Source organism: Scardinius erythrophthalmus, assembly GCF_964197995.2.
Source record: "Scardinius erythrophthalmus genome assembly, chromosome: 1".
Taxonomy (NCBI): Eukaryota; Metazoa; Chordata; class Actinopteri; order Cypriniformes; family Leuciscidae; genus Scardinius; species Scardinius erythrophthalmus.
The window spans coordinates 67036500-67278291 of record NC_138221.1 but is presented as its reverse complement, the minus strand read 5'-3'; the positions used below and the strand labels follow the sequence as shown (position 1 = coordinate 67278291).

At 40.0% G+C, this 241792-nt stretch overlaps 4 protein-coding genes across 4 annotated transcripts in view; all 4 read left to right on the top strand.

Annotated features, from left to right (window-relative positions):
- fscn2a (fascin actin-bundling protein 2a, retinal) overlaps positions 1 to 8426 on the top strand; it is a 9576-nt gene extending 1150 nt beyond the window's left edge. The window contains exons 1-5 of the mRNA XM_081360015.1: positions 1 to 7; positions 6372 to 6528; positions 7120 to 7241; positions 7334 to 7501; positions 7617 to 8426. The exon at positions 1 to 7 is cut by the window's left edge and continues 1150 nt beyond it. Of these exons, the coding sequence (XP_081216141.1) occupies positions 1 to 7; positions 6372 to 6528; positions 7120 to 7241; positions 7334 to 7501; positions 7617 to 7822 (660 nt within the window). The 3' untranslated portion in view covers positions 7823 to 8426. The remainder of the gene's footprint in view (positions 8 to 6371; positions 6529 to 7119; positions 7242 to 7333; positions 7502 to 7616) is intronic.
- A 36268-nt stretch (positions 8427 to 44694) lies between these two features.
- LOC308696495 (NLR family CARD domain-containing protein 3-like) lies at positions 44695 to 182259 on the top strand (the record flags this gene model as incomplete). The annotated part of the gene is made up of 5 exons (XM_081375259.1): positions 44695 to 44801; positions 48973 to 50922; positions 74068 to 74241; positions 103011 to 103223; positions 181851 to 182259. 4 exons carry the CDS (start codon positions 44695 to 44697, stop codon positions 103186 to 103188), a joined length of 2409 nt encoding a protein of 802 aa, XP_081231385.1. The 3' UTR covers positions 103189 to 103223; positions 181851 to 182259.
- Positions 115230 to 129014, top strand: LOC308696488 (stonustoxin subunit alpha-like; the record flags this gene model as incomplete). Its single annotated transcript, XM_081375242.1, has 4 exons — positions 115230 to 115364; positions 116493 to 116589; positions 117625 to 117855; positions 128458 to 129014. The coding sequence occupies 4 exons, from the start codon at positions 115230 to 115232 to the stop codon at positions 129012 to 129014; spliced, it is 1020 nt and encodes a 339-aa protein (XP_081231368.1).
- On the top strand, positions 167702 to 173484 carry LOC308696480 (BEN domain-containing protein 5-like; the record flags this gene model as incomplete). The annotated part of the gene is made up of 9 exons (XM_081375229.1): positions 167702 to 167864; positions 168320 to 168441; positions 168526 to 168841; positions 168919 to 168966; positions 169313 to 169357; positions 171176 to 171214; positions 171421 to 171473; positions 172142 to 172352; positions 173131 to 173484. The coding sequence occupies 9 exons, from the start codon at positions 167702 to 167704 to the stop codon at positions 173259 to 173261; spliced, it is 1128 nt and encodes a 375-aa protein (XP_081231355.1). The 3' UTR covers positions 173262 to 173484.
- Positions 182260 to 241792: the final 59533 nt, after the last annotated feature.

The following is a 241792-nucleotide window of genomic DNA, read 5'->3' as shown; positions in this document are numbered from 1 at the left end:
CGGCAAGGTAACCAATGTTTGTGCATTTGTTTTGATATATAATGGTCATTATTATTGGTTTAAAACAAGGGTGCCCAATCCTTTTCCTGGATATCTACCTACTTGCAGAGTTCAGTTCCAACTATAATCAAAAACACAGTTATTAAGTGCTCATGCAGATCTTATTTAGCTAGTTCAGGCTTTCATACTGTCAGTCCAAATCCAATTATTTGTGTATCCAACTGGAATCTGATCTAAAATTATTCACTGTCCACATTGTGTATCACGACTGTTTAGATACGATTTGTGTGTCTTGTGCCACTATTTCGTTTTCTGGAATATTTCATTTCATAATTTTGCAAACATTATGGGAATGTTACTTTTGAATGTTTTATAAACAGACGTCTAACTCAAATGAACATCCAGCTCACAAGTTTCTCATGAACGTGCTAATGAAAGCAAGGGAAGTTATTCCTGTTCTTGGAATATCGCAAGCAAGTCATATGCATTTCTCTCTGAAAGGCCTTGTGCAGAATTCTTCAACCCTCCTCATGGGGACTCACTGTTCTGCTCCAGTTTAGTTCCAACCCTAATCAATCACACCTGAACCAGCTAATCAAGCTTTTTAGGTTTGCTTGAAAATCACAGGCAGGTGTTCTGAAGCAGGTTGGAAATAAACTTTGCAGGACAATGGGTCTCCAGGAGCAGGGTTGATGACCTCTGGCCTTGTGGGGAGAAGAGGATGGTGACATTTGATACAGAGGGGAAAAGGGCAAGCTTTGAACACAACTGCACTTTAAGCTATGAGCCATTATATGTTTAATGCAGTTCATTGTCATAGTCAAATATTTGCAAACTCTTACCTCTATTATCATATAGTAGAATACATGCATTAAATGGCTAACAAAATGCGTCATTAAATAGATAAATGTCAGTGTATGTTTTTTCCACTGCTTGGTTATAGAATCAAGAAGATGTCCATGCAATTGGTCTACTACCTATGTATGGGAAACAACATAATAGGATGTAGCAGGAACTGTTCAAGGCAAGATTGACACTTTTCTTAGTCACCAAAAGGATTTTTTAATGAATATTGCAATGTTTATTATAAATGATTTATCTATGCACATAATTTTTTTAAATTAATATGCCCCTTGCAATGACATCTCTTCTCTGACGACGTGTGCACCGGAGCGAGGGCAGGCTATAGTCCTTCCCTTACAACATGAGATCACAGCAATTAGTGAACAACAATAACAACTTTCGGTGGAAAAAAGTCCTGCCTTAAATGTTTTACTTGTTCAATAAGGCATTTCACTCAGATAAATGACACAATATGAAAGACGTTAACCTATTCCCTTACACCTTAACCCATGCTTAAACCTAAACCTACTCTGTTGGCGCCGATGGCCTCGTGGTCAGCACGCTGACATGTAGCGTCATTGCGCTCAGGCGGCCCGAGTTCGAGTCCCAGCTCATGGACCTTTCCCATCCCCCATCCCCTGTCTCTCTCCCACTTCACTTCCTGTCAACTCTCTACTGTCCTATCCCAATAAAAAGGCAAAAATCACCAAAACCCCCCTAAATCTACTCATACCACCAAACCTTTCCCCAACCTTACCTGTATCCCTCCTCAATAGCAGAACATAGTAGTTAAGGACACTTAATATAATGTGGGACCAGATGTCTCAATTCTCTAATTGCACGGTGAGGAACGAGGAGTGAGGAAGCTTCCAGAGGAGTCATGAGCGAGGATACACAGGTGCATCCTGTGCCGAAGTCTTTCTTGTTGAGAAACCTGACTTCTCACCCTTCACATCTGTCACAAAAATTTTAAGAGATGCAAGGAAGGGACGCGATGATGCACACATTAGAAGTGAGAAGCACACTAGCTCACCTGGACCAGGGTTTGAGACCCCTACTTTAACGTCTTTCCTATTGTGACATTTATCTGAGTAAAATGCCTTATCAAACGAGTAAAAAATGTAGGGCAGGACTTGATTTTTTTTCCACCGAAAGTTGAGTTATTGTTGTTTGCTAATTGCTGCGATCTCATGTTGTAAGGGAAGGACTATAGCCTGCCCTAACTCTGGTGCACAAGTCTTCAGAGAAGAGATGTCATTGCGTGAGGCACATTAATTAAAAGAAATTATGTGCATGGATAAATCATCTATAATAAACATTGCAATATTCATTAATTCATTTTGGTGACTGAGAAAAGTGTCAATCTTGCCTTGAACAGTTCCTGCTACATCCTATTATGTTGTTTCCCATACATAGGTAGTAGACCAATTGCATGGACATCTTCTTGATTCTATAACCAAGCAGTGGAAAAAACATACACTGACATCTATTTAATGACGTATTTTGTTAGCCATTTAATGCATGTATTCTACTATATGATAATAGAGGTAAGAGTTTGCAAATATTTGACTATGACAATGAACTGCATTAAACATATAATGACTCATAGCTAAAAGTGCAGTTGTGTTCAAAGCTTGCCCTTTTCCCCTCTGTATCAAATGTCACCATCCTCTTCTCCCCACAAGGGCAGAGGTCATCAACCCTGCTCCTGGAGACCCATTGTCCTGCAAAGTTTATTTCCAACCTGCTTCAGAACACCTGCCTGCGATTTTCAAGCAAACCTGACAAGCTTGATTAGCTGGTTCAGCTGTGATTGATTAGGGTTGGAGCTAAATTGGAGCAGAACAGTGGGTGCTTCTCAATATCCCTCCTCGTCTCCTCTCTCCTCTGTCCTCCTCTATGACCCGGAAACCGATCGAGCTCAGCCTTCTTTAAGGACATCTCAATTCTCTAATTGCACTGCGAGGAGGCGAGGATCGAGGAGTGAGGAGGCTTCATGAGTCGTAAGCGAGGATACACATGCGGTATCCTTTGCGGAAGAGTTTTATAGACTAAACGTGACGCACGTATCAATTCTCCTCCCCCTTCACATCGGTCACAATCATTTTAATTTATACTTTACCTTTGTACTACCTTGTAGTGGTTTATATAAACCACACATCTCACATATTTCAACAGGGTATCTTGCTTTATTATTATTTATTATGAATTTCTTAAATAACCAAACTTCAACAACATAAAGGCAGATCCTTTGAGCGCAGCTGATGATGCTTTGAAGTGACGTTTGAGTGATCAAGTATTCCAATGTATAAAAAAGCTTTCATTCGATTCCTCTGTCCTCATTTTCTTTCCTTGCAGCCTTCCCTCACATCCTACAGGGGGTGGAGCTGAGACGCAAAGAAAGGAAACGAGGATGCACAAATAAGAAATGAGAAGCATCCAGTGAGTCCCCAGGAGGAGGGTTGAAAAATTCTGCACAAGGCCTTTCAGAGAAACATGCATATGACTTGCGTGCGATATTCCAAGAACAGGGATAACTTCCCTTGCTTTCACTGGCACATTCATGAGAAACTTGTGGATGTTCATTTGAGTTAGACGTCTGTTTGTAAAATATTCAAAAGTAACATTCCCATAATGTTTGCAAAATTATGAAATGGAATGTTCCCATAATTTTTTAACTAACGTTAAGAAATAACATTCAGAAAAAAACATTCTGAAATAATTTTATTACAACTTTATAGGAACATTAAAAATATTGCTTAGAACATATTTTTGTTAGCCGGGTAGTCTGAATTATTTCTGTAGTCAGACATCCTTACAGATGGCTTTCTTTGATCGGTTTCCGATGGTTGAACAAACACACTGCAAAACATAATTTTCAAATAATTTTCCATTTCTGTCTCTGCATATTAAGCTGAAATAGGATGGATCAAGGCACCAAGTGCTTATTAGGCCCTGCTAGGGTGAGTGTTAGGGATTACTCCAGTAAAAGGCTTATGGACAGTCAAGGGATATTTCTGAAGTATCTAATTTGAACCTCAACCTACACAATCTGGTCGCTTTGACTAGTTGGAATAGACATTTGCTGGTAATGTTATTTAAACCAAAGGTTCAGAGAGAGTGACAGAGATAAACATCATGATTACTGGTTTAGTGGGACTCAGCCAGGAGCGCAGAGTACTGAGGTGTTACCAGTGGATTGCCATTGGATTAGCAAAAACTCTTTGAATCAAAGGTGCCAGTGAACGCAACCTAGCCAATCATATTCTATTAAACTATTCATTTTATAATTTAATTTAGAATGATTTTTAAAATACAATTCTTAAATTTAGGAAGTAAAAAAGATTTCCAGAATTCCAGATCTCCTCAAGCAGGGGAATTGCTCCCTTGAGGATCACACGAGGGATCTGGTGTGCCTCACTCACTATCCTGATAGCTTTCTATGAGTCTTTTACAACACCTGCCTCAATGAGTGGTCGAAGGCACGCCTGCCGTGGAAGGTCTTCAAAGGAGCTTCGCAAAATCACTGCTTCAGTCCAATCCCAAGTCGTCTTCCTCACCACTGGTTCAGTCCAATCCCAAGTCGTCTTCCTCATCACTGGTTCAGTTCAATCCCAAGACGTCTTCCTCACCACTGGTTCAGTCCAATCCCAAGTCATCTTCCTCACCACTGGTTCAGTCCAATCCCAAGTCGTCTTCCTCACCACTGGTTCAGTCCAATCCCAAATCGTCTTCCTCACCACTGGTTCAGTTCAATTCCAAGTCGTCTTCCTCACCACTGGTTCAGTCCAATCCCAAGTCGTCTTCCTCATCACTGGTTCAGTCCAGTCCCAAGTTGTCTTCCTCACCACTGGTTCAGTCCAATCCCAAGTCGTCTTCCTCATCACTGGTTCAGTTCAATCCCAAGACGTCTTCCTCACCACTGGTTCAGTCCAATCCCAAGTCATCTTCCTCACCACTGGTTCAGTCCAATCCCAAGTCGTCTTCCTCACCACTGGTTCAGTCCAATCCCAAATCGTCTTCCTCACCACTGGTTCAGTTCAATTCCAAGTTGTCTTCCTCACCACTGGCTCAGTCCAATCTCAAATTGTCAAGTTTGTTTAGTCCAATCCCAAGTCGTCTTCCTAATCACTGGTTCAGTCCAATCCCAAGTCGTCTTCCTCACCACTGGTTCAGTCCAATCCCAAGTTGTCTTCCTCACCACTGGTTCAGTCCAATCCCAAGTCGTCTTTCTCACCACTGGTTCAGTCCAATCCCAAGTTGTCTTCCTCACCACTGGTTCAGTCCAATCCCAAGTCGTCTTCCTCATCACTGGTTCAGTCCAATCCCAAATCGTCTTCCTCATCACTGGTTCAGTCCAATCCCAAGTCGTCTTCCTCACCACTGGCTCAGTCCAATCCCAAGTCATCTTCCTCATCACTGGTTCAGTCCAATCCCAAATCATCTTTGTCGCCACTAGAGCCCAGTCCAAAGTCCTCTCCGTTACCACTGGTTCAGTTTAGCGTCAAGTCTTCTTCTTCACTGCTGGTTTCGAACAGCACCAAGTCTCCTTCGTCGTCTAGCACCGAATCGCCTTCATTGCATTGGCTCTGCCAAGTCATGCGTCCCCCTCCCTCCTCCTCTGCCAAAGCCATCCAGTTCCTCGGCCTCGCCTCTGCTGTATCCCTTCAGTCCCTCGGCTCCTCCAGTGGTTCTACCCAGCAGCTTGGATCCACCTTCGGATCATTAGCTCCGCCATGGTCTAAGGATCCCTCAGCTTCACCTCGAGCCTCAGAGCCACCCCAACCCATTGGCTCCACCTTGGGTCAATGCTCACTTGGCTCTCCACCATGGTCTGTCATCCCTCAGGATACGCCGGCTCGCTTGTCACTCTGGCTCCACCTTGGTCAATCGTCGCTCTGGCGTTGCTTTGGACTTCCGGATCTCCACCTCTCTGGGTCTGCCGGGCTCCTCCTTCCCTCTGGTTCCACCATCATCCTCAGTTACCAACTCTGTTCAGGTCTCCCATGCCCATGTCTCCGCCTTGGTCACACATGCCTGCTCCTCCACTTTGGCCCTCTTGACCTTCAGCATCTCCCTGAGTATTTGTCTCCTCAGCTCCTCCTGGGTCTCCAGTTTTCATGACTTAATTTCTGTCAATCAGGCTCCTGGCTCCTTCTTTCATCATCTCCACTGTGGTGTTTCCCTTCGCCAGTCTTCATCCTCTTCTGGAACCTCATCTTTCCTGCCTCTGTTGGACACCTGTTCCCTGTTTTGTTAATGCTCATTCCCAGTGTATTTAAGCCGTCTGTTACCTCAGATCATGAGTTGTTCGAGGTTGTTCGAAGTAGATTCTCAGAAAGTGCATGTAACTAACCAAAAACAGAATAATCCAGAAACAGCCGTCAGTTGGAGTTTACCAGTCGACAACCTGATGCATTTGTAGAACTATAAATCTGCTGTACTATTTGTTTGCTTTGTAATTTTGTAAAGGAACCAAGTCTCAGTCATTGAGAAAGCTTGCCATGATAAATGTCTTTTGTTTCCAGGTGTTAGCATCTCAGCTAATCAGGATGATGAGACAGACATGGAGACATTTCAGATGGAGATTGACAAAGAGACTAAGAAGTGCATGTTCAGAACCAGCGGCGGAAATTACTGGACACTCGTTACTCACGGAGGGATTCTGTCTTCAGCCACAGAAGTGTAAGGAGTTGTGTTATACACGTATCTCATTAAAACAAACAAATAAACAAATAAAACATCTAAGGTAAAACTTGAGAAACATGAACTATTTAAACTTAAAAATGTTTTCTGTAGTATTTAAAAAAGATTCTGTAGTATTTATTTAAATAATCAAACATAAGCAAATTTTTTGTGACAATTTTGATACTTTCACTGAAGCACATTTCTCTTTAGAACAATTTCAAATCATGCCGGCAAAAATGTTTTTTGCATGTCTGCTATAGAGTGCATTTTTTTCTCAAATGATTCATTTTAAACTACATGGCTGCTGTTTGAAAAAAAATAATGTGTAGCAAAAACTGTTAAATCAGATAATTTACCCAAAAATGTCAATTCCGTCATCATTATTCATACTAATTTTTCTTCCTTCTGTGAATCATAAAAAAACATTTTGGTGACCATTTACTTCTTGTTTTTGAAGGACATGAGGGCGAGTAAATGACAAGAGAATTTTCCTTTTGGGGGTGAACTATCACTTAAACATGTAAATATAATATAATATATAATATGCATACCAATGATCTTGAATATGTGTGTTCTTGTAACTGATAGAGAAGAAAACACCATGTTCGACATTGAGTGGTTGGGCCGACGAGTCGCTTTGAGGGCAAACAATGGAAAATATGTCTGCACAAAGAGAAATGGCCAGCTTGCAGCTGTGAGTGATTCTGTGGGTGAGTGCACACTGATTCTTCTCTGACCTTTTACTAAACTTCCACTACTGGATACAACACGAGTCAGATAAATCCTCTCATGTGTTCGGCAGGGGAGGACGAGCAGTTTGTGCTAAAGCTGATTAATCGTCCTATCCTGGTCTTGCGTGGGGAGAACGGCTTTGTGTGTCACCACAAGAACTCCAATACACTGGACGCCAGTCGCTCTGTTTACGACATCTTCTCATTGCTCTTCAGCGATGGCGCATACCATATAAAAAGTGAGTCATATCGTGTGAGCTGAGACTGACGAGAGTTTCACTGAGCAACACTGACTCTGTTGGGCACTTCTGCGCAAAATTCCTGATGCATGTGTTTTCTTTTTTTCTACCACAGGTGGAAATGAAAAGTTTTGGTATGTCTCCGGCAGTGGTCTGGTGTGCACAGATGGGGACAAACCGGAGGATTTCTTCTTTGAGTTTGTGGAGTATGGACGGGTTGGCATCAAGGGTCAGAATGGCAAGTACCTGCGTGGAGACCAGGGAGGCACGCTGATGGGCGATGGGTTAAGCGTGGACGCCTCTTCCCTGTGGGAGCACTGAGTGCTGAACCAGAGACACAAACACACACTCACTCAGAAACAATCAGTTCTCGTACTGACACCTGTTAAACTAATGACTTTCAGGAGAACGCTGTTCAGTCATGTTCTTTCTTCAGTCTTTTTTGTGAGTGAGTGAAATATGTGTGGTTTTATCTGTTTCTTATACTGTAAATGTTAGTGTCACCCTTTGATTCATCAGAAAAATACAATATTACACTTCACTGCTTGCAGTGGCGGATCTAGAAATTTTTAAAAGCATGACCACAATCGGGCCACCCTTCACAGAGAGCGGCCAAGCTTAACACAAGTCATGCACAATTCTTAAATCAATGAGGTTTTCAAACATTTTCCTGAGTTTCTTTGCTGCTGGCTCTACCGCTTTATTCATTCACTGTTATTTATTAAACTACTACAATAACAGCTTAAATATTTCCATTTTTTTTTCTTCGTTTAGAAAAACACCCATAATAAAATATAAAACAAAATGTATTTATAATTATAAAAAAGCTTCTGTTCAAATCTGGAGTTCTGTTTTCACACTTTTCTGTTTTGGGTTCCAACAAGAATATTCATGAGCATATGATAAAATAAAATAACTACAGCTTAATGTTGTTCTGATCATGTTTTATTTCAAATCTGAGGATAACTCTAAAAATTTTACACCATGCCATGTGATCTTGTTTAGAGGAGACTAAAATGCTAATAATAGTTACTTATAAGCATGCATCATTTTTATGATCTGATTAGGTTTCTTATACAGATTAAGGCAAACGATACATTATTTTGTAGTATTCTACTATGATAAAAGCTATTTCGATTAACAAATATAGCTGGGATTAGCTAAACACTTTATTCTTATGAAAATACCTGATGATGAGTCTACCTGTTATGAGTCTACTTTGTACTTTCTGTGCAAGGGCGCCCTCTGGCGTCGAGTATATATACGTATGAATAGAGTGGTTCAGATATGACTGAACCTGAAAGTCTAATTTGCTGCTGGTTCCTTCGAGATTTTCCTTTGGGGTTTTATAATGGGGTTTTCTGATTTATGTGTAAAATAAAGCCTGTGATAAACATAACTTACTAAGCGAAAACGTAAGTTTTGAAAAAATTATGTTAATTTTTGAAAACTTGTGTTTTTAATAAGTAACTAGAAAAGACAGCTGAGGTGTGAGTGTGTGCAGTGTACTTTGTACTACAAAACATTAAAGTATCGTCACGTTATGTTTACCACAGGCTTTATTTTACCCATAAATTGAAATGACACCATTATAAAACCCCATAGGAAAATCTCGAAGGAACCAGCAGCGCTGTCTCTGCCAGTGACTCCTGTTACTTTAATCAGTTACAACTAAGGTTGGTTATTGAGGCTGCTAAACTGTGCAGTTTAAATGTACTGTATTCGAGGCAAGATTTTTAGCACCTTATGAATTAAATGGTACTTTTGACAAATGTAACTAGTGTCTGGCAGACGCCGTACGATGCGATTTACTAGACTGTCTGCCTGTTATTTTAGTCGATACAGTTTTAAATATGGGTATTTTTCTTACAGAACGCATGGCTTCACTTCATATCACTTTTATGATAGATAGATGCACTTTTATGATGGATAGATGGACTTTGATGGACTTCAGAAACGGCCATTCACTGCCATTATAAAGCTTGACACATTTGTTTTTTATATAGGCTAACTCCGAATGTTTTCATTTGAAAAAAGACGATGTATATACTTGATGTCATATTCATCTAGGATGGCTTGAGGGTGAGTAAATCATGGGCTAATTTACATTTGTGGGTGAACTATAACTTTTAAGCCATAATTTTTACATTTTAAGTAATAATTTAAACTTTTCATTTCATAATTATGACTTAATATGTAAAAAAAATTAAACTTTCTATGTCATAATTATGACTTACCAGAGCATGTTTTTTTCCTTACATGGCAAAAATGGGCTTCCATACCTCCTCATTGTGTTGATGAAGTTAAATGACTGCGCTACCATTACAACCTTAAAGGGGGGGTGAAATGCTCATTTTCACTCAATCTCCTGTTAATCTTGAGTACCTATAGAGTAGTATTGCATCGTTCATATCTCCAAAAAGTCTTTAGTTTTATTATATTTATAAGTGAAAGATAGACTGTACCGAGTCTTTCCGGAAAAAACCGAGCGGCTGGGGGCGGGCCGTGTGGGCGGTGTGTTAAAGCTGTGCTAACGCGCCGAGCTAGTAACGTTAACAACACACAGAGACATTTGTTCAACAGTTTTACTCACCGCCTGCGGTTCCAACGCACGACTGCGGACCTTTATCATTGTGACTGCTCGATCCTTAAGCATTAGACGATCTGCAAATCCGTGATCTGGGCTTTGTTTATAAAACAATCATCGTCGAAATGCAGGGAAACAGTCTTGCTCAACTCGTTTTTGCCCCGGAAAAACAAACTGCATCCACTATTCCCTTAACGCTGGGTTCTTTGGGAATCTGTGCAGGTTTGTCTTGCCCTGGCAACCAAAAACCCACTTCTTTGGTGACACTGACTTCCCTAAAGCCGAGCAGAGCGCTTAGATGAGGTACTGCTTTCGCTCTCTTGCTCTGGTGTACGAGTGCGCGCGCGCCCGCGATCTTACCGGAGAAGTGCCCTTAGGACCCGTATAAGGAAATTCCGTTACATCTGACGTCACGCATGCCCATACTCGAAAAAAACTTTCCGAAACTTGTGACAAACCGGAAGGACAATTTTTGGCACAGAAATACTCCTTCAAACGTACAATTTCATTTTTTAAACTTTGTCCATGTTTAGCATGGGAATCCAACTCTTTAACAGTGTAAAAAACTCAGTATGCATGAAATAGCATTTCACCCCCCCTTTAAGAAATCAAAAATACCACACAGGTTTATTCAGTTAAATGTAATATATGGACACTTTTGCTCAGGATGTGATGTCTCACCACTTTTTGAAACCAACGTACAGAAGACATGCAGTGCAAATTAAAAGCATCTCATCTTAAAAGTCCTGACCAGACAGGGCCTGCATCTTGTAAGGCGACATACTTAGTTCAGACATACTTACTGTAGTACACGTAATATTTTTTATACATTTTGATAAATGCCACCATCAAGTCTTGACCGTGAGCGTCTTTAAAGCGTTTATTTTTATAAGTTTGCCAAAATGTATGTTGGCATAATAATATTAATTATAAACTCCCGTGGTGAAGGCAGTAAATTAACTTGCTCACTGCAGGCTATAAGATGAGAATCAAGATAATTGCCCATCATAATAATTATCACAGATGAACACAACTTTTATGAATTGCGAAGCCTGAATGCAGCTGCCAGAAGTAAAAAGCTAGTTTTGCTATAAACGAACTACCACAGTCCCACGACTTCAACGTCACCATCACTAAACTTCCAACAACTCTTTCGGTTTTTACATTTTGCCCGAACGTTTGAGTTAGAATAGTTTGTAAGAGCACAATTATAACCATAACAATGCTGTAAAAGCGGACTGAGTTTACCTGTTCAGCGTGATGACGTGTAATCTTCTCGACAGACTCTGTATAATCACATTTAGCCACTTGTTAGCAACAAGACACATAACAGCTTAAACAATCACGAGTGGGGTAATAGTGATGAATTGTATGTTGTAGAATAAAACGTGAAAGTATCTTGAGCTTGTGTTCACCACTGACCTTATTTCTGCCATTTAACCAAAATCCCATTTAAAAATTATTTTGGGAACCAAAGCCACTTTGGCTTATAAGTGATGTAATTTCTGCACCACCCCATTAGACGTCCAGAGAGGAGGAGCTGGACGTCATTTGAGAAGTACCACTTGATTTATTTTGGACACTTTTATCACCATGGACACTTTATTCCCCTTCTTTGGATTTTATGTTAAATGTCCAAATGTGTTAAATTATGTGTCTCCGAGGCCTGACGCCACACCAACTGTGTCGATCTGTTGTTGCTCCTCCCACCACAATATAATACATCCATGAAGGTTTACAATTTTTACATGAACCATTTCAAATGCACGTTTACTAATACCAGACTTTATGGTTTTGTTGACAGAAGACGCAAGAATTAGAGACTCTTTGACTCTTTTTATTTAAAAGAGGTTATTTATTTATTTATTCCCTTCTATTATGTTATTCCCCTTTATTCCCCATTTATAGCCTATTCAGTAGAATGTATGTTGGAGGACCATCACAATAAAGTGTTAGCAGATATTAAGCAGACTGCACAGCAAAATCCCCAGAGTTAAATTAACTCTGTTCAGAGAACATTTTGTCCCTCTCTACAGAGAGATAAAATAACTCTGAATCAGAGTTAAAGTTAATGAGATACTTAAGTGATTAATTAAGTGATGATTGGGCATTAAAGGAGAACTCCGGTCAATTTTAACATTGAGCTCATTTTTTTGTACATTTGGAGTGCTGTCAATACAGAGAACAACGACAAAAATCGGTGTTGCCTACACCGAGTTATTCTATTTTTAAAATTTGCACCCTGTTGACTTCAATGGGGCAAGTACTAAACCTGCTTTTAGCCTCTTAACATCCTTGATGTGTCATTACAAGTGCACAGAAAATGTGAGTGATTCCTTCTGAGTGAACACTAGTGAATCTGACTGCAGTAGATGTGAAAGATATGTATAAAAATGATGTTATTTAAGCCAGCGCAAATACCTGTGTTTACATCCTGTTTTCGCCTGAAGTCCAAAGTAGTCGTTTGCCGAGTTCACGCGCATAGGTTTAGTACCTATGATCACGCGCGTGAACTCGGCAATCGACTACTTTGGACTTCAGCCGAAAACAGGATGTAAACACAGGTATTTGCGCTGACTTAAATACTTAGATTCACTAGTGTTCACTCAGAAGAAATCACTCACATTTTCTGTGCACTTGTAATGACACATCAAGGATGTTAAGAGGCTAAAAGCAGGTTTAGTACTTGCCCCATTGAAGTCAACAGGGTGCAAATTTTAAAAATAGAATAACTCGGTGTAGGCAACACCGATTTTTGTCGTTGTTCTCTGTATTGACAGCACTCCAAATGTACAAAAAAATGAGCTCAATGTTAAAATTGACCGGAGTTCTCCTTTAATGATGAACACCTGCTGTCAACAAGATCTCAGCAGAGGAGGATTAAACAACTCCATAAACAGCATTACCAGCTTCACTTATTACTAACCAGACTGACTTTATTTCTGTCAGACGTCTACAGAAGTTCTTATTGAGAATTAACCGAGGTTTAGATGTTGACGATTTATTCAAAATGTATGATCACCAGTATGGTGATGAGTGTTTCCTTCAGTTGGGCAGTTTGACTCTTCTTGCGAGTTTGTGGTTTTTGTAACAGTGTTTACCAAAACACGTATTTTGTTAAATAGAAAGCCAACAACAAAGATGATCAGGTGATATAGTTTTTAACAGCAGATAGTAAAAAAATGCACTTATCTCTTGACTGTCTAAAAGTGATTATTTGATGTTAATAGATTATATTCACTAACAATACTCTCTAGCCACAGATCGGACATTCTGAATTTAGATTTTTAAAATACATTATAGGTATTTTTTTTTTTTTTAAACAAAGACATCAATAATCAGCATATGAATCTCAACAATGGTGACATGCTTCATGCTGCAATGCATGCTGGGAGCCACAATAGTATAAAACTCATGGCTCCCAGGATGCATTGCGGCATGAAACATTCTTGATGTCTGTCTTAGAAAAATAAATTCCCTTATTATGTATTTAAAAAATTCAAAATGTCCAATCTGTGGCAAGAGAGTATTGTTAGTGAATATAATCTATTAACATCAAATGACCACTTTTGGACAGTGATGATATAAGTGCATCACTCTACTTTTTGTTGATGAAAACTAGATCACCTGAACATCTTTGCTTCTGGCATTCTTTGCAACAAATTACATGTTTTGGTAAAAACTGTTACAAAAAAACACAAACTCACAAAAAAATAAGCTATGAGTCAAACTGCCCAACTAAAGGAAACACTCATCACCAATATGGTGACCAACCATTTTCAATAAATCGTCAACATCTAAACCTCTGTTAATTCTCAATAAGAACTTCTGTAAACGTATGACAGAAATAAAGTCAGTCTGGTTAGTAATAAGTGAAGCTGGTAATGCTGTTTGTGGAGTTGTTTAATCCTCCTCTGCTGAGATCTTGAGAGATTTAATGTCTTATTTTGTCTTCAGTTGATTTCATCGAAGACTGTGTCTGAAGTCAGTTGTAGTTCCTGTGTTTCTCTTTTTTTCTGTTCTTGTTTCTCTTTCCTTCAGCGATTCTGCATGTTGACAGCAGGTGTTCATCATTAATGCCAAATCATCACTTAATTAATCACTTAAGTATCTCATTAACTTTAACTCTGATTCAGAGTTATTTTAACTCTCTGTAGAGAGGGACCAAATGTTCTCTGAGTAGAGTTAATTTAACTCTGGGGATTTTGCTGTGTGTCTACTGGGGAGAACCGGGCGAAAGTAACAAAGCGATTTTTTTCAGAGCCATGACTATATTAGCATATCAAGCTATGACAGCACGTTTAGTACGCAACCCTTGACGGAGCTGCCAAATATCACGTGATTTCGTCATCGTTTCTCGCGGTTAGGTCTGGAAAGCAGTTTTCGAGTTCGATAAGTACTGAAGCGGTACTTTTTTTCTAATTACAAGTTGTGTTTTTCGTTTCATGTGTCACACAGTAATGATCAATCTACAGGTTATTAAGTGCTTTAACACATCCTGAAGTTTGCCTTGTCAGAGTTTTTCAGTATATAAGTAAATCAGGTTTAAATGTCAGGAGTTCCTGTCAGGACGAAAGTAACACTTGTTACTTGTGTCCTGCTATATAGTGAAAACAAGTGTTTCTTTTGTCGTGCTGCTAATGTGGTGACTTTCTCTGTGTTGCAGAATTTATTAAAACATGTTTATGTCATATTATACCAACAGAACATGGGAAGAGTGAGGGTCAGTAAGACAGAAAGAGGTCTGATTCAGTCAGATGTTTATGAGAGGGCGTTCACATTTAAATCAGCTGATTTCTGTGTCACCATTTTTTTTCACTCAATCTGTTTCCATTTACCCTAGTCACATTTAAGTTTTAGCCATACCTTATAGCTTTTCCACCTCCACCTATGAATTTGCAGGGTTTCCATCCTGATGTTTTTATGCAGATTTTAAATGTAGGCTATGCATAAAAACAGCTTGATGGAAACATGACTATTGTTACATTATGTTGAGAATTTATATTATGGTAATTTAATTTAATTTTCGTATTGAAAACACATTTTATAAAATAGATTGACATTGCCAATCATAATATATATATATATATATATATGTATATATATATATATATATATATATATATATATATATATATATATATATATATATTCTAATTCAAATTTAACAATTCAAGTTTGTAGGCCACTCTTGGGTTATTTTTGAAACATGAAACTGAAATTTAAAATGAAAATGTAAATTAACAATTTTTTGCAAATATAAAGTCAAGTCAAGTCAAGTCAAGTTTATTTATATAGCGCTTTTCACAACACAGGTTGTATCAAAGCAGCTTCACAGTAATAAATTAGAACAATACATCAATGTTTGTTTCTAGTGGAACGTCTACGTTCGGTAATGCTGATCAATAGTATCGTTGATTGATTAATTCAATTAAATATCCCCAAATATCCCCAACTGAGCAAGCCAAAGGCAACAGTGGCAAGGAACCGAAAAACTCCATCAGGTGACCTAATGGAGAAAAAAAAAAAACCTTGGGAGAACCCGGGCTCAGTCGGGGGCCAGTTCTCCTCTGGCGTTTATGAACTAGAGGTCGGAATAAAGGCCAAAATATGTTTGCAGTTACATGTTAACAAGGTCAAACTCAGGTATATTTAGGCTAATAAAAAAACAAAAAAAACAAAAAAAAAACAAGAGTAACACAAAAAATCTAGCTTGTATTGTTGTGTTACTTTTGACCCAACTGTGTGTTACTTTTGTCCCAACTGATGGAGTCGAAAGTAACATGAGCAGTCTTAAGTTCAAAGTGAAATTATACCTTCTACATTTTTACAAAATACCACCTGACTGATAGACCACACTTGTGAGTGACTGACCACAGCAAATATATCTCTGTCTAAAACATCATCTTTTCAAATTGTGTTTTTCTGAAAAATGGTACTTTCGCCCCTGCTCTCCCCTACTCTAATGAATAATATGGACGTGCAAAGTTCAACAGAATGTTCAAAAGTAGTAGTTTGGTCATACTTAGCAAAATTCTAAATTGTAGCATTTTTGTTTGTGTATATTTCCATTTTTGTTTGTGTATATATTATGGTCTCGCATTTATATGGCACAGCTGCAATTTAATTCCTCGTTTCAAACCCGGAAGTGTGAAAATAGTCCATTCGAGGAGGAGCTGCTGGACATTTACCTGTGACATGCACCTGTCTCACAGTGAAACCGAAAGCAGTCGATGACTGTAAAGACGCCATTTCGGAAGATAGAAAATCAGCAATCGCTTCACATGTGACAGTAAGTTCGTTAAACTTTTCATAGCTGTAATATCGATAGAGTATTTGCGTCTAAACATTTATTGTGGTCTAAACAGACAGTAAAGATAGTTTTGCGGTTTGATATTCTGTATTCTTTTGGCTATTGTCCCGCCGTTTGGTGTTGTAGACATGCAAATAATATCTCATTTCGTTATTAATTTGTGAATTAGTGTGACGCGGTCCTCCGGACCGAAATACGTGTATTTTTTATACTGACTTTTATTTTTAAATTGCGTAGCTCCAAAAGTCGGTCACTTAAAAGACTGAACCCAGTTTCATCTTGACCTGCTTGTGAATTTTTTCACAGCAAAGCTCTTGTCCGTAAACCGTTTGGTAAGTCCGCTAGACAGGAATTTGGTAAATAGCCGTTCTTCACGTTTAACATCAATTTATGATAAACACAGACCGCTGGATTACAAAAACACTTGTTTTTATATTGAGCTTGATTTGTGAAAACTTTCACAGTGCAGTTTCGGTCAATTAAACTTTCCCTGAGTGTTTAATGAACCATTCTGATTTGTGAAAGTTTCCACAGTTCAGTTTGGGTCAGTTAACCCTTCACTGAGGGTTTAAATTACAGATTCTGATTTGTGAAAGGTAGTAAACTGTTAATTCATCATTTATAAAGTATTAACAGACTTAAGCAGTTAATAAATACAGCTATAAATGATTTATTCTTGATTTATAAGCATATCTATAATGTGTTTAATAATTGTATTTTCATACTTTATTAATGATAAATTTATCATGTCTAAAAGAAGTAATGCACTATTTTCAAACCAGTTGTTTAGGAGTTGTCAGTGAATCATAAGATCACTTATAAAGTGTAAGAAAATGATTAACAAACTATTTAAAAGTACATTCATAGTCATACATCTTATTATTCAGACATATACTAATAGTGACTTAGTGTTTAAGTAAATTATTTATTATGTATTTCTACTGTAATATATGTGTAATTCAGGTGGTATTAAAGCATTTGGCTGTGGTCAGTTAACTATTTTTGTGAGCTCATCAAAAGGATGACAGTAATACAGAACATAGAGATATTTTACTGAGCCTTTAAATCTCCTTTGTAAATGCTTTACAAGGCATAATCCTCACTTTAGATGAGCTCACAAAAATAGTTAACTGACCACTACTAAATGCTTTATAACTACCTGAATTAACCCTGAAATACATGTTAATGAAGCATTTATTAGTACACTAAGTAATTATTACTAAGTGTGGCTGCAAAGAGCTCGCTGAGAATGCACTGTGGGTGAGTATTAAGTTATTAATATGTCTGTCTGGCATATTTTTAGATAAACACAACAATAACAAAAAATTAAATAATGTGTAAAATATTTGATACATTTTCTTATTACAATGTTATTCAGATCCAGTGTGATAGCTGTTTGCTCTGGGCATATTCAAAATGTACTAATCTGATCCTGAAGGAGGTTGAGTCAATAACCAAAGTCCATGACTCTTTACATTTTGGAATGATGTCAATATACACATGATACGATGCTGTAATGGAAAGTGATACACTATTTTGTTAACAAAAGTTTCAAATAAAGACAGTGTTGTTTTCATGCCTTATTGTGAAAGAGAAAGTACTTTGAAAACTGAAAATGTAAAAGTAAAGATTATCTGTACATGTCTTGTCCAAGTGTGTTAGCTATAACAAATATTAAGAATGAATAAACCTTATATGTACATAATTTTAAACTGAACTTTTTTTTTCAATCATAACAAGCTATGTGTATCTGCTTTCTCAGCCCTGTTACACTGACATTTTAATAAAACTGTTCATTTAAGTGATTCACAGATCCTTTCACAAATCAGAATGGTTCATTTAAACACTCAGGGAAAGTTTAATTGACCCAAACTGCACTGTGAAAGTTTTCACAAATCAAGCTCAATATAAAACAAGTGTTTTTGTAATCCAGCGGTCTGTGTGTTTATCATAAATTGATGTTAAACGTGAAGAACGCTATTTACCAAATTCCTGTCTAGCGGACTTACCAAACGGTTTACGGGGCTTTGCTGTGAAAAAATTCACAAATCAAGCAGGTCAAGATGAAACTGGGTTCAGTCTTTTAAGTGACCGACTTTTGGAGCTATACGCAATTTAAAAATAAAAGTCAGTATAAAAAAATACACGTATTTCGGACCGGAGGACCGCGTCACACAAATTCACAAATCATGAATAACGAAATGAGATATTATTTGCATGTCTACGACACCGCACGGGCGGGACAATAGCCAAAAAAATACAGAATATCAAACCGCAAAACTATCTTTACACACAAACTCAAACTCAAACACATGATAAAGTTGAAAGTCTAGGCCTAGTTCACGACACGTTAACTGTAATACTCATAAAATGGCCGAAAATGGTTAAACTTGCAGTTACTTTTTCCTTTAACAGGAAAATATTAGTTTAATGTTGAAATCTTCAGTTGACTTTAGTATTTTATTATTTTTATAATCTATATTATAATGTGTGTTGAGTGACGCAGTAATATTGGGGAAAGAAAGTGTGGTCATAGGATAAACATAAAAATAACATCATACTTGCTTAATGCGAGACGAAAAACGGATTGTGAAAAACACCTGCAAGAGTTCAGCAGTGTCATTAAAGTGAAGATGAATTCATTATTTAAACGAGGCTGCTGTGTTTGAAAGTGTGGCCGACATGTCGGACATGTTGCTCTACAAAAATACTATTAACTGCAGAAAAACTGTTGACGTTAAGTTAAAATTAATTAAATGACATTTAAATAAAATGTGTCAAAATTAAATTGTGTTTTGTGCATGTCCTCTGTGTCCACATACAGGCCTTTAAGTAAAGTGTCACATCAAGGAGGAAGAGGAGAAACGTACCTGTAAAATGAGTGTGTTTGAGGAGAGAGAGGAGGAGGACCGTACCTGTAAAATGAGTGTGTGTGAAGAGAGTGAGTAGGACCGTACCTGTAAAATGAGTGTGTGTGAGGAGAGAGAGGAGGAGGAGAACCGTACATGTAAAATGAGTGTGTGTGAGGAGAGAGAAGATGAGGCGTCTGTTCACACTCAGAGAGCAGCATCTCCAGTATCCAGCTGTGTGTCCATGAAGAGTAACAACTCCATGATGGATCCCCCTAAACTCAGTGATGGACCATCTTCAGGATTCAGCTGTGTGTCTATGAAGAGTAACCGCTCCATGATGGATCCCCCTAAACTCAGTGATGGACCATCTTCAGGATTCAGCTGTGTGTCTATGAAGAGTAACCACTCCATGATGGATCCCCCTAAACTCAGTGATGGACTATCTTCAGGATTCAGCTGTGTGTCTATGAAGAGTAACATCTCCATGATGGATCCCCCTAAACTCAGTGATGGACCATCTCCAGTATCCAGCTGTGTGTCCATGAAGAGTAACAACTCCATGATGGATCCCCCTAAACTCAGTGATGGACCATCTTCAGGATTCAGCTGTGTGTCTATGAAGAGTAACCGCTCCATGATGGATCCCCCTAAACTCAGTGATGGACCATCTTCAGGATTCAGCTGTGTGTCTATGAAGAGTAACCACTCCATGATGGATCCCCCTAAACTCAGTGATGGACTATCTTCAGGATTCAGCTGTGTGTCTATGAAGAGTAACATCTCCATGATGGATCCCCCTAAACTCAGTGATGGACCATCTTCAGGATTCAGCTGTGTGTCTATGAAGAGTAACAACTCCATGATGGATCCCCCTAAACTCAGTGATGGACCTGCTGTGACCCCTGACCCTGTGTGAGTATCTAGTTAGTCTCATTAGTATGGAAGTAAAATAATGACAAATGTTTTTGAAACAAAAAAGCTTGTTGATATGCACTACTTGAAAAAATATGCATTGCATTAAACCTGCTTGCATTTATAAAGCATTTTATTTTTAGATTCAACAGGCAATTTTCGGTCCATTTTATTTTGCTTTACAAATCCGCTTCTACAAATTCAGTGGTTCAAATTTGACAGAAAATTCAACATTTGACATCCGGGAACGGCAGGAATATCAGTAGATTGCCGATTGATAATCTCCATAGCTGTTAGTCGACCTCACCAGCTGGGGGTGCAAGCGGCTGTTGAAACAGGCGGCTGTTTTTTTTTTTGGAAAAAAAAAACTATAGAGCAACGGATGAGAGACTCATTCATTCATAAAAACGGATTTACAGAAATGGAGAAAGCAGTTAGACTGGGTAAACCCAGGCTGATCTGGGGCGTTTTGATTTCGCCCTGCAGCTCAGGCTGGAAACCTGTACATTTATCTCTGCTGCTTCGGTTACAAATTTGCGGGAACCAATCACAAACTGGCTTATCCACATGGCGCGCTATTGGCGGTGTAAAAACAATGGGTTGTACATTAATATTAATATTAGCTCAAATGATTTATAGGGAATTTTAATAATTAATCATGAATATGATTAATATTTTGCATATACAGTTACATTAATTTATCGCAGCTGAACTAGATTGATATATGAATGATTACCATAACGGGTTATGGTTCGTCATTAATACATCAATTGTTCTTATTTCAGCTCGAAGTTATGGGATAACTTTAATGGAATTAATTTAGTTATCAAACAATCTGTTTGTCCAGCAAACATTGAACGTAAGATTAACTTAACTCTCAAGGAAAATTATCCTTACAACCACGAGAAAGAGTATCTTTTCCAGGCCTTGAAAAGACACCTTTCTGTGTTTGTAAAATTAGGTTACTTAAATCGTACCAAGATAAAGCATATAGCTAAGATCGAACATTTCAGGGACTAAGTAATATGGGCAATTAAATCAGAGTCAGTCAAGGGCATATGGAATTTAATAATACATCGAACTAAGGAATATATCAAACTACACAATACACACGGATTATATGTCTATGTACATAAAATACAGTTAAACAATACAAGATAACGAATAACAGTGAGAGAAAATAAAATGATCAGAGTTAGAAAAGATAGAATGACATAAAAGGATGAGAGAGCGGACGAGAGAGAAGGATGGGAGATGAGATCGGAAGTGAAAGCAAAAATCTCTGCGATCAGAGATCGCAGTAGGCTATGGCAAAAATCACAGACAGTAACCCTTAAGACACAACAAAGAAATCACATTGTAAGTTCAATTCAATAATCGATACTTGCACGGCACATGGTTCTCTCTGTATGAGGTAGGAAGGCAGGGTTCTGCGTATCTTTAAAAGCAGCGCGAGTCGTCTGAGGGGAGGCGTGCGCGTGCTGTGTCTTCCGGCGCGCGTGCGAGCGCGGGAGCTTCAAAGAGTCTTTCTTTAAGGTGAAGTTGCCGGGAATGATTCAGGCTAAGGTCATTCAGCTCGTGAATGAACAGAGGCGAATAGGAAAACGAAACTAGACTATAGAAAAACATAAAAGAAACAAAAGAAAAGAAAAGAGAAGCAGGCCGAAGCCGGTCCGGACTTGGGTTTCCAAAGTTTTGGAGGAGGAAGAAGAGAGATAAAGAAACTGAAGGTTTTGGCTTTTATCAGTGTCCCGTGTACCGTCCCCTTTCTCTGGATGACGAATCAGTTTAGAGCAGGAAGATTGTCCTGGTGTGTTAATGCCGCCCGACCCTCGTGTGGAATCACGAGGGGCAAAATGTGATATTATGCTCGGGGAATTAAAACGCATGGAACCATAACGTTTATCACAGTCTCTTATCAAAAATCTTTTTCTTCATGCCCAGGGGATCAAAATAACACTAAGAACGACTATTGACAAGGATAGCAACATAGAGATACATTATTTGTGGACACAAAGGCAGTTTAAGATTACATTACGGTAATTCAAAAACACAACTACTCTAATATCATTCTGGGGAACATGCAAATCACCCAGAACACTCTTTACACAGTTGTAATAGTTGGTAAAATGAGATTTTACTAGTGGAAGTCCATATATGGTAGTGTGCGTGTCTGCGTGTATCTGTGAGGTCAGCATCGGTTGCATCTCGTGGTGCATACCACGTGAGGGGTTGGGGCTATTTGAAAATGTGTTACTCGGCAAAAACAAAGGTAGTTCTGTGGGCAGACTAACTTGACAGCCTGAGGCGTCATATAATTTTGCTGAGAGAAGCAAGATAGTCCTAGTTGTCCAAAACAACTGAATGGGGTAAGTCTTGTAATTTTGCCTTCAGTACACAAAGGACAAACGTTAGACACAGTAAGGGAATTGTGGTCGCAGCACGTGATAGTATGAGAAACAAACAGGGGCCTGTTCGTTTATTTCATTAAGTCGTGTAAAACATTAACCAGGGCCTGCTTGTAGACACTTGTGTCAGAAAGCTAGTCAACTAGGCCTTTCTGGGTATATGCTCATAGGTGTTTTAGCATGAGAGAAACAATCAGGAATCGCTAATTCAGAGCATCTGGCCGGATAGACTGTCAGTGTCGTTACATCTCCCCCTTTTCGTCGGATGAAGTCCCTGTGTGGACATCATCGGACGACAATCATCACGATGGGCTGATGACAGGTGAATCCTGATGGTTGTGTAGCAGGTGGATCATGATGGTTGTGTAGCAGGTGGATCATGATGGGGGAAGGCAGGTGGTTCTTGGAGCTGAGGCTTCAGCTCGCTGAGGTTTGGCGTGGTCTCTGACTTGACACCCCCTTTCCGGGGATTCCATCTGAGACCTTCGGACACAGCTTTCGTGAGCTTGGCTGTATCGCATCTTGTTGAGTCTTCTGTACAGGATGGAGGCCAACCTAGTGTTAGGGTGTGGCTGATTACCTGCAGAGGTGCACTGCACAATGTCGGCAGCGTTCCAGCCTCGAACCGCAGATGAAGTGTTCAGAACGGGCCGTCGAGCCGGTGCTCGGAGGGCTTTGTTGGCAGGAGCAATGTCATTGAGTTGGGACCCCCTTTTCTCACTACGGGGTTCTAGTTCTGGATCTAAGGTGAGGTTGTAGTTCTTGGAGGATGGGAGTTCCAATGCTGTCTGGTACTCTTCGCTCGGAAGATGGTACCATGCCAAGCCATCAAGGTGTAGGGTGACACCTTTCGATACTTGAAGTCCCGTATTCTGGTTGAGCATGTTGACACGGCTGTTTGTGTCATGCTGGTCGTGCGTGACAGTGGCTGTGTGCACAGGTGTGTTAGCAAGCCAACTTTCACCTACAATCTCTGCTTGCGTCTCTGTCACTTGTGTGTGAGGCTTAGCTTCGGCAGGGCAGAGATAATGAATGTCTTTGGTCATAGTACACAGGTGCAGGTTTGGAGCTGGGTACCGTTGTGTGTCGCTGTCGTGGTAGGCCACCACGTCTGGAGTGCGTATCTTGATGTGGGTGTTGCGTTGCCAAAACCTGACCTTGCAAATGTCTGTAAGTCTGTAGACTTGGCTTGACTCGATGATAGGCAGATTTAGGAGAAAGCACACTTCTCTCTGCTCGGGATCGACGCAGAGTGAGATGGCGCTACCCAGAGAGTAGGCCAGGTGTTTTTGTAGAAGGTCAGCTGGCGTGTTGATGGCGGAAGCCAGCACAGTTAGCATCAGGCTTAGTATCAGGTACGGTGGGATTACACCTGTGGCTATGCTGTCATTGGAGGAGCTAACCTCCCACAGCATGTCTGTCGTTGGCGCTGTAACCAGCTGAGTCTGGACAAAGTCACTCTGTAAGACAGTAAACCGCGGCTTCATGGAGTTTGCGGTCTGGTTCGCTGCATTTACACTGGACATACCAATGTTAAACAGAGTTCTGGAAGCAGCTACGGCTTCAAGCAACGCTCCCAGAAACCGGCTGGAGTGGTGGTTGGTGCTTAGGAGTCCCGATTGTGCAACAGTCACTTTCTCAAGTTGGTTGAACATGTGTTCGACCTTGGCCTCGGCGTGAGAGAGGGAGTCCTCTGTCCGTCGGACACTTGTCCAGATGTATTGGGCTACGGAGCTGGGGTAGTGTGCTCTGTAGACCGGGCGGGGCTGGATGAGTCGAACATGCACTTGCTGGGGGTAGGTCCTGTCGTCGGTGATCTGGAGTCTCAGTTGTTCTCTCAGTGGCAGCTGTCCTCTGGTTGGCTGACAGTACAGCATGGCGAACCACGGCAGCAACCTGGTACAGACAACAGGGAGAGAGAGAGAGAAAGGGGAGGAAGAAGCCAGCAAGGGTTGTCTTTGATTGGACAGGGCAGTCTTTTTACTTCGTGGGCGGCGACTGGGTTTAGTTCGCCTTGGCCCATGTTTTGCCACATCTTGCTGTCGGCTTGTCGCTTGCTTCAGTGTCTCGTCAGTGTCTCCGGTGTCGCGGTGTGCAGCACATGATGCGTTATAGACGAACATTAGCAGTTTATCCCCCTTTGTGCGCCGTGGCATTACATGCCTTGGCATAGTGATGTCAATCGGTGCACAACTCATAATGTTGTTCTGTACACGCAGCATGTGCGTTGAGTCATGCACAGGTCTGAGGCACTGGTTGTCAGTGGGGTCAGACGGCGTGTGAGGGTGGATAAGGAGAGTCTGTATGTAGGTGACAGAAGTCCTCATGTCCATTATGGTTGTCTTTTCAACTAGCGGAGCCAGCGTAAGCGGCTCTGAGGTAGGCAGTTGAGCTTGTAAAGTTTTTATGCTGTGTGTAAGCTCTTCAACCTCTAGGGTGGGTGGGTGGGTTGAAAGTGACCACAGCTTGTTGTTTAATGCACCAGGCTTGGCAATGGCTTGAATGAGGTCATGTCGCTGCAGGTCAGTCATGACATTGAGGCAGCAAGTGTCAAAGTCTTTGGTGGGCTGTAAGGTGCAGGGTAGCGGATTCAAACCTTCAGTTGGTGCTGAGTCTGTGTCTTCCTGGCTGGCTGTGGGAGTTCCCATGAACTCTGTGACCTTTGTGACCTGACCGTCTGGCTGTGACTGGAGGGGGCAAAGTTCTCGTACTTGAGCCCAGATCTTGAGCTGTTTCAAGTCCAGTAACGGTTCAAAACGATCTAGAAGGTCTCTGCCGATGAGGAATGGAAAGGTGTCCATTTTTGAGATGAACACTGGATGGAGTAGACTCAAAGGACCAATTGTCAGGTGAATGTGAGCTACCTGTTCGAGCCGGATGTCATGTTGACTGTATGACTGTACGTTCAGTTCACAAGTTTGAGGTGTAAGAGTTCGGTCTTGTCTCTTAGCTTCAAATTGGAGTCTTTGGAACAGTTGAACTGAAATTATCGTAATGTCTGATCCTGTGTCGATCAAGGCTTCCATGCTCACTTCTTTTTCCAACGTGATGTTCAGGTAGAGTTTTCGGCCTGTGCCCTTTTCAATGAGGTTGCCCAGGAACATTGGCATCGGGACAGGTGTAACGGTCATCGGGTGGTTAGGACCGGTCCCGTGTAGCTTGCTGCGGAGACAGTTAGACAGAACAGCGTTTCCTGGTACCTTGGTATTTTGGTACCTGGTGTGAGGAAGTGTGCCATCTCGTTCAGGGTGTGCCGCTGTCAGCTGTGGAGCTTTGGTGATGCTGTCACCTTGTGATGTGACAGTTAGCTCTGTGATCTTTGGATGACGAGCAGTGTTCGGGGTGCTTGGCTCAGTCAGCTGGCGGTCAGATGGTTTGGTTTCAGTTCTTATGCTTAGGCATAAGATGTCTGGCTCGTCCTTCTTGTCTTTCTTGCAACGTTTCTGGTGAAGAAGCTCTTTCAGCACCCTTAGGATCTCTGCTGTTTCAGACGTGGCTGCACTGTGGTTATGTGATGTGAGCTCAGGCTTGAGCTTACCAGTGTCGTGTCGAGAGTGGTTCCACTCTCTGTCGGGGCTTGTTGTCCTGGACGGTGGAGGTCGGCTCTTCTTGGGTCGCCGGCCGGCTTCCCGGAATCTTTCAGAGCGCTCGCTCTGGTGCTTTGGACGAGCACCACCGCGATTGTGTTGCCCTCTGCTGGTTTGGAACGGTCGTGACTCTCTGTAAAAATGTCTGTGACTGTGGTGTTGTGGGGCACCCTCTAAAGTCAGTTCTGAACAGTGCTCAGAAACAGAATAGATTGTGGGGTTTTTCACAGTCTTTTCAGAAATAGTCTTTTGCTTGGTGTAAGCTTTATGGGCTAAGTCACGCAGCTGTTGGGTAGACATGGTCCGTGCATCGGCCAGAACCCCAATATGATGGGATAAGGTTGGATGGAGATTCCGCAGGAAAAGAGTTTTAAAGGTAACATCCTGTTCCATCCCGGGCTCATTCCGTGCTCCAAAGAAGGCTTGTCGGAGTCGGTTGTAGTAGATCTGGGGGTGTTCACGCCGACCTTGCTTGAGGTCTACAGCAACGATGAAACCTTGATCGGAGTCTGGATCAGAGAATTCGCGGATCAAAGCTTGCCGTAATTGTTGGATGTCCGTTTTGACAGCCTCAGTTTGACGGTCTAGGAAGCTACGAACATCACTGCTAGCCGTTATTCTTAACAGATACAAATTGTCCCAAGCTGTCAAATTGGCGACAGTTTGCAAGTGAAAGTCAATATCTTTTAAATAAGCATGAATGTCACAACCTTCTGCAGAATCTGGATCGAACATAGGAATGTTTCGGGCTAGCTTGTCAAGTTCTCTGGGGGTCGTGCCGTGGTTAGTGGCATGGGTTGTCTGAAAGGGTCCTCCCCCTTTTGCTGCTGACAGGTGTTCTTGAAAGCTGGCTGGTGATGTCTTGAGCCGTGGGCTTACATCTCCCTTTTCAGCTCTGGGTTCTTGGCTGAAAGGGTTGGGGTGGCTGGCCGGGAGAAACTCTGTGATGTGTGTTTCTCTGTTCCAGTCACTCTGTAGTCTGTAAGAATGTCTCAGTTCTGCATGAACAGTGTCAAGTTCATCTTGGAGCTCGTCTCTCTGCAGAGTAAGCTCGCCGATTTTCGCTCGGGCCGCTTGCAAGTGTTTTTCGCAGGCCCTGGCTTTAGCGTTTGTTTCTTTTAGTTCAGTCTCGACTCTCTCTAGGAGAGCGTCACTTTGTTGGAGTTTTTCGTCGAGTTCTTTTCTGGATTCTCTCTCCAACTGTTCTCTTTGGTCTGTGTCGAGGCGCAGATCTTGCAGGGCATTTCGAAGTCTTTCTACTTCTTTCTGTAGCGCTGGATCTGTGGCGTCCTCTTTCTCGCGCTGGTTCTGGGTCTCGAGGAGGAGCTGATCTAGACGACTCTGGGTTCGGGCCTGGTCTTTCCAGGCCTCCTCCACTTGAAGCTGTAGCGCTGCTGCTTGCTGCTCCAGGTCGATGTTGCGCCGTTCGCTGAGCCTCGCCTGGGCGAAGACGTTGTGGGTGACGCTGCTGACGATCCTGGCCCAGTCTTTGTAGTTGTAGCTTTGGGTAGGATCGTGTGTTATCAGCTCGTCTAGCTCGGTGTCCAGTTGCGTTTGGCTCAGATGCTGCAGGTCACTGGCGTCCTTTGGCAGGAAGGGGGTAGTCATTGCTTTCAACCATGTCGAGAGGCTGCCCCCGTGGACTGCTGGACTGGATGAACGGGACATCCTGGCTCACTGTAGGTGAGAGAAGCACAGCACACACACACAAAGAGACCAATGCAAGTTCGTTCTAAGGTTAACGAGCTATACTCATACGGGCTATGCCGTTTATGAGAATTTTGGGGCTAACTGATGCACAGTTAGACAGTTCCAATTAACTTGGGTCGACAAAGGACCTGCAATGGAAATTTGACAGGCAGTAGCCTAGCGGGTCACGTGGTGACACTGGCTGCTGGTTATCACTCTACTATTTAGCTTCCTTGGTGGCTCTCACAGGTTACTGTCTCTAGGTGAAATGAAAGAACCAAATCACAACAGAACAAAGGATAGAAAAGACTGAGGTAAAACAAAACACTAGTGATGACTAGGTCTGAAATTAAATAAACAGAATAGTAACACAGTACGTGTTCAAGAGGATAAAGAGACCTAAGCTATTACCACTGCTAGGGTTTGAGATAGGCCAACAGGTGAGTGGGGCTATCGGGGTAGGAAACCTAGGAAGATGGTATGGCTTAGAGAAGAGATGGGCCAAACATCTAGAATGTACCCAAGGGAATATCTAATCTTTTGTGGCTTAGACAGGAAAGGGGTTTTACTAAATTTAGTTTACCTGTGGTGAATTGAAGCCGCTCTGGTGGGACCCGTGGCTCAGTCAACCCCTTCGACGGTTCCTAACACCTGACCGCAGTGTCCTCAGGCAGCTTCGTTTTCTCCCTGTACCTCGCTGCGCCCTCTCAGACAACTTGTGACTTTAAAACACAACCTGGCAACACCAAGGTGTCCCCGGCCAGACAACACAGCAAAAGTGGGTTTTCGCCCGGAACTCTCCTGAGGAGTGGCCCACTTTTAGGCCCCAGTTCGGGTTTATTGTCCCAAAATTGCTTTGTGTGTGTCGGCTGGCGCGGTTGACCTTTGGAGTGGCAAATTGCTAATGTCGCAGTTGCGTGCCGCAACGATGGTACGGGATTTGGAAGTGTCTGAAACTCACGTAACGGCAAGTGTCAGTAACGCCAGTTGGGCAACCTCGCTCGCGGAAACCAACCCGAGATGACTGCAACTCCCCACAGTGCTCAAGTGAATGCCACCTATAAATACACAAAGGATAAACAAGTGAAACTTAAAGTGAATTAAGGCTAGTTTGTTTAAACCAAATGGATTATTTATGTGGCAATAGGAGTCAAAGGTTTTACTAAATAATAATAAAATGAAAAGGAAATTATGATAATGATGGTAATTATCAAAATAACCTAACCCAAAAGAGAGATAGGAAAAAGTAGAAATAAAATAATAGAATAAAAAAAAAAAATAAGAATTGGAAATAAAAATCAAAATGAAATGGCAGGATGAACCCAGGAGAAGAGGCAGGCCGCAGTAGTGTGTTTTCACCACAAGGGGGCGTGCTCCCTCTCTGCTTAACCTGGCAAACCGAAAACTTAATTCAAATTAAAAATTACAAACTTGTTTAAATTAAAATTTAAAATAAGCATGTAAGGAAATGTAAAGATCAGAATGATATCTTATAATAATCCAGATACACTAAAGTATCAGTCCTATTTATAAAAATAATCAGGAGAGAAAGACGATATAAAAGAGTGAAATGAGGAAAATAGTGATGCCGACTTAGTATCCACAAGGCCACACGATGGTGCTGTTTCCTCCAAGTGGATACCAGTGGGTGAATAGACAACTCAATTTAAATTTAAAATTCAAACTAGTTTAAATCAAATTTGAATGAGCATGTAAAGAACATGTAAAAGGAAAACTCAGAATAATATCCCATAATAATTAGTGATAACAGTGAAGTCTCATCAATAATTATTAAGATAGTTAAAAGAGACAAGTGGAAGTAAACTTGAAGAGAGAGAAAAGAGAGCTGAGTGGACCGACCTAGCGGGAGGCGGCCACTAGGTGCCGTTGTTTCCTCTAAGGGAATGGCTGAGATTTAATCTAAGTTTTAATTCAAATCTTGTTTGAACCAAACTCATAGTAAATGTATCAGTTAAAAGCAGGAAAATGTCTAACACAAATTAATATTTGCCCGAGCAAAGCTGTAAATGCGAATAGTTATTTAGAGTTTAGACATTAATTCACAGGAAAAAAAACTTCAGCAGTAAAGAGAGCGTTATTTGATAACTGGCCACAAGGTGGCGTAATTGCGCTCATGCAGGCTGACGTCAGTGGGAGGCGGCGCTCACGCAGGGTGACGTCGGTTGGGGCGCGTAATTTGAAACTTCTAAACACTTAACGAACGCCCTCTGGCGTTTAGTTAATGGAATTACACCCAATTTCCATGTGATTCAGCTTTTCAGATCGCGTAACGCGCTGATTTTCTGCAACAATCACAAATTAGACAGAGGTCTCGGCGGACCTTTTGGTGCTATTAATACTGCACAAGAGAGTATGGCGGGGTTTCTTCGCCGCAAATACTCAAATGTGGACAACAGGAATTGTACGTCTGTTGCACTCCCATACGCACTTTATCAAAATAGCACTTTATGATTTAAGTGTGTTGGTTTAAAAATTGGGTAGCTAATCCATTTTTTCGACCAGGAGTTTTATCGTTAATTTTTGAATATCACTGTGGTTCACCACAAATTCAATAACGACATTTGCATGCAAGGTATGTTTAGAAGGAAGCTCGCTTCAAAACATATTTATTAATACCGGTAATACGCACGTGAGAATTTTTCGTTCACAGCGATTTAAAACAAATATTAGAAATGTATCAACTGCAGAGATATTTCTTCATCTCTTAACAGGACATTTGTAATACTAAATACTGCAGTGTACGTAGCATTTAACAGTGCTAAAATCGTCTAGGCATATTTTAGCAATTTGTTAAAATGTAACGTTAGGTCTACTGACTTCGGCTTTTTGCCTTGGACAGTTAGGAGTGAGTTCGCGTTAGCGACTTAACTCTCAAATTCATAATTTCATAATGCGCAAAAATTATTAATAACCATATAAACAGACTGAAACTGAATATTGCCCATAAACAAAGTTTGAAATGCGTCGCGTTCTCCACCAAACTGTAAAAACAATGGGTTGTACATTAATATTAATATTAGCTCAAATGATTTATAGGGAATTTTAATAATTAATCATGAATATGATTAATATTTTGCATATACAGTTACATTAATTTATCGCAGCTGAACTAGATTGATATATGAATGATTACCATAACGGGTTATGGTTCGTCATTAATACATCAATTGTTCTTATTTCAGCTCGAAGTTATGGGATAACTTTAATGGAATTAATTTAGTTATCAAACAATCTGTTTGTCCAGCAAACATTGAACGTAAGATTAACTTAACTCTCAAGGAAAATTATCCTTACAACCACGAGAAAGAGTATCTTTTCCAGGCCTTGAAAAGACACCTTTCTGTGTTTGTAAAATTAGGTTACTTAAATCGTACCAAGATAAAGCATATAGCTAAGATCGAACATTTCAGGGACTAAGTAATATGGGCAATTAAATCAGAGTCAGTCAAGGGCATATGGAATTTAATAATACATCGAACTAAGGAATATATCAAACTACACAATACACACGGATTATATGTCTATGTACATAAAATACAGTTAAACAATACAAGATAACGAATAACAGTGAGAGAAAATAAAATGATCAGAGTTAGAAAAGATAGAATGACATAAAAGGATGAGAGAGCGGACGAGAGAGAAGGATGGGAGATGAGATCGGAAGTGAAAGCAAAAATCTCTGCGATCAGAGATCGCAGTAGGCTATGGCAAAAATCACAGACAGTAACCCTTAAGACACAACAAAGAAATCACATTGTAAGTTCAATTCAATAATCGATACTTGCACGGCACATGGTTCTCTCTGTATGAGGTAGGAAGGCAGGGTTCTGCGTATCTTTAAAAGCAGCGCGAGTCGTCTGAGGGGAGGCGTGCGCGTGCTGTGTCTTCCGGCGCGCGTGCGAGCGCGGGAGCTTCAAAGAGTCTTTCTTTAAGGTGAAGTTGCCGGGAATGATTCAGGCTAAGGTCATTCAGCTCGTGAATGAACAGAGGCGAATAGGAAAACGAAACTAGACTATAGAAAAACATAAAAGAAACAAAAGAAAAGAAAAGAGAAGCAGGCCGAAGCCGGTCCGGACTTGGGTTTCCAAAGTTTTGGAGGAGGAAGAAGAGAGATAAAGAAACTGAAGGTTTTGGCTTTTATCAGTGTCCCGTGTACCGTCCCCTTTCTCTGGATGACGAATCAGTTTAGAGCAGGAAGATTGTCCTGGTGTGTTAATGCCGCCCGACCCTCGTGTGGAATCACGAGGGGCAAAATGTGATATTATGCTCGGGGAATTAAAACGCATGGAACCATAACGTTTATCACAGTCTCTTATCAAAAATCTTTTTCTTCATGCCCAGGGGATCAAAATAACACTAAGAACGACTATTGACAAGGATAGCAACATAGAGATACATTATTTGTGGACACAAAGGCAGTTTAAGATTACATTACGGTAATTCAAAAACACAACTACTCTAATATCATTCTGGGGAACATGCAAATCACCCAGAACACTCTTTACACAGTTGTAATAGTTGGTAAAATGAGATTTTACTAGTGGAAGTCCATATATGGTAGTGTGCGTGTCTGCGTGTATCTGTGAGGTCAGCATCGGTTGCATCTCGTGGTGCATACCACGTGAGGGGTTGGGGCTATTTGAAAATGTGTTACTCGGCAAAAACAAAGGTAGTTCTGTGGGCAGACTAACTTGACAGCCTGAGGCGTCATATAATTTTGCTGAGAGAAGCAAGATAGTCCTAGTTGTCCAAAACAACTGAATGGGGTAAGTCTTGTAATTTTGCCTTCAGTACACAAAGGACAAACGTTAGACACAGTAAGGGAATTGTGGTCGCAGCACGTGATAGTATGAGAAACAAACAGGGGCCTGTTCGTTTATTTCATTAAGTCGTGTAAAACATTAACCAGGGCCTGCTTGTAGACACTTGTGTCAGAAAGCTAGTCAACTAGGCCTTTCTGGGTATATGCTCATAGGTGTTTTAGCATGAGAGAAACAATCAGGAATCGCTAATTCAGAGCATCTGGCCGGATAGACTGTCAGTGTCGTTACAGCGGGTTTAACCCAACGACGATAGAGACGCGACAGCCGACAGCAAGCACACTCTGATTTACCCGTCTCTCGCACAACCGTCAATCCAATTCCATTTAACCTCTCAACAATGCTCTGTGTGTCTTATTAAACCAACACGTTTGTGAACACATTTCCTGCCTGGAGTTTTTGTGTCGCTGAGGCTGTCAAATATGACGTGCGAATATTCCCTCTAAAAACAAATGTTGATTAGGGCTGAATGATTAACCGCATATAAGCCATCTCGATTTAAATGCGATTACATGTAAAGTGCTGATCAAGAGTTTTGTGCAAGCAATTTAAGGTCGTGACTCTTGTCCCAAATATAGCAGGCTTCATTCAGTGATTAAAACAAATATTATTAACATTAATTGAAGTTTTACAGTATATAGTATATAGAACTGACATTGAACGCTCGCAAAGCAGACAGCCGCGCCTCTGCTACCGTAGGCGTGTTTTTCCACATTTGAAATTCACATTCGAATATTAATTTTCACCTAAAACTATTCAAATATATATTAAAATTTAGAATATTCGTTGACAGCCCTATCACTAATTGGTTGAAGGACTATCCAATTGCGTACAGTCATTTGAACTATGCCCGTTGTATGGCGGCAAATCAATGACAAAATTAACGGAGCGCACAACTGTCGTGCGCAGTAAATGACATTCGTGAAAGGATAACAGATCTACACGCGAGGAAATGGGAACTCGCGAGCTCATTCAAACCCTGCGCGCGCATGACATCTCCTCTGCATGCAATACAAGCCCTCGCGCGCGCATGATCATTTCCCACGCTCTGGCGCTTGATCTCCTCTCGCCTGCTGCTTTTGCTCGCTCGAACACTTTTATTTTTGGCAGTCGAAGGGTGGGACTTACTGTTTTAATAACCTCAAATATCATTGGTTACAATGTGATTGGACACCTGTCCTTGACTTCAGACATGAGACATCACTTAATTTGTTTTATTTATTTATATTAAAGTGTAATGTGATTTAATGCATTGTTAATATAGAATAGATTCTTACCAGATACTTTATTAACAGGAAGTCTTACTAGTGATTGCATTGTGTTGTTAAGAGATATTTACAGACTGTAATGATGTTTCCATTGGTTATAAGCATTGCAAATCTACCAAAAATTCGTATAAATTTTTATGTAAATCCTAATTTACTCTCTTACCTTTGTTCTTTGATTAACATTAATGACACTTTAAGACCAGCTGCTGCTGACAGAAACGCGATCTGACACGCGTCCCATTTTCTCACAAATCTCTACGTTCATTTACGACTTTATTTAAATAATTTAAGACTGCTCTTATGAGGACACTCGACAAAATGGACATTTTGGCATAATCTGTGTGTGTTATGGTTTTTTCAAGCCCGAAAGAGAACTCGATACTGACGCGCGTCTTTTCTGTGGGTGGGTGTAAAATAGGCAGGACTTACAGCGCAGTCTCTTTAGTCGACGCGCGTTCACGGGAGATGGATGCCGGCATATGACATAGGACGTAGCGTAGGAAGCGTTGTGACGTAGAACAGCGCAGCCAGAGAGCAGAGCAAAACAAAACGCTACATCCTACGTCATACGCCAACATCCATCTCCCGTGAACCCGCGTCGACCGTTGCTGGAAGCCAGTTATTTTCATTTATAAAGTTTTAAATATGTATATTTTTACGACAAAACCACACTGATTACCCTCAGAAGGCCTTCATTTATCCCCCTGGAGCCGGATGGATTACTTTTGTGAAGGATGCATGCACATTTTTGGGACTTGAAGGAGGTGGACCCCATAACTTGACATTATAACCACTAAAGGATCTAAGAGATTTTCTAAAATAACTGAAAATGTGTTCATCTGAAAAATGATTGACATATGCATCTCGAACGGCTTGAGGGTGAGTAAATCATGGGTTTAATATCATTTTTGGCCGAACTATCCCTTTAATAAGAGCCTGATCATACAACGCTAGTCAACGGGTGACAGAAAAAAATGGATACTGCGTAATTGCGTTAAATATTTTTAACGCTTTAAAGGTGCCCTAGAATTTGAAATTGAATTTATCTTGGCATAGTTAAATAACAAGAGTTCAGTACATGGACATGACATACAGTGAGTCTCAAACACCATTGTTTTCTCCTTATTATTTAAATCTCGTTTTTGAAAAACAGAAAACACCCCTTAAAAATAGACGAACTTCACATAACAACACAGTCGGGATCATTAATACGTACACCTCCAAACATTTGCATATGCCAGCCCATGTTCAAGGCCAGGCGGAACTGCGCAACCGAATCATCGTCCGAATCATTTTTCTTCGAGAGACATCATGGCTTGCAAACGAGCGAAGCATGGCAGTTGCTCAGTGTTTGGATGTACAAATGAACACAAAGGTATTTTTTTAGTTCCTTCATCCGAGCCTCTGAAGAACCAGTGGGTTATGTGAATGTCTGATGTGTAATTGTTCAAGTTCAGACCATGGGTTCAGACAGATAATCTTTCTCTCAAAGTCGTTCAATACTGTTTATGCATTGTAAATCAAGTCAGTGACTAAACGATCAACTTCACGTCGTTTCTCTTAGTAGGATGAAAATAATCTTACTTAAACTAATCTTACTTAAACTAAATTAATATACAGATAGCGATCAAAGAACAATTCCTTTCCAGTCGCCCAAGCTGTCAATCACACAGCGCGAGTTTATCTGGACACTTGCCAAAACTCGTTATGAAATCAATGACGCTGTTACACTGCACAACGAAGCTCTTACTGTACGTACATCATGTTTGCATTGGTGAAATCATTAGTGAGAGTGCAGAAACTGCATGGCAATGATAAGATCTTCATTCACGTGATCAACAGGCTTACACTGAAGTCTCACAGCAGCCAATCACAGCAGTGGGCGTTTACACTGACGTCTCACAGCAGACACGCCCCTTCAAACAGAATGTTCAAATCAGAGGCTAAAATCAGGCTAGGAAAAATGCCTTTTATTTCTAAATTATAACAAATTTTGATCTAAAAAACATACTAACATTATAAGGGCACCCCAGGAAACATTCTAAAATAATAAAATAATCCATGCAAGGGCACCTTTAAAACTTTTTTTTTTTTGCGGTGCCGCGGTGGGCAAGTGATGAAGCCGATGTTGCGACTGAACACCGGTAACACCGACTATCGTAGCAAGCCTATTATTTATGAACCGCTTTCTGTGCATTTGTAAATCGCTGCACACATTTGTGAATCTCTTCTTGTGCATTTGTAAATCCCCTTGGGCATCTGTGGATTTTGAAACACTTCTAGCGTCGACGTGCAGACAAATCCACAAATAAATGGACTCCACTCACCGTTTATCTAAGCCAATCAGATAACAGCCACACTGAGTTGAACAATCGTAGCACGTTCTCGCTACAACCAATCATGTTTGGCTTTACACATCGTTGGAAGCCGAAATCGAAAAATCAATTGTGATTAATAGCACAGCCCTAAATGATAGAATTATTGATTTAATTGCAGTGTCAAAAGCTTAAACTAAATTGAGCTGGATGATGACAATACTGCGGCGATATTTTTTTTCCCAGGATGGTAGGGGAAGACTCATGAATATTAATTAGGGAAGTCATCCCTGATTGGCCTTAACCCCAGTGACGGGTAGGTTTAGGGCGGGGTTAGGAGTAGATCATCAGATTCCCAGTGGCGGGTAGGTTTAGGGGTGGGGTCAGGAGTAGGTCATCAGACCAATCAGGGATGACTTCCCTATTTAATATTCATGAGTTTTCCCTACCATCCTGGGAAAAAAAATATCGCGAGCGGGCGGGGGCGGAGGGGAGTATGAGCTTGTGGCCCCACCCAGTGGAGTTACTACGTCACAACTCCAGTCTATTTTAGCTGGCATTTTAGCGCCTGCTACTGATTCACAGCCATTTGAATGCAGAAATACTCAGAAATACAACTTTGAGCTTATTTTTCTCAAGATATGTCCTCTAACATCAGAAAAATGCCACAAGAACATGTTAACACCTAGAAAAACATGATTTTCATCGGAGTGGGTCTTTAACAACCTGCTTTATAGGTGAATTGAATTTGATAATCTCTGGAACATTGACACAGTTATTGAACTGAATTGAATCAACATTTAACTGACTTGAGCTGGAAAACAACACTATCTTTTGTTGATCTGCTTATACTGTTGCTGAACTGAGCTCCTCATAACTGGTAAACTGCTCTGCTGTTGAACAACAAACCCACTAATCTCAGAAACCATTGAACAACTGTTAAACTTTTAATTAGTAAACTTATTTTCATTTCTATAAGAAAACATGTCAAACTCAGAGTGTGCTTGTGAGGGCCCTAACCAGTTAAACTTTCAGATGCCTGCTGAAAATCATCTGTATGACCTCTGACATTAAAGCTTAGAACTAAGGCCAGTTTCCACTGTGTAAAGTTCCTAGTACCTGGTACTTTTTTAGTACCCCCTCGGTTGAGGTTCCAACGACCCGTACCAAGACTAAAATGTGACGTGCAGATCACTGAACACTGCAGATCACTAATTTGGTCAGAGAGAATCTTAACTGCAGCGTCATTGAATTTGCGACATGGGACACAAAACCCGCCAATTTAAATAGTCATCAACCCCCACCACAGGATCATTTGTTCGCACTAATTTTTTAAACGACGTCGCACGCATCTTGAAAAAATAAATGTGTGTATTGTGGCCAGTAGATGAGGTGGTGGCACAACTATAATGATCAGTCTATAATCCCACCCATAGGCACTGGTTTATGTTTCTGCCGGTGCCCACACTCCATACACAAAAAGTGGTGAGGACATGTCCCACCTGCAAGTTACGCCTATGTTACCAACCAAACAAAAGCACATTCTATCCATGAGTGTTGCCGTGAGTCGCGCTATCGCTGATATCTGATGATCCATAACTGTTCACTAAATAAAATAATTCAATAAATACCTATTTACAATAAGCACTCAACTCAAAAACAACTATTAAATAATAAAATTACTTGAGAACTGGCTGACTAAAATCAGCTTGAAAATGTTATCTCATGAAATAAAGGCGAATCCGTAATTTCTTTATAATTGAAAGGTACACGTGTTATTTCATCAGTCATCGTGAAAGTCTGGTGGTTGAAAGCTTCTGGCAACATTAAATCCAGGAGAGAAGAACATTCTAGAGAAAGAGCAAGTAGAGATTTTGAGTTTGAGCATGCACACGTAATATCTGAGCGAGAGCAGACAAGAGCCTGAGACTGTATATTTGAGAACGAGCGTCCAATTCTGTGTGAGAGTGAAGGAGATCCGCCTGCGAATAGAGAGATTTGTGCTCTCGCATTACTTGGATGAGCTCTCGACATTTGACATTAAAATAACGCCATAGACACAGTCTCAAATAAACTATAAAAAGGTGAAGATAACCGTGTCTGAAAACTGCAATAGAATTTTTATTGGTTAAAATCAATACAATATATATTTTTCTGTGGGTGCTTGACCATGGGATCGGCGCCTACAATCACTTAGAAGCGGTGCTAAACTGCAGTGGAAAAGCAAACCGAGCCAAAAATAAAGAGAGCCGAGCTGAGCCCAGTCATGCCGAGTCGTACCACACAGTGGAAAAGTGCCTTTAGACATTTAGCCCAGTCGTAACTTAACTCAACTAACTCTCATTAGACTGTAAGTAGACTGTAAGTAGACTGTAAGTAGACTGTAAGTTGACTGTTCGGTAAGGGTGAGGTGTTAGGGTTCGGGTAGAATAAGTTGACATGTAATTGTAAAGTTGCTTATAATCAATAAAATGTCTGTTGAGGATCATTAAAATAAAGTCTTAGCAGATTTTAAACAGTCTACTCACTTTAATGCAGTGGTTCTCAAACTTTTTACACCAAGTACCACCTCAGGAAATATTTGGCTCTCCAAGTACCACCATAATGACCAATATGAATACAGTAGCGTAGTAGGCCTAACTATTCAGCTACAGTTATGTGTACAGCTCAAAAATGAGGCAGCTTAATTTTTTCTAATAAGAATATTTATTATTGTCAGCCACATTAAACATTGTAAAAACACAGTTTGAACATTATCATTGCACTGTGCTGCTTACATAGGCCTACAGGTAAATAAAAAAACTTAAATAATGATTCAATTAAAATGTATTGCACCTAAAAGTGAAATAAAAACTGTAGCCTACTGTACTTAAAATATTAAGTAAAAAAAAGTACTGTACTTAATAAAAAAAAAAACACAGGCTGTGTATTGATATTTAACCTTTTAAAACGTACATTTAAAATATTATGGCTAACCCCTGTGAGTTTTTCAAGGCAATTATTATTTAGAACTGATCATTGTATGTCACGGTGCTAGCTGGAGGCAAAACAAACGGAAAACTGGAGACGGCCAATACAAACCAGCACAGATTCGGCTACATAATAAGGAGCTTAAATTTTTTTTTTTTATTATTAAATGTCATCTTGTTGTGTTGTTGGGTGCAAGAATCGATGAAAAATGAATATCTGGAATTTTTTTTTTCTAGAAAATATTCATATCATTAAAATTGCACCGTAGTGTCACTCTTTACATTGTCGAATTGGCGCTGGCTAGGCAGAACTGCGGATCGTACTACACAATTCTTTACATGACCATTCAAATCAGCACATAGTTATAGGCATCTAATATATATATATATATATATATATATATATATATATATATATATATATATATATATATATATATATGCCCTCAGTTCCCTTTCGAGGGAACTCGCACTGCGTCGTTGAAAACGACTCTTTGGGGACGCTCCCTTAGCGTGCGCCTCTGAAGTATGAATGAAACTAATCCAATCCTGATTGGTGTTGCGTCATGACGTAACATGTGACGGCATAACCGGATGCATAAAAGTGACGCTGGCACACACACACATTAGCTTTCGCTCTTCAGCAAGCGCTCTCTGTGAAACTGTCTGTCTTATTTGATGTTGTTTGTCAGTGAAATCCTCTATATTATGGCGAGTGAAAGATACACTAAGTGTGTGCACCCCTGCCCTATATTTCTCACGGGTGGAGACACGCATCAGTTGTGTGTACACTGTTAGGAGCGCAGCACGCACAGGCAGTTCTCGAAGGGGCTGCCTGTGAACACTGTGAAAGTACTATAGAGTGCTGCGCTCCCACTTGGCTCGCGATCCCCGCGGTTTGGGTCCCGCGTCCGTTGAGGCGGCGCGGTGGCTTGGATCGTGGGGATCGCAGAAGGATCTCGCGGATGAGAACGAGACTGCCGAGGCACTTTCATGTTCATCATCCGCAGATTCTATAACGCTCGCTCACGACGCAGAAGCCCGCGATGTGGCTTCTTCTGCCTGTGACGAGTGCCCGATGCTCGAGCTATCTGCTTCTGAGGAAGTGGATGTGCTCAGCATCGGGGACGAGGAACATGAGTCACACTCGCCGGTGTTGTTGTAACCCAAAATAAAAATTAAAAGTTGTCCCACTACATTGCAATACAGAATCTATAGCTCGGATCTCGCGTTTGTCGAGGCAGCGCGTAGATGACGGCTACTCTGCAATAAAGATTCTGTGTGGGTGCGAGGCATGCACTGTCAGCTCCTGAGGGTGCTGGCTGTGGTTTTTAAGAAATATCTCGACGCACACAGCCGTGCGTTTCGGGTGTTTCAGCCTCGAGCCCGTTGACTTTCTTTTCGAAGAGATGAAAGCCAAATATATTGTGAACGACTCGAATCTCGCGTTTGTTGAGGCAGCGCTTAGATTACGAGTCAGCAATAAAAGGGACACACGCGATCTGTGAAATAATACTGTTTGGGTGCGAGGCATTCACAATCAGCTCCTGAGGGTGCTGGCAGTGTTCATTGAGAAATATATCGGCGCGAGTGCAATCCGTGCGCTGTCGGATGTTTCAACCTCGCACCTGATGACTTTCTTCTCGAGGGATGAAAGCCAAATATATTGTAACGGCTCGAATCTCGCGTTTGCCGAGGCAGCGTGTAGATTACGAGACCGTATAAATAAATATTAAAACAGTATTGTCTGGTAGGGGTGTGCCATATCATACCGTCCACGATAATACCGGTATAAATTTTTACATGATAAAAAAGTGTCATATCGCGATATCACTGATATAGCGACGCAATGACGTATGGCGCATTACGTTCCTTAGCACGCACAATAACAACACCTGTCTGAGCGCGAGAGCAGCAAGTCAGCCTCCAATGACGATTTAGTACCTAAAAAGGAGCTACTTCAATAGTATTTTAATAATTCCCGCAGGTCTACCACTTATAATGCGGGAAATTCCCCTGCAAATATTGATTTTACCAACCGCGTGAGTTTTTAGCGGTGCCTCGTCTTCTCTCTCTCTCGCTTTCAAAATGGGTTGCACAAGTCAAGCGTCGATACCACACTCTTGTGTTTAGCAGTCAGGACATGACGGGATTGTCTTTTGTCACTTGCATCGTAACTAAAGTTTATCATTTTCACTTCTTTTTAAGTCTTATCAGTTTAAACATTTGCGATTTTAAACTATTCAGTACTCTTGCGCGCTCTCTGAGAGATGTTTACTCTGCGTGCATACAGTAAAGCCGCCTCACAAACAGCTCGCGAGTAACAAAAGTTCTATTTCGCGGATTATATTGCTTTAACGGGGGAAAAAACATGCAAAATTGTGTAAAAATTCCTGTCATGGTTAGTATATTCGTAAACAGTCGGTTATGTCTGAAATAACCATAAAACGTGCGTGACAGTGTGACAGACAGTATAACAGTAATGGATCCGGGCACTAGCTCTAAAAGTGACAGCAGCCATATGTGTCTGTCATTAATGTTGTCGTCAAAACAACAAAAGATAGCTTTCATTGTAAGGAATCAGAATTAATAGCCTTTAATTTAATTTAGCCAGGACTAGTGTTATTTTACATTTGATTACCTTATTCAGTTTCTGTAGTATTTCTGAATAGTGTTAGACCTACCCAAAAACGTTTCTCTTTATTTGTATCTTTATTATTTTGTATATATGTTTTGCTACTTTTTTCAATTTAATTCAAAGATTGAAATCAAGCTTCCTTGTGTTGTGTAAACTCTGAAATACAAAATTACCCAATTGTAAAAACACAATGAGTGAGCAAACATTTAGGTGAGATAAATGTAATAAAAAAAATTGTCTAATTTTTTTTTTATATCGTCATAAATATCATTATCGCAAATATTCTTGAAATATCGTGATATAATTTTGAGGCTATATCGCCCACCCCTATTGTCTGGTGATTATGGCTGCATTCAATTCTATGAATTAATATGATGGAATTGAAATGATGGAATATATTATCTGACTTTAAGAAGTTAGATATTTTAATTCAACCTACCATCCAGACCGTGTTTCACTTATCGAGTGTTTTTGGCTGCATTTAATTCTGAAGAATTAAAATGATGAGCAGCGAACGTCAAAAATCGTTTAAGATTTTTCCCTGCCGGTCCTCCGCTTCAGGGTATCGAAAACGAGACGAAGATGGCTGTCCCCCCCTGTGGAGGTATGAGCGAGAATCGCTCCTCCGCGGAGCCCTCAGGAAATCGATGTTTGTATCCAGCTTCAAGTGCGCTTTGGGACACATCGGTTTTCAGCGAATGCACGCTGTAAAAGGCGCCCAAAAGGCTTGCGGCCAGTGTTCGCGTTCGCCCATCGGAACTGTTTTCGATTTATTCCCTGCCGGTCCTCCGCTTCAGGGTGTCGAGAACGAAACCCAAAGAGTCTCCCCTCTGGGGGAGCCCTCAGGAAATCGATATCTGTATCCCGCCGTAAAGTGCGCTTCGGGCCACAATGATTTCCAGCGAACGCACACAGTGGCGTTCACCCCAAAAGCTTGCAATAGGGCACCGTCTATGGTCACAAAATCTTTCTCGACTTTTTCCTGCCGGTCCTCCGCTTCAGGAGGTCGAGAATAGTGCTCGAAAAACACCCGAGGTCAGTCTCGAGGGGCTGGTTCCCTTAGTAGATTTTGTAGAAGAATGGCAACGCCTTCCGAATATATCTATATGGGTCCTGAATATTATAAAATATGGGTAAAGACTGTAGTTCGGTCACCGACCTCCCAAGTTTGCTGGGGTGGTACTGACTGCAGTGGTTCCAGAACAGGCTCGGGTTATGGAACAAGAGGTACAGAACTCTACTGGTCAAAGGGGCCATATAAATTGTTCCCCTACCAGAGAAAGAGTCCGGGTTTTACAGCCGGTACTTTATAGTTCCAAAGGAGGATGGCGGGCTGAGGCCGATTTTAGATTTGAGGCAGTTGAATCGTTCTCTGAGGAGATTCAGGTTCAAGATGCTCACTGTTCCCATCATCGTGAATCAAATCAGATCCGAGGATTGGTTTGTCACGATAGATCTAAAAGACGCCTATTTTTATGTCTCCATCCTTCCATGTCACAGGAGGTTCCTGAGGTTTGCTTTCGGGGGCGAAGCGTACCAATATCGGGTTCTTCCGTGCGGCCTAGCACTCTCTCCCCGCACGTTCACTAAGTGTATGGATGCAGCTCTGGCTCCACTGAGGCTTCAGGGCATCCGTATTCTGAATTATATCGATGACTGGCTCATATTGGCCCAGTCTCGAGAAATGGCAATTCGGCATCGAGATGTCGTTCTTGGCCACATTCAGAAATTGGGGTTGAGACTCAACACTAGGAAAAGTGTGTTAGAACCAGCTCAGAAAACTACTTTTCTGGGCATAGTATGGAATTCGGTTACGATGCAGGCACGTATGTCTCCCGCACGTATCGAAATCCATCCTGACCATGGTGTCAGGGATAAAGCTAGGCCAGGCCATCACTGTAAAGCAATTTCAAAGACTGCTGGGCCTCATGGCAGCGGCATCCAACATAATTCCTTTGGGCCTTCTTCACATGAGGCCCCTTCAGTGGTGGCTCAAAGCCAAGGGGTTTTTCCCCCAAGGGGAATCCGTTCCGTATAATAAAGGTTACGCGCAGATGCCTTCGTTCCTTATTAATATGGAAGAAATCTTGGTTCTTGTCCCAAGGGCCAGTATTAGGGGCGTCATGTCGCCGGAAAACCATTTCAACAGACGCTTCCCTCACTGGCTGGGGCGCGGTTATCGGCGCTTTGCCAGGGGTCTGTGGCAGGACCTTCATCATTCTTGGCATATAAATTGCCTAGAAATGTTGGCTGTGTTCAGGGCTCTGAGGAGTTTCCTCCCAGACATCAAAGGTTACCACGTCTTGATACGTTCGGACAATACATCAGTGGTAGCGTATCTGAACCGACAAGGGGGACTCAGATCGCGCCCTCTATCCAGATTGGCGCATCAGATTATTTTATGGTCCCAAGGGAAAATATTATCTATAAGAGCAATATATGTCCCGGGGGTTCAGAATCAGGGAGCAGACATCCTGTCAAGGCAGGGGCTGAGGCCCGGGGAATAGAGACTCCATCCAGAGGTGGTGGAGCTGATATGGCAGAGGTTTGGACCAATGGAAGTGGATCTGTTGCGTCTCAAGGGACGTCCCACTGTCCACTTTGGTTCTCCCTCACTCATCCAGCCCCGTTGGGGTTGGATGCCATGGTACAGGCCTGGCCGAGGCTTCGCCTGTACGCTTTTCCCCCGATCGCTCTGCTCCCGGGAGTCCTGGAGAGGGTCCGTCAGTAGGGCATCAGTCTTCTTCTGGTAGCCCCGTTTTGGCCGGCCCTAGTATGGTTTTCGGATTTAATTTCACTCCTGATAGCTCCGCCATGGCAGATTCCTCTGAGGAGGGATCTGTTATCTCAGGCGGAGGGTACTATATTCCATCCTCGCCCAGAGCTGTGGAAATTGTGGGTCTGGCCTCTGAGGGGGCTCAGTACCTAAATGCTGTTCTATCATTTGGGGTGCACAGAACCATACTTATCTCTGGGGTTCCGTCTACTAGGAGATTATATGGCCTTAAGTGGAATGTTCTTCCACTTGGTATAGAGAACATGAGTTAGGCCCAGTTAACTGCCCAGTGGCTTCAGTTCTGGATTTTCTTCAAGATCGTTCTCTGCGAATCTCTCCCCGTCCACATGGATGGTGCACATGGATGCCATTGCGGCGTTCCATGCACCACTGAATATTGGGCCTTTGGGGAGGCACCATCTGGTCATACTATTTCTCCTTGGTACATAGAGGATGAGACTGACAGTCAGGTCCAGGGTTCCTTCCTGGTACCTGGCGGTGGTTCTCGAAGGGCTATCCCTGGCTCCCTTCGAATCCCTTCAGTCGGCTTTGCCTAGGACCTCACGTTCTAGATAGCCTTTCTCTTAGCTACTTCTTATAAAGAGACTGGGAGACCTCCAAGCCCTGGCATTAACGCCAGCTTGCTTGGGGTTTGCCCCGGCGGAGTTAAGGCCATCCTGCATCCGAGACCCAGCTATGTGCCTTAAGTGCAATTTAATATGGCTAGGTCCATGGTCCTGCAAGCATTTCATCCTCCACCACATGTGTCGGCAGAAGAGAAGAGGTTCCTTGCTCTGCCAGTCAGAGTTCCGAGTATTACCTTGAGAGGTCCTCTTCTTGGAGGAGGTCGGACTTACTGTAGTGTGTTTCGGGTCACCTAATGAGGGGCTCCCGGCTAAACAAACCATAAGTAGGCCTACAAGGTGCGCAATTTGCCTTCACCTTTGGCTGTAAGGGCTCATTCTACTAGAGGCATGGTGTCCTCTAGAGCCCTCCTCTTGGGAGTGCCCCTCCAGGAGATCTGTGAGGCAAGCCGGTTGGGCTACCCCACACACTTTTATCAGGTTTTATAGTCTGCACCTCCCTAGTACGCCTGGCGCACATGTGCTCTCGTCCTAGATGGGTGCCTGAGTTCAGTTTCACTCTAGGGCAGGCCTTTTCTCGGTGTGTGGCCTAGTGGGCATTCGTTCCCCAAAGAGTCGTTTTCAACGACGCAGTGCGAGTTCCCTCGAAAGGGAACGTCTCGGGTTATGACTATAACCCTTGTTCCCTGAGAAGGGAACGAGACACTGCGTCGTCCTGCCACGCCCCTCAATGCCTGAGAGCGGCTTGCTTCATTGCGAGGCTAATGTGTGTGTGTGCCAGCGTCACTTTTATGCATCCGGTTATGCCGTCACATGTTACGTCATGACGCAACACCAATCAGGATTGTATTAGTTTCATTCATACTTCAGAGGCGCACGCTAAGGGAGCGTCCCCAAAGAGTCGTTTTCAACGACGCAGTGTCTCGTTCCCTTCTCAGGGAACAAGGGTTATAGTCATAACCCGAGACGTTTCTCTTTACCCTCGGTTTCTCTATCGAGTAGGTGTAGAAGTCAGGCCACTCAACCGGAGCTAGAGTTAACGTTAATCCTGTCAGATAGTCCATAGACTGAGCGTGTACGGTCATCTGGTTTCGTCCGTTAAAATTAACTTTTGCAAATAACAATCGCGGCCCTGGACAGTGAGTGACCTTGCACATTAAGATAAAATTGGATTTACTCTAGTCATTGTTAAAAAACAAGCTAACAAAACTGGCAAACTAACGTTAGTGAAGCAGCCAGAGGGTTCTTTCTGCCTCCAGCTAAACCCCGCCCACACAAATACGTCACCATGTTTACCAACTGTAAAAGGGTCTATTGTTTCCATGGTGACGCGTCATTGCTTGTCACACACACCGCAGCCACAATATCGCTGACTGACTAATGATCTGCTTTTATTTAATTTTTTTATTCAAAATATTCACAAATTTGTTAGCTATGACATGAAATATTTGATTTTGATATTTGATATTCCGATTGTCAAATATATGCAAGTGGAAGTGTTATGTTGTTTAAACACCTTTATAACGATCGCGTTAGTTAAGCTAGCCATCATGTTAGTTTGTGCTGCTGTTCAGAGAATCGGATCTGTTGGATTGTTACAGCACGTAAATTCATCCACTTCTCCCGAAATACATGAAAGTAAGTGGCCGGTGAACTGGGAGAAGAATAGAGTTAACTTTAAAGTTACTAACACAATGTGTAACTTACACAATCTTATATGAATAAAATGTGTCGTCTAATTATAATGGAAATTATTATTATTTCTGCTTCCATAGACATCAGTGTGTATTTTACAAATTCTAAATGTATTGTTTTTTTAGTACTTGGGTGAATTTAAATGTCTGAAACCTAAAATAAACATTATGTGGTTAAAAACACTGAATAATTGTGATATTTGACAGCGCCTGAGTGGCGCGCGTCCGTCTCTGGCTCAGCGCCAGCCAACTGCGAAAGCACGATTTGAATTTAGCAGTTGATCACGTGATGCACTGGCAGTTCTACTCACACCGGTGTAATCGTATCGTACGCTCCAGTGACCAGCCAAGACTGAGCACACAATAATATACAGTAAAAGATCACACCGGTTTGATCTTACATGCGAAATTCAGTGATTCCACACTTTGAGAACCACTGCTCTAATGACTTGTAGTTCACATGTAGTTGCAAAGTAACTTCTTGTTAGTAGAATGTCTAAAGTGAACCATCGAAATAGTTACCACAGTTTATTTGTTTAGCACTTTTTAGAATATAAACTGTTTAAAAGCAGCTTAACAGAAGATGTACTGTATGTATCATATATACACAAAACAGCATAATTATTTTGATTAATGCCAATATTATTTGAGGTTCAGATGAATGATGTTGCCATCAGTGAAGAGTCTGATCAGAGCAGCATCTAAAACTTCTCTAGGCCGACAAAGCTGATGATATTGATCAAACGCTGCTGTCTGAGATTATTGTTATGTTGAGGGTCTAAACACTGTCAAACTGTGGTGCAGTGAAGGTGAACTCAGGTCTGGTCAGGTTAATATTAGATCAATACTATTTTAATAATAGTATTGATCTAATATTAACTGAGTATGTTTTTCTGGTTGTCTCTGGAATCTTGCTCTCTATTCAGAGCCATTTGCTCTTTATGCATAGTATACGATTGCAGAAAAAAAGACATGTTTTTTATTGAATATTGATGGATCAAGACATTTAGTGGGAAAATAAATCATTAAAGTGGTTTGTTTTGGTAAAAAAAAGTCTTATACATGTATGAGGCGGCAATAACCTTTAGGCCTTTTACCCCAGACTATCCTATAGACTACAGTCTGCGTAAAATCTATCCAGAGTCTGGGTAAAAAAAAAAAACAACCTTATTGCCACATCATATATTTATAAGATTTAAAAGACTCACCAGGATGGGACAAAAGGCCCCCAGTATTGATACAAATACTTTAGCAATAAAGTAATGTGTTTTGCATAATATCTAAGTTAGTACTTGTTCAAAACAATCACTTTAGTTCTGTTTATTTTAATAAATAAAGGAAATGCATTTTTGTTTAATAATATACTGTCATTAAAATTAAACTGTTCATTTAAAAAAAAAAACACTAAAGATTCTGAAAGTTTTGAAGGAGATCCCATAAAAATTATATTGTCTTTACAGTAGTAACAATAATTGTGATATTTTATTATATGATTAATATATATATATATATTTCATTATAAATATGGGGATTATCTCTAAGTTGGACACCCAACCTAATACGATATAATGTTTTTATTATGTTGTATTATATGATGTTAATTATATTTATATTTATATTTAATTATCATCCGTCATCAGTCCCCTTTTACAAGTAAATCAATTACATGTAATCATTTCACATGAACACTGCTTTTTCTTCATCTCAGTGTTTCTGTGATATTTTAAAGTAATGGTTTCTGGTAAAACCTTCTGTCAAGAATTTTTGCCGCCTTTCTCTTTTTTTCGAACATTTTGACTACTGAAATATTGATGTCTCATTACTTTTAATATGCAGGTCATTATCTGCCCCCAAATGCCTGATGTGAATAATTCATTTACAGTTTGTTGGAAACATGGGTTAAAATCAAAATCTGTTCAGGAACTTTGAGGATCTCCATGTGATATATTTTAGGAAGACAGTTTCTTCATGTAGTATGATTTTCATATTTATTTTAACTGAGGTTTTTGTATCTCTGTTCATCTTAATGTGTTTTCAGTGGTGTGAGAGCTGACCAGATCAGAGATGTGTCCTGTCAGACCAGCACATCCTCCTCCTGTCAGAAACACATCAGTCATCATGACACAGAAGCAGCCCTGCAGCTCGACTCTCACCAGCCAGTGCATGATGATCTGCAGAGAGTCAAAGACCAGCACAAAACCAGCATGAAGAACAAGTATGAGAGCTTATTTGAGGGAATCAAACTACAAAAGAATCAGACCCTCCTGAACAGGATTTACACACAGCTGTACATCATAGAGGGAGAGAGTGAAGGGGTGAATGAAGAACATGAGGTGTTACAGATGGAGAAAAGTTACAAGACCCTCCAAGACACTCCAATCAACTGCAATGACATCTTTGATCCTTCACCTGAACTAGGATATGAGGAGAAGAGAAGAGAGAAGAAAGACAAAATCAAGACTGTTCTTACTAAAGGCATCGCTGGAATTGGAAAAACCGTCTCTGTGCAGAAGTTCATTCTGGACTGGGCCGAGGGAACAGCCAATCAGGATGTAGATTTCATGTTTGTTCTTCCATTTAGAGAGCTGAACTTGATTAAAGATCATCAGTACAGTCTTCACAGACTTCTGCTGGACTTTCATCCTGAACTTCAAGATCTGGACTCAGAGATTTATGATGAATGTACAGTTGTGTTCATCTTTGATGGTCTGGATGAGAGCAGAATTACACTGATGTTTTCAGACAGTGAGAAAGTTTCTAATGTAACTGAGTCTTCATCAGTGGGTGTGTTGATGTTAAACCTCATGAAAGGAGATCTGCTTCCCTCTGCTCTCATCTGGATCACCACCAGACCAGCAGCAGCCAATCAGATCCCCTCAAACTACATCAAACGTGTGACAGAAATTCAGGGATTCAATGACCCTCAGAAGGAGGAATATTTCAGGAAGAGAATCAGTGATGAGGATCAAGCCAGCAGAATCATCTCACACATCAGAAGAGCAAGAAGCCTCCACATCATGTGCCACATACCCGTCTTCTGCTGGATCTCAGCCACTGTGCTTCAAAACATCCTGAAACAAGATCTCAGTGCAGAAATCCCACAAACTCTGACTGAAATGTACATACACTTCCTCCTCATTCAAACTAGTATGAGGAACCAGAAGTATGAAGAGAGAGCTCCAGAGAAACTCCTGCAGTCCAACAGAGGAGTGATTGTGAAACTTGCTGAACTGGCTTTCAATCAGCTGATGAAGGGCAATGTGATGTTCTATGAGGAGGACCTGATTGAGAGCGGCATAGACGTCACTGACGCTTCAGTGTATTCTGGGATTTGCACTGAGATCTTTAGGGAGGAATCTGTGATTTATCACAGGAAGGTTTACAGCTTTGTACATCTCAGCTTTCAGGAGTTTTTTGCAGCACTGTATGTGTTTCTCTGTTATTTACAGAAGAACAGTGAAGTTATGAAAATGTTCCTGACAGGAAAGTCCAGAGCTTGGTGTGAGAATGTTCCTCTGGATGTGTTTCTGAAGGGAGCAATGAAAAAAGCCTTGAAGAGTAAAAATGGACACCTGGATCTTTTCCTTCGATTCCTTCATGGCATCTCGCTTGAGTCCAATCAGAGACTCTTACAGGATCTGCTAATTCAGACAGAGAACAACCCAAAGAACATATATAAAATAATCCAAAACCTTAAAAAACACGAAAACACAGAAAGTCCAAAAGACAATGTCAGTCCTGAAAGATGGATGAATCTGTGTCACTGCTTGATTGAGATGAAGGATAGTTCTCTTGTTGAAGAAATGCAGGCATTTTTACAATCTGGAACAAAAAACAAACACCTTTCTCTTGCACAATGTTCAACTTTGGCAAACTTGATCCTGATGTCAGAGGAGGTGATAGATGAGTTTGACCTTAAAAACATCAGATCATCACAAGAGGGTCTAAGGAGACTGTTACCTGCTCTGAGGAACTGCAGAAAAGCTCTGTGAGTGTGAAAATATGAACATAATATCAACTGAGTTATGTAGGCTAATAGTTTAGATAAATGCGCTTTAATGACTTTTTTATTTACATAAATTTGAAGTGTCTACAGATTAAAATATTTAAAATAATTATTTGTAATTATAATTATAATTAAAATTCATGTAATTACATTTCTAAAGTTTTAAAAGCTGAATATCTTTTCAACCAATGAATTTTCATGAACTTTCCATTGTTCATAATTTACTGGATAAGGTTTAGCCTAAGCATTTTTAGAAAAACATATTCATTTTCCTGGTCTAGAAATCACACTTTTAAAATTAGTCTATCTCATATATCTAGTTGCGGTGATGATGTATTAAATAAGAAATATCTTGATTTAGGTCAGTGGTTTTCAATCCCAGCACTGTACATTTTTAATGTCTCTCTTATCTAACACACATATTTGAGGTCTTGGAGTCGTTACTAACTAGCTGATGAGTTGAATTTGAAAATGTGCCGTGCTGTGGGTACTCCAGGAACAGGACTGACCAGAAACTGTCTCTGAGCCTGCTAGTCCAGGCCTTAATGCTATGGTACTGTAACCGTGATAGGAGCATAGAAAACGTTATGTGGCTTGGATGGCTTAAAGGACAAGTTTGGTATTTTACACTTAAAGCCCTGTTTACAGATCGTTTCTGATGAAATAGAACGGTTAAGATTAAAATTTTGACACATGCTGCTGTCCCGAGAATTTTAGGTTTATTTCACTTTCCCCAAAACCTCCAGAATGGGTGCATACACAGCAAAAAGTCCAGTGTTAAATTAACTCTCCTGGGAGTTTATATGGCTCCAGAGTCAGTGTTGAAATATGAGTGTTAAATTAACACTCAAGAGTGTTAAAGTTAATGAGCTCATTAAGTGATTAATTGAGTGATGATTGAGCATTATTGAAGACACCTGATGTTAGCAAGCAGAATCACCAAAGGAGAAAATCTAATTTTTAAGACACCGTTATGGTGATCAGTGTTTGCTTTAGTTGGGCTCTTGACCCATAACCTGTAAACATTAGATTATCTTTGGTTGTTGTATCTGAGTTATAACTGCCAGATGAACAAAGAGAAAGTTGATCAGGTTTTGTTGGTTATGTTTTGACATAATCATAATTTCACCTGAATCACTGATCTCATTTAGAGTCTAATCTCTGACTTAGATGTATATTGTTGATTATAGCATCTCTGTGATTCTACAGATTAAGATTTTTTTTCTAACTGGTCTAAAGGATTTCTTAATAGTTGTTCTGATAAAACAAAATCTTTCTTTTAGGCACACACAGACATCAAGAATCAGTGTATGAATCTCAACTATGGTGACAAACAGAATATTCAATTAGGAAAAGGAAATTAGTAAGACAATTCAGATCATAATTTATTCATACCGCAATGCATGATGGGAGCCATGAATGAGTTTTGATTGGTGGCACCCAGAATGCACTGCAACATGCTTTATTATTGTCACCATTGTTGAGATTCACAGGCTGATTATTGATGTCAGTGTGTCTAAATAAAGTAATTTTCTAAGTATTTTTATCAGAACAATTTTTATGAAAAATTTTGGATTATATTGATAATGATAAAAATCATTTGCTGTAGAATCACAGGCTGCTGTAATCAACAAGGTAAATCTGACTCTCTAAATGAGAGTTGATGTTCAGGTCAAATTATGATTATCAAATCATAATCAACACCACCTGATCACCTTTTCTCTTTGTTAATCTGAGAGTTATAACTCAGATACAACAGCCAAACAAAATTTAAAGTTAATGCGTTATGGGTCAAGAGCCCAACTAAAACAAACACTGATCACCATAACGGTGTCTTAAAAAATGAGATTTTCTCCTTTGGTGATTCTCCTTGCTAACATCAGGTGTCTTCAGTATTGGTCAATTATCACTCAATGCATCACTTAATGAGCTCATTACCTTTAACACTCTTGAGTGTTAATTTAACACTCATATTTTAACACTGACTCTGGAGCCATATAAACTCCCAGGAGAGTTAATTTAACACTGGACTTTTTGCTGTGTAGGTGCACTCGAACATATCCCAGCTAACAGGGAACGTTCTCAGAACATTGGCTAACATTCTCTGAAAGTTCTCTAAAAGTTATCAAAAACGTTCTTGTTGTAACGTTATTATAACGTTGTGCCAACGTTATATGTCATTGATAAACGTTCTAAAAACGTTAGCATTAAAACGTTATTCTTACATTGTTAGTGGAACGTTTTAAAAACGTTATTGTTAAAATATATATTAAGATTAAAGTTACCAAAGTAACGTTGTGCCAACATGTCATTGATAAACGTTTTAAAAAACATTATTATGTTAAAAAATATATATTAGTCATTACAAATTAGTTATACAGCTTTTTATTCTGCAAATTACCTTCAGAAACATATAATTTGTAAATCCAGTGACACAACTAATGACACAATGCACTGACATTAACTATTTCATTTAAATATTTTTTATGGTCAGAATAAAAAATCCCAGAATATAAAAGAATTATGTTCAGGAAAATAGCAGTAGCCTATTCATTTAAGTTGAGTGCATTTTGCTTGTTGTATGAATTAGACACTTTTGTCACAATGCTGATTAACTTAGATAAAAGTTCTCTCAAAGTTACCAAAGTAACGTTGTGCCAACATGTCATTGATAAACGTTCTAAAAACGTTAGTATCAAAACGTTATTCTTACTTGTTAGTGGAACGTTTTAAAAACGTTACTAAATTAAAACAAATAAACAACTTCAGAAACATAATTTGTATATACAGTGACACAATGCACTGAAATTTTTTTGGGGGGTTAAAATATTTATTCAAATATTATTATTAGTTTAGAAAAAAATCCCAGATATAAAATAATTATTTATTCAACAGGAAATAATTCAAAAAGGACAGTCAATTATAAATTTGGTTTTACCTCTAAAAAAAAAAAAAATTTACTTTTGCAATTACAGTCAAAGAGAAAACAGGGAATGTGTTATGATAGACTGTAGTTTTATCTGATCATTCCCCACGTCCGAACGACCTATTACCTAAGATGGGCGTGGTTTTGCAGCGCACGGCACGACCCGTCAATCAAACACAGCGTCAGCGGGACAAGATGTCGGACACGGAGACGACAGCTTTTAGGTAAGTTGAATTTTGCGTGTTGTATGAATCAAATACTTGTATCAGTGCTAATTAACTTAGTTTTGCAGCAGTTGCTACTGTTTTAATAAAGTTAACTAGATCAACAGTTTGCATTCACTGTCTTGAGTAACTAACGTTAAACTGCTCCCGCAGTCCACAGAGCAGTTAACAACACTACACAAATATGTAGTTAAAACTGAAGAATAAACGAGAAATTACATTGATGTCTTTATTTAGATTCACCTTTTCCAGTGTCCTTGTTCGCCTTTTCAATATAGCTAAACTGATTTTAATTTGAACGCGTTCTTGAGATTCAAAAGTTAATCGGCTAACATTAGCTCAATTAAGTTAGCTTAGCTATGGCCCGGGTATTTCCCCCTCCAGTTATCTGTTTCATGTGTCAAGTTCGTCATCTGAAATCTGTAACTTATTTGTAATTTTATCGTGTAAGTTGTCTACAGTGTTTGCAGTTTTACAGGTTATAACAAGCTCCTATGTGACATTTAAAAAGGAAGGATATCCCCAGGCTCCTCTTAAATTTGATATTTGGATCGAGCACTTGACAACAGTAATGGACCCTTTTCACAGACTGTAATTACGCGTTTTAACAACCATTAGTATTGTAAATTGTGCTAATTTATGATATACAGTGTATGGAAGGCCATATTTTCAATTCCTCCAGGCAGCTATTTTTTTTTTTTTTTTGCTCAAATTGCGTTAAAATGTGTATTTTTGGCTTGGTGCAGCAGTTGTAGGCGCGAATTTCTATGGTAACCGGCGCCTCTGGCGTTGCAGTGATGCAGAGCCGTTGAAAGAGAGTTGCGCACAACTTTGATCTTGTGGTCACGTGGTTCATGTAGCTCGCAAAAGAGAGCCTAAGCGTGTTTTCCTATATGATAATTGGGTCACACTCAAGTGACCAAACACCTTAAGTGTACCTTTTCATCAATTCAATAAATGTACTATATTTTAGTTCAATAATTATTTAATATTTTAATCTTTTTGTTGCTTAATAATATTTGTGCAATAATTATGATCCATTAATGACCTTTTAAAATATTTTTGATTTAAGCAAAGTTATCATTAGATTGCAGTTTTGGGATGTGGCACGGTTCATTAATGCAATTTAAACTTTAAGAGTGCATTAAAATAGAAACAATGCAAAGTCCTTGAGCATGAAAAGCAATATAAATTTAGTAGCATCTGGCTCTGGGCTTAGGGACAAGAGCAGAGAGCTAGTCTCGTATCTTCATGTGTTCTCCCAATATTCCAAAGCAGATTAAACTTTTTGTAAATTGTCAGAAAATTTAATTAGATATTGTGCATGAGCAAACTACAGCATCCCAGTGCTTTTATACTAATCTCACCACACTTTAATACAACACTGTTTTATTTTCTCCCTGCAGTATCTCCGGAGATCATCTCAGGGTCCAGTCCAGTCCAGTCCGATGCGCTGGAAGTGGAAGCTGATGTGATTGTGGATAATGTCATTTAAAACGTTTTTGTTTTTTTTAGCTTGCTGATAGGTTAGGGTTAGGTAAAGAGGTTATTTTAGTTTTGTTTCATGTTTCATTATTTTGAAGTTTAATCAGTTTGTTCTATGTTAGTCCAGGTTTATTTTCATGTTAATTTCATATTTCAATTTAACCCAAGTCGGTTTCAATTGTATCTGTATCTTGAAATAAACTACACTTTGGTTCACTTCAGCTCGTCTTCAATGGACTACATTACACATATTATAGACATGATTCATGGGTCTTTTTGATTTTAATTATCTTTCTAGATCTTTTGTCTTAATTTTTAAATTTGAAAGTTCTTAATAAGGTGCTTTTATAAAATTATTGTCATATATACATTATTTGCAAAAACATTGAGAATGTTTAAACAAGTGAATGGAATGTTTTAAGAACGTTTTTCATAATCTTAGAAAAACATTAAGAGAACGTTTATATAACGGGAGAATTGAACTTTCTAATAACGTTTGAATAACGTTCTTATAACCAAGGAAGAACGTTAAATACAACGTTTATGTAACAAGATAATTGAACGTTCTAATAAGGTTTTGAATAATGTTCTCATAACCAAGCAATAACATTAATACAATGTTTTATAACAAGATAATTAAACGTTCTAATAACATTTTTAATAAAGTTCTTATAACTAATAAATAACATTTATACAACGTCTAAAAAACTGGACGTTTTGAACGTTTCTAGAACATTCAGAAATAACGTTTTTATAACTTAATGGGAACGTTATGGAAACGTTCTTATAACCTAAGAATTTAACGATCTAATAACGTTTGAATAACGTTCTTATAACCAAGCAAGAGCGTTAATACAACGTTTATATAACAGGAGAATTGAACGTTCTAATAACGTTTTGAATAACGTTCTTATAACTAAGAAATAACGTTAATACAATGTCCAAAAAACTGGTTGCTTTGAACGTTCCTAGAACATTCAGAAATAATGTTTTTATAACTTAATGGGAACGTTATGGAAACGTTCTTATAACCTAAGAATTGAATGTTCCAATAACGTTTGAACAACGTTCTTATTACCAAGCAAGAACGTTAATACAATGTTCATATAACAGGAGAATTGAACGTTCTAATAACGTTTTGAATAACGTTCTTATAACTAAGAAATAACGTTAATACAACGTCTAAAAAACTGGACGCTTTGAACGTTTCTAGAACATTCAGAAATAACGTTTTTATAACTTAATGGGAACGTTACGGAAACGTTCTTATAACCTAAAATTGTTAGCTGGGATCCTTCCTAAAACGCATTAAACTTTCGTTTACAAAGAGATGAAACTCACCGAGTGGTCAGTGGTGTTCACTGATATGCTCACACAAAAATCGCTGCAAAAGATGCTTTCCAACAGGTGTTTTACCATTCGTTGTAAAACTGTGGATCTATTTTTCCAAACGTCTCACACCCGTAGATTCTTCCGTTGAGAGCTTGAATAATAGACACTCCAGCCCAGTTGGTGGCGATAATGCACCTTTGCCAATTGCAAGCAAACCACTGGCATTTCATTGAATACACAGAAGAAGCAGAAGAAGAAGCGGCGGAGTAATACCATACCGCACACAGCTCTTTCAATACAAGTCAATGGAGTTGGACAAAAACTACGATAAAACCTGTTGGAAAGCATATTTTGCAGCGATTTTTGTTTGAGTATATCAGTGAACACCCCTGACCACTCGGTGAGTTTCATCTCTTTGTAAACGAAAGTTTAATGCGTTTTAGGAAGGATATGTTCGAGTTCACCTATGCAGCCATTCTGTAGGTGGGGGGGAAAGCGAAATAAACCTAAAATTCTGGAGACAGCAGCATGTGTCAAAATTTTAATCTTAACCGTTCTATTTCATCAGAAACGATCTGTAAACAGGGCTTTAAGTGTAAAATACCAAACTTGTCCTTTAAGTCCTTTTAGAGTAATTTACTACGGCTTAGAACACGGCTCAACCATTCAGAATCAAGATCCAGAACTATCTGTTTTATAACTAATTATTGACATACAAGAGGGCTTTTCACACTTGAAATTTACCCGAGGTCATTGTAAACCTTTACACAGATCATAATTTACCCGGGGTTAACAATTAATCCTGGGTAATAATAAACTGATGTTTCATGCTGTACACTCCTAAACACTTGGTTAACATTCTAATTTGCATATTTGCGGTGTTAGATTCATTGATTGGACGAATGCTGCACAATAGTATCTGTCTGCACCCCGCAAGACTTCAAGTTATGCCCACTTCAAGTTACGCCCACTTCAAGTTACGCCCCTTCAAGTTACGTCATGCCGTAAGCCACGCCCCTTCAAGTTACGTCACGTCCCTTCAAGTTACGCCCACTTCCGCGATATGACGAGATGACATCAAATGACATCAAATGACCGTGAGAGCGATTAGAGAAAAGTATGCGATTAGTTTCGTATGCTTCTTAATCGATCTCGCATAAGTTTAACTGAACATATTCAAATGCAGTACACTAAACTGACTCTTAGCTGTTCAAGAACATAAACCTTTGAGATGACATCTTCAAAATGCTTGTTTTTGTCTGTAAACAGTAAAGCAAGTTTCAATATGCATTTATGCCACTGCCAAGGTATTGATAATGTATTGCTAGAAACCATATTGCAATGTATTGTTTTTTTCTAATTGTCCCACCTCAACTAGACTGTGGAGCAAGTACTAATATAGATATTCTTTTGAAATTTGGCTTTGTTTAAAACATTATTTTTTAAATAAATATTGTTAAACATATTTTCATGTTTTAAATAAATAATTTTAAATATCTGTTCATGTCATATTGCCTGATGTGCTGACAAACGATTTTTTGACAACACTAATAAACAGTTAAATGCACTACTGTCAAATATCTTATACTTTGAGACAAATTAACTACAAGCAAACTTATCACAAAAAAACTTTTATTCAAAGGCAACACAAGGAGGGTTTATGCAAACCCAATCCACAATTTATGTCACTAATATTGTCATAGAAAATCAGATTTGTCCACTTCCCCAGTATCCTTTAAGGAGAACTCCGGTCAATTTTAACATTGAGCTAATTTTTTTGTACATTTGGAGTGCTGTCATTACAGAGAATAACGACAAAAATCGGTGTTGTCTACACCGTGTTATCCTCCTTTTAAAATTTGCACCCTGTTGACTTCAATTGGGCAAGTTTTAAACCTGCTTTTAGCCTCTTAACATCCTTTTTTTATATTAAATTTTCAAAAAGTGTTATACAAATATTGTCAAAACCTCACACGATACAAAACCCAAACAAAGTGTAAAGAACATAAAACGTACAGTAAACAATGATTATTTGATATTATAAAAAGTATATATAGAGAGCATGTATCACACATTCAACATGAAACAAATAAAAACAGTAATTGACAAGACAAAAAAAGATAGAAAAAATAGATTACCATGAGGGTGGAGAAGGAAGGCTATGTGTGTGTGTGTGTTAGAATATACATTACTGTGCGTGTAAGTTTGTGTATGATTGAGTGTTTTGTGTTTGAGTGTTGAAATCAGCAGGATTGGTATAGTATGAATTGTTGTAATTAAAGTATTGTGCCCTAGTTATATAAGGGGATGAGTTGGGTTGAGATGTGAAAGATATGAATAAAAATGATAATATTTCAGCCAGCGCTCATACCTGTATTTACATCCTGTTTTCGGTCGAAGTCTATAGTAATCAATTGTCGAGCTCATGCGCGTGATCATAGGTAACTAAACCTATGTGCGTGAACTCGACAATCGATTACTGTGGACTTCGACCGAAAACAGGATGTAAATACAGGTATGAGCGCTGGCCGAATTAACATAATTTTTATCCATATCTTTCACATCTACTGCAGTCAGATTCACTCGTGTTCACTCTAAAGGAATCACTCACATTGGCTGTGCACTTGTAATGACACATCAAGGATGTTAAGAGGCTAAAAGCAGGTTTAGTACTTGCCCCATTGAAGTCAACAGGGTGCAAATTTTAAAAATAGAATAACTCGGTGTAGGCAACACAGATTTTTGTCGTTGTTCTCTGTACTGACAGCACTCCAAATTTACAAAAAAATGAGCTTAATGTTAAAATTGACCGGAGTTCTCCTTTAACAGTCTTTGTACAAATCATCACATTGAATGCAACGGGAGATCAGATAGGGAATGCGGTAGGTCCTTTTATACTCCCCTGAAAAGGAGTTCCAGTTTACCACACCTGTTGACAAAAGAAAAGAAAAGTTTAAGTGTAAAACATGTTTGCATTTCTTCTTTTTTTTTTAAATATGAACTTTTCTGGTAGCACTGTTTCCTCAATATTAAAGTAGTTCACTTTTAAAATGAAAATTTTGTCATCAAATACTCACCCTCATGTTGTTTCAAACCTGTATGCATTTCTGTCTTCTGCTGAACACAAAGGAAGATATTTAGAAGAATGTCAGTAACCAGACAGTTTTTGGGTCCCATTGACTTCCATAGTATATATTTTTTCCCTACTATGGAAGTCAATGGGACCCAAAAACTGTCTGGTTACTGACATTCTTCTAAATATCTTCCTTTGTGTTCAGCAGAAGACAGAAATGCATACAGGTTTGAAACAACATGAGGGTGAGTATTATAAGATGACAGAATTTTCATTTTAAAAGTGAACTACTCCTTTAATTTGCCACCATAACAAAACAATTCAGAAATGAAAAGAAACACTTATTGCCTAAAACAAAAAGCATTAGTCTAATGTAGAAGTGAATGTTATATTATGATAATTAAAATAATTTTAGCACTAGAACCTTGACTTGAATCATAACTGTGACCCACACAAATGTAGAAATCTCCCATTTTGCTGCACAACTGGCATTTGTTTGGATTTTTTAAGATACTTTAAACTGTTGAATGAAGCTAGAGGAAAATAAAATAAGAATTAAAATGATCACAAACATTAACATTTATTGTTCTGGTGAACAAGATCTTCAGAAATACTGCGGTACATTCATGTAAAAAGGCACCCGTCAAGTAATCACAACTAAACTTCTGAATGCAGCAATGTGTGAGGGGAAATAAATAACATTACACGTTACACGTTGCATGTTACAGAGTGAGCTCCCGAATTAGCCTAATGTTTACCCTGGCTAACGTTAGCTAGCTTATATTGTTTTTATTGCCTGCCATTAGTTAGCCTAACTTATGTTGCTTTCACGTGCTATCAGAAATGTGATATTTACAACTTTTGAAATCGTGATTTCGAGCTCATTGCATTCAAGTTCGAAATTGGAGGGTGTTCATGTACATTTTATACCAAGGAAAGCAGTTTTACGCCAATTCCAAGAGCAAGGCAGCATTATTATTACCACGCCAGCCAGTAAAATACTTAACAACACCAAGCGAGGACGGTTTAGTTTTAAATAAATAAAAACTTTTAATAGATTATCAACTCCAGAAACAGTACCAAAAAACAACACAATACTGTATGAACATTTCTTACACGGTTATCTGTGGAAAATATTCTTACCGTGGTCTCTGAACCCTGAACGAGCTGCCGTCTTGCCAACAAAATCTCGTTCTTTTGACATCTCGTGTGATTCGGTTGTGATTTGGACAACTTCAAGTTACGCCCCCTTCAAGTTACGCCCCCTTCAAGTTACGCCCTCAGTCTTGCAGTCCGCAGACAGACCCATCTCATGCTGCATGCAACCTGTTTACATGAAGGCTCTTGCATTGCGCATCCTCATATTATATTACCAAGTACTATCAAGTTTTTTTTTTCTCTATATGGACTTTTTGGACAGTAAAGTTAAAAATGAAAAGGTCTCTTCTTCACTCCAATTGGCGAGTTTTCTGTTGCCATTTAAAATGTTTCCCATTAAATGCTGAAATAACTGTTTACACAACGCTCATCATGGTGCGTTAGATGAGATGTATGAATGATGTGCACGATATTGGAAAAAACTAACATTGCGATATTTAGTTTTTCTCCGATATATATATTGCAATATATAAATAAACAATTGCACCAGTTGATTTGAATAGCTCTATTTGAATAGAATTAATCAGTCTAGAATAATTGGGGTGATTTTGTAGGGAAGTGAATCTGCATAGAAAATAATTTATGAGCATAGAAAAATACAATAGAAGAAAGATACAATTGAAATGAGCAATGCTTTGTTTTTCTGGTAAATCTAACAGTATTCAGGTACAGAAATTGAATAATGAAATGTAAAAATAAGTCTTCAATGTATAAATGAAATATAACTAATATAATTAATTACCGTAATTAATACAATTTATCTTTGTTAAAGCTACAAAAGTAATTTTCTCTTTTTTTGTTGTTGTTTGATCACCATTGGTATCAGAAACAGCTGCGGGTACATTAAGCTGCTGTCCCTTTAAGATGAATGCCTGGACCTAATATAAATGACACGCATCCGTTTTCTTTCTCAATTGTTTACAGCACACAACCGACTGTGTTTACGAGGATACTCGCCGAGACGGACATAATAAAATGTAACTTAATTTTACGTGCACGTGTCCGTTTAAGCTCGGAAAAAAGAGAAAGGGAACTGAATTCGGTGTTCATGTGCTGTCTGCGTGGCTTTGTGTGTGCGCAAAGAAAATGGCATACATACTCTTGCGCTTGATGCCTGACTCGACATGCACATTATAAACTTTCACTCTATGATGGTTAAATTTAGCAAATAATCCAAGGCTATCCATCAATCCATGACTATCGTGGATGCGCACATCGCAATATTGATGCTGAAATGATACATTGTGTAGCCCTAGTATGAATGTGTTTAGTATGAATGGAATCTGGACGTACTACATCCGCCATGTTGTCATTATTATGTGACCTACAAGCGTCAGTTACGTCGCTTCACTGCCATTCATAAAACCTCTTCCTTGGCCTCATGGGATAGTAAAGTGTCCAGCGTATGCACACTTCAGAATCTTTCCAGAAGTAGTAGGTCATCCGGCGACTTTTCGCTGACTGTTTTTCAAATACTATGTATTCAGACAAACTACTCTGAACGTACAGTTTTTCGCATTCTATATATTAAATTATATTGTAGTTAATGGGTCGGAGTCCACCTTTGTCGAGTCCAAGTCAAATTCAAGTCCTTAACAATCGAGTCCAAGTCCCAGTCCAAAGAGGACTGAGTCGGACTTGAGTCCGAGTCCTTAACGTCCGAGTCTGAGTCGAGTCCACAAAGATTTAAATAATTTGAAATTGACCTTTAACAAAGACACGCCCCTCTTAGTTACTATTGCTACGTCCGACAATCCATTCCGCACTCACGCCACACATCATGTTCTAGTGTTGTCGAAAATATCGATATTTCGATAAATATCGATACTGAAATATCTGAACGGTACCAATACTAATGTCCCGAAGTATCGATACTCCCATACTAGCCGAGCTGTCACTTTAACTTCTCTCCAAAGGCGCGTTGACTAACACCACACGTGACCGCACTCGTCTCATTCGCTCTGGTTAAATAGCAAAAGTGAAGTGAATGGAAAAATGGCGAGTGCGGCGCCCTTGCGACCGACTTTGGTTGATAAAGAACACCGCGAGCTGGCGTGTCGGAGAATAGCGCGGACATGCATTAAAAACACACCGCGAGCGGGCATGTCAGAGAAAAGCGTGGACGCGTTAAAAACACACCGCGAGCGGGCATGTCGGAGAATAGCGCGGACACGCGCTTCACACAAGCGGCAACATTCTGATCTGAAAAATGAAGCCTACCCGGAAGTGCGAAAAACTGCAATACATCGAAAATCCGCTAGGGGAAGGTCCCAAAAGGGAGCAAATGTCCATAGCCCCCATGTTAAAATGTCCGTTTTCACAGCATAAATTCATGTTAGGTTGGTCCCATGGACTTTTATTGTATTTTTCGATAGGTTCTGAGTGCCTGACAACCATGAGGGCTGTGAATTGTTTTCTAACTCGTTAGTTTAGATCGTATTTAGATATAAAATGTATGACAATAAGGGCGTGATTAACTTTGATTGACAGCTTGATTGACAGCTGACAAGGCAGCGCCACGGAGAATGACAACATAAGAAGCGCCATTTTTTAATACAGTTGACATATAATACTACTGTTTCTGTATCATGATTTGAAATGTAGTTTTAAGAGTTTTTCAGGCGAGAATGTAGTTGTTTAAAGCTCAAATCTGTGGTTTATTTATAAAGATTTATGAAAATTGTATCCAGTTGTGAGATCCAGCGATGACCGGGCGCTCAGCGCGATGTACCCCGTCTGGAACAGCCTTTCCTCGGCTAGACGTTCTGAGGTGCCGCTGTCTCTGGCGTCTCTGTAGTGGTTAAACATGAGATATAATTCGTCTTGTGTATATCTAACGGGCGATTTTTGGTCTCGTAACGTAAATCTATAATTTGTTCCCTGGGCAATCGTTTTGGCTGAGGGGAAGTTTCATAACTTTATAAGCTATTTAACTGTACCGTTGTATGGTTAGACTAGATCGAGCGCTGACTTTTTATGTTTGACTGAATTGTTTGCTTTATTTGTATAGCTTCTTGTAACTTTACCTTTTACTTATACTTTTATAATAGCTAATATTTATAAAACTGAAATTTAACAAAAAGAGACTGGGTTGAGTTTTGTCATTTTAAATTTTAATACAACGAATGTGATCTGTAATGTTGTTTACTGCAACATCTGTTCCCTATCGTCCGGTCACTACGACGTACGTCGTGGTGAACGACGAATAGGAATCTCGCTAGAGAGGCCAATCTACTTCGAGTGAAACTAAACGAGCCAATGCATATTGGCGTGCAATCATTTGCATCAGCTGTGCAGCCTCGCAGCGCGGGTATTTAACGAGCAGCTGGTGCGATTGCACTTCAGCTTTTTGCTTTGGAGCCGAGCGTTTCGATGCTGTTTAATCTACTGAGTGATCAAACAACGAGCAAGCTCTTCAAGATGATCTCTCGTGTCTGGTGCGGGCGATACAGCGCAGCAGCGGGGTCGACTTTCTTTTTCTCTCTTTGTTTATGTGTTACTGAGCAAAACAAAAAAGCTGTTTTCACAGCTGGTAACGGTGCGCCAAGAGCACTGAATAGCCGTTCTTATGGCTGGTAAGACTGCCGTGAAGAGAGACAGCGCACGACAGGTGCATATTCCTGTCTGTGTCCGCTGTGACCGTTCCCCTGCGTGCTTCAGTACCAAGGAGAGTATTTCCCTGAAAGAGCTTACATGGGTGTGAGTTGCGTCTTTCTAAAGATGACATTCCACCCGTGTGTTTCTGGTTGCGGTCGTTTCCTGTCCTCACTGACGGCCACGATCACTGTCTTGCATGCCTGGGAAACATGTGAGATTGTGTTCGTGGGTGGTTCATGTTCTCGCACGGGAACATGACCACGTCGGCACGCCGGTCAACTCTTCTTTCTCCGGAAAGTTGAGTCCCCTCTGTTGTTGGCCAGCCGCTGCTTGTGTGTAAGCACAGCTGCAGGTCTGCTCGACACTCTGGGGGACCGTGGAGATCGGCGAGAGCTTCCGCGGGGAAAACCCGACGGATCTCTCGCTCCTCAGCGTGTCGTGTGCCGTCGAGCTGCCGGGCTGCAGCGCGGGTTGTCACGGCAACCCAGCGCTCGCTCGGCGCTCTAGGTGCGCGGTCTCCTTGTCTATTCTCCGTTGTAGCGCCCTCCCTGGTGGCCACCAGGAGAGGTCTACTTCAGTAGAATGGCTTGAGTGATCTGAGAGCTGAGGGCTTCTCCTTCGGGGAACCAACCCCCTAGGGCCCCTCCCTCTCTAGCGCATCACAAGTTGTGCAGCTTCTGGATGGGATTGCTGGTCCTTCAAAATTGGAGGAACCTAGCGTTTCATTCAGGGCTCCAGCTGAGGGCAGATGTCGATTGCTGCGTCGGAGAGAGGGCCTGTTTTGTTCTGGAAATGAGGGTATGCTGAGTCCCACTGTAATAGTGTGTGTGCTTATGCTGAATCAGATTCAGAACTGACAGCCATGCTTTCCCGGGGTTTTCTCGGATGTGCATTGAAAACTTAGGAGTATGGAGCTATATTGGTGCCAAAATATGGAACGCCAAAAGTGCCAAATTCTGCATAAGTTTTCACCTCTCTCGCTACCCTCGAGGGTGGGGTGGCTCTGCCCCTGGCGAGCCACCTCTGCCCTGCATGCGAGGCCAAGGCACTCTTATTGCACGAGGGTAGTTCTGAGCCGGAGTTGAGCTGCGCTTGTCGACTGACCGTGTTCAAGTCACAGCGCAGGCCCTCGGCCAGACGATGTCCACCTTGGTGGTCCAGAAGCTCCCCTGGCTGTCCTTGCAGAGGTGTGAGACGTCGTCAAAGTACGCTTTCTCGATGCTCCCATCTCACAAGGTGGCCTTTTCGGCGACACTGTTGAGAATTGGCCCAGCAGTTCTCCGCAGTTAGCAGCAGACTGAAGCGCTTCCCCGATGTACCACCAGAGTGCCTCGTTGGCTGCCCCTCAGTCTACTCGTCGCCAAGGGTGTCATCCCCTGCAAAAAAAAAAAAAAAAAACACTCCGGCACAGCCTGCTCTACTGTGTCCGCTGCAGGAGGATGACACCGCCCGTCTCAGCCACTGTTTAAGTGGTCGGCAATCACCCCTGAGATGGGTGACCCGGAGATGGGTGGAGCTGCTCTCACCCGGTGAGGGCCGGGGTACGAATCTTTTGAGTGTTCCACCACTGGAGTCACAGTGGTACCTAAATTCTCAAAAAAAAACAAAAAAAAAAGAGCAGTTCTTCTATCCCTGGGTCTGAAGAGGACCAGGAGAGCAGTGGGAGGAGAGAATCCTCACCACTCTCATCCGCCTCTTCTATCGCCAGCAGGCAACAGTGTGCGGTTCGAGAACGCAACCAAGCCGCCTCCTGCACCTCCTGCCTTGTGGAACCAGGTAAGTGTTGCACAGCACACTCAGACTCCGCTACGGGCCGCCTCCCAGAGAGAGCCTTCCGAGCCGAGCCCCTGTGTTCCACCTCGCTGCCCCGCTCCGGGTACGCCTACGGTCCCTTTGGTCCCGCTTGTACGGTCTCTGCGAGCCTGGCTAGCGCTCCCCAGTCCGTCTCGCTGTCTCATTCGGACCATCAGGCTCGGCTATGCGATTCAGTTCGCCCGGCGTCCCCCCAAGTTTCGGGCCATCCACTCCACTACAGTGAGAGCAGCCGATGCCCATGTCTTGTGTGTGGAGATCGCAGTCCTACTGGCGAAGGACGCGAGAGAGCCGGTCCCTCCAGCCGATATGAGGTCAGGGCACTACAGTCCCTACTTCATTGTACCCAAGAAAGGTGGTGGGTTACGACCAATCTTGGACCAGTGAGTTTTGAATCGGAGCCTTCACAAGCTACCGTTCAAAATGCTCACGCAGAATTGCATTTTCGAATGCATCCGTCCCCGAGATTGGTTTGCAGCGATTGACCTGATGGACACGTACTTTCATGTCTCGATTCTTCCTCGACACAGGCCGTTTCTGCGCTTTGTGTTCGAGGGTCGAGCATATCAGTACAAGGTCCTGCCCTTCGGGCTGTCCCTGTCTCCCCGTGTCTTCACGAAAGTCACGGAGGGGGCCCTTGTTCCCATGAGAGAACAGGGCGTTCGCATCCTCAACTATCTCGACGACTGGCTCATACTGGCACACTCTCGAGATCAGTCATGCGAACACAGGGACCTTGTGCTCAGGCACCTCAGCCAGCTGGGCCTTCAGGTCAACTGGGAAAAGAGCAAACTCGCCCCCGTGCAGAGGATCTCTTTTCTCGGTATGGAGTTGGATTCGGTCGCTCAGACAGCGCGCCTCACAGAGCAGCGCGCTCAGTCGGTGTTGAACTGCTTGAACACGTTCAAGGGCAGGACGGTGGTCACACTGAAATTCTTTCAGAGGCTCCTGGGGCATTTGGCAGCGGCTGCAGCGGTAACTCCGCTCGGTCTGCTCCATATGAGACCGCTTCAGCACTGGCTTCACGGCCGAGTCCCGAGATGGGCGTGGCATCACGGCACTCACCGGGTGGCAATCACACCGGAGTGCCGCCAGACCTTCAGTCTGTGGTCAGACCCCTCGTTCCTCCGGGAAGGAGTCCCCTTGGAACAGGTGTCCAGGCATGCTGTGGTTTTCACAGACGCCTCTGCCACCGGCTGGGGTGCCACGTACAACGGGCATGCAGTGTCAGGGGTGTGGACGGGCCCCCAACTGCACTGGCACATCAACTGCCTCGAGTTGCTAGCAGTACGTCTCGCTCTGAGCCGCCTAAAAAGGCCGCTACAGGGCAGAAACGTGCTGGTCCGTACGGACAACACTGCGACCGTTGCGTACATCAACCGTCAAGGTGGTCTACGCTCCCGTCGCATGTCGCAGCTCGCCCGCCATCTCCTCCTTTGGAGTCAGAAGCATCTGAGGTCGCTTCGAGCCATGTATGTCCCCGGTGTGCTCAACCGTGTGGCCAACGAGCTATCACGAACTGTGCTCCCGGGAGAATGGCGACTCCACCCCTAGGCGGTTCAGCTGATCTGGAGAGAGTTCGGAGAGGCTCAGGTAGACCTGTTTGCCTCCTCAGAAACCTCCCACTGCCGGTTGTTTTACTCCCTGACCGAGGGAACACTCGGCATGGATGCACTGGCACACAGCTGGCCCCGGGGCCTCCGCAAATATGCATTCCCCCAGTGAGCCTACTTGCACAGACCCTGTGCAAAGTCAGGGAGGACGAGGAGCAGGTCCTTCTGGTGGCTCCCTATTGGCCCACCCGGACTTGGTTCCCAGAACTCATGCTCCTCGTAGCAGTCCCTCCCTGGCCCATTCCTCTGAGGAAGGATCTTCTGACTCAGAGACGGGGCACCCTTTGGCACCCGCGTCCGGACCTCTGGAAACTCCATGTCTGGTCCCTGGAATGGGACGCGGAGGTTCTAGGTGACTTACCCCCAGAGGTACTTAACACCATCACTTCTGCGCTAGCGCCGTCTACGAGACGTGCGTACGCCTTGAAGTGGAACCTGTTCGTCGAGTGGTGTTCCTCCCGCAGAGAGGACCCCTGAAGATGTTCGATAGGGTCAGTGCTTTCCTTCTTGCAGCAAGGGTTGGAGCGAAGGCTGTCTCCCTCCACCCTTAAAGCACTTAGATGGCAAAACAGTTGGAAAGCACGACCTGGTCGTCAGGTTCCTTAGGGGGGCGAGACGATTAAATCCTCCTCGTCCCCCCTCTATACCCTCTTGGGACCTTTCCCTGGTGCTCCGAGCACTTCAGGATGCTCCCTTTTAGCCTTGCAGTCAGCAGACTTAAAGCTTCTCTCCTTGAAGACTTTGCTGCTGATTGCACTGGCCTCGATCAAGAGGGTAGGGAACCTGCAAGCATTTTCGGTCGACGACTCGTGCCTAGAGTTCGGGCCGGGTGACAACCATGTTGTACTGAGACCCCGGCCTGGCTATGTGCCCAAGGTTCCTACCACTCCCTTTAGAGATCAGGTAGTGAACCTGCAAGCGCTGCCCCTGGAGGAGGCAGACCCAGCCCTGGCTTTGCTCTGTCCCGTTCGCGCTCTGCGTATGTACGTGGACAGAACCCAAAGCGTCAGGACCTCAGACCAGCTCTTTGTCTGTTACGGAGGTCAGCAGAAGGGAAAGGCTGTCTCCAAGCAGAGGATGGCCCACTGGATAGTGGATGCCATCGCCTTGGCTTACGAAGCTCAAGGCGTGCCCTGCCCGCTCAGGTTGCATGCACACTCCACGAGAGGCGTTGCATCCTCCTGGGCGCTGGCACGTGGCGCCTCGCTAACAGATATCTGTAGAGCTGCGGCTGGGCGACACCTAACACGTTCGCTAGATACTATAGCCTACGTGTAGAGCCCGTGTCCTCCCGTGTTCTCACCCTAAACGGGTAGAGGCACTGAGTACCGGCTCTGTCGGCTTGCTGCACCCTACTGTGCACCCTTATTGCTCCAGAGTCAAAGCCTGTCGAGTCCTCCAAACACCCTCGGCCCGGACGTGGCGGAGCGTCCGGTGCCAGGCCTTTATCCGCTGAATCCTTGAGAACCGGGTCTAGGCTGGGTCCCATATGTGTGACCCTACAGGGATCCCATATGTGTATATCTTCCACGGCTGCTCCTAAACGGAAGCCTGTGTCTTTCCCTTGGGCTAAGTCACCCATTATTCATATGCAGTACAACCCTTGGGTTAGTCCATATGTGTTTTCCCACATAACTCTTCTTAAGAATGTGGTTCCTGCAGCGTTCCCCTCCCTCAGTTCGGGCACGCTTTCCCAGTGTTATCCAATATCTCACTGTATGGGTTATCACGGAACAACAGTGTGGATACTCTTGGTGTAAGCCCTCTCCTATCGTCCTTCCAGGCAAGAAGGTGTAGAGGCTTGCTCAGGGCGCTGGATGGGGTGCAGCAGCTGTGGCACTTTAGTAGGGATTCCTATTCGTCGTTCACCACGACGTACGTCGTAGTGACCGGACGATAGGGAACGTCTCGGTTACATATGGTAACCCTCGTTCCCTGAGGGAGGGAACGGAGACGTACGTCCCGTCGCCACATCTGCTGCGACCCGCCGGGGCAGCCAGCTCACCGGCTCGGCTCCTCAGCAAAAAACTGAAGTGCAATCGCACCAGCTGCTCGTTAAATACCCGCGCTGCGAGGCTGCACAGCTGATGCAAATGATTGCACGCCAATATGCATTGGCTCGTTTAGTTTCACTCGAAGTAGATTGGCCTCTCTAGCGAGATTCCTATTCGTCGTTCACCACGACGTACGTCTCCGTTCCCTCCCTCAGGGAACGAGGGTTACCATATGTAACCGAGACGTTGTTTAGTACAAATGCACATATTGCCTGGGCCATATTAAAATATTTAATATTTTTATATTATATTTAAAACGAAAAGAGGCAGCTTTGTGTTTTTCGTTTTGTTATAAATAGGCAAACGTTATGTGCAGTGAATAACATTTGTGTGGCTATAATGTGTAAGATTTCTTTAAATGAAAACGAAAAGAGTCAGTATGGTGTTTTATAACATATTTCGTTGCCTAAAATATACACAGAGATAACTGGAGTAGCAGAGCGAGCTGAGTGACGTGCGCTGCGTTAGAAGGTGGGCGGGGTTAGGATTTCCCAAGATTTTCCAAGATGGCGCCGCCCATACCCCCCATAAACGGCTTCAAACCCGTTCTTCAGAAAGTCTATGGGTGACGTCACAGACACTTTGTCCATATTTTTTACAGTCTATGGCTTCACACTGCGAGCAGGCTGCGGGCACCCAAAAGATTGTTTGGCTATCAATATCCCTCACATCACTCATTTTTTTAAATTCTGAAAACAGACTTAACGAACAAGCTCCAGGGGGACATGTACATTTAGCAACATGTACCTGTATGCTACTCATCATCAATGGGTCACCTCTTTCTGAATTCCCCTATAACTAACTGTAACTCCTCTGTAATTTCTCATTTTAACTTTTCTGAAACATTAACCAAGATGGCCTAGTATTGTTGTTATGAGTGTGTTGTTTCGTTTTTCCACTGTAATTCTTAAAGTTAATATAATCTGACTGAGGAATCTTAAAAGTAAATATTTGAACTGTGGTCAAATGTAAATTAACTTGTGCCTATTTAACTTTATTAAAAAATATATTATTTAATTATGCAATTTGCCTAAATTTGCGATTATCATCAATTTGATTACACAGATATAATTAAACTAAACTGAGCTAGACAATGACATCTCTGAATTCAATAATAATATGCCTGAAAATGTAATGTTTAATCTTATTATTATACATTACTGACACTCCAATTTGATAGTGTTAAGTGCTTTGACACAATCTTTATTGTTAAAAGCACTATATAAATAAGGTGACTTGACTTGACTACATGTCGATCCAGTGAGCATTGTTTTTGCGTGTGATGCACGCACGTGTGTTTAAATCTGTTCATCAAATAATGTTAATGTATTAACCAGCATTTATGACCGATAAACAATCCATTTGTTACAGTATATTTTAATCTTTGATAACAGTAGGTAATACAAATACAATGGCTCATATAGCTCTGGTCCAATGAAAAAATATTAACAGATAGAACTATTTTTGTAAAATATACCTCATAATCATGTTCTAGACTTGTTATATTCAGCTTTAAATAAAAAAAAAATACCCCCTTAATATTGTGGCAGTTTTTTTCTCCGTGGTATCGAAAATGGTATCGAATATCAATATTTTTTAAGGTATCGTATCGAAGTTAGAAATTCTAGTATCGTGACAACACTATCATGTTCTCACACAGTGAAAAATATTTTGCAGAGCAAAGAGGACACTGACAATGCACCAACAGACAAGACAGAGCAGGTTACTTTTGGTGTGAAATAAAGTCTCAGTAATTTCAAACATGACTGACACTTTAATGTGTAGCGCCTCAGTTCAAGCAGCACATGAACTGATTATCTCTTCTAGTTATAGCACAAATTAAACATGAATGAACATCAAAACTGCAAAAAGAAATCAATACACACCATTTTTCAAGTTCAAGTCCACTAGACTTTAATCTACTAACTGGTTTGGTTTGTTTGTTGGACAAAAATGGCGGATATCTGCATTATGATTGGTCAGGTCGCCTCTCAATTAAATTCCGGTGAAAGGTCTCAACACTGAGCTCTTAAATTAATATGTTAACCCTTACAAAATGATTGCAATGTATAGTTGCAGTCATATGTTTACCTATTATACATCTTTCAGAAACTGCAAGGTAATGCTGAAGAATGCAACACGGTGCATTAAGAGCTAGGGGCAAACTTTTGAGCAAGATGATGGTGGTTTAAATTTTCTTATTTTGTTTTACATGCTAATATCTTATTTGGCCTCTGAAGTGCAGAACTAAATGAATGAATTAACTTTTAAACAAATTAGAACAATTTACACGAACGATCAAGTTCCAAAGTTTAACGGATGCTTCATTTTTGAGCATCACTAAATGTTTCCAGTGTTTGTATTAGTTGTGTATGAGTCCCTCAGTTGTCACTAGTGTGAAAAGATGGATCTCACAATCATAGTCACTGCTAGTAAGGAGTCAAATATGCAGAAGGTTCTGGAAAAGCAAAGAATGTGCAGGAACTGAGGGATTTTTTCTAAAGACCATTGGACAGTTTAGCTGTTCGGGACAAACAAGGGACTCATGAACAACCATTCCAAAAAACAAAATAAAAAAACAGTTGTGGATCATTCAGGTAATGACACACCATATTAAAAATCAAGCCTATGTAATTTGTCTTGTATTTTGTGTTTGTATTTTGTCTTGTGGACTAGGCTATTGAACATCTGTTATGTGAAAAAGCTTTTTCAGGGCAGTACCAAATAGAATAAATATTTTTATGATCCTTCTTATTATAAAATAAATGAAAATAAAATTTTCTATAACGTTCTGTAGCAATCTGCAAGATGTTTTGTAAACTTATGACTAAAGTGTAAATGTAACAAAAATCATAACATTATTAGAAGCCAAAATGTTGCTATGTCAATCATCGCAATTTCATGACTCACAGGACTAAAATTTAGCGGATACACTCTCACATTTAAATGCAGTTATCACTTACAGTGTGAACGTAACCACTGGTCCTCTAGAAGCATGAAAAACAAAACTATTATTTAGATCATCAATAGGGCTCCCTTTTAAGCCATCACTTACTTACCGCGTTCTGCACTCTCACTAAAACTCTCGTCAGAAACACTGAAGTTGTCCGCATCTGCACAGTGAATCTCTACATTTACATAGACTTTGTTGTTTATGAAGGGATTTTTGAAAAAGTATAAAGCTCCGCTGATTCTGAACATACATTTTGAGTGAATTCTCTGTATGGTGACTCTGAAATGCCTCTGATGCCTCTGCGTTCATGCGCTTAATATAATTGTCTGTGATTGGCTACACTGCTCAATGCTGGAACGACACAAGTAGTTTTGCTTCGTTTTTGAATAATATTGTGTCCTCCAGTGCCCGAAATTGACTGTACTTAGAACATTCTCTGAGTCTAAAATGTCAGAGTCTGTGTCAAGTCCGAGTACAAGTTCACCCGAGTGAGTGACAAGTCCGAGTTCGTTCAAAATTGGACTTGAGTCAGGACTCGAGTACCCCAACTGTAATTCTAACATTGTATCGTTTCACACTGTGCAAGTTTGGCACTGCAATGCGGGGTTCACAGCACAGAAGCGGCTCTAATCCTGCTTAACCCACTTCTAACTTACAAGTGTGAAATATTTCTTTACCCAGGGTTAAAAGCGGAGTTTAGAATGACTATAACCAATGGTTAATTGCAGTGTGAAAAGCCATGTAAGAACATATAAGTGCATGTAATGTAAAATAAAAGTGCAACCTAGGCCTTCCCGCTCTCTAACATCTCTCCAGTGCTCAGAAGCTTCTTCATTATTAACACAGGACCAAGCTCTTGACTGATCATAACCTTTTAACCATAGTCATCTCTTTTTTCAGATTAACAGCCTGTAATCTCAGTGATCAGCAGTGTGAAGTTGTGGCTTCAGTTCTACAGTCATCAAACTTCTCCCTGAAAGAGCTGGACCTGAGTAACAACCACTTGCAGGATTCAGGACTGAAGCTGATCTGTGATGGACTGAAGAGTCCAAACTGTGGCGTCAACATACTGAGGTTTGAGTTTCACATTCATTCTGTAAAGTAGCAGAAAGCGATTTCTGTGAATCACTGTCAATATTTGAAATCGACACCCCTCCCTTCATTGCTCCGCCCCTGAAAATAATGAACACGGTATGCATCACACATGCATAAGGTGATCACACGTCCTGTTTTTCCTTGGACAGCCCCGTATTTCATCTCTCTTTAAAGTGTACCAACTTATTATGAGAAAATCATGTTTTGTTCCATATTTATTCTTTCCTAAATTGGTTTTTCTAGATGATCATAAAAGTGAATAGTAGTCTGTCACGCGAGAATAGCCTTATCAAAGGCAGCCAATCTCGTCAATTTGTAGAACAAAATTACCATCCTTTCACAAATCGTAATCGATTAATATGCAGGACCAGCGGTCAGCATAGAGGACGCACGGCAAGAGCGCGCAAGTGGTTTTTCAGAATACTCAGTTCTCCTGTTATTTCAGTGTTGTATTTGACTCAAGGTAAGCCTATCTTCGATTCTCTGCTTATTTTTTAATTTTTAACTTCACATAATTCTGTATTTTATTTAGCCGCGTTGCTACATTAATAAACAGCCGTATGTGAAAATTATTATTGCATTTATTTAATTGCACTTAAGTATTGGCTCCTAGCAGTTTCGATTTCGACCATTTTCGCTTTCTTGACTTAATTGCCGGACGAAACAGCTGTCCTCACTCAAGCGGTGAAAGCATTATATCTATATCTTTGTAATTTGCGCGCTGTTGTGGAAGCGTCAGCGGAAGCGTTCAGCTCTCGTGTTCAGCCTCTTCATGTGAAGACCGACTCGGGTAAAGACCAGCGACTCTACCTGCGCGACTCTACCTGCGCGACTCTACCTGCGCGACTCTATCTGCGCGACTCTACCTGCGCGACTCCAGCGAGCAAGGACACCAGAAAGGCACTTAAGTATCTCCTTTTCCCTTTCCCTTCCCACTTCTTATCTTATTTTTCACCTTACTCAACATGTGCTTTCAATACTTTCCTGTTATCTCTCGGCAACGCCCTTTCATCACGCGCAAAAGGCAGCGCAATACTGCTAATCTGCGTCCCATTCTCTCATCCTCACACACACCTCTCTCTCTTTCCATGGGTCTATGGAATTGTCAGTCAGCAGTCAATAAAGCTGACTTTATTCCAGCCTTTGCATCTCATTCTACTCTTAGTATCCTGGGCTTGACTGAGACCTGGATTCGTCCAGAAGACTCAGCAACCCCTGCTGCTCTCTCTACCAATTTCTCTTTCTCTCACTCCCCTCGCCAGTCTGGGAGGGGTGGGGGTACAGGGCTTCTCATTTCTAACAACTGGAAATACTCAGCGCTCTCTTCTCTATGCAACAACAACTCATTTGAATATCATGCTATTACACTTACAACTCCCAATAAGATTCATATTGTAGTCATTTATCGCCCCCCAGGTCAGCTGGGTAACTTCGTAGAGGAGCTGGATGTGCTGCTGTCCTCTTTCCCTGAGGACGGCACCCCACTTCTAGTCTTCGGTGACTTCAACATTCATCTCGATAAGCCGCATGCAACAGACTTTATCTCTCTCCTAGCCTCCTTCGATCTCAAACGACTCATCACCACAGGTACTCACAAATCAGGCAACCAACTGGACCTAGTTTACACAGAAATACTGTATCACAGACAACATTTTGGTGAGACCTCTCCATGTTTCAGATAATTTCCTCACCCCTGCACCACCAACCCCACCACCAGTCACTTTCAGGCGAAACCTGCGCTCACTTTCTCCCTCCCATCTTTCCTCTGCCGTGTCATCTTCTCTTCCCCCACCCTCACAATTCTCATCTCTGGATGTGAATACCGCAACGGATACCTTATGCTCCACTCTAACCTCTTCTCTAGACAATATCTGCCCTCTCTCCTCCAGGCCAGCACGCGCTACTCCCTCTAACCCCTGGTTGTCTGAGGTTCTTCGTGAACACCGGACCGAACTCAGGGCAGCGGAGAGGAAATGCCGCAAATCAAAAGACACATCTGACCTAAGTATGTATAAATCTCTCCTCTCTTCCTTTTCTGTCGATGTTCATGCTGCAAAATCTTCATACTTCCACAACAAGATCAACAGCTCCTCCAACACACGATCACTCTTCAAGACATTCAACTCTCTCCTCTGTCCACCTCCACCACCACCCACCTCCTCTTTAACTGCTGACGATTTTGCGAACTTCTTCACCAACAAAACAACTATCAGCAGTCAGTTCTCAGCTCCACACACACAGGAACCCAGACCAACCACTTCCACAGCCAATAACCCTCTCCCCTCCTTCTCTCCGCTAACCAAGGAAGAAGTATCCACACTTCTCCTCTCCAGTCATCCTACCACCTGCCCTCTAGACCCCATCCCCTCACACCTTCTACAAGCCATCTCTCCCACACTTCTACCAGCACTCACACACATCATCAACTCATCCCTCCATACTGGCACTTTCCCTACAGCATTCAAGCAGGCACGGGTTACTCCACTGCTTAAAAAACCAACACTAAACACATTGTTTGTAGAGAATTAAAGACCTATCTCTCTCCTACCATTCATTGCGAAAACACTTGAAAGAGCTGTTTTCAACCAAGTAACATCCTTCTTGTCTCTAAACAACCAGCTGGATGTCAACCAATCTGGCTTCAAGAAAGGGCATTCAACTGAGACTGCATTACTGTCGGTCACAGAAGCCCTACGGATCGCAAAAGCTGCTTCCAAATCTTCAGTCCTCATTCTCCTGGATCTGTCTGCTGCCTTCGACACTGTGAATCATCAGATCCTTCTGTCCAGCCTCTCATCACTGGGCATCACAGGAACTTCACTCCACTGGTTTGAGTCCTATCTCACAGGTAGGTCCTTCAGGGTCGCATGGAGAGGCGAGGTATCCAGAGCACATCAACTGACCACAGGGGTTCCTCAGGGTTCAGTTCTTGGTCCCCTCCTCTTCTCCATCTACACCACGTCACTGGGACACATCATACAGGCACACGGTTTCTCCTACCACTGCTATGCTGATGACACACAGCTCTTCCTCTCATTTCAACCAGATGATCCCGCAGTAGCTGCACGGGTCTCAAGCTGTCTGGCGGATATCTCGACATGAATGAAGGAACATCACCTGCAGCTCAACCTGGCAAAGACTGAGCTTCTCGTCCTCCCTGCCAATCCATCTCTACAACACGACTTCTCTATCCAGCTAGAATCATTATCAATCACCCCATCAAAGTCGGTCAGAAATCTTGGAGTAACGTTTGATAACCAGCTGACCTTAACAGATCACATTTCAAAGACAGCTCGATCATGCAGGTTTGCACTGCACAACATCAGGAAGATGTTGGCTTGACTACTGCAATGCTCTTCTGGCTGGACTTCCATCATGTGCAACCAAACCTCTACAGATGATCCAGAACGCTGCAGCTCGTCTTGTCTTCAACGAGCCCAAGAGGGCCCACGTCACTCCTCTGTTCCTCTCTCTGCACTGGCTACCTCTCGCTGCTCGTATCAAATTCAAGGCATAGACGCTTGCTTACAGATCTATCACAGGCTCAGCTCCCTCCTACTTTCACTCACTCCTACGAGTCTACATCCCTACCAGAAGCCTACGATCGGTCAAAGAGCGACGTCTCGTGGTTCCATCACAGAAAGCCACAAAATCACTTTCCAGAACATTCTCATTCACAGTTCCATGCTGGTGGAACGCTCTCCCCACCCTCATCCGGAATGCAGAATCCCTGACAACATTCAAAAGACAGCTGAAAACCCATCTCTTCCGTGAGCACTTAACCGCATTAAAAAAAAAAAAAAAAAAAAACCTTCCCTTTCCCTTTAAAACCTCACTTATCGGGCTTATGCTACTCTGAATAATGCCAGAACTTCGTATTTTGAGCACTTCTTGCGTTGTTTTTGCCTCTTCATGATGACTCGCTTAATTTAGTCCTAATTTGTAAGTCGCTTTGGATAAAAGCGTCTGCTAAATGACTAAATGTAAATGTAATTTGCAGTTGGTGAAGGCGGGATATTAGAGAGTGCGAAGGAGATCAAGTCAGACGTCAAGATGTCAAACTAGCATGTGTGTACATTTAAGAAGGATCTTCAAAAAGAGTTTATCCAGTTATTATGCACAGTAAGTTGTGAAAAAAAAAAAAAAAACTCAATGTGGTATCGCACTGAATGACACACCAGAAGTGCTCTCTCAGACAGCGCCGCAATTCCAAATCAGGGTTTTTTCGTACATTGAACATATTTTTTCAGCCTCCCAAACAAATTTTTGTCCTGCCAAAGCCTTATTTGATCAGTTATTGTGATTTATTTGTGAAGGGCGCATGTTGACTAAGAGAGAGAATGAGCAAAGAGCCCCTCCCCCCGCAAACACTCTCTCTGTCTTCAAACTAAGCACTGTCTTTGTTTTCTCTCCCCTGCACATATCAATCAAAATCAACAATGGTAAAAGGTCGGAAGACCGAATCCATTTTGCACGTGGCACATTCAGACATTTTTTTTCTGAATTACCGCTGGGTGTGAATTTTGCTAAAAAAAAAACAAAAAACTTTGCCTCTTCTCAGACAAGCGATCCGCACATGCTGCTGACATAAACCACACTCTCAATATACAAAAAAAATCCTATTCAGTGATGAAGTGTTTTCTGTGTTGAGACAAATCCTTTCCGATGTCCTAACAGCCGGGGATTAGCACACAACACGTCCACTAATGTCTGGTTTGCGACCTAATGACTCATTTGAACCAATTTATTTTAATGAATGGTTAAAACAACTGATCTGTCCAATTCTGAGCTCATGAGACGTCACTGTCTGAATCGGTGTATAACAAATAATTTACTTAGAACACATCTGTGCTTAACCCATTTAGCAAAAGTGGTTAGTAAGATTTAGCCATAATAAGCCACGTATCTCACGTAAAAACAGTCAATTATGGCTCAAGTGAACAAACAGCTAGGTTAAAACCGGATACGTGTCAGTATATTAGAAGCATTCGGTCTTAAAGTGACAGCAGCCTAGAATAACTGTCTGTGTCATTAATTTCAATCAAACAACAGAAGATGTTAAATAAAGGTGTACATGTTAAATAAACCTACAGTAGTTTATTAAATTTGTATCACTATCGTATTTGTCCTATTGTTTGTCATTTGCTTTGTTCTTTTTTTTATGTAACAAAAATTGCCAAAAAGGTTGCCTGTCCATCCCATCTTGTATACCGCCAAGAGAAATCTGGTTACAGTACACACGCAACTATCTAACAGTTGGTGCATCAGACAGTTTGAGTAAAAATGGATGAAATGGCTGTGCTTCAGCGACAACAACATCATACTTTGGTTCTTCAAAACAGAAAAAAAACAATGTTATTTGCATATCGAGCAGAAACAAAGCAACCTCGGCATCCGTTATCAGGCCTTGGTAGCACTTTATTTTAGAGTCCTTTTCCTCTTGTACATACTATGTACTTATTACATAAACTAATTAATATGTTATTATAGTAATTACAATAACTGGATACTAACCATGAACCTACCCCTAAACCTAACCTTAACCCATGCAGTTACCTTATATTACCCAGTACTTTTTAGAGTAAGTACACTGTAAGAACATGTAAGTGCATATAATGTAAAATTAAAGTGCAACCCAGGCCTTCCCGCTCTCTAACGTCTCTCCAGTACGCAAACGCTTCTCCATTATTAAAAGCTCTTGACTGACCATAACCTTTTAACAACCTTTGAGTCCTCTCTTTTTTCAGATTAACAGCCTGTAATCTCTCTGATCAGCATTGTGAAATTGTGGCTTCAGTTCTACAGTCATCAAACTCCCTGAGAGAGCTGGACCTGACTAACAATGACCTGCAGGATTCAGGAGTGAAGGTGCTCTGTGCTGGACTGAAGAATCCAAACTGTCAACTCAACATTTTGAGGTACTTAGAAGTTTTATGTATATAGCACCTTTCCATAGCTCAAGGTCGCTTTACATTGTATATTACAATACATTTACACACCCACATACACATTGCAAACACATAAGGATACATATAGCCACATTATCCAAAGTACATGTTAAATAGATATGTTTTTAGCTGAGTCTTGAAGGTAGCCATAGATGAGATATAATGAAGTGTAAGGGGTAGTGAATTCCATAATTTAGGAGCATTAACACTAAATGAACTTAGACCTACAGTGGACAAAAAAAAACAAGTTCAGCTGATTTAAGGTACCGGGCAGGGTGGTAGGAGTAAAGTACCATATTTTCCGGACTATAAGTCGCTCCGGAGTATAAGTCGCATCAGTCAAAAAATGCGTCATGAAGAGGAAAAAAACATATATAAGTCACACTGGACTATAAGTCGCATTTATTTCGAAATTTATTTCACAAAATCCAAGAACAGACATTTAATCTGGAAAGGCAAGTTATTCAACTACACAGTAGCACACAGAACAACAGGCTGAGTAGGTGTCCGGTATGTTAACGCACCCCACATCAACAGTTATTCAGCTACACAATAGCAGAGCATATAAAAGAACATATACCTGGGAGGCTGAATAGGCTAAATTAACATAAACCAGCGAGTCCAACAAGTTCACCAAGCTCCCGCGATCTCATCACTGAATCCGTTGAGTTTTCTTCATCCTTGGTGTCGCTTCTGAACAACTCTGCCATAGAGCGCCCTCTCGCAGCCGTAGACGGTAATGTTTTCATCTCAGTCTGAATTAATTTTGATATATAAGTCGCACCTGACTATAAGTCGCAGGACCAGCCAAACTATGAAAAAAAGTGTGACTTATAGTCCGGAAAATACGGTAGATCAGATGGATATGGAGGTGCAAGACCATTTAATGCCTTAAATGTTAGAATTAATATCTTAAAGTGAATACGTGATGCCACGGGTAACCAGTGATGAGCAGAGGAGTAATGTGAGCAGAATGCCTGGTCGATGTGAGAACATATTGTAATCGATTGATGCATGAATTAAGGTGTCAGCATCAGCTAGAGAAGATCGAAGATGTGCAATATTACGAAAATGGAAAAAAGTTTTTAACAACAGAAGAAATATGAGAGCAAAAAGAATTGAGTCAAATACAACACCAAGTTTACAGATGGATGAAGGCTTAACATGAACCCCATCAATATCAAAGGACCGGTCCATCCTTTTGACTGAGGCAGCAGAGCCAATCATCAATATTTCAGTTGTGTTATTATTTAACTTGAGGAAATTCTGGGACATCCAACACTTGATATCCCTGATACATGCAGTAAGTGAGTCAGGCAGGGATGCTCTATTAGAACTGGTGGTGAGGTAAATTTGAATGTCATCAGCATAGCAATGAAATTGGCATGTATATGAGGTCACCAAGTGGATATGCTGTATATAAATGATGAACAGTAGTGGGCCAAGAACTGATCCTTAACCCCCTGGGGTCGACAATCGCGCCGGTGCGATAGGCTCGCTTTTTTTTTATCAGTTCAAAATAGATTAATTTTGCTCTGTTGACTTTGATATTACAAACAAGTTTCATACATCAATCGATTCTGTTAAGTGTGTATTATTTTTGTTTATACTCACAATAAAAACAAAGTGTTGTGCTTTTTGCCAAATAAAGAAAAATAAACATGATGTGAGTTCTGCTTTCTCTCTGTCAGTGAAGTCCATTCTGAAACGCGTCCGAAAATGAAAAATAAATCAGCGAATACTCAGTCAAACAGACATACAGACACACAGGCATGAAGCTTGAATTCTCTTCTTTTAAATGAAGTAATTTATATAAAAAACAAATATTCTCAGTTCATGTAATCTGTAAGAAAAGAGCGAGATGTCAGTCGTTCTCATCTCATCTAATTATTTTTAATGTGATCCCGCCCACGGAGAGCACGCGCTATTCAAACGCAAATGACTGAGGCAATCGATGCAAACTGTGAACGCCCCCATATCAGCTCGAGAAAACACAAGTTTAAGTCTATGGCTCATAAATAGATATTTCCTTATGGATATGCTTATGCCCGCATCAACGGGGCATAAGCATTTACTGTGAGATACCTGCCTTTACTTTTGTTTATTGCTCACAATTGATTTGTTTATAGCAGACTGATTATTTTTTTATTTTGCTCAAATTTGATTTGCTTAGAGCAAATTTAGAACATTTAGTTCCTCCACCTAGAGGAATTACAATAAAACAGATTACAGAAACCTTTGAATCTCCTCTACTTCTTTGTTCAGGCTGCTTCACTTGATGGCCCATTAGCCATTGGGGGAGTGTCTATGTCACACCCCTGGTCTGAATCTCATTAATATTGATAGGCCATTACCACTCCCATGCATAAACCTCTTCTGACAAAAAAACTGTTTTACAAAGTTTAAATCAATGTATTGTTTTATGTGAACGATTAGGCAGGATGAACTCGAAGCGAACTCGAAGCGACAACATCCATTAGTCAAAAGTCTTGTTGACACATATTTAGTATGTGTTTTGTGGTCTTATTTCAGTAACTTTAATTTTTATTTTTTTTCAATAACCACGCATAAATATTATTCTCTTAAAAATACAAACATCTACATACATGTTGCTTACATATTATGGTAGCCCTGTTTGTGCTAAATAGAGTGAATTTACACCTTTGCCATTATCATGTTTATAAATAACTGAAAAAAAGCACAAATGTCAGGGCATGTCAAAACATCCCAAGGGCCCCAAAAACACCTTAGATCCCAGAGGGTTAAAGAACTCCCAGTGTAAGCGGAGCAGTGACCTATAGTGATATAATACTTTCTGTCGCTGATGTAGGAAATGATCCAGGAAAGAACTGAACCAGTAATGGGAGACTGTGTCAAATGCAGCCCTTGTTTATTAACCCTGAATCCATGGACAGAAGAATGTCATTAACCCTCTGAGGTCGACAAACGCGCGGGCACGTTTTGCTGGATTTTCTCCACATTGTAGCACTATAAACTTAAATTACTCAGTCATTTATAGTCATACAGAAAAAAGAAATATAAAAAAAGAATCTGTGATATTTCTCCTTTTGTATGTGTCCACTTACAATCAAACCAAAACATTGTGCTTTTGTAAAATAAAGAAAATAAACAGGGTGTGCGTTCTGCCTCTCTGTCGCGGTGAACTTTTTTTTCTTGAGCACGTCTATAAACTGAAACAAAACTCAGCGAATACTTGTCACACATTTATGAGCCATATACCTTTATAAACATTTAAGTGTGTACTTTGAAATGATCAGATTCAAAACGAAAACAAATATTCTCTGTTTAAGTAATTTGTATAAAACCAACAAGATGTCCAGCTTCTCAAACGCTTCCTCATTACAGTTAATTTGGCCACGCCCACTCGCGCAAAAGATATTCACATGCAAATCTCCACATGGAACGCGGACTCGCTCATTACCTCAACAACAAAACACTTCACTTCACTTTTCGTCGAGTTTGAAAGACGTGCCTGAGCTTACATTGGATTTAGGCTACCTCAGAAGAAGAAGAACGCGATTTGAAGACAAGAAAGATGTAAGGTAAGAAATTCTTACATATTAGTTTGTTATTGTTGCATAAATGTCACGTTGCAGTTGAACTGTTGCTAGATATATGGGGAATATTATAATATTTAGACCCGTGTTTATTGTTACTGTGTTTGTGGATATCTGCTCAAACGTAGATATGTATATGGTAACCATAATGTTTTATATTTGAGCGCAATCGCGTTTGAATGTATTTTGATAGTGATCGCGTTTGAATGTATCATATTTTTGATAGCGATCACGTTTGAATGTTTAATATTTTGCTGCGCGATCGCGTTTGAATGTACTGTATCATATTTTGGATGAAAGCAAAACGCACCAAACGGCTTCATGTTTTTATTATTATCTCATTTCATATTATCATAACGGATGGAAACATTTGAAGTAACATGATAATCAATATATTTTTCTCTAGCTTAGTTGTTACTGAAATCTTTTGGAAGATTTATACTGCTATAGGTTATTTATTGTTATTATTATTTTATCCGGCACTGCGCATATACCTTATGCCTACAAGGCACAACAAACCTGGTGTTCATTATATTATATATTGTTGGAAACATTTGTGTGTGTGTGTGTGTGTGTGTGTGTATTCTGTGAATTTTAAAAAGGAATTTTAAAAAGCAATTTTAACCAGAAAAATCTAATATTTATTTCCAAAATCGTGCAGGCCTTTCTCTTGATATCAGTATGTTCACTTTTTTTTTTCAGGGCCCAGATGCCACTGAGGACTTCAACATTCACATGAGTCTCTGTACGTGAACACGGTAAAGTGAAAATCTTGGAAATGAAAGGTATGTACAATGTTTTTAGGAATGGCACAAAGGTCTCTGTCTTTGAAGTGCTTTTTTGGCATTTGTTGTGTATCTTTGGATTATGTTGTGTTGTAAATAAATCCAAACAATTTGAAAGCCATTCTTTTTTAAATCTCCTCATTTACAGTATTGTGCAAGGTTGCTCAGAATGAAAGGGCCTGATAGCTCCTAATAGGGCCGTTAGGGGAGGTTCTTTGTCTTTCTCAGGTGAGAAAAGCTTACATATTAATGAGCTCCCGCATAAAGCTTTCTAACACAAAACACGTCGTAAAATTTTTAAATCAATATATTATCTTATCTGAATGAGCAGTCAGGGTGATTTTCACATAGTTTTGCAGCAAATATTCTAGGCTACGTCATACAATTTTCAAAAGTCTTGTGAAAAAATAATCAGTATGGGTTTCATTGCCTTATTTCAGTGAGAATTTTTTTTTTTGTATTTTCACAAACTACGCATAAATGTCATTATCTCAAAACTACAAACTTTTACATACATGCTGCTGATATATTTTTGTAGCAGAGTTTGTGCTGAATACAGTGTAATTAGACTTTAGCCATGAAAATGTCACAAGTAACAGAAATAACCAGAAATGTCAGAGCATGTCAGAACACCTCCAGGGCCCAGAAAACAGCTCAGACCTCAGAGGGTTAACCACCCCAAGAAGAGGAGTTTCAGTGCTATGAGATTGGCGAAATCCTGACTGAAAAGGTTCAAAAAGACCATTAGGATCCAAGTATGATCTCAGTTGTGAAGCCAAAACTTTTTCAAGTGTTTTGCTTAAGAATGGTAAATTAGATATTAGATATAAGCTGGCAGGATGTGGAATTAGATAATTAGATCACGTATGGCAGCAAAGGTAGTCAGAGTGAAAGCAGAGAGAGTTTATTGAATGAGCTGAATCAGCTTTCATCAAATGAACATTTGAGTAACTTTGGTGTCTTTGGTAATGGATTCAACTGACTTCAATTTGTCTGAAAAGAATTGAGAAAAGCTATTCACAAGCACTGCAGAGCCAGAAATAACATGTTGTGGTGGATAAGTGAGATTGTTAACTATAGCAAAGAGTGATTTGGGTCTGCACATGGAATTCTTAAAAGTACAGTTGTTACTCAACCAGAATAATACGCCTTTCCCGCTGCGGTAAAATTGGGGATGTGTATTTGCTGCTTTTTACCGCTAAGTGGCGCTATAATCACAGACTTTGAAAAGTGTCAGTTTATTATCTCTATTACGTAATCTGACGCTGGGGCATCAAATTACAGCGAGAGCGATTCAAAAGCTTGAATTCTACTTCAAGCTTTTGAACTCGCGGTAATTCTATGCTGCTCCGATATGGAATAAAATTTTAGATCGGGTATCGAAACAATGGGCCCGATCCATAGGGTCATCAAATTACAGCGAGAGCGATTTGAAAGCTTACAAAGCAGTCTACTCTCTAAACCAGTGGTTCTCAACTCCAGTCCTCGGGACCCGTTGCTCTGCACATTTTGTATGTCTCTCTTATCTGACACTCAGTTCAGTTCATGGAGTCTCTCTTAGAGAGCTGATGATCTGATTCAAGTGTGTTAAATAAGGGAGACATACAAAATGTGCAGAGCAGCGGGTCCCGAGGACTGGAGTTGAGAACCACTGCTCTAAACGCTCTCGCGGTAATTCTATGCTGTGTGCAAGTGTGTGACATCACATTCGCAGAACACAGGCGGCAGGTAAACAGGTTTCAATTCAAACAAGCTAACGTGCATACCTATCAACACTCCTGTTTTCCCCTGGAGTCTGCTGTATTTCACACCCATCTCACACCCCCCTCCCGTTTTGTTATTTCTCTTGTGAAACTCCCGTAATTTGTATGGCCCAAACCTCGTTATATGAATAACCACATCAGTTTATTATTCCAAGGTTGTCCGATTGCCAGATCTTGTATTAAACGTATCCTACTCACACAATCAACACTTCATACAAATTTCAACCCATTTGTGAGCTCAACTTGGCAACCTACAACCCAGTTGCGCTGTTGACGTCTGCGCAGGTAGTAGTTGGGAAGTTGGATAAGCGTCACTGGTAGAAATGGGAGGAGAAGACTCAGTGGTAAATATTTAACGGAATTAACGCAGCATCCATTTTTTCCGGTCATCCTTTGGCTGGCGTCACATTATATGATGCGCTCTTATTCATGCAAATGCTTTTAAACCATTCAAGACACACACACGACGCACATAAAGCACAGACTGAGCAGTCTTAACCCTCTGGGGTCTGAGGTGTTTTTGGGGTCCTTGAGATTTTCTGACATGCCCTGACATTTGCGCTTTTTTCAGTTGCTTATAAACATATTAATGGCAAAGGTGTAATTACACTCTATTTAGCACAAACAGGGCTACCATAATATGTGAGCAACATGTATGTACATGTTTGTATTTTTGAGAGAATAATGTTTATGCATGGTTATTGAAAAAACCAAAAACTAAAGTTTCTGAAATAAGGCCACAAAACACATACTAAATATGTGTCAATAAGACTTTTGGATGGATGGATGTTGTCGCTTAGAGTTTTTTCTTCAAAATGATGTGAAAATCATCCTCCCTAATCATTCACATAAAACAATACATTGATTTAAATTTTGCAAAACTCTTTCTGTTTGGAAAGGCAATATGCGTGTGGGGTTCAACGATCCAACACCATCATGCATATTTAGTGGTTCGCACCTGAGGAGACAATGGGGCCCGCATACTTAATGAGCCATTAATTCACTGAGCCACAAGAAAAAAATGCAAGAGCAATATGTATATATACTATATATATATCTATATATATTCTACCAAATTGGTTCACAGTTGGAAGCATCTAATTTTTTTTTTTTTTTTTTTCACAAATTGTGCTTTCAAATTGGATAATATCCAGGAAAAGGAAAACATGTCTAGTAATTGTGCAGTTAATTCTCATATTTTCAGTTTTGGAATATGTATCCTCTCCCCAAATTTGTCACTAATAAAACACAATAAAAATTATTTAAAGAAAAGGCTTATATTTACCTTTTAATAGTTTGTTTACATCTACCTTGTACATATATTTTTTTTAGGGCTGTCAATCGATTAAAACTTTTAATCGATTAATCGCATGATTGTCATGAGTTAACTTGTGATTAATCGCACATTTTTTATTTGTTCTAAATGTACCTTAAATTAATACTTTTCAAGTTTGCAATACTCTAATCAACGTGGGCATATGGATGCTTTATGCAAATGTATGTTTATTATTGAAACCATCAACAGAGCATGAAGACGAGACATGTTTCAAAGGTCATAGATGTTTTTCAAAGAACTTGTTCATGTCTATTAGACACATGTAGAAAGAACAAAAAAATACCAGGTTCCCATTACTTCTCTTTCTTTGCACTGAGCAATTAACACAAACATGTTTAGATTTTTGCATGACAGGGCAGCTCTTCTGAAAATGCTAAATGTACATTTATTATTTATTATTAGGCTACATTATAGTTTGTCTCTCTCTGTGCCCATTTTAATGAAGCTAAATTCTCAATAAAACTGTTTTCATTGGTATATTTTACTGTTTCTGTTGTCAAACAATGGAATGAATATGAAATGGTGACTGAAACGCGACCCATTAAGACATAACCAGCTCTCCCTTCCAAGATGTTAATCTGCACAATAATCCTGATAATCGAGCCGTCGTCTGATGAAATCAAATACACATAAGATAAACACAATATCTGTTTTGCGATTTCGGCTATACTTGCATGTAAAATTAGAGAAGCAACATCATATCTGTGTTTAACTGAATTAAAGCTCTGCTCCTCTCTCCAGCGCGAGACGCAGAGAGAGAGCGAGAGAGAGAGAGGCGCGCGCGCGTGCTGGGAGAGCAGTACCGGCGGTACCGGTAGATTCTCAGAAACTAAATAAGGTTTGGGCGCTTTGTTGAAGGGAAAAAAATCGCTAAATGGGTCTGCAATGTCGCTAAGTTGGCAACACTGTGTATCTCCATTTCTCCAACTAGGTTTTGGGCCATGGGTCAAACAGAAAATACGCGCTGCGTTAATCGAGCGTTAAAAAAAATAGTGCCGTTAATATGATTTTTTTATTAAAAAGATTACAATTACAACAACAATTCAAGTGTAATCAAGTGTAAAAAACTAAAGTATACATTTTATCATACATATTTCAAAGTTAAGGATTTGATTGATTATTTGATTACTTTATTTTTGACAAAACATACTATATTTAACATGAACAAAAATTGGCAAAAAAAACCTTATTTGAGGTGGCAGATATTTTACAGTAAAAATGTATAATCTATCCAAAACTAGTCAACGAAATGTTGTCTTTCATATGTCTGTAACATAGGGCTTTCGTTTTTATTATAAGGAATATAAATGTTAATTTGCAGTTTAATACGTTGCTTATACAAATACATTTTATTTCAACATATTTCAGTCGATTTTTACTCATCTCAGTATAGCAATATAGTTTGCTAAAAGCGGATCATTCATTCACACACAGAAATGTGATTCAAATTTAAACCGTCTTTTTGCGAGTTGTGGTAAACAGCGCGCATCTCTGCCGTTCATTCATTCACACACAGAAAAGCGATTCACTTGAGAATGAAAAAAACTTACTACAGTATTCCTCAGCTCAGTCGAATCCGTTGCTCCTCGAAATACCAGCACTTCTGAGGTACATTTTCCATTATTCTTATTCCTCATAGCGCTGCGAGACGGTGTAAACAAGTACAATGATCTGAATAAACTTGATGTGTTTTCTCGAGCTGATATGGGGGCGTTCACAGTTTGCATGGATGCCTCCGTCATTTGCGTTTGAATAGTGCGCGCTCTCTGTGGGTGGGGTGTTTTTTATAAAAATTACTTCATTTAAAAGAAGAGAATTCAAGCTTGAATTCAAGTGGGTAATACATCATACACATTATCATAGAACATTGACATTGCCGTAAAGCAATTTGTGTTTCGCGCTCGTTCTCATTCTCGTTCTCGCTTCTCAGGAGACTTCCAATTTCTATCTGCCGGGACGGTAGTCCCCAAGTTGCAAGGTTGGTTTTCCGCCTGGGAACGCTGGGGGGAGCGGGGAAAGTCACCAATATCACCAGAACAGGTTGTTTAACCATCCAAATGATTTCTAGACAGTTTTATTAAGTTAAAAAAGTTACCAAGTTCTGCTTTAAATGAGTGAAATAAAGTCTTAAATGAACGTAAAAAGTTGTGAGAGAATGAGGCGCGTGTGAGATCCGTGTCTCTGTCAGCAGCGGCAGACCTTAACCCTCTGGGGTCTGAGGGGTTTTTGGGGTCCTTGAGATGTTCTGACATGCCCTGACATTTGTGCTTTTTTCAGTTGCTTATAAACATATTAATGGCAAAGGTGTAAATTCACTCTATTTAGCACAAACAGGGCTACCATAATATGTGAACAACTTGCATGTACATGTTTGTATTTTTGAGAGAATAATAATTATGCATAGTTTTTGAAAAAACAAAAAACTAAAGTTTCTGAAATAAGGCCACAAAACACATACTAAATATGTGCCAATAAGACTTTTTACTAATGGATGTGGTCGCCTAGAGTTTTTTCTTCAAAATGATGTGAAAATCATCCTGCCTAATCATTGACATAACACAATACATTGATTTAAATCTTGTAAAACACTTTTTGTTTGTAAAGGCAATATGCGCAAGGGGCGTCAACGATCATGCATATTTAGTGGTTCACACCTGAGGAGACAATGGGGCCCGCATACTTAATGAGCCATTCATTCAGGTGTGTCACCTATAGCCACAAGAAAGAATGCAAGAGCAATATATATATATATATATATATATATATATATATAATCTACCAAATTGGTTCACATTTGGAAGCATCTCAATTTTTTTTTTTTTTTTTTCACAAATTGTGCTTGCAAATTGTATAATATCCAAGGAAAACATGTCTAGTAATTGTGCAGTTAATTCTCATACTGTATTTTCAGTTTTGGAATATGTATCCTCTCCCCAAATTTATCAATAATAAAACACAATAAAATGATCTAAAGAAAAGGCTTATATTTACCTTTTAAAATTTGTGTACATCTACCTTGTAAATATATTTTTTTATTAAAAAGTTTACAATTACAACAACAATTCAAATGTAATCTTTCTTTGTAAAAACTAAAGTATACATTTTATCATACATATTTCAAAATTAAGGATTCATTACTTTGAATATAGCCTACATTGACAAAACATACTATATTTAACATATTAGCAAAAATATAAAAGCTTATTTGAGGTGGCAGATATTTTACAGTAAAAATGTGTAATCTATCCAAAACTAGTCAACGAAATGTTGTCTTTCATATGTTAGTAACATACGTCTTTCATTTTTTATTATAAGGAATATAAATGTTAATTTGCAGTTTAATACGTTGCTTATACAAATACATTTTATTTCAACATATTTCAGTCAATTTTTATAGCAAAATAGTTTGCTAAAAGCGAAACATTCATTCACACACAGAAACGCAATTCAAATTTAAACCGTCTTTTTGCGAGTTGTGGTAAACAGCGCGCATCTCTGCTGTTCATTCATTCACACAGAAACGCGATTTACTTGAGAATGAAAAAACTTACTACAGTATTCCATCCGTTGCTCCTCGAAATACCAGCACTTCTGAGTTACATTTTCCATTATTATTATTCCTCACAGCGCTGCGCGACAGTGTAAACAAGTACAATGATCTGAATAAACTTGATGTGTTTTCTTGAGCTGATATGGGGGCGTTCACAGTTTGCATGAATTGCCTCATTCATTTGCGTTTGAATAGCGCGCGCTCTCCGTGGGCGGGGCAGATTACAACGTAATGAGCTGAGATGAGAACGACTGAAATCTCTCTCTTTTCATAAAGATTACATAAACAGAGATATATTTTTATAATAAAAAATACTTCATTTAAAAGAAGAGAATTCAAGCTTCATGCCTGTGTGTCTGTATGCATGTTTGACTAAGTATTCGCTGAGTTATGGTTCATTTTCGGACGCGTTTCAGAATGGACTTAACTGACAGAGAGGAGGCAGAACTCGCATCATGTTTACTTTTCTTTATTTGGCGAAAAGCACAACACTTTGTTTTTATTGTGAGTATACACAAAAATAATACACACTTAACAGGATCGATTGATGTATAACACAAGCATATAAGATAAAAAGTATTTTATTTATTTTTTTCACTGATAAGGAAAAAAACGAGCCTATCGCACCGGCGCGATAGCCGACCTCAGGGGGTTAAAGGGACAGTAGCCAATGAAGCTTTCTGTCAGTAAAGTTAATCAAAGAACAAAGGGAACAGAGGAAATTACCCACTGCTCTTGACTAAAGAACTTTTGTAACTTTAATAATGTGTGAAAAAAATGTGTGATTTAATCTTAAAAATGAATAAAAAAGAAACATGAATAAATCTTATCCATGCTTCTTTTTATTTTTATTGAATATCATGTATTTATTTATGTTAATATCTGCGCAATTAATGTGTATTTTAGCCATCCAGCACCCCCCATAAAGTTAAGAAAGTAATGTTTAAGTCAAGCCTGCCTGATGCCTTTCACAAAAGAATGATCCCAGTCTCTTCCACACAGTGAGGCATAATGTTTATTAGGTAATTCAGCACTGTTTTTATTTTAGTATCGGATCGGTGATCGGTATCGGCCGATACTGAATCCCATATATCGGAATCGGTATCAGAGGCAAAAAATGCTGATCAGAGCATCCCTAGTCAATAGATTATGTGTCTTATACTTCATGTTATTTCAATTTGTTAATAGATTTATTAACTGAAACATAACAGTGAAATAAATAAAATTAAATGATCGTAAAATTAAAACATTGATCAGGACTTGCTAACCGATGTTAGTCGGCAGCATTTGTGTTTTAGCATTCTTTGTTAAGAATTAAATAGGCTTACAGTAGGTTGTTATGATTTGCATAATTTTCTTTAATAAATAATAAAAACATTTCAACATAAAACATTGCAATAAAAAATATTACATCAAAGAGGCTTTGCATGAGCATAAGCAGGGCTGTACAGTGCGACATAATGTCTCCACGATCTGCTTTTGAAGAAATATGATAGTATTGTGTAGTATACAGCACATTCTATCAGCTGCAGTTCTGGTGCCTCAGTCCCAATACTGTAAAACTCGACGTACATTCACATCACATGTTAATGCAGCAGTAGAGTTACACTCACTGGACACTGCACTTATTCGCAATCACAAATGTTGTCACAAATTATTGGCTCGTGCTTTAAAGCTTTGCCAGGTAAACATTTCATTGGCGTTCTGTTCTGATATGATGAAGCCCGAAGCGTGTGCGGACTGTCAAACAGCGCCAAACTGGACTTTATCTTTCGCGTCTGATTGTGCTAATACTGCCAAATACACACAAAGTTTACATAAACACAGTTGGTTATGTCTAAAGTGAATGGAAACAGTTGAGAGAAAATCGGCTTCGATTTAACTGATGTCTGTTTCTAGATGCGTGCAGGTCTTAAAGTGACCTAGTAAACATGCGGTTGCTTGTCCTTAAAGGGATAGTTCACCTCAAAATAATTTGTCATGATTTACTCACTCTCATGTTGTTCCAAGCATGTATTAATTTTTTTCTTGTGCTTAGCTCAAAAAGAAGATATTTTGAAGAATGTGGACACAGTATTTACACTTGCTGGTCCCCAATGACTTCCATAGTACAAAAAAAAAAAAAAAAAAAAAAAAAAAAAACCTTTTAGAAGTCATTGAGGACCAGCAACTGTTTGGTTACCCACATTCTTAAAAAAAAATGATATTCAATTTAAAAACACCAGGTTTAAAACAACTTGAGAGTGATTAAATGTTGACAAAATGTTCAATTTTAGGTGAACTATCCCTTTATTGTTAATAAAACAACAAAAGAGAAAAATCACTCACTACTCTTGACTGAATTAAGATTTTTGTCTTCGCTCACTTTGGCCTAAATGTCCTAAATTTGGCCTAAATAAAGATGAGCATACATCGAACAATGAGAATATTTTATATAAAAACGGAACCATCATTTACACAATCCAGCATCAGACAACAACAGCACAGCATAAATGTTTCATTTCTGCTCCATACAGGCATTTGTATGCTCCCCGCAATATCTAGCTTGTCCAATGGACGTTTTTCTTTAAAACATAAACCTCTTTTACAGCACCACTCGGCTCTTCTGATGATGATCATTCATTCCGCTTCAGGGTCTCCTCTCTGCACTAACTAGTGATGTCCGGTTCGTGAACGAACCGTTTTTTTGAACCGGTTCTTTTTAGTGAACTGGTTGAACCAGTACAATAAATCGGACTGAATCGTTCAAAACAGTTTGTGTCTTGCGTCAACACTGATCCACAAGGTACTAAAGTTACTCACTTTCGGACATGCCTGAGTCCTGACAGTCCCTTCGACTCGAAATAAACCAATATCCCGGAGTAGGCCTATATGTTACTCCAGTAAATACAACAGTTCACTGAACTGAGACATGTTGTGCTGAGAGAAGTGATGAGCACAAGCAGTTGATACTGAGCATGCGCGCACTACCGAACGTACAGGTACAGCGGTTCTCGGATCACCAGTACAGAACTGAGAACTGTTTATTTCGGACGTGTTCGACATATTGAGAACCGATGAGCTGATGAGCTGAGCATGCGTGCAATTTTTTCAGAGGGACGAAATGCATGTTTCTTAATTATTTTGTTGAACATCAATAAGTGTAACAAAATAAAACATGTTAGAAACATGCTTATCATAGGCTACTGTCTTTTCACTGTATTATTTTAAAGATTGGAAACACAATGAATGGATTGTAAAATTAAACATTTATTATACTAAAACATTATTTTCAGGAACAGATCATTTAATTTCTAAGTAAGTTGACATACATTTTTGACGTAAACTCTTGCCAGTGTTTTAAGGGTGCAAAGTAAATGTTTATAATGTGTTAATCAAAACATAACTTGTTAAACATACTGGAGACATGCATCGACTTTTTAGTTTTGTCGACTGTAGGCTTTAGTAAGGTTTCTGTAGTTCTCAGCTCAGCACACACAGGCCTATGCTACAGTTCTCGAGTCAAGAACTGGTTGTTGCAGCAGTTCTCGGATCACCAGTACAGAACCGAGAACTGTTTCTTTCGGACACGTTCGATACGGAGAACCGATGAGCTGGAGAGACTGCGCATGCGTGATGGCACCGTCTCTGAACCGAACTTTCTTTGGGCCAACTGATGCTGTGCTGATACATGAGCACGGGTGAACCAAGGACTTGAATGAGGGACCGAATTCGGCGAAATGTACGTTTATTTAATTACAAATAAAATAAAAATGACGAAGACCAGTTTATTCACTTTAGATCTTTAAGACATGTAAAACATCTGCGTTTGCGCATCGCCTTAGGCCTACTACAGGGTTCATTTTCAAAACGTAAATTTAAGAAACTTACTGATTATGACGATGAGTACTATTATTTAACTGAAGTTATGATTACAAATGCCTTTATTTGAATGTATATTTATCCGCCGGGATGATAGAATTGACGTCATTACGTGATGACGTAAAAGAACTGGTGAACCGGTTAATTGAAACGAACTGTCCGAAAGAACCGGCTTGCGGAAAAGAACCGGACTTCCCATCACTAGCACGTCTGCGCACTCCCACACAAACATTTGCCTATGTTTACCTGTTGCCGAGCCCCTCCTTGATGCAGTGATTGACAGGGCGGGATGGGGCGGGGATGTGGGATTGGCCCGGAATGCATTTTCAATTTGCACATTGAATTTTGCTACATTAATTGACATTTAATGAAAATGCAATCGCAAGTGTCTTACCTACGAGTGTAAATGCAATTAAGAGAAATAACATTTAAATGATCATGTTGCTACAAATTTTGCCTTAAACAAATCTTATCATTTCTGTAATACATTTTAATTTTGCAACTTATAAAGCGTTACAATATGCATTCAATTTACATATTAATCCTAGTGTATTAAATGGCAAATGTAAATTATATAATTGAATTTTCATTTTCATTTTGCACCAAATGTTGCACAAATGTAATGGAAAATGTAAATTTATATACAGAAATGCATTGCCATTTTACACATTGCATTGTCATTTTGCACATTACGTTTCGAATTGAATATTGCTACCAATATGCTTCCATACAATACAGGAGCAGAAGCTCTGGTTCTGATTTTATCAGATCTGAGGGGGGGGGGTTACGATAACGTTTTTGTCAAAGACCACATCCAGATCGAATTCAGAACAATGATCAACACACAGATGGAGTAGATCAAGTCCATCAACACCCCTAATGCTTGTACAGGCCAATAGCTCATCCTGAATCGACATTTAAGTTTTGATTTATATGCTGTTTAATGTTAGTGATCGCGTTATTTCACATATGCATTTGATTACATATGAGATCCCTTGTTTCTGAATCTTCTTTGTGTTTTGTTCAGGAGATTCAGAACTTTCAGAAGATGCGTAATGGTTTAATAATAATAATAATAATTCGTTACATTTATATAGCGCTTTATCTGAGACCTCAAAGCGCTTTACATAGAAGGGGGGAATCTCCTCAACCACCACCGATGTGCAGCATCCACCTGGATGATGCGACGGCAGCCATATTGCGCCAGAACGCCCACCACACACCAGCTTACTGGTGGAGAGGAGACAGTGATGAAGCCAATCAGTATATGGGGATGGTTAGGAGGCCATGATGGATAGAGGCCAAGGGGCAAATTTGGCCAGGATGCCGGGGTTACACCCCTACTCTTTTTCGAACGGCATCCTGGGATTTTTAATGACCACAGAGAGTCGGGACCTCGGTTTAACGTCTCATCCGAAGGAAGGTTTGGAAAGAGTTAATAATTAAAGTCATAATTTAATCACCTTGGTGTTCTTCTAATGCAGTATGTCCTTTTTTTTTCGGACCACAGAAAGAGACTTAAAATAAAATATCCCGCTCACTCTCATCCACATAATGGGAGTGAATAGTGACCAGAATCAAGCTTAAAGGGGTCATATAATGCCATTTTTGTACAAGTTAATATGATTCTTTAGGGTCTAAATGAAAAGTTTGTAATATACTGCAATTAAAAATTCTCATTAGTATTGTAAGAAAACACTCGTTTTACCTGGTCAAAAACAGCTCTGTTTTCAGCACGCCATTTAAGTGCATGTGTCTTTAAATGATAATGAGCTTTACTCACCCCGCTCCTCTGTTCTGTGGGGCCTTTTGACACAACACACGTGGAGTGTTACCTTGACAACAGTTGAGGGTATATTTTGGATAAAGAATGGCAGCGGGAGTCTCTGAGGACACATCTGTGCAACCGTATCAATCTGTGCAACCGTATCTGGAACCGGAGTCGGACCCAGAACAAGATGACGGCCCCGAAGAAGTTCGACAATTAAGGCTCGAACAGGACGTTTCTGAATGGTTGGTTATCTTTGTGTGTACAAGCAGGGTAGAGTAGTGAGATACGAACGCTATGTGTTTACTAGGGGTGTGAATCTCTAGGCACCTCACGATTCGATTCCGATTCAGAGGGTAACGATTATCGATTATTAACGATTTTTTTTTTTTTTTTACTTGGTACTTTTAAAGCAAAGTATTTATGATGACCCATAACGAACTTACTTCCATCTTCCTATATTAATTTTATTAATAAAACAAATGGAAGTGATTTGAACATTGCAAAGAACCAACAGGAAAATAAATGTGTGCCTGTACTAGCAGCGTACTTGTAGTAAATTAATACAAACTTCAGCATATTCTGAATCTCTAGCAATTAATAATAGACTTCTAACCAACATCCTCTTGTTATTTCCAATGAGCAATATAATCCTTCAGGCAAAAAAACATTTTGCTGTAGCAAATTCGCAAACAGTTTTCGTTCAAAAATATAGAATGATGTACCAACAGCTCTCATATAATGCTTGTGGACTTACGCATATTCGGAATAATTAGTAACATAGAAAGCCGCTCTTATACACAACTAAATAATAAAGAGTTATGACTTGAAATGTTTGCTGTATACCACAATCAAAAACAGCTGATACAAAAAAAGTGAATGAACATCTGCAGAGAGCACAGTCAAAATGTAACTTTTTTTGTGACTGGCATTGCACATATTGCAGGACAGTATAACGTAATTTACGTATAACAGATCGGTTTACAGCATGTTGATGTGAAAACTAAATACTGAAAGCAGCTTTCATACAAAATAATACTAAATAGGTAACAATGAAATTGCCAATACGTTAGCTTTTAACGAAGAGGGTGCCGTTCGAATTTGGCGCTCAGCCGTCAATATTACATTATTAGAAAAAAAATAAAAATAATTATATATATATATATATATATATATATATATATATATGAAGACTTCAGATGCAAAAGCCTCTAAGTGCCATCTGAAATTCTCTTCTAAAATTAGTATTTTTATCAAGCTTGTATATTTAATTTCAGTAATTTCACTTTAATGACAATTAATAGGTAATTTCCATTGATATTAAAGTGAAATAAGTGAACATAAATGTACAAGCTTGATAAAAATTATCATTCTAGAAGGAAATTTCAGATGGCACTTAGAGGCTTTTGCATCTGAACTCTTCATATATTTTATCGATATTTGTGAATCGATCCACGTCCGCATCGCGATGCATCTAAGAATCGATTTTTTCTCCCACCCCTAGTGTTTACTGATGTATACGTTAGTTCATTGACAGATTGATGTTACAGCTAATGGTCATGAAAAACTTTTTTTCGGTAAATGTAGGCTTGTCAGTGATGTGTAACGTTATCTATGCAGGTTTAGGTTCAACTGTCAGGCCTGAAGTACTTTTTCAGGGGCAGTTTCTTAGCAAAACCAGCTTTATACTGACCCTCGTTTATGAAGCAGTCTGGTGAGAAATGATTCGTGCAAACATGAAAGCATTGACGTTGATCGTGGGGAATATTCCCTTCAAAAACAAAACTCAGCCACTGCGTCTTCAGCGGTTCAGATTTAGGAACATCAAAATGACTGCTGTGTTCGTTATTACACCCAAGAACAGAACACCACAACCGTTTGACGTCACACGGTCAGACGGCTCGATTTGAGACGGGAAAACATGAGATTAAAAAAAAAAACACTGGGTGGATTTTTTATCATTTTAAGATGGTTGTGTACAGGCACTGCCAACACACATTTCAGTACAATCAACTTGTAAAAGTGCTTGTACCATTATATGACCACTTTAACTTTAAAAAAAGATGCAAAAGTATCACAGAAAGGTCCCATGTGACGTGTCATATATTCCAAGTGATCTAGGGGTATATGATAGTTTTTAGTGAAAAACAAATCGAAATTGAATTAGTTACTTAATGAAAATCCTGACATTGGCTTCTGGTGTTTTGTGCATGACTGTGCATTCATGAGACACGATTAGCATCGCAGTTCACTCCGCCTTACCCAGAAGTTGGATGTGTGCTTGGTTTCATACCGTCTCGCTCCGTCAGAGCCAGTCATCAACGGCCGGTAACTCAGAGGGTTCCCCTGACCACTGTTGTAAAGTTTTTCTTTCTTCAAAGCAGAGACCAGTGAGACAGTCGGGATCGCATTCAACGGAAGTTATTCTTTATTGAGAACTCCTCTGTACGCGGCTGTAGAAACTTCCAACATGATCTGATCTAACATAACTTTACATGTTATCTTATAGGCATTTTAGGAGGAGGGACTTTTGAAGGTGGAGACAAATTCAAACAAAGCATGTAAATGAGTATACAGGTTAAGGTAACACCCTGCGAGGGTCTGGCCAATCCTAATTTAATTAGCATAAGGCTCCAAGAGCCATTTGGGTCTGAAAGCCATTTGCAGAACAAAAGGTGAGATTCTCAGTGAATCATTCGTGTGCTAATCCCATCAGTCTGAGTGAAACTGGGGCTCGAAGAGCCATTAAAGAAAACAGGAATTACAACTTTGCTGAGATCTTAACCTTAAAAGCTAAAATCAGTATTCTTCACTGTGATGTTATGTAAGGAAGCATATCTGAAATAGATTCTTAAATTTTAACCCTTCACCACTGAAATAAAAGGTGTTGAAATCCCAGGACACATTGGAAAGGGGTAATGCCAGTGGAGGGTTTCTGAAGGGAATTTTGAGCATATTCTGCCCAGGGTAAGAAGCGGCTCTAGTCCGACTGATTCTGCTGACAGTACATTATAAGAAACCTTGTGAGTTCTTGTTTTAGGCATTCGGTATGACCGTTCGATTGTAGGTGATATCCTGATGTGAGGTTTATATTTAAATTAAGCTGGCGGAAGAAGGTTGTCCAGACCCGAGATATGAACTGGAAACCCCCGGTCTGAGACAATATCTTCAGGTAGTTGATAATAGCGAAACACGTAGTGGAAGAGATATTCTGCTGTTTCGAAAGCTGTTTGGAGCTTGGGTAGAGGTATTAATCGACTTGCTTTAGAAAAATGACTGTTAATATAATGGTGTTACCCTGGGAGGCCAGGAATTCAGTGAAAAAAATCAATAGCAATGTGTGACCAAGGTCATCAAGGAATGGGTAGTGGCTGTAGAAGGCCTGAGATGGGTTGTCCACAATTTTTTGCTGTGTGCAATACTGACAGTTACTAATGTATGTGATTTGTGTCTCTGAAGAAAAGGTAGACCAATGATGACTGGATTGTGAGGGGAATGGTTGAGGTAAAAGCATGTTTGCTCTGTGTGTAGAACTCCAACTACACACAAGTAGGGTCCGAGTCAAGTAGGGCCGTAGTAATGATGGTATTCGTAGAGAACATTATCTTTACAGTTACTTCTATACATGAAGTGGAATGACCAGGAACAATGGAGGTACTCACTAGTGATGTTACATATGACAGGGAAGCTTCAAAACGCTTATCGAGTACACCGTGCAATTTCTCATGAAGCTCCGTGTCGGAACGCATATTGATTTCAGAGAAACATGTGACCAACGAAAAACGAAGCCTCACTTTTTTTTAGTCAAGTGAATGCTTCACTTTGCATTTCGTAATGTTTGAACCCAGACGGGTTTTTGGAGGTTCAAGTCCATTTAATAACATTATTTTATAAATATAAGCCTATAGCCTATATTACATGATCATATATTCTGCCATATAAAGACTATTAAAACTATAAAATAATTAGAGCACCATTTTCTTGCATCAAACAACTTAATTGGAATTATTACTATTAGTATTATTACATTTAATTTACTGCAACACTTTAATATGTCAATTATATTATCAGAAAAATGAATATTTAGCCGTGTCAGGCTTTTATTTGTGCTTAATGGATAAAACAACGGCGCTGCGCACTCTGGTTTATGGCTGCTATAAATTTGACCTGCCACAGTTTTCGACACTGCTGATGCTTAGACTAGTACATAAATATATACTCTAGATGTCGCCTCGTTCCAATGAACTGTCGTAGCCAAGGCGGCATCTAGTGTATATATCTATGCACCAGTCTTGGTACACGTCACACACCAGGAAGCGCGCGCGCCCTCAGATCACTTGGATGTGGCTGTGTACAAGAGGTAAAAACGATATAAATACTGTTAGTTTTCTCACACAAACTGCTCGTTTTGTGTCTTAGGCCATCAATGTGTACTTACGATAGGGAATTGTTTAATTTGGACGATGGGGAATTGTTTAATTTGGACTCTGTGCATGCTCTTTGAGACAGTGACCACAGACCTGCATTAAATGACAGACAAGAACGGTTTGACCTAAAAATATCAAAATTGAAACTACTGCGGAAAAAAATTGCGGACACCTACATCTTGGATGCTCTTGAGGTAAGCTAAAACATACCAAAATTTAATTTCAAAGTGAACTATCCCTTTAAGGTAACAGAGATTGTTTTGGCTTTATAGCGGTTCTTTAATAAAGTTATTTTCCAGCTAAAGTTAGTTTTGATTGATTCCGTCGCAACGATCATTTGTTATTAAATTAGGGGCCCCCAAGACGACACCATTCTCTCTACACAGACTTTAAACGCGAACCTGTGATAAATGCTGATGGCGTTCACATGCGTATTAAGAATTGGTTCTATAGTTATGTGCGTTTGAATATATGTGCGCAGATTTGTAATTCCCTACAAACCAAGCCTAAACAAAGTACTGGTCTTTCCTTATAAATTTTGACACAGAATTTTATTTTGTCACTTCGGGGTAGGTACGCGAAATGAATTTTCCCAACAACGCTTTATCTGTAGAGAGGGAAAGGGATTCTCCATAGGGAGAGACTAGTTGGCACTTCAGCACTGCGTTGTTATCGGGTCCAGGCGAAGGTCCTTCGTCAGATCTGGATATGGCCTGGATCCGGCAGGCTGCGGGAAAACCTCGGTATAAACAAAGACACTAAAATTAGTGTAGATGCCATTCTTCTTATGATGTAACGAGTACATCAGGATTTATGGGAAGTGTTTCCGGTTCCGACTGACCTAATCTATGCAGCCTAACATTGAATTATAGAAGTCTATAATGTATTATGTGAATGTTAGGTCAAAGAGATGTGTCTTTAATCTAGCTTTGAACTGACAGAGTGTGTCTGCTTCCTGGACAATGTTAGGAAGACTGTTCCAAAGTTTTGGTGCTAAATAGGAGAAGGATCTACCGCCAGCAGTCGATTTTGATATTCTAGGTATTATTAACTGGCCGGAATTTTGAGATCGCAATAGACGTGAAGGACTATAATGCGTTAAGAGCTCGCTCAAGTACTGCAGAGCTAAACCATTTAGTGCTTTGTAAGTAATCAGCAATATTTTAAAATTTATGCGATGTTTAATAGGCAGCCATGCAGTGTTGACAGAACCGGGCTAATATGGTCATACTTCCTGGTTCTGGTAAGAACTCGAGCTGCTGCGTTTTGGACCAGCTGTAATTTGTTTATTAAGCGTGCAGGGCAACCACCCAGTAGAGCATTACAATAATCTAGCCTTGAGGTCATGAACGCATGAACTAATTGTTCCGCATTTGTCAATGAGAGCATATGGCGTAATTTAGATATATTTTTAAGATGGAAAAATGTGGTTATACAGACACTATGCGTGACTTTCAAATGAAAGATTGGTATCAAAGAGCACACCCAGGTTCCTAACCGACGACGAAGACTTGACAGAGCAGCCATCAAGTGTTAGACAGTATTCTAGGTTATTACGTGAGGAAGTATTTTGTTCAATAATTAGAATCTCTGTTTTTTCAGAATTTAGATGTAGGAAATTACGAGTCATCCAATTTTTTATATCAGCTATGCATTCCGTTAATTATGTGAATTGGGAAGTTTCGTTAGGTGATAATTGATTCACTGACATGAACACTTACTGTTGTTGTAGATTATCTGGCTGTATGGTGACAGAAGAAGGTTGTGCTGCTCTGGCTTCAGCTCTGAGTTCAAACCCTTCACACCTGAGAGAGCTGGATCTGAGCTACAATCACCCAGGAGAATCAGGACTGAAGCTGCTCTCTGATACAATGAAGTATCCAGACTGCACACTGGACAAACTCAAGTAAGTGGATCAGTAAGAATCATCCTTGCTGGTGTGTATGTGAGAGAGACTGAGAGTTTTTAATAGTTTTTGAACACTGAAGGGGTCCCAGGGTGTTAAAAAGTGACACCAAGCAGTCCTGACAAAGCATCCAGACAAGTTGTTAGTGAGAATGTGTTGAGAAAATAATGTATAGACTCTGATAATATAGAAGCTGTAGAATCTTCACAAAGACATAGTACTGGAACTTCCTCCATTTCCCAACATACTCTTTAAGAGACCTCCATCTTACACTGATCACCCAAACAGATAACCTTCTCGAACATGTCTGTGAACCCATTTATGACACGGTGAGTGTGTGAGAGAGGTTATTTTATATATATGTTTAAAACTTTAACTTTATTTCTCTTCAGAATAAAGGTTTAGAGGCCCATCTATCACTGTTTTGCATGTTTGTATAGTTAGTTTCTGGAGTAAATATATAATCTGTGTGTTTACATAACTGTTGGCAGGTGCTGGTGTTTTGCGTGCGTTCGGTCAGCGTACACTAACGTCACGAGTAGTTCCTATAGTGCTGGTTTAGACCCTACTCTGAAGTAGGAGCTAAATTAGTTCCTCCAAATGGAGTTCCTAGAACTAAAATCGTTCCTAGTCGGCATGTTCGCACCGCAGGAATATCCGGGTACTTCAGCCAATAGTTCTAGGAACTGTGAAAGTTGCTATAATCTCTCACTTTTACTGCCTGATACTTTACTGAAGGGAAAAGCATACGAAGATTCCTCACTACATCAGTTTGTTTGTTTTATAGCCTAGGCTTATCTATTTGAATTTATTTTATTTTATTTTATTTTTATTTTTTTCATTTTTTTGCAAATTGTTGTTATTGTAGATCATTATTATTAGGCTACTTGTGATCGATATTCTGATAAAGGTCTATGTAGAAATTACAGTTGTGTCAGCCAAGTAATTAATGTCCTATAGCTCCCATCTTTCGCATTAGATGTTTGTGTGAAAAACTGGCAAACAACTAAGTATAAAATATTGCCGTGTCCTCTCTTTTATTTTAATATTTTTGATTAATCATTAAAATGCTGTCAATTTCACACTCTAAATTCAGTATATGAGTCCATTTGTGTTGGATTTGCCGTACCATTGTTGATTTTTTAACGGCCACTGGTAGAGTCACAGATTGGTAAAACCCCATGCACTAATTTCTATTAATTTTAATTATTAAAATAAAATTTTGTTCTTTGCCTGAACAAGTTTTTTGTTTGTTTTGCAGTTCTCACTGATGCAAATTCAAAGACCTCATCCTTAAATGTTGATATTCTGTAATATTCTGTAAATAAAATGAAATAAAATAGCCTATAAAACAAACAAATCGATGTAGTGAAGACACTTCGTCTGCTTTTCGCTCCAGCGTGTCAATCGGAGTATCAGGCAGTAAAACAGTGGGAGATCCTGAGGCTGGCGCGATGCTTAGGAGCCAACAAGCACGCTCAAACCGCTGCACCACATGGCAGTCAGATAAGACACTATGCAAATATGAAAGATTTGTCGTAATTTTTACCATTACACATTTTTGAGTTGTAATCTTCTGGGCAAGACTGAATACAATGACTGACAATACAATTACAAAACAGGCTTTAAAGGGGTCATATAATGGTACATGCACTTTTACAAGTTGATTGTACTGAAATGTGTGTTGGCAGTGCCTGTGCACAACCATCACAAAATGATAAAAATCCATCCAGTGTTTTTTTTTTTTAATCTCCATATATGTTCTACACTCTCTGAAATCAAGCCGTTCGATTTTGTGATGTCACAAAATCGACGCCCCTCTCACGATTGTGATTGACAGCAGCGTTTCAACACAGAACCGCCCTCGCTCGTGAGCGAGCTGTCTGTCATCATAGTGCATTGATATGCTGGAGAAGAATGGCGTCTAAGCGATTGTGGCGTTCTGTTCTTGGGTGTAATAAGGAACACAGCAGTCATTTTGATGTTTTGATGGAATATTCCCAAAGCATTGATGCGGGGATTCCCTCGCGGGGATTCCCCACGATCAACGTCCATGCTTTCATGTTTGCGCGAATCATTTCACACCAGACAGCTTTACAAATGAGGGTCAGTAAAGCTGGTTTTGCTAAGAAGCTGTTCCTGAAAATAGGATTTTGTTAACACCAACTATTCGTGTTCCTGCTGCACTTGACAAAATAATGGCAACATTTTCCTATTTACATGTTGTGATTTGTATAGTCACAGTGTGTACAAATAACAAGGTCATATGACACAGCCATTTTTTAAACGTTTAAATACTGGGAACTATTTTCTCAGAGTGTCTCATATGTCCTTTTAATTTGTACACACTGTGACTATACAAATGAAAATGGCGTTATTTTGTCACTTATTGGGATTAGTATGCTAGCTGTAGCCATTTACATCCAGTCTTTGTGCTAAGCTAGGCTAGCGGTGGGTGCGTCAAACAGACTTACAGCACGCACGGAGATGAAAAAGGTATGTATGGACTTATCTAACTCTGGGGGATATGGTGAATAAGCTAAAGTCCCAAAAAGTCGAAGTGTTCCTTTAAAGACGCATGCACTTAAACGCCGTGCTGAAAACAGAGCTGTTTTTGACCAGGTAAAATGAGTGTTTTCTTACAATACTAATGAGAATTTTTAATTAAAGTATATTACAAACTTTTTATTTATACCCTAAAGAATAATATTAGCTTGTACAAAAATGGCATTATATGACCCCTTTAAAAGTTGTATTTAGAAATGAACAAATGGAACAACACATCATTTTGTTACAGCATAAAAAAAAAAGAAATAACTAGGCAAGGACCATTAAGAGGGGAAATCTGCAGAGGAGACGAGAGGAGATATGCATTTTAGAGCCGGAGTGTGAAGATGAATGGTTCCAGGTTCATACACAGAACAGTGAGAAAAAAAACAAAGTACGAGACAAAAGCCGCTTTCCGACCAAGTAGTTCTAGGAACTTAGTTCTAGGAACTGTCCACTTCTAAACAGTTCTAAGAACTACTCTCCCCCAAACTCGGTTTTGCTGTTTGCGTTCGCACTGGCCAAGTGGCCATAGGAACTGGTAGGAGGCCATAGGAACTGGCAAACACGGTGACTTTTATTTTGACGGCGCAACAGACCTTTATTTTGGCGGCGCTGAGAACGCCAGAGCAAACAATGGTCGCATTCTCTGTGTTTATTAGTTAGCGTTCTGTCTAACAGTACTGTTTAACATGTTATTAGATAGAACTGTTATAGAAAGTAGACATTATATGAAAAAAGGTTATTAGCCTACTTAATCATGTTTGGCTTGGTCCCCTCAAAGTTGCGTTGGATTTTCTCTTCAGCATTTAAGGTTTAGAGACCCATCTATCACTGTTTTCCATGTTTGTATAGTTAGTTTATGGAGTAAATATATAGGCTATAATCTGTGTGTTTACATTCTAGCTGTTTTAAAAATGGCAGGTGCTGGTGTTCCGCGTGCGTTCGGTCAATCAGTGAACACTAACGTCACGGATAGTTCCTATAGTGCTGGTTTAGACCCTACTCTGAAGTAGGACCTAAATTAGTTCCTACAAATGGAGTTCCTAGAACTAAAATCGTTCCTAGTTCCTGCGGTGCGAACACGCCGACATCCGGGTACTATAGCCAATAGTTCTAGGAACTGTGAAAAGGTTCCTCCGGTCGGAAAGCGGCTATTGTGATTCATTCACACAAGGAAAACCACAAAGAAAACACCAGAGGTTGTTTGATCACACAACACAGACTTAAAGCAGACCTTCCTCTTTTTAAAGACCTCTGAGCAACAGGGCTGAAACCTCTTAAAGCCCACAGAGATTCAGATTTGAATGAAGGCCTGGTACTAGAGCACTAATGTAGTGTGGAATGAACACACACCAGTGGGGATTTCTTTAAGACTGCAAGGGAAGCTTACCCTGGTAATCCAGAGTTCTCGCGAGAGCACAAGTTGAATTTGCTCAGTGAGTTACTCTGGCGTCGAGCAATGGAGCTCATTAAATATGCCCCTCGATCTGAGCTGCACCAATCACATCGGGTTATCTGATATGGGCGGGCCAGAGGCGAGCTAAACATATGACGACAGCGCTGTGACGTCGAAGTCATTAGTAAACATAGCAGTTGTTTGAAATGGCTTTGGCCGCTACAATGAACGAGTTAGACTTGGCTTTTTCCCTAAAAGAGGAACAGAAGACGGCGCTAGAATCGTTCCTTTGCAAGAAGGACGTTTTTGCTGTTTTGCCGACCGGATACAGTAAGAATTCTAATCTACCAGGTAGCTCCGCTGGTAGCATATGGGCTTTATTGTTGTGATTGGTCGTAGTGTTATCCAATTGCGTGCAGTGAGATTTTCAAATGCATGCTTGGTGCCGCCCCTCGAGCTGGCCGATTTTCATTGACCGACACCAGACCATTAAAGGGGGGGTGAAATGCTCATTTTCACTCAATCTCCTGTTAATCTTGAGTACCTATAGAGTAGTATTGCATCCTTCATATCTCCAAAACGTCTTTAGTTTTATTATATTTATAAGTTAAAGATTGGCTGTACCGAGTCTTTCCGGAAAAAACCGAGCGGCTGGGGGCGGGCCGTGTGGGCGGTGTGCTATAGCTGTGCTAACTGATCTAACAACAACACAGAGAGACATTTGAAGTAGTTTACTCACCGTGACTGCTCGATCCTTAAGCATTAGACGATCTGCAAATAAGTCGATCTGGGCTTTGTTTATAAAACAATCATCGTCGAAATGCAGGGAACAAAGAGTCGTGCACAACCTCCGTTGATGCTTCGAAAAAACAAACTCCATCCACTATTCCCTTAACGCTGGGTTCTTTGGGAATCTGTGCAGGGTTGTCTTGCCCTGCCAACCAAAAACCCACTTCTTTGGTGACATTGACTACCCTAAAGCCGAGCAGAGCGCTTTGAGGTAACGTACTGCTTTCGCTCTCTTCTCTCTCTGGTCTGCGAGTGCGCGCGCGGCCGCGGAGAAGTGCCCTTAGGACCCATATAAGGAAATTCCGCTCTATCTTACGTAAGACAGAGCCATACTCGAAAAAAACTTTCCGAAACTTGTGACAAACCGGAAGGAGTATTTTTGGAACAAAAATACTCCTTCAAACGTACAACTTAACTTTTGAAACTTTGTCCATGTTTAGCATGGGAATCCAACTCTTTAACAGTGTAAAAAACTCAGTATGCATGAAACAGCAATTCACCCCCCCTTTAATCTTTTAGATTTAGGTCTGGATTTCCAGGCCAAGGGAAGCTCGGCTTCCCCTATAATGTACTATTGTGTTAACATTTTATTAACTAAAAATGTGTTAGAAAACGTTCATTTCAAAGACGAGTTCGTTCAGAATCAGTTACATATAGCAGCTCGGCTGACTCGATTCTCATACATTCCCATAGCGTCACAGTGCATTTCCGTGTTGAAGCCCAGTGTCCAGTTTTTTTTTTTATGTAATATTTCATATGCATGCTAATGGTGTAGCTGTAGTGTGCGTATAGGGCTGATCGGCACTCGTATGAATAACAAAATGATTCGACTGTAATGAAAAACTGATACTAAATCAACATAAACTCAACTTTGACAAAAAGTAACTAATTATGTCTGAATAAAAACCTAGCAACCAGGGAATATACAGCATCTTGATATGTTTATATATAGGGCTATACCAGAGAATGTCTAATAAGGGGAGAACTTCCACTCTCAGTAAACTTCCGGCTTCTGAACTGCTTGCAGTTCCACTCTGGTTCCATATGAGGGCGCTCACAGGACGAGTGCAGAATGAATGGAGGTCTATGGCGCTATACCAATCAAAATCCACTTTTCTCAGGATATAATTTTTTGTCTAGTAATTTGAATATTGTATTCGAAAGGAGATGCAAAGAAATTACACATTGCTGGGTGTTAGATTTTTTTAGAGTCACTTATTTGCTTTAAAAAGTCTTTTAAAGTGTCAATGACGTCATACACATCGTACGACCAGAGATACTGCTTTACGGCAATCCTTCAGTCACTTTGGTGCTTTTCGCGCTCTGTACTTTCTTTTCTCTCGAGGCATCGACAACATAGCTGACACAGGTAAACACATGTGCTAGAAGAGTTTTTGTTTTGTTTGTTTCTGGTCCCGCTTCGGATGCCACGATGCCATCAAGGGGTTGTTCTGGTCGTAGTCACTCTTTCACTGACCAATCAGCCTTCATTAGCAGAATGCTAGCGTGTTATGGGCAACAACAACTCAACCTGTAAGAAATCGAAAGGACATACAGTAAGTACTCGTTCATTCAACTTTCGACCTATAACCCATGTTGAACTTGCAAAACCTACAATCAAATCTGAGATTTCTCAATGGCAATCGGGTGAAAGAGACAAATTTAGCCGTCTAGCACCATAGACTCCCATTCATTTTGCACTCATGGGCGATCGACCCCAATAAAACTCTGGTGGAACTACAACCAAAATTGGGGGGGGAGTGTGTGAGAGTGAGTGAGTGTGTGTGAGAGAGAGAGACAAAGAGAGAGTGAGTGTGTGTGAGAGAGAGTGAGTGTGTGTGTGTGTGTGAGAGAGAGACAGAGAGATAGAGAGTGTCATGCTTCACTTTAGCTCTTAAAATTCAACAATTTTTTCACCTCTATAAAGAACCAAACTTGACAAAACTGACATCAAACTGAAGATAAAAACAAAAAGAATCATTATTACTGTCTGTATGCTTTGTAAATTTTAAAAGAGCACTAACTGTTTTTGTCCACTAGGCAGCTTAAGACCTTTAGTATTAAAAAATCTTCAATAAAGTTGTTGCATATAGGCCTACTACAGGTGTTGCTGGAGTCTCGATCTTTGAACTTCTTTTCCCTTTTCCACACTTTAAAAAGAGGGAGAAGTTGGACCAGTAACGTCTTTGCTTCCTTCTAAAGTGATTTAAACATTCTTCTATATTGATGTATCAAAAAGTTTAAAAATTCTACAAAAGATTCTAGTTTGAGTTGGTACTTATTTTTTATATATTCCAACTACAAAAACACTACTTCAGCGAACAATCATTAGCCAAATGTGTATATAAAATGTTTAGCTATAAAATATATACATAAATCTAGGCTAATAAAAACTCTAGGTAACACTTTTTACATTTTACAGAGGCATTGTTACACGTTACATGTAGTCAGGGACGGAGTGGGACCAAAAAATCTACCGGGAAATTTCGTAGACCACCGGCCCTCGGTGGTAAAAAAAAAAAAAACAACCTTTTGCTCAAAAATATAGCGGTGAATGAGAGAATATTAAATATATATATTTTTTTGTTCCCATTTGCTCAAATAGCAAGTTATACTGTATATATATATATATATATATATATATATATATATATATATATATATATGTGTGTGTGTGTGTGTGTATGTATGTATGTGTATATATATGCATATGTATGCTTGTGTGTATGTGTATGTATATATATGTATATATGTATGTGTATACAGTGCTATGCATACTGTAAGTTTAGACACCCATGCTAAAGTTGACTAAAAAGAGGAATAAAAAATCATCTTTTGGAAATTGAACTTAATGCCTTAATTAAAAAAAAATAGGAAAAATCCAACCTTTAAGGACACCAATTTTCTTTGTGAATGAATAATGTATCGTAAATAAATAAATGTTCTTCCTTAAAATACAGGGTGCATAAGTTTGGACACCCCTATGTTAAATTCCCATAGAGGCAGGCAGATTTTTTTTTTTTTTTTAGGATACTATGCATCCTGAAATTAAAATAGCCCCACATCATCACATAGCCTTCACCATACCTAGAGATTGGCATGGGGTACTTTCCATAAGATCATCTCTCAATGCAAATCAAACCAGCTATTTGTCACGTGTCTGTTCTGTCTTGTGCTGCACATGGGTGTTTGTTGTTTTGTGCCATGTGCTCTCCTGTCTATTGTCTAGCCCCTCCCATCTTGTTATCTGATTATTGGTTAATTTGTCCCACCTGTCTGTCTCGTTACCCTCCTTTGTTGTTCCCCTATTTAGCCTCCTTGTGTTTGTAGTCTTGTGCTGGTTCGTTGTCCGAGTTACCTGTCTTTGATGTTCCTGTCTGTTGATTATCTGAGTTCTGAGTTTTCTGTATTTTTGTCTGTGTTTGTTAATTAAATCTCCTCTGCACTTGAATCCTCGTCTCTCGCTCAATCGCCCCGTGACAGAACGAACCAGCCAAAATGTGGATTCAGCGGAGCGAGATTTTTTTTTCAGAGGAGGAGAAGGGAAATTCCATTTCCCTATTTGAATATTTCTCCAGATGTGTTCAGAGGACTTTGGAGGAGGAGAGCACCATGTCAGACGGTGATCAGATCGGAGGAGGTGGTCCGGCGGTCCGGAGACGGAGGAGGAGAAGGAAGACCTCCTCTGTGACTATTCCGGTGGTCCCAGTTCCGGTGGTCCCAGTTCCGGTGGTCCCGAGTCCGGTGGTCCCAATTCCGGTGGTCTCAAGACACAGGAGGAGGAGAAGGGTTCCCTCCATAATTGTTCCGGTGGTCCCAGTTCCGGTGGTGCCTGCCGAGCCTGTGTCTTCGGACAAGATGGCCGCCGCCGAGTCTGTTCACGTCACGTCTGCCGGGCCTGTGTCTTCGGACAAGATGGCCGCTACAGAGACTGTTCACGTCACGCCTGCCGAGCCTGTGTCTTCGGACAAGATGGCCGCCGCCGAGCCTGTTCACGTCACGCCTGCCGAGCCTGTGTCTTCGGACAAGATGGCCGCCGCCGCGAGTGTTCACGTCACGTCTGCCGAGCCTGTGTCCCCTGACAAGATGGCCGCCGCCGAGAGTGTCCACGTCACACCTGTCGAGCCTGTGTCCTCTGACAAGATGGCCGCCGTCGAGCCTGTGTCTGTTCCTGAGCCTGAGCCGGTGGTGTCTGTTCCTGAGCCTGAGCCGGTGGTGTCTGTTCCACCTGAGCCTGAGCCGGTGGTGTCTGTTCCTGAGCCTGAGCCGGTGGTGTCTGTTCCTGTTCCTGAGCCTGAGCCAGTGTCTGTTCCTGAGCCGGAGCCAGTGTCTGTGTCTGTGTCTGTGTCTTTGTCTGTGTCTTTGTCTGTGTCTGTGTCTTTGTCTGTGTCTTTGTCTGTGTCTTTGTCTGTGTCTTTGTCTGTGTCTGAACCGGAGCCTGTGGTGCCAGTTCCAGTGCCTGAGCCTGTGGTGCCAGTCCCAGTGCCTGAGCCGGTGGTGCCAGTTCCTGAGCCTGAGCCGGTGGTGTCTGTTCCTGTTCCTGAGCCTGAGCCAGTGTCTGTTCCTGAGCCGGAGCCGGTGGTGCCAGTTCCAGTGCCTGAGCCGGTGGTGCCAGTTCCAGTGCCTGAACCGGTGGTGCCAGTTCCAGTGCCTGAGCCGGTGGTGCCAGTTCCAGTGCCTGAGCCGGTGGTGCCAGTTCCAGTGCCTGAGCCGGTGGTGCCAGTTCCAGTCCCTGAGCCGGTGGCGCCAGTTCCAGTGCCTGAGCCGGTGGCGCCAGTTCCAGTGCCTGAGCCGGTGGCGCCAGTTCCAGTGCCTGAGCCGGTGGCGCCAGTTCCAGTGCCTGAGCCGGTGGCGCCAGTTCCAGTGCCTGAGCCGGTGGCGCCAGTTCCAGTGCCTGAGCCGGTGGCGCCAGTTCCAGTGCCTGAGCCGGTGGCGCCAGTTCCAGTTCCTGAGCCGGTGGCGCCAGTTCCAGTGCCTGAGCCGGTGGCGCCAGTTCCAGTGCCTGAGCCGGTGGCGCCAGTTCCAGTGCCTGAGCCGGTGGCGCCAGTTCCAGTGCCTGAGCCGGTGGCGCCAGTTCCAGTGCCTGAGCCGGTGGCGCCAGTTCCAGTGCCTGAGCCGGTGGCGCCAGTTCCAGTGCCTGAGCCGGTGGCGCCAGTTCCAGTGCCTGAGCCGGTGGCGCCAGTTCCAGTGCCTGAGCCGGTGGCGCCAGTTCCAGTGCCTGAGCCGGTGGCGCCAGTTCCAGTGCCTGAGCCGGTGGCGCCAGTTCCAGTGCCTGAGCCGGTGGCGCCAGTTCCAGTTCCTGGTCGTCTCCGCCCTGGCCGCCCGAGGGGTCGTCTCCGCCCTGGCCGCCCGAGGGAAAGTCTCCGCCCTGGCCGCCCGAGGGAAAGTCTCCGCCCTGGCCGCCCGAGGGAAAGTCTCCGCCCTGGCCGCCCGAGGGAAAGTCTCCGCCCTGGCCGCCCGAGGGAAAGTCTCCGCCCTGGCCGCCCGAGGGAAAGTCTCCGCCCTGGCCGCCCGAGGGAAAGTCTCCGCCCTGGCCGCCCGAGGGAAAGTCTCCGCCCTGGCCGCCCGAGGGAAAGTCTCCGCCCTGGCCGCCCGAGGGAAAGTCTCCGCCCTGGCCGCCCGAGGGAAAGTCTCCGCCCTGGCCGCCCGAGGGAAAGTCTCCGCCCTGGCCGCCCGAGGGAAAGTCTCCGCCCTGGCCGCCCGAGGGAAAGTCTCCGCCCTGGCCGCCCGAGGGAAAGTCTCCGCCCTGGCCGCCCGAGGGAAAGTCTCCGCCCTGGCCGCCCGAGGGAAAGTCTCCGCCCTGGCCGCCCGAGGGAAAGTCTCCGCCCTGGCCGCCCGAGGGAAAGTCTCCGCCCTGGCCGCCCGAGGGAAAGTCTCCGCCCTGGCCGCCGGATGGACCGTTCGCTTCGCCCCGGCCGCCCGACGGTCTGTTCGCTTCGCCCCGGCCACCCGACGTACTGCTTGTTTCGCCCCGGCCACCAGATGGACTGTCTGTGTCACCCTGGCCCCTTTGAGTCTGTTACCCCCTGTTTCTGTTTCCCTTCTTGGACCTGGCCCCCCGTCCCTCCCGTCCCGCCCTGGTCTGTCCCTCCCGTCCCTAGTGGAGCGTCTGGTAGCCGCTCCTTAAGGAGGGGGTAATGTCACGTGTCTGTTCTGTCTTGTGCTGCACATGGGTGTTTGTTGTTTTGTGCCATGTGCTCTCCTGTCTATTGTCTAGCCCCTCCCATCTTGTTATCTGATTACTTGTGCTGGTTCGTTGTCCGAGTTACCTGTCTTTGATGTTCCTGTCTGTTGATTATCTGAGTTCTGAGGTTTCTGTATTTTTGTCTGTGTTTGTTAATTAAATCTCCTCTGCACTTGAATCCTCGTCTCTCGCTCAATCGCCCCGTGACACTATTAGGCTAACTGAAATAAAACCATGCCAATCTTTAGGTATGGTGAAGGCTATGTGATGATGTGGGGCTATTTTAATTCCAAAGGCCAAGGGAACTTTATCAGGATGCATAGTATCCTAAAAAATAAAAATCTGCCTGCCTCTATGGGAATTTAACATAGGGGTGTCCAAACTTATGCACCCTGTATTTTAAGGAAGAACATTTATTTATTTACGATACATTATTCATTCACAAAGAAAATTGGTGTCCTTAAAGGTTGGATTTTTCCTAATTTTTTAAATTAAGGCATTAAGTTCAGTTTCCAAAAGATGATTTTTTATTCCTCTTTTTAGTCAACTTTAGTATGGGTGTCTAAACTTATGCATAGCACTGTATGTGTATACGCATGTATATAAAAAAAAATAATAATACAAAAAACACTAACAATACAAATATGTAAAAGTATGTATGTTTACATAGTGCACATAGATTTTAAATGGGTTCAAGTTGAGTTAAAATTGTTTATTGATCGCATGAAACCACTGACAATCACAGTTTGGAACATCCAAGGCATTAGGCCTAACTCATCAAGTTTTGGATGTAAAATCAAAACTGGATTGGATTTTAAGAAAAGTGTTTTAGGTATAGACATAATAATCTTACAGGAAACGTGGCGCAGAACTGATGAGGTCACTCTTTGTCCCCCAGGGTATCGGGAAATAATCATATCGTCCCAAAAACATGAAAAAGTTACACGTGTGAGAGATTCAGGAGGCATCAAAATCTGGCACAAACTTGAAAGTGATAAGTACATCCAACTAATCAAAAAAGAAGAATCTCATATCTGGCTCAAAATCAATAAACAGCTCAGTCAGACTACAAAAGATATATTCTTATGTGCTCTTTATATTCCTCCCTCTGAATCTCCTTACTATAATGAGTACATCTTTGAGACCCTCCACAGCCAAATCAAACATTTCCAGGACTAATTCTGATGCTCAGGTGAATAAAAACGGGAGGCTTCTACTTGAGCTCTGTCAAAGCCTCGGTCTGTACCTCGTCAACGGCAGGGTGAGAGGGGACTCTATAGGGAGATACACATACAGTTCATTTCATGGTTGCTCAACAGTTGACTACATGATCACAGACTTAGATGTATTCTCTTTCAGAGCATTCACCGTCAAACCACTAACACCCCTATCGGATCACATCCAAATTACTCTGTATCTAAAAAGGAAAGAAAATATTAACATCAACCACAACCCTAAGCTGTACAACATCAAATTTTTTTTACAGATGGTTTCAAAACAGCACTGAAAAATACCTGACCACATTTGACCATCCCCAAGTGTGCTTACTTATGGATAACTTCATAGATTATGATTATCCATCCTCATAATGAAGATGGCGTAAATCTGGCTGTAGAAAACATAAATTACATATTTGATTATCTGGCAACAATATCTAATCTTAAAACCACTAAGAAAAACCATAAGCAAAAACAAAAGAATGAAAAATGGTTTGATTTGGATTGTAAAAGAATAAAGAAAAATTTAAGACAGCTTGCAAATCAAAAACACAGACAACCAGACGACAACCACTACTAAACAACTTTATAGCAAATTAGACATGAATATAAAACAAACACAAATATATGAAAAATTAAACCATATAGAAAACATAATTGGCAAACACCAAAATCCACTAGATTACCCAATCACAGAAGAAGAGCTGATGGATAAAATACAGGCTCTGCCAACAAAAAAGTCAAGAGGACCAGACGGCATCCTTAACGAGATGCTTAAAAATATAAACCCCAAATTTAAATTGGCCATCATGAAACTGTTCAACTTGGTTCTGAGTGTTTGTCATTTCCCTGACACCTGGAATAGAGGATTTATAACTAGAGGTGCACCGATTGATCGGCTGGTGACCGGAATTGGCCGATTTTCATGTGATCAGCCATGACCGGCGAACGGCCGGTTAGTCTGACATATGTCCGATTTTATGCCGGTCAAATGCACCCGGGCACCGCATGATTAACATTGCGCAACATCAGCATCACACGTGCAAACGGAACCCAATAGGAAACCTTGTGAATTACGGCCATTTCACACTGCAAGCGTGAGCAGCGCATGAGCAGCATGTATTTTTTTCGGCGTGCATGTTAATCAATGAGTGCATTCACACCGCGAACAGGAGCAGCACGTGAGTAAGCAGGAGCGTCGCATGAGCAGCAGTGAAGCACGGGTTTCGGCGCCGAGTCTAATTTTGCTGCTGCTCACGGTCAATTACAGTAAAAGCACATTTTTGATGGACAAAATAAGTATTATTTCACGCAAAAAGTGCCCAAAATGCACAGAATTTGCATGTTGTCTAGTGTGTTTTAACAAGAAGTGGAGTAGGCTATGTCAGAAAATAGTATTAATAGAAAATCTACCCATTCAAACTTGTTTTTATTATTCAGTTTGGGTAAAAATACTATAAGGTGTTTTATAAAAAAAATTAAAGAAATGAGTAAACTAGTCAGAATGTACAGCATAAGCTTTCTTTTGGTTTAATTTTAATTAACTTTTAATTTCCCACTGCATGAGTAATTTATATAGTTCCATTTTATACCGATTATCTTTAAAAAAAAATGTTCTATGTTCAATGCAAAATGTTCTATTAAAGAAAAGATAGAAAATAAATATTTGTGTGTGCTGTAAAGTGGTTAGAAAAAATGAAATCGGAATCGGTTAAAATCGTTATCGGCAGGTCAAACTCAATGAAAAATCAGAAATCGGAATCGGCCAAGAAAATTGTAATCGGTGCATCTCTACTTATAACGCCCATATTCAAGAGTGGAGACAAATCAGACCCGAACAATTACAGAGGCATCTGTGTGAGCAGCAATCTGGGGAAGATGTTCTGCAGCATCATCAACACAAGACTCGTTCACTTCCTTACAGAGCACAGTGTCCTGAGCAAAAGCCAGATTGGATTCTTACCAAATTTTAGAACATCAGATCATATCTTCACCCTGCATACCCTGATTGATAAATACATCAACCAAAACAAAACATTCGCTTGCTTTGTAGATTTCCAGAAGGCCTTTGATTTGATTTGGCATGAAGGCCTTCTTTCTAAACTTCTAGAATCAGGTATCGGGGGCAAAACATACAGCATTATAATGTACTCAAACATTCAATGTACTCAAACAATCAATGTGCAATTAAAATTGGCAATAAACAAACTGAGTTCTTCACTCAAGGGCAGGGTGTGAGACAGGGCTGCCCACTATCACCGACCCTCTTTAATATTTACATTAATGAATTGGTGAAACTCCTAGAAGAATCAGCAGCTCCTGGCCTCAAACTTCACGACTTCTCTATAAAGATCCTGCTGTATGCAGATGATCTGGTCCTGCTGTCTCCAACAGAAGAGGGTCTACAGCAGAACCTGAACACCCTGCATCAGTTCTGTCAGACCTGGGCCCTGACCATCAACCCAACTAAAACTAAAGTACTAACGTTTCAGAAAAGACCCAGATGTCAGGGAAAGGGACACAATTTCACCCTCGGTATGACCAAAATTGATCGTGTCACAAGCTACACATACCTCGAGCTGAAAATAAGTCCAAATGGAAACCTAAATTTGGCCGTGAATGAACTGATAGAGAAAGCAAGAAGGGCCTTCTATGCCATCAAAAAATCTATCCAAATTGAAATACCTATCAGAATCTGGCTCAAAATATTCCAATCAGTCATAGAACCAATTGCATTGGCAGTGAAGTTTGGGGTCCTCTCCTAAATCACCAATTTGACAAATGGGACAAAAATCCGATTGAAACCCTGCATGCCGAGTTCTGTAAGAGTATCCTAAGAGTACAGAGGAACACGCCGAACAACGCATGCAGGGCACTGACACTCTCATCCACACAATCCGGCCCAACCACATTATGTAAGGGTTAATGCCCGACGAGGTGTCCATTGTCAGGTATTAATGGACGACGGCGCGTCGGACGATTGCCTCCGCCGAAGTCCATTAATACATGAAAATGGACACCTCGAAGGGCATTAACCCGCTTATACCATGGTCACTTGCCAAATAACACATTAGTTTATATTTTAATTAGTTTTACAATCGAAATCTAAAGTTTTTACAAACATTAACTTGGTTTCCCTGGTTACGCTTGACGGTTTATTTATTAGGTGTCCTCTATCACTTTTTAATGGACAGCCTGCAGCCAATCAGAATCGAGTATTCACCCAGACCATGGTATAAATAAAGGTATTCATGCATTTGTTTACTGACTGATTTATTTATTGACTTTATTGATTATTTGTTCATTGCTTATGTAATCGCCAATGCGTTGGCAATACTGTACAAGTCATGCCAATAAAGCTCAGTTGAATTTGAGAGAGAGTGAGGGAAGTGTGTGTGTGCGAGAGAGAGAGAGAGAGAGAGAGAGAGAGAGAGGCTTAACAATATCTTTATTAGACCATTTGTCCTTTTACCTCAATACAATAATCTTACCAAAATCCAATTTGACAAAGTACCCCCCCCCCTCCCACTGACCAAATTTCAGAAAACATTACAATGTCACTGACCAATTTATAATATGTATACTCTATCTTGATTCTAGCAGTTATCATCCCTTTTAGTTTAATTAATTTCAGCATTAATTGGACCTATACCTAACATTTTATTTTTTCTAGTTTTCCATATGAACAACTTAGCTGATCCCAACAGAAAATTCAGTAAACATTTTTTCCTCCTTTCTTGAAAATTATAAATTGGACCACTTATAAAATTCTGCTAAGAAAAATTCTACCCAAACTTTATAAAAACTTGTGTTAAAAAAATTAAACATTCCCTCCAACCTAAACCAATCAATAAATAAATGATTAACCGTTTCTTCTAAGCCACAAAATAAACACCCTGTCCCCACGTTTAATAGCCCCGACCATCAATCTCCACTGCAAGTCTGCAGTATGCTTTTCAACAGGCAACTTAAATAGAGACCTCCAACAAGCCTTAAAATTGGTCCCAAACACTTCTGACCACCTCCAAGTCTTCACTCCTCTTAGCACAGTCTGATGAGTAACTTTTACACACATTACATAGAGTTCTTTCTTCTTAATATCTTGAAAACTCCCCAACTCGGGGTACTCAAATGATAAAATCGAATGTCCAGTTTCCTCCATCTCCTCTTGCACAGCAGCAGATACTTTGATGGGTGGAAATGTATAGTGCCCATTCTAGTCCTGTGACAGTGCCTCTCTGCAGGCACCAGGTAGAGCTGCCCACACCTCCTCTATTATTCGTCTCAGAAGTCGAAGAGATCTCAACCCCGTAACAGTCTGCAAAGACTCAGCTGTTTTCCAGTCATCACCACTTCTCAGATACCCCAACTTGACATACCCAGCCTTCACAAAACAGCTTTCCACAGATTTAGAGGACAACATCTTTGTTCTTATTAATGGATTATGGAACAGCGGTTCTCCCATTATCCAGTCCTCAGGTTGTAAAATATCTCTGTGTATAATAAAAGTATTTCTCCAAGCTGTTATCATTGACTTATAAAAAGGTGTCAGCTCTTTCAAATCCAATTCATCACTTTGCAGTAAAAAAAAGCTGTTTATCATACAATAATCCAGATGTTTTCCGCAGAAGAGCACAAGCAACATTAAAGGGATACTCCACTTTTTTTGGAAATAGGCTCATTTTACAACTCCCCCAGAGTTAAACAGTTGAGTTATACCTTTTTCGAATCCATTCAGCCGATCTCCGGGTCTGGTGGTACCACTTTTAGCATAGCTTAGCATAGATCATTGAATCGGACAAGACCATTAGCATCTCTCTCAAAAAAATGACCATAGAGTTTCGATATTTTTCCTATTTAAAACTTGACTCTTCTGTAGTTACATCGTGTACTAAGACCGACGGAAAATGAAAATATGTGATTTTCTAGGCTGATATGGCTAGGAACTATACACTCATTCCTGCGTAGTAATCAAGAAACTTTGCTGCAGTACCATGAGTCCAGCAGGCGTAATGATATGACGCAGCGCCTGAAAATAGTCCCCAGCTCAGTATAACTTCCAACGTGACCGGGACTAAGTTTGTCTAACCTATTAGACCTATTTTCAGGTGCTGCGTCATATCATCATTACGCCTGCTGGACTGGTCGCCAATTGGTCAACAAGCCTAGGTCTCCATTTTTTGGCAGGAGTGATAACACAGCTCTTTGACAGCTGTTTGATAGCTCTTTTAAAATATTCATAAAATACATTATACAAATCTTCTCCTAAAACACCCCAAAAGGTTTTATAAAACTCCGCTGGTAAACCATCAATTCCTGCGACTTTCCTGTAGAGAGCTGTTTGACCGCCTTTGAAAGTTCATCAAAAGAAATCATTATGTCCAATGAATTTTTATCCTCAGGCCTTAATTTAGGAAGATCTCTTAAGAACTGGTCCATAGATCCAACATCACAGCCCATATTAACAAACAGTTCTTTATAAAATTCAATGCCCATTGTTCTCATTTCTGTTGGATCTGAAGTAATAGTTCCATTTTTTCTTGAAGCATACATTTCTTTTGTGCTTCCTTCCGTTCAAGTCCAAAACAATAAGCAGTTGGAGCATCCATTTCTGTAATTAAAGATATTTTCCATTTCATTAATCTCAATTTCCAAAATGTTCACATTTCTCTTCACTGTAGCAGTAGCATTATAAGAAAATTGTTGACAAAAAAACTTTAATCTGTGCTTTTCCCACCTCCCACCATTGAGTCAGATTTTCAAAATTATTTTTCCTCTGTCTCCAAATTTCCCAAAAACTACAGAATTTCTCCAAAAAAATCTGTATTCTGTAATAATTTTACATTAATAAAATTAATACACCAATAAAATTTAGGTCTTGAAATTTTCACAACATTATAATCTAAAGTAACCATATGATGGTCTGAAAAACCATTTGGTAAAATATTAGTAGTAGTTACTCTATTTATTTCTGATTTACTTATATATAACCTATCCAATCTCGCTCCTGTCACAACAGAATCTAATATCTTATATCTCTGGTGAAGGTATATTGCTTCACCAACTTATTTCTACTTCTCCACACATCCACCAACTTTAAATTATTTGTGATATCAAGTAGTAACTTACTAGATTTCGAGTGAGGCTCATCCCCATTCCTATCCAATAAGAAATGTGTTGTGCAATTCCAACCACCTCCTATTACAACACATGTACTGCCATCATCATATTGTTTTATTGCATCATTTAACTTTTGATATATTATTTCACGATGCCATCCTATATTCGGAGAATACACATTAACAAAAAGGAATTTAACACTTTTAATTTCTGCTATAACTAATAAAACTCTACCTTTTTCTATCTCTATTGTTGCCACAATTTTTAAATCCAAATGTTTTGAGAAGAGAATTGCAACACCCATACTCAAACTTGTTCCATGACTTAATTTACACTCTCCTTCCCACCATCTATTAGCCTGGCTCCGCCCTCCTGCGTACTTCCGCTCAATTTTATTTCCCTTCAGTACTACGTCTGGGATTGTGGTGTATTCTTTGGTTTTCTCCGATCATTTTTTTGGCGATCCAATCAGTGAACAGAAGGAGTGGCTGAGAACAATGACGTTGAGGTCGTGCGCTAGTTTGAGTTGTAGGGTTACGTCACGACCAAAGGTTAGCGATTGGTTATGGCAGATCCAGAGTGACTCTGGGCAGATCCAATAGAGTACCCACCTACAAGGAAGTTAACGCTTGTCAATGGAGAGAGGCCAGTCTCTCTGTACAAATGAAATGTACGAGAGTCTGGTACAACCAGGCTAACCATCTAAACCACTCCAATTCATTATTACTATCAGAATGTGTTTCTTGTAAGAAAGTTACTTTGACATCATTTAATTTAATAAATTCAGAAATCAGAGCTCTTTTGACCTTATCTCTTCCCCCATTAATGTTTCAGGATCCTACTCTTACAAACTCCATAATAAGGTTCCAATGGAGGGAAAAGAAAGACAGAGAGAAAATAAGAAATAGAAACACCCTTAGTGAATTATACATCATTTAAATTTCCCTTTTTTTCTGGGTTTTCCTTAGCCTGGTTAAAACCAGACCATTCTCAGTAGTAACTGAGTTATGGTCTGGCAAAGCTCCTTTAATAACTCATTTCCAAAGGGGCGTCACCAACAGGCGTTGCTCAAATGCCTCTGGGCGCAATTGGATAGACCTAAAACTCCTAAAACCAATCAGAGATCGTCATGTGTAAAGCCATATGCTGCGTCCCAATTCGCCTATGTTACACTACGCCATATGTACTCTTTTTGTGCAGAAAATGTATTTACTTTTGAATGTGTAGCAAAAAAGTAGGCAACTTTGGGACATACTACTTCGTCATCTTTATCGGACGCATCTGTCGCGTGCATCCCATCATGTAAACTGCCCTGTCAATCATCTTGTCACAGTTATAATCCTATATTAAATCTAATTTAATTTCCTACCGTTTCGGAGAGAAATGTAGTTGCACGTTCATCTGCCAGTGGGTCTTTCATGGAGACTGTCCTCATGTGTTTGCAATTTGAATATAATAATGCATTTAAAAGTTGGTGACAAATCATCATCACTTTCTTCCTCTCCTTCATTTTCAACCATCTCTTCTGAATTCTAACCCTCTGAATTCACTATCCTTCTATTACTTGATTGATCTCTATCAACTAACATCACTTCTACCTTCTCCACTTGCTCTGTATTCTTCTCAGTTTCCGTCATCACCATCTCCTCAATCACCTGTGTCTCACCATTAAAATTCTCTACCACTTTAGACACTTCAGTAGTATTAGTCTCCCTCTCAGCAACAACACTACCTAAATCCTTGTTATTATGCACATTTTGATCCTCATTTTCCACTCTTTCTTCCACAGTTTTCTCTACACTACCACTCGTATCTTTACTTTGACTTGTCTCATTCATCACTTCTCTTTATGGGCATGACAATCTTACATGTCCTACAGCACCGCATTCAAAACAACGCATTTATCCAGTGTTCGCATACAACATGTATGATTTTCCTTCATAAACGCAACGAAAAGACGCATTTAATGTTGGGGCATTCAAAAACATAAACACCTGCCATCTGAAAGACAACACATGCTTCAAAGACTCATGTTTACATCCAAGCAGTAGGCTACCATCTTAATTCCACTTGCAAATTTTCCATACCTCAAAAGCTCACGCTGTATATCTTCATCAGGAATAAATGGCGGCACATTTGAAATTACTACCTTTACAGTTGGAGATAATAAAGGTTGAACAATGACAAAAGCTCCACTTAGAGCACAACTCTACCAACCGATTGACCAGTAGTTCCTCTTTCAAAAAGACCACCACGGCCTTATTCATTCGAGACGCTCAGCTACATCCAGCAACACATCCTCAACTGTTATACCAACTTGAGTGATGTGTCACCGGGTGACATAGAAGGAACTTTGGGAGTGGAACGAGTTGCCCTGGGGGGAGACTTCCGGTGCGACACTAGGCCGGTTCCGGCGGCCTGTCATGGCCGACCGCGTTGACAAGCGGCAGCTGCAGTGGCTAATCAAGCAGCCATTGGAGCGCGTGTCTCCAATGGGGGATTTAAAAGTGGCGGCTCGAAGATGCACGAGAGATTTCATTGCAAACAGTATGAGGAGGAAAGAAGAAACCTTTGTCAGTCATTAAGCACAGTAAAACACAACAGTTTTAGTCTATCTGGCATCTTGGGTAAGGCATCTAGTCACATATATCATTTTGTTCTCAGGTTTCTCAAAGAGACTGGACTAGCCCAGAGGATTTAATTTTTTTATTGTTTTGTTCATTTGATCCGATCTACCTGTTCCACACTCCAGCCCAGTTGGTGGCGGTAATGCTCCTATTAAGTTGGTTGCCAACCGCCATAAAACCCTAAAGAAGAAGAAGAAGAAGAAGAAGATGCACGAGAGGCATAGCGGTCACGATCAAAGTGTGAGTCACGAGAGCAAGAGAGGCAAAAGCGGTGGGGCAGCCACGGAATCGGAGACGGGAAGGATAAAGTGCGGCTGAGGCGCGGGGTACGATTGAGATCGAGAACGGACAAGAGATTGGCCAGTAGGACTGGGAGAACGGAACGAGCGCAAGCATTGTTGGATATACAGATCACGACGGTGGACTGGCCGGCCCCGACAAGAGGGAGTGAAGGTATACTTTTCACTGTAAAGTGGTGTGTCATTGCAGTGTCTGAAGTTTGAAGTGAGCACATGTGAGGATTTACAGTGGTTTGATGCATGCACGAGTAAGGGAAAATTAGACGTTATCAGCACTCTGAAATCTTTGTCGGGGATCGTTTAGCCCGGTGTGTCGTTGTGAAGCGCTGCATTCTGCCATTACTGTCCTGTGGTAAGAGAAGACTAAGTTTTTAACCGTTGGATTCTGTACTCACCATTGCTGTTCTGTGAACAGAGAGATCCTGTTATCCGCCGCTGCATTCTGCCATTACTGTCCTGTGGTAAGAGAAGACTCAGTTATTAACCGTTGGATTCTGTACTCAGCATTGCTGTTCTGTGAACAGAGAGATCCTGTTATCCGCCGCTGCATTCTGCCATCGCTGTCCTGTGGTAAGAGAAGACTCAGTTACTAACTGCTGGCTTCTGTACTCACCATTGTTGTTCTGTGAACAGAGAGATCCTGTTATTCGCCGCTGCCCTGTGAAAGGAAGGTGACATTCAGTGATCGGATGCTGGCCTGTGAAAAGAGAAAGTCCACTGTCAGCCGCTATCTACCTGAAGTCCCTTGTGTCCTGCCTACCACCTACTGTTGGCTGCTGCGCCTTATTTGATGGTTATTGCTCTCTGCCCATCACATACTGTTGTCTGTTGCTCTTCATTGGAAGGTCCTGGCCCTCTGTCCAATCCCCGCTACCTTGTGAAAGAAAGGTGCCACTCAGTTGTCTGATGCTGGCCTGTGAAAAGAGAAAGCCCACTGTCTACTGCTACCCACCTGTAGTCCCTTGTGTCCTGCCCACCACCTACTGTTGTCTGCTGCGCCTTATCTGACGGTAATTGTGCTCTGCCCACCACATACTGTTGTCTGCTGCTCTTCATTGGAAGCTCCTGGTCCTCTGTCCAATCTCCCCACTGTGGTCCTATAAGCGGAGATACCCAGTCCTCCGCTGCTATTTAACCAAAAGCTAATGCCCTTTGTCCCCCCACACTGCTGTTCTGTAAAAGGAGAGGACTAACTGCAGGCTGGCCTGAGTCTTCCTCCATTGAAGACTCCTTTGACCCGTTTTAACGAGCGGCCGCTACGAGGAGTCCTGTGTCAGTGACATTTTCTTAAAGTTTTTTTGTATTCAATAAAAAGAATCAAGCTTTTATATCACGCCGTTGTCTGGCCTCGTTGGTGTAGCTCCTCCGGAGTGGTGGTTGTTCTCGGCCCTAGCGGTGACAGATGCATCTAATTCTGTAATGGCGCGACAGCGACGGCGTTCGCACATCCAGGTGCGATGCCATCCCTGTACTCGCCACGTGGATACTAGAGAGAGAGAGAGAGAGAGTGTGTGTGTGTGTGAGTGAGTGAAAATAAATTCTCGATTTTGAATATTATTTTGATTCGATACATGCATAATTTTGATTTTAGATTTGATTCTATTCTTTTGAATTTTAATTTCTTTTCCTGAAGCCTTTGATCCTCCTTATAAATAAGAAAATCTCTATTGATTTTGAAGATATTGAAATATTAAGAACTGTATTGATATTGAATACGACTCATAGGTGTAATTAAACTTTAATTAAAGTTTTGTTGAATTATAATTTTTAGGGATGCACCGAATGTTCGGCAACCGAAATTATTCGGCCGAATAAGTAAAAAGGCCGAATAAAATTTGCCGAACAATGACGTTTTTAATGACGCGATCAAATAGTAACCCGCGTAGAGTGAGAGGCGCGCGCTTTATGCAGCAAACATGTCGGCAGTGTGGAAGCAATTTAAAGTGTCAGAGAAAGAGGCAAAAACGGCCGTTTGCAGACACTGTTCTGCTGAATTGTCCAGAGGGGGTGCATCTGCAAAAACGTAGCCTACAGCACTTCAAGTTTAATTTATCACTTAAAATCAAGACACCCCGAACATCATGCAGAGTACGAGAAAGTAGGGGTGTGCGATATGACGATTTTTGATCGTGGACCATTAAAATGTCTCCACGATCTGCTTTTTAAGTAATATCGTAGTATCGTGCATTCTATCAGTTGCTGTTCTGGCGCCTTTTTCCCACTGAACAACACGACGTATATTCACATAAAATGTTTACGCAGCGGAACGGGACACTGCAGTTCGCAAAAGTTCATAATTTGCATGTGCAATAATGACTTGTCGGTTAAACATTTAATTTGCGTGCTGATGCGCGTTTCTCAGTCCGTACGTTAAGTTATGTGAAGCTCACATGCACTAAAAGCCTGTCTACCAGTGCCTGGATACTGGACAAAGTTATCTTTCGAGTCTTAAATACACAAGGTTTACATAAACAAAGTCGGTTATGGCTAAAGTGAAAGCAAACTTGAGAAAATTGAGAGAAAATCTGCTTGTCAAATGCGTGTATATTAGACGCGTCGCGCGCAGCTCTTAAAGAGACAGTAGCTGAATAGAAAACACGCTGCCGCTTATCCTTAAAGGGATAGTTCACCCAAAAATAAAAATTATCTCATTATTTACGCACTCTAATGTTGTTCCAAACCTGTATTAATTTCCTTCTAATATTTTTCTAATATTAATATTTTGAAGAATGTGGCTCAGTAACTTTTATTTTCAACAGAAGAAAGAAACTTATTTGAGTTTAAAACAACTTGAGAGAGCAAATTATGACAATTTGAATTTATAGGAGAACTATCCCTTTAATGTTAATAAAACAACAAAATGCAAAGAGAAAATCACTCACTGCTCTTGACTGACACTTTAATAGTAGCTTTAATAAGTATCAATGTATAATTTATACAGTGAAGTCCGTTTTGTTTTATTTTCATTTGTTCATTTAATTACTTTCTTCTATACTGTTAAATACACCTACTGTAGCTGAAAACATAAAGCACTGTTTATTTAATTTGTATATTAATTTGTGTATGTGTAATGTGTATCTTTGATCTTAATATTTAATAACAAAGAAAATAATGACAAATATTTTTATCTTCGTCCCTGTCTGCCATTCTTTTTTATTTTATAAAGAAGAACCTGCCACTTTTCCTGAAGAAGTAGGCTAAGTAGGCTTATGTCTAGGACAGTTATTCATTTGTTGTGGGTTCATCCACATTTTTTTTGCACTATTCAATGCACATTTGTTGTTGTAGACATACAGAGTTACTTTCAGCAGTCAGTTATAGGCCTAACATAGGCTATTCAAGAAGGGGGGCTTCAAAGATGGCCAAATAATTTTTTATTTTTTATTTTACTAATTTATTTATTTTAAGTTATATATTTGGCTTTGTTTGTATAATATCTGCTGGAATGTTAAAAAAATGTTCAGTGTTAAATAAATATTTTGAAATTGTATTTATGTTCTTTGATTTATTTCTCTGAAAAGCAACACAAAATAGTAAAAAGCTAATTTTTTTCTATTTAATTATTGTAATGGTGAAAAAATTGGCAAAATAAATGGAAAAAAATGCGAAACACCGCGTTCGGTATTCGGCCTTCGGCCTTCGGCCAAGCATTTCATTATTATTCGGCTTCGGCCAAGAATTTCATTTCGGTGCATCCCTAATAATTTTTCAGTCTCATGTTTCTGTTTTACTTCAATCAATTTATAATATCTAAATATTTCATTACTGAAATGTCTTTCACAGGCTTTACAGTCTTAATTATACATTATTTAAAATATTGATATAGGAACTGTTGTTGTCTAGTAAGATTAATGTGTGTGTGTGTGTGTGTGTGTGTGTGTGTGTGTGTGTGTGTGTGTGTGTGTGTGTGTGTGTGTGTGTGTGTGTGTGTGTGTGTGTGTGTGTGTGTGTGTGTTTTCTAGTGTGGATCACGGTTCAGAAGTTAAAGAGTTCATGATGACATCAAGACTACACAGATGTAAGTCCTCAAACACAGTTTTAGTGTGTGTTGTTGGAAATGTTGCTGTTGTAATGTGTGTTCTTGTGTTCAGATGCCGTTGATCTCACACTGGATCCAAACACTGCACATACTCAACTCGCTCTGTCTGAGGAGAACAGAAAGGTGTCGAGTGTGTCTGAGAGTCAGTCGTATCCTGATCATCCAGAGAGATTTGAGTATCATCCTCAGGTTCTGTGTGGAGAGAGTCTGACTGGACGCTGTTACTGGGAGGCTGAATGGAGTGGAGATTATCCTGATATATCAGTGTCATATAAAGGAATCAAGAGGAAAGGAGAGAGTTTAGACTGTGTGTTTGGACGTAATGAGAAGTCCTGGAGTCTGATCTCCTATAATCACAGACTCTATGTGCTTCACAATAATAACTACACTGCTGTTTCTGCTGGTCCAGGATCCTGTAAGAGAGCAGGAGTGTTTGTGGACGTGTCGGCCGGCACTCTGTCCTTCTACAGCATCTCTGACACACACACACTCACACGCTTACACACATTCACACACACATTCACTGAACACCTCTGTGCTGGATTTAGACTTAACTCTTCTAACTCTGTGTCTCTGTGTCACATTAAACAACACACACACACTGACTGACACACACCTTTACACACTTACACACACACACACACACACACACACACACACACTGTAAAAAAAAAAACAAAGAAAATGCGGTGCCATTTAACAATTTCTCATTTTAAGCAGAAGTGTGTAATTACATAAACACACACACTCACTAAATTGCCATTTCTCCAGTTGTGTAACTGATTATGTGTGTTACTGCATTATCACCATTATTGATATTCACACACTTTATTTGTGCACAGTGTGTTATTAAAATCCTTCAGATGATCTGATTAAAACTGCTGGATCTCACAGGATTATTATAATCAATAGTGTGAAATGAATAACACATCATCTATATAATCATAGAGATAAGTGTAAAATGAACATTAATCTACTGTCACCTCCAGTATTTCACTGTTAATTCACATGTTTTATTACAGTTTAATCATGTTATTGTAGTTTATGGTCAATAAACGCTTGTTCCTGTTTCAGTCTGAACATGTTTCTTCAGTTGTTGATCTTTGACTGTTATTTTCATTCATGATAAACGTTTGTCACCCTGAGTTTCACTGTTTTTACACGTTTGCTTTTTAATGTCCAGTTTTGACTGAATCACTTTATGAATCTTCATCAAAAGAGAGTTTGGATTGAATCTAATACAGAAGAACTGTTGATCAGGAAAGTAAATGAGTCTGGGACAAATAATCAAAGTCAAAGTAAAAAACACTTTATTTCAATGTGTAACTAGAAAAAAAGTTTGAGACAAACTTTAAGTTGGCTTGAGAAAGCCGGACCAGAGAGTTTGAAGAAGTTTAAAGTAGTTAGAAGTTTAAAGTAGTTAGAAGTTTGAAGTAGTTTGAGGTTTAAAGTAGTTTAAATTTTGATTGATAAATTAGTTAGAAAGAAAGAATAGTTAGAAAGAAAGAAAGATTAGTTAGAAAGAAAAGATATAAATTAGAAAGAAAGAAAGAAAGATTAGTTTGAAAGAAAGAAAAAGAAAGAAAGAAAAAGATAGATAGAAATAAAGATTAGTTAGAAAGAAATAAGTTAGTAAGAACGATTAGTTAGAAAGAGAGAAACAAAGAAAGATTGATTAGGTAGAAAGAAAGAAAGAAAGATAGATTTGTTAGAAAAAAGAAAGAAAGATTAGTTAGAAAGAAATAAGAGAGAAAGAGTAAGAAAGAAAGATTAGTTAGAAAGAGAAAGAATTATTTTTTCAACCCAAATGCTGGGTTGAGCATTTTGACTATGTTGCTGGGTTATTTTCTCCGTAATCAGCTGACAATGACCCAGCATTTGGGTTTGTTTTGGAAATTTTGACCCAGCGCCTCCTCGCGAGTCACGCGCTTTTGTCCACACTGTTCAAATCACTGTCAACAGGAGGACGAGAGGTTCAAGCAGGAGCGAGTGTAAAGGTGAGCAACCCTGTTTTATTACAACTACTTTCCTAATGTTAAGTAACGTTAGTCAAAGAAGTCAGAAAGTCAACAAGAAGTTATGTTGAAATGAACTATGAATTATTGACGACGTCTGTCGAACTAGCGACCGTTATGCTAACGTTAACGTTACGTTACACATAACATTCATTATTTTTACACGGTCTGTAATCAATTATTCCACTTAAAACACGGTCACAATGCAGCGGCGGTTTCTTCATTAGGGCGATCGGGCGACGCACCACCAAAGTGTGTAAGGGAGTAAGGGACTTTTTCAATCACTATCTCATTCAACCACAGAGTTACGCTAGCAGTCACTCACTGTTGTTCTGCCTCTGGATATAGCAGCTAGTCCAATCAGCGCCGAGTCACGTTCTGTGGAGTACCGCCTCTTTTTGGGCGATTTCACTCTGGCTGAGAATCGCCCAGAGTCTTCCCATAGACTTACATTCAAAGATTTTTTTTTTCGAACTGCAGGCACTGCAATGCATTCTCTATGGGTTCCGGGAGGGCTCGCACTAACGTGCTTTCGTCATCATACGTAACCTTATCTTGTGCAGCGATTGGTGGAAACAAATGTTCCTCTAATAGTATTTAGCCATAAGCTGAAGTGACATCCAATAATTTCCTCAGTGCATAACTTACATTTCACGGACATATTCTCCATCTGTAAATGTTAGAAAGTCCAGTTTGCTGTCATGAGTGGGCGAGCTTTCTGCAAGCTATACTTCCGTGAACGAGCGCCCCCGCGTGCATGCGCGCCGAACAGACGGAGCGCAATAGAATAGGAGCGCAATTATTCTGACTAAAATATACATTAGCACTAAATTATAAATATATTTAGCTAAAACATTTGTTGTTGAATATTTGTTGTTGTTGGTGAACATAAATGTGCTAGAGAATTTCAAACCTACATGTGTATTTTTATGATATTAGCTTTTTTTTTTTTTTTTTGGTTTAGTAAATTTAACTACTTTAAAAAACATTATTTTGTTTTTAGATTGTAATGTTGCAATGTTAGAATGTAATGTGATTTGACCCCTTTTTTGGATAGACTGCAGATAGACAGCAAGGTTACACTATGTTTGTTTTTATAACCTTCAATATAAACATTGTTTGTAGGACAATATCGATCTGGATATTAAATATTAAAAAAAAAAAATTAAATACAGGTTTTTTTTTATTCAAATAGAAAAATAATAATTAAATACTCAGATTATACTATACATCGCCATTTAGCCCAAAAATTCAGATTTATTTGGCAATTGGCTACCCTACCGGCTGAAGTTTTAGCTAAACTTTAGGCTAATGATAGCTACATTATTATCACTGTTAAATTGTTATTTAACAATAAGCCTACATTCAGTCCTGAATTAAAAATTCAGTTTGTTGTGCCCCCCCAAAAATTTTTAGCACCAGCCGCCACTGTCACAATGTCTAAGTACAGTTGTTGGTGTCTGTTTTATCTCCAGAAATGTTGCGGGTTACTTGATTCGGCGGTGTTGGATGGATGCAGTGTAACGTCACTGGCTAGTGGCTGGATATGCTAAAGAAGCTGTAAGTCAAACGTTACCTATTATTTAACTGTGTTTGTTAGTCATTTTCGAAAGGTAGCTTTACATAAAATATTGAATTATGCTGCAGTATGTTCTCTGTGTTTGGGTGCGTGTGCCTTAATTCAATTTGGCTAAGCATTTCTGCAGAAAACAGTGTCATCGTCCAGCTCAGTACAATTCTTCTTATCAAAAACTGTCATTGTTCATTTGAAGTCAGTTCATTGTTGCTTCAGTTACGTTCAGAAACTATGTAAAGATAATCAAAGTAGTTACTGAAGTACAATTTGGTCTTAAACCGGCTCTGAAAAAAAAGAGTCATTCAGTTCTCATCTGATATTGTCAGTGCAATTAAATCAATAATATTGTTGAAAATTAAGTGCCCCTAACTAAGCAAGCCAGAGACAACAGTGGCAAGGAACCCACACTCCATCAGGTGACAGAATGGAGAGGGAAAAAAAACCTTAGGAGGAACCAAGCTTATGTATTAAATAGCCTAATACAATTTATTATTTTGGTTTGTCATGCAATTTGGTTCACAGTCATTAAAATAACTATGATGATCATTGAATCGTGAATGATTTAAAAAAAAAAAAAAAAAACTGCCAGGAAGAATAAACATTAACAACATTTATTTATTATTTTTACTTATCTTGAAACTGCAATCAAATAAGTCAATTGGCGCAATGGGCAATTGTTATACCGATAGACTAATACATTGGAATGAATAAAAAATATTCTATGAAATAGGCTATCTACAGGTAATTTTCTAAAATATTTTTTTAATATTTTTGTATAAGACATGCTAAATTTGTAAAGATATTACTAATCAGATGTTTCCTTCTTTTCTTTTACAGCAATGGTTCGCCCAAAAATGATATTTAATCCATGATTTACTCACCCTCAAGCCGTTTGAGATGTATATGTCAATCTTTTTTCAGACGAACACATTTTCAGTTATTTTAGAAAATGTCTTCGATCTTTCAGTGGTTATAATGTGAAGCAATGTGGTCCACCTCATTTAAGTCCCAAAATGTGCATGCATCCTTCACAAAAGTAATCCATCCGGCTCCAGGGGGATAAACGAAGGCCTTCTGAGGGTAATCCGTGCGGTTTTGTCGTAAAAATATACATATTTAAAACTTTATAAACGAAAATAACTGGCTTCCGGTAGCGGTCGACGCGCGTTCATGGAGATGGATGCTGGCGTATGACGTAGCGTAGAAAGCGTCGTGACGTAGAACGAACGTAGAGTTTTGTTTTGCTCTGCTCTCTGGCTGCGCTGTCACATTCGTTCTACGTCACGACGCTTTCTACGCTACGTCCTACGGATTACTTTTGTGAAGGATGCATGCACATTTTGGGACTTGAATGAGGTGGACCACATTGCTTCACATTATAACCACTGAAAGATCTAAGACATTTTCTAAAATAACTGAAAATGTGTTTGTCTGAAAAAAGATTGACATGCATCTCGAACGGCTTGAGGGCGAGTAAATCATGGCTTAAATAACATTTTTGGGCGAACTATCCCTTTAACAAAGTTTGCTACACCATTCACAATAAGCTCAAAAACATGAATGGCCAATTTACTTGTCCAAGTACAAGCACATGACAAGACAATTTAAATCAGTTACATTGTAGGGCTGACATAGGGTACCGACATAGGGTACCACTTCTGTGCCTAGTCGTTGTCAGTGTAATTTCATAGATAGCCGTGCTTGTTTGCCCCTTTCTTGGTTTAAGGCAGTGGTTCTCAAATGTCCTGGGACCCCCATAATTTAGGATGTCTCACCCAATTAAAATTTTGCAGTCTGTACTAATGAGCTGAATCAGGTGTGTTAAATGAAGGTGAGATACAAAATGTGCAGTGGTATGGGGTCCCCAGGACGGGTTTGAGAAGCACTGCTTTAAGGGATAGTTCACCTGAAAAGGAAAATTCTGTCGTCATTTACTCACCCTCATGGTATTACAAACCTGAATGATTTTCTTCTCCCGAACACAAAAGAAAAAATGTTGGTAACAAAACAGTTAACAATAGCCATTGACTTTTATAGTACTTTTTTCCTATTATGGAAGTCATTGGTTACCGTCAACTATCTTGTTACTGACATTCTTTAAAAAATCTTTTTGTGTTCAGCAGAAGAAAAAAACTTCAAAACAAGTAATAAAAACTCAGTGAGTGTTTTAGCGCAATTTTCTCACCTCATGGGATCACAACACTAAGAGATAGTAAATCTTTTCCTGGATTTTTTTTGTGCGTTCCCGAGATTAGACCTTCCTTAACATAATGCCGAAAACCCGAAGTCTCTAGGTGGTCTGGTTGAGGAGTAGATAGAAGTTCAAGATTGGTGCGCACAGACGCACAGAACAGAAATCATGAGTTAACAAGCGCAATTTTGTCCGGTGGAAAATTGCGCTAAAAAGTTCCAAAAAAAGGTTTGGAACAACATGAGGGTGAGTAAATGAGGCGAATAAATTTAACATGAGGATGAGTAAATTTGCATTTTAAGGTGAACTATACCTTTAATAACACTAAATGTTTTCAGATTACCAGAGTACATATTTAACTGTTATATATTTAAGCTAATTTCACTCATTCTAAGTTGACCTTAGTTAGAAATGCACTTTTCTTAATTTAAAAGCTGATGAACGAACAAGTTCTAATTTGTCATTTTTCTATTCTTAGATTCCAAAGGCATACTAGCACTTACAATCCTGCCTGTCATTCTTCCCCCGCCTGTGTACAAGATTGGCCACAAAACCTTTCGGCCAACTATTCAAGAGACAAGAACCTCATTCATTGATGTACAACCGGTAAGTAAAACAACAGGGGACAAAAAGAGCAGGCTCATTTCTTTACACCTGTTTGTAGGGCTGCACGATAAATCGTTTTATTGCTGCTTGAATCTGACATGCATTTCATTTTCTCACAACTCTTAAAAAGATTAGTTCACCCCAAAATGAAAATTTCCTAATAATTTACTCACCCCAATGTCTTCCAAGATATCCATGTCTTTCTGTCTTCAGTGGAAGAGAAATTAAGTTTTTTGAGGAAAACATTTCAGGATTATTCTACACAGAATGGACTTTAATGACAACCAACTATCCCAATGTTCAAAGAAGGTTCAAATGTGCATCTCAATGCAGCTTCAGAGACTCTACACAATCCCAGTCGAGAAATAAGGGTGTTATATAGCTAAACCATCAGCCATTTGTGGTTTAATAGTATATAATTGTTTTTTTTGTTTGTTTTTTTTTTTTTAAATGACCGATCGTTTCGCTAGATAAGACCCTTATTTCTCAACTGGGATTGTGTAGAGACTCTGAAGCTGCATTGAGACTGACATTTGAACCTTCTTTGAACATTGGGATAGTTGGTTGCCATTTAAGTCTATTCTAGATAAGTCTAAGTCTAGATAATTTTTAGCTAAGCTATTTTACAGTTTATAGGTATAGTTTCATGTTTTTATTTTGCTACACAGGACTAAATGATTGCTTATTTAAAATGAATTGCAATGTATGTACTTACTGTTTATACGCAGAGATGTGCCTCCCATTTTTGCTGCACAGGACTAAATGATTGCTTATTTAAGTGAATTACAATGTATGTACTTATGTGTTTTTTATTGTATTCTTTGTGAATAGAATCTTAAGCTGTAGGCTATTTTACAGTTTATAAGTGTAGAGTTTTGAATTTTGAGAATCTTACCATTTTATAATATTTTAACATACCAACATTTTAGCACAAATGATTTTTGTGGGTTTATGTTGCAGATATCTTTTTTTTTTTTTACATTAATGTATTTATGATTATATTAATTTCCTGGAATAAACACTTTAATTGAATCAATAAACAGTAGTGTTATTATTGTTATTAATATTTTTGTATTTTTTTATTCGTTTTTTTTATTATTATAATCTAAAATTAATAACCTGTAGCATGGGGGTTGTTTGACCCAGCACTGATTAAAAACAACCCAGCAGATGGGTTAATGTATAAAAACCCAGTCTGCTGGGTCAAAATAACCCATCATGTGTTCTGTCCAATATTTACCCAGTGCTGGGTTGCCAAATAACCCAAATTGGGTTGTTTTTAACCCAGCATTTTTTAGAGTGTAGAAAGAAATAAAGATAAATTAGTTAGAAAGAAAGAAAGAAAGAAAGAAAGAAAGATTTAGTTAGAAAGAGAAAAAAGAAAGATAGATAGATTAGTTAGAAAGAAAGATAGATTAGTTAGAAAGAAAGAAAGAAAGATAGATTAGTTAGAAAGAAAAAGATAGATTAGTTAGTGTAGAAAGGTTCAATATATATTTGCACGGAAGGAAGAAGACAGGGGTCGGCTTGACTGAAACACTCTATTTTATTACTCAAAATAAATAAACAAAACAAAAGGTGCGCACGTAGCGCGTTCACCGTGCTCGGCACAGCACTCAGTAAACATATAACAAACAGACAATCACTCTCTCAGGACAGCAGCAAACGTGTGAGTGTTCCAGTCCAACTCTCTCTCCCATCTCCTCCCGAATGCTGGCTTATATCCAGTCTCTCCACGCCAATCACTGCAATCAGACACAGGTGTTCATCATTTTGCACTTGACCTACTTACTCACCGATCGGCCCCCTCCTTTCTCTCCTGCTACAGACTTCGCAAAACCACGCCCCCCTCGCCACATACCCCCACCGCCCGACTCAGGCCGGGGAGCCATCCGGCCTGCAGCCTCCCCCCCCCCTCCTCCTGGAGAGGAAGTCAGCCACAACCATCTGTACACCCGGCCTGTGGATCACCTTGAACTTAAAAGGCTGTAAAGCGAGATACCAACGAGTGATCCGCGCGTTGGTATCCTTCATGCGGTGGAGCCACTGCAGGGGAGCGTGGTCCGAACAGAGGGTGAACTCCCGTCCCAAGAGGTAGTAGCGGAGGGTGAGAACGGCCCATCTGATGGCCAAACACTCCTTCTCTATGGTGCTGTACACCGTCTCCCTCTTAGAGAGCTTCCGACTGATGTACAGCACCAGCCGCTCCTCACCCTCCACCTCCTGGGACAGGACCGCGCCCATCCCCCTATCCGACGCGTCGGTCTGTAGGATGAAAGGGAGAGAAAAGTCAGGGGCATGTAAGAGCGGTCCGCCACACAAAGCAGCCTTTATCTGGGTAAAAGCCCGCTGACACTGCTCCGTCCATTGGACCGTATCTGGTACCTCCTTTTTAGTTAGATCAGTCAGCGGGCTGGCGAGGTCCGAATAATTAGGCACAAACCTTCTGTAATAACCCGCCAGCCCCAGGAACTGTCTAACCTCCTTTTTGGTCTTGGGTCTCGGACAAGTCGCAACTGCTGCTGTCTTGTCAATTTGGGGACGCACTTGTCCATGACCCAAGTGGAAGCCCAGATATCTTACTTCCACCCGCCCAATTGCACACTTCTTCGGGTTGGCCGTGAGCCCAGCTCGTCTCAGCGTCTTCAGGACAGCCCGCACCTGCTGCATATGACGCTGCCAGTCACCACTATAGATGATGATATCATCCAAGTAGGCAGCGGCATATGCAGCGTGCGGTCGGAGAATCCTGTCCATCAGACGCTGAAACGTTGCCGGAGCCCCGAACAACCCGAAAGGAAGAGTGACAAATTGGTGTAACCCAAACGGCGTGGTGAAAGCTGTTTTTTCTTTGGATAATGGAGATAAGGGGATCTGCCAATATCCCTTGGTTAAGTCCAATGTCGAATAAAATCGAGCAGTACCCAGCCGATCAAGCAATTCGTCAACCCTTGGCATTGGATAAGCATCGAACTTCGACACAGCATTCACCCTCCTGTAATCTACACAGAACCGGATCGAGCCGTCCGTTTTAGGAACCAAAACTATCGGGCTCGCCCAGTCACTGTTAGATTCTTCTATTACTCCCAACTCTAGCATCGACTCTAATTCGCTTTGCACAACTTTCTTTTTGTGCTCTGGCAGTCGATACGGCCGGCTGCGAACCACCACGCCCGGCTCTGTCTCAACGTGGTGCTGAATGAGGTCCGTCCGACCAGGCAGGGGCGAGAACACATCAGCAAAATCTGCTTGTAAATTATGCACATCAGTGAGCTGGGATGGTGAGAGGTGGTCTCCCCCAGCGGCCAGGGCGAGAGATTTCGTTTTTACATTCGCCTCTGGACCGAGATCCTCCTCTCCGCTCACCACCATCGCCAGCATCACTGATTCCACCTCAGACCATTTTTTAAGCAGGTTGAGGTGGTAAATTTGATGTGCCCCGCCCCTATCTGTTCGTATTACCTCATAGTTGAGATCTCCAATTCGCCGTGTAACCTCAAAAGGTCCTTGCCACTTTGCGAGTAATTTTGAGCTAGAGGTAGGAAGCAATACAAGCACTTTTTCTCCCGGTGTGAATTGACGCAGTCTAGCCCCCCTGTTGTACAGCCGACTTTGCCTGTCCTGAGCCTGTAACAAATTCTCCCGTGACAGCCGCCCCAAAGTGTGGAATTTTGTTCTCAGGTCCAGGACATACTGAATTTCATTTTTACTAGCTGAAGGTCCGTCCTCCCAAGTTTCCCTAAGGACATCTAACACCCGCGGGGCTGACGCCCATAGAGAAGCTCGAAGGGGGAAAACCCCGTGGAGGCTTGCGGGACCTCCCGTACAGCGAACAAGAGGGGTTCTAACCACCGATCCCAATTTTTGGCGTCTTCCTGTACGAACTTTCGGATCATGGATTTCAAAGTGCGGTTAAATCGTTCGACCAGCCCGTCTGTTTGTGGGTGATAGACACTGGTCCGGATCGATTTAATGCCCAATAATCCGTAAAGTTCGCGTATCGTTCGTGACATAAACGCCGTGCCTTGATCGGTGAGAATCTCTTTCGGGATTCCCACCCGGGAGATTAGTTGAAACAGAGCGCTCGCCACACTATTTGCGGAAATATTGCGAAGCGGAACTACTTCAGGATATCGCGTTGCGTAGTCCACTAGGACTAAAGCAAAGCGATGTCCCCGTGCTGACCGTTCTAATGGCCCGATGAGGTCCATACCAATTCGTTCGAAGGGGACCTGCATCAACGGAATAGGGCACAATGGTGCTTTTGGGTTGGCCGGTGGATTCACCAACTGACATTCACGACAAGACGCACACCACTTGCGTACATTCTCGTGAATGCCCGGCCAAAAGAATCGGGCCATGAGACGGTTAAGTGTCGCTGTTTGTCCTAAATGCCCTGCCATTGGATTAGAATGAGCCGTCTGGAAAAGCATTTGCCGACGGCTTTTAGGTACCAACAACTGAGTTGTATCCTGCTTTGACTGGGCATCTTGGGTTACCCGATACAACTTATCTTTTATGATTGTAAAATACGGATAGGTGAGCGGTTGGTCTGTGTGGAGAAGCTGGCCGTCGATTGAGCGAACCTGATCAAAGGCATGTTTCAGCGTGTCATCCTGGGACTGTTCCAGGGGAAAATCATCGCGCTCTGTGAGGATGGTTCTCTCCAGTGCGCTCTGTTCCCCTGAACCAGTACCCAGAGGTTCCGGATCAGCTTCTCCTAACTGAGCAATCGCCACCTTCCTCTTATCTTTTTTTACCCAAGAAGCATCCGCACATAAATGACCCAATAATTCATTAAACGCTGGCCAATCTGTCCCCAAAATCAGCGGATGTCGGAGGTGCGGGTTAATCGCCACCTCCACACTATGCCTTTGTCCCCTAAATTGAATATCCACAGGCATTAACGGATAATTCACCACTTCCCCGTGCACACACCGTACCTTAACCATGCGGCCATTATGCAATGCTTTAGGTTGAATCAGGCTTTGGTGGACAGAGGTTTGGTTACAGCCTGAATCCACCAGAGCCTGAAAAGTACCCCCCTTTATACTCACAGGTATTTGGTACAGGCCAGCTTGATCAGGGGCAGCTTGCGGCGCGTCGGGGACCCGGATCAGTGTCCCCACCTCCATCACCGGACACCGATCGATAAAATGACTCGGGTCCCCGCAGCGCCAACAAGCCGGCCCGGGCCTCCCCGCCGCTCCAGTGGCAGGAAGCGGGTCAAGGGATTGGCGTGGAGAGAGAGGAGAAGCAGCTTGGGGAGAGAATCCCCCCCTTGATGGGCCCCCTCCCCGGGGAAGAGGCCTGGGGGCAGATACTGGCTCCGCAGCACCCCCCGTCCTCCACCTTGGAGCCGGCCTCGGCGGCAGATTCCCCCGGTACCTGGGAAGGGGAGAGGGCTTAGGGGGGGGGGGGAAAGAGAGAGAGAGAGGGAGAAGCAGATGGTAGGGGTTCGCCGACCCCCGGGCACGCCACCATTTGATCCTCCGCCAGCTGGATGGCCTGGTTCAGCGACGTCGGGCGGTGGCACTGGACCCACTGCGCGGTCCTCGTTGGCAACCGCGCCACGAATTGCTCCAGCACCACACGATCGATGATTTCCTCGACGTCGCTTCCGTCGGCCATCAGCCACTTGCGGCACGAGTCCCGGAGCTGTTGGGCCATGATGAAGGGTCGGCCAGACTCCTCGAGGTCCAACGTCCTGAACCTCTGGCGATGTTGTTCCGGAGTCCGGCCAACCCGCTGGAGAATGGCCCGCTTTAAATCCTGATAGACCAGGAGATTCTGGACTGGCAGTTGGTGTGCGGCTACCTGCGCCTCTCCGGACAGCAGGGGTATCAGCCGCATTGGCCAGTCCGTAGAGGGCCATCCCCGGTCCTCAGCCGACCTCTCAAACAGCTCCAGAAAAGCCTCCGGATCATCCTCCGGGCCCATTTTGTTGAGAGGTATCGGCGAGGACGAGTCTTTGTATGATGGGGGGACGGCCCTAACCTCCCGGTCTATCCAGCTCCGGAACAGCTCGCGGTCTTCATGCTGGCCTCGGAGGAGCGCCTCGAACCTTTTGTCCTGCTCCTCCTTTATGGCCAGCAGATGTTGGTGTTGCTCCTGGTGAAGACCCGCGAGCGATTGAATAATGTCCGCAAATGGCGTACCTGGCGGGGTCTGCATGGCGGCGGCGATCTTCTTCCTTCCCGGGATTCGGCACCAGTGTAGAAAGGTTCAATATATATTTGCACGGAAGGAAGAAGACAGGGGTCGGCTTGACTGAAACACTCTATTTTATTACTCAAAATAAATAAACAAAACAAAAGGTGCGCACGTAGCGCGTTCACCGTGCTCGGCACAGCACTCAGTAAACATATAACAAACAGACAATCACTCTCTCAGGACAGCAGCAAACGTGTGAGTGTTCCAGTCCAACTCTCTCTCCCATCTCCTCCCGAATGCTGGCTTATATCCAGTCTCTCCACGCCAATCACTGCAATCAGACACAGGTGTTCATCATTTTGCACTTGACCTACTTACTCACCGATCGGCCCCCTCCTTTCTCTCCTGCTACAGACTTCGCAAAACCACGCCCCCCTCGCCACAGTTAGAAAAAAGAAAAAAGAAAGATTAGTTAGAAAGAAAGATAGATAGATTAGTTAGAAAGAAAGAAAGATAGATAGATTAGGTAGAAAGAAAGAAAGAAAGAAAGAAAGATAAATTAGTTAGAAAGAAAGAGATTAGTTAGAAAAAAGAAATAGAGAAAGAAAGAAAGAAAGAAAGAAAGAAATACTGATTAGTAAGAAAGAAAGAAAGAGAAAAAGAAAAAGATTGATTAGTTAGAAAGAAAGAAAGAAAGAAAGAGAGAAAGAAAGAAAAAAGGAAAGAAAGATAGATTAGTTAGAAAGAAAGAAAGATTGATTAGTTAGAAAGAAAGAAAGAGATAGATTAGAGAGAAAGAAAGAGATAGATTAGAGAGAAAGAAAGAAAGAAAGAAAGAAAGAAAGAAAGAAAGAAAGAAAGAAAGAAAGAAAGAAAGAAAGAAAAAAGGAAAGAAAGATAGATTAGTTAGAAAGAAAGATAGATTAGTTAGAAAGAAAGAAAGATAGACTAGTTAGATAGATATATAGCTCAACAGTTTTATATGTCTCAATACGCAGTCAATACATAGTTCCCACATGATGTCACAACATACGGGCATTTGCCGACCCGGCGCCATTTCTGAGGGCAGAACACACCATTCTTACAATGCAGAACATGAGAAGAAGAAGCTGAAACCGAAATTTTGTGATTAAAAAGTGAAAATGGTCATCTCCTGCTGGGTCAATGGATGTTCCAATCGTGCCGGAGGTTCAGTTAAATTTAGTTTTTTAGCATTTGCCGACCCGGCGCCATTTCTGTGGGCAGAACAATAGAAGAAGAAGCTGAAGCGAGTTAATTTCGAGATAAAAAGTGAAAATGGTGATCTCCTGCTGGGTCAATGGATGTTTAAATCGTGTCGGAGGTTCAGTTAAATTTGGATTTTACAGTATACCCGTCATTAGACTTCATGAATGTGAGAAGACTAAGCTTTTGTCAGAACAACGACGGAGGTTATGGCTGGCGAGGATAAACAGGAAAGAAACTCCCTCAAAACACGCAAGAATTTGTTGTTTTTTATTGCAAGTGTACACAAATATAAGTTAACACTTTGCAGTTTGAATTATGTCCTGTATGAACAAAATGACGAGATATTAAAAACATACAAAAACAACATTGTTTCCACTGTTCGATCACGCCCTCGACTCTCTCACTCTCACACACACACACACACACACACACTCACACACACACATTCCAGCACGGCAATCTCAGATTATGTGCCTAAAGAACCCGCGTATAAAGTAGTTCCGCATTACATTAATTAATTTGCATGCGAGTTTTATTTATTTTCATACCGTGTATATTCATATTCATGCACATATTTCCAGGCTCGGAATTGCTCACATGTATTAAAACTCCTAGCCAATACCAGATAATGATACACATGATAATACTGTCTGTATCTGAGGCAAAGCTGCATAATCAGTGCTCAGTGCTTCCTTTGTTAGCGCATACGGATCCACACCATTTATGACTGAAATTTTCGCATTGTACCTCTCTGTGTCTTGTGTTAATAGAGTCTCTTTATAATCTCTGTCACTTTGTCTCTTCATGATTTTCGTAACATTATAAATGGAAAGAAATATTCGAAATTTGCTTGTAAAACTCATAGACAGTATGGTAAAACATTGTAAACACAGCAGCTTTTGCCCTCAAAGATGGCGTCTCCGGGGAGGTCACGTGACATTAATTGGCCTGTGGGAACTATGTATAGGCGGTATGCACTGGCGAGCATAACGTATTTCCGGTTTAATCTCAGGATGGTTGTAAACATCCGGTTATTGTCGAGTGAAGTGCTACCTATGCTACCATTGAATACTTGTCGTCAAAACACCCAAAACTGTTAATTTTCGTCGTTGTTGTGTTGTTTATGTTAATGTTTTTACTTGTACTTCGTCTTGACTGATAACGCGATGACATGTAAACGTACAAAATTGTCCTTTCAAAGGCGGGAAGACGGCTCTTCTAGCCACCACTGCTGTGTTCCGCAATGCACAGTGTCTGCAACATGCAATTCTTCAGTGAGTTTTTTTACTTTTCCCAAAGACATCGAATTACATAAACGGTGGGTGATTAACATCCGACGAGACAAGTTTCTTACAACAAACACACGAGTCTGCAGCCGATACTTTCAAAGTGAAGACATGATAGAGCCTCCGACTCCAGCTGGGCGCATACGTCTAAAGAAGGGAGCTGTTCCAGTGCTTTTTCAGTGGAACAATTTCAGTCTGCCAGCCCCACGACCCGGAGTTTGGAAAAGGACCGAGCGTCCGATTATGATGAACTAATAATTTACAAAACATTCATAACGTCATTTACAGGTGATTAGTAAATTATTAACTAATTATTTACGAAACATGACTATGTGTTCATAGATGATTAATAAGTGATATGTTCATTATTGTGTGTATGTTTTGTATATTCGGTTGTAAGTCATTTACAATTGATTAGTTAATGATTAACTAATCATTTACAAAACATGATTATGCGGTTCATAAATGTTTAAGTGATGAATAGTTTACACTTTAGATTAGGGATGCAGAAAGTGTTGTAAATGATTTATTCATGTGTTTACACATCTATAACAGGTAGTGTGTACTGCAGTGTAGGTGCTGACTGGTGAGGGTATAGACAGCTGTCTTCTCTGACACACATGGAGTCTTTAACCACTGTGCACCTGATGTGAGCAAAACATAAAAAAAGTAAAAATGTATTAAACATTTATGAACCGCATAGTCATGTTTTGTAAATGATTAGTTAATCATTAACTAATCAATTGTAAATGCCTTACAACTGAATATACAAAACATACACACAATAATGAACATATCACTTATTTTACGATTTATTGTACAAAACTTATTTTTACTTATTTTACATTTATTTAATTTACAATTACAATTTATTTTACAATTTGATATGTTACAATTTGTATATGTGACGATTAATATTAAAATGTTGTAAATAAGACAAAATAAACTTTAACATGATTGTACAATGATGCAACAATTCATGTGTCTGTTCAGTTACTTTTCATAGAGAGGTATTTGGGCATGTATGTGTTAAAGAAAAACAAATCACATCTCTCTTTCAGGGAGCTTAACACAGTGCTGTCTCGGTAAATGTACGAACGTAAGTTCTGTTTAGGTAAGGTAAAAGCAACGACCGAAATGCAGTGTTGCAAAGAGTTGCTCAGGTTTTTTCTCCTAATTCCTCTTGAAGTGTAAACATCAAGTACAAAAGAAAGAAGTTGGGCCTTATGTTTATAAAGAATAAAGTAAAGATGACAGGACAGTTTTGAGTAGAACAACAGCAGTTTGAAGAATATCTGAGTGGAATATTTTACTGTCTTTGCAGTCATCAAGTCAGGCAAAAGTAGTAATTATTGTAAACTCATTATTGTTTACATTTTAAACCGAACTCCAATTTGTTTAACAGACCCAACAACAAAGCATGGCAATTCCCACTCAGCTACCCTGTTCTGTATTAGGCTACCACTGTTCAGCTTTCGTGAAAACCACAAAGGTGGCTCTTAGAAATTGTAATCAAAGCTGAAATGTGGTAACATTAAACGAGTAAAACTTTTGTTGAACGGAACCTTTCAACAGAACTTTGAACGTGTCTCTTAATCTAGTCCTACTTTCAGCTGGTGTGGTGGATTTAGCTTCTTCATTGAGCGGTAGCAGTGGGCTCTCACAGATATCTCATTTGTTGCCCTGTTTTTACCTGATACTTTAATAAAAGTACAAACACATGAAGTGAGAGGTATATAATTAAACTTTATTTAAAGCATGATTAACCTGAAGCAGGATGGAGTCATGACTTAAAACACCAAAGCTAGACTTCTAGCTCTGGCTAGCTAGCGTTAGCAAATTACCTTCAAAGTTGCAAAGAAATGAAGAAACGTAAAATTTAAAGCCTTTATCTAATTTTCTACGTGTTGTCGTACTGGATGCCCGGACGATCCTCCGGATATCGTTAACAGACACTTTCGGCAACTCCAGCAAACACCTTGTGAACTTCGTCTCTGCCATCGTAAATGTCGACTGTCACTGTTTAATGTTTTCTTCCGTTAACCGGAAATGTCCAAACATCCTTAAGCCAATGCGGAAGTGATGCGTGCATAGAGCCCATATAGTGCGCCAATACAATTTCTCATTAACTGCAGCCTGCAGGATAATGCGTGGAGAACTTTTTGCTTGGATACCTTTTATTAACGTTGAACATATTGAGCAAAAGAAAAATTAGTGCCCCGTTTGTCGGAACGAAACTGAACGATACAGCTCACGTACAGCGGCCTATGGTTCCTTCGAGATTTTCCTATGGGGTTTTATAATGGAGTTTTCTGATTTATGTGTAAAATAAAGCCTGTGGTAAACATAACTTCAGTATACTTTGGCATGTTGTTCTACAAAGTAAATTACACACACCCATAGCGAAAACGTGAATTTTAAAACAGTTATGCTCATTTTTGAAAACGTACATTTTTAATAAGTAGGCTAACTAGAAAAGACAGCTGAGGTATGAGTGTGTGTGTAGTGTACTTTGTACAACAAAACATCAAAGTATCATCAAGTTATGTTTACCACAGGCTTTATTTTACTCATAAATTGAAATCACAGCGAACATTAACGCTGTGAAACATTGTAACGCCATTATAAAACCCCATAGGAAAAACCCCATGGGGTTAGGTATGCGATCGGGGGGATGTAAAAAAATATATATATATAATTATTGTATCACAATAAGTGTATTGTGATTGTCTAAACATTTAAGTAACTAAACTGAATTTTATTAGGTTTAGTGACAATGTTTACAAGGTACAATTTCTTTTTTTATTGCTTGACACAAATTTCACGATTTCAATTCAATTCTTGTGATTTGGTTTTAATATTGACTCATTTGGATAAATATTAGGTACACAAGATAGGCCTTAATTTTTCTCAAGAAAAAAAAAAAACTCACCTAAACCTGTAAACATAGCGACAGCCCTATCAGCTGGCAGTATTATTTAAGGTTAAAAATAACTCAAATTAAATATAATGCGTTTTTTTATTATAATAACAACTTTATTTAATGATATAAGTAAAAATATAATAAATATGTAATATAGTACACATATTTAGCAAAATACTCTGTAGCTCTTTTTTTCTAGCCAACTAACGTGCTATAGCCTATATTATGTTCATTAAATGGCTTTCCTGAGGTAAATGTGACATAATTGTTCTCCAGCTGTTTTATTGACCTCTTTCCGCGGTTGAAAAACACTGATTGATCGATATTATCTATGAGGAATATACATTTCGGTAAGTTGTAGCCTACTGTATCTTTCAAAAGTGTTCGTGTTTATTTACTATTAGCTAGTAGAGATGATCGGCTGGGATCTGTCAATCACATTTACAAGTGCCAAAGCTATGGAAGTAAAATAATGTCAAATGTTTTTGAAACAAAAAGCCTGTTGAATTGCACTACTTGAAAAAAAATAGGCATTGCATTAACCATGCTTGCATTTTAATGCATTGTATTTTTAGGGCTTGCATTTTTATGGGCTGAAATTCAACATGGTTGAATATTTAAGCTGTGAATATTTCAATTAAAAACATTTCAAACACATTTTCATTATTAAAAATTCAATAATCCATATTCACCTTTCATATTTCACTTCCAAAATATTCAAACTGTTTAAAAATACAACCTATAATATTCAACAGGCAATTTTCGGTCCATTTTATTTCGCTTTGAAAATTCGCTTCCACAAATTCGGTGGTTCAAATTCGACAGAAAATATTACGTTGACATCCATGAACTGCAGGAAGAGCAGTAGATTACCGAGCGTACTCTCCATCTGCTGTTAGTCGGCTTCACCAGCAGGTGGTGCAAAAGCTCGTGTTGTTGACGAAGACCAGCAACAGTTAGAGCAAGCCATTCATTCATAAAACTCATTTAACAGCAATGCAAGTGTATTTGTGATTATTATGACGGCGGTTTTATGTTAAATTCAGTGTCTTCACAGTTACTTTCCCTGTGTAGCCTACAAGCATCTTTCTCTACCGTGAACAAGATTATAATGTTATTCCCCGATGCGGATATAAAGATCCAATATTACATTTTTGAGGTTGACATATATTTCTCTTGGTTGTTTAGTTGCCTTAACTTTATATTGTGGCGATGTGCTGCATGCAAGCTATTAGGGTTTCCCTCAATACTTAAGGATTCACCAGCTGGACATATAAAACGCTTAACGTATAGCTTAATGGACTAATTACAGTGATATAAAAGACCAAACTCGTTTAATGCTGAGCGTTTCCCAGTGATAGACTGGCATAAACTTGGCTTGACGTTGGACATTCGCACATTTAGGGACCGTCTCTAAAGTGTATACGACTTATACACGTTTCTAACTCCGATAGCATTTGAATAGAACGACTTACAGTCATAAAACCAACTATAAAGTGTTCATGTAGTGTCAGGCATAATGCGCACCCTTTGGATTTTTTATATTTATTCAATTAAAGTTTGCTATTGAAGTTAGAAACGTGCCAGTGTTTTATGCAACTTTTGAGACGGTCCCTAAATGTGCGAATGTCCAATGTCAAGCCAATTTTACATTTATTAGGCTACATTTAGTCATTTATTTAGCAGACGCTTTTATCCAAAGCGATTTACAGTTAAACTAACAAAAGGAGGACAACAATATGCAAGTGCTATGACTCTTCCCAGTTTAAGCTAATGCAATACGTAGGCATAGCCTATACTGTAGAGAGAGAGAGAGAGAGAGAGAGAGAGAGAGAAGAGAAGAGAAAGTGTTAGTATTGATCAAGTGTTGATTTTATGCCAGTATATCACGAAACGCTCTGCATGAAACTTTGCGCGTTACGTTCATATTCTTAGTCCATCTAGCCTATATAGTAGACAGCCTACATCCCCAATAAGGTGCGAGTTTGGTCTTTTATATCACTGTATTAGTCCATAAACTACGTTAAGCGTTTTGTCCCGACAGAAGGGGAATCCTCGAGTGTGAGGTATTGAGGGAAACCGATTATAATCATGTAGAGAAAGCTGATGACATGTAGGCTACACAGGGAAAGTAACAATGAAGTTATTGAATGAAACATAAACACAGCTTTTGTGTCTTTATCATCTTTTCCGCATATATACTGACACAGATAATCATTTTCATTTTATGAATGAATGGCTTGCTCTAACTGTTGCTGGTCTTAGTCAACAACACGCGCTTTTGCACCCCCTGCTGGTGAGGTCGACTAACAGCAGATGGAGAGTATCTCAGTAATCTACTGCTCTTCCTGCAGTTCCGTTGAATTTACTGTCGAATTTGAACCACTGAATTTGTGGAAGCGAATTTGCAAAGCGAAATAAAATGGACCGAAAATTGCCTGTTGAATATTATAGGTTGTATTTTTAAACAGTTTGAATATTTTGGAAGTGAAATATGAAAGGTGAATATGGATTATTGAATTTTTAATAATGAAAATGTGTTTGAAATGTTTTTAATTGAAATATTCACAGCTTAAATATTCAACCATGTTGAATTTCAGCCCATAAAAATGCAAGCCCTAAAAATACAATGCATTAAAATGCAAGCATGGTTAATGCAATGCCTATTTTTTTTCAAGTAGTGCAATTCAACAGGCTTTTTGTTTCAAAAACATTTGACATTATTTTACTTCCATAGTTGGCAGCTCTGAACGCATGGCTTCACTTCAGAAGGCCTTTATTTGGAGCACTTTTATCATGGATAGATGGACTTTGATGGACTTCAAAACAGAAACGGCCATTCACTGCCATTATAAAACTTGGAATTTTTATTTTATATATAACTCAGATTGTATTCATTTGAAAGAAGACGATGTCTCATATACATGCCATATACATCTATGGCTTGAGGGTGAGTAAATCATGGGCTAATTTTCATTTTTGGGTGAACTATCCCTTTTAATGTCATAATTTTCACTTTTTTGCATTTTAAGTAATAATTTTAACTTTTCATCTCATAATTATGACTTAGTATGTCATAAATTCAACTTTCTATGACTATGTCATAATTATGACTTACCAGAGCATGTTTTTTTTTTCTTATATGGCAAAAATGGGCTTCCATATCAGGGCTCCAGACTAACTTTTTTTATTAGGAGCGCTGTAGCCCCTGACCTAAAATTTTAGGAGCACAAGCAGAAAATTTAGGGGCGCACCTTAAATCATCTTACAATGCAATTATTCACATTTTCCCCCAAAATAACTGTATTACTGACAAATGCTTTGATAATAAATAGCCTTAACGTACAGAAAGTATGGTGCAGTTTTATTTTAAGATCACAGGCTCCAGACTAACATTTGAGGGCAGCGGCACTAAGTTCTACAGAAAGTATTTGGTAGCACTGTGGGATGACAAAGCACTGAGCTTAATTTGAGGTGTATAGATAAAGTTAACTTTAATTATTATCATTCATAATGTTTTAATAATTCAAAAGCAAAATGAGTGACAAAATAGATATTAGGGAGTGAAAATAGCCAATAAGCGTCCTCTGCAGCTATGTTTACAATATAGTAATTTAATATTTTTTTCTTTTCTTTTTTTAAATAAGTGTGAGTTTTCCTACTTCTTGAAACTTTTAGTTCTCTTACGAGAGGTTCTCTCGTATTGCGTAGTTAGCTTACGCTACGGGAAAGCCTTTCTTTCTCGAGATACTGAAGCCAAAAATTATCCTTAATTTTTATAATCTTGTCAACGCAGTGCGGCAGCCTGCAGACCTAGGGCAAGCTAACTAGCGTGCCCATTGGCTGCCCTGCGGCAACTGCAGCAGCCTACCGCTGAGCCCTTGGCGTGACGTCACGACCAATGAGCGCGCTTGGCGCGCTTAATGCGTCACAGCCCGCGAAAAGGGGTGTGGCTTAGCGTATATAAACAGGGCTCGGAGGCTGCTTCTCTGATTTCTGTCTTTTCAGCGAAGCTCTTCGCATCGCTGCTCTCTGAGGAAGCCGCCGTCGAAACAAGCGACCAGCACGCCGAGGATCTCAGCCTGAGGACGCCGGCCGCCTTCGCCGCCTTCAGCTTTCCCTGCCTGCTTCGCTATCCGGCGATCATATCCTTTACTGCTCTGTTTTGTATGTGTTTGTGTGTTCGCCCCGCGACACACTTTTGCATCTAAAAGAGCGCGAGGCGTTGTTGCAAATGCCTCGCTCATCCTGTGGCTCGTGCAGAGCCCCGCTCAGCGATGGAGACCGCCACGTGGTTTGCGCTCTCTGCCTGGGCTTCGACCACGCAGCCCGCGCCCTCTCCTCGGGCGGCTGCGAACAGTGTGAGGACTTGCCGATGTCGACCCTGCGGGCTCGACTCGCCATGTTTGACGATCCTCCACCTTCCCCGGCTGCCTCTTCAGGGCCGCGTAAGAAGAAACGCCGCTCTCAAAGGCCTCCAGAGCCGGTGGTTATAGCTGAGCGCTCGCCGGAGCCCCTCCCGCGAGCCTCGCTTTCTCCTTCTCCCCCGCCCTTCTCCGACGCGCAGCGGCCGGCTACTGCCCGCACTGCCGTCGCCTCAGGGGATGAAGCAGATGACGCCGCTGACAGCTGCTCTCTGCTTGCTTCGGACAGCGAGGAGTGGTCGGGCTCTCACCGCTCCGCCTCCTCGACTCCTGAGTCTGGCAGGTCCCGCTCCAGTGTCGACGCGGAGCTTATCCGCCTCCTCACCAAAGCGGTCGACCGACTGGGATTGGACTGGTCCCCACCCAAGGAGCCCGCGCCTAACCGACTCGACGGGTGTTTTCTGCCTAGCCGCCGCCAAGCGCCAGCCTCTAGGTCAGCACCCTTCCTGCCTGAGCTCCACCAGGAGCTGTCGAAGTCGTGGAACGCGCCCTTCTCCGCTAGACTCCGCTCGTCTGTCTCCTCGGCTCTCTCCCAGGTGGACGGGGCCGCCGAGAAAGGCTATACCGGCATCCCTTCCGTTGAGGAAGCGGTGGCAACGCACCTTTGCCCGCCGTCTGCTAGATGGCGCTCAAAGTCTGCCCTGCCGTCTAAAGCCTGCAGGACCACATCAGCTCTCGCCGGCCGCGCATTCGCCGCCTCCGGCCAAGCTGCTTCTGCCCTGCACTCGATGGCTGTTCTTCAGATCCTGCAAGCCGACCTCCTCCGCGAATTGGACGAGAAGGGCTCGGATCATACAGCCTTAACAGATCTGCGCAGCGCGACGGACCTTTCGCTCCGTGCTACTAAGACCGCTGCACAAGCCATCGGCAGATCTATGGCCGCGCTCACCGTCATCGACAGACACTTATGGTTGACGCTGGCGGATATGAGTGAGTCAGAACGCGCTGTCTTCCTCAACGCCCCGCTCTCGCCCACCGGCCTCTTCGGCCCTGCGGTCAGCGGGATTGTGGACCGCTTCTCTGAAGTGCAGAAGGCGTCGCAGGCTATGAATCTCTTCCTGCCTCGCCGCTCGAGCCCAGCCGCAGGCCGCTCTCAAGCTCAGCCTCCTGCGCGCAGCTCCACACAGCGCTCGTCTCGGCCACCAACCACTTCGCAGCGACGCCAGGGCGGCCGCCCTAGGTCGCGCTCGACCAGCCGTCACAGACCGCCGCCCCCCCGGGGTCCGCGTCCCAAGATAACGCTGAAGTCTGAGCCCGCGAAGTCCTCCTAGCACCCGCAGGGAGGAAGAGATGGCTGAGTCCCGCTGCGGCCGGACCGCCATCAAAACGCCCAGCTCTGTCAGTCCCCTCAGTGCAGGCTACTGCAGCAGCTTACACCGCAGCCAACGAGCCAGTAATACCACTCGCTCGCCTGCACACAAACGCCGTTTTTACGGCGGCCCAAATAAATCTCAGAAAGAGTGTAAATTCGGGCTTTCCGGCTCCGGCCGAAGGTGTTGTAAGTGTAGAAAATGTGCCCACTCCCACGTGCTCACTGCTTCACACAAACACGATCCCCATGGTAATGCGTTCAGAGCGCTCTCTCATAAAGCGGTCACACGCCGCTCGAGTAATAAGTGTAGTAAATGTGCCCACAACTCTGTGCTCACATCTACCTGTAACTCGCTCTGCCACTTGGTTACCCCGGGCAACAGCGGCTCAAGCCGAGGGTGTTATAAGTGTAGAAAATGTGCCCACTCCCATGTGCTCACTGCTTCACACAAACAGGGTCCCCATGGTAACGCGTACAGAGCGCTCTCTCATAAAGCGGTCGCAAGCCGCTCGAGTATTAAATGTAGGAAATGTGCCCACAACCTTGTGCTCACACCTACCCGCTGCTCGCTCTGCCAGCCAGTTACCTTGGGTCACGGATCCTCTAAAGCTCCCAAACACTGGCCGTGTCATAAGTGTAAACCCTGCGCCCGCTCACGAGCACGCGCACTCACTTGTAGACATGATAATCCCCACGCCTCTCTCGCGCCTGGGTTGTTTGACAGCAAATAACGCTCCATCCGATGGGACCGAGCTACTGAACGCTGTACAGTCGGCCAATACTGTTTACCAGCCCCCGTGTTCGAGCACCAGCGGCGCGCGCGCCGCGCCTTTCTCTCTGATACAGGCTCCCCATCCCGCGCAGCGCGGCGATCTGAGCCCAGAGACCATTCGACCCCTAGCTATGCATGCGGAAGCATGGGAAGCGATTCAGGGCGCGTCAGAATGGGTGCTGAAAACTATAAAACACGGCTATTCGCTTCAATTCGCTCGTCGCCCTCCGCGCTATACAGCACAGACGGAGACGAGAGTGAGTTCAGAAGCGGCGCACTTGCTTCAAGCAGAAATAGCGAAGCTGCTGCGCAAAGGGGCTATAGAACAGGTTCATCCTTCTTTGAGCGAGTCGGGCTTTTACAGCCGCTACTTCCTCGTGCCCAAGAAGGACGGAGCGTTCAGACCTATTTTAGATCTGAGACATCTGAACAAAGCCCTCATGAGACGGCCGTTCAAGATGATCACAACCAGAAAAATCCTCGCGCAGATTCGCCCAGGAGACTGGTTTATCTCTCTCGATCTAAAAGACGCATACTTTCAGATCCAGATAACTCCCCGTCACAGGCCATTCTTGAGATTCGCCTTCGAGGGTCGAGTATATCAGTACACAGTCCTGCCGTTCGGCCTGTCTTTGGCACCCCGTACATTTACGAAATGCATGGACACGGCCCTCGCTCCCCTGAGGAAACAGGGAATGCGAATACTGAATTATCTGGACGATTGGCTTATTCTAGCGCAGTCAGAGACGGAACTTGTGTCTCACAGAACAGCGCTTCTCAGCCATCTGGAGGAGCTGGGTCTCTCGGTCAACTGGACCAAGAGCTCGCTATCACCCCGTCAGTCAATTTCCTTTCTTGGAATAGAACTGGACTCTGTGGCTATGACGGCCAGACTGTCGGAGCAGCGCGCGCGCCGCATCCGCCTTCTCGCCGCATCCCTCCAAATAGGCAGCCGGGTTCCGCTGAGGACATTCCAGCGTATCCTGGGGCATATGGCCTCAGCTGCAGCAGTGCTCCAGCTGGGTTTACTGCGCATGCGCCCGCTCCAACGCTGGCTGAAAATGCGCGTGCCCCACCGAGCCTGGGCGGCCGGCGGCTTGCGAGTCAGAGTGAATCAGGGATGCATTTCAGCCCTGCAGCCCTGGCTGGCAGCCGAATGGTATCACACAGGAGTGACTATGGGAGTGATTTCACACCGGAAAGTTGTCTCGACAGACGCTTCCAACTAGGGCTGGGCGATTTAAATCGCGATATTGTTATGCGCATCTCATCAGTAAAGCCGGTTCCTTGATTAGTAGTAAATCACCATCACCTGCTTTCAGATGGAGCGGCATTTACTACAAAGAGCCGTAGTTAACTGACAAGCTGAGCCAAATCGCACCAATATCGCGGACGTATCGCCAGCGATATTTAATGCGATATGGCTCAGCTTGTCAGTTAACTACGGCTCTTTGTACACAGCGAAACATCCAGTGTTAAATTAACACTCCTGGGAGTGTATGAGTCCACACTCAAGAGTGTTTAAGTTAATGAGATAATTAAGTGATTAATTTAGTGATGATTGAGCATTATTGAAGACACCTGATGTTAACAAGTAGAATCGCTGAAGGAGAAAATCGCAAATTGTAAGTTACCATTATTGTGATGGGTAGTTGCTTTAGTTGGGCTCTGACCCTTTTATGTGTACTTTAGATTTTGTTTGGCTGTTGTAACTGAGGTAAAACTGCCAGTTGAACAAAGAGTAAATAGTGATCTGATGATGATGGTAATATTATGATAAACATCATATGAACTTGATCACTGAACTCTTATAAATCCTTCTTTCTAACTTTGATTTATATTGTTGGTTACAGCTTAATTGTGAATTTGAATAAATGGCCAGAATTTTTTTATGTAATTTAAAGAATTTCTTAAGAGCTGTTTAAAAAAAAAAAAAAAAAAACATTATTTTAGGCACACACAGATGTCAAGATTCAGTCTATGCATCTCAACAATGGTGAGGAGCAGAATATTCAATGAGGAAAAGTAAATTACATAGACAATTCAGATCATAATTTATTCATACCGCAATGCATGATGGGAGCCATTAATGAGTTGTGATTGGTGGCAGCCACTGCAACATGCTTTATTATTGTCACCATTGTTGAGATTCACAGGCTGATTATTGATGTCTGTGTTTTAAATTAATTTATCTGAATGTCTTTTTGATCAAAACAATGTTTATTAAATTTGAATTATAAGTAAAGTACTGATAATCATAGGCTGAAGATTCACTAAACTGCTGCTAACAAGTTAAGCCAAACTATTTTAATATGTTTCCTTTATCAGATCACAGCATGATTATGTCAAAACGTAGCCAACACTATAAGATAACATTTTGCTTTGTTCAGTTAACTGTTATAAATCAATATCAGCAGACGAACAACAGTTAATATTAAAGTAATCATATAATGGTCTAGAGCCCAACTAAAGCAAACACCCATCACCTTAATGGTAACTTACAATTTGTGATTTGCTCCTTCAGTGATTCTGCTTGTTAACATCAGGTGTCTTCAATAATGCTCAATCATCACTAAATTAATCACTTAATTATCTCCTCAGCCCTAAATGCCGCTTCATCTGAAAGCAGGTGATGGCGATTTACTACTAATCAAGGAACCGGCTTTACTGACGAGATGCGCATAACAATATCGCGATTTAAATCGCCCAGCCCTACTTCCAACCTAGGTTGGGGAGCGCTCTTCGAAGGCAGACCGGTCTATGGCCGCTGGTCAGACCAGGAGAATCTCCTACACATAAACTGTCTAGAGATGCTCGCGGTCGAGAAAGCGCTCAAACACTTCCTCCCATTCCTCCACGGTCACCATGTTCTAGTCCGTACGGACAATACATCGGTAGTGGCCTACGTGAATCACCAGGGCGGTGTCAGATCAAAGATGCTCTGCACCCTGGCGGAACGCCTCCTCGTGTGGGCTCAGCACTCTCTGCGCTCGCTGAGAGCCGCGCATGTGCCTGGCCACCTGAACGAGGGCCCCGACAGACTGTCCAGGGACAACGTTCCCCCTGGGGAGTGGTCTCTACACCCCCAAACAGTCCAGTCACTGTGGCGACGGTTCGGCAGAGCGAAAGTCGACCTTTTTGCGTCAAAAGACAACGCTCACTGCCCAGAGTTCTTCTCGAAGAACGAGGACGCGCTGGCCCAGATCTGGCCCAGCGGCCCGTTGTACGCTTTTCCCCCGGTCTCTCTGCTGCCTCAGGTCATCGAGAGAATCAGGGAAGCGCGCCACTCAGTGCTCCTCATAGCCCCATGCTGGGAGAACCAAGCTTGGTTCCCGGATCTAATACAGCTGGCAGACTCAGCCCCCTGGCCGATACCGGTGAGGAGAGACCTCCTCTCTCAAGCACGCGGATCGATATGGCATCCCCATCCAGAGCGCTGGTCTCTGCATGCGTGGAGCCTCAACGATTACACGCTAATCTGCCAGACGGGGTCATGAACACGATCATACAATCTAGAGCCCCCTCTACGAGGCGGCTCTACATGTCGAAATGGTCAGTGTTTAACACATGGTGCACTGCTAAGGGGCTCGATCCACAGACATGTGGGGTATCGCGAGTACTGTGTTTCCTTCAAGAGCTACTGGACGCGGGCAGGTCCCCCTCCACGCTCAAAGTCTATGTTGCGGCCATTTCAGCGCTCTCGGTTTCTGAGCAGGGCCGCGCATTAGGAAGGAACGAGCTCGTCATCCGCTTCCTTAGGGGAGCCAGGAGGATGAACCCCCCGCGACCCCCCTCGGTTCCTATGTGGGATCTCTCTCTGGTCTTGGAGGCCCTGAGAGCGCATCCCTTCGAACCCTTGGAAACTGTGGATATGAAATACCTCACGCTCAAAACCGTTTTTCTGATAGCACTGTCGTCAGTCAAACGAGTGGGAGACCTTCACGCGTTATCTGTTAACGCCGCGTTCCTCGAGTTCGGACCTAATGATTCCAAAGTCTTTCTCAGACCGAGGCATGGGTACGTTCCAAAAATTTTGGGCACTCCCTTCAGAGCACAGGTCATTTCCCTCTCAGCCCTGCCGACGCACGGCAGCGAGGCCGATAGTAATCTCCTCTGCCCGGTCAGGGCGTTGAGAAACTACATTTCACGGTCCGCCGCTTTCAGGCGCTCGGATCAGCTCTTTGTTTCGTTTGGTGGGCGCACCAAGGGTCTCGCCGCCTCGAAACACAGCCTGTCCAGATGGATAGTGGACGCTATTGCTGCTGCTTATGCGTCTAAAGACCTGCAGTGCCCATTGGGCGTTCGAGCTCATTCCACTAGAGGCATGGCCTCGTCGTGGGCATGGTCCAGCGGGATTCCCATTCATGACATTTGTGCAGCGGCAGGCTGGGCCTCCCCCTCCACGTTTGTTAGGTTTTACAACCTGGATGTTCCCGCCTTGCAGGCGAAAGTCTTATCAGTCTAAGTCTCGCGTATGCCAGCCCACTATCTGTGCGCGGGCTACGTTGTGTGATTTAGCTCTACTGGTTGAGCTGCACTATACAGGGAATTGGCAGTTAGGACCGGCCGTGCCGCTCCTAACCCCCTAGTGTGTGCTTATGTACGGCGCTAGCCCTCTTCGGGCTGCCCGGCTCTCCGCTATCACGTTCCCCGGGCTCTCCCTGGGACTCATTCAGTGGATGCTGGGCGCGCACGGCGTTGACAAGGGCGTTCCCGTAGCGTAAGCTAACTACGCAATACGAGAGAACCTCTCGTAAGAGAACGTTTCGGTTACTCACGTAACCTCTGTTCTCTCTAGAAGAGGGAACGAGTATTGCGTAGCCCGCCGTGCTCGCGCCACGAGCTCATTTCGCTTCATGCGACAGAAACCAGAGAAGCAGCCTCCGAGCCCTGTTTATATACGCTAAGCCACACCCCTTTTCGCGGGCTGTGACGCATTAAGCGCGCCAAGCGCGCTCATTGGTCGTGACGTCACGCCAAGGGCTCAGCGGTAGGCTGCTGCAGTTGCCGCAGGGCAGCCAATGGGCACGCTAGTTAGCTTGCCCTAGGTCTGCAGGCTGCCGCACTGCGTTGACAAGATTATAAAAATTAAGGATAATTTTTGGCTTCAGTATCTCGAGAAAGAAAGGCTTTCCCGTAGCGTAAGCTAACTACGCAATACTCGTTCCCTCTTCTAGAGAGAACAGAGGTTACGTGAGTAACCGAAACGTTTTATAAATAGGGACAATCTTTAAAGGATAAACAAAAAATGTTTTGGTCAACACATTAAAAATAACATTTAAATATGATATTATAGTTTTGAAGTGCTGGAAAAAGATGTGTAGGCTACTGTTATAAACACAATATACCATAGTTACAGTAAGTGGTGTTACTACATTAAATCCATGGTGAATGTTGCTGATCTGTGGACCTAAAGCCTTCTATAACTTGTTCGTTCATGGCACATGTTTCTCCTGGTTTCCACGTCAGCGCTGTTTGATCTGATATGGTTTATAACAGAGAATTCTGCGTCAAATCTGAATGTTTCTCACTGGATCTCGCAGCAATGTTATTAATTCTTTCGCGAACTCAATGGATTTCTTAACTGGATCTCCACGATGTAACTGTTTCGCGTGATCGCGATCGGCCCGCGACTGGCGAGAGAAGCTCTGCGCTGTCTATTATTGGTTCGAACTATTAAACGGTCTATGAAGTAGAAATGAGTAGCGCAGCGCAGCGCAGTTTTTTTCATTTTATTTAATAACATGTCACGGAATACTCTGCTTGAGGCTGAGATGCGTTTTGTGTTTAAACTGCGAAGTGCCTGCAAACTTCTATTTCCCCGCAGTTCTGGGGTAGCGACTGCAACATTCGCAGCTCATGGAGTTCGTCACCTTACTTAGTAACCTCAACCAGCTGAATTTTCGTAGCCAGTCTTCCCGAAAATAGTGGGTTCAGGCCTTTATCATCATCCGACCGACTGTGTCTGTCCCATAGACTGTAAAAAAATAGGTCTGTCCGTGACATTGATATCCCAGCTAACACACGACGTAACAGTTACGTAATGTATTCGTACTTTTTGGTCACGTCATGACTTTACTAACTGACAACGTAACTACAACGTCGTATGCTCGGAATTTCATTACCATCATATTACCAACCCACAACGTCGTCAGTACGTCCTCCTAAGGTTATAACATAACCAACAACGTTCCAGATACGTACTCTATTCGTAATAACTTGGTAATTTCATGACTTACTGGCAACGGAACTGCAACGTCACGGGCACGTAATTTCATTACCATCTTATCAGACTGCATTTCTATGAAATATTTTATTTGTTTCAATTGTTTGTTTAGTATTCCATACGTTTGAAAGACGTTCATTTTATTCAAGTAAGGTTATAATTCTAGATGTTTATAAATGTTGCGTGGCTTTGAGATTTTAATGGGCGTGCGCGTGAACCTTCGAGTCGCCCTCAAACAGATGAGTTGCCATGGAAACCGACCGCCCCACTGACTGCAACTGAACTGACAAAGCAGCAGATCTCCGTCTCTCGCTGTTGTTTTCACTGCTTTCAGGTGAGTTTAGTCTCTAAAATCACACAAATAATACACACAACTGTTCTTGACACTTCTCTTACTTGTAATTGACATGTTTCTGTTGAATATTTACTTTATAGCAATGGTTTAGTGTCTTCGGAAAAAGTCCGTTAGCATCTCAACCGTTTTCAGAAGAGGTACGTTAACATTATGCTAACTTCATAGCTTGAGCTTTTGATATGAAAGTTTAGGCTTTTAATCACATCTTATGGGTAGATGAGAGGTTTTGATAGTTTTGTAAAAAATAAGTTAGTTTGGAAGTGAGCTAATTTATTTAACATAAACGTACTCGATGACGTCACTTACATGGAGTGTGAAAATTGGCTGAAACTAGCTCAATGGTTAACACAAATTGATAAAAAATAGTTCTGTGATTTCAGCAGCAACAAAATAATCCTTCTAGAACAGAGGGGAAGCTCCACGACTTCAACATTTCTGAAGAAAGCTGCTGCCAGAGAAGTTGGAAACAGGTGAAGTGAGGAAGCTCATTAAATAACTTCATATCCATTTTCTCACAATATTTTGTCACCTAACTTACTGTATATCACCATGCATCTGTTATTTTCTTATTTTTTTAAATTCTCATATTTACATTTACTTATTTAATTTATTTTAAGAAAGTTTTGACATCCAAACTTAAGTGACACTGTATGAGCAATATGAATAAGTGAATAAGTAAAACTAAAAACATAGATGAAACATTTATGATTATTATCAGTGTTAAAAACAGATGTGCAGCTTCATATTTTTGTGTTTTTCAGGGTTATTTGATGAATGAAAGAAAAATAGCATTTATTTGAAACAGAAATCTTTACTCTCTCATCTGGTCAATTTAATGCATCCTTGCTGAATAAAATATGATTTTTTATTATTATTTTTTTACTCTATTGAATCCAAACTTTTGAACAGTAGTGTATATGTTGGGTCTATTTAACAATGAATCCTGGAGAGAGAAAAAAGAAAATGGATTAAACTTACATTGGTTTACACAAAAAGATTAATCAGCACAACTGTTTTCAACATTGATAATACTCAGAAATGTTTAGGACGTTTACGTTGTAAGAATGTATAGTATTCAAATATTAAAATGCTGACTCGTTAGGCCATGTCTTCTCATTAATATCAGATGATTTCCTATTAATAGAATGTAAGGGAATAACTCTAGAATAACCTTCCTGATCATGTTTGGGGCCCAGAAACACTATCCTAATTTAAATCTAGATTAAAGACACATCTCTTTAGCCAAGGATTCAATTAACACATCTCATAATCTTGCACTAGGCCTATGTGATGAAATAGTAAAAAGTGCACATGACCATCTTTTGCCTGAAATAATATGAACAGCAGCAATGCTAATATTTCTCCTGTTGTCTCCCTGTTTCTATCTCAGGATGCTCAGCATATTTTACTAGAGATTACAGCAGCTCCAGTTCGGATCCAGGCTCCAGCCTGTCTTGGGAAGACTTCTAATGACATCAACACTCACAAAGACAATGTGTTTAAACAATTTTCAGATGTTAAATGATATTTTAAATTGTTTAAACTAATTTAAGTTTTCATGGCAGGTGGTACAACAAAAATATTATGTATTGTAGTTGTACCACCTGACATGGAAAGTGTACCACCAACCTACCCATACTTGAAATTAGCAGTTTTTATCAGTATTTTATCAGAGTTCTACAAACTTTTTCACTCTGCCAAAGAGATCAGTTAGGCTCCTCTGGATGATGCATTATCATGTTTACTGTTATTACCTTTGAGAATAATAACATTTGAGAATATACAAATTGCTGGACAAAAGTTTCTCAATTATCTCAACAGCTTTAAAACTACTGATATTTATAAAAAACAATTATATGAAAGGCCTCAAACCTAAAATGATGGCATAGTTTTTATTTTTTTATTATTAAGACACCATTTTAAATTGTTTTCTTAATCTGTTTATTTGTTCGGACAGTTGCACCATCACCTGACAATTTGGGGGTTTAATGCTGCCTTCAGGAATAATCATAAATAGGCCTAGTTTCCTAGTTAAAAAATGGACATTGTAATTATGACTTAAGAAGAAGAAAAACAAAATAATATGTATTATTAAATGTACAAAAAAATGATTTCAAACTAAGGTTTTATAGAATATAGTGATACATGTCATGAAGTTATCAAATTATTTAAACAAAATAATGCACTTGCCACAACATAACTTTGTGAAAATGTTTAGAAAAATATATGAGCGATTTTTAAACAAAACTGTCTTCTTATACAGATTCTATCTTTCAGTGCTAATTGCTTTGTGTGTTTAAATGTTAAATGGGAAAACACTCAACTGTTCTTTTTTTCGTGCATTTTTCTTTTCTTATTCTTGCTTTGTTATTAGGGCCACCGAAATGAAGACGTTTAGGAGTAGTTAGATGTTCAAGCTTTTGGGGAAAACCTTGTTCATTTAAATGTATAACCTGTTTGCATACTGTTTTTGCTGTTTGTGCTTTGTTCTATAGTAAATGAACTGAATTAACCAAATTTTGAGTCTGTATCGTTCATATGTCGTTGAAAAAGTCTCTAAAATAGTTTTGGGCCAATGAGGACAAGTTAAATTAGACCACTGCATGTCCGCCCATATTATTAAAAACTAAAATGACTAACTGGTTACCAACACACGACTGTCGATCCACAACGTTGCCACGACGTCGCCGTTACTTACTGACAACGTTACAAAGTTACGTCGTGACAACGAATCCAGGAATTTCACTTTTCCGGTTGGCCACGACGAAAGTTTGGTCACCAGATTACGTTGCAGTTACGTAACAGTCACGTATTTGTGTTAGCTGGGATTTGTCTCCGTCTCCTTCCCACAGACGTTTAACTTACGCGGGCTCGCTTATCTCTAGGACCCTCCCCCTCCACACATTAGCCAGTTACAGTGGCCATTCCCTATTCTGTAAAATTCAGTCGCACATTCTCAAATTTTGGTCGCAAAATGCGACCATTTGGTCGCAGTCTGGAGCCCTGCATATCCTCCTCGATGTGCTAGAAGTTAAATGACTGCACCACCATTACAACCTTAGGACATCAAAAATACCACACAGGTATTCATTTATTCATTTAAAGGGATAATTCACTTTAAAATGAAAACTCTGTCATCATTTACTCACCCTCAAGTTGTTTCAAACCTGTATGAATTTCTTTCTTCTGCTGAACGCAAAGGAAGATATTTTGAAGAATGTCAGTAACCAAACAGTTAACTGGAACCCTTGACTTCCATAGTAGGAAAAAAATATACTATGGAAGTAAATGATGAGAGAATTTTCATTTTGAAGTGAACTAGCCCTTTAAATGAAATAGATGGACACTTTTGCTCAGGATGTGATGTCTCACCACTTTTTGAAACCAACGTACAGAAGACATGCAGTGCAAAGAAAAAGCATCTCATCTTCATAGTCCTGACCAGACAGGGCCTGCATCTCGTAAGGCGACACTTAGTAGGCTACTTTAAAATTATACATTTTGATAAATGCCGCCATCACGTCTTTCTTTTTATAAGTTTGCCAAAAATGTATGGTGGCATAATACTTTTAATTATAAACTCCCGTGGTGAAGGCAGTAAATGAACTTGCTCACTGCAGGCTATCCCTACTGGAGAATCCAGCTAATACCAGCTCAAGCTGGTAGCTGGTCCAAGCTGGTCCAAGCTGGTCATTAGCTGGTCCAAGCTGGTCATTAGCTGGTCATTAGCTGGTCCAAGCTGGTCATTAGCTGGTCCATGCTGGTCATTAGCTGGTCCATGTTGGTCATTAGCTGGTCCATGCTGGTCATTAGCTGGTCCAAGCTGGTCATTAGCTGGTCCATGCTGGTGGGGACCTGGATGAGCTGGTGGACCAGCTTGGACCAGCTGGTGGGGACCTAGATGAGCTGGTGGACCAGCTTGGACCAGCTGGTAGGGACCATATGAGCTGGTGGACCAGTTTGGCTAAGCTGGTGGGGACCTGGATGAGCTGGTGTGCCAGCTTGGACCAGCTGGGGTGGACCTAGATGAGCTGGTGGACCAGCTGGTAGGGACCATATGAGCTGGTGGACCAGTTTGGCTAAGCTGGTGGGGACCTGGATGAGCTGGTGGGCCAGCTTGGACCAGCTGGTGGGGACCATATGAGCTGGTGGACCAGTTTGGCTAAGCTGGTGGGGACCTGGATGAGCTGGTGGACCAGCTTGGCTAACCTGGTGGGGACCTGGATGAGCTGGTGGAACCATTTCTGATAGCACACGTACATCTCTGTGATGTCTATTTGATGTGCGTGTTACATCTGGGAGTATTTTTTAGTTAGTGTTTGCTCTTCTGTAATACGTCTAAATGTGAGTATTTGCAGTGTGTTGTCAAACTGATGAAGAAGTTTTCTTAATTTTCTGGTGTTTTTCTAATTTGCATGTGTTTTCTTCAGTTGCAGCGCGTTGAGCTCTCGCCACCGTACATTTAATTTAAAATATGCTTTGAGTAATTTGTGAAATTGCTATATTAAAGACAATGAAACAGTTGAATGATGAAAAATGATCATACTTCATACACAAGTAAGATGAAAATAAATACAGATCAAATGCCTAGTGAATATGCAATTTTTAATACTAAGTTAAATATGTAAACAGATATTAAAAAAATTAAACATAAAATGAAACAAATGTAAAAAATAATTATAATTCATACTAGGTAAGAATACAAAGCAAAGCAATACAGCGTAAATATGCCATTTTAAATATTAAGTTAAATAGGTAAACAGATATTTAAAAAATATAATTCATACATAGTTAAGACAAAAAATACAGAGTATATATGCACCTTTAAATGCTAAATACCATAGGTAAAATGCAATAAAATACTGTAGTTGAAATAAAATGCTAACATACTATAATTATTTAAAATAATTGTTTTTGCACCTAGCTACTGTTTAGTAAAGTTTTACTGTTTAAAAAAATATCATAACACATGTGACACATTATCATATGTGTAAGCTAACTTTTTACAGTAATATTGTGGTGCTGTTATAGAGCATCTTATTTATATTTTCAATTAGATTAAATGTCCCTTTCAATAGTGTTTGGAAACATGCAGATGTATTTTTCGTTGGTGAAGTTAATGTGCAAGCATTTGTTCACTATTTCGGTTGGTGAAACTGCCCGTAACTGACCAAAATTAGAAGAGCATACTAAAATGTGAGGAAGAAAAACCCTTGATCTTCCATTCTGCAAAAGGGGCACATCAACAGGACATATTTCTTTTAGCAGCACAATGCATCTCTCTGACTCTTCAATTTTCAAAGTTAAGATCTTGCTGACAATGCCAAATGTTCCATCCTTCAAGACCACTACATTGTCATTTGACCTGACTGGTTTTAGGTAATCTGTGGAGTGAATGACCTCAGTGTTCACTATTAGTCGGCAGTAAACGTTACACTCTATACCGATAGGCATGTTTTGAACAATTTGCCTCACAGCAACTTCCTCCTCAAAACTGAGTGTCAAAACTGCAGCAGAGCCAAGTAAACAGACATCACCAACTGAGTCAGAATGCTTAAGTCTGTTTGTTTCAGTCACATCTTTACAAAACTCGAGTACGCTCTCGCTGATTGTGTCTGTGCTAGCTAACATGGGAAGAGTTTTACTCATTATAAACTTGTTAACAATTTGAAGTGGTGCTCCCCTGGCATTTTTAACAAGTCTTACAAGCTTTCCATTGCCATTTTCAAAATTAAAGGCTGAATGCGCCCAAAGAGGTCCCCAATTTTTCACACTCGCTGACAAATGATGTAGTAAGTGGACATTAAATGTCATAGACTTTTCTCCATACAGCATCTGAAAGCGAAATGCAAACTCAAGGAGTAGTAGGTCTGCTGCATTTACATCATCTTTTGAAATGCTGTCACTCAGAAGCAGGTAAACAGCTTGCACTAATAGCGCAAAATGGCAAAGATATTTTGATGGGAGAATATCTTTCAAGCAAGGCAATGCATAAAAAAGAAGCCAAGCTCTCCACTCAGCAGCCTTCCAGTACTTTCTTTCACTGAGATCCCTGGGGAGTCTGCGAATATACTGAGGGGGTTTTATTTTAGACAAGCGTCCATTTATAACACGTTGATTGTCCGGAGAGCCAATGTAGAACTCGCTACCATATTCCTCCAGCCACAACTTTGACAATTGTTTAGCCACACCAAGTAAAACACAATGCATATAATCTGGCACAAATCCATGAACCACATCAAAATATGGTAAATTGACCAATGGTGATAGGCCCTTAACCCCTCTGATAGGATGTCCACCTCTAACAGCCTCCTCCATGTCATGGATCATTTCTGATGCATTTCTGTCAGCATATTGCTCTTCGCTAACAGGGTACCTGACTGCTCCACAGATATATTTTCCTGGATGGTAACAGAACCCACAACCATAGTAGCCATTAAACTGAGTGAGGTTTTGCATCAAGGGTCTAGCAACAGAGTCCACACAACAGCATAACCCTACCAGTTTACTTTTTATCCATGAATTTGTGATTTTGTTCCACCACATTACCCCATCTACAACCAATTTTTTTGCGTGCTCTACAAATTTGTCAAGAAATATATCCATCCTTGGTTCCCCTTTCCCATGCCACAAACCAGCAAGTATCATGTTTTTTCTACGTTCGGCAGGTGGAATTTCATTAATAGCCAGCTGTATTGGCCAGATTGATGTACCTGAGGCTTTGTACAAGGGACTTCCGTCTGAATTGAACACATATGAAAGGTTATCCTTATTGTGCAGAATTCCACCTGGGCGCGAGAGCTCTTTGTACATATCGCCATCATAAATGTCCCTGAGTACGTTCTCTGATGTTGCTCTTGTAAATCTCAAATTGAGTGAATTTCTGAAGTTGTCATTTTCAAGGAATGACTTAACCTGTAAATCAACTGGTAAAGTAACAAAGTAACTCTGGCTTTTCAGATCTTGGGTACTGTTTGTCTTGTTACAGTGTGAACACACATAGTGTTTCCTCTGATTATTGTTTTTATGACTTGCAAGATATGACTGACAGAATGTACAAAGGAAATGAAGTTCTGTTCTCTGACTGAAGTGTATGAACACCTTACTAAGCATGTGCTTACTGGCTGGCAGTACTGTTTTAGAGAAAACAAAATTAATCAGTTTCAAAAGGTCAAGCAGTGCAGCAAATGATAAATTGTGCCTTAGTGTGAATGTTATGAGCAGCAGGAGGAGTTCAGCCTTTGTAATTGAGAGAAATCTGCATACTGGGACATTTAGATTTTCATCAAATTTTGGACCAGTATCATGTGCAAATGACTGGCTTTCTTCTCCATCATGTTCCTCAACATCACTGCCTTCATCACTTTCATCGGCTTCAGTGACTTCCCCATCACTTGCCGTTTCACTGTCACCATCTACAAAGTTTCCTTCCTCCAATTCCATTGCTTCTCCGTCGCTTGCTTCGTTTGTCTCACTTTCTTCCTCATTATGTACTTCAGTGCCATTTACACTATTTCTGTCCTCTAGTTCAGGGTGCTCATTGTTAGATGGTCCAGGTGTGTCATTGTTGGAGCTATAAGTGTTTGATCTAAATCTTGTTGTCCTTGGCAACAGATAAGTAGTATCTGGCTCCAGGTACTGCTTATACCTCTTCATTTTAGTCCCTCTGTTGTTGTCTGGTTCTTAAACTCTGTTAAACAATGTAACGTTAAGGTTGCAACGAGACATACATAGGCCTACCAAATTTGTGCTGAACAAATTGTTATTTTTATTTATTTGATATCCTACAATATTAAACAGAACAGCTAGTAGACTTTTCACTCACCACCATGAGTCTCTGTAAATAGTGAGAATCATAGCCTTGTGGACCTCTAGTATCTGTCAGAAATAGCTGCGCGCCATCTAACGGTCAACTAAATTTGTCAAAAAATATGAATTAATAAAAGTTAATTAAATACAATTAGAAAAATTTGGGAGGAATATAAGAGTAACAGATTGTTTTTGTCACTTACATTGGTGGAGCTTTAATTCACTTGAAAAAAAAACCTGAATGTGTGTATCCCTGCGCAACTACTGCGCGTATCCATGGGAAACTACTGCGCGAGCCACAAAGTGGCGCGAACCACAAAGTGTCGCGCGCATATGCACGTCACGTATTTAACGGTAACTTTTCGAATCGGCTTCTATCAGACACGGAGAAGGCTTCAGATATCTGCGTTTTTAATACAAAATGTTCGCATATGTACATTATTTAGACGATGGAGTTAAAGACGTTGTTAATGTTAAAGACATTAAACACTTTGACCCAAAAAATACGACGGATTTCTCGTCTCACACTTACTGGATCCTGCAGAAAGGACGCTTCATAAAAGGACAGATTCTGTTGATGAAAGGTAGGCCTAAATCTTTCAATTTACAGTACTATGTCTATAAATATGCTTAATAAACAGCTTACAAAACTGAGGACGTTTTTGTGACATTTGTGAACCAGATAACTTAATGAAAAGCGCAGCTATTAATAACATAAGGTTAACCTGTAGCTGCTAGTTGTTACCTAGCTCATTGTATCTTAATAACCTAATGTATTCATTTTTAAGATCCTAATTGTTTAAACAATATGATTTGATATCAAATTAGTTAATTTAAATGCTTTTTCATTTTTTTTTTCTGCCGGTATAATACCAGGTGACCATTCCAGTAAGTTAGATATTAAAGTAAAAGAAAAAAAGGTCATTTTAATTTATGAATCAAACTAAATCTAGAGTAAAAATGGTTGTTTTCATTAGTGTAATTCTAGACTGAAAATAAACAAGTACTTAGTAAGAAGAAAGCTATTCCCATTTTCCAGAAACTTGTGAGGAAATTGAAAATGTGCTGGCAACTGGGAAAAGGATTCGAGTGCCAAAGCTGCTTGATAAAAGTCCACCAGAGAACAAAACTTCAGAAAGGAAGGAAGCTAAGGATAATGCTGTAAGTAACATGAAAAGACTGCACGATGAACTCAATTCATTGAATAATTTAAATACCTCTTACTTGTGTTATTTGTATTTTCAGGCAGCCCAGAAGGCAAGCATTGAGGAAGGAAAGCAGACATTTCTGATGGACATTTTAAAAAAGAGACAAGCCTTGAAAAGGAAGCAACCACTATTTCCTCCTCATTCTACACCTAAAAGAGGAAAAAATATTGTAGATGATGAGATAACAACAAGTGAGAGTGAGGATGAACTAATTCCAAAATCAAAATTTGATGAGCTTGAGAACCGATACAAATCTCTAACTCGGAAATATCAAGAAGCTATTGCTGAAGGGAAGGAACTGAGGAAATTAAATGCTGAGCTTCAAACATGTTTAGTAGCCAAAATTCTTTCTGGTAATTAATATTATTATTAGTAGCATTATCAAATTTTTTTTTTTTTACACATACATATTTGAGACTTTATGTTCCAGGAAGCAACACATCTCCAGCCTCCATCCCAGACCTTCCAGTGACAACTGGTAAGATTTTGTGCACCATAATAACAACAACAAAAACAACAATAATAATAATAAAGATTACATTTACAAATAACATGGTCAACTTATTTTAAAACTATTACATTTATAAAATCTAAAAATTAAAATCTAATTTTATTGCCTTCTCTAATTCCAGTGCTCTTAAAAACTTGCACTGTTTGTTATTCATAAGTTTGCAGATTTTTTTGTGTATATTGAATATTGTGATGCATTTTTTTGTTTAAAGATTACAGGGAATTACTCAATGAACTGAAAAAGGCCAATTTTATTTTCTGCAGTATGTTGAGAGATAATTTTTTTGCATTTTTGGGTACATTATATCTTTCAGGTTGCAACACCACCGCAGCCACTACAGCTCTTCCAAAGACAACTGGTAGGACTGGCTTTTAAAAACATTACCACCACACCAAGGCACTTACTTGAATGCATTTGTGTCTACTAAGGATGATTTTACACATAGGCCTATAATGTTTGAAAATTGCTTGTATTTTCCTAATTTGTCAAAGTCATTTTGGATAAAAGTCTGTGAAATACAGATACAGGCCTCATTTACAAATAACCTGGTTAACTTATTTAAAAACTATTACATTTATAAAATCTAATTTTATTGCCTTCTCTAATTCCAGTGCTCTTCCCAGTGGGCATTTGATGTCAATTTAACATCAATATGACATCAAATTGATGTCAAAATTAGGTCACGAAATAGGTCAAAAATGAAAGTCATATTGACGTCAAAGTGTTGATGTCAATTTGATGTCAAGAGTTTGACCTCTATCAAGAGTTTGATAATAAGTCATTTTGCCAAACAAAAAGGTGAAACGTATGGCCGTACACTTATTACCAGCTTCACTTACTCTAACCAGATTTACTTTATTTAATTTCCGGTTTAATGAAATCATATTTTGCATTTTAAAGTCACCATGATGGTGGTTAGCGTTTGCTTTAGTTGTGCTCTTGACTTCTTAATATTAAATTTTCTCTGGCTGCTATAATTGTGTGTGTATAAAGCTCTGTTGTTGTAGCTAAAAAAGCCATGAGAAAATGAGATCAGGTGATGTTGGCTATTTATTGATGACGATGATATCATCATGTAAATGCCTGAATCCCTGCTCTTTTTCAGTGTCTTATGTTCTGATTATATATGACTTGCGGGTTCAAAACTGTTTTATTCATAACAGAAGTCATTTGATTCTACAGCATGTTTAGCAGTTTTGTTCATCTAATAATGTACTTGGTTTTTAAAAACTATTTAGTGCACAAAACCCTGTCATCTATGGCATTACTTAGACGCACACAGACATCAAGAAACAGCGTATGAATCTCAACAATGGTGACAATCAAACAAAATATCCAGATAATCAGATCAACTCCAGGTGCATAATTTATTAAAGCTGTAATGCATTCTGGGAGATTTTGGTGAGTTTTGATTGGTGGTACCCAGCATGCACTGCGGCATGAAGCGTTTCATTGATTGTCACCATTGTTAAGAGTCATACACTGATTCTTGATGGCTAAGTAATAATGTAGAGGAAAATGCTTAATGTACTAAATGTTTTTAAAATCCATTATAGTCTTCGATAAGCAAAATTGCTCTAATGCTGTAAAATTAAATAGATTCTATTGTAATACGTCATAAAAACCACAAATTCTATATAATCAAAACATTTGACACTGAACACATTAGGGAATCAGGCATTTACATTATGGTATTGTCATCATCATCTATAAACAGCCAACATCACCTGACCTTATCTTCTCATGACTATTTTGCCTACAACAAGTATAGCAGCCAAAAAACTTTTATATTAAAGAGTGAAGGGTCAAGAGCACAACTAAAGCAAACGCTAACCACCATCATGGTGACTTTAAAATACAAAATTTTAATGATTTCATAAAAATGGAACTTATATAAAGTAAATCTGATTAGTTTTAAGTGAAGCTGGTACGGCCATGCGTTTCACCTTTTTGTTTGGCAAAATGACATCAGCAGAGGTCAAACTCTTGACGTCAAATTGACATCAACACTTTGACGTCAATATGACTTTCATTTTTGACCTATTTCTTGACCTAATTTTGACATCAAGGTGCCGGCTGGGTTAAAAACTTGCACTGATTGTTATTCATAAGTTTGCAGTTTTTTTGTGTATATATTGAATATTGTGATGCATTTTTGTTTCATTCAATGCCTCAGAGAGCAGCCCCCCTTTAAAACACCCTCAAACAGCAATTGGTAAGTATTGGTGATCTTTGCAGATTTTTTTTTCCTGTTATATCAATCATATTATTACCATTACTATTATTGTTATGTATGTTATATGATAGGGCCAGTTTAGCCATATGGATGGATTACTACCTGTATCCCCACATGGTTAATCTGGTCCCACTGTAATTGTTATGAAAACTTCATCTCCCTAAACTGCACACCCCCTCCCACAGAGATCAATTCTGCTGTTGATCAAAACTCTGAACAAACTTCAGATAACAATGAGGTATGATTTTAATTAAATAGAATATTTAGGAGAGGCTGGGGCTGCTTGTTACTTACTCCAGTGTTTATATTAGTTGGTTTAAGCTGGTTTACATTTTTGCATTAGGTACATACCTCAAAGCCTACAAAAAAAGCTACCGAGCATTTCCACCGTTATGTACCAGGAAAAAAAAAAAGATTATATTTAATTGAACACACAAATGTGAGGCATTTTGTCACAATATGTGGTAAGCTGTCACAATGGAACCAGTTCAAACTTTTGGGTAAAATTTACCTTCTCTGTATATTGTAGATGTTTTTCGACTGAATTAATACAAGTGTGGTTTAATTGTGTGCACTTGCATCAGCAATAAAAATATTACACTAAAGTTTTAAATAAAATGTTGTAATATGAGTTTTGAACTAGTTGTTTGAAACAACATACAAACAAACATATTTGTAACGTGTGTAATTCAGACTTTGAGTCAAAAACGCAGTTTGTGATTGAGACAACTTTCCATTGTGATTGCCAACCTCAGTCTCTCTTATGCAAGATGGATATGGCCCTCTACTTAACAAAACAGCAAAAAGTCAAGAGAGAATTGTTGATTACAAATTTATAAGAATGGAGACTGCAGTAGTGTTAAGTTTCTTGATAAATGTTTAATTTTAAAATTTTATTTCTTCTAGGTTAATATCGGTGAAGGTGTAGTTATACATCGTGAAAAATGGAGGAAGATACAGCTCAATGTAAAGGACAGCTTGTTTGTGAAAGAGCTGGCAGTGTGCATTTGGGGAACAAGCACACTGGCCAACCGAAGCCTGGAAGGAAAAAGTTGCCCCACCACAAAATCAGATCCTAGGCCACCTCTGACACCTCACAAAGTCAGAACACTGAAAAGTGAGTGATGTGTCAACTTTAGAGAATTATGTTCAGGGCTCGACATATGAAGGGTTAACACTTTATAATAACTGCATGCTATTAATCATTAGTTAAGCATTAATAAACAATTAATTCATCATTTATAAAGCATTAATAAACATTAATACACTGTTTATAAATACAGCTATAAATGCTTTATTCTTGATTTATAAGCATATCTATATTAACTTTTTTGTGAGTTCATCTAAAGTGAGGACTATTTATCCCTTATAAAGCATTTAAAGGAACATTCCACCGTTTTTTGAAATAGGGCTTATTCACCGTCTCCCCTAGATTTATTTAGGTGGGCAAAAGCATTTTTGTCTCAGTGCATGCATTAACTTAGTCTGGCAGAGCTGCCGCTAGCTTAGGTTTAGCATAGTGAATGGAATCCTATGTTGCCAGATAGCATGTCGAGAATAAAAGTGAACCAAAAAAAAATAAAAAAATAACCTAATTACTTCTTGTGACCTGCGTATTCACAACGAGTACAAATAGCGATGCAGATTAAGACTAGGCGATTTCCTAGGCAGATATTGACATGGGACTATATTGGGGGGAAGCACAGGCGAAGCACTGCTACTTGGGCACAGAGATATCAAGCATGCACCCAAGTAGCAGTGCTTCGCCTGTTCTAACGATCAACAGTAATAATGCTCATACTGTCAAATTTCGCCTTATTCAAGAACAGCATCTATAGATATTTGTGGTAGTCAAGGCTTAAAGGATTTCTCTTGTATTTGTATTTTTTTCCTAGGTTGCTTTCAAAAGTGGCTGGAGGGCAAAAATTTGGAGGAAGCAGAGCTGAAGGCCAGAACAGTGAAGCTTGGGCACTACTTGACAGAAAAAATTCAAGACATCAACAAAAAAGTCAAAAAAGCCAAATAAGTAGATTGCTTGCTTCACTTCATAAACTACATTTATTTTTCTCCTAAGTAGTTACAATCAAATGTTTTATTGATTTAAGCTTACAAATAATTACTAATTTCATACAAATTCATACAAAAAAAAAAAACCCACATCTTTGTATTTATTATTTCATCTTTTTAGTAGGTTGTTTGATTTAATAAAGATGTTGGAATGAAATTCACATAAATAAATGTAATTCTTGAATGTATTTGTGTCTGTGTGCTCCATTCCTAAAGCATAGGTTTGGTTTTATCATAAGCCTAGGGTAGGTGTTGTAACTAGCAGCTAAATTAAATCAGTGACCAGCAACATAAAACAGCTTCAAACCCTAGCTGGTTACAATTCTCAGCAAAAGAAAATCCCCAAAAAAACGCTACCAGCATAAACTGGTATTAGATGGTCTAACCAGCATAAGCTGGTATTGGGTGGTCTAACCAGCATAAGCTGGTATTGGGTGGTCTAACCAGCATAAACTGGTATTAAGTGGTCTAACCAGCATAAGCTGGTATTGGGTGGTCTAACCAGCATAAGCTGGTATTGGGTGGTCTAACCAGCATAAGCTGGTATTAGGTGGTCTAACCAGCATAAGCTGGTATTGGGTGGTCTAACCAGCTACCATGTTCCAAAACACAGCTTGAACTGGTCAAGCTGGTCAACCAGCTTGACCAGCTTGAACTGGTCTAGCTGGTTTTTCCACAAGGGATAAGGTGAGAATCAAGATAATTATCACAGATGAACACAACTTTTATGAATTGTGAAGCCTGAATGCAGCTGCCAGAAGTAAAAAGCTAGTTATGTAAGGGTTAATGCCCTTCGAGGTGTCCATTGTCAGGTATTAATGGACGACGGCGAGGCTTGAACCATCCGACGCGCAGCGGAGGACGGTTGCCTTCGCCGAAGTCCATTAATACCTGGACACCTCGAAGGGCATTAACCCACTTATACCATGGTCACTTGCCAAATAACACATTTTTAAAACATTAGTTTATATTGTAATTAGTTTTACAATCGAAATCTAAAGTTTTTACAAACAATAACTTGGTTTCTGAGATATTTATAGTCCGCTCAGCTCATAACCCTTCAGTTTTGTTTTGATACAATAAATTGTAAACGGACACTTTGACTACCTGTTGCTATGGTTACTCACAGCTGATGTAGCCAGCACATTTATTTATTAATTTCGAACGGTAAACAGTGGCTGCGTCCGAAATCGCATACTTTGTGAGTAGGTACTACATTTAAATTAGAACGTACTTCGCGACCGTTAAAAAAGTACGTTCTATATAGTATGAATACGGGTAGTATGAATGGAGTCCGGACGTACTACATGCGCCATGTTGTCACGTAACATGCACGGTCACATCAGCGCGAAAATTTAAAGAGCCCGTTCCACTGACTGCACCAACTGAGCAATGTTTTTAGTTCTTCTTTCCGCTTTCGTCTGCGTTTTTACGTCGTTCGTGCTCACAATTCAGAGTCGTCGGTCAGTTGCTCGCACACACACAAACCTGTGAACAATGACAGAGGTTGATTTTTGGTAAGGAAAAAGTAATTTATTTGCTTGTGATAGTGCCATCAATGAATAAACATGAATGAATCAATAATATGCGTGTGTTTATCTCTGTCGATTCATTCATGGATGGCAATATCACAGTGTGTGTGTGTGTATATACATATATATACACACACATATAAGAAATGGATCATATACATATAATACATATACTGTATACATATAAATAATCCAACACAGAAAACAAGTGTCTTGTCGATTCAAATTGTATTTTAAAATAAACTATGAACACGTTACAGATTGTGAGCCCTACAACGCCAATTCTTCATCTATATTTTAAAGATGGAGCTGACCTCCACCCCTCACGGTAGTCCATCCAGTCACTGATTGCGACCATGGGTGGAAAAAAAAGGACATCGAGGTGCTGGTGTTCTAGCTACATATCACATATTTGAGCTTAATTTTTTTTACAAATTATTTACTTTAAATTTGGGTAGGAAAAATTCAAGTGGAAATCCAAAAATTGCCCAGGGTGTAAAGTTCTCATCTTGTACACATGCTTTTAAAGAAACAGATTTTAAATTATTTTAAAGTGATGCCCAACAAATGAGATTGTTAGTAAGAAAGTCCCTTTAGATCTTTAGAAACCTGTGAAGGTTACCTTACTGAAGCTGTTGACGTTCATTTTCTTCCCTCAAGATGACACTTTAATAAAAAAAGTTTTAAAACTTTTGCTTTTGGTGGTGCTTTAAGCTATATTATACTACTTTGTGCCAAAGTTTTGTGATTTTGTTTTAAACTTTTGTATTCTGTATCCATTTAAAAGTTAAATAATATACAAAAATAAAGCAAATACATTTTAAAGGTGTCTGGGGTGTGTGGGTATTTCTCTTCAGTGTGGCACTCATATTTTTCAGATATACCTGCAATTTGCTTTTCAAAAAAAAAAAAAAAAAAAAAAAAAAAATCTGGAATCTGCCACAGAAGAAGTGCACACACAACACCCTTTAAAAATATTAATTACTCCATGCCACATATTAAATACTTTACAACTGACAATCTAACTACTGTAAATCCCTGGGAATTAAGTGTTTTGTAATAAAACTTGCTAAAACAGCATTACAAAATGAACTTACTAACAAATAAATGGAAAGAGAGTGTGTAACATTTGTTTTCTTTATTATAATTTTTTTTTAGCAATTTCTAAAAGCTGAAGGAATCTTTCCTCTTTCTTTTCTCGTCGCTCTTTCTTTTCTTTCCTCTCTTTCATTAGCCACTCTATAAGAACACAGGTGTGGTCATCAGCCCCTGCAAAATCAACACAGAATTTAACATTAGTGATGAACCATGCTCAATCTATATTATTAAATTAATATTAATGTTGGACAAGTTGAGGTAAGTTAACAGTTACACTTGATAACAGTTGCTTGCTTTGTAGCCAACACATATTACATATCAACACTGGTAAAGAAGAAATAAAATCGTTAAAATTAAAAAATAAAAGTTTTGTAACCCTCTCATTTAACTGAGAAACAACGTCGTTGTTTAAATAAAACAGTGTTAACTGACAGACATTAGCTCGTTCTGTTCGGCAATAATAATAATGATAAAATTGTAATTTTGCAGCCAATTCACAAACTTGTACCCTCGATTTACATTATTTAAACTTTTAACAAGTCAATCGTTTACTTGTATGATGTTAAACGAATACAATTTAACCACAAATAAACAAAAAGTGTGTTGTAAAGTACTTACACTTGAAAACAGCCGCGTCTCCGTTTTCCGCCATTTTCAAATATAACGACGACGACAACTCCTCTCCCGTGGCATCATGGGATAGTAAAGTGTCCATCGTATGCGCACTTCAGAATCTCGCCGGATGTAGTAGGTCATCCAGGTACTTCTCGCCTACTGTTTTTCGAATTCTATGATTTCGGACATACTACTCTGCTCGCGTACTGTTTTTCGCATACTATATAGTAGGGAAGTATTCGATTTCGGACGCAGCCAGTCAGTTTCACCAGAACTCCTTTACTAGGTGTCCTCTATCACTTTTTAACGGACACCCTGCAGCCAATCAGAATCGAGTATTCACCCAGACCATGGTATAAGCTATAAATGAACTACACCCGATCCCACGACTTCAGTGTCACCATCACTAAACTTCCAACAACTCTTTAAGTTTTTATCTAACAACATTTTCCCAGAATGTTTGAGTTAGAATAGTTTGTAAGAGCACAATTATAACCATAACAATGCTGTAAAAGCGGACTGAGTTTACCTGTTCAGCGTGATGACGTTTAATCTCATCGACAGCCTCTGTAGTCACATTTACCCACATAGCAACATTTGCCATGTTTGCCAGATCTGGGCCACAAGCAGGCCATTGCAATGCCACATGTCAGCCAAGAGCAAAGAAATAAACCAGAACTGGACCTTATCTGAGCCACAAAATCTGAGTATAATATGGAGTCATCTCATCCTTAATAAGCCTGTTAACAAAGCAGAATCACTGAAGGAAAGAAGAGAACAGAAAAAGAGACGAGCAGAAACATAAGAACTACAACTGACTTCAGACACAGCCTTAGATGAAATCAACTGAAGAGAAAAGAAGACATTAAATCTGTGAAGATCTCAGCAGAGGATTAAACAACTCCAAAAACAGCATTAGCTACCAGCTGTGTTCAAAAGTAGTAGTTTGGTAAATAGTTTCCAAAATTCTAAATTGTAGCATTTTTGTTTGTGTATATTTCTGTTAAGAAATTAATCCCCAAATGTTGTTTCAAACTTTTCTATTCTTAGGCTATATAATAAAAATTGTGCAAGTGTGAACGCAAAACTTTTTTTTTTATATGGTCTCACATTTATATGGCACAGCTGTAATTTATTTCTTCGTTTCAAACCCGGAAGTGTGAAAAGGATCCATTCGAGGAAGAGCTGCTGGATGTTTTACTCGTCTCACAGTGAAACCGAAAGCAGTCGATGACTGTAAAGACGCCATTTCGGAAGATAGAAAATCAGCAATCGCTTCACATGTGTAAATTCGTTAAACTTTTCACACCTGTAATATCGATAGAGTATTTGCGTCTCAACACACTTTATGACGAACTCAAACTCAAACACATGATAAAGTGGAAAGTTACTTTCGTTATCTAGGCCTACTTCACGACAACTAACACTCATAAAATGGCTGAAAATGGTTAAACGTGCACTTACTTTTTCCTTTAACAGGAGAATATTAGTTTAATGTTTATTTGGTTGATTTTAAACTATTTAATTATTTTTATAATCTATGTGTGTTCAGTGGCACAGATTGGGGAAAGGAAGTGTAGTCGCAGGATAATCACATAGACGTGTAAAATTAACATCATATTTGCTTAATGCGAGACGACTAAACGGATTGTGAAAAACACCTGCTAGAGTTCAGCAGTGTCATTAAAGTGAAGGTGAATCCAGTGTTTAATCGAGGCTGCTGTGTTTGAAAGTGTGGCTGACATGTTGCTCTACACATTATTTAGTAACTGGAGAAAAACTGTTAATGTTGCGTTATAGCAAATGAAATGCCATAAATAAAATGTATCAAAATTAATTTGTGTTTTGTGCATGTTTTCTGTGTCCACATACAGGCCTGAAAAGTCTCTCATCAAGGAGGAAGAGAAGGAGCAAACTGTATGTAAAATGAGTGTGTGTGAGGAGAGAGAGGAGGAGGCGTCTGTTCACACTCAGAGAGCAGCATCTCCAGGATTCAGCTGTGTGTCTATGAAGAGTAACCACTCCATGTTTGCGCCCCCTATGTTCAGTGATGGACCGTCTTCAGTATCCAGCTGTGTGTCCATGAAGAGTAACAGCTCCATGTATAAACCCCCTGATCTCAGTGATGGACCTGCTGTGACCTCTGACCCTGTGTGAGTATCATGAAGTTCAGGGCCGGTCCAGATTCTGCTGGCGCCCTAGACGAGATATATTATATTATATTATATTATATTATATTATATTATATTATATTATATTATATTATATTATATTATATTACATTATATTATATTATATTATATTATATTATATTATATTATATTATATTATTTTATATTATATTCATCGCTCTTAAAAACTACAACACTGGCAATAACAGACAAACACAAGTGTGTGTATGGCCGCACAAATAGTTGTTCAAATAAAGGGTAAAAAGACTATATCAAATATGTATCCAAATTGAATATATTTATAGATGATTATAGCGGCGTATACTCAAAAAACAATCCAAAAGCCACAGCAGGCTAAGACACAAGGAGATTATACTAAAGATGCATCACACTGAAGCATTACATCTGATGTTATCTTTATTACTCCGTTTCACCAGCAGAACAAACACCAATCACTTACTTTGGTAGATGCATTTCATCAGTCGAGTGAAGATACATCAAACAGCGCATAGTAACAGATAGTGATGGTAGTAACGTCATTGACAGTAGTGACGGTCAAAAGAAAGTTTTTCCCCATGCTCACCCTGCAGCCATGCTCCAAACAACCTGCCCAAATCCTACAGGTGAACACACACGCTAATATACACACCACACCCCCTCACAGTGCCATAGTTACAAATACTGTCACACCGCACGTGCACATACACAACAGTATAGAAGGAAAGAAGAAATATCACAAAAGACTAATCAAACCCAATGTATGTCTCCTACAGCGCACAGTATTCAGGTCAGGTGACAAGTCTGCTAGTCACTTTCTCAGCTTTTTGCTCAGAATGTTGCTTTCTTCATGAAACTTACTCACTGTAACGAGTGTGCAAGGATAAGGCCAGGGCCAATCCAAATGCTTAAACAGATTTAATAACAAAAGGCAAAACTTAAACAATCCAGACCTGAGATCAAGGCAAATAATCCAATTGAGGGCATAAACTAATAATCCAAACATGGAAGGGAAACCAGGAACATGCGAAAACCCCAGGTAAACTACACTACCAACAACGACTCGTACAAACTAACTGAAAAGCAAATGGTCTGTTCTTTCTTTTGATATATTGCATGTTCAGTTTGTTATTCATACCCCCATTTACCCTACCATTAATAAAACATGTTTTCTCTCTAAAACTATGCATAACACACATACTGCTCTATAAATTACAGTTTTGTTGCCCAAGAACAAAGAAACTATTTAAAATATTTCTGGTGTTTTTTCTCATTATCAACAACAGGAAGAGAAAGAGAGCAGCTTCTCCAGGATCCAACTGTGTGTCCATGAAGAGGCAAGAGCCCCCAAAATTCAGTGATGGAGCAGTGACCTTTGACCCTGTGTGAGTATCATCATGTAGAGTGAGAGACACTTGAACACAGAATGCACAAAGGTTCAGATCTTTAACGTGTATAACAAGTAACAAGTGGAATTCAAGATGCAAAGAAAGGAATCCTTTTACTTTGTTAAAGTGTCTTAAATAGTGTTTTCTTACGCTTCTGTCTGTCATTTCCCTGTTAGATCGACATTTACACAGGAATGATTTTTGGATTGTGAATCCTTATGTGAATTGTGGATTTGGAATCCTTGAAAATTCTGGCTAGGAATAAATAAAATCAGTGGATCCCAATCTGGTTGTCATGTTGAATGGTTAGGAGTTCCCCAAAATCTCTGCTCATTTCAATATTTTTTATATCAATATATAAATGTAAGTTTTTTTAGGATACTCTGATCGATCTGCCATAAATCAGCCAATATAACTTCCTATGAATAGACTGATTATCTATGAACATGCCAATCACATGTTGATGACACAAAAATGCAAGACTGCTCAAACCAGACAGATAGAGAGTGTGTGTGTGTGTGTGTGTGTGTGTGTGTGTGTGTGTGTGTGTGTGTGTCTGTGTGTGTGTGTGTGTGTGTGTGTGTGTGTGTGAGAGAGAGAGAGAGAGCGAGAGTGAGTGAGTGTGTGTGCGAGAGAGAGTGAGTGTGTGTGTGTGGGATAGAGAGAGTGATTGAGTGTGTGTGTGTGTGAGAGAGAGAGAGAGAGACTTTGACTTTTAAAAACACTTTAATTATTTAAACACTAAGAAATCAAACCAAGAGAAACAAATAAACAATAACAATTCTTATTACCAATTAAATACCAGGTTCCCTGGTTCTCTTATAGTCACCAAAACCGCTCTAACATCTCCATTCAAAATAAGGGACATTATTAGTGTGCCGATAATAATATATTCAATGACCACTCTTGACTTCACCAAAGACTTAAACAGAGGCACCATACTCACATCCTCTCCAGCATTCTTACACTGATGTGTCTTAAAAATGGCTAGTTTAGCTTGCCCTATTAAAAAATTGGCAAGTGTACACTGTTGCTGCCAAGACTTCTTATAGCAGCAACCCAATATAGACTATTGGTATACGAGAAACCCAATTTTACAATGATTTCTCCCAACATTTCAAACAATGAACCGAGTCTAAGACACTCACAAAACGTATGAAAAACTGTCAATTGCACTACAAAAAGGACATGTCGGTAAAACAGTCTCATTAAGCTATTGAAATAAAAGAGTTTAAGGCAACAATACAATGCAATAACCTCCAATGAAGGTCCCCACATCTCTTAGAGATAGGGGGTTTGTACAGTAATCTCCAAGATGGATATACCTCATCAGAAATAGAAAGCCAAGTCCTCCATTTAGTGTCCAGTCTTTGTTTCAATTGTCCAAGATGTACAGATTTCACACAGATAATTTTTTTCTCAATACAATAAAATACCAAATCCCCATAACCTTTCAGTAAGTTTGTTAGGCTTGTATCATCAACTAATTCCCAATCTTTAAGAACCAACTTAAATTCAGGAAATGTATGAGGAATAAAACCATTCAGAAGAACATTATTTGTAAAATAAGTCAACATCGGAGAAAAAGAGGCCTTAAGATTCCTAACTGATCCCTCCACAATTCTAACCAAAGTTAGCCCAACTTGATTAGCAAGTTCATGTTCAGTTCGCCATTGGCCTTTTGTTAAATCAATCAAGTACATATCTTTCGTAATGCCAGCATTCAAAAATTTGGTGGTGTAACGAGTTAGCTCAAAGGGGAAATATTAATAATAACTCTTTATTAATTTATTATTAATAATTATTAATATTTGGGTCAGTTAATTGGATTCACTTGATGTAGCTAAATTAATAAATCAATTAAACAGTTTGTCCAACGAACTCTTCTGATTATTAATTCATTCTAAGAAAAGCATATTTTTCATGGCCACCGAAAAATAATTGTTTCTTAGCATGTACAGCGCTTAGAGCATGTAACAAGATCAAGATCGTAAAAGGGACTTTGCTGCAAGCAGAGAATCAGAACTAAATACGTATTGTGCACAAGTTTTATTAACTAAATCACAAACATAACTAAACTAAAAAAAACATACATACATACATACAGTCATGGCCAAAATTGATGGCACCCCTGATAAATATGATAAAAAATGGCTGTAAAAAAATAAATCTGCATTGTTTATCCTTTTGATCTTTCCTTAATAAAATTCACAAAAATCTAACCTTTCATTAAAGTAGAAGAACTGAAAGTGGGGGGTAAATCACATTATGAAATAAATGTTTTCTCCAAAACACGCTGGCCATAATTGTTGGCACCCTGTTATTAAACACTTTCTGCAACCTCCTTTTGCCAAGATAACAGCTCTGAGTCTTCTCCTATAATGCCTGATGAGTTTGGAGAACACCTGACAAGAGATTAGAGACCATTCCTCCATATAGAATCTCCAGATCCTTCAGATTCACAAGTTCATTTTGGTGCTTCTCCTCTTCAGTTCATTTTCTATACACTGTTAACCCTTGCTGTAAAAAAAGGCCAAATTCTGACAATATCATACCATTTTCCATTAAAACAGTAATATACCGTAGAAAATAAAAATAGCCTACAGGAATATACTGTGAATTAACAGCGCTCAAAATCGACACTCAGAGGCTGTTTTCACAATCACACCCTATATCCTCAATCACTATTCCCTACATTAGTTCACTAATATAGTCCACTTGAATGAAAAGAAGTGAGTGAATTGAGACAGTGATGAATAACACCTGATAAGCAGAATCACTGAAGGACAGAGAAGCAAGAAAAGAAAAAAGAGAAACACAGAAACTACAACTGACTTCCAGCAACACTGAGTGTGAAACCAGTTTACAAACCAGTTTAACATTATTTCTTTCATACATGTACAAAAGTTCTTGTTGAGAATTTACAGAGATTGAGTAAATAATAAAGTTTGTTGTCACCATGATGGAGATTTGTATTTGCTTTAGTTGGTCTCTTGTCCCTTGACTGTTTACCGTTCATCTCTCTCTGGCTGATGTAACAGTGAGTTTATAAAGCACATTTGTTATGGCAAGAAAAAGTCAAGAGGAAGATGATTAGTTATTTTTGGCTTTTTGTGATTGTTTAACAACCATCCTGGACATGTCTGATATTCAGATCTTTCCTGTATATATTCTTTAAATTTATGGGTATTTCATATTTAGTATATTTAATTGTGAATCTACAACATGAAATCAACATTTCTGTAATCAGGTCTTCTGAACAATATCGTAATCATATAGTGCATTAAAACATGTTTAACTCCTGTGTCACGATTCTGTTCTGTCTGAGTGTTTTTTGTCACTAGTCACATGTCTTCCTTTGTTCTGTTTTCCCGCCACTCCTTGGTTTCCATGGTTACCCTCATTAGTTCATTTGTATCACCTGGTTCCTCGTTAGTCTTGTCAGCTGTGTCTTGTTTCCCTGATCTGTTCTCCCCTGTATTTAAGCCCTGAGTGTTTCAGTCTTCACTTGTCGGTCAATGGTTTATGTTAGGCGATCTTTGCCTGAGCACATGCTCCCTGTTCCTTGTTTTTGTGAGATTGTGAATTAAAACCTTGGATTACTTCATCTGCGAGTTTGACTCCTACTTCATCTACCCTGCAGCCTGACAGATTGACCGACCTCAAAAATGGATATCCCCGCTGTCCGCCTCCTGTGTTTGGATCAGGGGGATCAAACATTGGAGGACCACACGCAGAGCTTTCTAGAGACTGCTTCTCTCACTCACTATCCGGACTACTACCTCTGCACATTCTACCGGGTGAGTCTGGACGACTCAAGCAGAGAGAAGTTGACTGGAGAAGGCCCGAAAGATAATTTCGCTGCCTTTGTGGAATGGGTGTTGGTGAGTTGTAATTCTGCTTTCACAGTATGCTCTGGTGAAGAGGATCTCGCCAGCACCCTTCCAAGCACTCCTCTCATCAGTCCAGCCGAGCCTGCACTTCACGCCAGTCCAGCCGAGCCTGCACGTCACGCCAGTCCAGCCGAGCCAGCACGTCACGCCAGTCCAGCTGAGCCTGCACTTCACGCCAGATCTGCCGAAGGCAAGACAGTGAGCGTCATGCCCGCCGCGCCTGAGACAGTGAGCTTCATGCCCGCCGAGCTAAAGACTGACAGCGTCATGCCCGCAGAGATTTTGTTTTCTTTTATTCCGCCGAGCTTGAAGCTCCCTTCGCCGCTGGTTCCGTCCAGCTCAAAGCACTCTTCGCCGCTGGTCCTGCCCAGCTCAGAGCCCTCTTCGCCGCTGGTTCCGCCCAGCTCAGAGCCTTCTTCGCCGCTGGTCCCGCCCAGCTCAGAGCCCTCTTCGCCGCTGGTTCCGCCCAGCTCAGAGCCCTCTTCGCCGCTGGTTCCGCCCAGCTCAGAGCCCTCTTCGCCGCTGGTTCCGCCCAGCTCAGAGCCCTCTTCGCCGCTGGTTCCGCCCAGCTCAGAGCCCTCTTCGCCGCTGGTTCCGCCCAGCTCAGAGCCCTCTTCGCCGCTGGTTCCGCCCAGCACAAAGCCTTCACCGCTGGTCCTGCCCAGCACAAAGCCTTCACCGCTGGTCCTGCCCAGCACAAAGCCTTCACCGCTGGTCCTGCCCAGCACAAAGCCTTCACCGCTGGTCCAGCCCAGCACAAAGCCTTCACCGCTGGTCCTGCCCAGCACAAAGCCCTCACCGCTGGATCTGCCCAGCACAAGGCCCTCACCGCTGGATCTGCCCAGCACCGAGCCCTCACTGCTGGATCTGCCCAGCACCGAGCCCTCATCGCTGGATCTGCCCAGCACCGAGCCCTCATCGCTGGATCTGCCCAGCACCGAGCCCTCATCGCTGTCCAGCACCGAGCCCTTATCGCTGCCCAGCATCAAGCTCTCTTCACGATCCCTATCAGCCCAATCAGAGACTGTTTTTAGCCATCCTTCTCCTGTACTCGGGACTTTCCCCAAGTATTTTTTGGGGGGGGGCCATATGCCTCCGTCCTGGCCACTCGAGGGGCCATGGCCGCCCGAAGGGTCCTCACCGCCGTGGCCGCCCGAAGGGTCTCCACCGCCGTGGCCGCCCGAAGGGTCTCCACCGCCGTGGCCGCCCGAAGGGTCTCCACCGCCGTGGCCGCCCGAAGGGTCTTCTCCGCCGTGGCCGCCCGAAGGGTCTTCTCCGCCGTGGCCGCCCGAAGGGTCTTCTCCGCCGTGGCCGCCCGAAGGGTCTTCTCCGCCGTGGCCGCCCGAAGGGTCTTCTCCGCCGTGGCCGCCCGAAGGGTCTTCTCCGCCGTGGCCGCCCGAAGGGTCTTCTCCGCCGTGGCCGCCCGAAGGGTCTTCTCCGCCGTGGCCGCCCGAAGGGTCTTCTCCGCCGTGGCCGCCCGAAGGGTCTTCTCCGCCGTGGCCGCCCGAAGGGTCTTCTCCGCCGTGGCCGCCCGAAGGGTCTTCTCCGCCGTGGCCGCCCGAAGGGTCTTCTCCGCCGTGGCCGCCCGAAGGGTCTTCTCCGCCGTGGCCGCCCGAAGGGTCTTCTCCGCCGTGGCCGCCCGAAGGGTCCTCTCCGCCGTGGCCGCCCGAAGGGTCCTCTCCGCCGTGGCCGCCCGAAGGGTCCTCTCCGCCGTGGCCGCCCGAAGGGTCCTCTCCGCCGTGGCCGCCCGAAGGGTCCTCTCCGCCGTGGCCGCCCGAAGGGTCCTCTCCGCCGTGGCCGCCCGAAGGGTCCTCTCCGCCGTGGCCGCCCGAAGGGTCCTCTCCGCCGTGGCCGCCCGAAGGGTCCTCTCCGCCGTGGCCGCCCGAAGGGTCCTCTCCGCCGTGGCCGCCCGAAGGGTCCTCTCCGCCGTGGCCGCCCGAAGGGTCCTCTCCGCCGTGGCCGCCCGAAGGGTCCTCTCCGCCGTGGCCGCCCGAAGGGTCCTCTCCGCCGTGGCCGCCCGAAGGGTCCTCTCCGCCGTGGCCGCCCGAAGGGTCCTCTCCGCCGTGGCCGCCCGAAGGGTCCTCTCCGCCGTGGCCGCCCGAAGGGTCCTCTCCGCCGTGGCCGCCCGAAGGGTCCTCTCCGCCGTGGCCGCCCGAAGGGTCCTCTCCGCCGTGGCCGCCCGAAGGGTCCTCTCCGCCGTGGCCGCCCGAAGGGTCCTCTCCGCCGTGGCCGCCCGAAGGGTCCTCTCCGCCGTGGCCGCCCGAAGGGTCCTCTCCGCCGTGGCCGCCCGAAGGGTCCTCTCCGCCGTGGCCGCCCGAAGGGTCCTCTCCGCCGTGGCCGCCCGAAGGGTCCTCTCCGCCGTGGCCGCCCGAAGGGTCCTCTCCGCCGTGGCCGCCCGAAGGGTCCTCTCCGCCGTGGCCGCCCGAAGGGTCTGCTCCACCGTGGCCACACCTACAGTCTGCTCCGCCCTGGAGGCTTCCTGCCTTGTCTCCCTTGCCTTGTCTTCCCCGTCAGCCTCCAGGGCGCCCACCCTCCCACCCCTTTGGTCTTTCTACGGCGCGAGGACGCGCCTACCGGGAGGGGGGAGTTATGTCACGATTCTGTTCTGTCTGAGTGTTTTTTGTCACTAGTCACATGTCTTCCTTTGTTCTGTTTTCCCGCCACTCCTTGGTTTCCATGGTTACCCTCATTAGTTCATTTGTATCACCTGGTTCCTCGTTAGTCTTGTCAGCTGTGTCTTGTTTCCCTGATCTGTTCTCCCCTGTATTTAAGCCCTGAGTGTTTCAGTCTTCACTTGTCGGTCAATGTTTTATGTTAGGCGATCTTTGCCTGAGCACATGCTCCCTGTTCCTTGTTTTTGTGAGATTGTGAATTAAAACCTTGGATTACTTCATCTGCGAGTTTGACTCCTACTTCATCTACCCTGCAGCCTGACATCCTGCTTGACTCAGACACACACAGACATCAACAATCAGTATATGAATCTCAACAATGGTGACAATCAAAAGTTTCATGTCGCAATGCATGCTGGGTTCCAAAATAGTATAAAACTCCCAGCATTCACTGCTGCATGAATAATAAAAAATATTGCCACCATTGTTGAGATTCATGTGCTAAATTGTGATATCTCTGTGTTTCTAAAAGACAGCATAGCTTTGATATTTTTGGTTTATGCATGATGTGTTAATTAAGTAATTGTAATTTATTGCTGTAGTTTCACAGTGGTAATGTAACACTTTTGATTGAAGATAAAACTCTGAATGAGTAGGAATTAATTCCTTAGTGAATGAACAGGCAATATGATGATTTTTTCACCATAATCAACATAATCGCATTCATTCATAAACTGTGTGTGCACAAGTGTGACTTGCACAAAAACACAGCTCAAGCAGCAAAAGAAACACTAATGTTTTAGCATCAGCATCCCCAACTAAAGCAAGCACGGATCTCTATAATGGTAACTTCAAACCAAACATTTTCCATTAAACATCTCAACAACTTCTGTAGATGTATGACAGAAATAAAGTCATACTGGTTAATACTAAGTGTAATAATGTGTAATGGCTGGAAGTCAGTTGTAGTTCTTGTGTTTCTCTATTTTCTGTTCTAACAGCAGGTGTTCATCACTAATGCTCAACAATCACTTAATTATCTCACTGCAACACTGCGTCAGTGTTACTTTTTACTCTTTGTAGTGTGGATTTCCCTGGATTTAACCGGGTTGAAAGGGTTAACAGTGTAAGATAAAAAGACACACCCACAAAATGTATTTTAACAGTAATATACTGTAAGTTATAAAACAGGTTTATACTGGCAACACTGTTGCCAGCAGTTTACTGTAAAATCTTGTTTTTTGGGTCACCGTTGTGCAGAAGAGTAGAGTCTGAGCTTCAGTCCAGGAGAAGATCTAGTAACATTGATGATTTGCTGCATGTTGCCTTATTTAACAGACAGTGACTGTGTAGTTGCTGATCCAGTGGAAATCTCTTTATTTACCTAACAAATTTTGTGGTTTCAAATGAAATAAGTTCACAGTAATACTTTGCTCACTTTATTAATGCATTATAAATTTTAGTTAATACTTTTAAATGACAGTTGGTTAATTTAAGACAGTCGGCTTCTGCAAGTGAAATTAGTTAACTCGAGTTTTAGTGCATTTTTACAGTAACATACTGTAGATTACAGTAAATTACTGGCAACAGTGTTGCCAGTATTTTACTGTAAAAAAACCCGGTAAGGTCTAACAGTGTACTTAAGAGATATTTTTCTCATAAAAAATTCTAGGGGTGCCAACAATTATGGCCAGCGCGTTTTGGAGAAAAAACATTTATTTCATAATGTGATTTACCCCCCAATTTCAATTCTTTTACTTCAATGAAAGGTTAGATTTTTGTGAATTTTTTGAAGGAAAGATCAAAAGGATAAACAATGCAGATTTATTTTTTACAGCCATTTTTTATCATATTTATCAGGGGTGCCATCAATTTTGACCATGACTGTACATGCATAGGTAAAATGGTGAGTGATATGTCCCAACAGACATCAACCAGAAGAAGTAGGGAGTCACTGTGAATTTGTCTCTAATAAAGCCTGAGAAAGGTCCCACCTTTCAGGGTTGGCTCAACCAATAAGAAAGGGGAATTTCCAAGCGGGAGATTCCTCTGTGTTTGATTTATGAATCTTTGTTCTAAGTGTGCTCCTTTGCATTTGCAGCTGGATTGGTTGCTGGTGAAGAAACTATGAAAGATTCTTGTAATATTAATATGTTGCGCAGCTATCAATATATCATATACACGATCATTTCGATCTTCAAAGTACCAATTTATAGAGACCAAACATGGTAGGTGAGGTTACATTTACCGTTGGTTCTATCATAAAATACACAGTATATATAAAAAAAATGGTAACACTTTACAATACGGGTGCACTAATCTGCATTAATTCATGCTTAACTAATGCACAGATAATCATGTGTTAATGTATGACTCATGAAGAACTAAACCATTAATTAATGATTACTGCATCAGTAACTAATAAAGATTCTAAATGATTAATAGATTAAGTAATATATGAATTGTTATTAATTAAATGTGTCGTAATGTATTAATTCCTTGATAACTTATTTTATTAACTAATAGTGTAAATTAATGCGTTAATTACCACAGTTGGTCAAAGCAATGTACTTTAACTTCCAGTTGTCTGCTTTAATTAATCATTAACTAATGATTTGCAAATGTATCATTATGTTATGACTGTACTTGTTGAGGCACATGACTATTAACTAATTGTTAAGTAAAATGCCATTTATGGGTTTTGAGAGTTTGCACATGCAGTGAATGTAATGTCAGAGAATGTGTTTGAAGGATGGGTGAGTTGGGCTGCACACAAATATCAGCACACCAGAATCTGAACTAAAAATGTAGGGGCACCTCTATCTAGCAATTTTGCAAACAGTCGTTCATGATTGATTCTATCAAATGCCTTTGACGCAGTGGTGGTTCTACATTGAATTACACCCTGGGCGAGACCCCCTGATCCCCCCCATACCAACTGTCACTCACGACGAGTCACGACCAGAAGTCAAGACTAAACCAATTCACCTTGGTGGTGGTGACCAAGTAATCGTTTTGTATTACCTATTCAGACATTTCAGAAAAACAAAAATGTGCAGGAAATATAGAGGCCTGTATTTATAATATTATGAAAGAAATGTGCGTTATTTGGAAGAAAGTCGAGGTGTGACTGACTTAGATAACTATATGGATCCCCCCCCCCCCTTGTCTGTTCCATTTGGGAGAGACCCAGAGGTGAACTGTCATCCGCGCCCGCGCCTCCGCGCCCCCTCAAATTTGCCAATTCCCCACACAGTGAAATGATAGATAATAGAAAACCGCAAGATACTGGCTAATGCATAAATCCAAGAAGATTGAAGAATAAAAATATCATTCAGACTGCAGAAAACAAAAAAAACATAGATACATTTAAATTTAGAGAAATGCACGGTCCAAAAGATACACCTTTAATTTGAGTTTAAACTCATATAAAGAGGATAGCGATCTCAAGGAGACAGGGAGGCTATTCCACAGCCTAGGACCGACAACAGCGAAAGCACGGTCCCCTCTTGACTTTAAGCGTGGCTGGGACAGATTATAGTTACTCGTGGACCTTAGACACCTCCCAGGCACATTAACATTTACAAGTTCAGACAAGTATGAAGGTCCAAGACCATTTAAAGATTTAAAAACAAACATCAGTATTTTCATGTCAACTCTGTAATGCACCGGCAGCCAGTTAAGAGACAATAAAATCGGAGTGATATGTTCATGTTTGCGAGTCCCAGTCAGGAATCTGGCAGCTGCATTTTGGACCATTTGAAGCCTTGTAATTGAAAACTGGGGTAGTTCTACATATAAGGAATTACAATAATCCAGACGGGATAGAACGAAAGCATGTATAACTTTTTCAAGCTCTATCGGTGATAGGAAATGCTTTACTCTAGATAATAGCTTCAAGTGAAAGAAACTTGATTTGACCACTGTGTTAATGTGTTTCTCTAGCTTTAAGGAGGAATCCAAAACCACTCCCAGACTCCTGACCGTAGGTTTAATATCACAGTACAAATCTGCAGTATTAAAAGTATTTTTTCCATCTCCTAAAGAGGGGCCAAACACAATAGCCTCTGTTTTACTTGCGTTTAAATGTAAAAAATGTAAGGACATCCAGGACATGTCATTTAGGCACACAGATAGGGTTTCAAGGCCCTTTGTGTCAGTGAGCTTAAAAGGCAGATAGATTTGAGTATCATCTGCATATAAGTGGAAAGACACTCCGTGTTTCCTAAAAATGTATCCCAACGGCAGCATATACAATGAAAACAAAGTAGGAGCCAGAATGGAGCCTTGTGGTACGCCATAGGTAAGAGGAGCTACGGACTAAACAGAATCTCCAAAACCAACTGAAAAGGTTCTGTTTGTAAGATAGGACTTAAACCAGCTAAGAGCATTTCCTCGGATGCCCACAGACTTTTCAAGGCGTGACAGTAAAATTCTGTGGTCAACAGTGTCAAATGCTGCCCTCAGATCCAAGATAATAAAAAAGTCCCCAAAATCAAGAGACAACAAAATATCATTTAAAACTCTCAATAAAGCAGATTCAGTACTGTGATTAGTCCTAAAACCAGACTGAAATTTCTCTATGATACTATTCTCATCAAGAAAGCTCTGTAGTTGCAATAACACAGTTTTCTCAAGAATCTTAGATATAAAAGATAAATTTTGAGATAGGTCTAAAATTTGACAAATCAGTAATGTCCGCGTTTGGCTTTTTTAATATGGGTTTCACCAAGGCATGTTTGCAAAGAGCAGGGACAAAACCTGAGAGAAGGCATCTGTTTATTATAGACAAAATCCAATGCCCCACATTATAAAAACTCTGTTTGAAGAACCATGTAGGAGCAGTATCAAGAGATGAGACAGTAGGCTTCAACTTAGCGACTATATCTGTTAGACCAGCCATGGTAATTGGGTCAAAAGAGTTTAAAAACCTGATGGCCGAGAGAGTGTCTACAGGGTCAGTAGTCGAAGGCACTATGGACCGTCTAATTGTTGCCAATTTCTCAACAAAAAAATTGCGAAAATTCTCACATGTAGAAGCAGATTCAGTAAGATGATTGTTACTTACAGGATTAAAAACAGAGTTTAGGACCTTAAACAGGATCTTTGGATTATTTGAGATTTAAAGGGGTCATATAATGGTACATGCACTTTTATAAGTTGATTGTACTGAAATGTGTGTTGGCAGTGCCTGTACACAACCATCATAAAATGATAAAAATCCATCCAGTGTTTTTTTTTTTAATCTTCTTATATGTTTTTCCCCGTCTCAAATCAAGCTGTTCGATTTTGTGACGTCACAAAATCGACGCCCCTCCCACAATGGCTGATTGACAGCAGCGTTTCAACACAGACCCGCCCTCGCGCCCACGTGAGCGAGCTGTCTGTCATAGCCCACGCCAACCGGCACGTTCATTGCTGATAGCTGGAGCACTGAGTAGAATGGCGTCTAAGTGATTGTGGTGTTCTGTCCTTGAGTGTAATAACGAACACAGCATCATATTGATGTTCCTAAATCCGAACCGCTGAAGACGCAGTGGCTGAGTTTGTGTTTGAATGGAATTCCCCACGATCAACATCAATGCTTTCATGTTTGCGCGAATCATTTCACCTTTACAAACGCGGTCAGTAAAAAGTTGGTTATTTGCTAAGAAGCTGCTCCTGAAAAAAGGATCAGTACCAACTATTCGTGTTCCTGCTGCACCTCCAGAAGAAGTGAGTGTAATGTTTTATGGACCTTTATATTAATTAGAGCCCGACCGATATATCGGCGGGCCGATATTATCGGCCGATATTAGGCATTTTCCAAACTATCGGTATTGGCATTTATAATGGCTGATAAATGAATATTTAAAAAATAAAATAAAAGCGGATGAAACACCCTTCAACCATGTTATGAGTGTTGGCACTGCATAGTTTGTCCACCAGAGGGCACTATACAAGGAAGATCGCTAACATCAATGAGCTTGGAAATCACAACGAACTTATTCTGCCTAAATAAAGTAATGATTACTGTATTTATAACTAGCATATCTGTTGTTCCAGTCTCTGCATTGTAAAATGTAAGTTAGGCACGCGAGGAATGAACATTTAGACATAGAGAAAAAGTATCAAACATAGCCTGTGCATAAAGCCGGTCGCACACCGGACGCGCAGCTCAGCGCCGCGCCGCGCCACGTCTAGGACAACTGTCACCTGAAAATCCGTTAGCATCAGCAATTTTCTGATTTCTGTAAATAAATATAAAACTAAATGTATATTGCAGCACGGGGGTTAAGTCCGTATATACATTAACTACGATTTGAGGCAAATAAATGTAAATTTAATATAAAACTATGTAAATGGCGCTGTGTGGCGCGGCAGGGTTTTGAACACGGTCCTGAGCCGTTGCTGGGCGCCGCGGACAGACGCCGCCGGTGTGTGTACTCTCATAGAGAATAATGTGTTCGAATTTAAAAGACGTGGCGCTGCGCTGCGCGGCGCTGAGCTGCGCGTCCGGTGTGCGACCGGCTTAAAAGTTAGCTTTTCTTTTACACATGTGTGAAATCCAAGTGTGCGTTGCTGACTTCGTTTAGCCGCAGCATTAACAAGTCACATAATGTATTTAGTGCATCACTAAGTAGGAGATTTTAGAAGGCAGGCAGCAAATGATGATTGAAAATGGTTTGTTGTAGCTTGATGGAATAGATGGATAGAATTAAAAGAGTGCAGGTAAAGGGATAAGCAAGTTGACATTGTAATTATAAGGTAGCTTATAACATTGACATTTGGCAGACGCTTTTATCAAAAGCGACTTACATTGCATTTCAAGGTACACATTTACAATCTTATCAGTTCTTCACACACACACACACACACACGTGCACACACACACACACACACACACACACACACACACACACACACACACATCATTACATAATTGAATTATTACTGTCAATATTAATAATAATAGGTGACTTTTTTTGTTCAAAGGACTTTAAGTTTCATATCTTAAGTTTGTATTGTTATACATTATATTTATCAGAACTTTAATATATTCTGTTCTGTTGTGACAATAAAACAAACAAGTTTATTTTTAAACTGCATTGTCATATTATTTTAGTAAGGCTGAGGACTCTTAAATAACGACAAATAACTAATGTTAGGGAAATCTGTTCATGTTTTGTTACGCGTTTCTGGTTTTTTTTTTAAATATATATCGGCCGATATATCGGAATATCGGATTTTTAAATCACCAAATATTTGTATCGGTATCGGCCTTAAAAATCCTTTATCGGTCGGGCTCTAATATTAAAGGTGCATTAAGCAAGTCTCTGCGTTTTTGCAGAACTATGCCCCCTCTGGCGGCAAGTGAAGCTGCAACCAGAGGTGTGCACGCTCACGGACAAAAGTTTTATTTTTTTTTATCTTACGTGGAGTTTGCGTTGGTGTTTGAAATGAACTATAAGCAGGTCTCTTACAATCCATCTTCTACGGAGAATGCCGGCGAATACACAAACCTGCCAGGCATAGCTATGTGAGCGTGCCGTGAACACGCATGACGTCACGCCCAGTCTAAAATTCCGGCCCGAATCCCTCTTATTTATTTTACTTTACAGGATTATAGAGACAATCTCAGTGATCAGAGAAGGGCTCATTCAGCCCATCAGGCAATTGTTTAAGCATGTATGGGTTAGAATACGGGTATTTTTAACATGAAAAGTTGCTTAATGCACCTTTAATCTTTATATTAATCTTTTAATCTTTGCAAATCGCTTGCTGCACGCTTCACGATGAATGCAGCTATTTTTACACTCGGGTACATTACGGCATGTTTTCTATGTACGACGTTCTCAATATAATTCATAATCCCACGTTTATAATGAACAGCGCGTTATGGTTATTGTGTTATTGTGTTACAAAGGGTGTACGCACAGAACAGTGGGGCGGGGTGAGCAAAGCTCATTATCATTTAAAGACACATGCACTGAAACGGCGTGCTGAAAACAGAGCTGTTTTTGACCAGGTAAAATTAGTGTTTTCTTACCATACTAATGAGAATTTTTAATTAAAGTATATTACAAACTTTTAATTTAGACCCTAAAGAATCATATTAGCTTGTACAAAAATGACATTATATGACTCCTTTAAGTTAATATTTTAGAAAAATATTGAGACTTTTGGTATGCTCTGCTCTTCTGCAAAGTTGTCTTATTTGGCGAGTGTTGCTATTCAGCCAAGGTTCAGATTTATGTTTCTGACATTTAAGTCTCAGGGGTGCAACAGTGTCAAGAGCGTTGGTACAGAGAGAATTAAATCAACTTAATTGCTCATCGATATCTACTGTATTTAGATGTTTAATAGAGAACACCTGCTCAGCATCAGAAAAAACTGCAGAAAAAGCATCGGCAGATGATGGACAAGACAGGCCTACACGTGACCATTTACTAGGTCTAACAGATGCAGTGGTGTAACAGGAAAGATCAATATTGAAAACAACAGGCCTGTGGTCAGAAAAGCTTAAGTCACCAATTTGAAGATCTGAAATGGAGAAACCATAAAACTAAATCGAGCGTATGGCCATGTACGTGGGTTGGCTGATTTACCCATTGTACAAAATCACATGCTTCAATAAGACTTAAAAAATCCTTTGCTAGTGCTGAGGAGTTAGAGCATACGTCAACATTAAAGTCACCAACAATTAAAAGTCTATCATATTACTCATTTAAAAAATCTTTGTTTGTTTTCGGAGGACGATAGACTACAGCAATTACCAGTGAGTTTGCCTGATCTAATGATGAGTTGTACCTCAAAAGACGAATAAAAATCAGTTTCTAGTAAGTATACTGTAGGAACAGACAAAGTTAAAAGTGGATGGGAGAAAGAGCTTGGAACATTATTATCAGAGGAGTTCTGGAGCAATGCCCTCCATAGAGTGAATGGTAGTACCTCTTGTGCCCGATTGAGTCTTATACAGTTTAAGGTTTTGCACCGTGTGCACCTATAAGCAGAACAAGGATTGCTTCTTTTAATCCTACTTTTGATAAGACCTGTTTAAGATGTCAAATTGGAGAAGCTGATCTGACTCACATGTTTTGGACGTGCCCTACACTTACTGTTTACTAGTCAACCATATTTCATACACTCTCTCAAGTATGTAACGTGCAACTGAAGCCATGTGCTGAACTTGCTATATTTGGTGCTCCAGCTGATGAATCGAATCTGACTCGAAAACAACTAAACATTGCTTTTGCATCCTTATTGGCTCATAGACGGGTGTTATTACATTGGAAATCTGCAAACCCACCTAAAGCATCGCATTGGCTTCAGGATCTGATGTTATACCTACATTTGGAAAAGGATCCCATAAATTTTCATATGTATGGCAACCCTTATTATCCTACTTTTATGCCATAAATGTACTCCCTGGGGAGTAGTGGGACTTTCATTGGTATTATAACTTTTTATTTTATACACACCTCTCTATATGACAAACTTGTGGCCTTTGAAGCTCTGGCACAAGTGCTCCAGGTATATACATGTGTAGATATGTAAGGCTTGTGTTCATTGTTGTTTCACTGTTACGCTTTTGATTGTGGTGTCCAACTGGTTTTCGCAATTTTTTTTTTTTTTTTTTTTGTACTATTATAATTATTGTTTATTTTTTATAATATTGTATCAGTATTACTATTATTACTATTATTATTATCATTTTCATCTTTTGTGTAATCACTATTAATGAACATCATGTAAGGCAGATTGTTCTGGGTTGGTTGGGGAGGGTTTGAAAATGTAAAAAATACAATCTCTGTATGAAAAATAGCATTTGTTCTTGAAATAAAAAAATAATAAAATAAAAAAATAAAAAAAATTCTTATAATTCACATTTCTCTGGGCCAATCGGAATCTTAGCACTTTTTCTCTTGGCCAATCGGAATCTTAGCACTTTTTCTCTTGGCCAATCGGAATCTTAGCACTTTTTCTCTTGGCCAATCGGAATCTTAGCACTTGCGTCAGAATATTGAAGCGCACAGCGTCAACTGAGCTCGCAACCTAAGTCCCTCCCCTTCCGGTGGAACACCATGGGACCTTAATACCTATTTTTTACAGTCTATGCTTAATACATACAACCGGCACATCCGGGAACTTAACTGTCAATTTCGTAACCGCCCCTTTTTAGGGGAAAACAAACCAGAGTTCCCATAGACTTCAATACAAAATAGCAGCACAAAACAACGTCCGTACACAGCCGGCAGACGCGTATAACTTCAGAAATCACTTAGATGAAATATGTCGAGTAATTATATGTACACCCTGTCTTCCATAGAGCGTGAACGATACATTTATAAACTTAATTTGGGCAACTTAAAGACTACCAGCGTAAAATTGGTCTAACAACCCCACCCAGTGGCCAAAAGTGTCTTACCCGGACATTTACTCGTACCTCATCGAGTCACCAGGTAGCCAGTGAATGATTTTACTTAGGTTTTAAGAAATAAACATTTTTAAATGTATATATATTATGTCTTTATATTTAGAGTAGCTATTTAGAGTAACTACTGAGTGCGCCACTTTTCTGTCCCATACAACTAGCCTGATTTAGCTTTCGATAGCATATCCGTAAATCATGATATTTCCATAACAGCAAGATATGGATGACGATGGCAGGCAGAGATTGGCATAAATACATGGAAATGTAAGGAATACAAAGGAATAAATGTCAATTTTGGGTTTTTACAGATATTATTGGTGCACCCAACCACACAACAACTCTTTGGCATGTTTGTAAGGGTTAGTACACGTCCTAAATCCGATACTGTGTATGGCGGTCGCTGGTTTGTTTTCCCCTAAAAGTGGGCGTGAACCTTTTCAGAGACGTTCTATGATGCTACGCCGGTTGTGCGTATTCGGAAAAATATTGTATGGTAGTCAATGGCGAGAGACAAATATTTTGATCTCGTTTGAAATGTGCACTGAATTACACTTGTTTGTCAATTTAAAAGATACATTTTAAAGTCAAGAAAGTCACAGTTTGATGTAAAACTGTTGAGGTATAAGACTGTGAAAATACGTAATTACAAAGACTACAAACCCACATGTGACGTCATACCTTTTCTCTCAATGAATGAAGCTAACTTTACTGAAGCTAACGTCTGTCCTTTTTTTATAGTCTTACGTTATAATCGCAATGTTGCGCCGTCATGCCTGAGTGTTTTGTACCAGACTGCACATACGAGCAACGGCTTGCTCGTTGTTTTGCTTCCCGGGAGATGTAGTTCATTGAGTGATTTTCACATAAAACTAAATGTTACTCTTCTGTTTTATGACAAACTGCGACTTTCTTGACTTTCATAATTATCTTTTAAATTGACAAACATCATATGTGTAGTTCAGGGCACAGTTCAGACGGAATAAAAAGATAAGTTGTCTCTCGCCATTGACTACCATACATATTTTTTCCGAAATAAGGTCCCATGAGCCGGAAGCGGAGGGGAGGGACTTTTAGGCTCTCTATTGGATGAGACACCTGGCTACCGTGCGAGTCTAATGGAAACTCATGCATGAATTTTCCTGCATTGAACTTGTTTTAGCGCCCGCCAAAGTGAATATTTGTCCCGCCAAAGTCTTATTTGATCGGTGAGTAATGTAGATGAACTGTTGCGCTTGTGACAGGGCGCATGTTTAACTGAAAGAACGAGCAGAGAGAGAGAGCCCCGGTCGCGCGCACTCTCTCTCTCTTCGGAGCCAGGCGAAAGTGTAAACAAGACTTCACCGTCTACGAACTAAGCGCTGTCTTGCTCTCTCTCCCTCGCACATATTAATCAAAATAAATCGACACGTAAAAGGTCGGAAGACCAAAAGTTTCATGTGGAGCATTCTGAGATTTTTTTTCTCCTGAATTACTGCTGGTGTGAATTGTGCTAAATAACAACACTTTAATTAAACGAAGAAAACTATCCAGTGATGAAACGTTTTCTGTGTTGACACAAATCTTGGATGTCCATGTCCAACTGCTGGGATAATCACACAACGCGCACGACACGTCCAATTCGCGAACTAATGACTCCTTTGAACCAATTCATTTTAATGAATGGTTAAAACAACTAACCCTTTCCAACAGTGAACTCAGGAGACGTGGGAGACAGTGAACTCTGAATCGGTGTAACTAATCAGTAACACTTTACAATAAGGTTCTATTTATTACATAAATTACATAAAAAGTACAGTTTGCTTACTCAAGCTTAAGCTTTAAAATAAATAAAACCCCTTGGTTTTTTTGAAAAGCATATGACTAAATTTTTCCACACAGTGCTATCAAGAATCGATAAGAGAATCGTTAAAGAATCGGATCGATAATCAGAATCGTCAGTGGCATTATTATTGATAAAATCTTATCAATTCCCATCCCTATGTGAAGACAGTAAAATTATAATCAAACATTAAAGAACATACATGTTTTTTTAGAGTTTTTTTTTTTTAGAGTTAAAAAATTAAAACATTTTGCTAACATGAGGTCTTATTGTGTCACTGTCAGTCTTTTTACATCAGTGCAAAACTAGGGTATGCAGATTAAGACCACTATTCATCAGCATGCATTGATTAATCCCATGGCATGTAGCAAAAAAATCCCGTGGCATGTAGCACATTTGTGTGTTTCCCATTTGAATGGTCAGCGTATGAGGCGGCTGCTGCTTACGCTGGGTCCTAACGTTATAGGCTTTTGCTTCAATTTTGATGAAATTATTCTCTAATCGGTTGCATATTATGTCGTGGATACATCCCTTGAATGCATACTGCAGTCCCTTTTGTCTTGCTCTCTCAGATTTTCACCTGTTCGCCAAAAATGACTAATTATCTCCTTGGGAATGTCTGAAACCATTGCACACTGTAATAGACGTGCCAGGCGCGAAAGCTTGACAGGCGTAGCAACAGTAACTAAGGAGGGCGGGGCTTAGCGAAGGGTCAATTATACATTATTTAAGGTTATTTTATATTTGTTAAAATATTGATATACTGTAGAAATTCATTTGTCCCTCGATGCAAGCCAATGTCAACTCTGTGTGTGTGTGTGTGTGTGTGTGTGTGTGTGTGTTTTCTAGTGTGGATCACGGTTCAGAAGTTAAAGAGTTCAGGATGGCATCAAGACTACACAGATGTAAGTCCTCAAACACAGTTTTAGTGTGTGTTGTTGTAAATGTTGCTGTTGTAATGTGTGTGTTCTTGTGTCCAGATGCCGTTGATCTCACACTGGATCCAAACACAGCACACACTCGTCTCGTTCTGTCTGAGGAGAACAGAAAGGTGACGCGTGTGTCTGAGAGTCAGTCGTATCCTCGTCATCCAGAGAGATTTGATGGGTTTATTCCTCAGGTTCTGTGTGGAGAGAGTCTGACTGGACGCTGTTACTGGGAGGCTGAATGGAGTGGAGATTATACTCATATATCAGTGTCATATAAAGGAATCAAGAGGAAAGGAGGGAGTCGTGACTGTGTGTTTGGATGTAATGAGAAGTCCTGGAGTCTGAGACGCTCTAATCACAGATTCTCTGTCAGTCACAATAATAACTCCACTGCTGTTTCTGCTGGTCCAGGATCCTGTAAGAGAGCAGGAGTGTTTGTGGACGTGTCGGCCGGCACTCTGTCCTTCTACAGCGTCTCACGCGACACACACACACTCACACACTTACACACATTCACACACACATTCACTGAACCCCTCTATGCTGGATTTGGGGTTTATTATAACTCTTCAGCGTCTCTGTGTCACATTAAACATCGTCCAGAGAGAAACAACAGTGATACACACACAACCGGGTGAATGAAATATACTGTGTCTTAGTGAAGGATTTTTCCAGATTGAATAATAGTTCAATCCTCTGTTCTTCATACATCACTAAACACTAGAGATGCACCATATTGGGTTTTTGCTGATACTCCATATGCTGATATTTTACAGCATGTTGTGGCCAATAAATACATATTTTCCTTTGTTTTGAAAACAACACAGAGTCTCTCCTGTGCCGAGACTATAAACAAATTACTCTTCATTTTAGATTTACTGGTATCTCTCAAAAGCTCCTGATCACACACGATCTCTAATCTGTAATTTGCTATTTTCTGTAATTTTCTAGCTGTAGTGTGATCTTCTTTTCTATTAATATTCCTGCAGACGAGGAATAAGACAGAAATAATCAAATTCACTCAGTATTACTTGATCTATTCCAGCCCTCCCTCAATTACAATCAAGCACAGTTAACTGTAGACAGTTGTGTTGTAAGCAGTAAAACAGTCCAGTTCTTTATAGTCAAACTCATTTATTATGTTTGATAATGAACATTTTTGTCCACCCCAGACTGCTGATGGTCTTTATCTGTCCACCTCTGTGAAAATATCCACACTGATTTATAGAAGACTTGACACATTATTCAGCTTGAGCTTATTGATGGAGAATATAGAGTTCATGTTGGCTAGTTAAACATAACTTGACAATTGTGTGCGAATTAAACTCTCATTATAGTATATATTTGTTTGTTATATTTGATTGTTTGTCATTAGTGAGTGACATCACAGGTGTCAGTCGCAGCATTATATACTAGCTTTATATTTTCTCTCTGTGAAACTGCTTGTCAAAAATAGTTTTTTTATAGTAAACTGTTTGTATGTTGTTGGTTTTGAATTGTTGGTAACGCTTTACAATAAGGTCCCATTAGTTAACATTAGTTAATGCATTAATGCAACTGTATTTGTTAACGTTAGTTAGTCAACTGTTCATTGCTAGGTCATGTTAGTTCAGGTCCATTAAATAATATTGACAGATACAACTTTTGATTTTAATAATGTATTAATAAACATTGAAAATAACATTAACTGAGATGAATAAAAGCAGCTGACTCTTTGCTTCTGCCTTCTTCTGGTTCTTCACAGGTTCTCTCAGCCCAAACCTTCTGGGCTCAATATTCACCCGCTGCTGAACTGTCAGTCTTGTGTCCATATAGCTGATGATTCTGATCAGTGGCTTCAGATTGAGCCGTCGGCCTGTACAGATGAAGGAGGGTCAAAGTTCAGGGTCAGCACTGACCCAGGCCGCTACGAGTGTGTCAGGACCAGAATGCGATGGGTCTGTGACTGTGTCGTCACCCTTCAGTACCGTACCGTAGATGGACTCTTCCTCAACGCAGAGCTGAAGAGGCTGCAGTGCAACCGGATCGGTCCAGTGATTGACGTGACGGTGATCTCAGGGAAACTGGAGGAAGTTCATCTGCCCCATTACGCCTGTTTAGGAGAGTCTGACCCCTCTCTCAAAGATGCTGTGAAAGTCCTCACCGTAAAAGACGAGGGAATAACCACAGAACCTGTGCAGTTGACCCGATTCCATGCTAAGATTGTCCAACCATCCTTCTCTCTGAAAACATTAATAAGTTGGTTAATGGGATGGGAAGAACACTGCGATCTTCTTCTCTACATGTGTTCTAAAGATCCTCCCATTCTACATCTCTACTTTTTTCCATTTGATCCCTGTGAAAGAAAAAAAGTTGAGGAAACTGAAAAATCATTTTCATCATGCATCATCAGGCATCCCAGACCTGGCAGGCCATTTCGGATGAACACGCCACACATTCTTGAGGTTCCTGGTGCCTCCACTATCAGTCCTGAAGAAGGGATCACACTCACAAGAGAAACTCCCCCAAACTTCTTCAAGGTCAACACAAGTCTGGAGAATGATCTTCAAATGACTCTTATCAGAGAAGAGGATCAGAAGACTGTCTGGACTACAACGATAAAGAAAAATGAACTGAAAAAGAGAGACGAGCCGTGTCTGAATAGTGATCAGATTCATCCTAAGAGAGACGAGCCGTGTCTGAATAGTGAGGCAGATAAAGCAAGATATTTTGATAAGCATTGGTCAGATCTCATTCAGGGGGTTACAAATGTCCAGATCATTGCAGATAAACTGCGTCAGCAAGAACTAATTCATGAGGAACAATATTCAGAAATCACACAGTGTTTAACCAGTCAGGAGAGCATGAGAAAGATCTGTGACATTGTTCGCAAACACAGAGATCCTGTGAAAGCTGAATTCATCTCAGTTCTTCAGAAAGAGAAGCTTTACCCCTTTTGAACATGGATGTCAGGGTCCTCCCCTTTGTCTCTGTTCAATGTTTCCTTGTTTGTGTTGTGTCTGATCACATGGCTTTGTCTTTGTTTGTGTTTGCCATGTGCTCCTCTTGTCCCGCCTCCTTGTTTCCTGTTACCACGCCCCCTTGTTTAGTCCTTGTCTAGTCCTCGTTGGCCTGCGCATTAACAGAAAGATCCTAATTTCATAATCCTATCTTATCTGTTTGGTAACCATGGCAGTTTCAGTTAGGACCTCATTTAGGACAAAAGCAATTACAAAATGACATTTCTTAAGTGCATAATCTTATCTTGACTACGGATAGGAAAATGGTATTACAGAAGCATCCTAACGCCACAAAAAATCCTAAAAACTGTCTTAACTTTAGGACAACTCCGTGGGTGTCCTAACCTCAAAGTTATTTGACAGCCAACCATAAAAATCACATAATTATAACCCTGTCTGAGAATGACGTCACATCTGTTAATGATATAAGATGAAGAACAGCGATGTTTGATGGTGGAAAGACTTTGTGAACACCCAAATGATATGCTGCACTTTGACAGCAAAACTCTGACAAATAATTACAGACTCCTATGCAGGGAACTACACTGCGACCAAAATGGTCGCATATGCGACCTTTTGAAATGCCATTGCGACCAAAATTTTTAATGGGTCGCAAATGTATCACTGATTATTTTTGTACCTATGTTTTAGGCAATGTGCTATGATTTACTATGAACATTTATTAAAACAGAAATGTGTATTTTAAGAATACGTTTTATAACGTGCTCTGAGCATTCAACACATCAAGTTGGCTTCAGCCCCGCGACCGTTACTTAGATTAAAACGTACCATTGTATCTGCGCGACTCGCGAGCTCTCTCTCTCTCACTAATACGGACGCGTGCGCGCACACACAGAGAGAAGATAATTGTAAAATGAAAATTGACGGGCTATAGTTTAAATTTTGTTCTTGCTTGGGTTTTTTTCTGTCAAAATGTCGGAAAGCATATTGTATTATCCATCCGTGTTTTTAAAATTCGTTAAATGACGGACGTTTTACAACACAGCCCTCGTTATATGTCGGATTCGTCAAACTTAGCCTACTTGATATTATTTTTAGAATAAGTGATTCGTTATGCTATTATTGGACTCCTGTCTATTTATTGTCAACTGTTTTCTATAAATATGTTTGTATTGGCTAACATTTATGCAGCTAATGCCTGTCCTCAAGGGTGTAACTTTGGTTTGAGAAGTGGGGGGGACACAAAATGGGGGAAAATTGTTTCGATTTGAATCCCATTTCCTGCATTTACATACATTTGGGGACTATGGTGATACAAAATAATTAATAATAATTTTGAAAATAATTAAGTTGATTATAATGATAAATTCTGCCAAAAAGAATAGTAGGGTACTAAGTATAACAAAAATATGTCTTACTTTTTTATTGTTTAATAAAGTTGATTACAACAAGTTAGATTACAAGTTGATTGCCAAGATGTGAGAGAATAATTTTATAAAGTAAAACATGTTCACTATTAATGTTTTGTGTAAATAAAATTGAAATAAAGTGAGACTCAATTTCCATTGTAATGTAGAAACAACATAAAGACAGTATTTAAATAGCCTAATTGTTTAATAGCATCTTTTTATGAATGAAGGCCTGTATCACTGATATTAATAGCTACCGATGTCTCGATAAATTATTTTTTCCCCAAAACATTTATTAGGCTTCAAAAATATAACAACTTTTAATTTAAGTGAACTTTAAACAATCCTCACTTAAACCCATAATAAATGTCATATTTACCCAGGGCCGGATTAAGAATTTCCTGTGCCCTGGGCATGAAGACTCAAGGCCCCCTGTAGTTAGGGGGGTTCGGGGGCATGCTCCCCCGAGAAAATTTGGATTTCTCTGACCTACATATGTGCAATTTAGGACTTTTGAAGGCCAAAAAATTATAAGAAATAGGCTATTTAAAAGATTGTCATTAGATTATTTGTCAATACCTCTCTCCTCATCTTCATATTTCTTATTCTCTCAGTATTCTTATCCTGGCCTATTTCTTCCCCTCCTAGCTGAACTTTGACTGATAGTCTTTTCATTTCCGTCTGTGTCAGTGACGAAAGTAAACGGCTCAACTGATATTTATACGTTTTATGAATCATTTTCTTAGACAAGTTAATTTACTCAAGGCTACCTGTAGCCTAAGTCAGTGTTGCCATTAGGAACCTATTGCAAGCTTTGAAATTTGAAAACATCTGTTTTTAAATGTTAAAAGTATTTTTAAATAATAAAAATTATAGGCTTGCCCTAATGGTTAATCCGGCCCTGTATGAGCCTTTCCTGTCTTAACAGGTATGAAATATACAGAAATTGAATAAGGTTATCAAATAGTCCGCACTGCATAAATTATAAATTACAAATAGATTAATCCTTATTAAAGTTACAAGTTTTTCATACAATGATTTTCTCTGTTCCCTTTGTTCTTTGGTTAACTTTACTGACAGAGAATTAGTGGCTGCTGTCCCTTTAAGATCTGCCGCTGACAGGATCTAACGCATTTAATTTTCTCATTTACTCTTGACTTTCATTTAAGATTTTATTTAACTCATTTAAGAATGTTCTTGTGAGGATACTCGATAAAACGGGCATTTTGGCATACATGTGTGTGTTATTGTTCGATTCTGGCGCGCTGTCTGTGCGTCGTGTGCGTGTGTGCGCGCATCAGGAGCGCTCCCTGCTCATTAGAACTTTCATTGAGCTATTTTTAGAGTGTGGACGCGACGTTCCTGGACGCGGCAGCGCACATCGGCACGAGCTTTCTTTGCCCTGCTCATCCGTGGCAATGACGGTGAGCGAAAAAAATAAATAAAATCATAAACAAACGAATTTGAAAGTGGGGGGGACATAAACGGGATTTTGAAAAGTGGGGGGGACATGTCCCCCCTGTCCCCATAGGAAATTACGCCCGTGCCTGTCCTGTTTAAAATGTTCAAATGCAAAGACAGCACGTCACAAATAGAAGCCCTTTTCCCTGTGCTATTTAGTATCATATTTGGTTATTGGAAAAATAAATTAAGTAGCCTATCTTTATTGTACACCTGTTTTTTTTTTTTTTTTTTTTTTTTTCCTTTGTTTTTTTTACTGTTTTCTAGGGGTTTCTTAATTTTAGACCAGCACACATTATATGCAATGCAATGCATTATAATGCATGTGTGTCCTATGTGTGACATATTTTGCACACAGGTAAAGGTGCCCAACATAAGTCATTTCTAAAGTAAAAAAAAAAAAAAAAAAAAAAAAAAGGTGTTTTGGAAAATTTCTCTTTATTTGATTATCAGTAAATTTGTTTTCTATACAGAGATATCGATATCGGCCATAACAGCAATATTAATATCGGTTATTATCGTATCGGCCACAATTTTCACATCGGTGCATCACTACTTAAGAGTTCAGGAGTCTGCCCATCTGTGCCAACCATAGCATGTTGAAATCCATTTTGCACTTTATTGTGTACTGTATTTTCTATTGCAGTAAATCTATCCCCACCAATGTTAAAGAAAACAAAACATGAAGGCATGTGGTTTAAAAGATGGCAAGTAAAATAAAAAACACATCTGTATGCAATACAATTTCATTATTGTTCATTATTATCCAGAGCGGCTTACTATAAACAATTTGTGCGACCAAATCATGTTTTGCGCCAGTAACTGAAAAAGTTAGTAGCGCAAGTGCCACCAGTGGAAAAGGTTAGTGTAGTTCCCTGCTATGAAATAAAAGGATTAGGCTTTGCCTTTTCTAACAAGCTTATCAAAACTTACTTAATGAAGAGCACCACCTATTTTGTTTCTCAGTTATTTCTATTATCTGAGTTTTTCCGTTTTACTTCACAGCAGCTGTTTGCGTCTCGTTGGTTGCTTGATAACAGACCTGAGAGTTGATTACCGGTGAAGGGGTTTAAGATTTCCTAACCACAGATAAGATGAGATTTTCCTAAATCAACTTAATATTTGCTTCTGTAATACAAATTTGTGAAAAATCCTATATTACCTTGTTAGATCTTAACTTAAGACTTAAGATAGAAAGTTTCTGTAATACGCCCCCTGATCCTTGTGTTCTGATCCCTTTATGTTGTGCTCCTTTCCCTCGTGTCTTTGCGTTCAGTGTGTGTGTGTGTGTGTTTCTCGCAGTTCTTGTCATTCACTGCTAGATTTAGTTTCTCTTGTTTGACAATTCCTTTTGATAAATCTATATTTTTCCTTGTTCCTGTGTTTTTACTCTAATCTAGTTTCAGTCTTCTGCTCCAGTTCCCCCAAACCTTATTTTCAGTTCTCTCTAGATTTAATATTGTTGCTATCTAGTTTTGTATTCTTATTTTCTCTAGTTCCCTGCAAGGTTGCAGTCTTGTTTAGTTTATTTTGTTTGCAGTTCAAGTAATTATTTTCTAGGATTTTCTTTTGTTTTTACCTTTCATTCTTTTGCAATCTTTAGTCATTAGTTTAATTAGATTTTTTTTCAGTTTATTATCTTGTTGTCTTGGCTTGTGTGTTGTTGGAAACTTTATTCCTTCATCGAAGCAAGACCAGGAGGTGGCTTGGGTTGTATCTTTTAAGCAGAAGAGATTTATTCTTCCGAGTCTGTAGTTCATCAAGTCTGACTAAGGGAACGTTCTCTTGCAATTTATATACATTTAGGGGCAGGAACCAAAACTTTGTGATGAGACCGGTTTAGGAACCTGTTCTAGACTGAGAGTGTTGCCAATCCTAATCCACTCAGCATATCTATTCAAATGCTGAGACTCGAGTACAGGACTAGCAGGACTCTCTTGCTAAAACACGAGCTCCAAGAGCCATTAACAGTTTCAGTAATCTTACAAATACAGAAAACAGGACTGGTCGGAGTCTCAGAAACTCTGATAATCATCATTTATACATAACCATAACATGCTAAATTCAATGTAAACCTAAATTAAACATTTAATAAATGTGTAATACAACAGTGTCTTGTGTTGGTTCCTGTTCCACCTGGTCGCTGACTCTCCAGTCTAGTGCCCAAGGCTTCTCTAGTGATGATACAGGAAAATATGGCTTTATCAGAACTTTTCAAAATATTCTTCTTTCAAAATATTAATTCATAGCATCATTTATCAATAAATCTCACACCTGTTTTGTGCATCTGAGTAAATGTTCTATGGGGAAGGTCAAATGAGTTCAATGAACACAGATTAGAGGAATTGGTCATTCCTGGATTAAGTCATATCTAAATAATAGAAGTCAATTTGTTTCATTTGATGGAATGGACTCAGATTCCTTAAAAATACTTTGTGGGGTGCCCCAAGGCTCTGTATTAGGACCTAAATTATTTATTTTATATTTAAATGATTTGTGTAAAGCGTCCAAATCGCTTAAAAGTATTCTTTTTGCTGATGACACAAGTTTCTTCCACTCAGGCAAAGAGTTGCAGGACATAGTGAGGGTTGTAGAGAGAGAAATGGTCACGGTTAAAAAGTGGTTTGACACAAATAAATTATCGTTAAATATGAGCAAAACTAAGTTTATGATTTGGGGAAATTGCAAGGTACAGGAGATAAAAGTAAGAATTGGTCAAGGGGAAATAGAGAGAGTAGAGGAAATTAAATTTTTGGGTGTTATACTTGATTGTAAATTGGGATGGAAGAGGCATGTTAATTTTGTTAAGATGAAAATATCGAAATCAATAGCAATACTAAACAAAATTAAGGGATTGTTGAATAAACAGGCATACTTGTTATACTCCTCATTAATTTTGCCATATATCACCTACTGTTTAGAGATATGGGGAAATACTTATAAGACTTATACCCATTCAATTTTCCTTTTACAGAAAAGGGCTATAAGGATCATTACATATTCTAAATATAGAGATCACACTAATGGTTTATTTCTTAAATTAAAAACATTAAAGTTTTATGATTTGGTAGAATATAAAATTGCACAGATTATATTTAAAGTTTATAATAATTTGCTGCCAATTAAAATCTTAGTTATGTTTGAAAAAAGGGATTGCAAATACAGATTAAAAGGAAGAAGTATATTTAAAAAAAAGAAAGTTAGAACTAATATTAGATGTAGGACCATCTCCATAAAGGGGGTGAATGTATGGAACAATTTAGATGATGAATTGAAATTGTGTCAAACCATTAGTAGTTTTAAGAGACTTCTAAGAATAAAGAGATTGGAGGTTTATAGATTAAGTGGGTGATTCAAGTGATTCAAGTAAAATAAATCATGAGTTTGTTTGCATTCTATGTTATACTATGATGTCATAGAGTAAATTAAATGTCTGTTGTATGTTAAGCGAGAAGGTTAGGCGTTATAAGCTGTCAGCTTCAGCCTAAACCTTTTTTTTCTTTTTTGGTTAAATACTGATACATGTTATGTTACATGTTACATGAAATTGTTTGTATGTTCTTGTTTTATGGTTTGTATGGCCAGAGAGAAAAAAATAAAATAAATAAATAATAATAATAAAAAAAAAACCTTCCCTGCATTTGTTTAACTGCGCATTTCATAAATGCTGGTGAATTTATGTACATTTTTCTTGGTGAAAGATTAGCCATAAACTATGAAATGTTGAAATTTACTAAAAATTATAGTTGTGGCAGAGAGAATCCAACTCTTTTTTCATGTGATTATATTTCTCTTCAAACACACAAAGTTTTATTGAACTGTAAAGAGGAACATTTAAAATTTTCTTTATCTAATAAAAGCTCTTTTTTTGGGAAACTTTATTTTGTTGTCTCATAATTTAACACTGGAATATTTTGGATATTTCAGTGCATGGAAATATGTAAGGGTTAATGCCCGACGAGGTGTCCATTATCAGGTATTAATGGACGACGGCGAGGCGTGCGCGGAGGACAGTTGCCTCCGCCGAAGTCCATTAATACCTGACAATGGACACCTCGAAGGGCATTAACCCGCTTATACCATGGTCACTTGCCAAATAACACATTTTTAAAACATTAATTTATATTTTAATTAGTTTTACAATCGAAATCTAAAGTTACAAGTTACAAACAATAACTTGGTTTCCTTGGTTACGCCTGGCGGTTTATTTAGGTGTACATTATCACTTTTTAACGGACACCCTGCAGCCAATCAGAATCGAGTATTCACCCAGACCATGGTATATTCTTAATGAACAGACATTCTGAATAATGTGCTGTAAAGTAAGACTGTCATGGGATAATGTAATTATTTATTTTAAACTCAAATTCTCCAGTGACAACATACTACACCCCTAATGTTGGGTAAGTTGAGCCACTTCTGTGTCACAAACTCTATTTCTGTGTCCTTATGATCCTTTCCTTTATTTGTCCTGATAGAAGACAACTGAAATATGATTTGTTGTATAATAATGCTGAAGCACAGATATTTGGCAGTGAAGGATATGTTCTCTGAGCTTCATGTCCTCTACAACAGTTTCAGCCTTTCTCCAACGTCAGGACACCTGAACGAAGCTCAACAAAATCTGTCCGATTAAACATTATTCAGCTGGAGTGTCTAAATCATTTCAACAAAGAACAGAAAAGAAGTGTCCAGTGATGCTCTTCCCATGAAAGCAGCTGAGCGTTCTGATGCTTTAGAAGCAGAATGTGAGATTCGTCACGTAGAGCTGGAATATTTCTTCTCATGTTGCTCCATTAAGTCATGGTTTAGTCTGTAGTTGCAGCACAGTTTGTGTCTCCAGGAGCTTTTGTTCTACTTTTGCAAATGTTTCTCCTCCACACTAGGGCTGCACGATTAATTGCAATAAAATCGCACACGATTTGGCAAAGGCTGCGATTATTTTGTGCGCAGCTTGTCAGTGGAGTGCGGCAGATCGGTAGTAGATACTGCTCCATCTGAACGCCAAAGGGCGCTCTCACGCAAACACGCTAAATATGCCCCGCCGCAGAAGTACAGTAATGCACATCATTCCAGGAAACCCCTATCGCTGTGGCTGAATAAACAGAAGATTGAAACGCTTTGATTAAACATGATTTGTAAACACACAACTGCCTTATTCTGTGTAAGAAGCACATCATCTCACAGAAGGAGGAGCTCAGCTGTCGTTATGAAGTGAGTTTGGAGTAAATGCATGTTACTAAATGTTGCATGTTATTAAAAAGAGGTTCATAAAAGCTTCTCATGTTTTATAAAGATGTTTGACACGTGTTGTTTTTTTCAAAAGCACGTTATAAGCGACTCAAACTTGCTTTCAGATAGAGCAGCGTTTACTGAGCCGATCATCACTGACACACTGCGCATAAAAAATAATCGCAGCCTTTGCGATTTTAAAATCGCGATAAGCGATCTCGATTTAAGTGCGATTACATGTAAATTGCGATTAATCGTGCAGCCCTACTCCACACTGTTAAAAAAAAAAAACTGTGAAATTTACAGTAAAAAACCGGCAGCTGTGGTTGCCAGTATTTTACCGTAAAAAATAAGGTAGCAACCTTTTATGTTTTACGGGATTTAAATTTACGGGCAAAAAAACACAATGTAAAAAAAAACCTGTGAAATTTACGGTAAGAAACGTCAGCTTGGTTGCCAGTATTTTACCGTAAAAAATATGGTAGCAACCTTACTTTGAAAAAAAAAAAAAACCTTCAGCAGGATTTAAATGTGTGGTAAAAAAAACATCATAAAAATAACATAAATGTTATCATTAAATTTTACTAAAGTATTAAAGTCTGCTTTATATCTTTGTAATATACTGATAACCATCATAATAACAGAAGTGGTAAAAAAGAAAAATCATGATGATTTAAGTATACCATTAGTTTTCCACAAACTGAGGCACATGTTAATATTTAGAAGGTGCACAGTGTCATACACACAAACACAAAACACCATCATGGTGACACACACACATGACTCCAAATAATGCCATAAACATTCATTAAACAATATATGATGTAATATAAACCCCAAATGTATAAAACTGATAACAAAAACCAAGAAGAAACATAATTCTTTAAATGAAATAGCATCAAATGTGAAGTGTCACACAGGGAAATCTGGGAATGTCCATTTAGAGAAACAACAGGAACAGAAAAAAGAGACGAGCAGAAACACAAGAACTACAACTGACTTCAGCCACAGCCTTAGATGAAATCAACTGAAGATAAAAAACATTAAATCTGTAAAGATCTCAGCAGAGGAGGATTAAACAACTCCACAAACAGCATTACTATGGAGAGAGAAATGTGTCTTTATTACATGCGAGAAAATAAATGATCTGAGAGAAAAAAATAAGTTTGAGAGAAAAAGTTATCACACTGATAGCAAAAAAGCATTTCATGAGAAAAAAAAATATTTAAGAGAAAAGGTTTTCATACCAATAGCAAAAAATAATAATATTTGAGACTAAAAAAGTTGAGAGAAAGTATTTTCTCATAGAACATAAAATTATTTCTGAGAAAAAACACTCTCTCAAAATATTTTGAAAAAAACTCTCAAATATAGCCTATATTTTTTGCTATCAGTGTGAAAACATTTTCTCTAAAAAAAAAAAAGTGTTTCTCTCGAAACGCTTTTCTTTGCTCTCGATGCAATTTCTTGCTCTCGTGTCAGGATTTTGCTTTCACTGTGAGAATTGTGTCATGGGCGGGGCCACGTTCCTATTGGCCAGTCGGGTGAGCATCGTCTTGTCTTGGGAGTCGAAGTGAATCATTATACCATTGTTCGGTTCACCGGCATAGATGCCGCCTCTGCCTTAGTTGAGCACAGACACTCCAATGTTTGGGTAAGATTACAAGATTTTTGTGTCTGTTACGATAGTCACGGTGACAGATTACACGATTTTGACTCCTAAAAGTTTTTTCATGTAGTGGATGGACAAGAAATATGTCAGACTACACGTTGCTTTCCGACCAGTCACCACGAGCCGTCTCATGCACACATTCACTCGCACATACACACACTCACTCACATACACACACTCTCACTGTGCTCGCTCGCTCACTCACTCGCGCACACACAATCACTCACTCACAATTGCTCTCGCATGCGCGCACACACACACTCACTGTCGCTCATTCGCACACACACAATTGCTCTCGCACGCGCACACACACACACACACACACTCACTGTCGCTCACTCGCACACTCACTCGTCTCGCTCACATACTCACTCTTGACGAAACACGTCGTGGAGGACCGTTAAGCCGGGTTTTCGCCTGGAAAGCTCTATAGAAATCTGACACTCTGTTGAACGAAGTTAAACTGAGAGAGCGTGCCGTTCACAGACACCAGAATGAACGAGTTCACAGTATCGTTCATCAGGCAGTAATACAGTAGGCTACTTTCAGTTCACGTTCACCCAAAATATTAACGAGTTCATGAACTATAGTTCAATGAACGCGTTCAGGCACAACACTGATAGTGCTCTATAGCCTACCTATAGTGAGAGATACAGATGCTAAACACATTAATAACAATCATTTTAGGTTATAGTTCAGTTATAGGTTCAAACAGGAAATGTATCATATTGACCTTAAAACAAAATAGTTTATTCTGAGTCCGAGTAAAACTGTACAGGAGGTTGTATATGATGAACTAGGGCTGGGCCTGGGCGACATATCGGATGACATTGTTATGCGCATCTCGTCAGTAAAGCTGGTTCCTTGATAAGTAGTAAATCGCCATCGCCTGCTTTCAGATGAAGCGGCATTTAACACAGAGCCATAGTTCACTGACAAGCTGAGCCATACCGCATTAATTATCGCAGGCAATACGTCCGTGATCATCTAAGATCACCGTGAATCATCTTACCCAAACATTGGAGTGTCCGTGCTCAACTAAGGCATCTATGCCGGTGAACCGAACAATGGTGTAATGATTCCATTCGACTCCCAAGACAAGACGATGCTCACCCGACTGGCCAATAGGAACGTGGCCCCGCCCATGACAATTTTCACAGTGAAGCAAAATCCTGACACGAGAGCAAGAAATTGCATCGAGAGCAAAGAAAAGCGTTTTGAGAGAAAGACTTTTTTTTTAGAGAAAATGTTTTCACACTGATAGCAAAATATATTTGAGAGTTTTTTTCAAAATATTTTGAGAGAGTGTTTTTTTCTTAGAAATATTTTTTTTATGTTCTATGAGAAAATACTTTCTCTCAAAACTTTTTTTTTAGTCTCAAATATAATTTTTTGCTATTGGTATGAAAACTTTTTCTCTCAAATATTATTTTTTTTTTCTCTCATGAAATGCTTTTTTGCTATCAGTGTGATAACTTTTTCTCTCAAACTTTTTTTTTTCTCTCAGATCATTTATTTTCTCGCATGTAATAAAGACACAATTCTCTCTCCATACATTACCAGCTTCACTATTACTAACCAGACTGACTTTATTTCTGTCAGACGTCTACAGTTCTGTTTGAGAATTAACAGAGGTTTAGATGTTGATGATTTATTGTTTCATTTGAAGTCACCATGATGGAGATCAGTGACTGCTTTAGTTGGGCTCTTGACCCTTGACTTTCTAACATTAGTTTTTCTCTGCCTGCTGTAACTCTGTGTTTATAAGACATGTTGATTATAGCTAGGAAATCAGAGAGAAAATTAATCATGTGATGGCGGTTGTGTATCAGTGATGGCAATCACCATGTTTGATTCACTGAGCTCTTATCTTTGATTGTATGTGTTATTAATTTTATATTATTGATTGTAGTAGCCCTATGATTCTACAGCATGTGGTCCATCAAGAATTTTTAAAACATTGTGTACAATAATGGTTTGAACTGCTGTATCTTTCAGACACACATAGACATCAAGAATCCGCGTATGAATCTCAACAATGGTGATGATAAAAGTGCAGTGCACTTGATGGAGCCTCCAATCAAAACTCATCAGTATCTCCCAGCATGCATTGCAGCAGGAATACATTATGCTGAATTGCCTTAGTATTTTCTTTTATTATTATATCTGCTTTTATTTTTGATGTTGTTTTTGTTGCAGCTTTTTAGTAACTTGTTTTGTGATGTTCAGAGTTTTCTCTGATTATTGTGTTGATTGTCACCGTTGTTGAGATTCATACGCCGATTCTTGATGTCTGTGTTGGTTTAAATCAAGCAGTAGTTCAAAACCTTTTTTCTACACCATGTATTTTTAAAGTTCTTCAGATTATCTGTTGCTCACTTAGATATTTTATACTCAATAATATGAAATATTTATTTTTAATATTATAATTAATATTATCACTTTGCTCATAAAGTGAGAGATAAGACTCTTTATGAGATCAGTGAATCAGGCCACAATATGACGATTATCTCATCATTAACCTGCCATCATCACCTGGTCACATTTTCTCTCTGATTTTCATGCCTTAACATTTGTGTTATATAGCCACACAGTTAAAGCAGTCAGAGTAAATCTAAAGTTAAAAAGTCAAGGGTCAAGAGCCCAACTACAGCAAACACTCATCTCCATAATGGTAACTTCAAACTTTATTATTTTCAATAAAACATCAACGTCTGAACATCTGGTAATTCTCAATAATTAGATTACAGGAAACCACAGCTGGCAGGTTTTTATTTTTTATTTTTTATATAAAAGTTCAGTTCAATGTTCAATGCCATAAAACCTAAAATATTACTACCGTATTTTTTACGGTAAAGCACTTGCAAGCTGCTAGTTTTTTACCGTAAACTTTAGTTCAGTGCCGTAAAACATAAATATTTATACCGTATTTTTACGGTAAAGTACTGGCAACCAGCTGGCAGTTTTTCACTGTAATTTTTAGTTCGATGATGTAAAACTTTGTAAAATTAGTAAACATTTGCTACCGTATTTTTTATGGTAAGGTACGGTAAATGCAACGGTAAGTTTTTTTTTTACAGTGTACTTCCAAAATCCGTACATTTAACAGTATATTAATGTAAAATTACATGAAATGTCCCATGAGAGCAATTACAGTTTTTCACTGTATATAGTAAGGGTACATACCGTTAAGGAATTAACATTCTTTTTCCGTTGCTTTTTTACAGTTTTTTACTGTTAAAATTACGAACATTTTTTACAGTGCAGAGGCTCCTGGAAAACATCCACAGCACTGCAAGTGTTTGTCAGCGCAGGTTTTTATTTATTTATTAAAATGATCATCTGTAAAGATGCCTAACTTTAAAGTCTGGACTACAACAAAGCTTGTGCTCTTATTGCTTTGGAGAAAAGATGCTGTTCATTTCACACATTTGACCGCTGTGTTGTGATCAGATCACAATGATCTGTCATGAACTTCAGCATCAACTCTAGAGAAATGTGTCCAGTAGAGGAACATCTGTGACTGCTGTAGTTGAGGGAGTTTTTGGCATCATTGAGCTGATAGGAAAGAAACACACAGGACACATGAACTCTAGAGTCAGACGGGCCGCAAATGAAAGATCGATCAGACCGTTGAATCTCCAGACGGGCTCTTTTAAAATCAGTATTTGACACTGACAGCACACTCACAATGCCACACTGAGAGCTCAAGCCCGTCACAGTGAGAATAGTGTGTGTGTGTTTATTCTGATCATTACACTAATCTGAAGACGGCTTTCTGAATGTTAATAAATGCATTGATCTCCTTCATTTGTGTAACTATGGCGACTGACAGTATCGTTTATATAATTACACACTGTGTAGAGCTCTTATTATAGCATTGATCTTTACATTAGTTTCTATTTTTATATTATTTTCAACTGAATTTCAGTGTTTGGAGATTAACTCTAGACAACTAGAGTTATTGAGGAAATGTTTAGCACTTTATAGCAGGTTTTAGCAGGTCTTTTATGTGTCTTCTATTGAAGCATAATAAACCAACAGTTGTAGAGTCTTTTTCCTATTCGACATGTGCGGATCCTTTTCCTACTTTAGGACTTTTTGGGCTGGATTTACGCACCCAGCGAAGGTTTGTGACGTTGGACTGTAAATACATTTGGCTCTACTCCACTTTCTTCATCATTGTATTTAAGTTAACATTTATTTTGAGTAAGGAAAATGATTGATGTGAACTGATGACAGTATGAATGATCATGAATGTGACGAGAGATCGGCAGAATGAAACAGAGACGATCTCCTGATAGTGTGCTTTATTTTTCCACACACTGTCTGACACTAAGTGAATTGTGCAGATCAGCGATGGTACACACACTCACAGTATCGCTGTTTCCATATCATCCAAGTGGATGCTGCACTGGTGGTGGTTGAGGAGAGATCCCCTGATATGATTGTAAAGCGCTTTGGGTGTACAGTAGTACTTATGAAAGCACTATATAAATGCCTCTTTCTATTCTATTCTATTCTATTCTATTCTATTCTATTCTATTCTATTCTATTCTATTCTATTAAACACAGATAATCACGGTGTAATTCCAGTCTTTCAGGAGCTTCAGAGCTCAATCTGCTGCCTTCATCACCACAACATCTTCTTCTGAAATGATGTTTTTTTTATCCTTTATTAGATCTCCACGAGCACAACAGCTTTATATGACAGGAGCAACACACACACACACACACACACACACACACACACACACACCAGCCTCTGTGCCTCAGCTCACACTGAACTATCTCTTTCATGAACATGACAAAGTCAAGATCATATTTGTGTGTGTTTATAATCAAAGACACACAGAAGGTGTTCAGGGTCAATATGACAGACTGAAATGTGTGAAATATTAATGATCGTAATGAATCCTCCTCAGATTAGACAGAATCATCTGGAAGAAAGACATCAGATTTATCAGCGAGTGTTTGTTTCAATCTCAACAAGCTTTGGATTCTCAGTAGAGACTGTAGTTTCAGACTCGGCCATATTTAGTCTTTCTTGGATTATGTGGCATTAGTGTTTTTCATCCTCTCAGTTATTAATGGTGTCTGTGCTGCTCTTTATTTCAGTGAATGGAGACAAAACGGTTAAACGTCGATCACTCAGCGCTCGCAAAGGGAGTCTGACAGGAGCTTTTCTGAGGGAAACTTTATCACTAACTCTGTCACTTCACGACAACTGACTTTCATGACGTTATGAACATATGTGAGAGTAATGCCATCATTTTAAGGTGTATAAGCGGATAAAAATAAGACTAAAGCTCTGGTAATGTGCGATAACTGCGATTTATATATTCTATATGAGCGCACACTGGACTGTCCGTATAATTGACTATGAACAAAACGATTTAATGTAAAACACTTTTCAAATGATTCTTCCACCTTTAATTCTCTGCAGGAACAAGACAACATCAAGAAGATGGAAACCAATCTCTGCTGGAAACATTAATAACGCAGAATCGTGGGTGAAATTCACAACATTATGGCACATGATGTTATTTCTGGATAAACCTGAATCGATTATATTTCAGACCATATTTCAGACTCATAAGAGTCAACACAAATGTCACATTAGCTGAAACTGAGCTTCTCCAAACACTGAATCAACTGAACTAATAGTTTGACAGAATGATCCGATGTCGTTCCTGATTAATCAAACACATGTGTGTTTGTTCAGAGGGAAACGACTTGAAGATAAAGAAGACCAAAGCAGAGAAGTGCTGTGATGAAGAAAAGCATTTAAAGAGAATCTGTTACATTCAGACTGTGATTCATATGGACATTTCGGTGTAATGTCATTGATCTTAACTTGACTTGTAATATTATGGCCAATATTTCTGGATAATTGAAGGTCTGAGAATGCTACTTCTCTTGAGTTTATAGAAAGCAGAAGACTTTACTGACTGACTGAATTCACTAACTCTCTACTTGTTATAGGTGGGGATTTCAGTGTTGTGATTGACAGCGCTCTTGATAAATGATTGACAGGCCGACTCTCATCACTTAATTCAGAATATAAACCATTCCTGGAGAGACTTGATGTGACTGATGTCTGGAGGACCAAATTCACTGATACTAAAGCTTTTACCTGGATAAACAAGACCGCTTCCCATTCCTCTCATATAGACTTTTAGCTGAGATCAGTCAAGAACGAGTGAATTTCTCTTTGTCTTTTGTTTGAGAACAGGTTCTGTGTGGAGAGAGTCTGACTGGACGCTGTTACTGGGAGGCTGAATGGAGCGGAGATGCTGAAATAATATAAATATAAAAAATCCGTCACAATATTAACTCCACGGATGTTTCTGCTGGTTCAGGATCCTGTAAGAGAGTAGGAGTGTTTGTGGACGTGTCGGCCGGCACTCTCCTTCTACAGCGTCTCTGACACACACACACTCACACACTTACACACACATTCACTGAACCCTTCTGTGCTGGATTTAGATGAAGTTATTTATTATTATTTATTTAGTACACACACACACACACACACACACACACACACACACACACACACACACACACACACAAAAGTACACTACATCTAGATCGTATCCAGAACCGTGATCTAAACACAGATGGAGTCCATCTAATGCTTCACATTCCTGTAGCTCGTCCTGGGTCGACATTTCATTCAGTAACATCAGGCAATTTTGATTTATATGCTGTTTAATGTTGATGATCGCGTTATTTTACATATAGTCCAGTCATTTTAAGCCAAAATGGGGGTCAACCTTGAACAAACTGCAACAGAAGCAAACTCAACTGATTTAGTTTCCTCAATATGTCCTGAGTAAGGAAAAAAAAAAGTCCCGAAGAATCCCATTAGGGGAAAGCTTCGAAAAAGACCCAAATATAGCCTATTCATCCGCCTATTCATTCTTTTTCTTATGTGAATAGGGTAAACATTTTAACCTTTAGATATCACCATGATATCTATGTCTTGTGATATCTATGTCACTATGATATCTATGTCAATGTCTTGTTGAATCTTGTTGACACATAACAGTAAAATAATTGATGTTAAGGTCTGAATGGAACCCATTTAGGCTACCCATGAGCATTAATACATAAAGGCAGGAAGAAGTACTTTAGAAACCAGCCTTTATTCATTTTTATAGGGATTAGGGATTGCGATAGCGATAGGGATTGGGGCTGGGTCCGTGGGACTGTTTCTGGGGGACGAGTCTGAGGGAAGAACAGGAGACAATGGTAAGGAGAATGCAGAAGACAAAAGGTAGGTAAAATAAAAAATAAATCCCCAGAAACCCCACGGACCCAGCCCCAAACCCCATCTCTGCAATAATAATTAATAAAGGCTGGTTTAAAGTACTTCTTCCTGCCTCTATGTATTAAAGGAGAACTCCGGTCAATTTTAACATTGAGCTCATTTTTTTGTACATTTGGAGTGCTGTGGCGGTGGAAGGCCATAGTAATCGATTGTCGAGTTCACGCGCATAGGTTTAGTACCTATGATCACGCGCGTGAACTCGACAATCGATTACTATGGCCTTCCACCGAAAACAGGATGTAAACAAAGGTATGAGCGCTGGCTGAATTAACTTCATTTTTATTAATATCTCTAACATCTACTGCAGTCAGATCCACTCGTGTTCACTCGGAAGGAATCACTCACATTTTCTGTGCACTTGTAATGACACTTAAAGGATGTTAAGAGGCTAAAAAGCAGGCTTACTACTTGCCCCATTGAAGTCAATAGGGTGCAAATTTTAAAAATAGAATAACTCGGTGTAGGCAACACCGATTTTTGTCGTTGTTCTCTGTATTGACAGCACTCCAAATGTACAAAAAAATGAGCTCAATGTTAAAATTGACCGGAGTTCTCCTTTAATGCTCATGGGTAGCCTAAATGGGTTCCATTCAGACCTTAACATTAAGTATTTTACTGTTATTTGTCAACAAGATTCAACAAGACATTTTCACCTGGCTATACCCAATGTTTAGATCTGTTGTGGTATTTATGCAAATTAGCACATACGTAATTAGATTATGCACCGTTTGTCCATGTTAACAAACAATTGCAAAAACTTGTAATACAATTTTTGTTTGTCTTGATGTAAGTAATCAACTCAGTCATTTTCATGGTGATATCTAAAGGTTAAAAATTTTACCCTATTCACGTAAGAAAAAGAATGAATAGGCGTATGAATAGGCTATATTTGGGTCTTTTTCGAAACTTTCCCCTAATGGGATTCTTTGGGACTTTTTTTTTCCTTACTCAGGACATATTGAGGATACAAAATCAGTTGAGTTTGCTTCTGTTGCAATTTGTTCAACCTTTTTTTCATAAAATGACTGGACTAATATGCAATCGCTTGTTTCTGCTTTTCCTTTGTCTATGTTTTGATCAGGAGATTCAGTACTCTTTCAGAAGATGTGTAATAGCTGGAAATTTAACAAAGTTAAATGCCAACGCATTCTCATCCTAGGGCGTCATACACTGACGCTTTTGACATTTCATCTACATCGAACTCACATGGCAGCCTTTAGCGTCAATATGACACGCAGATAGCTTTGTTCGGATCTATCTGCGTCTCATATTGACGCTAAAGGGTGCCATGTGCGTTCGATGTAGACGAAATGTCAAAAGCGTCAGTATTATGACGCCTTGGGATGAGAACGGGCTGGTTAAATAACAAAAAGAGCAGATAAGAATACCATTAAAGTCCCTGATTGATCAGCAGTATCTGTAAATGTAGTGACACCATTAAAAGCTTAATGATATCCATCCCCACACAAGCATATAGTCTTTGTCTTCGGTTGCGAGCCTAAACGGCCAAATAAACATACAAATATTTCAAAATGCCAAGCCGAGTATTCCCGTGGCGTAAACACAGTAGAAGTAGCTACTCTCTCTCTCTCTCTTCGTGATGGTCAGCGCGATTCCGTAGCATTTTAATTTAGACAAACTTAAATTTAACTGAAACTGGGCTGGGATTTCTATTTCCCAACATGCTTTACAATGACACTCAAAAGGGAAAGTAAAATTAAGTGTTAAATAATGCAGGATTAATGTTAAGCGGGGGATTTATTAGTGTTTAATGTTTTGCTATGCTAATATAGATGAGTTTCTGTTATGTGTTTTTTTGTTATCACCATTATAGTGATGAGTGGATTATTAGCTTGTTTTGAGAAAAGACACATTTAAGTTAAATGTGTGAATTCACTTACTCGAATATTTCAAGTTAAGAGCAATTAAAATGTACGAGTACAAAATTAAAATCTGCCAGTTCTGTTTACTTTGAACTGGCAGATGAAACTTTGAATTTTTTAACGTAAACATTTTTAAGTAACTGATTACCTAATTTTTATAGTACGAGTGCTTTCGAATCACTGCTTCATGAAGCTTCGAAACCTTCGAAAGCTTATGAACCTTTGTTACTCCACTGCATCTTCGCTCAAATGGACCTTTGTACTTGCACAATGCTTTCTGTTTGTTTGCGAGTCGAGTTTTCATTTGCAAAGCAAATCCAGTTTGTTTGTAAAATGCTGGATTTGTTTGTTTAATTATGGCATAATATTAACTCCATACAAGTGTTATTTAAATAAACTCCTGATGTACTTACAAACTTTCCAATGCCTCTTTTTATGAGTACAGAACCTATTTGTACTACTGTAGAAGTTTGGTACCATCCTGGCCATTGTTAGTGGGGTAATTTACGAGAAAACACTCTTTTGTATGTCTTTAAAAAATAAAACAGTAATATAGTGAAATATTACAATGTAAAACAGCTGTTTTCTATGTGAATATATAGTGAAGTGTAATTTATTCCTGTGATCATATCTCAATTTTCAGCATCATTACTCCAGTCTTCAGTGTCACATGATCCTTCAGAAATCACTCTAATATGATTTGATGCTCAAGAAACATTTATGATTTTTATAAATGTTGAAAACAGTTATTTACATTTTTATTTCAGTATTATTTGATTTATAGAAAGCTCAAAAGAACAGCATTTATCTGAAATAGAAAGCTTTTGTAAGATACCTTTTTCCGCGGACACCTTGTGTCTAAAGCTCTGTTAGCTTAATGTGCCACAACAGTTATTAGAGATGAATCTAGAATAGACACCGACCTGCTTGTTCCTCGTGTTTAATTCTCCGTGGTTCTGGTTCACTCGAGTCCTCCTCAATCTCCTCTTTAACAAACACCATCTTCTCAGTTCAGTTGCAGCAACTCCATATTCCTGCTCGATTCAAAACTTCTAGTCACGACTAGTGATGGGACATTTGAACCGAGGCGTCGGAGCGTGTGTCGAGAAAAAGTGGGCGTGCCAGATGAAGCCGCGATTCGAGGCTTGTGTTGTTAACGTGAAAATCACGTGACTAATGACAAACGAGGCCTCGGTTTGTGTGGATACGTCATCGGTTCGGTCTGAGTGTCGCTTCCGGATAAAAGGCGGTTCGAAACTCACGCCACCTTGTGGGTGTTGTCAGGAGTAGTAGAAGAAGTTGTAGTAGTGTCAGAGAGTCAGAGAGTTAGATGATAACTGTTGTGTCATATGTGAGGGCTGTATATTATTACATTATCAGGTTAGAATAGTTATAGTATATTATTATTATAGTAGGCCTAGCTATATTATAGTCTTGTTATATTAATTAGATAAGATTATTTGGATTGCTCTGGATTTTTGGATCTGGACTGGACTGCTTTTTGATTTGGATTGCCTTTTTGGATGTGTTTGCTTTTTGTGACTCTTCTTTTTCCTGGTAATGGAGCCAGCAAGAAAGAGGGAATCCTCCCCTGTCTGGGCTCAACAGAAGCATCAGTGTCCTCATTTGTACCACTGCCATTTTTACGTTCCCCTGCATCCCCTGTTCCTTGTGAAAGGATATTTTCCAAGGCTAGAGAGATTTTGTCCAAGAAGAGGAATCGTCTAAACCCCAACACACTTGAAATAATTCTGTTTCTCAATAAAACAATCTATTGTAATCCTTCCTTCCGGACTATTCTGTTGCAGATTACTTTAATCTGTTATCTATAATCTGCTAAATGAATAAATTTACTTTATTACACTCCCTCTAACATAAGCACTGCACTCAACACAGTGTCAGTGTTGTTGTTCATACTGTCACTATCCAAAAAATGTATGAATAATTAATAAACTGTGTGTGTGACTCTGCACAAGTAAATTCAGACAGAGAAAGATACATATTTTATATTATACACAGTAATGGACAAATGTCTGATCATGTCTTTTTATTATTGCAAATGAAAGGTTACAAACATCAACAGTGAGTAGCCTACAAAATAAATAAATATTTTTATTTCTAAAAGTATTTTATAAAATATACATTTTTTTATTAAAAAAAAATAATTAATAAAATTAGGGAGGGAGGGAGGGAGGGGGGGCGTGGCTCTGAACACTGGTTCAGAATGAATGAATGTGTCTGCTATTTCTTTGCACAGTAGCTAGGTGTCACTAGTGAGCAATGCTGAATGAAGCTTCGAGTAATGAACCTTTGGCTGAAGCAATGGACTGCGAGGTCTCAGTGGTTCAGGAAGCCTCATTTTGCCATCACTAGTTATAACAGTTTAACACCGGAAATAGATCCATAGATATATGATATCTATGGATAGATCAAGCTTATGGCACACTTCAGCTGTGTCCCAATGTTGAAGGCTGCATCCTTCGAAGGACGCAGACTTCAAGGATGCAGCCTATGCGTCCTCTGAAGGACGCACCATGTAGCCTTCCTAGGATTTCCTAATTGTGCAACCAGGTGTTCCCGATCACCGCTCCTGGAGCCAAGCAACGGTGCGAGAGGACAGCTGCTACCCTGATCATTCATTTTGATAACTGCAAGAAACAGCTATGGAGCCAGAATTGGCTATTGTCATTTTTATGTTTTATATTTTACTGGAGGTCATTGTGTAATATGACGGCGCTGCCGGATCATGTATTTTCGGTTTAGCCCTGTTTGAATACAAAACCCAATTTAATATAAAAAGTCCAGTATTTCTCGCGCTCGTCATCTGCAGCTGTCACGGTTGCCAGGCGACAAGAACACTTCAGATGCGCCCTTTGATATGGGACGCTGCTGTAGTTAGCAACAATTTGTCAATATTGTGACAATAAGCCTACATTTTGTTACTTTAATTTTCGGAACTGCATATTTCGTTTTCGTATTCACTTACAAATGTGAAGTAACCTTAAGTACTTTTTTCCCTCACATCACAATGTGATTACATTACACTACACAAAAGTATATAATGTAACAACCAGATATGACTGTATATTGAAAATATACAGAAGTAAAATGCAACATAGCCTGCCCTACGCAGTAATGCAGTAGTAGCCTAATATAAATGCAGTAGTTATTAAAAGTACTTTTTTCAGAAAGCCGTCGATTGAATCAGCCCTGCAAACCTGTTGGTAGACAACTTAGTGGATAGTGGAAATATGCACTCAAACACTCTGGAGACCATCCCAGATGATGTCCCACCAGCAGGAGGCATTACCAGGGGCAGCCCATCCCGGTCCAGCAGCTCCAGCGTCTCCCTGCTCAGCTCAATAGAGTCTACATCAATTTTTTCTTATTTTATGTATTGTAAAATTAAATGTTTATGTTGATTTTGATATGTTTAACGTATTTTGTAAATAGTTGGAAAAAGTACTTTAATGTAGCCTAAAGAACAAATGATTTTCATTTACCAATTTTATTTGAAAAAATAAAAAGGTATAGAATTTGTTTCATGCAGAAAGTATTACTGTCATTACAAAAATAAATAATGTCCAGAACAATTCATTCTCTTTTATTTACACAATTAAAGTTGCATAAAAATAAATGTACATAATTTTTCTTTTAAAAAATAAAAGTGAAAAAAGTTAAACAAGAATATGTAGAAAATATATATATTTTTCAATCATTCTCTCAAGAAGAGAAAACAGCCTGTCCATCCTCTCCCTTCTTTCCTGTGCACTCCTCGCCTCTGCCTCCCTCTGTAGTTGCATTTCTTCTCTGATCAAGTCCAAAAACTCGTCCTGTCTCGCCGCCTTTGTGCTGGTGCTGCTGCCCCTGGCTCCTCCTCACCGTGGGCACCCACTGCTGAACTCGGCCCTGGTGTGTCCTCAGGGATTGAGGCGATGAGGACAGGGGGGTTGGTGCAATGCATCTGTCCCAACACCTCATCCATAAGGACAAACCAGGGCCAAGCTTCAGCAGTGGGTTTCCCACTCACACCCTCTCCTGTCCCAGGACACTTGCAATCCTAAAGGCAGAGCAAATGAACCATGGCTTGTTAACAACAACAGGACAATACATTTCAGCAAAGATGTGTGTATTACTGTTCTTTATATATATATATAGACCCATTTTTTCCTGAATTGTTCTAAAAAAGCAGAAAAGGGTACTTAACACAGAGGAGCAATCTTAAGTGTATTGTTAACAGTGCAAAATATGACACATCAAGACATGCATACAAAATACTTAAGAAATCATATTTCTGTATACTAAAATTTGGTTAAAACCACATAGCTTGCATGACAGCACTACAAAAACACATAAAAGTGAAACCCCATTGCCTTATCTGCTGCTTTTCTTATTGTTTTGGGCTTTATTGGGTGAGTGATATTTCTTATAATACACAAGTGCAAATATTACAAATAGGTCGTTAAACTAATAACGTTATTACCACAAGTTTTGCCTAAAACTACCTGATAAATGAAGCCATGCAATGGTGACGAAGGAGTTAAGAAGTTTATAAGAAAATTTAACTCTGGTTTCGCTAGCTATTTAAGTAAATGAAAACATAATACTTACATTTAAATGTGAATTTGCTGTCCACCACCGATCTCTAGTCTCGGCCGCCTTTAAAAATAAATAAATAAATGCTGTCGTCAACGGCGCGCAATGACTTATGGGGTAGAATAGGCCGCTAAGGGTGCTTCTCAATATCCCTCCTCGTCTCCTCTCTCCTCCGTCCTCCATCCTATGACCCGGAAACCGATCGAGCACAGCCATCTTGAAGGACATCTCAATTCTCTAATTGCACCGCGTGGAGTCGAGGATCGAGGAGTTAGGAGGCTTCCAGAGGAGTCATGAGTGAGGATACACAGGTGTATCCTATGCGGAAGAGTTTTATCGACTAAAACGTGACGCACGTATAAATTCTCCTCCCCCTTCACATCGGTCACAATAATTTTGATTTATACTTTACTTTTGCAGTTTATATAAACCATACACCTCACATATTTAAACAGGGTATCTTTCTTTATTATTATTTATTATGAATTTCTTAAATAAACAAATTTCAACAACATGAGGGCAGATCCTCTGAGCGCTGCTGATGATGCGATTAAGTGACGCTCGAGTGATCAAGGATTCCAATGTATAAAAAAGCTTTCATTCGATCCCTCCGTCCTCGCGTCTTTTCCTTGCAGCCTTCCCTCGCATCCTACAGGGGGCGGAGCTGAGACGCGAGGAAAGGAAGCGAGGAGAGGAAACGAGGATGCACAAATAAGAATTGAGAAGCACCCTAAGTGTCCATTTATGTATCCTTCTTTTCACGGGGAAACGAAGGGTGCATTTGGCGTCGCTTTTGAATCAGGGAAGCCTTCGTCGCGGCGCGATGACGCAACCGGTCTTCGAATACGGCCTTCGAAGGATGGAGAATTGAATTGGGACAGCCTTCATCGCGCCGCGGTGACGCAATCGGCCTTCAAATGCGACCTTCCAAGGATGCAGCCTTTGAATTGGGACGTCCTTCGTCGCGCCGCGGTGACGCAATCGGCCTTCAAATACGGCCATCCGGCCTTCAAATACGGCCTTCGAAGGACGCAGCCTTCACTTTGGGACACAGCTTTGATGTGCACTTTCGGTCTTGTGGACTTACAATGGCTGCCGCGTGCGCGTGTCCGTTAAGTCCGTGAGACCGCAGTGTGTCCCATTTCTCATTTTTAGATCTCAGAAGGGTGCTCGCGAGCGCCCCCATGTGGTCGTTTTGCTCCCTTTATGCGCACTTTTGCCGAGCCCGCGCTGATGCGGACTCCGCAGCAGACTTCTTCCCGACAGTCAAAGCGGCATTACGTCGCGAAAGTGCGGACTCAGAGGAAGACCGCGAGTGCTTAGGGTTCCATTTGGGACAGGGCAGCTGAAATCAAATCTTCTTCCTCTGAGGTTTAATGGCGTCGGCAAACAAACGATTGTGACTTACCGCCACACATTGGACTGGAGAGTGAGATGTGGGCATATTGGAAATCACCACCTGAACACTCCAATAACACGTCGCGAATGTCACAGACCCCAGCTTATGTAGCCTACTGCTGCCAGGTTTTGCGGGCTTGGCACGCGAGTAAGGATTTATTACACAAATGAAAGTTTATATATTTTATTTTTGGAAAGTGTAATTTACATTTATATAATGATACCTTGTGCTAATAATTGCGTTATATTACTAAATAACAAACAAACATATTTTACCCCCTGGTGCTCCTCATTTGTGTTCTTCGTGACCAATGAAACTTAAGCAAAATCAATGTGTAAATTATTTGGTGTTTGGCTGGTTAAGGATGAGTGCTACCAGAATGGTGTGTCGATTAGAACACAGGAATGAGTCCAAAAGTTACTACTTTCACTAATTTATTGCCATTTGCCTTCTTTCTCCATTGTCCCATTTCATTACTGTGGCTTTACAATTGCTGCATTGCTGGTGTAAAGTCATAGACGCAGCAAACACATGCAGTAAGCAGAGGAGCAAAACAGTCAGCACAAAGAGAGACACACTAGTGAGGTTGATTGAGAGGCCTAATTATCCTCAGGTGAATAAAGTTCCAGGAAGTGGGCGTGTCTCCCAATAGAGTGACAGGAGAGTAACCAATTGGGATTTTTAACACAATGTAATATACTTAAGTTCAATAATAGTTTTGTTTTGTATTTTGAGAGCATTTTATGATACCAATTCATATTTATGAAATAATTATGGTCCATTTTTGCCATTGAAAAAAAAAAAAAAAAAAATGTTTCAATTATTGCAGCAGTATTTTAGAGACTGGGCCTTTTAAATCCATTGTTTTTGAAGGCAGACTAGCGCCATCTGTTGAGAGAAAATAAAATAAAACATGTAATTTCATGGTGTAACCACTAGATCCCTGTGCATACCATTCCGATGAAGCTAAGTTTTTTAAAAATTCAAAATACAAAAAATGTTGGTCAAAAGTGACCAAAGACCACCAGAGGGTTTATGTGGTCTTTCATTCACTGCTATACAAGTTTACAAGTATGACGTCCTGCTTTTGAGAAACCTGGAAATGTGAAGTCAAATATATATATCAAACTTTGTTAGATTTACAAAGTTAATTAATTTTTGAGATTATCATTATTATGTATTGAATACAATGGTTTTCTTTTTCTTAAAATTAAATATAACTCTTATATATAATATATAATATAATAAATATAAATTATTTTAAATGTGAGATTGTAAATGTTTTGCCTGTTTCTTCATCTTGTTTTCTAGTGAGATGTGCATACGAAACACACTTTGTAGTGGCCACCACAGATTGAGTCTGTGAAGACTTTGAAATCTCCATCAACTTAAACAAGTGGCTGCTTTCCTGACCCCATGAGTCGCTTGAGCTTTGCAAGATAGTTCTCAAATGGAAATGCAAGCATCATGACTGCCAAAATTCATCGCCTCTGCTGGTAGATTTACTATTGAATGGATGTTGTACACCATGAAGTGGTTGCCATATAGGTCTTTTGTTGTGTTTTGCCCAGCAGACACTTGCCCCTTTTTGTCCCTAACCTACAACTGGTTATATTGGTCACATGGTATACATTGGCTGACAGTGTATAAAGAGCAAACTAGCACATCAGTTCTTTTCACTTGTCAATGTCCCCTCATAAATGTACATCTCTTAGAAAATTACAACCTTAGTGATACTAATGTTGTGTTTTCTTGTTAAACACCTTTAAACACTGTATTTGATGCATGTAGTCAATTGGAAATTGCTTTATCCACTGGAAGCCTCAATGGTGCAAAGTGAGGTTATCCACCACTAGGTTGGTCCAACACCTATGTGTCTTTCTGTGTGCATTTATCATAACAATAGTAGCTTCTTGTTTACTACTGGCAAATAACCTTAGGAGCTAAAACATTTTCACATCCATCCATTCTCCAAAACCTAGATGTATTTTTATGTTTTTAATCCAGTCTCTACTTTGCAAGTGTTTATCTATTCCTCAGTTTCTCATTTTGCTGGTTTGGGAGGAGGCTGCATTACATGAAGGACACAGATGGGTGACAGGTGAATGATGCACAAAGTTTCCCCTGTATTCAGCAGTTGGGGTTGGTGTCCCCTGAGGAACACATCTGGAATACAACAGAGTCAGTTTTTTGTTTTGTTTTTTATTTTATTGTTCCTGTTGAAATCAAACCTCCCCTCCCATTTGTTCTTGTTTTAATAAAACTGTTAAACTCTGTAGTGAAATTGTAGTGTTTTGTTCAGTCTTGCCAAATAGATTTCGGCCCAACAATGTATGTAATTGTAAACCATAAAAAATGAAAAAATCTTTCAAATAAACCATGAACAATCTTTAATATTTATAGAATTTCTATATTATAATTTATAATATAGGTATAACATACCTGATTCAAGTCAACAGTTGAGTAGTAAATTACTTAAAGACCTGAAAACTTACAGGAAAATGGTAAGGAAACCCTATAAATATTAAATATGAGCGCCCTCTACCTGTTAATGGTAAGTGATATTAAAATAATAACCTGCAGAGAACGTTCCCAGAACATTCTCTGTAGGTTATAAAAAAATTAACCTAAAAATAACCTGCAGGGAACGTTCTGGGAAGGTTCTCTTTAGGTTATAAAAAGAAAACCTACAGAGAACGTTCCTAGAACGTTTGGTTCCCAACCCAGATAGCACACGTTAGATGTCTTTAAGATGTAATGATTTAGAATGTATGTTAAACTGACATCTTCTAAACGTCTATTTGACATCTGACAGGAAACGTCCTATAGACGTATTGCAGATGAGCAAACACTCTTAAAAATACGTCTTCCAGATGTAAACATCACATCAAATAGATGTGTGCTATCTGGGAAAAAAATAACCAAATGGGAACCATATGGAAACGTTAGGGGAACGTTCTGTGTTTACTGGGTAGTAGCCTATATAGCAGTGGTCTCCAACGTGGTGTCTGTGAGTTGCCCGCTAAACACATAAATAGCCCCAACTATAGCGATCCACTGTAAATCGGGGCTCCAGACTTCGACTAAATGGTATCATTTTGCGACTTTTTCAATCGCCGGTGCATGGAAGGCATTTTCTGCCAAATTTAAATAAATAAATTAAATGATTAAAATTAAAACCAGATTAACGATTTCATTACAGAAAACAGTACGCAAAATATGTGACAAAATTCAAATACAAATGTAAATTTTCGTTTTCATTTTAATTCCTCTTTTATTTCACAGTTTTTATTTTCGTTTTCATTTTCAAAGACAACCTGCATGCAAATTCTATGTTAATGAGTGGGTGTGGCAGTAACGGCGCTAGAGACACGCCTTCTGTGAAGAGAAGTCGTCGACCTCCCGTGTGCATGAGCTGGATGTGTGAAATGAAATTATTTAAATGTGATTATGACACCGGTGATCGGTTCTGCACAGATTTTGCTCATCTCAAACAAGCCTAATAGTACCTGGTCGTCATAGCGACGCCGCAGGAAACTGCCGTTACTTAATCTTCTACGCGAGATACATCCGCTGCCACACACAATGGACAATGGAGGAAATCGAGTGTATGCTGTTTTTGGATGTTTTTGTTTTTGCTGTTTTTTTTTTTTTATTCAGGATACTGCGCCTGGCGCGTGCAATGATGACGCAGTGAATAGTGACGATTCTCTCTGACCAATCAGCAGTCTGCCGTGATTTCACGTCACATTTTAGTATTAGGCTTGTTTGAGATGCGCCTTGCCTCGCCTGAAATGTAGTCGAGACGGCTGCAGTGAGAGGAGTGAAAAAAGAGCAGGCAAGCCGGACAGTTCTCTCTTCACACAGTGGATCTGACACCTGCGAGATCAAAGATGGATATCGCGGGATTCACGCTCGTGCACAGTGTTGCCAATAAACTGGATGGAATTTAAGTTCTGTACGTTGCTTCTATATGAAAATAAATAAAATGAACAAGACACCCAAGTACTTGTTATTTAATTCCATTCCAAATACATGTTTATCAATATTTTTTCTTTAATACAGACATATGTGTTTTTATTTTCTTTATAAAAAATGTAATTGCATAACCCAAAGAGATCGCACTGATAGTTTGGGAATATTCACACTAACATAGGCTATACACATAAAACATGATATTAGAGTTTTAAAATCAAACATTTTAAAAGACAACAATACATCACAGTTGTTTAAACCAATGAGCATTAAGCTGTGTCTCAGTAAGTCGTTTCCCATCATGCTTTTGATCAGCGCAGTCGGTGGAGAGCAACTGCGCTCGACTGCAGAATTCGACACGTGCGCCTTGCGCTCGCGAGAGATTTTTGACGTCAGCATGACATCAGAGCAAGGCGGACCGCACTCGGACACATTTCTAACCGGCATGCATCTCGCGGTGATCACCGGTGATCGATTCTGCGCAGATTTTGCTCATCTCAAACAAGCCTATTGCTTCAGCTCGCCTCAGCCCGCTTAGAACCTCGCCGGAGGTGGTACGAAAAAAAGTACCTGGAAGCAGGTACAGGTACAACTTTTACACAGTGGAAAATCAAACAGAGCCGAGTCGAGCCGAGCCGAGCTGGTACGGTGTAGTGGAAAAGCGCCATTAATGAGTGAGTCAGTCTGTCAGTAGAGAAGACTTTTGAAATGACTCAAACTTGTGATCACAGACGCAACTGACATGACTATGCACGGACAACCCCTTAACTGTTAAAAGTACAAGATATCACACCAGACATTAAAACAGATTTTTTTTATTATTAAGGAAAATGTTATAGCCTATCTAGCCTACTGTAAATGCAGGTACACTCGCTTTCTCGATCTCATCCAGAAGTTGTAACTGGAAATGAAAATCAGCATTTTGATTCTTTTTGTAGGCTACACAAACTTAAAATAACCAAAAGACACGTAACAGTTAAACAGCGGACAGATACAGGCTAGTGCTGTATCTGAATAAGTCACGGCTGAAGGGCATTGTTAGGCACGACGCGAATATGAAACATTGGCCGAGGTCCTCGGTTAAAGCGGGTATTAATGTCTGGCTATAATTGTTATAGAAATTGTGTTACTAAGACTTTTGAACACCCAAATATTTGAATTTCCAAAACAGCCTATACATGAATGAACCTCATCTATTATGGTCTAGTCTAACATCATAACTAACATGGTCAGGCTGGTTGTTTCCATGTTCTAATGCTGCAGCAGCTTCCCGCAAAAGCTCACTAACAGATTTCGCCATATCTCGTCGTCTCGATTACAATATAATCACATTTAAATAATTTCGTTTCACACATTCAGCTCATGCACACGGGACGTCAACGACTTCGCTTTACAGAAGGCGTGTCTCTAGCGCCGTTACTGCCACACCCACTCATTAACATAGAATTTGCATGCAGGTTGTCTTTGAAAATGAAAACGAAAATGAAAACTGTGAAATAAAACAGGAATTAAAATGAAAATGAAAATTTACATTTGAATTTGAATTGTGTCATATTATTGCGTGAGTGTTAATAAAGAGCATTGTAAAAACTGTATTTGTAGATTCTTTTTCACGTTTGGCTTTTCATTTTAATATTGGCAGTCTTGCCTCGAGACTGTAGTGAAAATGAAATGTGAAATCACCAATTGCATTTTATATTTCAATTTGACAGGATGATGCACTGTCACCGTGAAAATGAAATCCTTTAAATTTCATTCTCAATTTTGTCACATATTTTGCGTAGCCTACTGTTTTCTGTAATGAAATCGTTAATCTGGTTTTAATTTTAATTTTAATAATTTAATTTATTTATTTAAATTTGGCAGAAAATGCCTTCCATACACTTTTGCCTCTACAAAATTACCCAGCTCTCTTTGATTATACGCTGTCATTTGCGTAAATGGCAAACGCTCAAAAAGCGGAACAAAACTTGTTTGATCTGAGCAGCGCAGAGCATTATCAGCTCGGCCCAAAAAACAACAATCGCGGACAAAACAGCTGTGCGGGCTGATCTCGATCACGCGAACATTATTACACAGAGCTACGCGATCCACTGCATTTCATTTCAGCGCATAATTCTCTATCTCTCTTATAAACCCACAGATGACTATGTGATTTAAGCTTGTTAAAAGCCAGATGAAACATCGCTGATATTCATATTGACGCAAAAAACAGGCGAGATTGTTCCAAGAACAAACCAGTTAGAAGACATTTCACTCCACAACTTATGAATTAACTGAAGTAAAACAAACTTTTTTTTTTTTTTTGGCAGAAATGTGCCTGTATATATTATATTAAAAATGCTGTTCTATTAAGTCATGTATAAATGTATTAAATGTAATGCAGTAATGTTTTTGTTTAGAAGTTATGGCAGTTTGTTTATTTTTTATTTATTTTTTTTCATTTATAGGCTATTTATACTAAATGATTGGGCTACTGTTTTTGATGACACATACAATTGGTTTATAGAAAATCCCCCCAAAAAAGTCAATAAATATTTTCATAATTTTTCAGGAATTGCTGATTTTTTTTTTTCAAACGCTTAGTAAGTCTGAACCAGAATATCAAGATATTTTATTATTTCGCATATGATGTTAAAAAGTAAAAAAGCACCGCCATATTAAATGTAGGCTATAATAAATAGGGTATAATTGAGGTAGCCCTCACACAGTAATATGTTTTATAATTGCAAGTTAGTGTAATTTGGGGTTTCTGTAGCCAGTGACACTTCATTATTTGTATTTTATGGCATTGCACATTTTTTGTTTTTATTTGAAGGCTGAGGCTTCATTAATAAACAACCCCAATTATCATCATTGGTTTTGAAATGTTACTTGCTGTGAATCCCTTGTCTGATAGTTTTACAGTATTGTGGCATAGGGGGAGCGCGGGGCACAACCTAACGCGGGGTTAGTTGTAACACGCTTGTTTTAAATACTTCCGCACATGCTTGGATGACGGAACTTTGTTTATTTACTAGTTGCCATATCGAAACTTCCGGCAAAATGTGATGAGATGTTTACAGGGAAGAGAATGGGGAGCAAGTAGAGCATCACTGAAAAGAGTATATGTGGCATTAATACGATCAGTGCTAGATTATGGAAGCGTAGTAATTGGATCAGCAGCTAAGTCTCAGTTAAAAAAGTTAGATGTGATCCAGGCTCAGGCTCTGAGAATATGCTGTGGAGCTTTTAAAACAACTCCTGTAGCAGCCATACAGGTAGAAATGGGAGAATTACCACTAGAGTTAAGGAGGAAACAGTTAATGGCAAATTATTGGGCTGGTCTACAAGGGCATAATAGTACTCATCTTACTAAAGCAGTATTACAGGAAAGTTGGGAGTATGGGAAAAATTTAAAGGAAAATTTTGGACGAATTGGAAATGATATAGCCAAAGAATTAGAAGTGTATAATTTGAGGATAAGTCCCACGATAGTGTATCCAGAGATTGCTCCATGGAAGATAGTTTGGCCTGAGATAGACTGGTTTGTGTTACAGGAAAAAAGGAAGGATCAGGAGGATATTAATTTAGAAAGAGTGTTCAAAAATCGGTTATTGGAAAAATATAATGAATATATCCAGATCTATACAGATGGAGCTAAGAATCCAGAGACAGAAGCAACAGGATTGGGGGTAGTGATACCGGATAAAGGAACAGGAATCAATAGGAGGACATCTAATAAATTAGGGGTATATACAGTGGAAATACTGGCAATATTAATTGCATTACGATGGGTAGAAAGAACGGGACAGAACAAAGTTTTGGTATGCTCAGATTCATCATCAGTATTAACAAGCTTAAGATCATTCAAATCCAAAAGTCGTCAAGATATTCTGTTTGAAGTACTCCAGTCAGTAACAAGAATAGTAAATCAAGGTAGACAGGTAAAGTTTATATGGGTACCAGGACATGTAGGGATAAGGGGGAATGCATTGGCAGATAAATTAGCAAAAAGGGCATTAACAAAGGGAAATATAGAAATGCAAGTTAGTATTAGTAAAGCAGAGGTTAAAAGTGTGATATGGGAGAAAATAAATCAAAAGTGGCAAGAAAGTTGGGATAGAGAGGGGAAAGGGAGACACTTATATCAAATTCAAAGGGACGTTAAAGATACAAGGGTTGGAAGTGGAAATAGGAGAGAAGAAATGGTTATATCTAGATTAAGATTGGGACATTGTTTACTAAATAAAACGCTTAAATTGATAGGGAAACATAATACTGGACTATGTGATGGATGCCAGGAAGAGGAGTCAGTAGAGCATATTGTTTTGAGATGTAGTAGATATGGAGCTCAGAGAGAGATGATGAGGAATAAGTTGAGGGAGATGGGAGTTCAGAACATTACATTAAAAGGGCTATTGAGCAGTGATAGGGTTCAGACTAGAATTCTTATGACTTTCTTAAGAGAAATAGGGGTTTTTAATAGGATATGAAGAAATGTAGTATTGAGGAGGGTTAAAAGTATAAATATTGTTGTTGTCATGATTATAATAATAATAATTATTATTATTATTGTTTTGCAGAATGACTGGGAAGTGTGTGTGTGTGTGTGTGAGTGGGGAAGGGGATTTAGTCTGTAAACCTATTTTCTGGTTCACACTCCGGAGCAGAAGGTGGCGGAAATGCACCAATAAGCTGGATGCCAACCGCCGTTAAATAGTAACAAGAAGAAGAAGAAGAAGAAACTTCCGGCAAGATGGCCGACTGAGCGGGGAAACTTTTCAATTGCTCTCCGTAAAGTTCCTCAGAACAACGAACAAAGACAAAATTTTTCCAAAAAAACAAGTTGGTTAGTTCGGTTAACGTTTACAAAACATAAAGTAACTGATTTGAAGGAAAATAGAACGAAAATGACCTCAAACGATGATACTACCAAGGACGGGAGGATGATGAAAGCAAAAGGCGGGCCTCCGCTCCACGACTACGCTGCCATGGATATCACTTGTGCAGGTGCGGATAAGCGGCAGCTTGAGGACTCTCCACTGAACACTCCGGACAAAGGAGCTCCGATGGAAAAGAGGGTAAAACCCAATAAAGAGGCTTCATTTGAGTCTATAATGATGGCTATAACTCGCCTGAACTCCCGCTTTGATAAACAAGAAAGTGGTTTGGAAGAGGTAAAGTCCAAAATCAGAGAGAATAGTAGGCTACCATGATCTGCAGCCTAGCTAAAACACTCGAGTTTAATGCTGCCGAGATAAAAGAATGCAAGACAAAAGCGGCAGTCTTAGAAGAAAAAGTTACGTCGCTGACAAAAGAAAACTGTGATTTGAAGAAAAAAGTCACTCTGCAAGAGGCGTCACAGCCGTCGCTGGAATTTAAGAATCAAGGGAATGAAAGAAAAGATGAACGAAAACATTCGTGAAGACGTTATCGACCTTCTGAAAAAAGTGGCACCGCGCATGGCGGGGAGAATGGATGACATAGTGGACGTGGTGCACCGTGTCGGGAAGAAGGAAGAGAAGTGGACGCGATCGGTCATCATCCGGTTTGTGAAAAGAAAGGATAGGGATGACATCTGGGATCTTACGAAGAATTCAGCTGTCTGCAAGGAAGCCAGGGTTTTCTTCACTGAAGATTTGTCGGAGGCAGTTAAACAAGCAAGGGAGGTGCTTTGGCCGAGGATCGATGAGGCAAGAAAAGCAGGAAAAAGGGCATACTTTCGGGGCCCTTACGGATACATAGACGGTAAACGGATCTAATCACCAAAATTTATTTTTGCTCAACATATAAAGGAAAGTTAATTTTAGGATAGAGGAACTGCTTGGATGTTCACAGTTTAAAGGTACTCGGATTACCTGTAATATTTCTATAAACTGAACTGTTCTCTTACCTCGGTTGGGGTAAATTTATTTTATTTAAACCTTTTTATGTTTAATCTAAGATCTGAACTTTCTTTTATTTCTTTAAATGCAAGAGGTCTGAAAGACAATGTAAAACGCAAGGCTACTTTTCTTTTCTGCAAAGGTTTTAAAGCTCATGCGGTTTTCTTACAAGAGACACACTCCTGTGAAGAGGATGAGACTTTTTGGAAGAACCAGTGGGGAGAGAAGATTTATTTTTCACATGGGACTAATCGGTCTGGGGGTGTGGCTATATGTTTGCAACGATTTCCTGGAGAAGTAATAACTTATAAAGCTGACAAAGATGGACATTGGGTTGTAATCCTTGCTAACTTGGAGGGTTCATTATGTCTTGTTGCGAATATATATGGGTATAACAATTTAAATCAGAACAAAAGGCTGTTGGATGATATAGCAGATATAATCGCAGATTTCAAACTTTCTTATAATATTAGTTTTACAATATTTGGAGGGGATTTTAACATTGCACCGGATGAATGGTTAGACAGATCCCCGTCATTTTATAATGACCACCAGTATAACACAGTTCTTAGGATTTTCACAGATACTCACTCTCTCACTGATATCTGGCGTCAAAAAAATCCCAATGAATGTCAATATACATGGATAAAACCTAATGGTGGTGCAAAATCAAGGATAGATTATTGGTTATTATCCCCTGAAATACTGGAATTTGTCACTAAGGTTGAAATAGCTGCAGCACCTTTAACTGACCATTGTTTAATTGGATTAAATCTCAAACCAAATGTTAATATCAACCACTATAAGAGCTATTGGAAATTTAATTCAGATTTATTATTGGTGGAAGAATTTGTCAATGAGGTAAGAAGTACATTAATAGAAATTGAAAATGATACAGAACTAAACACTTATTGTAAAAAATGGGAATATTTTAAATTTAAAGTGAGAAATATTTCTATTAAACAGGGTAAAATCAGAAGCCAACGCCTAAGGGAAAAAGAATATACCCTAGTACATGAAATTAACATGTTGTGTAAGAGACATGATCTTACAGAAGAAGATAAGGCTACTTTGTCAAATTTACATTCCAATCTTGATGAATTATTCACTCAAAGGGCACAGGGTGCTTATGTAAGGTCCAGGGCTAAGTGGATAGAACAAGGGGAGAAAAATTCATCTTACTTCTACCATTTAGAAAAAAGAAGACAAGAAAAGAATAAATTGGATGTATTAATGATTAATGACAAAGAATGTCACCAAGCACATATAATAGCTGAAGAGACTTACAAATTTTATTCAAATTTATACTCATCCAATTACACTCCTGAATGTTCTGTACATTTTCTCGAGAATATAAGACACAATATTCCTCAAGTTGAACAGGGTTTTAAATTGTTATGTGATGCTGAAATACAACTAAAAGAACTTGATGCTGCTATTGAGCGTATGGCTTTGGGAAAAGCCCCTGGTCAAGATGGTTTAACATCCAATTTTTATAAATTTTTCTGGAAAGATATAAAACAAATGTTATTTTCAGTTTTCAATGAATGCATTGAGAATAATAATCTCACAACAACGATGAAGCAAGGGGTCATTACTCTCTTACCAAAGCCAGGAAAAGATAAAAGGTATATTGAAAATCTTAGACCCATATCCTTATTAAATGTAGATTATAAACTTTTCACTCAAATTTTAGCCAATAGATTAAAGTCTGGGATAGGAGATGTTGTTAGTGAAACTCAGTCGGGCTTTATTAAAGATAGATCAATACACAATAACATTAGATTAGTTTTGGATTTATTGGATTACAACTATCTAATTGAAGATCAAGGTTTCATTTTTTTCCTTGATTTCTATAAAGCGTTTGATCTGGTGGAGCATTCTTTTATTTTGAAGACTCTTGAATTTTTCGGCTTTGGTAAGAAGTTCATTGATATGATTAACTTGTTATATACAGATATAAACAGTTCAGTGTCTTTACCTAAGGGTACAACCAAAAGATTCCAGATAAAGAGAGGGGTAAAGCAGGGATGCCCGTGTTCACCTCTGATTTGTATTTTAGTTGTAGAAATATTATCGATTTATATAAAAAACAGTACAGATTTGAAACCATTAAATGTTCTGGGCAGGCCTCTAATTATCACACAATTAGCCGATGACACGACAATTTTTATAAAAAATGCAGATCAAATTCCTCTAGTAATTAAGAAAGTGGAGATGTTTTCTAAAGTTTCTGGGTTACAATTAAATCTTAAAAAATGCGAGCTGATGGCCCTTCATGAGCACCCCAATTCAGACTTACATGGAATCCCTGTGAAAACTGAAGTAAAATACTTGGGAATTATATTGTCAAAAGAAGGGAACTTCTAAACATTGAAAACAATATAACCAAAACACAACCTATTTTAAATTCTTGGTTACAAAGAGATTTATCAATCTTTGGTAGAATTTTAATTACCAAAAGCGAAGCTTTATCAAGATTTATTTACCCTGCATTTTCCCTAGCTGTCCCTGATCATCTAATTAATAAAATAAACAAAAACATTTTTAATTTTACATGGAAAAATAAACATCACTATATTAGAAAAAATGATGCAGTTAAACCCATTGCTGAAGGTGGTCTAAACATAATTGATTTTGAAGCTATGAATGGAATGCTAAAATTAAAATGGTTGCATAATTTTATAAACAATCCTAATAGTTTTTGGTTTCATATTCCATCCAAAATATTTTTAAAATGTGGCAGCATTGAATTCCTATTAGCCTGTGACTTTTCTCTTTCCAAATTACCCCTCAAGTTATCTAAATTTCATCAACAGGTTCTCTTAAATTGGAAAATGTCTTATACTCATAATTTTACTCCACACAACATGCCTATCTGGAACAATAGATGCATATTGTTCAAAAGAAAATCTATCTATTATGATGACTGGGTGAAAAAAGGTATTTGGGCTATTTCACATCTTATGGATTCTGATGGAAATGTCCTTAATTACTCTGTTCTCACAGAGAAATACAATCTTAAATGTACCAAAAAACAATATAATACTATAATTAAGGCTATTCCTTTAGAAATGTTAAATTTGATGAAAGGTGTATTGATGTATGATGTCGTATTATCTAGATTTCCTCGGCTTATAATAGATGACATAGAATTTAAAAACAGAAAATGTTCAAACAAAATAATACGAAGTGCAATAACAAATAAACTTCACCCACTTTTATTAAAAAGACTTTACACCCTCAATGATTTTCCAAAAGATATACAAATAAAAATCAGAACTAAATATCTCTCCCTCCCAATTTTTCCTAAAGCTAAAGAAACTCATTTCAAAATTTTAAACGATATTTATCCCAGTAATGAATTTCTGAGACAACGTTTCAATATTGATTTAAACTGTTGTTCATTTTGTGATTGTGATATTGAATCTGTGGAGCATGTATTTTTTGATTGTCATTATACCAGAACTTTATGGAATTCTTTTCAACATTAGATATCAGAATATGTTAGTGATGCACCCAATTTATACAAAGATGTCAAATTTGGAGTATTTTTGCAAGATAGCAAGAAAGAACTTTTTTACAATACTTGTATACTCTTAGTTAAACATTATATTCACAAATGTAAATTTTTGAAGGTCAAACCAATCTTCCACATTTATTTAAATGAATTCTTGCAATTTAGGAAAGCCTTATGTCATGTAAAAACTAAAACAGCTACTATTTTCATTAATTTCATACAATCTCAGGTATGACAACAGACCTCTTGTGAATGTGATTATTATTATTTTTATTTATTTATTTATTTATTTATTTATTATTTTTTTGGTTTGTTGTTTGTTCTCATGTTGTACGACCATTGTACACTTTTGTACTTTAATTTGTACACCTGCTCAGTCTTGTACAAATTCGTAAAATGTTGTAATACGGTTTGTAATGCCATACTGTTTAAAAATAAAATATATTAAAAAAGGAAAAAAAAAAAAAAGGAAAAAAAACTAGTTGCCATATCAACACTATTATAGAAAAAAAAAATCCGCCAATTTTTTTTTTTTTTTGGAAGATATCCATAGACATTTATTAAACCATAGCAAAAGTAAATTTCTTACTTAAGTTAATTTTTCATCTCTATTTTTTGTGTTTATTTAAAATAAGACAAATCTGATATTATTTTAATCTCCAAGATGTTATTTAACAGTTGAGCTAGTTCTTTAATGCTTCGCTAACTAGCA